Genomic DNA, 243,793 nt, shown 5'->3' with positions numbered 1-243,793 from the left:
CACGGGGAGGGAGAGTTGTTGAGCCCCAGAAGACAGAGCTCAGCTCGGTGGGGAACAAAGGTGCTGGCAACCGCCATCTCCCTCTCCCATCCCCCAGCCGAAATTCCAAAGGGAACCAGTTCCCGTCATCAAACTTGCATGCACCACGCAAACACCCAAGGCTGTGCTTCTGTGGATCCATCCTGCCAACGGGTCTGCCTCCCTCCAGGTGCCTCAGGGCCCCTTCCGCAGGGGACCACCCATGGCAAAGAGAGCTGAGCCTGCCCTGTGCACCTTGCGGATCCACCCCAGCTAATACGCCAGATCCCATCAGAGCAGCACCACAAGCCTGGCAGTGTGCAAGTAGCCCAGACAGGGGCCACACCACTCCAAAGTGAGTCCTGCCCCTGGGAGAGGGAAAGATAAGGTACACACCAGTCTGACTGTGGCCCCAGAGGTGGGCTGGGGACAAACATCAGGTCTGGCTGCGGCCCTGCCCACCAACACAAGTTACTCCAGACAGCACAGGGGAAGAGCCCTGCAGTTCCACGCCCCTCCAGGGAGTATCCAAAATGACGAAATGGAAGAATTCTCCTCAAAAGAAACTCCAGGAAGTAGCGACAGCTAACGAATTGATCAAAAACGATTTAAGCAATATAATGGAACAAGAATTTAGAGCAATAGTCATAAAATTAATCACTGGGCTTGAAAAAGCATAGAGGACAGCAGAGAATCTATTGCTACAGAGATCAAGGGACTAAGAAATAGTCATCAGGAGCTAAAAAATGCTATAAATGAGGTGCAAAATGAAATGGAGGCAGCCATAGCATGGATTGAAGAGGCAGAGGAGAGAATAGGTGAATTAGAAGATAAAATTAGGGAAAAAGAGGAAGCTGAGAAAAAGAGAGATAAAAAAAATCCAGGAGTATGAGGGAGGAATTAGAGAATTAAGTGATGCAATCAAACGGAACAATATCTGTATCATAGGAATTCCAGAAGAGGAAGAGAGAGACAAAGGGCTGAGGTTGTACTTGAACAAATCATAGCTGAGAACTTCCCCAATCTGGGGAAGGAAACAGGCATTGAATTCCAAGAGGCACAGAGAACTCCCTTCAGATGTAACTTGAATCGATCTTCTGCACTACATATCATAGTGAAACTGGCAAAATACAAAGATAAAGAGGAAATTCTGAAAGCAGCTAGGGATAAATGTGCTCTAACATATAAAGGGAGACCTATAAGACTCATGACCGATCTCTCTACTGAAACTTGGCAGGCCAGAAAGAAATGACAGGAAATCTTCAATGTGATGAAGAGAAAAAAATATGCAGCCGAGAATCCTTTATCCAGCAAATCTGTCATTCAGAATAGAAGGAGAGATAAAGGTTTTCCCAAACAAACAAAAACTGAAGGAATTTATTGCCATTAAATCAGCCCCAGAAGAGATCCTAACGGGGATTCTGTGAGTGAAATGTTGCAAGGACCACAAAGTACCAGAGACATCACTACAAGCATGAAACCTACAGACATCACAATGACTCTAAACCCATATTTTTCAATAATAACACTGAATGTAAATGAACTAAATGCTCCAACCAAAAGACACAGGGCATCAGAATGGATAAAAAAAAAAACAAGTCCCATCTATTTTCTGTCTACAAGAGACTCATTTTAGACCTGAGGACACCTTCAGATTGAAAGTGAGGGGATGGAGAACTATCTATCATGCTACTGGAAGTCATTATGTAGAAAGATAAACCATTACTATGCTGATGGCTTTTATACTTCAAGACTAATGATAGTGGATGATAAAATCTAAGTTTTTCAATGCTAATTTAGTTAAAATGAGAAATATATAATCTCTGGGGCACCTGGGTGGCTCAATCAGTTAAGCAAGCCACTCTTGCCACTCTTGAGCAGCCACTCAAGCAGGCACTTGTGAACCACAACAAAGAGTGGCTCACAGTTCATAGGTTCAAGCCCCATGTTGAGCTCTGCACTGATAGTGTGGAGCCTGCTTGGGATTCTCTGTTTCACCCTTTCTCTCTGTTCCTCCAGCACTCTCTCTCTTTCAAAATAAATAACTTAAAAAAAAAGAAAAATATATAATCTGTAGGGTGACTTAACATACATCTGAATAATTATATATTCATATATCAACATTTTTTTTTTAATTTTTTTTGATGTTTATTTATTTTTGAGAGAGACAGAGACAGAATGTGAGTGGGTTGGGGCAGAGGGAGAGGGAGGCACAGAATCTGAAGCAGGCTGCAGGCTCCGAGCTGTCAGCACAGAACCCGACGTGGGGCTCGAACTCACGAGCTGTGAGATCATGACCTGAGCTGAAGTCAGACGTTCAACTGACTGAGCCACCCAGGCGCCCCAATATATCAACATGTTTTGTTAATTAAATATATATATCTGAACAATATATATAACCTGTAGGGGCTATATGCAAACTACAAAACATTCCCAACAGAAAACAAAAGAAATTGAGTTATAGAGTTACTGTCTAACCCTTTCATTGTAGACCTCTCTCTCCTTCCTTAGAAGAACTCAAGAACTGTACCTGATAAGTATGTGACATAGACAAGGATCCAGTGATAATTTTTATAATAAATCCTAAATGTCTTATTTTTAGACTCAAAAATAGAATATATACCTTCTCAACTAAAAAAAAAAAGAATATATATAAATAGAAGTTCCAATAAATGTCTCTGCATTACAGTGGTTCATCTTGCACACCCCCTGAGGTTGAACATTACTGCCTCAAGACTACAAACAAAAGTTTCTCTAAGACTTCCATAACTTGCTTTTTCAAATAATAGAATTAGAGCCTAAAATTTTCTCTTTAGTTCATTGAGAAGTGATCCGTGGGAAAAGTTCTTCTAACCCACATTCTATAAAGGATTTAGCAACACCACTGCCTACCCTTGCACTGAGATGACCAGAGATAAATATGAACATCACTGTTGAATTAAGAACAAGCATCAAAGCAATAAATGTGCCCTCTGGAAGAAAGGATGTAAACATTAAGCATACTAATATCCCTGCTGGGAAACCAAATCTAGTGAGAATGAATCTGTAAGCTCAGTATGGTCCTCTTAATACTCCTTGAGTTTAATGAGGCCTGTCCTAGAGAAGGAACAGATGGCCATGGAACAGGAGGACCCTAGGCTCACCTCATCCCATAAATACAACTAGAAAACTATCAAATCATCCTAAATACCTCAGAAATCAACCTGAAGCCTGGCTGAACAAATTCCACAACTAAAGGTAAAGAAGAGGCCACAACAAAGAAGGTGGGAAGTGCAGAGGTGGGATTTGGGAGAAAAATAGATTGTGGTCACTGCAGTAGGGAGGGAGCACAGTCACAGAGAAGGAAGTCAGTCGAACATACAGGGGATCACATGGGGACAACAACTCCTCATAGCAATTGGCTTGGAATGTGAGAGGGAACAAATTTCATGAGTTCTGGCAATGGTGGGGCTTAAAGCCTGGAGTACTAAAGGTCAGAGGGCATGGTGTGGGGAGAGCCCAGAGGCATTGGGGCTGCCCTTAAAGAGAAGGCAGGGCAAACTGTCCACAGACATACAGCATGGAAAGAGTGGATCTGAAGAGCACCTGTGGCACATAGTGGGGAGGTCACTTGCTCATCTCAGAGTGCATCCTAGAGAGGCAACATTCAGAAAAACGCTTCCAGGAACAAAGGAACTGGCCAGTGTCATTTCCCTCCCTAGTGTCTCAGCATAGGCACACGGTCACCTGGAGGAACCAGCACCACGCAGACACTCACTACCTAACATGCTTACACCAAGACCTGCCCACCACACTCTGGTGGAACTTCCTTTCCCAGTCATGCTTGCCTCAGTCCCAGCACTACAGGCCCCCTCCCCAAGAAGACCAACACAACCTTTCCCCCCACATCCCCTGATCCCAGAGTTTTGTGGAGCCTTGGTTCTGGCAGCAGTGACGATAGGTCTTATTTCACAAAAGACCAGAGCATACCTAGTTAAAATGTGCCACATTTCAGGCCAGGGACCAAACATTACCCACAACAGGCAAGGAGAGACTCTGCAGATGACTGGTCTGAAGGATAAAACTGCCAGGAGAAAACAACAGAGCACATGCAGCACACATCAGAGACACTCCCAGAAGTGCAAGGTCCTGGGGAAAAGGGGACACTGTACTGCAGAGCACTATAGAACCCCTTCCACATAGGGCATTACCCTCAAAAACAGATGATATAGCTGACTGTCCTAACACAGAGAAACAGTCACAGAGACTTAGACAAAATGAAGAGACAGAGAAATTTGTCCCAAATGAAAGAACAGGACTAGGGCATGGCTGGAGATCTTAGTGAAATAGATATAAGTAACATGACTGATGGAGTATTTAAAGCAATGATTATAAGGATATTGAGAAAGGAATGGAAGACATGAGTGAGATCCTCAATACAAATAAAAAAAGAACAAATCAGGGATGAACAGTGCAATAAATGAGATTAGAAACACTCTTGTGCAATGAACATCAGACTAGGAGAAGCAGAGGATGAATTAATGACTTAGAAGACAGAGTAACGGAAGGTAATCAAGCTGACAAAAAGAGAGAAAAAAATTATGCAAAACGAGAAAAGACTTAGGGAACTCGGTGACTCCATCAAAAGTAATAATATTCATATTATAGGAGTCCCAGAAGAGAGAGAGAGAGAAGGGGGCAGAAAATTTATTTAAATAAGTAATGGCTGAAAATTTCCCTAACCTGGGGAAGGAAACAGATATCCAGATGCAGAAGGCACAGAGAACTCCCAACAAAATCAACAAAAGCAGATCCACACTAAGACATATTGTAATTAAAATGGCAAAATATAGTGACGAAAAGATTTTAAAATCTCTTTAAAAGAGAAGATAGAAACATACAAAGGAAACCCCATAAGGCTATTGGGGGGTTTTCAGCAGAAACTTTCCAAGCCAGAAGTCAGTGAAATGATACATTCAAAGTACTGATTAGGAAAAATCTCCAGCCAAGAATACTCTATCTAGCAGGCTAACATTCAGAATAGAAGAAGAGATAAAGAGTTTCCCAAACAAAAACTAAAGGAGTTCATGACCACTAAACCAGCCCTGCAAGATATATTAAAGGGAACTCTTTAAAAAAAAAATTTTTTTTAATGTTTATTTTTGAGAGACAGAGAGACAGAGTGTGAGTGGAGGAGGGGTAGAGAGAGAGGGAGACACAGAATCTGAAGCAGGCTCCAGGCTCTGAGCTATCAGCACAGAGCCTGATGCGGGGCTTGAACCGGCAGACCGTGAGATCATGACCTGAAATGAAGTAGGATGCTTAACCAACTGAGCCCCCTAGGCGCCCCTAAAGGGAACTCTCTGAATGGAAAGGAGAGTCCAAAAGTGAGAGAATGAAGGTAGGAGAAGCACAAAAGCAGTACAAATGAATATTTCTGTAAAAAAATCAGTAAAGGAACACACAAAATAAAAGGATGTAAAATAGGACTCCATATACCTAAAATGTGGGGAGGAGAGGAGTAAAGAACAGGTTAAAACTTAAATGACCATCAATTTATATAGACTGCTATATGTAGAAGATGTTAATATATAAAACTTATGGTAACCACAAATCAAGAATCACTAATATGCAAAGAATAAAAAGAAAGAAATCCAAATACATCACTAAAGAAAACCAGAAAACCATGAAAGACAAGAAAAGATCAGAGAAAATCTTCAGAGACAACAAAACAAGTAACAAAATTGCAATAAGTACATACCTATCAATAATTACTTTGAAAGTAAATGGACTAAATGCTACAACCCAAAGACCTAGGGTGATCGAATGGATAAAAAAACAAGACCCATCTATATGCTGTCCACAAGAGATTCGTTTTAGAACTAAAGACACCTGCAGGTTGAAAGTGAGAGGATGGAGAAATATTTATCATACAAATGGAAGTCAAAAGAAAGCCAGAGCAACAGCACCTACAGCACACAAAGTAGACTTTAAAACAGTCTGCAACAAGAAGCAAAGAAGGAAACTATATCATAATAAAGGGGACAATCAAACAAGAAGAAATGTCAATTGTAAATACTTATGCACCCAACATGAGAGCACCCAAACATATAAAGCAGTTAATAACAAACATAAAGGAACTAGTTGATAGTAAAACAATAGTAGGGTACTTTAATATCCTAATAACATCAATGGACAGATCATCTAATCAAAAAATCAACAAGGAAACAATGGCTTTGAATGACACACTGAAACAAATGGATTTAACAGATATATTCAGAACATTCCATCTTAAAGCAGCAGAATACACATTCTTTTCAAGTGTAAATGGAACATCTTCCAGAACAGATGTTAGGCCACAAAACAAACCTCAACAATAGAAGATCAAAGAGACACCATGCACTTTTGCTGACCACAATGCTATGAAACTAGAAGTCAACCACAAGAAAAAATATGGAAAGATGAAAAATACATGGAGGTTAAATAACAGGCTACTAAACAATAGGTCAACCAAGAAATCAAAGAGGAAATTAAAAAGTACATGAAAATAAATGGAAATTAAAACACAATGCTTCAAAACCTTTGTGATGCAGCAAAAGCAGTTCTAAGAAGGAAGATTTTAATGATACAGGCTACCCCAAGAAGCAAGAAAAATCTCAAACCTAACCTTACACCTAAAGGAGCTAGAAAAACAACAACAACAAACAAAATCTAAAACCAGCAGAAAGAATAAAGATTAGAGCAGAAATAAATGTTAGAAACTAAAACCCAACAACAACCAACAATAGAACAGATCAATGAAACCAGGAGCTCGTTCTTTGAAAAAAAAAAAAAATCAATAAAATTGATAAACCTCTAGCCAGACTTATCAAGCAAAAAAAAAGGACTTAAAAACATAAAACCACAAATGAGAAATAAGCACCAACACCACAAAAATACAAACACTTAGAATACTATAAAAAACTATATGCCAACAAATTGGACAACCTAGAAAAAATGGATAAATTCCTAGAAATATATAAACTATCAAAACTGAAACAAATAAAAAACTTGAACAGACAACCAACAAAGAAGCAGAATCGTACTCAAATGAATTCTACCAAATTTTATTTTTTTTTTAAATTTTTTTTAACGTTTATTTATTTTTGAGACAGAGAGAGAGACAGCGCATGAATGGGGGAGGGGCAGAGAGAGAGGGAGACACAGAATCGGAAGCAGGCTCCAGGCTCTGAGCCATTGGCCCAGAGCCCGACGCGGGGCTCGAACTCACGGACCGTGAGATCGTGACCTGAGCCGAAGTCGGACGCTTAACCGACTGAGCCACCCAGGCGCCCCAAATTCTACCAAATTTTAAAGGAGAGTTAATATCTATTTTTTTCCAAACTATTCTAAAAAATAGAAGGGAAAGGAAAATTTCCAAATTCATTCTATGAGGCCAGCATTACCCTGAATATAATTCAGTTATAAAAAAGAATGAAATTCTGCCATTTACAATGACGTGGATGTACCTAAAGGGTATAATACTAAGTGAAATAAGTCAGAAAAAGACAAATACCATAGGATCTCATTCATATGTGGAATTTAAGAAACAAAATGAGCAAAGTGGAAAAAGGAGAGAGAGAGACAAACCAAGAATCCGACTCTTAATTATTGACAGCAAGCTGATGGTTACAAGAGGGGAGGAGGTTGGGGGGAATGGGTGAAATAGGTGATGAGGATTAAGAATACACTTATCTTGGGCACGTGGGTGGCTCAGTCAGTTAAGTATCTAACTGTTGACTTCAGCTCAGGTCATCATCTCACGGTCATGACATCGAGCCCTGCAACAGTCTCTGTGATGAGCATGGAACCTACTTGAGATTGTCTGTCTACCTCTCTCTCTTCCCCTCTCCCCCTCCCCTCAAAGTAAATAAGCATTTTTTAAAAAGAATACACTAATCATGATGAACACCTAGTAATGTATAGAACTGTTGAATCAGTATATTGTACACCTAAAACTAATATAACACTGTATGTTAACAGGAATTAAAATAAAAACTTAAAAAAATAGAGTCCAGTTCTTTTCTGAAAATACAGCTAGAATCTTTTAGGCAGCAGAGTTTAAGTTTGCAGAGCACAAAACACTGAAAAGAGGTCATGTGAATCTTGTGAACTAGTCTCACTATAAAAACTGTAAAATCAAAAGTCACAAGTAAATTGTTAAAAATATTATAAAGACAGCAATGTTTCCATCATTTACTGTACACATACAATGTGCTGAGGACTGTTTTAGGACTAGGGATATACCAGTGGGGGTGAAGGGGAATCCCTGCTCTGTGTGCTCCATGGACCTTATATTCTTGTGGGAGTATGTGTGCATATTTGTAAAAATGTTATACACATGCATATATATGATAAAAATAAGGAAAAAGCATGAATGTATATTGTCATATGGGAGTGATAAGTTCCATGGAGCAAAATAAAGGAGGGTAGAAAGGAGTACAAGGCAGGGAGTGCGGCTGTGGAGTAGGCCATGGGGATGTGAACCATTCCAGGCTGGAGTAACAGAAAATGCAAAGTGCTAAGGCAGAAGAGAACCAGGAATATCTGAAGAAGAGCACTGTTGATGTACTGGAGTGAGCACAGGAAGAGAATAATAGGATATGCAATAAATTAATGCAAGTTTTAAAAGCTTAAAAAGATATTTAAAGAATAAAGCAGGGGCACCTGGGTGACTCAGTTGGTCAAGTGCCTGACTCTTGGTTTTTACACAGGTAATGATCTCACAGTTTTGTGAGTTCAAGCCCTGGGTTGGGCTCCCTGCTCACAGCATGGAGCCCACTTGAGATTCTCTCTCTTTCCCTCTCTGCCCCTCCCTCTGTCTCTCTCTCTCTCTTTCTCTCTCATCCCCCCCCCCAAAATAAATAAATAAACTTAAAAAAATTATAAAAGACTAAAGCAAAGTTACATAAAGAAATATTTTAGTCATAGGACAAAAATTTAATACAACAAACATTCAGTCTCTACTATGTGAAAGACAGTGTTTTAAGAGCTTTGAAAGTAACAAAGATTCCTGCTCACATTTTAGCAGAATTTGAGTTATTAGATAAAATGGAATACAAGAAGATACAAAATAGAACAAAACCAGAAAGAACTATTATAATACAGTAAAATAATTTCCAACTATACAACTAGAAATTTATAGACATAAAACCAAGTAAAGGATTCAAAACCACAAAATTAACAACATGAAGGATCAAGTGGTAGAAAAACATGTTAAGTAGAGACATGATAGAAAAATTTTTAAAGACCGAAATTCAACTTCTGGAGATAAAAACTACAATGGCTGAGATGTAAAATAAACGGATTAGGATTAGCAGAGTAGACATTGCAGAAGATTAGTGAACATGCACACATAGAAATAGAAACTTTCCAAAATAAAAGAGGAAAAGGAGTCCAAACAAATTAACGGAATTCTCCCCGAGTCTGTAAAGCAATGTCAAATAGGATAAAAACATGTATAATTGAGCATTCCCAAAGGACTGAGGTTTAAGTGGTAGAAAAAAATAGTAGATGAAATAAAAGCCAAAGTATTCTCCAAATTTGATGAAAACTATGAACCCAGAGATCCAAGAAACTCAACAAATCCAAGGCACAAAAAATATGAAGAAAAATACACCAAGGCAAATCATAAGCTGCTCAAACAGGTAATAAGGAGAAAATTTCCAAAGGAACCAAGAAGAAGGGTGTTATTTATTTACATTTTTTAAAGTTTATTTATTTGAGTGAAAGAGAGCATGTGCTCGCACATGAGCGAGGGAGGCACAGAGAGAGAGGGAGACACAGAATCCAAAGTGGGCTCTGTGCTGATGGCAGAGAGCCCAACGTGGGGCTTGAACTCACAAACTATGAGATCACTACCTGAGCCGAAATCAGACGCTTAACCAACTGAGCCACCCAGGCACCCCAAGAAGGCTGTTATCTATAAATAAAGTAAAATAAGGATGACAACAGACCTGTCACTGGAAACAGTGCAAGACAAAGGACAATACAGCAAGGTCTATTGAAAACAGTAACAATAATCAGTTAATCTACAATTTTATGCTCAGTAAAAGTGTCTTTCAAAAATATAGGTTATATCTAACAAAGCTGTGGTAATCAAAAAAGCATGGTACTGGCATAAAAACAGACACATAGGGGTGCCTGAGTGGCTTAGTCAGTTAAGTGCCCGACTCTTGATTTCGGCTCAGGTCATAATCTCACAGTTCGTGAGATCAAGCCCTGCAATGGACTCTGCACTGACAGGATGGAGCTTGCTTGGGATTCTCTCTCTCTCCCTATCTTTCTGCCCCTCTCCTGCATCCTCTGTCTCTCAAAATGAATAAAAAATGTCTCTCAAAATGAAAAAAAAATCACATAGATCAATACAACCAAATAGAGAACCCAGAAATGAACCCATGCTTATGTGGTCAAGTAGTCTATGACAAAGGAGGCAAGAATACACACTGGGGAAAAGCTAGTCTTTTCAATAAATGGTGCTGGGAAAACTGGACAGCTGCATGTAAAAGGAAACTAGAACACTTTTTCACACCACTCATAAAAGTAGACTCAGAATGGATTACACACCTAAATGTGAGACCTGAAACCATAAAACCCCTCAAAGAAAAGAGTTACCACTTCTTTGACATCAGGCTTAGCAACTTTTTTCTAGACAGATCTCCTGAGGCAAGGGAAACAAAAGCAAAAACTATTGGAACTACGCCAAAATAAAAAACTTTCACACATTGAAGGAAACCATCAACAAATGAAAAGGCAGCCTACTGAATGGAAGAAGATATTTGCAGGTGATATATCTGATAAGGGGTTAACATCTAAAATATATATAGTACTTACAAAACTCAACACCAAAAAACCAAATAATCTGATTAAAAATAGGCAGAGGACCTGAATAGACATTTTTCCAAAGACGACATATAGCTGGCCAAAAGAGATATGAAAATATGCTCAAAATCACTAATCATCAGGGAAATGCAAATCAAAACTGCAATGAGGTATCACCTTACACATGTCAGAATAGTTAGAATCGGAAACAAAAGACATAACCATTGGCAAAGATGTGAAGAAAAAGTAACCCTTAAGCACTGGTCATGGTAAAGTAAATGGGTGCACCATATGGAAAACAGTATGGAGGTTCCTCAAAATATTAAAAATAGAAATACCATATGATCCAGGAATTCCACTACTGGGTATTTACCCCCAAAAACAAAAACACTAATTCAAAAAGATACATGCACACATGTGTTTATTGCAGCATTATTTACAATAGCCAAGATATGGAAGCGAGCTAACGGTCTACGCGTAGACAAATGGATAAAGACGTGTGTGTGTGTGTGTGTGTATGCGTGTATATGTGTGTGTGTCTGTGTGTCTGTGTGTATATGTGTATATATGTGTATATATGTGTGTGTGTATACACACACACACATAGCAACAATATGGATGGGCCTAGACAATATTAGGCTAAGTGAAATAAGTCACAGAAAGACAAATACCATATGATTTCACTTATGTGTGGAAAATAAAAAAACAAATGGATAAACAAACAAAAAGCAGGAACAGATCCATAAATACAGAGAACAAACTGATGGTTGCCAGAGAAGAGAAGGGTGGGGAAGATGGACAAAATCAATGAAGGGGAGTGGGATATACAGGCATCCTCTTATGGAGTGAATAAGTCATAGAATTAAAGGTATGACATAGGGAATATAGTCAATGGTACTGTAATAGCATTGTATGTTAATAGACTACACTTGTGGTAAGCATAGCATAATGTGCAGCCTTGTCCAATCACTGTTTTACACCTGAAATTAATATAACATTGTGTGTCAACTATAATTTAAAAGGATGTATGTTATATCTAGATATCAAATCATGTTGTATACCTGAAACTAATATAACGCTATATATCAATTATACCTCAATAAGAAAAAAATATATACATGACATTTTCAGACATACAAAAGCTATATGCATTCATCACCAAAATACCTCTACTAGAAGAAATATCAATGGCAGACAGACAAAAGAAAATTACATTAATGGGGCACCTGGGTGGCTCAGTCAGTTAAAGTGTCTGACATCAGCTCAGGTCATGATCTCATGGTTCGTGAGTTCAAGCCCTGTGAGTTCAAGCCCTGAGCTAATAGCTCAGAGCCTGGGGGCTGCTTTGGATTCTGTCTCCCTCTCCTTCTGCCCCTTCCCCACTCGCACTCTGTCTCTTTCAAAAATAATAAACATTTAGGGGCACCTGGGTGGCTCAGTTGGTTGAGTGTCCGACTTTGGCTCAGGTCATGATCTCACGGTCTGTGGGTTCGAGCCCCTCATCGGGCTCTGTGCTGACAGCTCAGAGCCTGGAGCCTGTTTCAGATTCTGTGTCTCCCTCTTTCTCTGACCCTCCCCTGTTCATGCTCTGTCTCTCTCTGTCTCAAAAATAAATAAATGTTAAAAAAAATTAAATAAAAATAATAAACATTTAAAAAAAAAGAAAATTACATTAAAAAACACATGTGTAACTGAAGTCACCAAAGGGGAGAGGTAGAGAAAATATTCGAAGAAATAACGGAAGAACACTGGAAATCATAACTACATCAGTAAATATACATGATTACTTTCTTGTTCGTTATTTAACTCTCTCTAAAAGATAATTGAGACCTTCAGTTTCTGGTCAGCATTTAAGAAGCCTGAAAGTTGCCACTACATCCTACAAAGTAAAAACATGAAAAGCTAAAACAATCAACAACTCTTCTTAGATCCATAAAAAAAAGTGAAGTCACAGAGCAAACTACTGCCCCCCAAACTGGAGAAACAACAGGCTGACACAGAGAATCACAACTTACCAGAGCAGAAACTGAGCTGAAAACCTCCACAAGAATGGATGCCAGGGTAGGTAAACTTCAATTGTAATTGATGAATTACTGGAGGCTTAGTGTGGGCAAGTCCAAAAAGATATAAACTACAGAGGGGTCTACTCACACTTCTGAGAGTTTTACATCGAAGAGTTCATGAGGTTTTCACAGCGAATATTGGAGAAAAATCCCTTTGTTCTTCCAACGGGGTTTGGGGAAAGGGAACCATTTTGAAAGACCCCAGAGCATTCTGTTTTCTGAAAAAGTCCTGCCCTAGGTGAAACTAGTTAACCAGAGCCTAACCTGTTGGGGTTTATCAGAGCCTAATTGACCTGGGGGAAAAGAAACATTCAACTCCACTTGGCTCTAGCCTTTCAGAGGAAGGCAGGGAAATACGCAACTCCAGCCCACTGTAACCATGCTGTCCCACCTACAGGAGGTGGGGACTGAGAACAAGTGAAGTTCACAGTCCAGAGGCAAAAAGCTACCTAGAGCCAAGACCTAATTATAGGACTATCAAACACTCCCCCTCCCACCCCATGCCTTACCACCACATTACTAAAGGCCTATTTACGGCAATTTAACCCAGCACATCGTATCCATCTTTCAACAAAAAATTAGAAAACATACTAAACGAAAAACACAGAGTTGAAAAGAAACAGAGCAAGCATTAAAATCAGCCTCAGGTATGGCAGGGATGTTGGAATTATCAGACCGGGAATTTAAAATAACTATGATTGGGGTGCCTGGGTGACTCAGTCCTTAAGCTTTATCAGTCTTCAACTCAGGTCATGATCTCACAGTTCGTGAGCTTGAGTCCTGCTTCGGGTGAACACGAGTCCCACTTCTGGTAAAAACACCCGGATGAGCCCCGCTTTTCTCTCTCTCTCTCTCTCTCTCTCTCTCTCTCTCTCCCTCTCCCTCTCCCTCTCCCTCTCCCTCTCCCTCTCTCACCCCACCCCTTGCTCACTTGTGCCCTCTCTCTTTCTCAAATAAATAAATAAATTAAATAACTATGATTAATATCCTAAGGGCTCTAATGGATAGAGAACATGCAAGAACATACAGGAAACATAGGCAGAGAGATAGAAATTCTAAGCACCAAAAAGAAATACTAGAGATTAAAAACTCTAACAGAAATGAGGAATGCCTTTGATGGTCTCATTAGTAGATCATATGCAGCTGAGGAAAAAAAAATCTCTGAGCTTAAGGATATGTCAATAGACATTCCAAAAATGAAAAGAGAAAAAAGTCAAAGCACCCCCAGGATATCTAAGAACCGTGGGACAACTACAATATATGTAACATACATGTAATGGGAATACCAAAAAGAGGGGAAAGACAAAAAGAAAAAGAAGCAATATGAGAAGAAATAATGACTGAAAATTTGCCCAAATTAAAGTCAGACACCAAATCAAAGATCCAGAAAGCTCAGAGAATAGCAACCAGGATAAATGTCAAAACACTACACATAGGCATATCATTTTCAATCTATCGAAAGTCAATCATAAAGAAAAATTCTTCATAGGCGTCAGAGGAGAAAAAACACCTATAGAGGATAACTATATTCAACTCCTCCTCAGAAACCATGCAAGCAAGGAAAGAGTGGAATGTGAAATATTTATGGTATTGAGAAAAAGCCCGCACCTACCTCAAATTCTGTACCTTGAGAAATTATCCTTCAAAAGTGAAGTAGAAATAAAGACGTTCTCAGATAAACAAAAATTGAGAGAATTTGTTGCACACCAACCTGCCTTGTCAGAAATGTTAGAAGTTCTTTAGTAAGAAGGAAAATGATATAGCTCAGAAAGTCAGATCTATAAAAAGTAAGGAAGAGCATTGAAGAAGGGCTACGTGAAGGTAAAATAAAAACTGTTTTGTTTTTTAAAGTTTATTTATTTATTGTGTGAGAGAGAGAACATGCGTGTGTGTGGCAGGTGGGGGAGGGGTAAAGAGAGAGAGGGAGAGAGAGGATGGATGGATCTCACGACCATGAGATCATGACCCAAGCTGAAATCAAGGAGTCAGCCGCTTTACTGACTTAGCCACCCAGGTGCCGCTAAAACTTTTATTTTTCTTATTCTTAATCTAACAGATAACAGTTTGTTAAAAATAATAATAGAAACAATGTATTTGTGTATGCTTGTGTCTTAAAAGCTTATATAAACAAAATCAATGACTAGCAATTCTTCAAGAGATGAGAGGGAAGAAATAGGATTACTTTGTCACAGTTAAGGTACTTGCACTACCCTAGAAATGATATAGTGCTATTTGAAAATGGACCTGGATAGCTGTAAATGCATATTGCAAACGCTAGGGCAACAACAAAAAAAAAAGTTAAAAAAAATAAAGGGAGCATAATTGATTTGCTAAGAAAGGAGAAGAAATGGAATCACATAAAATGCTCAATTAAAGCCACAAATGGCAGAAAAAATATGAAGACAATAAAAGGTACAAAGGCAACAAACAGAAAAGATTAATAAATATAGTAGATTCCAATCCAATTATATCAATAATCACTTTGAGGATCAGAGGTCTAAATATATGAATTAAAGGCAGAGATTGTCAGGGCAGATTAAACAAAACAAGATGCAACTATATGTTATCTACAAGAAATCTATTTTAAATGTAAAGACCTATAGATTAAAAGTAAAGGGATGGCGATGGGCATTGAGGAGGGCACTTGTTGGGATGAGCACTGGGTGTTGTATGGAAACCAATTTGACAATAAATTTTATATTTAAAAATAAATAAATAAATAAATAAATAAATAAAAATTGTTTTAGTAAAAAAAAAAAAAAAAGTAAAGGGATGGAGAAAGATATACCATGCAAGCATTAATCACAAGAAAGCAGGAGTAGCGATATTAATTTCAGACAGAGCAGACTTCAAAGCAAGGGAAGTTATCAGGGATATAGAGAGGCATTACATAACAATGAAGGGGTCAACACTCCAAGAAGACATATGTGTATGGGCCTCAGAATATACGAGGCAAAAACTGAGAGAACTGCAAAGAGAAATGGGTGTATCCTATTGCAGACTTCAACATCCCTCTATAGAAATGGACAGCTCCAGCCCACAGAAAATCAGTAAAACCATGATGAACATCTACAGACTACTGTATCCAACAGCAACAGATTACTTCTGCTGTTACTTCTCAAACTTACATGAAGCATTCACCAAGACACAACCCATTCTGAGCCATAAAACAAACTTTAACACATTTAAAAGAATAGATATCTAGCAGCACTCTCAACAATAGCCAAACTATGGAAAGAGCCTAAATGTCCATCAACTGATGAGTGGATAAAGAAATTGTGGTTTATATACACAATGGAGTACTACATGGCAATGAGAAAGAATGAAATATGGCCCTTTGTAGCAACGTGGATGGAACTGGAGAGTGTGATGCTAAGTGAAATAAGCCATACAGAGAAAGACAGATACCATATGTTTTCACTCTTATGTGGATCCTGAGAAACTTAACAGAAACCCATGGGGGAGGGGAAGGAAAAAAAAAAAAAAAGAGGTTAAAATGGGAGAGAGCCAAAGTATAAGAGACTCTTAAAAACTGAAAACAAACTGAGGGTTGATGGGGGGGTGGGAGGGAGGGGAGGGTGGGTGATGGGTATTGAGGAGGGCACCTTTTGGGATGAGCACTGGGTGTTGTATGGAAACCAATTTGACAATAAACTTCATATATTGAAAAAAAATAAAGAAAAAAATAAAATTTGTGAGATGCAGCAAAAACACTGCTTACAGCAAAATTTATAGCATTGAATGAATATACTAAAAAAGAAGAAAGATCTAATATCAGTCATCTAAGATTTTCACCTTAGGTAAACAGAAAGAAGAAGAGCAAATTGAATCCAAAGTAGGCAAAAGAAAAGAAATAATAACAATTAGAGCAGAAATCAATGAAATTAAAAACAGGATATCAAAAGAGAAAACCAACAAAACCAAAAGCTGCTTATTTAAAAAGATTAATAAAGTCATTAAGCCTCTAGCCAGACTAAGGGAAAAAAGAGAGAAGACACAAATTTCTAATATAAAAAAAAAAAAAATGAAAGAGAGGCTATCACTAATGATCCCCTGTTAATTAAAAGGATAATAATGAAATATTACAAATAACTTTATGCCCATAAATTTGATAACCCAGAAGAAATGGACCATTTGCTTGAAAGATACAATCTGCCAAAATTTACAGATGAAGAAATAGATAATCTGAATAGGTCCATATCTATCAAACAAATTGAATCAACAATTAATAACCTTCCCAAACAGAAAGAACCAGGCATACTTGAGTTTACCAGTGAATTCTACCAAACATTTAAGAAAGAAGCTATACAAACTCTCTAAAATCTCTTGCAGAACACAGAAGCAGAGGGAATATTTCCTAATTCAGTCTTTCAGGCCAGCATTACCCTAGTATCAAAATCTGACAGAGACACTACAAGAAAAACAGATACCAATATCTCTCATGAACATAGCTGCAAAAATCCTCAACAAAATATTTGCAAATTGAATCCAACAATGTATAAAAAGAATTAGGCACCATACCCAAGTAGGATTTATCCAAGGTATGCAAGGCTGTTTTCAACATTTGAAAATCAGTTACTGTAATGCATCATATCAACAGGCTAATGAAGGAAAATCATGGGATTATATAAAGAGAAGCAGGAAAAGCAACTGACAAAATCTAACTCATTCATGATAAAAATTCTCAGCAAACTAGAAAGAGAGGGAAACTACCTCAACTCAATAAAGAACATCTACCAAAAATCTCTACAGTTAACATCATATTTATTAGCGAGAAACTTGATTTTCCACTAAGATCCGGAATAAAGCAAGAGTGTCCCCTTTTTTTCAACATCATCCTAGAAGGCACTGTTAATGCAATAAAAAAAGAAAAAGAAAAATCACAGAGATTGAGAAGGAAAAAATAAAACTATTTATTTGCAGATGACATGATCATCTATGTAAAAAATCTGAAAGAATCTACATATAAAACTTTTAGAACAAATAAGTGATTACAGAAAGATTGCAGGATACAAATATGTGGAAGTCAAGTGCTTTCTTATATATGAGCAATGAACAAGTGGAATTTGAAATTAAAAACATACTACCATTTACATTAGTACCCCCCAAAAGGAATACTTAAGTATAAATCTAACAAAATACATGCCAAATCTATATGAGGAAGACTATAAAATTGATGAAAGGTATCAAAGAACTAAATAAATGGAGAGATAGATATTTCATGTTCATAGATAAGAAGACTCAAAATTGTCAAAACATTAGTTCTTGATCTATAGTTTCACCCCATCCCAATCAAAATCCCGGCAAGCTATTTTGTGGATGTTGACAAAAAGATTCTAAAGTTTATATGGAGAATAAAAGACCCTGAATAGCCAATTCAATATTGAAGGAGAACAAATCTGGAGGACTGACACTATCCGACCTCAACACTCACTATAAAGCTACAGTAATCAAGACAGTGTGCTATTAGTGGAAAACAGACTAATAGATCAATGCAACAGAATAGAGAGCCCACAAATAGACTCACATATAGTCAACTGATCTTTGACAAGAGAGCAAAGGCAATACAGATCTTTGACAAATATAGCAAAAACAGTCTTTTCAACAAATGTTACTGGAACAACTGGACATCCACATGCACACATACACACACACAGGTCTTAACACCCTTCACAAAAATTAGAGTAGATCACACACCTAAGTGTAAAACGCAAAACTATAAAAGTCCTAAACACAGGACAAAACCTAGATGACTCCGGGAATGGTGATAACTTTTTAAATACAATGTCAAAAGCACAACACATGAAAGAAACAATTGATAAGCTGGATATAATTAAAATTAAAAATCTACTCTGTGAGAGACAATGTCTAGAGAAAAAGTAGATAAAGCCACGAACTGGGAGGAAGTATTTGCAAGACACATCTGCTAAAGGACTCTTAAAACTCAATTAAGTCGGGGCACCTGGGTGGTTCAGTCAGTTAAGCATCTCTTGACTTTGATTCAGGTTATAATCCAAAACCATGATCAGATTTGTGGGATGGAGCCATATGTTGGGCTCTGCGCTGAGGGTTAGAGCCTGTTTGGGATTCTGTCTCTTCCTCTCTCTCTCTCAAAATAAATAAATAAACAAACTTAAAAAGGAGAAAAAAACCTCAACAATAAGAAAAACAAACAGCCTGATTTAAAGATTGACAAAGACCTGAACCTACACCTCATCAAAGAAGATATACAGATGAAAAGTAAGCACATGAAAACATGTTCACCTTCGTATGTTATCAGGGAATTACAAATTAACACAACAATGAGATACCACTACATGCCTACTACAATGGCCAAAATCCAAAATACAGACAACACCAAATGTAGGAGAGGAAGTGGAACAGAAACCCTCATTCATTGCTGACAGGAACGCAAAATTGTACGAGCCCTTTGGAAGACATTTTGGGGGTAGTTACAAAACTAAACATACCCTTACCATAGGATTCATTCAATAAACAATCATGCTCCTTGGTATTTACCCAAAAGAGCTGAAAACTTATACCTACACAAAAACCTGTACATGGATGTACATATTGGTTTTATCCATAACTGGCAAAACTTGGAAGCAACCAAGATATCCTTTAGTAGGTAAATGGACAAATAAAGTGTGGTATATCCAGATAATGGATTATTATTCACCACCAAAAAGAAATGAACTGTTAAGCCATGAAAAGACATGGAGGAAACTTAAGCGTATGTTACTAAGTGAAAGAAGACAATCTGAAAAGGCTAACTACTGTATGATTTCAACTACAGTTGACGCTTGAACAACACAGGGGTTGGGGTTGACTCCCCCATAGACATTAAAAATCCGCATATAACTTTTGACTCACCAAAAAGTTAACCACTAATGGCCTGTTGACAAGAAGCCTTACTGATAACATAAACAACACATATTTTGAATATGCTTTATATATCGTGTTATTATAATAAAGCTAGAGAAAATGTTATTAAGCAAATCATAAGGAAGAGAAAATACACTTACAGTACTATTTTAAAAACCCACATATAAGTGGACCCAAGCAGTTCAAACCTGTGTTATTTGAGGGTCAACTGCATATGACATCCTAGAAAAGGGAAAACTATGGAGGTAATAAAAAGATTAGTTGTTGCTAGAGATTAGGTAGGAGAGAGGGATGAATAGAGCAAAGAAAATTTTCAGGGCAGTGAAACTATTCTGCATGATACAGCAATGGTGGATACATGTTATTATAATACATCTGTTAAAACCCATAGAATGTACAACAACAAGGGTGAACCAGACTGTAAACAATGAAATTTTGGGTGATGATGATGTGTCAGTGTGTGCTCATTAATTGTAACAAATGCACCGCTCTGGTAACAGTATGTATGTTGATGGTGTGGGAGGCTGTGGGGGGGTGTGGGGAATATAGTTTAGGGGTGGTGGGGGAAGGGTTATATGGGAACTTCCTGTAATTTCTGCTCAATTTTCCTGTGAATCCATAACTGCTCTTAAAAATTGTTTATTAATTTTTAAGACTGTTTGAAATAATAAATGTAAAAAGATCAATAGTTCTATATACTAGAAAGGAACAATCAAAATTTGAAATTTAAAATATCATTTACATAGCATCAAAAACTATGATTTCCCGCTTCCCAAGAGTTTAAGCATAAACCTGAGTTAGAGACAGATGTAACAAAAGATTATTGTTTTTTTGTTTTGTTTTGCAAACCACAAATCTTTATTGCAGAAATCTGGGCAAAGTTCCCCATTGGTGGCCCCCATTGAGGGTGGACTGGGGCCCTCTGTCCAGAGCTGGGCAGGAAAGAGGTAGAAGGAATATGTCTGGGCCCAGGGCCTCAGAACTGTGAGATGATGTTGGGTGCCAGGCTGCAGATGAAGCCTCTATCATCCAGCTCCACATTCAGAGACTTCACTATACCATCCTCTACCACCATGGAGAACCTCTTGAGCAGTGGATTTCCAAAGAGAGATACCAATGAATCAATCATCTAGTAACAAATCTGTCTCCTTCCTAAAGGTCCTAAGGGAGTCAGCCAAGAGCCTAACCTTGTCTCCTGAGTTGTGAGCTTGTCCCCACTCTTCAGCTACAAAGACATCATTAACACTCAGATATGCTACCACCTGGACCCCCTTGGCCTTCAGAGCTTCAGCCTGCTGCATAAACCCTGGCAGGTGGATCTTGGAACATCTGGGGGCAGTGGGGAGGGGGTGAAAAGGCCCTAGGGACTCCAAATAGCACTCTCTTCTTGCCCTTGAACAACTGTGTTAGGTTCACCTTGTTCCCAGGTTCCCCTTCAAAAACCATCATGGAAAGGATGGCGACCCACTCTGACTGGGACCATGGCTGAGGTGGCGCTTCTGAAACTGTAGGCTTTGCCAAGTGTCCACTCCCCACTGGTTGCTGGCATCCTCTTGCTCTTGCTGTCACTGATGCTACAGATTCAATGGCAGCCGCCCAGGCACCCAAATGAAAACTGAACCTGCTCTGTTGTCCAGAAGGCACAGCCCAGCCAGTGGCATGCCCATCCCAGAAGCTACAACTGCTATATCAATTACATGAATAGAAATTATATGGCAAATAAATGGAGGTTACTTTGTTCAAAGGTCATATGACTCAATATCATCAACATGTAAATTCTTCCCATATTGACCCATATTCTGTGCAACCCCAATAAAGATCCCAGTTTTTTTCTTTTAAAGATTTTATTTTTTAAAGTAATCTCTGCACCCAATATGGGGATCCAATTCACAACCCCAAGATCAAGAGCCCTGTGTTCCATCAACTGAGCCAGTCAGGCGGCCCAATAATCCCAGCTTTTTAATAGAAAATGACAAACTGGTTTTAAAATTCATACAGAAACACAAGAGCCCCCACCCCCCGCCCAGAGAAACACAAGAGCCCAAAAAACTTGAAAAAGAACAAAAATCGAGGCCAAACTCTGATTTCAAGGCTCATTATAAAGCATAAATGATGCAGATAAAATAGCGTTATTGTAAAGTAGGCACATAGATCTGGCAACAGAAAAGTCTTAGACCCGCACAAACAAAATCAACTGATTTTTGACATAAGTGCAAAGGCTTTTCAGTAGAATAAGTATAGCTCTTTCAACAAATGGTGCTAGATATCTATATGCAAAATGTTACCTAGTATCCATACCTCGCATCATATACAAAAATTAACTCAAAAGGGCCATAGACCTAAGCTATAAAACCTTCATCCTAAAACTTCTAGAAGACAACACGGCAGAAAATCGTTGCAACCTTGTATTTGCCAGTTCTTAGACCAAAAGCACGACCCATACAGGCCATGTGAGTCCTCGCAGAGCCCCCCTCTTCTCACTCCACCTGGGGCGGGAGGCTCGGCCTAGCCCCGCCCTGGAACTCATCGGGCCCCGCCTCGGCCCTCCTGGCCCCTCCCAGCCCGCCCAGCTCCACCGTCTCGCGTCCCGCGGCACCAGGCGGGGTGCGCGCCCTCCCGCTTCTCCACCCGGAAGAGCCTCCTGAACGGCGAAGTCGAGGTGGCGCGCGGCTCGGCGTCCGTCTGGTGCGCGGGCCCGCCAAGCAGCCGGCGCGGCGCCTACTTCACCCAGGCGCCAGGAGGGCCCGTCGGAGCCTGCGCGCCCCCGCGGCCGGCGACGCCTCGAGCGGCCGGCGCACGCGCCCCGCCCCGCCCCCAGCGGCCTCTTCGCGCCCCCCGCCGCCAGGCCCGAGCTCTCCGCGACCCTCAGCCTTGGGAGCAGCGCGTCCCCGGTGACTTCTAACACTGCATGTCCGCCAGTAAGTGACAATTGCTGCCTCGTTTCACCGTTACTATTTTTTTTTTCTCCCGCAGTTCATCCCAAGTCTCTCCCACATCTGGTTAGTTCCCAAACTATTCAACTCCGGGACTTGTCGGGCGACCGAGGTGCCCGGTTGCCGAGCCAGGCAGTGTCAGAGACCTGCCGAGGTGTTGTAGGGCAAGGGCTGCGTCCAGAGACGGAAGTATGGAAAGCAGTCCTCTGAGTACGACCCGGCTCCGTGTTCGCCCAGCGCACACGGGGAGCGGGGCAGGCGGGCGGGGAGGAGGCGCCCACAAGACGCGGGCCGCGGGCGAGAGGGGCGGGTCTTAGGACGCGGCGCAGCGGGGACCGACGAGGGGGCGTGGCTCCGGGTGAGTGCGGCGGCTTCTCGGCGGGCGGGGATTCCCGGTGGTCTGGCTGCAAGCCGCCGCTGATTCGCCCTGCTGGCACTTGCCTGCGCTTCACTTGGTCCAGAGGATGAAGTAGCACGTGGTTGTATTTTGCCCCGAGCTACTCAATAGGTGAAAGGAAAGGGAACTTGAAAATTGTAGAACAGTAAGAGTGGGCATGTTTATAGGGTTAGCAAACTGCTTAGAAACAGTTGAATAGTTTTGCGCAGGTTTTGAAAGGGAATGCTGTTTTCAGAAAACATGCTATTTCAAAAAAAGACTAGGAGAAATTTAATCTGACTTTAATTTGAACCATGCATTCTGCAGCTACCCCCTCTCTGCCCTATGTGGAGCTGTCTTTTACATTGCTAAACTGTGACTCCAAATTTAATATGTATTTACAGAATCTTAAAGATTGTCTTGTAGCAACTCTTGGGAGTACAGTTTCTCTGTTTTTTTTGTTTTGTTTTGTTAAAATTTTTTAATGTTTATTTATTTTTTGAGACAGAGACAGAGCATGAACAGGGGAGGGGCAGAGAGAGAGGGAGACACAGAATCTGAAACAGGCTCGGGGCTCCGAGCTGTCAGCACAGAGCCCGATGCGGGGCTCGAACCCACAGACCGCGAGATCATGACCTGGGCGAAGTCGGACGCTCAACCAACTGAGCCACCCAGGTGCCCCTCTCTGTTTGTTTTAAGCAAAGGCCACGTCCTGGAAATACTGTATGATGAGTTACTTTTCAAGTGCTTTTTTCTGCTTTATATTTGGCTGAATTTAATATTACCTAATAAAAACAAGTTATTTATTGATGTATTGGCCATAATTTGCTCTCACTCATTCTCCTGGGTATACACATGCCTATCTGTCAGTCTCAGGCATTTGTAGTTGTTAGAATTCTTGGCCTGTAACATAAACCACCCCCCCCCCCCCATCTTAACTCCTTTCACACCTTCTAGAATAGTAGGTTCCCAGAAGAAGCAAAATAATGCTAATAAATAGCATTGTAACACATAGTTAGGATGCTAAAATGTGAACTTCATAAGTTGTCTTTTATCATCTTTCTGTTTGTTGAACCGAGTACAATAAATGTTGCTTAAATAAGTCAAAGTACATTTGTCCTCCAGTACTGTTTCCAAACCAAATAAGATTTTCTTAGATGATCAATTTCAACAGTTTATTTTAACTGCCCATTGCCACGTCTGGGATTGTCACCCCCTTGAAATTTAATCCTTCTCTTCTTTGTGCTCCTATTCATATTGTATTTTTACCACCATCAGAGCACTGTTTCATTTGATCTGTCCCTTGGTTCCCTGAGGGCATTGAGGATCTTTTATTGTGCTTTTTATTTCCCAGCATGGTACTGTGAACATGATAGATATCTGCCTGTATACATGAACTTGGAATGGGGGTAGGCCCTTTTAATCTGTAGATACAAATTTTCAAAAAAATACATTGCCAGGGGAATGTGATAGGTGAGGTAATGTAATATAGTGTATTTATTTTCAGTCCTAGTTATTCATCATTTAAAGACCAATTTTCCTTTCCTCAGTTTAATTATGTAGTTTCTTTATATTCTTGATAGCTGTTTTTGCTGAGGCCAGTACGTTTCCTAGGCTAGAAAGAGAAAATAGGAAACAAATTAACCTCAAAATGTAAATTTCTTTTTTTTTTTTTAATTTTTTAACGTTTATTTATTTTTGAGACAGAGAGAGAGACAGAGCATGAACAGGGGAGGGGCAGAGAGAGAGGGAGACACAGAATCTGAAACAGGCCCCAGGCTCTGAGCTGTCAGCACAGAGCCCGACACAGGGCTCGAACTCACGGGCTGTGAGATCATGACCTGAGCCGAAGTCGGACGCTTAACTGACCGAGCCACCCAGGTGCCCCCAAAATGTAAATTTCTAAAGCGAATCTGTTAACTATTCAAGTCAGAAGTAGCAATCCACGGGGGCACCTGGGTGGCTCAGTTGGTTAAGTGTCTGACTTTAGCTCAGGTCCGGATCTCGCACTTTGTGAGCTGGAGCCTCGAATTGGGCTCTGTGCTGACTGCTCAGAGCCTGGAGCCTGCTTTGGATAGTGTCTTCCCCACCCCTCCCTCATTCTTTCTCTCTCAAAAATAAATATTAGAAAATTTCTAAAAACCCTGGTTATCCATGTACGTTCCATTTATGTAGCCGAATACACATGAATATGGTGTGTGTGTGTGATAAGAGAGGATACATTATTTATATGAATAAAACCTAGAACCAGGACACATGCAAAAAACTCTACCAGAAGTAACTTTAGCCAGAAGACTGCTATTTAAGATATACTTGAGAGCAAATGTATATACAAATTGTCGTTAAAGGAAAGGGAAGGCCTTTTACCATAGAGTTAATAAGAGATAGTTTGGGGAAAAGATACAGGAAAGGCATTGGACCATTTTGGATTTCAGTAATCAGTACCAACATAATTCTTTGGTTAGGTTTAGCTTCACTTTCTCAAAAAATGCATTTACTAAGTGACTATAACAAGTAATTCCAATCTAATTAAGATTTTAATTTTTTTTAAAATTTTTGTTTTTAACCTTTATTTATTTTTGAGACAGAGAGAGACAGAGCATGAATGGGGGAGGGTCAGAGAGGGAGACACAGAATCTGAAACAGGCTCCAGGCTCTGAGCTGTCAGCACAGAGCCTGACGCGGGGCTCGAACTCACGGACTGCGAGATCATGACCTTAGCCGAAGTCGGATGCTCAACCAACTGAGCTACCCAGGGGCCCCTTAAGATTTTAATTTGAATGATATTTTGAGTTTATAGTGTGACCCAAAGTCAGGATGATTTACAACCAATCGTTTTTGTTTAACTTGTGTTTAAGTCTGAATACCAAAGGTATAATATGGTCCTTTCTTTTTCTTTAGTCACCTAGATTCAAGATGAATAGTGATCAAGTTACACTGGTTGGGCAAGTGTTTGAATCCTATGTTTCGGAATACCATAAGAATGATATTCTTCTAATCCTGAAGGAAAGAGATGAAGATGCTCATTATCCAGTTGTGGTTAATGCCATGACCCTTTTTGAGACCAACATGGAAATTGGGGAGTATTTCAACACATTCCCCAATGAAGTACTAACAATTTTTGATAGTGCTCTGCGAAGATCAGCCTTGACAATTCTCCAGTCCCTTTCTCAGCCTGAGGGTGCCTCTATGAAGCAGAATCTTCATGCCAGGATATCAGGTGAATCACTTAAGGATTTTACTGCCATGTTATTCTCTAGGAACATTTTGAGAAATCCCAACACATACATAATTCAGAGCACTAAGAATTGAATGATATAAGAACATCAGTTGATCTTTATACTTAAAAATATATCTATTGTGTAGTTGATGGTCAGTTTCAGAGCAGAATATTGATTTTATACTGGATATTAGAAGGCTGGGGTACTAGCCATTCCAATCAAGGGGAAAGAGAATGTGTGGAGACAACAGTATGGTAGTGTGCACATATATACATGTGGATATGTGTGTATAAAATTATAATTCAGAGCAGCCTTATGAGCTTATGTGACTAACAAAAGAATTGATAATACAAAGAATTAGAAAAGTAGCAGATTCTATCTAGTGATCTTCAAAACTATTTTAGGAAATTTATTATTTTTATATATCAAGTTTAGCACTATACTGGCCACCCATTAGGCACTCAACTTTTGTTGAATGAATGACAGATTAAGTATCTTAATTTTTAAGAATCAGCCCCTGGTGGCAAAGCTGTATCTTTGAATCACTGTAGTCTGTGATTAAGTTGGAGAACACACGTACCATTTGTTTAAAAATAAGTAGTTTTTTAGTACATTTCAGAAAGGTGGGGATTTATAATCAACAAAAATACTTGCTGTGATTCGAAAGAGATGAGTCAGTATGGTAGAAATTTTTGGAGAAAATAAGATTCCCCCAAGGAGCATGCATTTGATTTAATTGAAAAAAATAGTATTTTATCTAGAATAAAATTATGAATATTATACATCTTTATGTATCAGCACACTAGATAATCTCTTGGTAGGTTCAAGAACAAATGTTTCCTTATAATAATGTTGTGAAAAGATTGTTAGAAGAGGCTTTAATGTTACTGAAATATATTTAGGAATGGTTTTAGGCTGTCCTTACATTCAGATGTTTTTCCATGCTCAGTTTAAATACCAAAATTTTGTCTGCCTAGGTGGGTGACCCTATTGGTTTCTGATAAATTAGCCTGTTGTTGTTTGTTTGTTTTTTTTCTAGTTCTCTGAAAAAGTAAATTGCAAATTATGTTACTACCATGGTAGCATTCCTTCTACAAACGTATCATGTGTAGGCATTTGCTAGTCTCTTGGGAAACCATAATACTATAGTATAGCCCCTCATCTAAAGGAGTTCAAGGCTGTAGAGGAGATAGCTGTATAGTCAAATATTTACCAAATGGTGTCTGTATGCTCAAAGATACATGCCTAAGTACATATTAAACATAATTGTAAAGGAGTTTTAATGGCAGCTATTATGTTATGTGATGCATGCCTCATTTAAGGTGTGTGCAAGATATATTTCTTCATAGAACAGGGAGTGAATTCTCAGAGAATTCTCAGAAATTCACTGGAGATTTCAAGAGGAGAAGGTAAGGCAGGGATAGAGGTGTCCCAAGCAGAATGAACCAGGGATGGAAATAGAGTGGTTTTAAGTATATTGCAGCTTCATCTTGGACTCCAGGCAAGGCATTTGATTATGAAAACATAGGTTGCCTCTGTGGTTCAGACTCCTTAGGAACCTAAGACATTTTCCAGTTTGTTTTTCCAGGATATGCATTGCTCTTTATCTTCTGGGATTTTTATTAGCCTACAGTTTACTTGCTATTTCCAGTGGTTTTGATGAAAGGTCTTGTAATACAAAGATAGCATCAAAGTAAATGAGAAGGAAAAATAGCATTCATGTGTTATTTAAAGTAGTGGTTCCCAAACATTAATGGCAATGGGAATCAACTGTAGGGCTTGTTAAAGCACTGATTGCTAGGCCCCACCCACAGAGTTTCTAATTGAGGAGGTCTGGCCTGGGGCTCAAGAATTTACGTTTCTAACAGATCCCAGGTGATGCTGATGCTATTGTTTGGGGAACTGCAGGCTGAAAACCAGGGACCTGAAGTAATTGATATGGACTTCTCTCTTGCACAGAGAGGAACCTATCGCTGTCTATTTCCAAAATTTCTTTTTGTTCTTTCTCACTGAATTCGTCAGAGAATGGTAAAGGTTTTTGTGTTACTTAGTAACACATACAGATACATATGTTATACCTAACATGTATAGTTACTTGGTAACATATATAGTAAGACAGGAAGATGAAAATAAATTGTCATTTCTGTCCAAACACCATCTCTTAGCACCTTTTTAGCACTAAGATTTTGATTGTGTATGGTCAGTTTGGCTTAACATCATATTGCCCTTATAAGTTTATTTAAAAATCATAATAATCTGTAATGAAAAGAATCTGAAGATGAAATATACTCACCTTTATTATCTTTTTCTTAAAATAATAGTTACTTTACTATACAAAATAAGCATTTAATCTGCCATATTTTGAACAAACTTGCTCAGAATTTCTAAAAAAAAAAAGCAAACAGGCACCATATACATGATTCAGTAAATGTAAACTGCTCTTTTGTTTCCAATGTAAGAACATTAAAGATTACATATTGCCCGGTATTGTAAAAGTATAGAAGGTAATTGAAAGCTAATTTTCTTAGAAAATTTTGTTGTAATCTTTACATAGTTTTTTCTTCAGAGATGTTGTAATTGTGTTAGACATAGCTGTAGGAAATTCACTCATCCTGGCTACACTTGTAGAGGAATACAGAAAAGGTTGGGTTGGCATATGCGGGATGCTTAGAAGTGAACCCTGCTTCCCTCTAATATTCCCTGTGTAATATCTCTCCAGTACATCTCCTTATGCTGACTGAAATAAAACCAGTTTGTGTAGACTTATCATGAGGCCTGGGTTATCATTTACAAGGAATGGAAGGTGTCTCTGGATTCTTCCTTTTTACTCTTCCTGACGGAAGATTTCTCTAGACATGAAAGGCATTGTTTATACAATGATGCATTCATTTGACCATTTTGCTTACATATTCCATTTGTGTGAGTGTGCATGTGTTAGCCTGGACTTAGGGAAATTTTCTTGTGGAAGGGAAAACGTGAATGCAGTCTTCATGGCTGAGTGAACTGGGGAGAGTTTGCCAGACCAAGTAAAGTGCCTAAGGAAAGGTACGGAGGTAAGAAGCCCCTGTAAGCACCACAAAATTCAAGCATTTTGTTCTGGACTGGGAGATTTGAGGCCATATATGGTAAAGGTGAGGCAAGAGAGAGAGAGGGAAAGCCCGTTCCCCCTTCTCTTCTATTCACTAATTTTCTCCTTGTTGAAAAGTGCTTATTAAAGCACTGGATTGGGCACAGGGGTGTGAAAAGGATCTCAAGAGGTGACTGTCCCCTCCACATATAGAATGGTTAAGAAACAACGCAGAGCAATAGGAGATTAAGACCCTAAATGAGTGGTACAGTCAGTAAGTGATTATGAATGTCACTGTCATGTTGTTACAGCATTTGGAAGAGATCTTCTTGAATGTGATGTAGGACCAGGGGCCTGAGTAGGACATGCTAGAGGTTAGGGCATTACTGTTAAATTAGAGGAGGGGAGGGAAATTTAGTGACTGTTGCCACAGTGTAAGTTCCTTCTGTTCTTAGAGGGAATCGTATGCAAGTCAGTAGAATTATGGGATGGAGGATTTAAGTCAGTTCTTCAGGGTTAAATGTTGAGAAAGATATGGACCCTCTCCAGCAGGTGCAGGTATGTGTATATACATAACATTTTGCCTGAATTTCAAGAATTTTAGAGCTTTCCTGAAGTCCAGCCATGTCTCCTAATCCGGAACCTTGATTTACATGAGGTCAGTTAGGATATTGTCAGTGTAAGTTCCCTTGGGTTAAAGGAACCCAAGGTAGGGAGGTGGGTAAACCATGTGCTATGAAGTCAGTCACCCGGTCAGGCCAAACCCCCCGGGGAGCATGGAATCTGTGGAGTGTGGTAGGGGGTGAGAGGGATGATGGTGAATCCTTTTTGGCAGTTATATCTGAATTTTCTCTCTCGGGTTTTGCTCATTTTGTAGAAGGAGAAAGACTCGTCTTTCAACTCTGTGTCCCCCTTCATTCTCCATGCACTCTTCCTTTTCACAAGTAAATGTTCTGACAGAATACATTCCTTCTTCCGTTCATCCTTTTACTTTCTTTACTTTTACTTCCACCACACAGGAGCCACCCTCACCAGCCTTGCTAGTGACAGTCTCATGGTCAAACTGAGGGTCACTTTTCAGTATTTCTCTTCCTTTATTTCCCGCTGGGTTTGATACAGTTGACTCCTCCCACCTTACGAAATTCCAGCCTTGGCCTCACTTGGCAGCACCCTCTTGCCCTTTCCTTTCTTTCTGGCTGTGGCTTCTCTCCTTCCTCTTTGGAGCCCCTTCCTTTACCTGAACTGTATGTGCTAGGTTCAGATGTGGCCGTATTCTCCTGGATCCTGCACTCTCATAGGGTGGCCCCTGTTTCTGGACCTGAGCTTCAGCTGCCGCATACGTAGAAACAAATACCACCTCTACATTTTTTCTCAATTTTAGCCAAAATCTGTCTCTCAAGCTCTGTATCCAGATACCACCATGCTTATCAGAGGTTTCACACTAGATATTTTCTTGCTAACTCAGTGTATCAAAAAGTGTACTTGGGATTTTTCTCTACTCTGTGTCCCACTCCAAGTGAAAATGGTATTTCCTTATTTATTCTTTCAGTAGATATTTACTGTTTGTAGATATTTGTTTGTAGATCTACTGTTGTAGATATTTACTGTGTGCCTTGCAGAATTCCCTGTTAAGGGAACCAGAGAACTGGGAGTCACTCTACATTTCACCTTCTTCCTGATCCCTTATCTCTACATATCTCAAAGTCAACGTAGTATCCTTAATATCTCTCCTATCTACCCCCTACTTCCTAGTCTTGCCGTTCATCTTTCTTTCAAGTATATTTTGAACATTTACTATTTAGAAAGCATGGTGAATAAAATCTACCTCTGTCCTGTTCCTGTGCGATTTATATTCAAGTGTGGAAGCATAATAATTATTTAAATTGCAATAAGTGGAATGAAAGAGAGGAACAGTGTGTTAAAGCTCATAAAAAAGAAAATTCAACCTGAGGTGGGTTAAGGAAAGATTTTATTTAGAAAAGGATATTTAAGCTGATCTTTTAAGGAGGAAAAATGAAAATATCACGTATAAGAACTAACATTTGAATAGTGTTTGCTCGGGGCACCTGAGTAACTCAGTGGATTAAGCATCCAACTTTGGCTCAGGTCATGATCTCACAGTTTGTGGGTTTGAGCCCCCTGTAGGGCTCTGTGCCGACAGCTCAGAGCCTAGAGCCTGCTTCGGATTCTGTGTCTCCCTCTCTCTATGCCCCTCCCCTGCTCACACTCTGTCTCTCAAAAATAAATAATAAATAGTGTTTGCTATATGCAAGGTACTGTCCAAAGAAATGTCACATATATGAATTACGTTAGTCTTATGACCCTTTGAGGTAGGTTTTGTTGTTACTGCCATTTTACAGAAGGGAAATCTGAAAGGTTATATAATTTGGGCCAAGATCACACAGCTAGTAGGTAATAGAGCTGTGACTTAAACCACGTAGTCTGATTCCAGAATCTGTTTTCTCAACTTCTATGTTGCTTCTTAGTGTGGACTCTTTTGAGGATCAGAGTTGGGAGGAGAGTGTTGAGGCAAAGGGGACACTATATGTGAATGTTTGAGTGCTTAGAGGGCTTGGTATGAGAGGAAAGCCTTGTAGTCCAGTCCAGACTTGGTTCCTTATTCTTAGATCTGTGGGCAGCCATGGAAAGGTTATAAGAAGAGGAGATTTGGACTTAGGCATTCTTTATTTCTTTCCTGGATTACTGTAGAAGCAATGGAGGGTATGGTGTTTTATTCTTCTATTCTAAGGTGCTATTTACAGTAAGATACTGTCAAATTAAAGATTGCTTTCTAGGAGAAAACTATAGTAAAATTACATTTACTTTTGTTTTCAGACCAAAATTTGTTCATAAGCCAGAAATAGCAAATATCTATCTAAATAACAATGTAAGACTTCATCAGCTACATGTGACGTTAGCATATGAAATATCCAAGGAGTCTGATAAATTATACTGGGCAGTCTATAGTTTTCCTCGGTATTCTGCAGTTATGAAAGAAATCAGAGTGATACAACACTTCCCATAACTAGTTCTTGTGATCTTAGTTTTCCTTCTGTATCTCTTCTAGAGTTTTAATATGTTGATATTAAATATATTGATACTTTTAATATATTGATAATATAACTTATACTGAGCAATCAGTTTGCATCTGAAGCAGAACTAGAATGAGTAGAAATAGGATGCAAAATGATATCTTTTAGGGGCCATGGAAGAGAGAATGGATACTAAAAAAATCTAAGGCGTTATTAAAATGAGTTTTCTTAATCCATTTTTTCTATTCTTTTTACCTTGCTCATAATTGTTGGTAGATTTTTTTTACACTTCATGAAGGAAATTGGACTAATAATCCTATTTCCCACTTGAATAGTACTATTTTCCTGTCCTCTGTATACTTAGAGAACACTAGTGACTTTTTGCAAACACAAAAATAACATTATTTCAAAAAATATATTTAACCATATGACCCAGCAATTCCACTCCTAGGTATATGCCCAAGAAAATTGAAAACAGATAAACAGAAACTTGCACATTAATGTTTGTAGCAGTATTATAATAGCCCGAAAGTGTAAACAACCCGAATGTTTATCATTTGATGAATGGATAAACAAAATGTGGTATAGCCATACAATGGAATATTTAGCCATAAAAGGTAATGAAGTACAGATACATGTTACAACATAAATGAGTCTTGGAAATACTATGCTTAAGTAAAAGAAGTGACACGCAAAAGGCCACTTATTTATGATTCCATTTATATGGAATATCCAGAGTAGATTTACCATAGAGACAGCAGCTTAGTGGTTGACAGAGGCTAGGGGTAAGGGAATGGGGAGTGATTGCTAATGGGTACAGGCTTTCTTTTTGAAGTGATAAAAATATTCTAGAATTAGATAGTGATGGTTGTACAACTTTGTGAATATGCTAATAACCACTGAATTATATACTTTAAAAGAGTAAATGTGAGTTTTATTCTTATCTTTATCTTTATCTCAGTTTTGAAAAAAGTATTCATGTGGGGAGCAAAACAAAAGTAACTGAGAATCTGTAAAGCAGTGTTAAGGGTTGCCATAATATACATTCATTCCAGTTAAGGCCAAATAAGGGAAATCTCCACGTAGTCATTTCTTTCTTAACATTAGGGTATAAACTAAAAAAGGACATGGTACTTCCAAAATATAAGCAATGTAGACATGAGAACAAGACCTGTTTTAAATGAGAAGCTTTGGTTGTTGGTATGGCTTTTACCTGGTTGTAACTAGAAATATCCGTATGTTCTTGGTAGCTCGACATTTAGCTATACACAGCTGAATTAACAGATGCCTGAAATCAACAATGAGAAATAGCATGCATATTTTTTTTAATGGATAAAATACCTACTTTGATCCAGCTCCAACTTCTCTTGTCTATTCCTGCCCATAGAATAGCACACTTGTCAGCTCTGGGGTCAGCCTTGGACAGAAAAAGGAGTTATAGTGGCAAATGTTGGCAGTACCTTTCTTGTTTATACAGTATACAGTATACATAGAGTCTCAGCCAGCAGCAGAGAAAATTTAAGTCTATAGAGTTGTAACCTGTAACACCAGATTAATGTAACCTGGTGCTTTAAGCATACATACAGTTCATATAACTCATTGCCTTTTTTGTTGTTGTTGTTAATTTCATACTTCCCAAACTACCTCATTATTATCATCAATTGGCTTTCAGAGTAGATCTGTCAACAGGGAGAAAGTGTGCTGACCATAGAAACCTAAAGCATAATCATAGCTATTACGGTTATTTCTCATGACTTGACAAATCCTATAGATCCATCTTCAGTGTGCACATTTTCCAGATTTCAGAGTTGCTGAATTCTGAAGACCATTGGGCATGAACCAGTGGACCATTGGGCATGATCCACTGAAACAAATGCTACCTTGGTAAACCTGTTAGAAGGCAGTCTGTTAGAAGGCAGCCTTTGACCATCACAGCTAGCATCTCTCTACTCCAGTGATGTATGGCAGCCAAACATAGAATGGGCCTTTCTGCCTAAGAATTTTCCTTGGCATTTTGAATCTTTTAAGCTGCCTGTTGATTAATGGTGAAAAACACAAGTTTTTTAAAGGATAAACCGATGCTGTAGGTAAACCTTGAGGTAATTCAAGGCTTGGAAACAGATTTGTGTATTAATAAATTCTGAACCTAACTAAAAAAGGCAGTACCCTTCTAACACTGTAGGACTCTGGTCATTATGCTGCCTTCCCCTTATCACTCAACTTTGTGGTTTACTCGGTCATCTATTGATTTTATGTGTCACAGGTGGTAGTATATTCTTTACTGAATGAGGTTATAATTACATAATGTATTTAGATTCTACTGAGGTAGCCCTCTTACGAGAATCGATCCTTTTTTTAAAATCCTGGTTATTATGTCATCTGGATATGTACTTTTAAAAAGAGTCCACTGATCATTGTTATTTAAAATGATCTTTTTCTGTTTTCTTAATTGAATTGATCTGATTTTTTTCTGAAGTAAAACTCAAAATTTTTTTTCTGAAGTTATACCTTCTACTCCAGGAAATATGAGAGGAATATATTCCATAGAGTCAAATCCCAAGACATAAGTTGATGTGGTTTTTTTGTTGTTTTTCTCCATCAGGGTTGCCCGTTTGTCCTGAGCTGGTGAGGGAGCACATCCCTAAAACCAAGGATGTGGGACACTTTTTATCTGTCACTGGGACAGTGATTCGAACAAGTGTGGTGAAGATCCTGGAGTTTGAGCGGGATTACATGTGTAACAAATGCAAGCATGTATTTGTGGTCAAGGCTGACTTTGAGCTGTACTATACCTTCTGCCGGCCGTCCTCCTGTCCCAGCTCGGAAAGCTGTGATTCTTCAAAATTCACTTGCCTCTCAGGCTTATCTTCATCTCCAACCAGGTGTAGAGATTATCAGGAAATCAAAATTCAAGAACAGGTAAATGATCAAAGAAATGAGAGAAATCACAACTTTGAAGAAGGTTTTTTTTTTTTTTTTTTTTCAGCAGTGGTCAAATTACCAAGAGTGGGGAACACATGAAGGATTACAAATGAGATTTGTGTCATCACACAGTATGGTTGCACATGTACCAGGATATAGTCTTTAGAGACCATGCAGTAATCATCTCTGTATAGAGAGCATTGGCATATGGCACCCAAACATGAGAATGGCCCTTTCTGCCTAGGAATTTTCTTTGGCATTTTGTAGCTTTTAAGCTGCCTGTTGATTAATGGTGAAAACATAAGTTTTTTAAAGGGTAAAACGATGTTGTAGGTAAACCTCGAGGTAATTCAAGGCTTGGAAACAGATTTGTGTGTTAATAAATTCTGAACCTAACTAAAAAAGGCAGTAGCCTTCTAACACTGTAGGACTCTGGTCATTATGCTGCCTTCCCTTTATCACTCAGCTTTGTGGTTTACTCGGTCATCTGTTGATTTTATGTGTCGCAGGTGGTAGTATATTTAACATAATTAATAATTATATTAAAATTAAGGGAATATTTAAGAAGTTCAAACTAGTTGTATTTAAGGGATAGGAGAAAAATTAAATGGTTTTAAGTGGTTGTTAAACATTGGAGTATTCAGGATTTGAGGTTTAGGCCCAATTTTATTTGCTGTGTCAAATGAGGTATATATACATAGACACTCTTTAATATGGGACAGTGTGCCAGGTTTTCCTTGCCGCTGAAACACAAAGGTATATTCAGTGTCAAGGATTCAAACTCCTGTCTTTCTATATACCATTCTTAACATGTGACCTCTATTAGGGTTCTCTATAATCTAAGATGGTAGTTACAACTCTTTCACCACTGTATACTAGTCAGACAGCAGGAAAAGGGAGGGACGGGCAACAGCACGAGCCAAGTCTCCATTCAAGTAGTCCTCTTTGAAGTCTAAGGCATGCCCACTCATTTCATTGGCCAGAGCTTAGCCATATGACCATATTCCATGTGCAGGGGAGCCTAGGAAATAGTCTTTTTACTGGGTACATATCCATGTGAAATAAAACCAGGGTTCTGTCACTAAGGAATGATCAGAGGAACAGAGTGATTTGCCCAGGTCTTAGGACTAAAGGTCAGGAAAGAACTGCATGTCTTTTGTAGGTAAATAACTTTGGTATTATGTTTAATAGGTGGAGCATGTGTTTATTTTGAGCATTCACAAGGTAGATTATATTTGGAGATATTTTCCATATTGGTGTTTTTATTTTACTCTAGTGAGTTTATAAACAGATAGTAGGTACAATTTTCAAGAAAACTTTATAAATCCCCATCACAATTAAATTATATGATAATACCAGGGAAATAGAAACAGTAATTCAAGAACTGCTAGGCTTCTGAATACTTAGCATGTATTTAAGCATACTTAGTATGTGTCTCCTTTTCCTTGCTAGGTTCAAAGGCTATCTGTTGGAAGTATTCCACGATCTATGAAGGTTATCCTGGAAGATGACCTAGTAGACAGTTGTAAATCTGGTAAGAATTTTTGCTGGCTTTTATAAGAGGTCCTAAAATACTGACTAGGAAAAAGCCATTTTTTATTTTCACCTGAACACTGTGAAGTTCAGTGTGGAGGCTTAATTGCTCACCTAGAGAACAGAAACTGGCATGGAGGTGGGAGGTGATACACAGCAGGAAAGAAGCTATAGCTTAGTCCAGTCCAGCCACTGTTTTATAAATGAAGAATCTGACTTGCCCAAGGTCACATGGAGAGTTAAGTGGCAGAACTAGAACATGAACCCAGATCCACTGACTTTTCGTCCAGGAGTCTCTTCAGCACATCCTTGCTTAACAGTAGCAAATTGTAGTGGCTTTAGTGGATCAGACAGTATGACTCTGTCAGATACTACTGTACTCTTACTGGTATCTAGAAGAAAGGAGGTGATTGTTCCTCTCTCCTCTGTGCTGGTGACACCACAGTAGGAGTCACATTGATTTTGTCCTCTGAGGGTTCTCGGTGTTTCCGTTGGCCACTTGCCCAAATTGAGAAGGAATTTGAAACCATGCTGAAAGAACTGTGGGTGTTTAGCATGAGGAAGCCTTAGGAAGGACATGACAGCTCACTTTTCGTTAATTGGAAAGCTGTCATACATCTGTCATACAGATGTCATACAATCTACAGAGGAGATTAATATTGAGTTTGAGTAGTCTGAAGCTCCAGGAAGGTAGATTTTATCAGACGATGGTTTCTTTTCTCAGCGACAGTCAAGCAGAGGGTGTACAACATCTGTTAGTGACTTAGGCCTCATGATGGCCATTGATCTGGATGATCTGAAGTGTTCCAGGCAAATCAAAGACAACCTCAGAGCTATTCTGGAAATTGGAGGACTTCACAGGGGTTGTTGTGATGTCATTCTTGGTTATATTTTGATCTTGAGGCTAACCAGACAGCTCCTAAGCTCTTTTTTGCCCCATCTGAAATCATCTTGCCCCTCTTATTCTGCTCAATGGGGAGCCTGGGAAGAATCAAACTTAAAAGTATTAGTGGGAGGGCAAGGATTAATATTGGCCCACATGTGTAGAATGGAAGTGTTCTACATTAAAATTTAAAATGACTGTATTTACAAAAAAAAAATGGTAGGGAAGAGTTTTATTGGAAAAATTAAGATGTTAGGAGGTTTTGTAAGTCAGTATTGCTCGAGAGAGTAAATATTATTTTCTGTAGTAACCACATTTAAGTATCATGAGATGTTCTTAATAAAATTTGATATGTTTTTTTAAACAAATGTATTATTCTACATATGTAATGCAAAAAGAAAGAAGGAGAATAAAGGGGATTGTTTTCAGCTGTTAGTAGGGGCTAGGGCTGTAAAATTTACATGGCCCTGTCAGCTAAAGGTAGAGATCTCAGAAGCAGACTGCATTCAAATGTATAATCTAACAGTTTTAATCAAAACCTTTTTCTCTAACCGAAGTAACTGACGTTTTCCGTATTTTGGCACCAGTATCCTTATCTATCCTATTCCCTCACTGTCTCTTCTTCCCAGAACTGACAGGCACTAAAAACTCTAGTATACAGTTTAAAAGTCTTTTGGACTTACAGACTTTCAATCTCAAAAAAAGGTTGTCCTAGTCAGCTTCTCTGAGGCTTCTCCTTCCAGCCCTGGAAAAGGCAGGTGGCAACCTGTCTCCCTAAAAGTCAGCAGCTCTGCTCCCTACACACATTCCTAGGCCTTGACCAGACTTTTGCCTGTGAGAACGGCACAAGATTATTCTTTCTCTTTCCTCTTCTTATTCCAAATAACTTAAAAACTGTTGCTTTTACTGTTTGCCTAGAGATTTCCACTTGCTATTTGACATTTAAGTTACATTGAAAGTGGGCCAAAAAATGGAAATGGTTGGTAAACCTTAGCCTGGTGTCAAAAATTGTTTCTTGATTCACCTCAACATTCCCTGTTTTAAGTATTTCCTGTTCTCACTCATACCTTAATCTTACTCACCCTTAATCTCAATAGAAAACATATAACACAAGTGTATCCCCTGGACAGAAACAAGTATATCTGACCTCTTATTCCACATCCTTGTTCTCCCCTACCAGACAGATCAAAAGTGCTTCGTTTCTGCAAATTCCACCATTTCTCTTTTTCTTTAACCCTAGATATCTCCAGATGCTTCATGTATAAAATATTTACTGAACTGCCGTTTCATTAAAATTATAAGGCAAACACTATGGAAATAGAAGAGTTCAGTATCTAGAGTCAAGAATAATTCTTTATTGGGGCACCTGGGTGGCCCAGTCGGTTAAGTGTCTGACTCTTGATTTCGGCTCAGGTCATGATCTCACAGTTTGTGAGTTTAAGTCCCGTGTCAGGCTCCATACCTACAATGCAGAGGAGACTGTTTGGGATATTCTCTCTCCCTCTCTCTCCACGCCCCATCCCAAAATAAATAAATAAATACTTTAAAAACCCTCTTTAAAAAAAAAAATAAGATGTTTTCATGCAGTTCATCTAAACTGAATTCTTTCTGCCCTGAAAAAACCTGAAGCTATTTTTCTTTCACATGTCACTAACAATAATGGATGGAAGCAGTCTGTCAGCAGCTCTTTTTTCATTTATCCATAGCTACAAATCTCTGTGGGAATGAAAAGATATATGGCATAATCCTTGCCCTTGAGGAATTTACAGTCTGGTTGGGAACCTCAGATTGACACATGCAGAGTAATAAAGTTGGAGTTTGTGTCCTGAGAACTGCCAGTGCAGTGGGAGGTCAGACATGGGTCTGGTTGGGGGTGGCTGCAGTGGGAAATAAGCTGCAGAAGACAGAGCGGTACAAAGAGCTGGGATTATAGAAAGTAAGAGCTTGAGCCTCCTGACAATAACACTGTTTGTAATTTTTATTGTGGGAAAACTTAAGTATAATAACAAGGTTTCGTATAATAATAGCTAATATTTGCCAGTTGAGCACTTCCTGTATTCTAGATATTGTATGAAGTAATTTATAAACGTTATCTAAATTTTCACTGTTGTTCTGAGATATAAATGTAACTATTCCCATTTTTCTAGGTCAAAATATAGGCTCAGCAAAGTTAGGTAATTTGCCCAAGGACGTAGCCAGTGAGTGGTGGAGCTGGGATTTGAATCCAAATTGGGTAAAATCAGTGCTCTTGGCCGTTCTTCAGTATTCCACATTTTCCACATTGTCACTGCTTAGTGAAATCAGGTTACTTACGGGTGCGGTATCTAAAAGTTAAGTTCCTTGTTTGACTAATTTAGAAACAACCTAAGCATAATCTATTAAAATGACCACAGTAAAGGACTGTTCCAAGTGCTCGTACAAAGTTGCCCCAGTCATTTTCATCTAAAAATTGAGGGCAGACAGTATAGTAAATGATCGTTTTTTGACTGGGTTTGAAAAACATCCAAGCTGTGGTTTAGGAAGGCTCTTGAAAACGTGTTTTCACCATTTATTATGAAGTTGCCTTTGGCTAGAAATATGCTCTCTATTCTGTAATTGCTGCTACCAGTTCCATGCATTTAGCATTTACAGAACATTTTTCTTCAGAAAATCAAAAGCTCTGCAGATTACACATTGAAATTTAGAGAGTAAAAGGCATTTTGCATGAGCAAATACCGTATATTTGACACAGGCTTAGATATGAAGACTTGCCAGTTAGTTCAGAGACACTATTTGTTGAGCAAGTTATAAATACCACCAGATTGGTTTGGGGTATGTCCAACATCTTATATTCAACAAGATTTTGAGGACTAGGATTATCTTCTATTCTTCTGGTCCCCTTTTCTGCAGTACCAGAATACTGAATTCCAACCATTCATTCATGTATACCTGTTAATTGATGCATTGAATTGTATGTAATAATCCAGATGTCAGTGTTTGGAGAATGTGCCTATAAACTACCCAAGGCCTGTTAGGAATATCTGTAAAAGTTTAATATTCTTCTCACCAGGAATGGGAGAGTTTCCTCAGGTGGGAAGGAACCAACCAAGAAAGAATAAGCAGGGTTGTATCTTGTGTTTTCATAGTTTAGGGAAAAGGGCTTTGAAGTGTAACAGTAATTTCCTCATTTCTTAGTTCGTTCTTTTTTTAAGTCAGTAAGTAAAATACTAATTAATATGGTAAGTAAAAATTAGTATCTAGGAAATTAAAGCTAGTGTCAGTTATCACAAGATTGTCTCCTTTCCTGACACCAGATTGATGATAGTTTCACATTTTAGCTGCAGTTCCCACCTGTTCTTTAAATGAGAACTATATGGTTAGGGATTCTGAGAAGATGAACATTTTGCCCAATATAATGATGAATAAATCATCCAGTAAACTGTTTTCCTAGTGAAGGGTAATAATTTGGTGTGATTATTGTGTAGCAGATTCACAAAAAGAAAAATGCTCACTTTAGCTTTTAGCTGTGCAGATACAAGTGCCTGTAAAAAAAAAAAAAAAAAAAAAGAAAAGAAAGAAAAAAGTACGAAATCTGTGGTGTTCTTTTGGCTTCAAATTGTTTTCTGGACGAGTGTTTACCACTCTAAACTTGGTAGGAAAGTGGTTTATTTCTTTCTCTTTTTAAAAAATTTTTATTTATATTGAAAGAGAGTGGGGGAAAAGAGAACATCCTAAGCAGGCTCTACGCTCAGCAGGGGCTCAATACAGTGCTAGAACTCGGGACTGTGAGATCGTGACCTAAGCCAAAATCAAAAGTTGGTCGGACACTTAACCAACTGAGAGTGGTTAACCCAAGAGTGGTTTATTTCTTATTTCTGGTTTTCATGCAAGTCTGTGCCCAGCAAGCAGTGTGGTACTACTGGACTTTGCTGCTATGTGGTGCTCTTTCCTAGGCGATGACCTCACTATTTATGGAGTCGTAATGCAACGGTGGAAGCCCTTCCAGCAAGATGTACGCTGTGAAGTGGAGATAGTCCTGAAAGCCAATTATGTCCAAGTAAATAATGAGCAGTCTACAGGGATCATCATGGATGAGGAGGTCCAAAAGGAATTTGAAGATTTTTGGGAATCCTATAAGAGTGATCCCTTTGCAGGTTTGTGATTAAGGGTATAAAGCTGATAATTATTAATGGCATTTCATTCAGTAGTTAAATATAAAGTCTGTGGTCAGGAGGCAGCCTTACATGCTGCATAACTCAATGGGTGAATTCAAAGGGTAGTAGCATTCGTCAGTACTTCTAGCTATAATTTCCCTTTGAGCTCTTTTCTCGTGTAGTCTTTTCTATTTAGAGATCTTCCTGGAAAATCAAGGCTGAGTTAATTACAAAAAATTTTCCGTTTCTATTCTTTCAGACATCTCTTATACTGCCAGTTTTCTCCCTTTTTCACCAAATACACAGTTCCTCCTTAAGTAGGCAAAACTCACTTTATTATGAACCCTCATCCTAATAAAGCCTTATTTCTTTTCTGATGTACCTTAGATAATTAAGACAACTTCATGCTATTTTAGCTGAAGATTTTTAAATATGCATTAAGTAGAAAGAGCTGATGAGAGATAGAAAGATGCAAAAATAAGCTTTGTCATCACTGTAAACACTTATGACTGTGACGTTAAAATATAATTACATAGACTAAAACATCACACAAGCCTTTGGGTTCATAGAGTATTTTTTATTTAAAAATTCCAAAAGTATAAAACACCAATTAAACCTTCAAATGTCTGTTTGCATTCTTCCTTGGAGGCATCTTCTGAGAAAAATAAACTGAAGCCAGTGATAGACTATTTCTAATAAACTTCACCTCAAATCTCATACATATTGATTACTTTATTCTTAAGTCACATACTGGACAGATACCATTTCACAAAATAGAATTCTTATTTGCCTAACTTTAGGCAGTTTGCTTTTGTTTTGTGGGATGATTTTTTTTTTTGCTTCTGCATATAGCATGTAATGTAGTGGCTCCTGATCATTCTTTTACTGGATCTGTACAGAAAGAACTTAAATTCTCCACATTGTGGCTTTAGGAAGCAAGCCCTATAAGGAGTATTTTTAAATGAATTTTTAAAATTTGAAATGGTTTCTTAGGATCAGGTCCTTAAAAAATCCGTAACTCTTTCTTGGACCACAGTCATTTCTTATTAATCGCAGTGCCACAGCTCAGCTCTTCCTGTAACAGTGAAGGAAGGGCATCATACAGCACTCTATAACCAGACCATGAGAAGTGATTTGTGCTGGTGATTAAAGAGTCTATTTCAACCAGAAAGTTATGGATATACAATTTATTTACTAGATAAGAGGAAGAAGTAAATATAATGACCTTGTGAGAAACGAAGACAGAAAATGAGGCAACATTTTTTTTTTTTAGTCTGAATGGATTCTGCTTAGTTTCCTAAGTACCAGTACACTGTATTTTACCATTTCAAAGTGTATGTGTGCTAGTTGAGGGCATGAAGAGAGGGAAGTGTATCCAGAGGGTGTCTTCATTTTGCTAGTCTAAAGCCAAAGATTCCCTCGGAGGTGGATCTGCTTCATTAAGACCTCATACTGTGGGTATGGTCTAGGAGGAGCTGAAGGCTTTATTCTAGTCTATAGTAACTTCAGGGATCCTCAGAGCCTGGTGCTTAGATGCTGGGTAGAAACCAAGATATAGGGATTGGGGTCTCTGGGGCCCAAGCTGAGGTGACTCCGTTATCTTAGATCTAAGAGGTTCTCTTCATCAGGGTAATGGAGAGCCATACCACAAGAGTGGGGTAATTGGCTGTAGACACACTATTAACATGGTCTAGAACCAGAAATTTGGGAGGGAGATAGGTTTGCAGGTAGTATTCACTCTAATCAATTTTCTTCCATGATTCAGCCATGGGAGCATCTATTGCCATGATTCAAGGAACTTCAGGCAACAAATTTAAGGGAATCGTTCTTTCCCTTTATTTTTCTCTGGTACTTCAGACCTGCCTTTATAGTATACCTTTTGTGTTAACTACATTGTGAGGAAATCTTGAGATCAGAAATAAGCACAAATAATACAGGTAATATAATAGTTTAACAGTTAAGTGTGTCAGGCGTTGTTTGCTCTGTGTGCTATACACTTGCTGATTCCTTTGATCCTCAACACTTCTATGAGATACCATTATCATCTCCATTTTACAGGTAAGGAATAGAAGCAGAGAGGTTAAGAAACTTGCCCAGGTCAGATGGGTAGTAAGTAATAGCACTGGGATGTGAATCCAGGCATTTGACCCCAGAGCCTGTGCTCCTCACCACTGGGATAGGTTTTGCATCAGCACATCAATCACCGAATCCACATTTATTCAGAAGTGGCACTTTAGGTTTTGGTGTAGGAGTCTCCCAGGTCAGTTTGCCTGCTCCGAAACCTACCTGTTGGGGCTATTCCTTCTTCCTTTGTATGTGTAATCTCTAGATTCTGGTCAGAATTTACCTATATGCTGTAAGGTCTTGTTTGCTTAGATCTCAAACCTTCCTTCATCTTTTTTCTCTGGGTTTTCTACCTCAGGAAAGGGAGGAATTCCCTCTAGCAGTTAATGAGCCCCCTTCCAGAATTTACTAATTCTGTTTTCTGATCCCCATTTTACTAAAAGGTTTTCTTTCTTCACCATTCCTGCCATCCCAGGTCATATCACCCTACCTTAATTGCCACTGGATCAATTTTGATATGTTACAAAAAGCGGCCTTTGTGTATAGGGCCATAAATTGTGGAGGAAGCCCCTTTCCTCTCCCTTCATGCTTTGGCAGAAAAGCTTCGGGAACTGGAATAATCAGCTAAAGGAGTACTTACACAATTATTTTCCTCGTCAGAAGACCTACCTCTGAAACATGAGTACAAACATGGAAATCCTGAAACATACATATTAGCTCCAGCCTGTATACATACAGCGTACCATCACAGTAGTGAATTCCACACAAGACAAGCTGAGGACAAGCTTGTTAGGATGTCATAGGTTCTGAGAGCCCCTGCTGGTTGATTATGCCAGTCATCAAATAACATACCTACTTTACTTACAGGTGGGATAGGCAGATTCTCAGATTTGGTGTTTTGACATTTCTCAAAACAGAAACTCAAATGTGATACTCTTTTATTTAAAGCACATGATCAGGAGAATCCAAGACTTCCGGCTTGAGTTGCTAGAATTATAGTTTATAATGATCTTTTAAATACTCTGATATCCTTATTCTAGGTAAAACAGACTTTACCAAACTTTTCAGAGTAAATGCTGAATTGACTTCTAGGGTGGATTGATTTTACTTCTCTTACATCTCTGCAGAAGCTCCATGAGCCCCAGGTACTTCTTGTATTTAAAGATTACTGGCTCCTACAATCTGACTTCTTGTTTGAGTTCAAGTACCTTCATTTTATTTAGGCAGTGGAGTAGTTTTACTCAAATTACTACACAGAAAGTGTAGTCGTATTTTAAAGGGATAATGTTGGCTTAATAAGGGAGTAAAGGAGATTCCTTTCTGTCCCTTGCAAAGTATGACAAATTTATGGAAACTTAAGCTATGAAAATAAAAAGGAATGAAAAGCAGACTTTTCATATCATGGCATTAGTAAAAGAAGGCATTTTACAACCAAGTCAAAGTTATTCACTCCTTTTAGGCATTTGGAAATGGTCCTCATGGATCATTTTAGATGGCAGAGTATGTTCATAGGAAGTTGGAAGGGAAATTTCAGATGGGGCTTCTTGAAAACTGTTGGTAATACTGATCTTACTGCCTTTCCTAGGAAGGAATGAAATATTGGCCAGCTTGTGCCCTCAAGTTTTTGGGATGTATCTAGTGAAGCTTGCTGTGGCCATGGTGCTGGCTGGTGGGATTCAAAGGACTGATGCTACAGGAACACGGGTCAGAGGTTAGTACCTACTTAAAACGGAGAAATATTAATACATACAAGGTGAGAAGCTAGAATTTTTCTTTGAATAAAAATTGCTTGTTGAGCTTTATTTTCTAACCATAATCTTTCAACCCTAATGACAGTCAGTTGTCTATCTAATACTTCGTCGCCAGTATCTGTATATCAAAAGGTAATTTCTAGAATTCCAAAGACTAAAAGAAATCTTTTAAGTTTTTTTGATGAATATATATTTTTGCTCTAACCTATAAGGGTGCCACAAAATAAAATCTTTACATTTTGATTACTGTGTTTTCATTGGATCCCCAGTCTTTCTTCAAGAGGAAAAGATTAGAAATAATGCTTTTTAATATCTCCAAGTCAGTGTCTCTCCATCTGTGACTGTCAGTGTGTTTCTCTCAGACTGCTGCTTACAATCATCTGCCTGCTGGTTCCCCTTCTGCCGGTAGGTAGCAAATGTGCAGTCTGCCCTGAGGTGCTGCTGGAGGTCACACGTTCAAGCAAAGATTACTCTAAGTATATAATTATGTTCAAATGGCAAAAAGCTCTTTTGCAGCTAACACATTTAACTGACCTGAATCTGGCATAGAGTAGGTGTATTATGGCCCTCACATAGGCCACATGAGAGTCATAATAACCAAAGACTAAAAGGACATTGTTCATATATAAGGCCATTAATAAGAATTCTAAAACCACATGGTACAATATAGGATAGTATAATAACGTGTGTATGTATTCTATGTTTTGATCACCTACTATTTGCAAGGCACTCTGCTAAATGTGGAGCTTAAATAGGGAGTTTCCTATTAATATATTTAGGAAACACTTGAATATTTCTGAATAAATCTTTTTGATCACTGAGACAGTACATACCACAGGGTAGTCACATATTCATTTATGTTACATTTGAAAATAAGTACTTTGAGATATTAAGTTATTAAAATTTTCATTAAAGGAAAACATCTTCACTTAACTGTTGTAATCATAAGTGATACTTATAAAGCACTTATAAAGTCTTGAACACTTAAAAATACTTAAATAAAAATGGAATAAAATACCTGTATGGCTTGTATGGAAAGATTTAATCGAGTAGTTTGTTATTTAAAAATAGATTAAATAAAATCAGCAGCTTTAGAAGCCAAAAATGTCTTAAATGTCAAACATACGCCTAAACATCTGGAAATAGCACAAAGTCTATTAATTTAGATATTAAATGTCACATTCAGAAATCACTTAAAGATTGTTATTTTATGATAGTTAACCTAATTTTTAAGGATATCTAGTTAAATCCTTCCTTAAATGACCTTAAGTATACAGCAAAAACATAAAATACAAATCACGATGGCATTCCAAGTGGGCCATTTTCCTTTTGATTAATTATACTTATTCATGGGTCCTTTCATAGAAATTTAAAACTTTATTAACTTTTTTCTAGGTGAATCTCATCTTTTATTGGTTGGGGATCCTGGCACAGGGAAATCTCAATTCCTCAAGTATGCAGCAAAGATTACACCGAGATCTGTGCTCACAACAGGGATTGGATCTACTAGTGCAGGTATTTTACTTGACAATTTCAATTAGTTTAACCTTATTACAGATGCTAACACAGTGGGTTTTTTCTTATGAAAAAGTACCTTAAGTAGGATAAATTTCAAGCTAATTCTTGAGTTACTGCCCAAAATGGAAATATGTAGCAGTACTTTTGTAGCTCTGAGAAGATATTTTAAAAGCTCCACCTTCACTTAAAGTTATTTTCCTAAAATTCATCCCATGTATCTTTTTGCATCTGAGTTTTGAAAGATCCTATTTGGGGGGAAAAAAAACACAACGTTGAGATAAATGGGAGAAATCTCACTTTACAAAAGTAGATCAGTGGCATAGAGCTTGAGGCATTTTTGTGCTCTTAGATCTCATGGGCAACAGTAGCTCCTACTGAAAATTCTTAGGTAGGAAATTTGTCTTAATATGTGGAAAGCATACTTTCATCATTACATCATGGAGCTTCACTCATGTTATAATGATTCTTCAACAAGTACATACAAAAGTTTTTTCAGATAGAATGTCAAGATTTGATTATAAAGTAACTTTAGGAAAAATTTTTTAAAATGTTTTGATGCCATTTTGTATTTTATACTGTTTTGATTTAGGAAATAGCTTTCCTGTCCTTCTGTTATAGGCTCTTGGTTTCACACATTTTACAATATTATTTGCTACCTGTTAAGGGAAGCCTAATGTCCATGGTCTGTGCTGAAATTTCTTAGGAGAAATTATACTATAAAACTTATCATAAAGCAGCAAAAGCTGTTTTAATGGTCCTACATAATGAGAGCCCCATTCTAAGGGGCTCTCAGATTTTGAAATATAACTGATTAGTACATTAAGCATTGATGAGAAGGGATCTGTAAATTGAGAGGCATAAACAAGGTGCAGCATACTGGAAAGGGTAGTAAGCAAGAATATATAAAGAACACTTTATGTGCATTTAAAACTTCCTATGACCCGGTGTTCTAGAATCCTGTATAAAATGATATCAATAACAAACAAATAAAAGTGTTTGCCAAGTAATTATGTGGAATGTTTCCTAAGTTAATTGTATAGAGTACCAAGAAATGAGTCCAAGCTATCTGCTAGGCTACTAGTAATTTCAGAATATTTGGACAGTTTTCAAGTGAATGGCTGCTGATTCACACTACACTAGCACTTTTCCCTCTTTTATTATTATTATTTTTAATATTTGTTTATTTTTGAGAGGGAGAGAGAGAGCACACAAGTGAAAGGGGGAGGGGCAGAGAGACAGGGAGACACAGAATCCGAAGCAGGCTCCAGGCTCTGAGCTGTCAGCACAGAGCCCGAAGCGGGGCTCGAACTCAGGAACCCACGAGATCACGAACTGAGCCTAAGTCAGCCGCTTGACCGACTGAGCCACCCAGGCACCCCTCCCTCTTTTTTTAAATGTAAAGATCATAATCCAAATATGACAGAAGAGACAGGTATAGGGAATATGAATTTTAGAACTATAGGAAAGTTACTGCTACTTCTCATCTACTCAAAGGGCCCGATTAGCCTTTCTTCAAACTGTGTATTGCAACCACTTAGAGTCATAAATGCCAAGTTCAGTGAGTCAAAACCAGCACTTTAAAAAATGAAATACAATAAAAGGTACCAGAATATATTGCACACATAAAGATGCACTATAAGGGTGCACTGTCATGAAAATTACTATAAAAACTTGCATTACAGGGTCATACTTTGTTTTTTAACTATGGATTACAGTGAAAAGTTTTGAAAACCGCTGCCATAGACTTTCTTGGTAAAACCAGAAACCCAAATCTTAAACCAGAGGATAAGACCACATGGAAGTTTATAGAAGGTTATAAATGAACAAATGCATGCATGCTCCTCAGATTTCCTGAATGTTTTCTCAGTTCAAATGATATCCTCACTCCCTCCAATCTATTTGCCTCTCTCTTCTGTGGTATAGGTAATTTGTTCCTGTGTATATTCTCATGACAGAGCAATTTACTGTGATCAAAAAGGAGAGAAACTGTTCCAAACATTTTAGGTATAATTCAGATAGTGTCTATAAATGAGGCTAAACAGGGGAAAAATAAAACCCACATGCTATAGCTTCTTAGCTCCTAATGTTTGCATTCTAAGTATTACAGAATCATAAAAATTTTAAGTAAGAGATCATAGTTTTTAAGTCTTAACCTTCTGTGAAAATTAGCTGTTTACAAATTGATGTAAAAACCTAACCCTTGGTGTCAATACAAAATCAATCATTATAATTAGAATAAAAACTCAGCAGCAAATTGCTTCATTTGGTTATTTGGCTTATATATGCTTTATTTCTAACAAGCACATATCTTTTTCCTGTTATATTAATCACTGAGCTCTTTGTTGGAAATTTTTACTTTTATTTTCATTTTAATTATTTTAACATATTCTTAAATTTAATTGCAATTAGACAAAAATGAAATTTTCTTCATATAGTTTTAACAGTTGGATGTATTTTAAGTCTATGAACTAGTTAATGGACAGTATTTTAATCACCTGGTATATTAAATTTCAAAATTTAACATTTAGCAAAATTTTGCTTCACAAATTCACTTTTTTAGAATGACAGGAAATATATACAACTTAGAATCCATATTCAGACAAATGCCCTTTTCCCTTCCTCAAAATAAAAGCTTTAAAAAGTGCAGTATAAAAGTTTTAGATATGAAGGCACTGCATAACTCTGCATCATATGGCTAATGTCTTGCTTAGCAGCAAGAGTAATGAGAATATTCTACACTTAATTTAATGGAGCATAAGAAACTTTGAGGAAGGACCTAGCTTTCATCAAAGAAAAAGAACCCTTTGGCCCACTTAATGGATTCCTTTCCAAGATTGCTTTTAAAAAAACTTAACTGGAAAGGCTATCTAGAATATGTCAACCACAAATATGCCTTATCTTATTCTGCATGAGTGTCCAGGGATATGGAGAAGAGTACCACATGTGTGAAAATATATATATTTCCAAAATAGTGACTTATCTCTTACGATAAAGCTAAATACACCTTCCCAAATACACTGTTTTTATATAAATGCTGCCAACAACAGATGATCAAATCAGTTTTGAAAATTTCATAGCATTTCTATAAATCTAATGAAAACATCTAAGTCATTATAATATCCTGTTCTTAAACTTAGGGAGTTTGTATCTGCTCTTGACATGTTGAATTCAATGGGTAATAATGATACATCATTCAAGGAATATTCTGATGTCCTAAACTGTTAGAAAACAAAAACCAGAGCCAGAGGACCTTATAAACAATTAACCACATTTGTGTCATCTTAGAAACCAAACTGAATGCTATCTAACATTCCATGTAATAGCAGCCATAAGAGGCTTCAAGGTGGCCTGGAAAATCAGGTCCTGAAGTTCTTGGTAGCATATACTTGACTTCAAATCCCTTCTTTAAGGATAGGACAAAAAAAAAATGGAAATTTGCCCCTTACATTAAACCAAACTATCACAGGAAGAAACATTTTACTTGAAGTTTGTTCTCTTGAAGGCCAGTAAAATAGTGGTCCAAAGATTATTGTCCAAAAGGCTAAGAAAGCTTTACAGCCTGGTCTAATGATTTATATTTTTTCTTTATAAGTGCTTTAATTACATATAGAGGAGAAGAAAATAATATATATGTTTTAATCAGATTAGTTTCAGAACAAATAAAATAACACATTAGAGAAAAAAATTACTTAAAAATAGTTGTATTTATATTCCACAATTTGCTCAAATACTGGTTTTCTTATAAACTTTCTACAGGATGTTTTTTAAACAAATTCTTCACATTGTGTCTTGACTATGTACTTACGGAATTTCAGGGAAATAGTTCTGTATGTTTTTATAGCTTAATTTGTACTAAAGGGATGGCAGATGGTCACATGCAGTCCATGTGGGATTCTAACATGACATTTAGTGAGTTTTCTGACGTGGACCATCCCTTTGATGCTGAAGGTAATGCATCTGTTGAAAGAAGTGATTGTAGATTTGGATTACTGCTCTCTGCATCTTCCAGTTTTTCTGTGTTGTCTTCCCAATTAATGTGGAATCTTGTAACTCTGGGATTAGATGCCAAAATGTTCCTTTGAAGCTGAAGGAAGAAGGAAATATATAAATAGTAAACACTAAGAAAGTTAGATACTACATACAAATAGAAACTTAATAGAATGATTCTTTACCTTAGTACTCCTAAAGGGCCAAATTCATATACAAAGGCTAATTAAGTAAAGCACCTTAACCCAACACACAAGGACCAGGCCTACAGCAGACATTATTATTTTAGCTTAATGGAAACAGGATATGGAGAATCTGAGAGAATTCATCCAGATCTCTTATTAACCAATAAAATATCTAACCCCTTTATACTTGTTTCCTAAAAGGGAGAGAATCTCTTCTTTTTCTTGCAGATGAATTCTTCATAGAATGCTTTATCTCACAAACTAGTATGCTTTGTAGATTGATGTGGTATCTTCAGTAATATTTTCAAAGAAAATGAAAAATTTCTTCAAATATAATATCTCATTATTAGTGGTTTCCTACCTTTTAATTATTATGGTTCACTCTCAGAATCAGTATTCTAGTTTCTTCTCTTTTTGCTATACAAGGTGCCATATAAGTAACTAATACACGGAGTCAATGTAAGGTCTCATACCAGGATTAAGCATTCTGGCCTTATTACCAGAAAAAACATTCCACTTTACTCCCATGTAATTTTTCTTGCATGATCCAGCAGATGGGGTGTTGTGTTCAATCTCACATAAATGATCAGTTACTAAAACTGTTACAGTTCCCAAGAAAAATCATGAAATACTAAGTATTTCAGAGAATCTGTATTTCTGAATCACAGGTTTCAGATTCTCACTCAGAAGCCATTTTCCATAACCAGAAATATTTAAGACCTTTAGGTTAACCTCTAAGAATAGCAGATAAAGGAAAACCTACATATGCACGCGCGCGCGCCAATTTTTGGAAGAGTTACAGTCCAAGAATATCATTGAATAATCATGAATTTCTATGTTGTAAAGGCTGAAATGAAAAGAATTATGATGTGTGGGAAATGCCATGCAGCAGCTGTAAACAACTGTTTCTTACAGGAGGATTTTTTCAATTTTCTAAATCATCAGAGACTCTCAAGGTGCCTGACCAACATTAATTACTCATGATTCACTTGGAGGTAGGGTCTGAGGTCAAGTATGGGTAATGGAACAATTAGTTTGCCCAGTTAGCACAAAGACCTCAAATTTATTTTGTCTCAAAGGTATTTTCATAATATAGTATGAATTGGCACTTGCTTAATAGTAAAAGTAATGAAAGAGGAATAGTCAGAACATTACCTTAGAAAAGTCTGGTTTTACTGGCGGATTTTCCCTTAATTCTGTCTCAGTATATTCATTATTTACATAATAGCCAACTCTAATAAATTCTTGACCCCGATAGGTGCATGTAATTAGCACAACTGTTACACCTACTGCATCTGCATCTGGAATGAGTCCTGGATTAGGTGCATCAGCCTAGAATAATTTAAAAAGAAAAGAAACACACGTCACAAAGAGGCAAGCAAGACTGGAGTTTTAGTTACCTTGAGCATCATGAATTAAGGGTACAGCAACAAAAACTTAGGGACATCATACTGGGAAGGCAAATGTTCATTTTTAAGATTGACTTAAAGCCAGAAAATATAGTTCAAATATTTCTCCATGGTATACGTAATTACTCTGGGTACCTGAAAGCTTCACTACTTCTATAGGAAGATAAATCTAGCTACACTGTGTGGTAGTTCCTGAGGGATTGTGCAATATTCATTTATAAAACCTTTTATAAAATATAGCAAATAATTAAATCAGTAGTCTCATTGACTCTACCCTTTTCCAGTCATAATTTTCTTTTTGTTTTTGAGAGTGAGCACAAGTGGGGGAGGGGCAGAGGAAGCGAGCATCTTAAGCAGGCTTCATGCCCAGTACAGAGACCGGTGCAGGGCTCAATCCCATGACCGTGACATCGTGGCCTGAGCTGAAATCAAGAGTCAGATGCTTAACCAACTGAGCCACCCAGGCACCCCTCCAGTCATAATCTTCAAACCTAAATTAGTAAATATTCAATGATCTCCACATAGCCTGTTGGCAGCAAATGTTTATTATACCAGTTTCTCTATTATACCCAGGACACACAGCCACTCTCCCACCTGTCACAGATATTCTAATAGTAAATTAATATCAAATTGAAAATGGAATAGAAATAGCTATTCAGCAGATTCTCAAAAATATTAAACTACTGTGAATGACTTTGATAGGCACTAAAATATAGTGTACTATTTAAACCACGCACACTGGAAATACAATGAAGGTAAAAATTGGTTTGAGCAGACATACTCAATGACCTTGTTTTAAATCCAGCTGCTGAATCTTGAGTGCAGAAGGTGAAGCAAGTGAGCTAGAGGAGGTGGACAGCATGAGAAAAGGCTAGGGCCCTGTGGCGCTACGTACGGCTGGAAGGAGTCATAGACTGATGGGCACTGACACAGACCTGAGGCAGCCATTCTGAATGGTAAATGGATAGATTGTCCCAGCAGATTAGCTTACTCTTGCCAGGACACTAACGAACATCCCTGAGCCTGGTGAACACTTCAGCCGTGGCCTTGGCTTGGGAAAACCCCTGTCCAGCATTCTCAATCAGGCTGTTTGAATTATCAAAGACCAATGATTATTGTATAGTTATTACATGTAGATGACACAAAAAAGCATAAAATATCTATCTAGTCTAAAACATCTATCTAGGCCGAAAAGTTAAGTCACCTTCTGCTTCCCTACCTCCCACATCCAGCCAGTCTAACACTTCTCATCTCTCAAGTCTCAGTTCGTGTCTTCATGTCTTCTCTGGAATCCTGTTGCAACTTTCTAACTGTTCTCCCCTAGCTCGCTTGCTATTTTGCACTGTTGCCAGCATTAGCTAGGCAAAGATCCATTCCTATCCCTTCACTAATTTTAAAAATTCCTGATGATTACTCCCATTTCTGAGAAAAAAAATCCCTTCTTTAACTTCATTTATAAGGCCCTTCACAATTTGTCTCCAACCAACAGCTCATTCACATTCCCTTTATTTCCACACCTCTTACTCTTGTTCTAGAATCAGAGTTCTTTTAAATGTACTGGTAATCTTTCATGCCTCTGTGCTTTGCGTATACTGTTACCTTGGCCTGTAAGTCTCTTCCCTAACATCCTAAAAAATTCATCTAAGTTTGCATAAAATGTATCCTTTAGTGAAGCCCTTCCTAATTCAGAAGATAGAATTAATAGTACTGTTTTTGTACTTTATTACTTGACACAAACTCTCTTTAATGTATGTCCAATAATTTAAATGTGTTTATCTTTCAGTTGTTGCTGGGATTCTAAGCTTTGTTCTGGGCAGAAATCCTGTCCAGTTCATCTTTATAATTCCATGTCTGGCACAGCTCTGGGTGCACAGTATATGATTAGTATTTTGAAATTCCTGCATAACTCAATGCCTGACCTAAAGTAATTTATGATCATTTTAGAGAGATATCAGCAGGGGTATGAAGGCCTGTCCTGAGAATATGCTGTTTGTCTTACAGATCCTGTGTACCCCTACTGAGAGGGGTTAGGTTACTTCCAGGGTACCCAAAGAGCTTCTAATGTTCTGGAAGTTTGTGGAGAATGGGGAAACAGAGGTAGTTTAGTACTGCTATGGAAACTTTCCTCCCATAGTGCTTCCCATTCCCTCAGTAGATTGGTTCTAGCCATGTTTGTGTTTTAAAATTTGATTGCCAAAGAATTCAACTTGAGCAAATCCAAATTCAAGTAGAAAAACTCACAGTCCTCTCAGATCACTTAAGATGAAATAACAGAGGGGTGCCTCGGTGGCTCAGTTGAGCATTGGACTTCAGCTCAGGTCATGATCTCAGGGTTCCTGAGTTCAAGCCCTGCACCAGGCTCTCTGCTGTCAGCATGGAGCCCGCTTCGGATCCTTTGTTCCCCTCTCTCTCTGCACTTCTCCTGCTCATGCTCTCTCTCTCTCTCTCTCTCTCTCAAAAATAAACAAACAGTAAGAAAAAAAAGATGAAGTGATAGGTAGAGATTTTTAACGTCAACCAGCAGTAGTACATAGATGTCTGGACATCTTCCTGCCAGCCTTTGACACTCATAAGAAAGGCATGTTTATTCATGGCAGACCAGGGGAATACTATGTAGTTTGTTTAAAACACAAAACAAAAACTGTAGGTTAGTTCCCTTTTTGCTGATAATGGTGAATTTTTTTTAAATACACAGGGTGACAGTCTGATTTACATTGCATGGTGCTCTTTCTCTGTCCTTTTTGGCAATATGAACACTGATACCAAGGTAAAACTACTGGAAAATCACTGGAGGGAAATATCTTTGAATATATTTTTCACTCCAGCCAAAAGCTTAACAGTGTTCTTAACAACATAAACACACAGAAAAGATCATTTAAGGGTTTGTTTCAAAGCCAAAAGATTTATTTGCAGGTTTTATAGTAGCATAAAAAGGTCTACCAGTACAAATCAATCCAGGTTTCTTAACCACATCATGAATTATCATCAGTGAATTATGGGTTTTCCAAGCTTACGGGTCAAAGCAAATACTTCTTTGTGTAATAATTTCAAGAACTTAAGACACAAGTGTGTTACAAGCAATGGGGCAGGATGTGAAGCAGTCTGTCAACTGCAGTGCCTCCCCCTACCCATGTCTTTCACCAAGGTTATGCACTCACATGACTCAGGTCAACAGCACTTTTAATGAATAGATATGAACTAATATATTTGAGCTTTTCTTAACTATTTGTTTAGATACAGTAAATTATTTGTTGCTTTTTAATAAAAAGCACTAAGGAGACTACAATTCTGATTCTGTATTTAGGAGAAGGGAAGGATAGGTAGCAACTCTATAGATACCATGTTTATGATACATGATTCATGGCCCAGATTCATGGCCCATATCAGATGGGATTATCTGACCAACACTATTCATTTAAATTGAAAATGAAAAAAAAAAAAAAAGGGGGGGGACATCAGGGGTAGAAAGAGTTAATGTCCTTCTGGATGAGGTCTTTTCAGTGGGTTCTACATTAACTGATGGGACTCTGCTGTGTATAAATACCTGTAAGAAAATTAATAGTTTTCTTTTTGAAACCTATGAGTAGTTACTCTTTGGGCTATTGTAAATATCTCCCTGTAATAAGCATGGATAATTGGGAAATGACTGAATAGTTTTAAACAACCATTTAACATAGATTAAAAGAAGTAACACTTTGAATACAGAAGACAGTGTCTGAAGCCTTGGTACAGACCCAAATACTGTCAGTGGTATCTGAGAACATAATTTGTATTGGAATTTCCCCTCACAAATAATAAACACAGTAGTAGATTTGTAACAGTAATTCTCCATAAAATGTGTAGATTAGATGCTTTAGTAAAACACTGGACTTTAATTCCAATGATCCAAGATTATGCAGATCTCTCTAGTAGCATACCTAACTAACCTAGCTCAATCATGGAGTGTGCTGAAATAAAGTTGTTTCTGTGGTCAGTACTCCTAGTGGCTGAAACCAGAAACCAAGATGCCTATTACTAACTATACCAGTTAGTAGTATGCATTCAACCCCTGTACTGGCTGCTGGACAGCCACAGGTCTGATACTGTCGGACTGTCCACAGGAAGAGCCCCGAGTTAACCACAACGTGTGCCATGACACAGTATAAGCTTTACTGCATGCTGTGCACACTCTGGAGTAAACATCACATTAACCTCTCAGCACACAAAGTCAAGAGGTAGCATTCCTTTATGCTACAGAGGCTGCCTAAAACACAACAGAAGCAGATAAAAAGTGAGCGCAGCAGAAGCAGAGTGATTTAACCCAAAAGGAAACGAGTGAGGACCATGAGATATATAGTTTAGAAACGTATTTGGCATACATATTTACCAAGAACAATCTTACCTGAAATACAAACATATGCCTTCCTGCAGGAACAGGGCCCACTAAAACAGAGTCTAAAACTTGATCGTATTCTTCACTTTCTGCAGAGCCCACATAGATAATTTTCCATTCCAAGTCTAGGGTTAAAAACCAAAACATTATTTCATATTCAGTAATTACATTATGAGATGATATCAAAGACCCTATTTTAATGTCCACTTAAGCCAATTATTGGTTGCTGAAATTGACTTCTCACAGCAGAAAGTCCAAAAAGGCACTGAACTGCTCCTTATAAAATTCTTACATTTCTTAACAGAGTTTCTCAAAATGTTCTTTTGTGAAACACTAGTTCCTGGGCAGGGCTCCTCATAAACAAACCAACATGGCCAAAAACTTGGGAAATGCTACAACCTTGTCTTAAGGATTCATAAATAAAGCACACTGGCAGAGTGTTCGGGAACTTCCTTCGGTCAAGAACACCAGTAACGTTAATTCAGCATTTCCCAAGTTTATTTGGCTATGGAATCCCTCCCCACTTTTTTTTCGTATGTTATCTCTTAACAACCTACTTAAACACTTTGGAAGGGCTGCCCCATACTATATTGCACAGATCCAAATCACCAAAGAACTCCAAAATGGAAAAGTTATTAACAAACTTCCCTTGTGGCTTAGAAGGGGCTTCAGCTCATCAACTGTCAAAGGGACCAGTCAGGGTTTTTCCTCATGGTCCCTCTTCATGTCATATTCTTTAAATTGGGAAGAGGAAACCAAGGATCCTTGTGCCACTTTATACAACAGACTATATACAGTGGGAACAAGCATCAGGAGGAATAAGACACGCTGAAGTGCAACCCAAGACATTTTCTGTAATTCAACTGTTACATGTAATTCAGCTTTTATTGAGCACCTTCTACAGTGTGCTCTGCAGCAAGAACCCAGAGGTGGGTAAAATGACTGCTTTTTCAAAGGAGCTTCCTGCTTAGTAGGGGGAAGAAGACAGCTCTGCAAATACAGATTACCCGAGCCCTCCTGGTCCTGAGGGTGTTTAGCACAGTGCGGCCCACCCTTGGATTCACTTCCGCTGCGACTACAGCACTCCCAGAGGGGTGTTTCTAGGTCACTGAGAATCTAGTTCTACTAAGTCAGCACTTTCTGAGGACCTATTATGTAAGTCATGGCTCTCTTCTAGACCACTTACATTTCTGTCTTCTAGCACATTTCCAGATGCAGGGTCCTGCATCTGACATCTCACGAGATCATCTATTTGTTGATAAAGATTAAAAGAGGAAAGAAGCAATATGAGTATCTAGCTAGAAGGAACAGCAAGTATCTGCTGAAGAAGCAACGAGGCTGGGCTGGTGCAGACTGAATAAAGGGGAAAATAACTGACCCTTAGCTTGGGTGTGAGGGGCATGGCCAGATTATGTAAAGTTTTTGGTTTTGTTTTTTATTTTTGACAGAGTGTGAGCAGGGGAGGGGCAGAGAGAAAGAGAGGGTGATGAAGAATCTGAAGCAGGCTCCAGGCTTTGAACTGTCAGCAGAGCCCAACGCAGGGCTCAAACCTATGAGCCGTGAGATCACGATGTGAGCCGAAGTCTGACTCTTAACCAACTGAGCCACCCAGGTGCCCCAGATTATGCAGAGTTTTAAAGGTCATCGTAAAGATTTTTGGCTTTTACACTGAGTGGCACAGGAAGCTATTGGGAGGGTTCTGACTACAGGAATAACATGATCCACTTTTCATTTTAGAAGGATCATTTTGGCTCCTGTGTTCAGTATGGATTGTGAGATTGTGAGGGTCAAGAAACAGGGTATTTTAACAACTGAGGCAAGAAATTATGGTAGCTTGGACCACATGTAGCCATAGGGATGAGAGCAAGGACACTCTGGATAAATCTTGAAGATAAAGGCAGCAAGAATCCTTTTTTGCAGGGGGTAGGGGATGAAATCAAACAGGAATTTCTTTTGGACATGTTAAATTTGAGATATCTACTAGATAGATACCTAATAAAATTACAAAATTAGTGCCTAGTGACATAGGAAACCCAAAAGCCAAGTGGAGAAACTTTTAAGAAAGGGGTATAAAAGCTATTAAACTTAGTCAAGTGCGAGTAAGACTGGGAACTCTCACACGAAGGTTTTCATATTTTGTTCATTTTGTATGTATTTATTTGTACTAATACATATAGTGCTCTTGGCCTCCTAATTGGTAGAAAGTTGGCATTTGTAGTCTGGCATGGAAACATAGTCAGAATTTATAAACTTATTTTGTAAAATACCTACTATGTGCTGAGCATTGGTCTTACCAATTTCACACCTGTTATTTAAATCTCAACAGCTTTATCATATGGATTTAATTATACTATTATGCAAACAAGAAAGTTGAGGCCCTGAGAGGCTAAGTAATGTACCCAAATTCACACAGCTAGCAAACTCAGGAATCAGAACCTACACTATGTCTCTGCAACTCCAAAGCCTGGGCTCTTTCCAAAACCAAAACTAGGAAGATGCATTCTTCCATTTCTGCTCTCAAATGAATAGTGGAATAAAGGAAATTAATTGTGGGGGGGAGGGGGGAGATGGGTGAGACCAGAGGCTATAGGAAGATGATCTACCCTTAAGGAGCACAGGCTGTAACTCAGGGAACACCTGTACCTTGATTTCTATCTGATGGAATCCTTGCTATAGCTACTGAGTTTAAAATGCTCAGTACTTATTTATAAATTAGCATCAATTGTTTTATTCTTACTATTTTTTTTAACTCTGCTTTCATTTTCCTGTCCCTTGTATTTGAAGGAGGAAGGGATAGAGTCAGATGCACAGGTTATCTGCTGAAGTAGTTTAATCATTTAAAAAGTTAACTGTTTCATCTAATCATGGAAATCCCGGCCTGCAAGTATCTGCATTTATGGTTGGGAGTGAGGGAAGTAACCAAGTGAATTTTAAACTAATTACACTGCTTGGGACGATCTGTGATCTAGTGGAAAGTATGTAATCTTTGGGAATTAGAACAAGCCTGAAGTTTAAAAGCATGAAACACCATGTTCAACTCTGGTACATTGTAAGTATTCGACTAATAGTAGCTAGAATTATTGGTACTGACCAACTTAAAAAAAAAAAAAGAAAGAAAGAAAGAAAGCTCCATTCAGTAGAGAAAGAATCAGTAGTCCACAGAGGGCATAACAAAGATTAGCAGGAAGGTCAATCAAAACGTGTACAGACTTGGGACCACCAGATCAAACACATCCTGGGTCTCCTAATCAAATTAAAGTATGAAAAATGGTGGCCAACGTCTGGTGTGGGACTTGAGACAAAATTATGAAGTGAAAATTCCCCTTCAGAATATTCTGTAGTTTCATTTTAAGAATAGATTTTTTAGAGATCCGCAATATAAAAGTATGGAACCTGTAAGAAGCTTTTGCTAAGTAAACTCAGTTTCCTTAATCCACATAGCCTCTAGGTGGAGTACACAAGCATGGCACCTTTTTGAAAGATTCCTTTGCAGCTTTCAGTATGACTCAGCTTCAACTCTTTTTAAAAATGCTAAATAACCAGTCTTAGTGCTCTGGGATAAAGTGTACAAGTGGAAGTAAGCGTATTGTTGACACTAGTATCCTAAAAACTCTGATGTCCTTCAGCTGAGTTCTGATTAGGTCCCAGGTAAAAATGGAACGTAATTCTGCTTCCATGAATGGTGAGTTTCAACCATCCAATGCCAAAGCCCTGTAACATCATGAATCATCTATCACCCTTGTCCAAAACTGGCTCTTAAAATGGAAGGCATCACTTGAGAAATACCTGTACTTTGAATAACTTAAGCTTAAAATGCTATAAGTTGGAATGATCAATGGTTTCTCTTGCATTCGCCAATTTTTATATACAATTGGCAAAAAAAGGAAAGATTACCAACTGGTTGGATAAGAAAAATTGGCCTGGTAGTTAAATGGTGACAGTAGCACTCTGGGAAAGTAATCAAATGGTTTCAGAGTAGTAAGAAAAATCCCCTTTAATTTTATTATCAGTGATCTATTAGAAGTTAATTTTAATAAATGAATGGTCTTTCAAAATGGGACCTACATATTATATATGTGCATATATGCTTTATATATTCATTAATACTTACTGAAGAGCACAGATTAAAGTGTTATAATTACAGGAGATGGTGGAAAGCACTGAGTACAGAGGACTGTTAATTTATATACGCCTGTACAACTTTTAAAAAGTTTATTACAATGAGCATGTATTGCTTTTATAATTTGAAAACCTAACACCCTACATAAAATACATTTTGTGGATATTAAAAACTAATTTTTAAAGTGAAATTGCTTTATATGCCATTATTTGCATAATTTTAAATGCATTTCGCTAAATATACTTGTAAGTTCAAATAAGTATGTCCTGTTTAATTGTAAAATGACCATTGATGAAGCTAATTTTTTTTTTCAAATTTTGAAAAGTCAAGCACTGGATTATTTTAATAAAATTTACGAGCAAATATTAAAAAAAAAGCCTTGACAAGTTTTAGCTTCCTAAATATTTGTTACTGCATATAATAAAAATATTTTTGGAGACCTTAATACAGACTTAGAAAAAAGTAGTAAAAATTTTTGCATTGCCATTAGAACTTTACCTTTTATTTCCTGGCCCACTTTTGTATTTTATGCTCAGGGTGTTTGGATGAGTTATTTTAATTAGATTTCAACACGTTCTTGAAGAAAGTCTTTCAGACTACTGAGAAGCCAGTGATTTTAAGTCCTGGGAATTTAAGTGTTTTACTTATTTTTGCTCTTGGGTTAAATGTAACTTTATAGCTTAGCAATATTTTTCTTCTGAGCGAGAGGAGAGAAGGTTTCAGTCATTACGGAACAGGAGTCCACGCCGGTCGGGGCGAGCCTGCGCGCCAGCATCCCCGGGTGCCCCGAGCATCCCGGGCGCGGGCCGGGGAGTGCCGCCGGGGAGCACCCGCGGTCCCCGGGGAGCGCCGGCGCCCGGCCCGCTGCGCCGAGGGGCCGAGCCTGCGCCCGCCTCCCCCGCTGGTTGGTCCAGGGAGCCAGAAATCAGCGCGAGGACAGCCTCGCTCTCCTCCCCGGGGCGGCCGGGCACGGCCACCCAGGAGAGTAGGGCAACTCCAGCGTAAGCTCTAAAAATGGATTTGCCTCTCGCTCGGGGGCAGGAAGGTGGGCAGGCGGGGCGCCGTGTTCGTCACCCGCGGCGCGGAGAGGAGGCGTAGTGACGCCGGGGTCGGTGGCCCAATTCTCTACTCTTGGTAAGATGGCTCCGCTGCTAACTCGCCGGCGCGACCACACACATGCCTCTCCCTTCCCAGCCTTCGTGCCGGGGCCGCGGAGGCCGTTCCCGGCGCGGGGCCAGCCCGGGGCGACCCCCGGCCGGCGCCGCGGGCGCGAGTGCGGGTCTAGCGAACCTCCCGCCCGCCAGACAAAGCTGACAACATGGCTACCTCCGCTCGAACAAGTTCCTCGCAAGTTGAGCCACGGCAGGCGCCCCGGCTGCGGCCGAACGCCGCGCGCGCCTCGGCGGCCGTCGTCCATCAACTTCAAGTTTCCCTCCGCAGAGCCGAGCCTGCCGCCCGTCCGGCGCCGAGCACCGGCCGCCCGCGCGAGGCCGGGCCCGGGAAACTTTCAACGTCTGCAGCCCGCAACTGACAGCCCGGCGGCGGGCGAGCGCCCGACTCACCTTCAGACAGGTCCTCGATGCACTCGAAGGTGATCTCGAACTGGAACGGGTTGTAGAAAGGAGAAGGGTTATCCAGCACCACTACATTGTTCACCTGAACCTTTGCCATATTTTGAAAAAAACACAAACAATGGGAACGGGGCTTGTTGCGGCACAATAAAGTCCAGCGCGCGGCCGCTCGGGAGAGCGCAGACCCCCGCCCCGGCGCCTGCCCGACGTCGTGCAGCGGCGACTTGAGAAACTTTTTTTTCCTCTTTTTATTTACACGGGAGCACTCCACAGTGTTTTGCAGCTTTCCTATTTCACTAAACTACAGCCCATTCTGCTCTGATAACTAGCAGCGTTGCCCGCGATTGGCTGCACCCAAGCTCTGACCCTCCTCCTCCAGCGAGGGCCTCGGCGGTGAGCAAGATGGGCTCCCGCTCCCGGAATGGACTCGGAAACTTTAACTGCGGCTCCACCTGCTGGTGTGGATTAGGACAAAGGCGGAGAACAAAGTGAGTGGAATACGGGCTGGGAGGCCCGCGCGGAGGCCGCCGGCGGCGGCGGGGGGGAGGGGCGGCGCTGGCCCCGCCCCCGGCCCGGCGGCTCCCGCGTCTCACGTCGGGCGTGGCCGCGGCGGGGCGGGGCGGGGGTCGGAGGAGGCGTGGCCGCGGCGGGGAGGCGTGCTCGCGGCCGGCGAGGCGGCGGGAGGGCGCGATTCTGGGCGACGCCCGCCCCTCGGGTTTGCTTCGTGTGGTTTTTGGGTATTTTTTTTTCTCTTTTAACTCTCTTTTAACATCAGTCCAACTGCTGTGCAGTCTCTCTACTGAATTTAATAGATGTGATTTGGTTGTCTACACTCGGTTAGATTCAGCTTCCTACGTACTGGGTACATTTGGGGTAGAAAGGGTTGGTTGCAGTGGAAATAAATTGTATTTTATAGACCCAGTGCCAGCTCGAACGGAGCAAAGCCATTTTGGAAATCTAGTTCTTGGTCAATATCTGCGTTTGGGCACTACAGCGCCGTTAGTTAAATAGACACAAAATGAAGGGCAAAGAGAGAGGCTTTTCCACGCATACTTTGCATGAAAAATCTAAATAGGTAATATTTGGGCTGCACCTGAGTCGTCTTCCCGTTCTAATCTGGAAAACCCCAGAATAAGAAAAAGATTACCAACGATGTGATCAGTTACACCCCAGTTTTCTGCCGTTTCGTGAGCATAACAGGAACATAAAAAGAGAAAATGGAAGTGTCAGGAAACCAAAGGGCAAAAAATATGATAGGAAAGGGAAAGGAAGAGTAAAGAAGACAGCGGCATACCAGGGCATGTGATTTTCAAAAAATTTATGACCCAAACCGCTAGTAAATAAAAATTTGTGGCACCACAAACAAGTTTTGAGGAGTCGGCTTGATTCGTCGTCATTCGTGTGGATTCATTTCTGCTGTTTAACTACCACTGTGGGGAAAGGGAGAGCTTTTAACACGTTTGTGGGGTTGTTGAACAATTTCTGTTTACCTAGTAAGAGTGCCATAATGATTTATTACCTGCTGTTCATAAACCATCAGTTTTTTCCCTAAGTGTTTCGAGTGAAACCACTGATCTTGACTAATTAAATTCAGAAAAGTATTACTTCTTAAGTATCATCTGTGCTGAAAGAGTTGTTTCTTAGTATAGTGCCCAGGATTTTGAGTTCTCATTCTTTGGGCATTTTTCATACTAAATAGATTGCTGTTGATGAGGCTTCTTTATCTGATAGATAGTCTTTTGAAAGTTAATATGGAAAAGGTAATACCAGGCCTCCCCATATTTAGAAAAACTGGAGCAGGGGTTTCTCATTTTATTGTTAATGGATTAAACAGTAAAATAGGACCTACCAGAAAAGGCTTCCTCAAGCCCAGTTGTTTGTGTATGTTACACTAGGAGCCTTAGTGTGGTGATAGATGCAAATTACTGTGACTGATAAACTATATTCTCTGTTCACTCTATTAGTGCTGGTCTTAACACTAGCCAAGATAAAGTGTCAATTGCTATATGCTGTTAAGATACACTAGATAGGTAAGATAAATGGCCATAGAAGATTAAAACATGAGTCCTTTGAGAATGGTATATGCAGTTTTCTGATTATTGCAGGCTCTCTTAAGAGGAGATTCTAATTCACTTGCTTTATAAAAATGACATTATAAGCTTGGTAAAATAAAGTGTATTTTGCAGTCTGACCATAGGTGTGTCATAATAAGGTATACCTTATACCATAAAACTTGCTTTTGGTGGATATGCAGCATCAAGAACTGAAGAGATCTACCTGGATACCACTAGTTTGGCTTATTTTCTTTAAAACTGTTTGTTTAACATGTCATGTACAACAGTATTTAAGGGGAAAGTGACCTTCTTTAATAGGCCACTGGAAACCGCAAATAGTGGCTCGAGGCCTCTCATGTTGTGTGTCCTGCCTTAACTCTTTTACTATTGCCTTTCATAAACATTAAAGAGCCTTTGAGCATCTTTTCCAATAGTTTCCTTCTTCACCTTTTACAGTACTTTACAGGAAAGGCCAAAGGGGTTCCCAGATGTGCCCTAGTATATTTCTAAATAAGCTGGTATTTCACAGAGGGAAAAAAAAAATTCTAAAAGCATCACTCTAGTTTCAGAGACAATCTATAAGATTGCTGGACAACTTTTTGGTGACTCTCAAGCAGCTGATCATATTGTAACAGATGGGTCACCATGAGTATCTTCATTTATTAAGTACCAAAGGGGGCCCACTTGATGCTTGGAGGGCTGCAAAGAATATAATCCCCAAAATTGCTTCCCTCCGTGTAAATTCCCTCTGTATGGAGGAAGGATGGCTGAAGGAGATTGTTTGGACTCTAAGATCAATAAAGACTAAACTAGTGCCAAGGACAGAGATAAATGAACCTAGTTAGATATTGTTATAGGCTGAATTGTGCCCCCCCCCGCCCATTCATATGTTGAAGCACTAACTCTCCAGTACCTAGGATATGACTTTATTTAGTGATAGGGCCTTTAAAGAGGTGGTTAAGTTAAATGAATTCCTGAAAGTGGGCCCTAATCCAATCTAAATGGTATCCCAGAGGAGGGAATTTGGACATGAAAAGAGACAAAGGGCACACATACACAGAGAAAAGACCATGTGAGAATACAGCAAGAAGGCAACCACTTGCAATCCAAGAAGAAAGGCTTTCAAAGAAACCAACCCTGCGGACACCTTAATCTTGTACTTCTAGCCTCCAGAACCGTGAGAAAATTATTTACATTGCTTAAGCTACCCAGACTGGTATTTTGTTATGGCAGCCCTTGCAAACTAATACAGCTATAATTTTTTTGTCCACATAATTAGGCTTATTTGACAATCTGAGTTTCTTTAATCCAATTATTGGTCTGTTATCACACCTTTCTGTGGTGTAAAATGAAGTGGTCATTTAGCCATGCCAGTAGGCTGTGGTGGGGTGTGGAGTGGTTCCTGTAGCTACTCAGAGAAGTACCTATTGGTGTCGGGCATATAGCTTAAAATCTGAAGGGGCAAGATGCAGCTTGCCTCCTCTACAGACGGCTTCTAAAAATCTTAAGCTTGAAGTTAAATTGAAGACACACACAAAACAAGATGAAAGAGTGAATTAAAATGAACTAGTATTAGATTGAATTAACTGAAAATATATTGAATTAAAATGTATTATAACTAAGATATAAATCAAGTCTTAGCTCCTGCCTGCTGCGGAAGTTATAGGAATGGAAGTGCTAACCTCTTGCCTTTGTTCAAATCCTGGATTTCCACCTGGGGTAATTACATTAGTCCTGTGTTTAACACTCTCTAAAGAGATATTGTCCCCATCTTTTAAAAAAAGTTCTAATTTAAGGCTTGTCGTAGTATGCTCTTTAGTTAGTTTAAAGGGCTCCTTATTATTTATTAGTTATAGAATGTCAAAATTTAATAATAGTTTTAGATAAGATTTTGTGTATAATTGTAGAATGTTGAGATTTGCTAGAGTTGATATTTCTAAAAGGAATAAATTCTACTGTAATGATTTTAATAATTTATCATATAGAGAGCATTTATTATGTGAAATTATTGTGCTCAGCTCTGTAGAGTATTCAAAGATGAAACATACAGGGGCATAATCCTCATAGACTTTATTGGCAGGAAAGATAACTGTGTAATCAAGTCTGTATGGTACAGAATAGAAAGTGTTATGTACCTTTAACCAGTTATTGTTAAAGTTCTGTGGGAGGCAAAATATGGTATCAAAATAAAGGCTGTGTGTGTGTGTGCCCATGTGTATAGTATGTGTACGTATATTTGGTATGATATATATATGGTATGTATGTATATCTATATATGGTATGATGCTTTACCATTTGCTTTTTTTTTATTAATGTTTATTTATTTATTTTGAGTGCGAGAAGGAGCATGCAAGCAGGGGAGGGGCAGAGAGAAGGAGAGAGAGAATCCCAAGCAGACTCTGTGCTGTCAGCATGGAGCCCCATATGGCGCTTGATCCCAGGAACCATGAGATCATGACCTGAACCAACTCAAGAGTTGGGTGCTTAACTGACTGAGCCACCCACCAGCCCCGATGCTTTCCCATTTGTAAAGAACTTTTAAATGATCTGCTTTGGAACCTCAAAACATCCTGGTATAGTAGGAGGGTAAGGTATTATCATTTCCACATAACAAATAAGGACACTGGTGCTCAGAAACTCATTCCTTCCAGCCCCTGAGTGGCTCAGTCAGTTAAGCGTCTGACTCTTGACTTCAGCTCAGGTCATGATCTCACAGTTCGTGGTATCAAGCCCTGTGTTGGGATCCTAGCTAACTGCATAGAGCCTGCTTGGGATTCTCTCTCTCCATCTCTTTCTGCCCCTCCCCTGCTCGCATGTGAACATACTCTCTCTCTCTCTCTCGTTCTCTCTCTCTCTTCCTCTCTCAAAATAAATAAGTAAACTTAAAAAAAATAAACTCGTTCCTTTATTTGCTGACCTTGCTTCTCTATTCTCTCTCCTCTGTGTCCGATATTTAAAGTGGCCTTTATGTGTAGAAAAAGCAATTGTATCCGGCTGGCAGACACCATGGTAATGTCTTGATTAATGAACTCTTGAGGAACAAAGTTCCATGAATGAGATTAGCCCAGGTATATACTAGTTGTGAGAAGAAGCCCAGCCAATGCAAAACTATGGGCCTCTCCCCCTTGAGGCACCACAGGTGTCAAGCCTCCTGTTGCAGAAGGGATATCTGGGGGGAGGATAGAGCTATCCCTCCTGGAATGCATCCTTATGCTTTTTGTAAGATTTCCATATTTGTTACATAATGTATGTCCCCACCCCCCATTCTGTGTTCCACCTCATTAATAGCAGTTTTGCTGTTTTGTGTTCATTTCTACCCATCATTAGGTTACAAGTTTGTTGAAGATATAAACTATATCTGATCCCTTATCCATAAATGGACCCTACTGTGAAACACCCTTTGGATAGCTATCAATGATATCAGTTAGCTTTCTGAAGCACCATAATTATATTTGTTGTTGACATTTGTTGATGTTGATATATTGTTTCTGACCAGAAGAATATGAATGAAAATGCTTAATAATTATTGTCCATTTCTTGAATCTAGTTGTTTTTTTTTTTTTTTTTTACCATGTGTTCTCATTTCTCCTATAAACAGAGATCCTTCTAAACTCGTTTTCCTCTTGAACTCAGTCTCCACTCATCCATCTTCCTTCTTGTTTTACATTCAGTCCTTTTCTCTTTAACCCTCCACCTGTCTTGTTCATTAGAGGCTCCTTTCTTTTCCTGATACCAGGAGAAATGTGTGATAAGTAGAGAGAGGACTGAAATCTTTAAAACCTCTCTAGGCTAGAGCACTGCTTGCACAAAGCCACTGCTAAGCATAGCAGCGTTTCTAGCTGGTTACTATAGAGACAATCGGCATTAGATGGAGACTCACTTGACGGAAGCTAGGCAAGGATGCTTCATGAGATTGGAGGCCTTATATGCAGGATCATGTGGAAAAGGCCAAATACTCGGAAGGATAGGAAGGGGAAAGGTTTCACAAATGAGCTACTAGGTAATTGGTAGATTTTAGGTTGCTAGAATCTGTGACTGCCAAAGCCTTGAATCCAGCATACAAAGAATCCACTTCTCAGAACCTCAGTATGATTACACAGTGATTTTTTTTTTTTTAAATAACAGCTATGCTGCTATGAACATTTGTTTACAAATTTTTGTACAAGACCTGTGTTTCCATTTCTCTGGTTTACGCTTAATTATTGCTGGGTCATATAGTAACTCCTCTTGAGGAACTACCAGACTGTTTTCCAAAGTGGCTGCATCCTTTTACATTCCCACCGGCAATGTGTGAGCATTCCAATTTCTTCACACTGCCACCAACCCACTTGTTATGCCTTTTTGGTTATAGCCACGGGTGATACGCAAAGTGGATCTCATTGTGGTTTTGACTTATATTTCCCTGATGGCTAAAGATGTTGAGCATTGTTCATTTTCTTATTGGCCATTTGTATACCTTCTGTGAAGAAATGTCTATTCAGATCCTTTGGTCATTTAAAAAAATTGGGTTGTTTGTCTTTTTCTTACTGAGTTGTAAGAGTTCTTTATATATTTTAAACACAAATCACTGATCAGACACTTTCAGAGTCTTGTATTTATCAGGCTTGGAAATTTTTTCGCCCATTCTGTGAGACAGTTTTTTGTTTTCATGGGTTTTTTTGTTTTGTTTTGTTTTGTTTTGTTTTGGTGGTGGCCTTTGCTGCCCCAGAAGCTTTTAATTTTCAAAAAGTCTGAAACCCAAAAATACTGCCTGATTCAGGGGTCATCACAATTTACACCTGCATTTTCTTCTAAGAGTTTTATACATTTATTTTATTTTTGTTTTCTTCCAGGATTTTAATGGTTTCATTTTTAAAACTTTTTTATTATAAATTATGCAATTTGTTTGAACTAAAAAAAACACAACCAGTTTTCTCATTTCTCTCTCCCCACCAATAGATTGGCAACCACCAATCTATTCTCCGTATCTATGAGCTTGGTTCTCTATATCTATTAGCTTTGTTAGATTCTACTTGTAAAAGACATCATGCAGTATTTCTCTGTCTGACTTATTTCACTTAACATAATGCCCTCAAGGTTTATTCATGTTGTTGCAAATGGCAAGATTTCATTTTTTTTTTAATGGCTGAATAAAATTCTATTGTGTATATGTACTACAATTTCTTTATTTATCCGTCAATGGACACTTAGGTTGTTTCCATGTCTTGGCTATTGTAAATAATGCTGCAGTGAATATGGGAGTGCATGTATCTTTTCTAGTTAATGTTTTTGTTCTCCTCAGATAAATATCCAGAATAGAATTGCTGGATGGTTTTCCTCTGAGAGTTTTATACTTCAGCACCTTATATTTAAGTCTTTGACCCAGTTTGCATTATTTTTTGTATATGAAGTGAAGTAGGGGTCCAAATTTCTATTTTTGCATGTGGATGTCCAATTTCCCAGCAGTTTCATTTGAAAAGACTATTCTTTCTCCAATGAATTGTCTTCGAACCCTTATCAAGAATGAATTGGCCATAGGGGCACCCGGGTGGCTCAGTCGGTTGAGCATCCAGCTTCGGCTCAGGTTATGATCTTATAGTTCGTGGGTTCGAGCTCCTCGTTGGGCTCTGTGCTGACAGCTCAGAGCCTGGAGCCTGCTTCGGATTCTGTGTCTCCTTCTCTTTCTTTCTCTCTCTCTGCCCCACCCCAACTTGGTGCACAAGGGCATGCATGGGCTGTCTTTCTCTTTCAAAGATAAATAAAAATATTAAAAAAAAAAGAATGACTTGATCATAAATCTATGGGTTTATTTCTAAACAATCAGTTTTGTTCCGTTGGTCTGTATCGTTATGCCATTACCATATTGTCTTGATTACTGTAGCTTTGTAGTAAGTTTTGAAATCAGGATATGTGAGTCTTTCTTGTTCTTTTTTTAAGGTTATGTTGGCTATTTGAGATTCATTGAATTTCCATAAGAATTTTAGGATCATCTTGTCAATTTCTGCAAAGAAGACAGTTGAGATTTTGATAGGGACTGCATTGAATCTGTAGATCCCTTTGGGGAATATTGCCATCTCGACAATATTAAGTCTTTCTGTCAGTGAACATGGGAATTTTTTTGTTTGTTTAAGTCATCTTTAATTGATTTCAACAATGTTTTGTAGTTTTCAGAGTATAAGTTTCACACTTCTTTTATTAAATTTATTCTTAAGTACTTTATTTTATTATTTTTTTTAATGTTGATTTATTTTTGAGAGAGAGAGACAGAGCATAAGCAGGGAAGGGGCAGAGGAAGATGGAGACAAAGAACTCGAAGCGGGCTCCAGGCTCCGGACTGTCAGCATAGAGCCCAACATGGGGCTCAAACTCACAAACTATAAGATCATGACCTGAGCTCAAGTCGGACACTTAACTGACTGAGCTACCCTGGTGCGCCTAAGTATTTTATTCTTTTTGATGTTATTGTAAATGGAATTACTTTCTTAATTACATTTTATATTCTTCAATGCAAGTGTATAGACATATAGTTGATTTTTTTAAATTGATTAAAAATTTTTAAAAATTGATTTTGTATCCTTCAACTTTGCTGAACTCATTTATTAGTTATGATAAATTTTTAATGGATTCCGTAGGATCTTCTGTATGCAAGATTATGTTATCTGCAAATAGAGTTAGTTTTACTTCTTTGTTTCCCCTCTAGATGCCTATTATATCATTTTTGGCCTAATTGCCCTTTCCAGAACCTCCAGTACAGTGTTCATAGTCAGAGTGAACATCCCTACCTTGTTTCTGATCTTAGCAGGAAAACATTCAGTCTTATACCATTAGGAATGATGTTTAGCTGTGGGTTTTCTGTGGATGCCTTTTATCAGGTTGAGAAAGTCCCCTCTGTTCCTAGTTTGTTGAGTGTTTTTTCATGAAGGAGTATTAAATTGAGTATTAAATTAAATTAATTAATTAAATTAAAGGAGTATTAAATTGTCAAATGCTTTTCCTGCCTCTGTTGAGATGATTATATGCTTTTTGTCATTTCTTCTATTAATATGGGAATATTACATTAATTGGTTTCCAAATGTTATATCAATCTTATATTTCTGAGACAAATACCACTTAATTGTGGTGTAGAATTCTTTTCCTATATTACTGAATTTGGTTCACTAGTATTTTGGGTATTTGTTTTGCTAGTATTTTGTTGAGGATTTTTGTATCTGTAGTCATAAGAGATACTGGTGTTTAGTATTCTCGTGATGTCTTTGCTTTCTGGTATGTGGGTAATATGGGTCTCATAGAATGAGTTAGGAAGGATTCCTTCCTCTTCTACTTTTAAAGAAGAGTTGTAAAGAATTAGTATTTGATTCTTCAGATGTTTGATAGAATTCATCAGTGTAGCTATCTGTATGTGTAGGGGGAGGGGGATGAGTAGTATGTTATTATTACTAACTCAAACTCTTCACTTATTATAGGTCTACAAAGATTTTCTTTTTTTCCTGAGTCAGTTTTGGTAGTTAGTGTCTTTCTAGGAATTCATCAGTTTCAGCTAGGTTATCTAAGTAGTTAACACATAGTTGTTCATTGTATTCCCTTATTATCTTTTCTTTTCTCCAAAGTCATTAATAATGTCCCATCCTGGATTCCTGATTTTAGTAATTTGATTTTTCTCTCTTATTGGATTAGTTACCAAAAAAGGATTGTCAACTTTTGGTTTTACTTTCTCTATTGTTTTTCTATCGTCTATTTCAGTTTTATGCTCTAATATTTATTTGACTTTGGGTTTAGTTTGCTTTTCTTTTTTTCTTTCCCCCCACCCCCTCAGTGTCTTAAGTGGAAGCATAGACTATTGATTTGAGATTTTTCTTCTTTTTAAATGTACGCATTTATAGCTATAAATTACCCTATAATAACTGCTTTAACTGCATCCCATAAGTTATGGTATGTTGTGTTTTAATTTTCTTACCTCTCAAAGTATTTTCTAATTCCTTATTTATTTATTTATTTATTTATTATTTTTTAAGTAATCTCTACACCCAATGTGGGGTCTAATTCCTTTTTTATACAGCCACTTATTCATTGCACATATGCCTTTCTACACTGCCTCTGACAAGTAGACATTCCACCTTTGCTTATATAGTTACTTTGATGAAAAGTTAGTACTTTGCAGAGTAGCCAATTCCATTTTATTTATTTTTTTTAATGTTTATTTATTTTGAGAGAGAGACAGGGCACAAGCAGGAGATGGACAGAGAAAGAGGGAGACACAGAATCTAAAGCAGGCTCCAGGCTCTGCACTGTCACCACAGGGCCTCATGCCAGGCTGGAACTCAGGAACCTGCAAGATCATGACCTGAGGTAAAGTCGGATGCTTAACCTATTGAGCCACCCAGGTGCCTCAGCCAGTTCCATTTTAAACACCTCAAGTGTTCCTCTAGTTCCCTGTAAAACTCTGCATGTTGGTCTCTGTTATTTCTTTTGAAGCTGCCCCCAATTAGGCTAATTCCTTTTCCATAGGTTAGTTCTCTAAATATATAAAAATTATTTTTTCTTCACCAAATCTTTCTTTCAGGCTAAACACACTCTATGCCATAAACTATTCTTTAAATTGCATTATTTCCTTGTCCTTTATTATATTTTTACCCTTCCCTTTTCATTAGTATTTCTTTTAAAATGTGATGTCTCAAAGTAAACACTAATACTCTAGATCAAGAGTCAGCAAACTTTTTTCTGTAAAAGGCCACATATAAATATTTTAGATTTTGAAGGCCAGTGTTTGTCACAACTACTTACCTCTGCTGTTGTAGTGTGAAAGTAGCCATCGACAATAAGTAAATGATGGGCATGAATGTGTTCCAAAAAAAGTATTTTTACAAAAACAAATGGTTGGGCCAGATTTTGCCCACAGATCATAGTCTACTGACTCCTGCTCTAGATGTTATCTAACTAGCACAGAAGCCAGTGTGATTGAATCTTCACTTGTGAATACTGTTGTCACATTAACATTTTTTAAGTTGTATTAAAGTGTTTGTCTGATATTAGCATAGGCACTGCAACCCTCTTTTGGTTACTGTCTAAAGTATGTCTCTTATAGACAACACATAGTTGGATCATGTTTTTGTATTCATTCTACAAACTGCTTTTTATTAAAGTGTTTACCCTATTTACATTTAATGTAATTACTGATGGGGTAGGTTGTATAAATGCTGTTTTCCACTCTGTTTTCTACATGGCTTATGTCTTCTTTGTTGCAATATTCCTCCATTACTGCCTTCCTTTGTGTTTAATGTAATTTCTTGTGTATCATTTTAATATCTTAGTGTTTGTTTTACTCTATTTTTTTTTTTTAGATATTTTCTTAGTGATTGTTTTGGGGGTTATTATAACATCTTAACGTGAAACCAATCCAGTTCAGATTATTTTAATAGTATATAAAAATTTTGTTTCAATATAATTCTCTTTCCCCTACATTCTTTTTTAATTTTCTAAAAATGTTTGTTTATTTTTGAGAGGAGAGAGACAGAGTGCAAGTAGGGAAGGGGCAGGGAGAGAGGGAGACACAGAATCCAAAGCAGGCTCCAGGCTCTGAGCTGGCAGCACAGAGCCCAGTGTGGAGCTCAAACTCACGAACTGCAAGATCATGACCTGAGCTGGTCAACTGAGCCACCCAGGCGCCCCATCTTTCCTCTACCTTCTTTCATGCTATTGTAATACAAATTTCATCTTTATACATTACCAGCTGATCAACACAATTTTATAATTTTTTCTTTCTTCAATTTTCTCTTAGATCAGAAGAGAAAGAGTTACAAACAAACCTACATTGATACATCTTTAATATTTCCTTATGAACTTTACTGGTGCTTTTTATTTCTTTATGTGGATTCGAGTTACTGTCTTAGTGTTCTTTCATTTCAGCCTGAAAGATTCCCCTAATATTTCTTGTAGGTCAGTTCTGTTACCACTAATTTGTTTTTGCCTAATATTTTTACTTTACATGAATGAAATTGTAGAGTATGTATTCTTTTGCTCAATATTATGTTTTAATATTTCACCTATACTGTGTTTAGCTGTACTTTATTTTTTATTGTTGTGTTATTCCACAGTATGAATATACCACATTTTTAAAATGTATTCTACTGTTAATGGACTTTTGAATCTATTGTGTGATTTTTTTTTCTTTTTCAGTCTGTTGATGTGACAGATAACATCATTTGATTTTCACTTTTTGAACCAGCCTTGGATACCTGGGATAAATCCCACTAAGTCATGATATATAATTCTTTTGGGTATTCTTTTTGTATAATTCTTATTGTTGGATTCAGTTTGCTAATATTTTATTTGAGGATTTTTTCTTCTGTGTTCATGAAATATATAGGCTATAGTTTTCTTGTAATGTCTTTGTCTGGTTTTCATATTAAGGTAATGCTGGTACCATAGAATAAGTTAGGAGGTATTCCCCTACTTCTGTCTTCTGCAAGAAACTATAGAGAATGTTTATAATTTTTTCTTTATATCTCTAAGAATTCACCAGTGAAGGCATCTGGGCCTGGTACTTTCTATTTAGAAGGTTATTATTGATTCAATTACTTTAACAGATATGGGCCTATTCAGATTGTCTGTTTCTTCTTTTGTGAGTTGGCAGATTGTGCCTGTCAAGGAGTTGTCCATTTCATCTAGGTTATCAAATTGATGGGCATAAACTTGTTCATAATAATCTTCATTATCTGTTTAATTTCTGTAGGATCAGTAGTGATGTTCCCTCTTTCATTTCTGATATTAGTAATCTGTGTCTTTTCTCTTTTTTAATTAATTTATCAATTTTATTGATCTTGTCAAAGAAAACAGCTTTTGGTTTCAGTGATATTCTCTATTGATTTCCTGTTTTCAATTTCATTGATTTCTGCTGTAATTTTTATTATTTCCTTTCTTCTGCTTGCTTTGGATTTAATTTGATCTTCTTTTTCTAGTTTCCTAAGGTGGAAGCTTAGATTATTAATTTTATATCTTCTCTTCTAATATATGCACTTAGTGCTGTAAGTTTCTAAGCACTGATTTCACTGCATCCCACACATTTTGATAAGTTGTATTTTCATTTTGATTTAGTTCAAAACATTTTTAAATTTCTCTTGAGCTTTCTTCTTTGATCCATGTGTTATTTAGAAGTGTGTTGTTTAATCTTCACATAATTTGGAATTTTCTAGTTCTCTGTTACTGCTTTCTAGTTTAATATCATTTTAGTCTGAGGGAAGATTTATGATTTGTCTAATAAATTTGTTAATCTTACCGTCCAGCATGTGGTCTATCTTGGTGAATAGTCCATGAGATCTGGAGAAAAAATTACATTCTGCTGCTGTTGGATGAAGTTGTCTATAGATGTCTGTTATATTCAGTTGATTGATGGTACTATCAAGTTCAGTTATGGCCTGCTGATTTTCTGGCTGCTGGATATGCCCATTTCTGATAGAGCGGTGGTGAAGTCTAACTATAATACAAATTCATCTATTTCTCCTTTGAATTCCACTGGTTTTTGCCTCACCTATTCTGAGGTCCATAATCATTGAGGATTATTATGTCATTTTGGAGTGTTGACCCCATTTTACCAGTATGTAATGCTCCCCTTTCTCCATGACAATTTTTCTTGTCCTGAAGTCTGCTATGTCTGAAATTAATATAGCTACTTCCATTTTGGGGGGATTAGTGTTAGCATGGTATATCTTTCTCTCTTTTTAAAAAATTCAATCTGTATGTATTTATATTTAAAGTGGGTTTCTTATACATAATATAAGTTGGTTTTGTGTGTGTGTGTGTGTGTGTGTGTGTGTGTGTGTGTGTGTGTTTTAATCAACTCTGGTAATTTTGGTCTTTGACTTGGTGTATTTAGACCATGGATGTTCAAAGTGATTATTAATATAGCTGGATTAATACTTGCCATATTTGTTAGCATTTTCTATTTGGTGTCCTTGTTATTTGTTCTTGTTTTTATCTTCCACTCTTTTTTTTTTTTGCCTTTTATGGTTTTAATTGAGCATTTTATGATTCCATTTTTTCAGCTTTCTTAGTATATCAGTCGCGCTTCTTTTTAACTTGTAATTGTTTGTTACAGAGTTTGCAATATACATTTATAATTAATCCAAGTCCACTTTCAAATAACACTATACAGTGCAAGTATAGCACTGTATTATAAATAGCAAAATATTTCTAATTCCTCCCTCTCATCCCTTTTATCATTTCTCTCATTCATTTCACTTGCACATAAACACATATAAACATACATACTTGAATACATTATTGCTATTATATTTAACAAACTACTATCAGTTAGATGAACTAAGAATAAGAAAAGTAGAAGTTTTTCTTTTATCTAGTCCTTCTTTGTTGTTCTTCCTTTATGTAGATCTGACTTTTTTTTTTTAAGTTTATTTATTTATTTAAGTAACCTTTACACCCAATGTGGGGCATGAACTTACCACCCCAAGACCAAGAGTTGCACACTTTTCCAACTGAGCCAGTCAGGGCCCTTTATATAGCTCTGAGTTTCTGGCCTATGTTATTTCCTTCTCTCTAAAGAACTTCCTTTGACAGGTCTGCTGGCAACAAATTACCTCAAAAAAATTTTTTATGGAGAAAGTCTTTATTATTTCTTCACTTTTGAAGATAATTTCACAGGGTACAGAATTCTAGGCTGATAGGTTTTGTTCTTTCAATATTTTGAATATTTCATTCTACTCTTGTTACTTGCATGATTTCTGAGGGGAAGTTGTATATGATTTTCATCTTTGTTTCTCTACAGGTAAGTTGTATTTTTCATCTGGTTTCTTTCAAGATATTTCTTTATGTTTTATTTTCTGAAGTTTAAATATGACATGCCTACATGTAAGTTTTTTGGAGGGTTTTATTTTGTTTTGTTTTCTAGCATTTTTCCTGCCCAGTGTTACCTTGGGTTTTCTGGATCCATGGTTTGGTGTCTGACATTAATTAATCAATTAATGACTAATTTTTAGTCAAATATCTTCAAATATCACTCTTGTTCCTTTCTGTCTTTCTTCTCATTCTGGTTTCCCATTACATGTATGTTACGCCTGTTGTAGTTGTCAGGAAGTTTTTGGATATTCTGCTCTGTTATTTTCCACTTTCTCTCCTGTTTGCTTTTCAGCTTTGGAAGTTTCCACTGTACCTTTACACTCAGTAGTAAAGTGAAGTATCTTTACACTCAGAGATTCTTTACTCAGCTCTGTCCAGTCTGCTAATGAGCCCATCAAAGGAATTCTTCCTTTCTTTTTCAGTGTTTTTGATCTCTAGAATTTTTTTTTTTTAGACTTTCCAACTCATTGCTCACAGTATCAGAGAAAAATTGCTGATGTTTAATGGGAGAACCTGGGAGGGCTCGTGGAGGTAAAACTCACAAAAGTGTGAGGGTCCCCCTATGAATGGAGATTTTAATTCTCAGAGTCATCCACACTGAGCCTCCAGCAATACATCAATTACAGTTCAAGTTTTCTTATACCATTACTGGTTCCCATAGAGGTATCTGCCCTGGTAAGGTGTGATTCTCTGTATTTCTGTCTTTCTAATTTTGGGGCATTGGTTTGCCCTGTGACCTCACTTCTCTAATGCATCTTAGAAGAATTATTGATTTTTCAGTTTGGTCAAGTTTTTACTTATTATTAAAGAGGTGGCAACTTGTGGCAACTTCTGAGCCCTTGAAATGCTGGGCTGGAGAACAGAAGAACTCACACAGATTTTCTCCTGCATCTTCTGCTATGAGTTTTCATCTATAAATTTTACATTTTCATTTAGATCCTTGAGTTGATTTTTGTATGAGATTTGAAGTATGGATCAAGATTGATTTTTTTTTTCTTTTTGCATAATGCTATCCAATTATTACAGCACCATTTGTGGAACTGATTATCTTTCCCTCGTTGAACTGCTTTTGCATTTTTATCAAAACTCACTTGACCAGATATATTTGGGCACATTTTTGGACTCTGTTCCATTGTTCTTGCTGTCTATCCTTTTTCTAGTGTCATTGAGTTGATTACTATAGCTTTGTAGTAAATCTGGAAAATGGATCATATGAGACCTTCTATTTTGTTTCTTGGTTTGCTCTTATGTTTCCTTTGCTTCTCCATATACATTGTGGAATCACCCTGTCAATTTCTATTTTTAAAAAATCCCATTAGAATTTTGTTTGGAATTGCATTGAATCTATAGACCAGTTTAGGGAGAATTCAGAACACTTTGGGGAAGCGTCTTTAAAATACTGAGTATTGGTCTCTCATCCCTGAAATGCAGCTAGATCAACACTGAACCATCTTGCACACTTAGAAAACTGATTTGAGGATTAATACAACAATCTGTACAACTTGAACCACAGAACTCAGCAAGTACGTGGAACAGAGAGGTCAACTGGAGGAGAGAAGCTGCGGAGGGTAGGGAGCTGTTTTTGCTAGTGGAGAGAGGACAGAGACAGGGGAGAGTACAGGAAAAGCACCCCCCGCCCCCCGAGAGCGGCTGGAAAGAAAGAAAGAGTGGACTGAACAAAAAATGGAGAAAGGAAAAAGGGACTGCAAGGGACTGAACAAAAAAAGGGAGAAAGGAGAGGGTTTAAATTCCATTAAGACTCTATAAACAGCGGGAGTGCAGAGTCTGAAACTCCACAGCTCGATACCTGGCGGTGCTCTGGTGGGAAAGGCAAATCCCCAAGAGCAGACAGCAAGGTCCAAGGGGTCCTCAGGCCACACGGAGAGAGGCAGTTTCCCTGCTGGGAAGGCATTTGGTAGAGGCTGTGCAGCCTCCCCACAGGCAAAGTTCCAGTGGACCCCGGAGAACAGCCACATTCACTGGTGTTGGAACAAGGATGTTAAGGGTTCACTGAAGCCTGGAGCCCAGATGGGTGTTGTGATTTACTGTAATCCCTGAAATGCTGCTGCTGCTACATGATCATGTGAATTTTTTCTGGGGTGGACTGGCACCTGGCCACAGTCCCTGGGCATCTGCAGTAGCATGGCCCCAAGAATGTTCCAGGGGGTGGGCCAGCACCCAGCCATTTCTCAGCGAGACCCTCCCCTAGAGGGTCTGAGTGGGTCAAAGTTGCAGGGCCCTCAGAAGTGAGGGGTTGGGGGGCGCCTGGGTGGCGCAGTCGGTTAAGCGTCCGACTTCAGCCAGGTCACGATCTCACGGTCCGTGAGTTCGAGCCCCGCGTCGGGCTCTGGGCTGATGGCTCAGAGCCTGGAGCCTGTTTCCGATTCTGTGTCTCCCTCTCTCTCTGTCCCTCCCCCATTCATGCTCTGTCTCTCTCTGTCCCAAAAATAAAATAAACGTTGAAAAAAAAAATTAAAAAAAAATAAAATAAATAAAATAAAAAAAATAAAAAAGAAGTGAGGGGTTGGGAAACATAGTCCCATCTGAGATAAAACTTGGGAAGGAGGTACCTCCTGACAAGATGGCTTGGTCATGGACTTTGTAGAAGTGGGGAGTGGACAGGAGCCAGAAACAAAGAAGGGGTGCTTCATTGCCAGTCAGTGAGAGCACAGAGTTCTGATACTAGAGGCAAGGTAGCTGAGTGATGCCATTTTCACCCTCCCATGCATGCACATACACACCTACACCACCACAACAATCCACCCCAATGAAGTAAGTAGCGCCATCCAGTGGAGAACAGAACTGCTACACCAAGTCCCACACACTGGGCCACCACACTCTAGTGGAACACCACAAATCTCTCCTCCTGCTTAGTTTATGGAGTATAAAATGCTTCATGGTTTGACTTCTAAGGGAAACTGTAATTTCAGTCATATATCATTCTGTTTGCTGGTCTGTCTATTCAGTTTTTTTTCTTTTTCTTATTCTTGAATACAGAAAGAGAATAAACTTATTTTTACTTTCTGTTTTTATAAAATTTTTCTTATATTTTTCTACTATATCTTTACTTTTTTGTAAATTTTTCAAATTCAATTTTACTTTCATCATTTAATTTTATTCTATTTTATTGTATTCATTTTTAAAAATTTTCAAATGTTTTCCTTTTTTTCTTTCCTTTCCTTTCCTTTCCTTTCCTTTCCTTTTCTTTTCCCTTTTTCTCTATTCTATCAAGCTGCTTTCAACAACCAGACCAAAACACACCTGGGAACTAGCATTTTTTGTGTTATTTTTAATTTTTTAATTTTAATGTTTTTTGTTTTTTACTTTACTCACTCTTTTTCTTCCTTCAAAATGATGAAACAAAGGAATTTACCTCAAAAGAAAGAACAGTAAGAAATGACAGCCAGGGACTTAATCACAGATACAAGCAAGATGTCTGAACCAGACTTTAGGGTCACAATAATAATACTAGCTGGGGTTGAAAAAAAAGCACAGAATCCCTTTCTGCAGAGATAAGAGAAGTAAAATCTAGTCAGGATGAAATTAAAAATACTATAACTGAGCTGCAATCTCGAATGGATGCCATGGCAGCAAGAATGAATGGGGCAGAGCAGCAAATCAGCGATATAAAGGGCAAATTCTGTAGAATAATGAAGCAGAAAAAAAGAGAGAAACTAAGGCAAAAGAACACAATATAAGAATTAGAGAACTCAGTGACTTATAACACCCAAATCATAGGGGTCCCAGAAGATGAAGAGAGAGAAAAAGGAGTAGGAGGTTTATGTGAGCAAATCATAGTGGAAAACTTTCCTAACCTGGGGAAAGACACAGACATCAAAATCTAGGAAGCTCAGAGAACTCCCACTAGATTCAACAAAAACCAACCATCACCAAGTCATATCATAGTCAAATTCACGAAATATTCAGTCAAGAAAAGAATCATGAAAGCAGCAAGGGAAAAAAAGTCCTAATCTACAAGGGAAGACAGATTAGGTTCACAGCAGACATATCCACAGAAACTTGGCAGGCCAGAAAGGAGTGACAGGATATATTCAGTGTGCTGAATTGGAAAAATATGCAGCCAAGAATTCTTTATCCAGCAAGGCTGTCATTCAAAATAGAAGGAGATATAAAAATTTTCCAAGATAAACAAAAACTAAAGGAGTTCGTGATCAGTAAACCAGCCCTGCAAGAAATTTTAAGCATGACTCTGTGGTGGGAGAAAAGATGAAAAAAAAAAAAAAAAAAAAAAACTTAAAAAGACCAAAAGCAACAACGACTAGAAAGGACCAGAGAACATCACCACAATTCCAACTCTACAGGGAACATAATGGCAATAAATTGATATCTTTTCAGTACTCTAAATGTCAATGGACAAAACAATCCAAAGACATAGGGTAACAGAATGGATAAGAAAGCAAGATCCATCTATATGCTGTTTACAAGAGACCCATTTTAGACCTAAGGTCATCTTCAGATTGAAAGTAAGGAGATGGAGAACCATCTATCATGCTAATGGTCGCCAAAAAGAATGCCAGAGTAGCCATACTTATATCAGATAATCTGATTTTAAAATAAAGACTGTAACAACAGACGAAGAAGGGATTATATCATAATTAAGGGTTCTATCCACCAAGAATATCTAACAATTGTAAACGTTTATGTTCCAAACGTGGAAACACTCAAATATGTAAATCAATTAATCACAAACATAAAGAAACTCACTGATAATAATAGTAGTGGGCTTCAACACCCCGCTTACAACAATGGACAGATCATCTAAACAGAAAATCAACAAGGAAACAATGGCTTTGAATGACACACTGGACCAGATGGACTTAACAGATATATTCAGAACGTTTCATCCTAAAGCAGCAGAATACACATTTCTCTCGAGTGCACATGGAACATTCTCTAGAATAGATCCCATACTGAGACACAAATCAGCCCTCGACAAGTACAAAAAGATCGAGATCATACTATGCATATTTACAGACCACAATGCTATTAAACTTGAAATCAAACACAAGAAAAAAATTGGAAAGATAACAAATATTGGAAAGAACATGCTACTAAAGAATGCATGGGCTAACCAAGAAGTTAAGAGGAAATTAAAAAAGTACATGGAAGCCAATGAAAATGATAACATAGCCTAAAATCTCTGGGATATAGCAAAGGCAGTCATAAGGCAGAAGTATATAGCAATCCAGGCCTTCCTAAAGAAGGAAGAAAGGTCTCAGATACACAACTTAACCTTACACTTTAAAAAACTGGAAAAAGAACAAGTAAAACCCAAAACCAGCAGAAGATGGGAAATAATAAAGATTAAAGCAGAAATCAATGCTGTCGAAACAAAACAACAACAAAAACAAAACAACAATAACAAAAAACAATAGAACAGGTAAATGAAACCAGGAGCTGGTTCTTTGAAAGAATTAACAAAATTGATAAACCCCTAGCCAGACTGATCAAAAAGAAAAAGGAAAGGACCAAAATAAATAAAATCAAGAATGAAAGAGGAGAGATCACAACCAATATGGAAGAAATACAAATGATAAGAGAATATTATGAGCATTTATATGCCAATAAAATGGGCAATCTGGAAGAAATGGACAAATTCCTAGAAACATATAAGCTACCAAAACTGAAACAAGAAATAGAAAATTTGAACAGACCCATAACCAGTAAATAAATCAAATTAGTAATCAGAAATCTCCCCCCCAAAAAGAGTCCAGGGCTGGATGGCTTTCCAGCAGAATTCTACCAAACCTTTAAAGAAGAGTTAAGACCTATTCTTTTGAAGCTGTTCCAAAAAATAGAAATGGAAGGAAAGCTTCCAAACTCATTCTGTGAAGCCAGTGTTACCTTGACTCCATAACCAGGCAAAGACCCCACTAAAAAGGAGAACTACACACCAGTTTTTCTGATGAACATGGATGCAAAAATCCTCAACAAGATACTAGCCAACAATACATTAAAAGAATTATTCACCAGAACCAAGTGGGATTTATGCCTGGGATGCAGAGCTATCACAAATCAATCAACGTGATACATCACATTAATAAAAGAAAGGACCAGAACTATATGGTCCTCTCAATAGATGCAGAGAAAGCATTTGACAAAATACAACATCCTTTCTTGATAAAAGCTCTCAAGAATCTAGGAATAGAAGGATCATACCTCAAGATCATAAAAGGCATATACAAAGGACCCATTGCTAATATCATCTTCAATGGGGACAGTTTTCCCCTGAAGGTCAGGAACATGACAGGGATGTCCACTCTCACCACTGTTACTCAGCATAGTATTAGAAGTCCTAGCCTCAGCAATCAGACAACACGAAGAAATAAAAGGCATCCATATTGGCAAGGAGGAAGTAAACTTTCACTCTTTGCAGACAACATGATACTCCATGTAGAAAATCCAAAAGATTCCACCAAAAAACTGCTAGAACTGATCCATGAATTCAGCAGTCTCAGGATATAAAATCAATGCACAGAAACCGACTGCATTCCTATACACCAATAATGAAGCAACAGAAAGAGAAATCAAGGAATCGATCCCATTTACAATTGCACCAAAAAACATAAAATACCTAGGAATAAACCTAACCAAAGAGGTGAAAAATCTATACGGTGAAAACTGTAGAAAGCTTATGAAAGAAATTGAAAACATACACACAAAAAAGGAAAAATATTCCATGCCCATGGATTGGAAGAACAAATATTGTTAAAATGTCAATATTACCCAAAGCAATCTACATATTCAATGCAGTCACTATTAAAATAACACCTCATTCTTCAAAGAGCTAGAACAAACAATCCTGAAAGTTGTATGGAACCAGAAAAGACCCCAAATAGCTAAAGCAGTCCCAAAAAAGAATGCCAAAGCTGGAGGCATCACAATCCTGGACTTCAAGATGTATTACAAAGCTGTAATAAAGACAACATGGTACTGGCACAAAAACAGACCCTCAGAGCAATGGAACAGAATAGAGAACCCAGAAATGAACCAACAAATGTATGGCCAATTAGTCTTTGACAAAGCAGGAAAGAATATCCAATGGAATAAAGACAGTCTCTTCAGCAAATGGTGCTGGGAAAACTGGACAGCAACATGCAGAAAAATGAACCTGGACCAGTTTCTTACACCATACACAAAAATAAACTCAAAATGGATGAAAGACCTAAACATAAGACAGGAAGCCATCAAAATCCTAGAGGAGAAAGCAGGCAAAACCTCTTTGACCTTGGCCGCAGCAACTTCTTACTTAACACGTCTCCGGAGGCAAGGGAAACAAAAGCAAAAATGAACTACTGGGACCTCATCAAAATAAAAAGCTTCTGCACAGAGAAGGAAACAATCAGCAGAACTAAAAAGGCAACCGACAGAATGGGAGAAGATATTTGCAAATGACATATCAGATAAAGGGTTAATATTCAAAATCTATAAAGAACTGATCAAACTCAACACACTCAAAATACAAATAATCCAGTGAAGAAATGGGCAAAAGACATGAATAGACACTTTTCCAAAAACATCCAGATGGCTGACTGACACATGAAAAAATGCTCAACATCACTCATCATCAAGGAAATACAAATTAAAACCACAATGAGATACCATTTCACACCAGTCAGAATGGCTAAAGTAAACAACTCAGGCAACAACAGATGTTGACGAGGATGCAGAGAAAGAGGATCTCTTTTGCACTGCTGGTGGAATGCAAACTGGTGTAGCCATTCTGAAAAACAGTATGGAGGTTCCTCAAAAAATTAAAAATAGAACTACCCTATGACCCAGCAATTGCACTACTAGGTATTTATCCAAGGGATACAGGTGTACTGTTTCAAAGGGGCACATGCACCCCAATGTTTATAGCAGCACTATCGACAATAGTCAAAGTATGGAAAGAGCCCAAATGTCCATCGACAGATGAATGGATAAAGAAGATATGGGGTATATATATATGTATATGTATATGTATATGTATACGTATATGTATATATACACAATGGAGTATTACTTGGCAATCAAAAAGAATGAAATCTTGCCATTTGCAACTATGTGGATGGAACTAGAGGGTATTATGCTAAGTGAAATTGGGCAGAGAAAGACAAATATCACATGACTTTACTCATATGTGAAATTTAAGATACAAAACAGATGAACATAAGGGAAGGGAAGCAAAAATAATATAAAAACAGTAAAGGGGACAAAACATAAGAGACTCTTTTTAAAAAAAATTTGTTTTTAACATTTCTTTATTTTTGAGACAGAGAGAGAGAAAGAGCATGAACAGGGGAGGGTCAGAGAAAGAGGGAGACATAGAATCTGAAACAGGCTCCAGGCTCTGAGCTGTCAGCACAGAGCCCGACTCGGGGCTCAAACCCACGGACCACAAGATCATGACCTGAGCCGAAGTCGGACGCTTAACCAACTGAGCCACCCAGGCGCCCCTAGAGTGAGAGACTCTTAAATACAGAGAACAAACTGAGGGTTCCTGGAGTGATTGTGGGTGGGGTAGATGGGCTAAATGGGTAAGGGGCTTTAGGGAGGACACTTGTTGGGATGAGCACTGGGTATTATACATAGGTGATGTATCACTGGAATCTACTCCTAAAATCATTATAGCACTATATGCTAACTAGGATGTAAATTAAAACAAAACAAAACACAGTCCACTGGAAAAAAAAATAAAAATACTGAGTTTTTCATTTCATGAACATGGAATATCTCTTCATTTGATTAGGTTGTATTTGACTTCCTTTATCAATGTTTTGTAGTTTCTGCTTACAGATCTTGCACATTTTTATGTTTTATTTATTTATTTTTAGTAATCTCTACACCCAAAGTGGGGCTTGAACTTGTACATTTTTGAAGGTTTATACCCAGGTATTTCATATTTTCAGGTACTATTATAAATTGTATTATTTTTTAATTTCAACTTTAAATGTTTTCTAATATATATAGAAATGTGACTGATATTTGTATATTGACTTGTATTCTGCAACCTTGCTACCCTCACTTATTAGTTTTAGTAGATTTTTTGGTAAAGTATTTGGAATTTTAAACATAATTATGTTGTCTGAAATGTAAATAATTTTATTTTTTCCTTTTTGTTCTGATGGTTTTGACTTCTTTTCCTTTATTTTATTGGCTAGAACCCCATGATGATTTTGAATACGAGCGATGAGAACATATCTCCTTGCCTTGTTCTAATTTGGGGGATGAGGGTGATGGTGGGAGTAAACATTCAGTCTTTTATTGTTAAATATGTTAGTTGTATAATTTTTGTAAATAAGACTGAAGAAGTTTTCTCTATTCCTAGTTTTCTGAGAGTTTTTTTTTTATCATAAATAGTTGTTGAGTTTTATCAAGTGTTTTTTTCTGTATGTAGTGAAGTGGTCATTTGCTTTTTGTTCCATTTATTTATATGGTAAATTATATTGGTTAATTTTCATTAAAAAATTAGCCTTGCATTCCCAGGATGAACCTTACTTGGTTATCATCTGTCATTATTTTATGTATTGTTTGATTTGCTTGTACTGTTGGAAGATTTTTGCGTCTATGTGAGAGATACTGGTCTGTAGTTTTCTTTTAATATGTCTTTAGTTTTGGTATCTTGATAATGCTGATTGCAGTAAATGAGTTGGGAAGTGTTCCTTGTTTTTCTGTATTTTTAAAATTTTGTGTAGAATTTGTATTAGCTCTTTCATAAATGTTTGGTAGAATTCACCATGAGGTCATCTCAGTCTATAGATTTTTGTGTTGCAAGATTTTGATCTAAATGGTCAATTTTAAAATCGATATAGGGGTATGCAAGCTATCTGTTCCTTTTTAGATAAACTTTGGCAGTTTATATATTTCAAAGAATTTGACCATTTCATCTAAGTCATCAAACCTAGGGTATAGAGTTGTTCATTGTATTTCCTTATTATCAGTTCAGTGTCTGTAGGGTTTATAGTAATCTCCCCCTATCATTCCTGATATTTGTAACTTGTCCCTCGTCTTTTTATTTCTTGGTCATTCTAGCCAGAGGCTTACCGATTTTTATCAACAGTAGTTGTTATAAATACTCGTTATGTGTCCTATACCTTTTAAAGAGCTTTATTATATTCTATTTGAATATCTAAGACTCCATAAGATACATTCCATTGTTACTCCCTTTTATAAACAAATAAACAGAAGCTTGGACATCTTAGGAAACTTGCCTATAGTATGACAGCCAGAATGACGGATCCAGGATTCAGATCCAAGTTGGTGTACTACAAAGCCTTTGTTTTGACCACTGTGCTTTACTGACTGGTACAAAGGACAAATCAAAACCAGAGAAGATATATAACGGAGTCTTTGCCCTCACAGCGTGACTGGGAGCAAACTCTTCATTTTTATCATTGGACCGTAGTATCTACTGTTTTCTGTCTTTGGACCCCTCTCTGTAAACAGCATATAATACAGAACATCTTGTGATAAGATGTCATAAGGTCTCCAGAGCTCTGTTTGCTCCTTCTAAAAGTTTAGATCACTCAGTGAGGGTACCCACCAAGGAGAGACAGAAAATTTGGGGACTTCTGGTTGCTACAAAATATTTAATAACATATCTTACAGTTTCAGAACATAGGATCTTCTGAGGCCTTCCAGTGTCTGGATATCTGAAATAGTTGTCCTGATGCCATCCATTTTTTTTAAATTGAAGTAAACTTGACATACCATATTGTATTTGTCTCAAATGTACAACATAGTGACTTGACATTTATATACATCATGAAATGTTCACCATAAGTCTAGTTACCATCTGTCACCATACAAAGTTATCACACTATTATTGACTATATTCCTTATGCTGTACTTTACATGCTGTGACTTACAAATAATTTCACACTTCTTAATTCCCTTCATTTGCTTTGCCCATCCTCCCACCTGCCTCCCCTTGGGAACTACCAGCTCTCTGTCTGATGCCATCCTTTCTATACAGAATAGAAATAAAAGTGTTGACTCTATGCCCTTCCCTTTAAAATATAGGTACTTCGCCCTCATAGATATAAGATATGCTTTTGAAAATAAAAGCTGACATAGCTTGCTTGTTTCCTTAGGTCTGACGGTAACTGCTGTGAAAGACTCAGGAGAATGGAATTTGGAGGCTGGAGCATTAGTACTTGCAGATGCGGGCCTTTGCTGTATCGATGAGTTTAACAGTCTCAAAGAGCATGATAGAACCAGTATCCATGAGGCAATGGAGCAACAAACCATAAGTGTTGCTAAGGCTGGGTAAGAGTTTCTTTTCTTTAAAATCTATAGGAATAATGACATTAGTTAATATGTGATTATGAAAAAATATGAACCTTATTGAACTACAAGGTATGTTTGGTCTTATCAGGTATTATCAGTTAACATTCATCAAGACACACATTAGCATCCCCTTGGAAGTGTATGAGGAAGTAAAAATGAGGTTTTGGGACAAAGAAATGAAAAACTAAAGTATATGCATATTCAATAATGTGTATCTACTGTGGGCATATTACTATGTTAGGAAATTTAAAAGATTCAAAAAGAAAAATAGCATAATTTCTCTTTTCAATGGCATTCTCCTTATCTGTCCTAATAGAAGGTGATCACAGCATGTGGAAAACTGAATAATAAAATATATTAACATAAAATGATGTGCCTGTTTGTGACTCCAAAAGGTTTAGGGGTTGAGGTATGTGAGTCACTGGTGGCATATGACCACTGAGGAGGAAAAGTAGGCAGGTCAGATAGAAATCCATTCATTCAGGCCCTGAGGTGATTATGAGAAACTTCTCTGGCTACAAAGGCTGACCACCAAGTAGGCTGCTGGGTCATCCAAAAAAGGACAGAGCTAGAACTATCTCAGCCCTAATGCTACTGTTATAGATGTGAGGCCAGCTGATCAGGCAGATAGGACTGCCAGCAGAGTCTTCAAACAGCAGTGGGTATAAAGACAGATGCTGGTGTGTATAGATTCTCTGAGATCTAATTTTATGCACTTGCAAAAAAAAAAGAAAGGGAGGAGATGAGAGGATATAGCCCATAGGAAAAAGACACAAGAAAAAGCTAGGTGGAACCATTACCAGATCTATTCATTTCACTTGATGTACATTCACTCTGTATATATTCATTAAGAGCCTGCTATGTGCCAGGCACTGAACTAGACACTGAGAAGTACAAAGATGAATACAGCACTATTCTTCAGGTGTTTGCTATTTTGTTGGGGAAGATAAACAAAAGAGCACGAAAGTGATAAGTTCATAATAAAAGTGATATGAGATCATACTTAAAATAATTATTGCTTCTAAACTCTTTATCAGGGGGAAATTAGAGATATAGTTTCCTAAATATCTTCAAGGCTACTTTCTCTTCTCATTATGTCTCCATTTAGTTAGCACCTTTGCTGGTTGGCAGGATTTGTAGTTTATTTTGATATGCCTTTTCCAGAGAAAATCTGGGACATTTTGAAGTATTCCTTAAAAATTTACCCTTACATCAGGGAAAATTTGAACAAATGCTTTAAATCTATTTTTAGAAAGGGAGAAGATTAGCAGAGCTATATGATAGGCTACAGAGTAAACTTTTTAAAGTGAAAATATTTGCTTAATCACTCCTAGTACCTTACTCTCTGCTAGATGTGAATTAGTATGAATCTTTTTGCTATCCATAAATGTGTCATAAGTTCCAAAAGAAATGTTCTATAGCTAAACAGTTCAGTTATGGCAACCATAGGTTGGACGATCTTGTCATTACTATACTTTATGCACTGAAACAGGGCTTTTTACACTGTGATGAGGGACCAGTTTTATCTTTTTCAATTCATCACAAAGCAATACTTTTTTAAAGTTTATTGAGAGAGAGAAAGAGCGCACACGTGTGCATGAGCAGGGAAGGGGCAGAGAGAGAGAGAGAAAGAGAGAGAGAATCCCAAGCAGTCTCTGAGCTGTCAGTGCAGAGCTTGAACTCACAAACCATGAGATCATGACCTGAGCTGAAACCAAGAGTCAGAATCTTAACTGACTGAGCCACCCGGGTGTCCCACAAAGCAATATTTTTATAAAATACAATAACTTAAAAAAATTTTTTTAATGTTTATTCATTTTTGAGAGACAGAGTGTGAGTGGGGGAGGGGCAGAGAGAGGGAGACAAAGAATCGGAAGCAGGCTCCAGGCTCTGAGCTGTCATCACAGAGCCCAACGTGGGGCTCAAACTCACCAACCATGAGATCATAACCTGAGCTGAAGTCAGATGCTCAACCGACTGAGCCACCCAGGTGCCCCTATAAAAATTATCTTAGGGGCGCCTGGGTGGCACAGTCGGTTAAGCGTCCGACTTCAGCCAGGTCACGATCTCGCGGTCCGTGAGTTCGAGCCCCGCGTCAGGCTCTGGGCTGATGGCTCGGAGCCTGGAGCCTGCTTCCGATTCTGTGTCTCCCTCTCTCTCTGCCCCTCCCCCGTTCATGCTCTGTCTCTCTCTGTCCCAAAAATAAATTAAAAAAAAAAAATTATCTTAAAAAATGAAATAAAAAAGCAAAGACATACAGAACATAAGGCTAAGTTCTTCTCCCCCTTCCAGAATGTGGAAAGGTGTAAGAGCATGTCACTCCCATCCTAACAAGAAAAATCCAGATAGCCCACAAAAATGATAACTTTCCTTGAACATATCAGAGAGCTGAATTTACAAGGAAATCAAGGGAATTAATTCTAAAGTGTGACAGGCCCATCTGAGGAGAGATGATGTTCACTTTTGACAGAGCGTGAGAGGAAGAGGTGGCTGCCATAGAAGAAAATAAGGAAAAATGACTAAAGTTTTTAAAATTCCTTGATCTCCAAGCATGAGCTAGCATGTCAGTGTAGAATAACTCACATCCAAACACAAAGGGAGTTCTCTCCTGCAAGCCCTTCTCCACAAGTCTCCAACCCAGGGCCTCTTAGGGGAGGGATAGAGCAGGAAAACAGATCAAAACAAAACAAAACAAAACAAAAAACACGGTACTTCAGGAAGAGGTTAGAGCACCTTCCTTCCCTCCCACAGGAGCCAGGCAAAATGGTGCTGCTTCTGGGGAAAGGGTAGAAGCAAAAGCCTTTTTCTTCTGATGGAAGGGCAGGAAACACTCATCAGGTCCAGGATCCTGAACCAAGGCAAAGCATCCATTTCCTTGGGAAATGGGACAGAACAATTCCTCCTGCCCAAGGACCAGCACAGATACATGTCAGGGTTCTGCTGCCACCAGGCTGGAGGGACAGAGAGGCTTACAGCTTTCCAGCCCATCCCATCAAAAAGCGGGTTCACAGGGGCGCCTGGGTGGCTCAGTCAGTTAAGCGTCCGACTTCAGCTCAGGTCACGATCTCACGGTCCGTGAGTTCGAGCCCCACGTCGGGCTCTGGGCTGATGGCTCAGAGCCTGGAGCCTGCTTCCGATTCTGTGTCTCCCTCTCTCTCTGCCCCTCCCCCGTTCATGCTCTGTCTCTTTCTGTCTCAAAAATAAATAAACGTTAAAAAAAAAATTAAAAAAAAAAAAAGCGGGTTCACAAACCCTGCTTCAGACCAGGAGACCCAAGAACCAACCTGGCTCCCAAATAAGCCTAACACCTGGTAATTAGCAGTCTGCCACTGGGGAAGGTGCAGGAGTATGGAAAGAGACACCCCCTGTGGTGTGGGTGTACAGTGACTGCTGAAAGCTGAAGGTAGAGTAAACACACTGAGAATGATCTTCCAGCATTGCACTACAACCCCCATCTAGATGCACAAAATTGTGGCGACTCAACAGTGACCAAATTTGAAATCTCTGGTGCATTGAAGGTAAAGATAACAACAAGGCCACTACCCAGATCAACTGTCATGGCCTTACAGACACTGAAGGCCATCTCTACACATGAAATGGTATAATATTATTTGAAGATGTAAACTCTAGAACAGCCCCTAGAAAATAAAAGAGTGCATAACTAATAAACCAGGTGTAGAGATAAAATGGAATTATAAGAAATAATACAAAAGGAGGCAGGAAGAGAAGAAAAAGGAAACAGAATAGTAGATGGGACAAACAGAATGCAGTTAGCAAGATGGTAGATCCAAATTCAACCATATCAATAATTACATTAATAGCTATGTAAACAATTAAAAGGCAGTGATTGTCACATTTGATAGAAAAGTAAGACTCAACTAAATGCTCTCTTCAAGAAACTGACTGACTGATTGATTTATATTGTAAGGTTAGCTAACTTACAGTATAGTCTTGGCTTCAGGAGTAGATTCCTGTGATTCATTACTAATACAACACCCAGTGCTGTCTTTTTTCCATGGATATTCTTTCCTACTTTGTCTAAGATTAGTTGGCCATATATTTGTGGGTCCATTTCTTGGTTCTGTATTCTGTTCCATTGGTCTGTGTGTCTTTTTTTGTGCCAGTACCATACAGTCTTGTTGATTACAGCTTTATAAAGCCAAGGACTGTGATGCCTCCAGCTTTGGTTTTCTTTTTCAACATTACTTTGGCTATTTGGGGCCTTTTGTGGTTCCATACAAGTTTTAGGATTGTTTGCTCTAGCTCTGTGAAGAATGCTAGTGCTATTTTGAATGAGATTGTATTGAATGCATAGATTGCTTTGGGCAGTACCAACATTTTAACAATATTTGTTCTTCCAATCCATGCGCATGGAATGTTTTTCCATTTCTTTGTGTCTTCTTCAGTTTCTTTCATAAACTTTCATAGTTTTCAGCGTATAGATCTTTTACCTCTTTGGTTAGATTTATTCCTAGGTATTTTATGGTTCTTGGTGCAATTGTAAATGGGATTGATTCCATGATACCTCTTTTGTTGCTTCATTATTGGTGTATAGAAATGCAGCCAGTTTCTGTACATTGATTTCATATCCTGTGACTTTGCTGAATTCATGTATCAGCTCTAGCAGCTTTTTGGTGGAGTCTTTCAGGGTTCCCGTGTAGAGTATCATGTCACCTGCGAAGAGTGAAAATTTGACTTCCCTGCCTGCTTGGAATGCCTCTTATTGCATTTTGTTGTCTGATTGCTGATGCTAGGACTTCCAACACTATGTTAAACAACAGTGGTGAGAGTAGACATCCCTGTCATGTTCCTGATCTCAGGGGGGAAGCTCTTGGTTTTCCCCATTGAGGATGATGTTAGCTGTGGGCCTTTCATATATGGCATTTATGACATCAAGATATGTTCCTTCTATCCCAATTTTCTTGAGGTTTTTATTAAGAAAGGATGCTATGTTTTGTCAACTGCTTTTTCTGCATCTATTGTCAGGATCGTATGGTTCGTATTCTTTCTTCTACTAATGTGATGTGTCACGTTTATTGATTTATAAACATTGAACCAGCCCTGTAGCCCAAGAATGAATCCCACTTGATCTTGGTGAATAATTCTTTTAATATACTGTTGGATTTGATTTGCTAGTATCTTATTGAGAATTTTTGCATCCATGTTCATCAGGGCTATTGGCCTATAATTCTCCTTTTTAGTGTGGGGTCTTTTTCTGGTTTGGAAATCAAGGTAACGCTGGCTTCATAGAATGAGTCTGGAAGCTTTTCTTCCATTTTTATTTTTTGGAACAGCTTGAGAAGAATAGGTATTAACTCTGCTTTAAATGTCTGGTAGAAAGTCCCTGGGAAGCCATCTGGCCCAGGACTCTTATTTGTTGGCAGATTTTTGATAACTGATTCAATTTCTTTTCTGGTTATGGGTGTGTTCAAGTTTTCTATTTCTTCCCATTTGAGTATTGGTAGTGTGTGAGAGTCAGGAATTTGTCCATTTCTTCCAGATTGTCCAGTTTGTTGGCATATAATTTTTCATAGTATTCTCTGATAATTGTATTTCTCTAGTGTTGGTTGTGATCTCTTTTATTCATGATTATATTTATTTGGGTCCTTTATCTTTTCTTTTTTAGAAGTCTGGCTAGTGGTTTATCAATTTTGTTTATTCTTGCAGAAAACCAGCTCTTAGATTCATTGATGTGCTCTACTGTTTGTTTTGTTTTTGTTTTTGTTTTGGATTCTACATTGTTTGTTTCTGTTCTAATCTTTATTATTTGTCTTCTTCTGCTGGCTTTGGGCTTTCTTTGCTGCTGCCTTTCTTGTTTCTTTAGGTGTGAGGTTAGGTTATGTATTTGGGACCTTTCTTGCTTCTTGAGATAGGCCTGAATTGCAACGTATTTTCCTCTTAGGACCACCTTTGCTGCATCCTAAAGGGTTTAGACTGTTGTGTTTTCATTTTCATTTGCTTCCATATATTTTTTAATTTCTTCTTTAATTTCATGGTTGACCCATTCATTCTTTAGTAGGATGTTCTTTAACTTCCATGAATTTGGGGGCTTTCCAAATTTTCTTGTGGTTGATTTCAAGTTTCATAGCGGTGTGATCTGAAAATATGTATGGTATGATCTCAATCCTTTTATATTTGTTGAGGGCTGTTTTGTGACCCAGTATGTAATCTATTTTGGAGAATGTTCCATTTGTACTTGAGAAGAATGTGTATTCTGCTGCTTTTGGATGAAAAGTTCTGAATATATCTGTTAAGTCCATCTGGTCCAATGTGTCATTCAGAGCCGTTGTTTCCTTATTGATTTTCTGCCTAGATTATCTGTCCATTGCTCTAAGTGGAGTATTAAAGTCACCTGCAATCACAGTATTGTTATCTATACATTTATTTATGTTTGTGATTAATTGATTTATATATTTGGCTTCTTCCACATTGGGGGCATAAACATTTACAATTGTTAGCTCTTCTTGATGGATAAACCCTTTAATTATAATATAATGCCCTTTTTTATTTCCTGTTAACAGTCTTTGTTTTAAAATCAAGTTTGTCTGATATAGGTATGGCTACTCCAGCTTTCTTTTGCCATCCAGTAGCATGATAGATGGTTCTCTGTCCACTCACTTTCAATCTACAGGTGTCCTCAGGTCTAAAATTAGTCTCTTATAGGCAGCATAGAGATGGATCTTGGTTTTTTTAATCCATTCTGATACCCTATGTCTTTTGATTGGGGCATTTAGTCCATTTTCATTCAGAGTGACTATTGAAAGACATGGATTTAGTTTCATTGTGTTATCTGTAGGTTTTGTGCTTGTGGTGATGTCTGTGGCCCTTTGTAGTCTTAGCAGCATTCCACTCACAGATTCCCCCTTAGGATCTCCTGCGGGCTGGTTTAGTGGTCGTGAACTCCTTCAGTTTTTATTTGTCTGAGAAGCCTTTATCTCTCCTATTCTGAATGACAACCTTGCTGGATAAAGGATGCTTGGCCGCATATATTTCCTATTCAGCATATTGACTATTTTCTGCCACTCCCTTCTGGCCTGCTAAGTTTCAGTGGACAGTTCTGCTACTACCCTTATGTGTCTACCCTTGTAGGTTAAGGACCGTTTGTCCCTTGCTGCTTTCAGAATTCTCTCTTTCTCTTTGTAACTTGCCAGTTTCACTATGATATGTCATGGTGTTGACCTGCTTTTGTGGATTTGGAAGGGAGTTCTCTGTGCCTCTTGGACTTGGATGCCTGTTTCCTTCCCCAGATTAGGGAAGTTCTCAGCTATAATTTGTTCAAATAAACCTTCTCCCCCTTTCTCTCTCTTCTTCTTCTTCTGGAATTCCTATGATACGAATATCATTTGATTTCATTGAATCACTTAGGTCTCTAATTCTCCCCTCATGGTCTAGTAATTTCCTTTCTCTTCCTTTTTCAGGAAGGAAAAGGAAGTTTATCTTTTTCTATAAGTTTATCTTCTGTTTCACCTGTTCTCTCCACTGCTTCTCCCATCCTCCTTGTCAGTGCCTCTGGTTTATTTTGCATCTCTTTTATAACATTTCTTAATTCATTGTGACTATTTTTTAGGTCTTTGATCTCTGCAGCAGTAGATTCTCTGCTGTCTTTTGTGCTTTTTTCAAGCCTGGCTATTAGTCTTATGACTGTTATTCTAAATTCTTATTCAGACATATTGTTTATATCTGTTTTGAGCAATTCGTTAACATTTCTTCTTGGAATTTATTTTGAGGAGAATTCTACCGTTTTGTCATTTTGGCTAGGTTTCTGTCTTGTTTTAATAGCTTGTTGTGTGTCCTGCACCTGTGAGAACTACTATATTAAAAAGGGGTCATAGACTCTCCAGGGCCTGGCACTTCAGCAAGTGTTTTTAAAAAAATTTTTTTTAACGTTTATTTATTTTTGAGACACAGAGAGAGAGACAGAGCATGAACGGGGGAGGAGCAGAGAGAGAGGGAGACACAGAATCGGAAGCAGGCTCCAGGCTCTGAGCCATCAGCCCAGAGCCTGACGCAGGGCTCCAACTCATGGACCGTGAGATCGCGAGATCGTGACCTGAGCCGAAGTCGGATGCTCAACCAACTGAGCCACCCAGGCGCCCCCAGCAAGTGTTTTTAGAGTGTGTTTCTTGCACTCTTTTGTTGCGTATTTTACTGCTTTATCCCACTGGTCAGTCTTCTACAAAGCTTCTCCTTACTTGTAGTGGTGGATTGTTTAGACCTTCCACCAGGTGTGCTTTGATTTGTTCATTGAAGTAACCCTGGAAGAAAGGAAAGGGCAGGGGACATGATCCCACACAAAGAGAAGAATGAAAGGGGCAACAAAAAAGACCAAGCAGAGAATCAAAGAAACTATAAGGCTTAATCCAGAGAGAGAGGGAATGGAAAATAAGAAGAAGGAAATATAGAAAAGGGGTAAAAGAATAAAGTAAAAATGCCCAATTAAACAGACAAAGCAGAGAAAGAAAGAAAAAAAATATTTATGTATTTAATAAGAATTGACTAAAAATCAAATCAGAAACTATGGGCCTGATCCCAAAGGGAAAAAAAGAAGAGGGTAGAAAGAAAAAGAGAAAAGAGAAGAGAAGGAAAAGAGGGCAAAAGAGAGAGAGAGAACAGACTAACATACAAAACCACAGGACAGTTGTCTGTTGGTGCCTGGGACTGGTGGCTGTGCTGGTTGGGAGGAGAGGCTGTCTGTTCCCTCAGTGTCAGTCCCGCTCCAGTAGATAAGCAAGTGCCAGGCACAGAGGGGTGGGGTTTGGGGTAGGCTGGTACTGCCCCCACTGGGGGCCACTGTGCTGTTCCCTAAAGCCCCACAGTGTTGGTGATGGGGAGAAAAATGGTGACACCGCAGTCTCCCTTCCTAGACCAGGTGTCTCAAACCACACTGTTCCTCACAGAGTGGCGTGGGCAGTCAGCTTGCCCTGCTCCACAGTTTCCTGTGCCTCCTAGGCACTTGGCTGGGATTCAAGACCCGATGTCTTAAAGGATCCCTCACCGTGGGGACCAAGTTCTGGGATGGTGCCACTCCACCCTGCTAATATGGCTGGTGCCTTCAGGGTCTTTTGTCCTTGCAGGGCAGGGTGGGGGGGTGCAGTATACTCTCTTTCCACAGTACTCAACGGAGGGGACTGTTCTCTTCCGGTGTGCCTCTGATATGCTGTTTTATCTCCCCCAATTTGCATACACACACCTCTGTCCCGCCAGGCTGTCTCTCTCCACCTATGGAGATTTTTCTGTCATTCTGCAGATAGATTTCTTAGGTGTTCCAAGTGTTCTGACCTCAATACAACTGTGTTTGAGGGAAATCCTGGTCCCCCTGCATGTCTGCCATCTTAACTCCAGAAACTGACTTTAAATTCAAACATATAAGTAAGTGAAAAGGATAGGAACAAAATATTCCATGGAAACACCAAACCTTGACCAAGACGTTATAGGAAAATAAAATTACAGAACGATATCCCCCACGAACATAAGACATGAAAATTCTTTTTTTTTTTAAGTAGGCTCTGTGCCCAATGTAGGACTTGAACTCATAACCCTAAGACCAAGAGTCGCATGTTCTACCAACTGAGCCAGCCAGACATGAAAATTCTTAGCAATACTTTAGTAAATTAAATCCAGCAGTATATTAAAAAGATTATACATTATAACCAATTGGAGATCATCCAGGAGTGCAAAGTTATTATAACATTTGAAAATCAATTAATGTAATTCACAGTATTAAGGAATAAATGAGAAAACATCTCAATAGATGCATAAAACATATTGGATAAAATAATGATAAAAATTGTCAGCAAACAGGAAGAGAAGTCCATCTGCCTATTTATACGTTATCTATGAAAAACCTACAAGAAACATTTCATGCTTAATGATGAAAGACTGAATGTCTTCCATTTAAGCATGGGAGCAAGTCAAGGATGTCCAGTCTACTTCTAATCAGTATTGTAGTGGAAGTCTTAGTCAATTTAGTAATACAAGAAAAAGAAATGAAAGACATTCAGTTTAGAAAGGAAGAAGTTATAACTCTCTATATAAATGTGTGTTTACATAGAGGATCTTAAAGAATCAATGAAAATGGTGTTAGAACTAATAAGTTTTAAAAGGTTATAGGATGCAAGGTTGGCGTATAAAAACTAATTGTATTTCTGTATGCTACCAATGAGCAATTAAAAACTAGAATAAAACATACTACTTATAATAGTATCCACAAATATGAAATGTTTAAGGATAAATCTAGCAAAATATATTCCATATTTTTACAGTGAAAATTGCAGACATTGGTGAAAGAAATTAAAGAAGACCTAAGGAAGTAGAGACATAGACTAAATTTCACTCATCAGAAGACAATGTTAAAATACCTGTTTTCCTCAAAGCAATCTATAGAATCCATGCAATTTCAATTAAAATCCCAGGAGGCTTTTTGCAGAATTGACAGGTGATTTTAAATTTTTTATGGAAAGGCGCAAGAAGTATAATAGCCAAAACAGTTTTGAAAAAGAACAAATTTGGAGGACTTTTTTCACTTCAAGATTTACTGTAAAGGCATAGGAATCAAGATAAGGTAACACTGTGTAAAGGTAGACATATATCAGTGGAAGAGAATACAGGTCTAGACATAGACCCACAGATATAAAGTCAGTTGATTTTTAAGAACAATGCCAAGATAATTCAATGGAAAAAGGATAGTCATTTCAAAAAAATGGTGCTAGAACATTTGGATATTCATTTCCAAAAAATGACTTGTACATAAATGCTTATAGCAACTTTATTCATAGTCACCCAAGATTGAAAATAACCCAGAAATCTACCAACTGGTGAATGGGTAAACATTTTGATAAATTCAGACAGAATACTACTAGCAATATAAAGGAACAGATTATTGATATATGCAACAACATGACTGAATCTTAAAAGCACTATGTGAAGTGGAAGATGCCAGACACAAATGACTACATAGTTTATTATCCATTTATGTGAAATAATAGAAAAGGCAAAATTGGAAGAAGAGAAATCAAATCTGTGGTTGCCAGGGACTGGGCATTAGGAGAAGGGATAACTTTAGAGGGGCATCCAAAAAAGTTGAATTTTACTGTATGTAAATTATACCACAGTAATCCTTAATTTTAAAAATATATAAATCTATATGTACTTATACTATACTATGTACTATATATTTTTTCTAAATATCTTATTTTTAGATTCAACATACATGAAATTACCCTGTCAAATTGCTGTCGAAACTTCTAAAACTTAGTCTTTCTGTACTTATCTCTTCCCTGATTGGTAACAATATATGAACAGGTACAAATTCAAGGCCCAAGCTTTGACTGCTGATGGTGGACTTGAATAGTAAAGCTACCACATAAGGATAGGTGGGAAGGGGATGGAAAGGAACAACTCTGCCAGGAAAGAGAATACATTTATCAGTAAAACCCTTTTTAATTTGTAGTGACATATAAAGGAAATAATTTTAATGAATAATTTACAGGTTGGATTTCTTTTATTTGTTGGGAAAGGACACAATTTACAGCTAGAAGACATGCTACTCATATTTACTGTCAGTTTTTAGTTGTTTCTCCTTTAAATCACTTGTCAAATATGTAATATATGCTGAAAGGAGTTTTGCATGAGAAGCACCTCTGAATGCTCTGATATAATGAACTTTTCTTGGGTGCCTAGGTGGCTCAGTTGTTAAGCATCTGACTTCGGCTCAGTTTTTAAGCATCTGATGAGATCATCAGTTCATGATCTCACAGTCTGTGAGTTCAAGTCCTACATCTGGTGAGCTTGAACCTTGCTTCGGGTAAACCATTAGCCGCAAGTGAGCCCTACTTCTCTCTTCTGTCTCTCTTTCTCTCTCTCTCTCTCTCTCTCCCTCTCTCTCTCTCTACCCCTCACTCACTTGCTCCTCTTTCTCAAAAACAAAACAAAACAAAACAAGAAAACTTCTCAAGGGCTTACTTTTTTGACCATTATACCATAGTAGGCATTAATATAAGTTATTATTATGCTAAGTATTTGTATGATTATCTTTTTGAAATAAAATTCTTCAAATGTTTCTCTTTTGTCTTGGCTACTATCCAGATTTTAATACCTCTTTGAACTGTGGTATGGATCATGACTGATATTTTTGTCTTTCAGCTTCTTTACATTTACGTAAGGATTTTTACTTATGGAAGCACTTTGGCATGTATATTTAAAGATTACTATAATTTATCACATTCCAGGAATTAAAAGGCTCTTTGTTCTCTTCTAGTTATTATCACTACACTAGTTCTTATCCATGGACTGTCAGGTTTGGATGTTGGTGGCATTATGATGTATTTCACACCCTACATAACTATTTCTAGATTCATAAAGACATTTATACTATTTAATATTTATCATGCATTTTAAGACATAGTTTGTAAATACTGTATAACAGTATTATTATGTAATGATATTCAGTGGTTTGCTTTTTTAATTTCTCCATCTTCTTGAAAGGGTTTCTTGAACAATGTAATTGTGAAGATATTTTTTAATTACCTTGTACTAACAGAACTTAGGTTCTTGTGGTCTCTGAATTTACTAAACGGCAATTCCCAGGGATAACAGGGCCACCACATGCTGATGAGCACTTAGGAGTCACTGCTTTTGCTTCTGAACATAATGTTGCTAATGCATGCTGGCCCAAAAATATATTTCAATTAGACTTAACATTTTTTACACTATTTAAAAATTTAAAATTTTATTTATTTGTTTAAGATTTTATTTTTAAGTAATCTCTAAACCCAATGTGGGTCTTAAACTCACAACTCTGAGATCAAGTGTTGCATACTCTACTGACTGAGCCAGTCAGGTGTCCCTAAAACTGTATTTAAACACAGATTAGACATATAACTTGGATTTGAATCTCTTCCACCTGGAGTTGTTAGGTTCTATATTTTTCATGCAGAGGATATGACCTGTAATAATAATCCTTAGTAAGGACAGATGTTACTATCTAAGAGACCAAACACCTTTCCTCTAGAATTATTTCCTGTCTGGTGAATTCTTGGTAAAACTACTTAAAACTGCCACTGTCACTACTCAGTAACAACAAATATGCAACAATTACAAAATTAGTATATGTCCCTGCATTTAAAATAAAGTAAAACTTAATTGTTAATATTCTTTTTGAAAAGTCAGTTGGTTATGGTGGAAAGAGCATATAAGCTTTGGGATTAAAGAGACCCATAGTCAAGTCTAGTCTCTGTTACTTCTTTTTGATCTTGTGTGACATTATTCCCATCTCTGGGCCTCAGTTTAGTCATCTCTGAAAGGCGAATAACAATACCCTTCTTTCAGGGATAGTCTCAAGTTAGGGCTGATATATGTCAATATCCTGACTTAGTGCCTGCCACATAGTAAAATATACATAACATGAAACTTTCCATCTTAACCATTTTTAAGCATACAGTTCAATATTAAGTAGATTCAAATTACTGTACAACTATTTATGTACTTTTTAAAAAAACTGTGTTTTCTAGCCACTCCTGTTAGGCCAGGGCTAGAAGATACTTGTGACTTTCCAAAATTATTTTATTTCCTATGTATATGAAAGTGTTCACAAATCTCCTTGTATTCCTGAACTCAGTTGAGTCTGCAAAAATAGTTTCAGAATTACAATACCAACACTGTTGCCAGTAACAACCACCAAAAAAAAAAAAAAAAAAAAAAAAAGAAAGAAAGAAAAAAAAACAACCAAAAAACTTAGTGATATTCAAGCCTTCTCTGCAGTTTGTTTGGTTTGTATTTTGTGGTTGTGTGTGTGTGTGCTTAGAATATATTTCACTAAGGCCATATATGGTCAGAGTGCATATTCAGAGGTTATTTGAATTAATTCCTTTCTTTGTGTGGTCATAGTTGCTGTGGGTTTGGCATTTATATTTCTCTGTCTTAAAGCTTTCTGGTCTGAATGTTGCCTTGCCTGGTATCCAGATCATAACTCCTGATTTCATATTATTTGTATTTGCCTAATACATCTTTCTTCATTCCTTCATGTTTAATCTTAAGATTTCAGGGTTTTTTTTTTTTACATTTTTAAAGTTTTTTTTTTTTTTTTATTTGTTTTGAGAGAGAGAGAGAGAGAAAACGCAAGTGCATGGGAGCAGGGAGGGTCAGAGAAAAAGGGAGACAGAAAATCCTAAGCAGGCTCTGTGGAGAGCCTGATGTGGGCCTTGATCTAATGACCCATGAGATCATGATCTGAACCGAAATCAAGGGTTGGATACTCAACTGACTAAACCACCCAGCAACCCCCTAGTATTTTTATTTTTCAAATGCTTTTGGGGCGCCTGGGTGGCTCAGTCGTATGAGCATCTGACTTCAGCTCAGGTCATGATCTCACGGTTTGTGGGTTTGGGCCCTCTGTCGGGCTCTATGCTGACAGCTCAGAGCCTGGAGCCTGCTTGGGATTCTATGTCTCCCTCTCTCTCTATGTCCTTCTCCCACTTGCACTCGATCTCTTTCTGCCTCTCAAAAATAAATAAACATTAAAAATAAATAAATAAAATAATAAAATAAAATAAAATAAAATAAAATGCTTTCATTATATCATAGGAACAGGACCTGTGGGCAAAAAAAGGTGCCTCAGTTTGTTCTTTTAGATAGAGCATACAGTTGGTTTTATTTTATTTTGCTTTATGAATGACCTGAAAAATCTCTTTCTTTTAATGTGTGAATTAAGCACATTTATATTTATTGGTATTACCTATATGAATGGTGTCAACTGTTTCATTTTTTAAAATTTTACTATGTTTCCTTTTCTATATGTTTGGCATTTAGGAAGGTTTGTATTTTTGTTATATAGTAGGCATTGGCAACTTTTCTATAAAGACCCAGATATAAATATTTAAGACTTTAAGGGCCATACTATCTCTTACAACTACTCACTTCTGTTGATTTGGATAATTTGGCTACATTACTGTCTATGATGTAGACAGAACAAAAGTCATAGACAATATGTAACTGGATGTATGTGGCTGTGTCCCATTGAAACTTTATTTACAAAAGCAGGTGAATTGGACTTGACCTGTCGCCTAAAGTTTGCCAACACCTGTTGTAGGACTTACCTTTAAAAAATACCTTTTTGGGGCGCCTGGGTGGCTCAGTCAGTTAAGCATCCAACTTCAGCTCAGGTCATGACCTCACAGTTTGTGGGTTTGAGCCCCACGTCGGGCGCTGTGCTGACAGCTCAGAGCCCGGAGCCTGCTTCAGATTCTGTGTCCCCCTTTCTCTCTGCCCCTCCCCTGCTCACTCACTCACTCTCTCTCTCTCTCTCAAAAATAAATAAACATTAAAAAATTAAAAAAAATAAAAAATAAATAAAAAATACCTTTTATAATGCCTATAGCTCCTTTATTTTCAGTTGGGAGGTGTAAGTAATACCTTTGACTCTACTCTATTACCCATGTGGTAACCAATGAGCTTATTCTACTCCCCCCCCCCACTCCCTTCTCTTTACTATTAAAAAAAAATGGTTGTATTATTTATACTTTGTACAGAATACTTTGTACAGTACAGATAACACATTATTTTCTACTTTTATCCCTCCCAATGCTTTCATCTTTGATCTAATATTAAATGTATTTATTGCTTAACCATTAGTCCTTTTGCCAGAGCATCGCCAACATTTCTTGCTTGAATGAAACTCATCCCCTTAACAGATTTCTTGGAAAGGGCTCCTGAGTGCTGTACTGAATCTATGCAGGTTTCAAACTATTTTTCATAGCTTTAATACTTGAAAACAGTTTGGCTGGATATAAAGACCTAGCTTTACACTTTCTTTCCTACAGTTTTGCTTTGTGTGTTGCTGTTAACAAATTTGATGCCATTTTGGTATCTTTTACTTTATAGGCAATTTGATTTTCTCGCCTAAAGGCCCAGAAGGATTTTTTTTCTTTTGTTTTAATTGCAATAGTTTTACTAGGCTGTGTCTCATTTGATTCCTAGTCCATTTGTCTAGATGTTAGTGAGTCCTTTGAAATATAGAATTCTTTTCTTTCTGAAAATTTTTCCTGAATGATAGTTTTATATATCTGTCCTTTGTTTTTATTTTTCAGAAATTCTAGCTACATGTAGTTTAGGTCTTCTTTGCCTAGATTCTGTAGCAACCAGTTTTTGTCTTAAACTTTTTTAGCTGTTTTGTATTTTGTTTTTATTCTCATGGTGTTTTTATTCCTCTTCTTAGCACCCTTATTTATATTTCTAGCCCCGTGTCTTGTCTGTTTGGCATCTCAGGTTTGAATGTTCATTTCAAAAATTATTTTGTTTTCCTCTCTCTCCTCCTTTTCTTCCCTGAGTTATCTCTGGATATACATCTTTTTTGTACATTTATGTTTTGAGTTTTTGAATTTCTGATTTGGAGAGTTTTTTATATATGCAAATATTTGTTTAAGGATATTTAATTCAAGTGAGCATATTATATACAGATTTATTTTGCTTTGTGGGTTTTATGGCAAGAGATTGGATAAAGGATTTTATTGTAGTTTTGTATGGATGTTGCATATGTTTCCACTACTCTTAAAATGTCTTATCTTTTGCTCAACATCACTCATAATCAGGGAAGTACAAATCAAAATCACAATGAGATGCCACCTCAGACCTCTCAGAATGGCTAAAATTAACAACTCAGGAAACAACAGATGTTGACAAGGATGCAGAGAGAGGGGAACATTTTTGCACTGCTGGTGGGAATGCAAGCTGGTGTAGCTACTCTGGAAACGAGAATGGAGGTTCCTCAAAAAATTAAAAATAGAACTACCCTGAAACCCAGCAATTGCACTGTTAGGTATTTATTCAGAGGATATAGGAGTGCTGATTCGAAGGGGCACATGCACCCCAATGTTTATAGCAGCACTATCAACAATAGCCAAATTATGGAAAGATCCCAAATGTCCATCAACTGATGAATTGATAAAGAAGATGTGATTTATAAACATACAATAGAATACTACTTGACAGTCAAAAAAAAAAAAAAATGAAATCTTGCCATTTGCAACAACGTGGATGGAAACAGAATGTATTATGCTAAGTGATGCAAGTCAGTCAAACAAAGACAAATGTATGATTTCACACATATGTGGAATTTAAGAAACACAAGAGATGAACATAGGGGAAGGGAAGGAAAAATAAGACAAAAAAAAAAAAAAAAAAAAAAACAGAGGGAGGCAAACCCTAAGGTACTCTTAAATACAGAGAACAAACTGAGGGTTGCTGGTGGGGTGTTGGGTGGGGAATGATGGGCAGTAAGGAGGGCACTTTTAGGGATGAGTGCTGGGTGTCATATGTAAGAGATGAACTACTGGGTTCTACTCCTGAAACCAAGACTACACTGTATGTTAACTAACTTGAATTTAAATTAAAAAGAAGAAGAAGAAGAAAATAAAATATCTTATCCTTCACTAAATCAATAATAGTTACTCTGTTGTGATGGTGAGAAGCTTGGATGGTGTGCTAGTTTTTAGTTCAGAGTAATGTTAGCTGAGTGCATATTACTTAACAGATAGTGTTTTTTCTAAAGGTAAGGGGAGGGTGGTTGCTGTGTCTTCTGATTTTGTGTTTCTTATTTGTTTAGTAGGATCTTTAATATCCACTGCTTGTCTCCCCCTTACTCTGATCACCAAGACTCCAAGGGACTCCCGCCCCTTGCTGGTCACCTTCATCTAGTCCAGGACCCTTCCCAAGAAGGTCTCAAGAACTTTCAAGTCCCTCTTTCTGTTCCCCAGTAGTGAGTGTTTTGATCCACAAGGTCTCAAACCTTTTCTCAATGTTTCCCCACTCCATGTGGGACTCTCCCCTTCTAAGGGTGATTTTGTCTATGTTCTACCATCGTGAGGAACCCATTGGTCTCTTCTCCTTTTCACTTAGTCTCCACTGATCTTTCCATTCCATTGTGGGCTCTAGATCAGTTTTGCTGGTTCCTAATGTCTATTTGTTGATTTCCATGTAAATTGAAGTTTGTACTATTCTCTCTCACTTTTATTTTTTAGTTTTGTTTTATGGGTTTATTTGCTCTCCTTGTTTATCTGTAACATCTCTGAAGGATATGTGGAGAGATGTGGATATAAGCAGCTGCCATTATCCTCTGGAAACCTAGAAATCAACATTTTATTTTATTTTATTTTATTTTATTTTATTTTATTTTATGTTTATTTTGAGAGAGAGAGAGAGAGAGAGAGAGAGAAAGCATGAGCAGAGGAGGGACAGAGAGAAAAGGAGAGAGAGAATTCCAAGCAGGCTCCACACTGTCAGCTCAGAGCCCAATGCAGGGCCAAACCCAGGAACCATGAGATCATGACCTGAGCTGAAACCAAGAGTTGGACGCTTAATTGACTGAGCCACCCAGGCATGCCATCAACGTTTTACTTTTAAGTTATTCTTTCTTGTTGTTTAACTTACCATACCAACTTCTCTGTATTTTTAAAACATTACCCATGTTTTCTTTGAACCATTTCTAGAAAGAGTAATTGGAGAAATAGTTACCTACAATTATTTTTAAAGGATCAAATATATAGAAATGGAATTAAACTTTTCTGTATCCTTTAGAATCAATGGCTAGAAAGTTCAGGGAAGCATATTTAGAATCAGTACAAGGAAGACTTCTTAGAGGTTTCAACTGTCAGGCAGACTGCCTGCATGGTTATAGGGGCCTTCAAAGTAGACGAGGAAACATTTGTGTAAGGAATTCAAGCATCTAATGAGTAAACGGATAATGTTCAAGGTACCACCTATGAGGTACTGTAAACCTAAGCCAACAAATGAATTCATCTGCTGGCTGGTTTGTTGCAGAATGTGTACATGTATAAAATATGGCTTCACGTTATATCATGGAATATTGAACATGATCTGTGCTAGACGTGGAACAAGTTCAGGAAACTGCATCAAGAGCTCCACCTTTTTTTTTTTTTAGTGACCACAAGAATGCATTGGGTATTGAAAGAATTATAATAAGAAAAGAGTTCCACAGCTAATCTGGCTGGGTTGAGGTTCCAGCTCCAATACCTACTAGCTAATTACTGGCATTTTACAGGACTTTTCTGTGCCTTGGCTTTCTCACTGGTAAGATGGTGAGAATCACTCCATTTCATAGGGCTACTATGAAAATGAATGAGTTAATCCATATAAAGTGCTTATGATATAACCTGACATATAATAAATGCTAGTTAAGTGTTAACTGTTATAGGCCTACAATTCTTTTTAGAAACCCCTGAGGCCAAATACATGTTGGAATGCAGATTTTTTGGTTTTCATTTTAGGAAAGTAATACAGTGCATATGTCCTATATTATGAAAGCTACCAGCAGTGCCTGCGACAGCACCTGTAATCAAACATTTTAATCGTATTGCAGTGAAGCTATAAAACTTCACACTAAATGGAATAAAGACACATCAATTCAGGTCAGATTTTCCTGCCAAATTAACTATTAAGAATTTAATTAACAATTAACTCGCTTTTTCAGAACTTTTTGGATTTTGAAGTTGTGATAAATGAATATGGACTGTTGTCACCATCATCACCTGGCTCCTGCATGTGTCCAGGGACTTTGATCAGTGAGCCAGAACATGATTGTGCTCCAGGATGAAACCTCGATTGCTGCAGGGTGGATGATAACTGTAAAGGCCTTTTAAAGCTATAATGAGAAAAGCTCACGTTACCTGAAGGGCACCTTAAGCTAGGCCTGCTAGGGTGCCCGGGATGGCAAAAGCTGCATCTTTTGATGACTGGAGCATAATTTGGAAAATGGGTGTTTGTTCAAAGTAGATCTAAAATAGCAGCTGTATTGTTTCATTTCCGCCTCAGCATCAGAAGTGTATTCACCTTCAAACTTGCTCTCCCATCATTGTGACTCAGATACTTTCTCTGACTGATTTGTGTGTGTGTGTCTGTGGGTCTTTCAGACTTGTTCAGCTCTCCTTAGTGGTTGCACTTAATTTAATTCTCCCATGTAAATGCTCATACTGATGCTTAATGCTGTATGATTCATTTTACTTCTTTAGTTGTTGTCTAAACTCTTTGTTTTGAAGGGGGAAAAAATCATCTTCGTGTGTGTGTGTGTGTGTGTGTGTGTGTGTGTGTGTGTGTATGTGTAACTTGTTAACAATAAAAATAGAAGTCCAGTTCAGTGAATCCTGCAGTCAGTCAGTAGAACAACAGAAGGCAGGCCTTGCATCACCTAGGGTTTCAGGAGGTTTCTTAATGAGGTAGGGGGAAAAAGAGGAAGGAGAAACCACCACTACCAACAACCACAAAATCGGAAAGGTCCACCCTGGATGACGTGCTGCATGTGGTTCCAACACTCAAAACATCGGTTCCAGTGGCACCATTGAGATTAGGCAGCAGTAATTCCTTACCACGTGTTTATGCTTTCGTGTTGTTTGTTTTTCACTTTTCTAAATCCACACACTCCTCTTCTGGGGAAGCCAATGAGGCATTTATTTAATGCTCCTGTCACTATTTTCTGCTTCCAGCCTGGCTTTGGTGAGGGACACCAGCCTGCTGCCTAGAACCCAGCCCTCAGCTGTGGAAGGATGGTTGCTGGCAGGCTGATAACGTGAGACACATGTCCTGCTTGTTGACCATGAGGACCTGGACCACCTCACCTTGGTTCATTCTCCTTTAGTAATCTTTGATGATTGAGGTCCCACTGCAGCATTTAAGGAGTCTCACTGTGTTTCTGAGACTTGATTGGTGTCCTGTGTCCGGGCTTGCTGGATGTCTGTGTTGGCGGCTTGCAGAATGATCTGCTCAGAAGTCTCCCTGTTCATGAGTGAAGAGTTGCTGGGGTCGTTGTCTGTGTTCTCCTCCAGGGCCAAGTAATTCATCTTCATGCTCCTTTTGAACATGAAGTTCAGGGTGAAGGACCCCTTCCTGAGTAGTTTGCTAAAGGTGACAGTTTGCTCAAAGAGGAGCACGTGCTTCTACTTGGTCTGGGATTGCATGCCTGCCTCCGGCTCAACCATGTAGAATGTGTCTTGCTGCAACAGTATCTTCAAAAGGCAGTCCTAGAGGGGTGCCTGAGTGGCCGACTCTTGATTTTGGCTCAGGTCATGATGCCTGGGTCGTGGGTTCAAGCGCCACATGTGGCTCTGCACTGAGCATGGAGACTGCTTGGGATTCTCTCTCTCTGCCTCTGCCCCTCTCCCCTGCTTGTGCACTCTCTCTTTCTAAAATAATAACTTATTTAATTTTAAAAAGGCAGCCTGCATAATAGAAAATATTTGCCAACCATATGTTGGATAAGGGGTTAATATCCAAAATATATACAGAACTCATACAACAAAATCTGATTTAACAAATGGGTAGAGAACTAAATGGACATTTTCCCGAAGACATACAGATGGCCAACAGACACATGAAAAGATGCTCAACATCACTAATCATCAGGGAAATACAAATCAAAACCACAGTGAGATACCATCTCACATCTTTTAAAATGACCACCATCATGAAGACGAGATAACAAGTGCTGATAAAGATGTGGAAAAAAGGAAACCATTGTGCACTGTTGACAGGAATGTATTATTGGTTCAGCCACTATGGAAAATAGCGTGGAGATTGCTCAAACAATTAAAAAAGAACTGCCATGTGATTCAGCAATCCCATTTCTGGGTATACACCAGAGGAAATGAAAACAGGATATCGAGATATCCTGTACTCCCATGTTTACTGCAGCATTAGTCACAACAGCCAAGATATGGCAACAACCTAAGTGCCTGTCAACAAATGAATTAATAAAGAAGATGTGGTATGTGTATATACAATGGAGTACATTCAGCCTGAGAAAGAAGAAAATCAGCCATTTATAACAAGGACGGACCTTGTGAGGACATTATGCTAAGTAAAATAAGTCAGACAGAAAGGCAAATGCTGTATGATATCACTTATATATAGCACCTAAAAGAGCCAAACTCAGGAGCACCTGGGTGGCTCAGTCGATTAAGTGTCTGACTTTAGCTCAGGTCATGATCTCGCTGTTCCTAAGTTCGAGCCCCGCGTTGGGCTCTGTGCTGACAGCTCAGAGCCTGGAGCCTGTTCCGGATTCTGTCTCTCTCTCTCTCTCTCTCTCTCTCTCTCTCTGCCCCTCCCTTGCTCATGTTCTGTCCCTCCCTCTAAAAAAATAAATAAACACTAAAGAAAAAAATTTTTTAAAGAGTCAAACTCTTATAAAAACAGAGAGTAAAATAGTGGTTGCCAGGGCCTGGAGGTTGAGGGAGAAGGAAAAGATATTTTTTAAGGATACAAACATGCAGCTAGTAGACTAGACCTGGAGATCTGATGATTGCATAGTGAATGTAGACAACAATATTATAATCAAACATGCTAAAAGACTAATCATTCCCACTATAAAAAAGAAATGGTAATTCCATAACATGATACAAGTGTTAGTTTTCACTTCGATGGCAACCATATTACCATATATATAAATGTATCCAATCAACATGTTATATACCTTAGGTTTATACAATGTTACATGTTAAATATAATTCAGTTAAAAAAGGGTTAGTTTGGGGCGCCTAGGTGGCTTGGTCGGTTAAGCGTCCGACTTTGGCTCACGTCATGATCTCGCGGTCCATGAGTTTGAGCCCCAAGTCGGGCTCTGTGCTGACTGCTCAGAGCCTGGAGCCTGTTTCAGATTTTGTGTCTCCCTCTCTGTCTGCCCCTCCCCTGTTCATGCTCTGTCTCTCTCTGTCTCAAAAATAAATAAAGGTTAAAAAAAAAAAATTAATTTGTAAAAAAAAAAAAAAAAAAAAGGTTAGTTTACTCTTACATGTAAATCACACAGCGTAGTGTCCTGCACATGATGAGGTACTTAACTATAACAAGTAACGCAAGTATCTCTCTCTAGCTAAATCTATTTTGTTCCTGAATTTGGATAGCAAGGAATGTATCAGAAAATTCATCTTGATATATTCAAGTTCCTAGGAACATATATCTTGATATATTCAAATTTCCTTACAGAAAACAGGAGTTTAGGTAATAAGGGCTATCTGTATTTATCTAGTACTTATTAGGTGCCAGGTTCTATTCTAAATCTTGCACATGTAATAACCCATTTATTTCTCAGAATAGTTGATAGCAGACCGCACTTATTATAACCCCATTTTTACAAATGCAGAAACTGAGGAACAGAAAAAAAGAAGTTGCTTCTTTTGGTGACTGGAACATAATTTGGAGAATGGAAGTTTGCTTCAAGTAGATATAAAATAGCAGCCACTCCTGCTCTCCCATTACTACGACTCAGGTGCTTTCCTGTGACTGTTTGTGTGAATATGTATTTGTGGGCCTTCAGATTCGTGCAGCTCTCTGTAGAAGTAGTTCAGTTCTCCCTCTTGTGTCTATTTCAGATACCCTTAAAGGAGGGCCAATTAGATTGTCCCAAGTAGATTTATGCAACAGCACCTCAGACGTCTCTGGCTGGTTTATGAGTGACTGCCCTTAGTCAGTTTCCAATCTCTAGTCCAGTCTGCTGTTCCCACGTGGCAGTTTACAAAGAGGAGATTGTGGAGTTACCTGCTTGGTGGATGTTCCAGTGGTTGGCCTGCCCGGCACTATAACGAGGATGAAAGAATCACGTAAGCAATACAACAGTCGTCCGTGCTTGTGGATTTGTCAGTGCTGAGGAGCAATAGTTTAGACAGACAGAATAGCCTGATGAATCAATCTAAATAGCAGGTGGCTCTTGATGAGAAAAGTCTTGAGCTCAGTGGGTTTCAAAGAGATGAACAAAAAGGATGGCAGGGGTTTATCAAGACAGCACTGAGTCACTCCTGGTCAGGCTCTGCAGTAGTTTTTACGGTTTCTCCCCAGACCACATCTACCACCAATTCTGTGATATTTTTCTCCCTCCATCTGGAGGAGTTGTCCTTTTACATTTAAAAAATTTTTATTTTGACATAGTATCACTTGTAGAACAGTGCAAGAATAGTACACGTTGGTTTTGCTCTTGGGATGGCTGTTCAGTGTGCCTTCAGGGCACAGTTTTTACAGATCATCTGCTTGGTAGTGGGAACAACAAAAACATCTTTAAGTTCCACCATAGCTCATGTTCATTTTTCATGGCACTTTCTCTGTGTGTCACTCTACTGTTCAAGAAAGAGTTGGGTCTGTCTCCAACAGTAGCTCATCAAATTTTTTGGGTAACAGTTTTCAGAATCCTAAGTTCATTCTGTCCCTAATTAGGAGGCTGTTAATCTTCCTAATGCAAAGTATACAGTTATTTGCCAAATTCAGAACTCTTGAGAAAATGTCTCCAGAGACATAAAGCGCATCGGTTGTTAATCAGTAAGCAGATCAGAAGGGTTAAGTATGAAAAGGAAATACTTAATCATGTATTCTACCAAAGTAAAATAAAAATACTCTGAATTTTACCCTTAAAACGCCTTACCTACTCCTCACTCCTCATTTCAAAGCCATCTAAATTTGGCCAGCAATACAAAGGCCGTCATCATCCAGACGTTCTGGGCTCTTTCTCTAAGAACACTTCAAGTTTTTCTTTAAGGTGTTTGACACTTTACAGTGTCATTTTTAGGAATTCTTAAATGTGTGTTCTTTTGTTTTCTCTCTCATTTCAAGTGACTAAAGTCTGATTGCTTTGTGAAGGATTTTTTAATTTGAATTATAGCTTAAGGATATAGTATGAATCATTGAATCACAATATCTGGCTGGCCTCCAAGGCTGCAGGGAATTTCTCAGAGTTTGTGTGTGTGTTTTTAAATGTGTCACTTTGGGGGCACCTGGCTGGCTCTGTCGGTTAAGCATCCGACTTTGGCTCAGGTCATGATGTCACAGTTCATGAGTTCAAGCCCTGTGTCAGGCTCTGTGCTTACAGCTCAGAGCCCGGAGTCTGCTTTGGATTCTGTGTATCCCTCTCTCTCTGCCCTTCCCTCTGCTTGTGCTCTGTCTCTCTCTCAAAAATAAAATAAACGTTAAAAAAAAATAAGAAACATGTCACTTTGTATACACTGCACAGAGTTAGAGTTCAAAGGCAGGGTATCAGTTGACTCTTAAGTAATAAAGGATACTTTTGCTATTTGCTGAGAAATAGCATTGTAGGAGAAAATTTGATGTTGCAATTATATATTTGGTGCTACTAAATTATACTCAGAAGTCTAGGTAGGAAGCACAATCTAAATTTCAAAAACAAGCACGATGGGGGCACCTGGGTGGTTAGTCACTTGAGCATCTGACTCTTAATTTTGGCTCAAGTCATGATCTTGTGGTTTATAAGTCTGAGTCCCACATTGGGCTCTCTCTGCCCCTCTCCCACTTATGCTCTCGCTCTCTCAAAATAAATAAAAAATATTTTTAAAAATCTTTAAAGAAATAAAAAATAATTAAAAAGTAAAAACAAGCATGATGGCAATTTATCATTTTGCTCAATAAACCTGTCTTGAGCACTAAACAACGTCTTGCTGTCTGCTACTCACACCACAAAGATGAAAAGGCAAGGCATTTGTTCTCAAGATGCTCAGAACTTTTTTTTTTTATGTTTATTTATTTTTGAGAGACAGAGACAGAGCACAAGCAGGGGGAGGGGCAGAGAGAGAGGGAAACACAGAATCGGAAGCAGGCTCCAGGCTCTGAGCTGTTAGCACAGAGCCCGACACTGGGCTAGAACTCACAAACCACGAGATCATGACCTGAGCTGAATGAAGTTGGATGCTTAACCGACTAAGCCACCCAGGCGTCCCAAGATACTCAGACTTTGCAGTGAGACAGACAAGTAGTCATTTATTGTCCATGTGATTCTAACAGCCATAGAAGAGCCACAGCACCAGTCACTCGACGATGTTCAGTTTTCTAGCCCACACCAGGCCTACCAGTCAGAATCTCAGAGGTGGGACCTGGGAATCTCTGTTATTACAACCAACCGTGGCCCTCATTGATGAGCCAGACTTAGGAACCACTGCTCCCAGGTAAGATTCTCTGCACACCAGACAACCTGTCTGTCCCTTCCTCCAGATCTTGTGAAGCTGCATCTCTGGTGACATCCTCCTCAGATTAGCCTCAGGTTAAGGCGAGGAGACAGGGAACAAATCCTTCTCCCCAACCCCACTGAGATGGCTCTGACTCCTGGGGGTGCTGAGGAGGCTCTGGAACAGGATGAGACATATCCCTTACAGCCATCCAAGTATGCCACCAGGGTGTGAAAATGTAAGTTCATGCCATGCACTCTGAGAGTTTCTGTTCTTTCTAGATGTTCCGTATGGGCTGCCCTGGCCTGTGTCTTGTCTCTTGTTACCCTTCATTGAGTCAGTCTGCAGCAAAAGGTGATTTGTCAACTTTATCAGTCTTATTTTTTAACAGTTTTGTAATACGTATTCATGGATTGTGAGAATATCATTAAAATATTTTTATTTTGTATAGTTTTGTGAGGCTTTTTACCCCACTTTTTGGGTGCTAAATAGTTGTTGTTGTTTTTAATTGGGGCCCTATTCTGAAAGTGTTAGATAATCTAGAAGCAGATATGTGAGTATGACATCACAGGCTATTTTTTGGCCTGATTCTTTGCATGAGGAAACCACTCAAACATTGGAGTAGTCTTTGCTATAGCCAAAGGATCTAGAGCTCATTAGAGAGATTTGCCGGATATCACTCAGGGGAGGCTAACTGCTATAGCAAACAGTGGCTTAACACAATCTAAGGTTGTGTCTTGCTCATCAATGTGTGGAAGAGGAGTTGTTCTAGCCCATGAAATCATTCAAGGACCCCGGCCCCTTCCATCACAGAGCTCTTTAGCCTTCGGGACTGGTCCTCAAGTGTCCTCACTGGCATAATGTTCCCAAGTTTCATCCACGCTGTGGCATGTACCACCAATAGCTTTCTATTCATGGCCAAATAGTGTTCCATTATATGAATATACCACAGTTTGTTTATCCATTTATCAATTGATAGAAATTTGGGCTTTCCACTTTTTGGTTATTATGAACAATGCTATTAAGAAGATTCACATTGGGGCGCCTGGGTGGCGCAGTCGGTTAAGCGTCCGACTTCAGCCAGGTCATGATCTCGCGGTCTGTGAGTTCGAGCCCTGCGTCAGGCTCTGGGCTGATGGCTCGGAGCCTGGAGACTGTTTCCGATTCTGTGTCTCCCTCTCTCTCTGCCCCTCCCCCGTTCATGCTCTGTCTCTCTCTGTCCCAAAAATAAAATAATAAAAAACGTTGAAAAAAAAAAAGAAAAAGAAGATTCACATACAAGTTTTTGTGTGGATATATGTTTTCATTGCTCTTGGGTATGTAATAGGAGAGATCACTTGGTCATATGTTAACAGTATTTAACTTTTTAAGGAACCGTCAAACCTTTGCAATGCCACTGTACCATTGTACAGTCCCTCAAGCAGTGTAGGTGGGTTCTAATGTCTCTATATCCTTGCCAATACTTGTAGTTGTCTGTGATGATAACAGTTCTAGTGTGTCTTTAGTATCTTGCCTGTGGTCTTGATTCGCATTTCCTTAATGACTGATGATATTGAGCATGTGCTTATTGGTCATCTGTGTATCATCATTGGAGCAACATCTATTCAAATCCTTTGCCCATTTTTTAACTGGATTATGTGCCTTTTTATTGTTGAGTTTTAAGAGTTATTTATATTTTTTGGATAAAGTCCTTTCTCAGCTATATGATATGCAAATAATTTCATTCTGTGAGGTTTTTTTTCACTTCTTTGATGGCATTCTTTGAAGGACAAAGTTGTTAATTTTGATGAAGTCCATTTTATCTGTCTTTTTTTGCTTGTGCTTTTGGTGTCATGACCGCCACAGGTTGTTTTACAACTTGAAAGCAACGAAGGCTTTCTTTAGAGCGAGGTTATGTTTCTTTGGCAGCATGGATCTCCTGGAATCATAGGCCTCTCATCCCTTTGCTTCCAGTCAAATGCCTGTGCTGGTATCCAGAGTTCTTTTCTTCATGGATATCTCAAGTCTGGTTTGCTGGGTTTTTGTTTTCTTTCCTTCTTTGCCTTTGTCTTAGTGTGGGCTGCTATAACAAAATACCATTTACTGGTGGCTTACACAGCAGACATTTATTTCTCACAGTTCTGGAAACTGGAAGGTTCAAGATCAAGTGCTGACAGATTCAGTTCCTAGTGAGGACCCTCTTCTTAGCTTGTAAACAGCTGCCTTCTTGCTGTGTGCTCACAAGGTCTTTCCTTGGTGTGTGTGTGCGTGTTCAGGTATGTATCTGTGGGAGAGAGAGAGAGCATGAGAGAGAGCACGAAGAGAGCTCCTCTTCTTCACACGAGGACATTAATTCCCTTATGGGAGCACTACCTTCATGAGCTCATCTTACCTAATTACCTCCTTAAGGCCCCAACTCATAATATTATCACATTGCTGGTTAGGGCTTCAACATACGGATTTGGGGGAATCGCAAACATTCAGTCCATTGTAGTCTCCTTTTTTTTTTTATTGGGGTAAATAAAAATCATAACATAAAATTTACCATCCTAATTATTTCTAATTGTACAGTTCAGTGATGTTAAGTATATCCATATCACCTTGTTATACAACTAATCTTCAGAACCCTTTTCATCTTGCAGAACTAGAACTCTGTACCCGCTAAACAACTCCCCATTTTCCCTTCTCCCCCATCCCCGGAAAGCACCATTTTACTTTCTGTGGCTATAAGTTTGACTACTCTAGAAATCCCATATAAGTAGATTCATATTGCATTTATCTTTTGTGACTGACTTATTTCACTTAGTATAGTGTCCTCAAGGTTCGTCCCTGTTGTAGTGAGTAGCAGATTTCCTTTCTTTTCCAGATTGAGTAATATTTCATTGTGCATGTATATATAGCTATACGTACATCACTTTTGTTTATTTGTGCATCCATGTTCCCTGGGGTTGCTTCCACCTCTGGGCCTTTGAGAACAGTATTACTGTGAGCATGAGTGTGGCTTCCATTCCTCTTTTATTCACCCTAATGTTGGCTGCTTTCAGGGCATCTAAACTGAAGGTTTCACTCTTAACCTGGGTCATTTTGTACACCTAGGAAAATTTACTGGGGCTCTGTTGTTCAAAGCCCTTTCTTGCTCTTACTCTCTGAGGTCTAGAAGCAGTTGCATTTTCCAGCCTTTCAAAACTTCACATTTCTGAGCTGTGTATTCTCTTCATTACTCCTTGAAAATTCATCAGTTCTCTCCTGTGCTCATCTCTTTCCTGCAATATTTTGCCAAAGGAAGTTTTTCTTGCTTATGTCACAGTCTCATGTGGGTTGAGGGTGGGGTGCTCTGCTCCACACACTCATCCAGGGCCCAGGCTTCGTCCCTCAGGTGGCTCTCTGACTCTGGGCCTTATCCTGGTCTATGCTGGCAGAGGGAGAGGATGAGGAGGGTTGCATAGGGACGTAGGTGCCCAACCTGGAAATGGCATACGTTCCTCCACCCCCATTCCATTGACAAAACTTATTTACCACAGTTCTACTCACCCATAAAAGAGAATGGGAAACGTGGTCTGGTCTGTGCCTGGGGCGAAGGGGAAACAAGGTTTGGTGAGCACATAGCAGCCAGTGCCACAGGTGAGAACTGAATTTATGGATATCAGCACATAGGTGGTGATTAAAGCCATGAGTGGAGATGGGGATCACCCCGTAAAGGATGTAATGGGATTACTGGGAGAGCATTGCAAAATCAAGGGCACTATCTAGAGGGCCTGTAATAATACAAATAATTTGTGTAACCTAACTTTAGAATAGAAAAGTTACCACTGTGTTTTTAGGAAAGTGAAAACATGGATTAAAAATGGAAAAGTAGCTTTTTCAAAAACTGGAATGTTTTCACTCCTTGGGGTTAATGTAGAAAAAACTCCACATATTAGCATGATTATTTTATGACTGTTGAAGCCTGTAAGTATAAAATGGCTCTGAATTTTAGAAATACTGAACTAAGTGAAGATTTTTTTGTCATGTATTTTGTGAATGTTTATTGAGCATTTAATATGTGACAGGCATGTGAGCATGGTAACAATAAGTCATAGCCCTTCAAGGAGATCAAATCAAGTAGGAAAAAGATAAGGTAAGTCAATGAATGTCTAAACCATTCAGGCAGATTCTTTAAGACCACACAGGATGGGGCGCCTGGGTGGCCCAATCTGTTAAGCGTCTGACTCTTGGTTTCGGCTCAGGTCATGATCTTGTGGTTCATGAGCTCAAGCCTCACGTTGGGCTCCATGCTGATAGCATGGAGCCTGCTTTGGATTCTCTGTCTCTCTCTCCTCCCTGTGTGCACACGTGCTGTCTCTCAAAAATAAATGAATAAACATAAACACACACACACACACACACACACACACACACACACACACACACACAGAAACATTTAAAGACCACACAGGAACTGTTTAAGATGTCACACTACAGTGGCAGTCTTCAGGTAAAAGAGCACTGGTTTTGGAGCTAAGCAGGTTTGGGTTTGAATGGGAGCTCAGCTCTGCTGCTCTCTGTCACCTTTAACTTCTATTTTCCTTATTTCTAAGTTGGTGATATGTTATCTTACCTGTTAAGTTTTTGTGAATATTAGGAACAGTGTATATACATAAAACCTAGCACAATGCTTGGTATTACAAATACGGTATTATTGTTATTGAAGAAGGTGGAGGTCATACTAGATTGGAAAAATGATTATTACCCTACACTAATCCATGAGTTCATTCATTCGGTAGATATTTAGTGAGCCATCACTATGCACAAAGTACTTAGGATTAGCCCCTCTTTCTCTCTCTCTGTGTGTGTGTGTGTGTGTGTGTGTGTGTGTGTGTGTGTGTGTTTTACCAAAACCTCATTTGGTTTTTAATGCAGCAATGTTTGTGTCACAGATCTGCAACCACCAGGTGTGTATATAGCCTTCCCCTGTTTCAAATGACTAGAAACGACTCTTCTGTTTCTCATTGCTCACATTTTCACTAACTGTCCATTAGACAGCCTTTTTTCTTCACATGTAAATTGTCCTTAGCCCCCTTCCTTAAACTTATTTGTTCCCCCTCCCCCCCCCCCCCCCAGTTACCTCAGGAATAATTCACCTCCTTCTTTCTGTCTTTGCTTGTTCATTTCCCTTCTCACATCATGGGTAGTTTTAAGATTATGTACCTTACAGATACGCAGGAGTCTCCACAGAAGTGTCTCCTTGCTGATGCTAATGCTGACAGGGACGCCATCATCCATGGCTCACGTATTGTCTGGCAGGCACTGTGTAGAACCTCCCCCTCCTCCATCAGTTCTGTTGGAAACTAACTGAAGGCAGGGACCACTGTATACCTTCCTGAATTGTCATTATAGTCCTCTGCACACAGGAAATGTATTATAAATATTTGTAGATCAGAGAGAGGATGAACAGTCTGTTTTATCTCATATTGAAAATATTTTTTAAAAAATCACTTCGATGCAATTGTACTTTGTTTCATTGCCAGTATTTCAGTAATATTCCTTTTCTATGATAAATGCAAACAGCCTCACTTCAGTATGGATTAAATGTGCTTTGTGAGATTAGTTAGGAACAATTTACTACCTTTTTTTTTTTTTTTCTTTTGGCAAACTGGATTCCATGGCCTAAACAACTGCCTTCACAAAGCCATTTTGGCACATAAGTTATAAGATGTAGACTATTCAGAATTTTCCCCGTTCAATAATTTTTTTTAAATATTTATTTTGAGAAAGAGCAAGTGAGCAGTGGAGGGGCAGAGAGGGAATCCCAAGCAGGCTGTGCACTGTCAGCACAGAGCCCAACGGAGGGTTTGAACTCACGAACTGCTACCTCATGACCTGAACCGAAATCAAGAATGGGATGCTTAACCAACTGAGCCACCCAAGTGCTCCCCTTTCAGTAAAATTTCAAAAGGGATTTCATTTTAAAGGGGGATTTAGTGCCTTGTTTGTGTTTCTCCTTAATGAGTGTCTTCTTGTGCCATTTACTACAAATAAAGACTCTTAAACTTTTTCAGTCTCATGAGCTGGTCACTGGAGCCAACTGGAAATAGATTAGAGATTAACAAATGTAGCACATGTTTGCTGATGTCACAGGGCTGTGACTACTCGGAGGCAGATATGCCACTATAACTAAAAATAGTCATTGAATGGAGAGCATACAAATTTACAGAGAAAAAAAGAATCTATATTTGTTATTAATGAATATGCCATGCTATTTTGAGGACTTGCCCATCAATGATAAATTTAACAACAATATCTAAGTTATGTCATATCCACACACCCATGGCGCCACTGCTCTGTTCAGGACTTGTGTGCCTCTTCCTGGACCATGGCTCTGATCTTCTCCATGTGTCCTGTCCATCTAACCTGCCCACTGTGCCCAGACCTCCTCAGTCTTCCCTTTACTGTTGCTCCTCAACATATATCTGCTCCTTTTCATATATTTGTTGGCTATCTATATGTCTTCTTCAGAAAAATAAGTATTCAGATCCTCTGCCCATTTTTAAATTGGATTGTTTGGTATTTTGGGTGTTCATTTGTATAAGTTCTTTATATATTTTGGATATTAACCCCTGATCAGATTTATCATTTATAAATATCTTTTCTCATTCAGTAGGTTGTCTTTTTGTTTTGTTGATGATTTCCTTCACTGTGCGAAAGCTTTTTATTTTGATGTAGTCCCAATAGTTTATTTTTGTTTTCATCTCCCTGCTCTTAGGAGACTTATCTAGAAAATTATTGCTATGGCTGATGTCAGAGAAGTTACTGCCTGTGTTCTCTTCTAGGATTCTTGTGATTTCAGGTCTCTTGTTTAGGTCTTTAATGCATTTTACTTTTGTGCATAATACTAGAAAAGTAGTCCGGTTTCATTCTTTTACATGTAGCTGTCCGGTTTTCCCAGCACCGTTTATTGAAAAAGTGTTTTTTTTTTCCCATTGTATATTCTTGCCTGCTTTGTCATAGACTAATTGACTATATAATCGTGGGTTTATTTCTGGAGTCTCTATTCTGTTCCACTGATCTATGTGTCTATTTTTGTGCCGGTACTATGTTGTTTTGATTACTACAGCTTTGTGTAGTATATCTTGAAATCTAGAATTGTGATACCTCCAGCTTGGTCTTCTTCCTCAAGATTGCTTTGACTATTTGGGGTCTTCTGTGATTACATATAAATTTTAGTATTATTCATTCTAGTTCTGTGAAAAATACTGTTGGTATTTTGAAAGAGATTGCATTGAATTTGTAGATTGCTTTGGGTAGTATGGACATTTTAACAATATTTGTTCTTCCATTCCATGAGCATGGAATATCTTTTCATTTGTTTGTGTCATCTTCAGTTTTTTTTATAGTTTTCAGAATATAGGTCTTTTACCTCTTTGGTTAAGTTTATTCTCAGGTATTTTATTCTTTTTACTGCAACTGTAAATACTGTTGTTTTTAAAATTTCTCTTTCTGCAACTTCATTGCGAGTGTATGGAAAAGCCATAAGTTTCTTGGTACTAATTTTGTAGACTGCCACCTTACTGAATTTGTTTATTACTTCTAGTAGTTTTTTGGTGAATTATTTAGGATTTTCTGGACCTGAATAGACATTTTTTTAATATGAAATTTATTGTCAAATTAGTTTCCATACAACACCCAGCGCTCATCCCAACAGGTGCCCTCCTCAATGCCCATCACCCACCCTCCCCTCCCTCCCACCCCCCATCAACCCTCAGTTTACTGAATAGACATTTTTCCAAAGAAGATACACGGATGGCCAACAGACACATAAAAAGATGCTCAGCATCGCTAATCATCAGGGAAATGCAAATCAAAACCACAATGAGATATTACCTGTTAGAATGGCTAAAATCAAAAAGACAAAAAACAACAACTGTTGGTGAGTATATGGAGAAAAAGGAACAGCTGTGCACTGTTGGTGGGAATGTAAATTGGTACAGCCACTATGGAAAACAGTATGGAGGTTCCTCAAAAAATTAACAATAGAAATACCATAAGGTCTGGTAATTCCAGTGTTAGAAAACAAAAACACTAATTCAAAAAAATATATGTACCCCCGTGTTCATTGCAGCATTATTTACAATAGCCAAGACATGGAAGCAACCTAAGTGTCCACCAGTATACATATGGATAAGAAAAATGTGTGTGTGTGCACGTGTGCACGCACACAGATACACACGTGCGCACACACACACTGGAATATTACACAGTCATAAAGAAAGGATGAGATCATGCCATTTGAGACAACATGGATGGACCTCGAGGGTATTATGCTGAGTAAAATAAGTCAGACTGAGAAAGACAAACACCGTATGATTCTACTCATAAATTAAATCTAAAAAAATAAATTAAAAAAAAGCAGAATCAGAACTATAAATATAGAGAACAAACTGATGATTGCCAGAGGGGAGGGGAATGGGAGTTTGGGGAAAATATGTGAAAGGGAGAGGGAATAAGTTCAGTTTGGAATGAGTAAATCACAGTTCAGTTATGGAATGAGTAAGCTATGCAAATAAAAAGCAGAGCAGAAGGAATACAGTCATTGATATTGTAATTGTGATGTAATGGAACAGATGGTAGCTACACTTGTGATGAACATAGCATAATGTATAAACTCGTCAAATCACTAAGTTATGCACCTGAAATTAATGTAACATTGTGTGTCACCTATGCTCAGAACAAACAGTAATGCTGATCAATCCTTATTTTTCCTAATTTCCTTTCCCTCCCTCTCTTCCCCTTCCTCCTTTCTCCTCTTTCCCTCCATCCCTCTCTCTGTGTCTCCGACTCTTGTTTCTTTCACTTTTAGAAAAATCAAAAGAAGTGAGCACACAGGAAGTTTTTGGTTAACCACTCAGCATTCTCCAAAGCCACCCTTACCCCTTACTTTCACTCCCTCACAAATATATATATATATATATATATACATAATCTCCACTTTAAAAGTCCAGATGTTGTGAAGGGCCCAGTTCAAAAGCTACCTTGCATTGTTTCTCTAATCATCTCTTCCAACCATAGAAATGGATACACATCATCTTTACTTCCCCTGGGAACTTTATCCTTCCAGAACATATCATAGTCTGCCCTGTCTTACCATTATAGCTGGTAGATTACAAGCTCCTTAAGAATAGTATCTATGTTTAATTTAATTTTGTACACCTCTTAGCACCCAGCAGAGGGATCTGCTCATAGTAGGGGCATAAGAAATATTTATTTAACAATAACTTCCTTCAGCATACGCTGCTTTAATATACTTCCTTTGAACTTGGCATTTGTGATACCTCCTTGTATCATTCCATATTCTCTTCCACACAGTTTCTCTAGATTTTCAAGGAACAAGATTTTCTTTTTATTAACAAGTTTAATTTTGCTATTTATTTGAATCTCAGCAGTCAGTGAATTGTACCCTCTCTTTTAATAGCCTCGTGTGCAAGCTGAACACAAGGGCCACCATTCTGGCAGCAACTAACCCCAAAGGCCAGTATGACCCCCACGAGTCCGTGTCCGTGAACATTGCCCTTGGCAGCCCACTCTTAAGTCGATTTGATCTGATCCTGGTTTTGCTTGATACCAAGAATGAAGACTGGGATCGTATAATTTCATCCTTTATCTTAGAAAACAAAGGTATGTGGAGATAAATCATTTACATTGGTGGAGAAAAAGTAGACATAACCAAATGAAATTCTCTTTGAAGAAAATTAAGTAAATACTCAAGGTACCTACCTAACCGGCAACAGAGAGATGCTTAGACCGAAGGCAGCAAGAGGAGCCATTGAGTGTGCCCAGATTAATGAGCAGAAAGAAGGGGGTCTGCTGATGATCTTATAGTTGGTAAATATGTTCTTTGTGATTAAAAGAGGGCCACCTTATGGTAAATAGTTACCACTCACCTCTTGCACGCAAAGAAAACTGGACTGAATTATGAAACAGAAATCTCTAAATGTGTGTTTCTCTTTAAATTAAATTAGATTTATTCAAATACTGTGTATTACTATAGGACAGACCAGAATTATTCTGGATAATTTTAGCGCCTGTAGGAAGTTTACCTTCAATTAAGCTTAGATCCTAAGGCTGCTTGTTCTTGAACTATATGCCATGCAGAATCAGGTCTAGGTTTCAGTGGCCACAAACCTGAAGGTTATCTTTTTTTTTTTTAATTTTTTTTTTTTAACGTTTATTTATTTTTGAGACAGAGAGAGACAGAGCATGAATGGGGTAGGGTCAGAGAGAGGGAGACACAGAATCTGAAACAGGCTCCGGGCTCTGAGCTGTCAGCACAAGGGCCCGATGCGGGGCTCGAACTCACGGACCGCGAGATCGTGACCTGAGCCGAAGTCGGCGCTCAACCGACTGAGCCACCCAGGCGCCCCGAAGGTTATCTTTTTTAAAGATGAACACAAGAACATTATCAAAACCCTTTAAGTGAGATGTTTGCCTGTTCTTAGAAATTGCTGACCTAGCACCTAATATTTACAGGTTACCCAAGCAAATCAGAAAAGCTCTGGAGCATGGAAAAGATGAAAACCTATTTCTGCCTGATTCGAAATCTACAGCCCACACTGTCTGACGTGGGTAATCAGGTTCTTCTCCGGTACTACCAGATGCAGAGGCAGAGTGATTCCCGAAACGCTGCCCGGACCACCATCCGCCTGCTGGAAAGCTTGATCCGATTGGCAGAAGGTTTATTTCTTTCAACAAATAATACTTCTATTGGGTGCCCAATACGTGCAAGGCATGGAGCTTGGCACCATGATTCAAAGATGAATAAGAAGATTTTCTAAGGTGTTCATAGTTGCTTGAAAAGTAAAGTCTCTGAGCTATGAAACCTGCATTCTTCTGAGGACAGATTATAAGTATTGAGTAGAGTGTAGCATCATTAAGAGGACTCTTGGTGACATGATTCATTTAGAAAGTCTTATTTACTAACGTTTGTTTCTCAGTGGTGGTCTGTTAGCATTTTCGGTGGAATACTTCCTTGTTTAGAGTTGTTTCCGGTGAAGCATATCTGGTTTTTTCTCATTAATTGCCATTCACAGGCTACCACTAACATAACAGATGACCCCAACCCTAAGGCATGAGACTTACATGCATACATACAACTAACATGTATCTCAAGACTTTTTTTCTAGGGGCACCTGGGTGGCTCAGTCGGTTAAACATCCAACTTCAGCTCAGGTCATGATCTCACGGTTCGTGAGTTCGACCCAGTGTTGGGCTCTGTGCTGACAGCTCAGAGCCTGGAGCCTGCTTCAGATTCTGTGTCTCCCTCTGCCTCTCCCTCATTCGCACTCTGTCTCTCTCAAAATAAATAAATAAACAAACATCAAGACTTTTTTTCTAATACTAGCTTTTATATTTAGCCCTTGTTAAAATAATTCTAAAAAAATTTCTGTGTGAACTGGCTGTATCATATGATGACAGAATATATACTTAATAAAAAGTTTTATAAAACAAATACACTTCACTGTGTCAAGGATTTATAGCTAATATTCAGACAAGTATCCCAAACGCAGGCTTGTGAGTTTGGTAGTTTTGAAAAGCTCACAGATAAAGAGAAGTGCCAGAGATGAGAAATGACTTTAATATTGTGTATTTCTATAATAGACTAGAAAATGAAGATTAATGGGGCACCTGGGTGGCTCAGTCAGTTAAGTGTCTGAGTCTTGGTTTCAGCTCAGGTCATGACCTCATGGTTTGTGGGATTGAGCCCCGCATTGGGCTCTATGCTGACAACGCCTGGGATTCTCTCTCCCTCTCTGTCTGCAAAATAAGTAAATAAACATTTTTTTAAATGGAGATTAAAAGTTGTTGAATATTAGCTATATGCTTATATAACCCCTTTCTTTGTTGGAGCCCAGAGTACTTTCATGTAAATACCCAGAATTGACATGGGCTGTGAAAGATTAGGCCCATCATTAGAGAAACAACTTTAAAACTAATTGAAATTAGACTTCTGTGGGGTGCCTGGGTGGCTCATTTGGTTAAGAGTCTGACTCTTGATTTTGGCTTAGGTCTTGATCTCAGGGTTGTGATTAAAGCCCCGCATAGGGCTCCAGGCTGGGTGTGGAGCCTACTGAAGGAAGGGAAGAAGGGAGGAAGGAAATAAATTAGACTTTTGTGCTTGTTTTAGTAAAATGAATTTGGTACTAGTAGCTCATTCATAAAATGTAATTTTTCAGGGGGTCAGGTAAAGTATTACATTTATCACCTCAGATGTGCATCAAAAAATTTCTGTCTTCATAATTTTCTTAGCTCATGCTCGCCTGATGTTTCGTGACACTGTGACTCTGGAAGATGCTATTACAGCAGTGTCAGTAATGGAATCCTCGATGCAGGTAAGGGTATTTTGCACCTAATATTTGAACTCTAACTATAAGCATGTAAAAAAAAAAAAAAAAGACAATTTATAGCATATCAGGAGTTGTAAAAGTGATCATAATCTAGATCTAATAATTTCAGGAAATATATCCAAAGGAAACCATTTAAAAGAAGGGGAAAACATGGTCGTGGAAGCATTCTTTGCGTCAGTAGCATTGCTTTTGCCAACTAGTGTGCAGCAGTGGGTGTCACTCTTTTTTCCTCAACACGTCTGAGGGGCGCTCATGGTCCCACTAGTGACAGTGTGCTTCCTGGAGCAGTTCTTGCCACCAGGAACTGGAGGGAGAGAACTGTTGAAATTTGCAAAAGGCCCAGTTGACTGACAGTCAGGATGGGAGTAGAGAGGGCCGATCTGGGATCAGTGGCCTCCAGCGTATGCTTCCTCTATGCAGGCTGACTGGTTGACTCTCTCTGGTATTTTCCATTTTCTCGATACCCCTTCAGGGAGGTGCACTGCTAGGAGGTGTGAATGCACTTCACACTTCCTTTCCTGAAAACCCTCTGCAGCAGTACCAGAGGCAGTGTGAACTCATTCTGGAAAAGCTGGAGCTGCACAACCTCTTGAGTGAAGAGCTAAGAAGACTTGAAAGGTGAGAAGAGAAATCCAAGAAAAGGCTTATAATGGAAAATCCTTGTTTGACACTTAGTGAAATGAAGGAAGTGGAAATTAAGTGGAAAATCTGTCTGTACTATCTGTAGGGGATTGTTTCAGTTGTCTGTTGCTGTATAATCAACTACCCCAAAGCTTGGTGGCTTAAAGAAACAAAAAGAAAACCACCACTACCACCATTTTATTGCTCACTTTTCTGAGAGTCGTAAATTCGTTTATCTCTACTCCACATAGTGTCGGCTGGGATCACTCATATACTTGAATTTAGCTGGGAGCTCAGGTGGAACTGGAACATCCAGAATGGTTTCCCTCACATTTGTTGTGCCTTAGTGGAGGTGGCTTAAATGGCCAGGGGCTCTCTTTACCACAGGGGAGTCGGAATTCTGACATGGTAGCTTAATGCTCCAACAGAGCAAAAATGGAAGCCAGCAGGCCTCTTATGAGCTGGGCCAGAACTGATACAGCATCATTTCTGCCACATTTTATAGGTCAGAGCAAGACACAGGGTCAGCCCCCATGCAAGGTAGGGGAAAATAGACACCACCTCTTGATGGGAGGAGTGACATAGACATACAGGAATGGGGGAATTGATGGCTGCCATCTTTGGAGACCACCTTCCGTAGCTACATTTCCTTGGCTTGCTGGTTTGGTGAGCCTCATGGAGAACACTGGCAGGTTCTTTACTATATATGGTAAACTGTGTATTAATTTACTGAATTTATACCACCGGTTCCCAATTACATGAGAAGCACCAAGGTTGGCTACTCACAGTTCACACCCAAGACATGCAGTTTCCATGGAATCAAGAAGCCTTGGTAAATGGGATTTATTCTGTTCACTACCACTACTTCATCCTCTTCTCTTTCTTTGGGTCGATATAGGTAGAGCGGTGCCATTTAGAAAGGTGGCTGGGAATGCTGTTAAGAAAGAGGAAGTTGAACTCCAGGAGGTCAGTCTACCCCAGGCTAGACCCAGCCACAAAATATTATCATAATTTGACTTTATCATTTTTCCTTGCCAGGAAAGGACCATGTGCAAGGGAGTTTACATGAAGAATCATAGTGTTTATTAATATTTTAATTTTATTCTTAATGGTTTTAAAGCTCTCTTCCAAGCATAACAAATGTTTGATCTTTATGTAACCCTGGTGAAAGAAAATCAGGTAGAACACTGAGGCCCAGATTGCTTTCGAGCCAGCCGAATAGGATGTTTTGAAAGTTTGAGAAGTGGAGATAACTAGTAGTGACCTTTACCTGTGAAAGGCCCTCCTGGTCCATTAGCAACAGCTCTGACCCTCCCTTCAGCATCATCATTTTCCTTCCGTACATGCGCAGATTCATGACCTTTAAAATTTCACATATTTAACAGACAAAAAGTCTCCAGTGAGAATGATGTATTTTGTTAAAGAGGGAAACCTGTTTCTCCTCCAACAGGGTAACAACTCAAGAATGACAAAAGCAATGTTTCAAAACTCAGCTTTGTAATGATTTGTTAAAATGTGGGAAGGAACATGTCATGTGCATTACCTAGAGAATTTTTGCCCAGACTTCAATGTTTGCATGCTCCCTGCATACATGAGCTTCTAAAAAGCTAGACTTTGAGGGTGTACCTGTGACACATGAGTGAGTGATGGCAGAGGTATCCATTTGGGTATCTTCATGATCAGCGTGAGTGGCTCAATAATTGCCCTGAGTCTGGCAGCTGGCGTTGACCTCAAAGCTGGGAGCTGGTGAAAGGAGTTCCCGTGGAAGCAGAGCGGCTGCTGAAGGAGAATTTAGAGACTGAGATGGATTGTTGACCGAACAAGTATAACCTTGAGAATTATTTCCCTGGCTTTTCTCCTTTCACTCACTGCCTTCATGTAGTAGCATTCTCTCTCAAATTCATAAAACCCCAGCACAGCCTTCCTGGGGGAAGTTTGGGGACTGGCTTTGTGTTGCTAATACCTAGTGCCCTTGTATAAAATCAACCCCCTTTTCTCTTGGTCTGGTTTTTTAATGATCCAGAGCCTAGTGTTAAGATGAAAGATACTCCTTTGGTTCTTTTATGGTCTGATGTAGCTGATCCTTTTTAGACCTGCCCTGGGCCCAGCTTGGCTTTTGGAAAGGCTGCTCATTTTGACTGAGCAGAAACTGGACATTTGGACTACCAAAAGCTGTCATATGCTGGATTCAGGAAGGAAAGGAATGTGAAGCTCAGAATCAGTGTTATGTGATAGAAAAACAGTGGTTGAACTTACCAAATTCAAAATGACCCTCCTGGAGGGAAAGAAGAAGAAGGGTAGGTAATGATCTAAAAAAATAGGATTCTGCCTTAAAATATCCTTTTCTTCTGATACATCTTTGTAATGCAGGGGCATGTCCCGGTGTTGATCCTCAAAGTAACAAAACCAGGTTGCCCTGCAAATGACAGTGCATGACCTCCAAGGCACGTCTAAGGCTAATTTTGTTAAGCGAGAAAAGCCCACGTAGCATATAGGTTTATCCCCTCAGGAAAGACTTGTCTATTCCTTAAAGTGGTCATATATGACTCATCAAACTATTGTACTTTTATCACACTTTTCTTCTGGAAAATGCCTACCAGTGACAGCCGGCCTCAAATGGTGGTCATTCTATTCATATGAAAAGAGATTGTCTTTTAGGAAGGTATAGTAAAACTGGAAACATTTTATGTAGGGGAGAATTTAATTCCCAAAGTCAGAATCAGACTAAAATGGTAGGGCCAAATTATTCTAGCCTTAAATTCACTGTCTTTTAGAACATTTTTTATGGAGCTTTAACAATTATGAATATCTCTGACCCCAATTTGATGTATATTTGATAGCAGTAATTTTGCAAGCTATTTTGGGTTTTTTTTTGTTTGGCTGTGACTGTGGTGAATATGGATTTTGCTGTATTGATGTGTCCAAATCTATAGTGAGTGAATATAACCCAGTATTTTTATCATAATTTTTTGTGGGTTTTTTTCCTGATCATAAGAGGTAATACATGTTCTTAATAGAGTATTTTGAAAAGTAACAGTAATAAATTAAAAAGATAAAAATCACATATAATCTTATTTCCCAGAGAGGCCTACCATTAACATTTTAATGTATTTAAATCTATTTAAATCTAAAATTCATTTAAATATAATGTATTTTCTTCTATACCTTTTTCTGTGATTACACATGATTTTTAGAATAACTTACTCGTCTGCTCTTTGGCTTAGTTCTTTTCATATTTAACACATGGAAGTGGGATCATGTTGCCCCTTATACTGCGAAGCTATTCCTTTTGAGAAACTGTCATCTCTGTTGGAAGTTGATCCTCTGGCATTATTTCCATTTCTGGCATGCCCAAGATTGAAAATGACTATCACTGATCAGACCCTTCATTCTGGAAGGTCAGTAGGTTTCACCTCTGTGTCAGCTGGATAGAGAGTAGCTGCCCAGAACATGTGTTGAAATGGCTACACTTTGCAGGAAAGATGTCACACTTGCTTGGGGGAGGTGTGCCATGAATGTGATGCCACAGGGCCAGCGGGATCACAGTCTCTACTCCCAAGGAAGGGGACTTTTAGGTGCACTAAAATTCAGTACTCAGGTGAAGAGATGTGAGGAGATCATAATCTCTGGGCTTCCACTCTGTTTCTGACCTGCAGACTGCCTACGAAAGAACCACCCGATCAGCACCCGTCCACTGTGCAGATAGTTAGAAGCCTGTGTTGTAGTGGAACATGTAACAGGAGAGATAAGAACAAGCATTTTACACTGATCTTCAAGCAATCTTAAATGAATTAAATGGACTTTCAGAGAGATCTAAAGATGTAGACAAACCTGTTACTTCATTTCCTTTATTTCATTTCAGTTTTAAAATGATGATCAAAGCACTTAAATTCTATACTGCTGAGAAAGGATAATTTCCTTCTGCTGCTCTAAGAGACTGTATTTGGTATTAACTTGGAATTATGTTGGACTGAAGTCTTTAGATGGCATCTCAGAGACTAAAGAAATGGAAAGGTTAAAAATTCTCTTCTCTTCAATACATGTTTTCCTTATTTATCTCTGCCACAGGTTACAGAATCAGAGTGCGTACCAATCCCAGCCCCAGGCAGTGGAGGCAGAGACTAACCCAGGATCCTTGAAAAATGATCCAGGAGAAGAATGCAAGTCCAGAATCTGGTCAGCACGGCAGGAAGTGAACTGTAGCATGCTGACGTCCTCTGCTGGAGGCAGTCCTGAGGGAAGCCCACTTCCCGGTCCCCTCTCCCCCCTGGGGCCTAATACATCAACAAATAGAAAACATTTACCTGAGCACAAATACAGCAAAGATGAGAGTTTGGACTGGTTTGACTGCATAGCAGCTCATCAGATTGAGCCCAAAAACACTGTTCCTGTGTCTCCCAAAACAACTGGGGGGAAAACGGCTTTGAAAATCTTCCGGAACAAATCTCAGGGTAAGGAAAGGAATGAGCCAGGCCAAAGGAGCAAATTGGAAACTGGACAGCTTCTAGCACCAGGAGAGGCAGAAGCTCCATCAAGGCCAGATAATGTGGAAGGTAAAGAGGCAAAAAAGGCAGCAATGGTTTCTGAAATGGCAGTGCCTGCTGGTGAGCCGGACTCGGTACTGATGCATCATGTCTCCAGGAAACTGCACACGCTGCACAAGGCGAGGGCCCAGGAGCTGTACAGGAATCCCTCCAGGGCGCCTTCACGGCCCACAGGTTCTCCTCATCCTCACTCTGGTCCTGTACACAGCCTACAGGGAGCGTGGGAAACTCCCAAAAGAACGAGACAGAAATCCCTTGCTCAGAGGGAAGAGCCTGAACTTGAACATGCCGAGAGTCCAGGTCCCCCGTTGGCCAAACTAGCAAAATTTACTTTCAAACCAAAGTCGAAACTGATCCATTCCCCTGAAGACCACAGTCATGTGTCTCTGGGCACAACTGAAGTAGCCGTCCCAGGTCCTGAAACTCCCCACGTTGCAAGCAGAGACTCAACCTCGCCTGTGAAGGGTCCCCAAAAGTTGGCCTCTCCCTCAGGAGGCAGGAACTCAAACCAGCCACAGAATGAGGCAAAGCAGGTGTCCCGGAAGCCACCAGAGGAAGACAGGTCAAGAGAGGAGAGCAAACATATCCCTGAAAGGAGAACCATCCAGCCTGAAGTAGAACTTGAGAACAAGACTGAGCATTCTCATCTTACTTGTCAAAGAGACAGAAAGGAAGAGGTCTCAAGCAGTAACAAAAGCAGCAAGGTTCACTCCTGCACATTAGCCAAATTGGCAAACTTCTCCTTTACTTGCCCCTCTGAATCCAAACCGGAATCCCTTCCTCCTCCTGAAAGTGTGAACCAGGGAGAGAGAGGCCCAAGCCCTCCTCCTGGGACTGCAGCTCCAGTGCCTGGCAAGAAGAGGAGAACTTTCCAGCTAGACGGGTCCACTGAGAGATTGGCTCTTTCCAAAAAATCTCTCTTTACTTTATCAGAACTAGATGACGAAGCATTGGATTTTGATTGGGATGAAGAAATGAGAAAAAAACCATAATCATGAAAAGCTTTCAGGTCAAATTTCAGCCTCCCCAGCTCAACACGGCACCTTTGGGATATTGACGTGGTGTTTATATGTGAACAAAAACTCTTGGCCATAATGAGTTCCATTTAGAATACCAGCACCCCCGACAGGTTTTATAATTTCAGCTTTACCTTCATGACTTGAAAAGTCATATAATCAGTGTCTGGCAGTCGGGCAGTGTCATACCAGCACTTGAATTAATTGAAATTGTGCTTAATTTTGCAAATGTAATACTTGTATTCCCAAAGATGTTTCTGTTTCTTTTGGGTTGGTTTTTTGTTGGTTTTGTTCTGTTGTTTTTTTTTGTTTTTTTTTGTTTTGTTTTGTTTTGTTTTAATGGAGGTTGGGTTTTCGGGAGATCATTTCTTTCATTTACTTAGGAACAAATGCCAGGAAGGTAGCCCTCATAAAGTTAACAGGTTAGGTGAACAATATTCTTTTTTTTTTTTCCTTCACCCAAGATGTGCTGAGTGTGATGAATATTGTAATTTGCCAAAATGATGTGACTTTTCTAATATTTTTGTGTTTATTCTCATGTGTCAAATTAGATGTGCTAATGCTTTTCCTTCTTTAGGAGGCATCCTTACAGTTCCATGGTATTCTTAAAGATCTGGCAACTGGTCAAACAGTAGCTTTCTGAAGTATTCACCTTTTGAGTTTTCCCTGTTGTCTTGAGCTAACATTTTGTGCTTCAGATTCTTTGTATCATTGGCGGGGGGGGGGGGGGGGGGGGGGGGGGGGGGGGAGGCCGGGGTGGGGGTGGCTACCTTCAACACAACTTAAATCCTGTGGTTAGGAGAGCGTGTAGTAATCTCAATCATGTATCGTGGCATCTACCCAAGTGGTTAATATGGAAATATGATTCCTACTAAGTTATGATTCATTTGTCTTTAGAACCAAGCAAATGATGGCTGTGTTTGGTAGGAATAGACATCTCAAGCTTTGTCTTTCTTAAGTCCTTTTAAAATCACTTTTTCCTTTGGATTCTAGCAGGAGCTGTTAGGATTTCTTAATTACAGACTTTCTCTTCTGAATTATGAATTTTTAAAACAATAATTAATAGAGGCTTCCATTGTCTGAGGGGCTTTTAGATGTAAAGAGTACCCAAAACTACCTGTACTTTGTTTAATGATTGTTTCATTAAGTTCATACCAAAATATTAAGGAACCTCAAATTTTCTTGAGCATTTAAACATTAATTTCAAAATTGACTAATTACATTTTCTGAAAAATGTTAAACTGTGAGTACAAATTGATGAGTCTTTTGAAATAACACCTTAAACAGCTGGCGAGAGACATAAATAAGCAGTGATTGTAAAATGTACTATTGCACATTCACCTCAACTTATTCCGAAACATTAAGATTATAGTTTAGGTAATTTCTTCTTCCTTCTGTACTTAATAACTTCCCAGTGTAGTATGATTCTTAATGTGATCTGTCCCTAATGTCTCAGTATTAGTACTTTCCTGAGTTTCAATAGTCTGACTAGAAATGAGGGAAAGAGAGAGGATCTGGGTTATCGACAGGTTGAATCTTGGTCTAGACACAGTCTAGTCTGATTGTGTAGACTGGGACAATTGAAACTGAGTCACCATGCCGAGCTGTTGTTTTGGGTTTGGTTTTTGTTTTTGTGGTAAACTTTTAAGTCCTCCTCCTATAAATGTTTGTCTTTGAAACTTGGTATCTCTTGCAGTAACGATGTATTAAAGCTTTGCATGGCTGGCAGTACGTAACCTGTTGGCTTTGTCACTAGGGTATTTTGATATGTTCTGTTTTCATTATTTAAAATGGCTGTGTTCCTTATTGGGAATCTTGATTCTAGAGCTTGCACTTCTTGGTAATGAGGGATTTATGTACTTATCTCTTCAGGACATTGAATAATTCATGTTTTAAAATACAGTGTTAAATTGTCTCTCTTCCTTAATTATTGTATATGACCACCTGTGCCACCTGCTACCTGGTTATTCTTTGTACCCACCATGCATCCTATTATTTATGCTAATAAATCCACCCTATTTTTTATTTTAGCACCTTCTTCTGTCAGGATCATTTGGCTAAATTACAGGTTCCATGTATTTCTTTGATGCTTACCCAGTTAGAAATAACTTTGTAAATATTGTAAATAGACAAACTTATTAGAAGGAATAAAATATGTTCAATATGAACATTCCCCTACTTACTAAAAAATTAAACTTGTATCACAGCCTGCTTTCGGGTTACGACTACCTTGCTGTGCTTGTGTTTGATGGTCAAAATCTGACAACTTGGTCAATAGGAAGTCCCATTATGTTGATGCCGATGTCCTTTTAGGACTCTGACATTCTAAAAGTATCCGTAGTATCTGAAAATAACAGCACGTTCCAGACACATTTTGATTTTTTTCCTGCCTCTAGTCTTAGAATCAGCTACCCCCTAAGGCAGTGTATTCCCTTTATAGGCCGATGGTATTACAGGCCAAACTCATGGTCTTAAGGGTATGCAGGGTCAAAAGTACTACCACTGCTGTTTGCTCCCTATAATAGTTTAGAGCTGAAAATGTCTAATGTCGTGAGGTCACATTCTATCCTGCTGTGTCCTGTTTTTCTTACACTATGTGATTTCACAAGACTTTCTCTTATATGGTATTTAGCATGTACCAAAGAAGCACATGGGCATCTTGGGGGAGTATGTACAGTCTCAAAAATCATATTTCTGGTCAATAAGGGAAAGTATAAAAATAACCCTTAATTCTGCATCAACATGTCAGAATACTTTTATTTCAGGCCAGTGAACTCCTTTAAAACATTTTAGTAATGTAGAATTACACCTAATTTGTGAGACCAAACCAGAATTTTAACTCTCTTATAATTATGTAAAAGAGAGGAGTTTTCTGAACCTGTAAAAGATAATGTCTTCAGTGTATATGTGGTAGTCTAAAATTTCTAGTAGGGATTTTATTATAATTTTTAGTGTTTCTCAGAAATGCAGACAGAATAAGCTTATTATTCTGATATCTTTAACTGTTCGGCTTAAGCTTTAAACTTTTTCAGAAGCTATACCAAAACTTTAATAATAGAGATCTCCTCTTGGTTGCCAAATTTGAATTCCCACAAACACTGTACCTGATTTCTATGTTTTCCTCAAGTGCTAAAGCTGCCTCGCTGGTAGACTTATTGCAAGAACAATTGTAGGGAAAATCGCGGGTCAACCAGGATACCTTGAGGATACGTCAAGGATACCTTGAGGTCACTTTTAGCCAGTCCACAACATTTGGGAATTCAGAACCAACCCACACTGAAAGTCTGGGTCACTAGGGCCTACCTGCCAGCCAGGTTAACCTTCCAGACGGCCTCCTTCCAAATCTAACGAACTCACAGGGTGGCAGACGAGGCCAGTGCAAATTCCTCAGTGTTCAGAATAATATCTCCCATTGTTAACATTCAAGAAGATAAAAGAAGGCTCCTGGCTCACGTTAGTACTCCCATAGGGGTTTTGCCATCTATGTCCCATGCAACAAGTGCCATAGCCCCCCCAGGTATATGGGGAGCCATTACCCACATACCCCCTTCACTGTTTCTCAGAAGACATGCACAGGAAGCTATAGAAATTGCTCCCTGTGATACACTTTTCTGTTGTTCTTATATCAGTTCCCTTTTTAAAGGCTTAAAAATGCATCTAAATTTAATATTTGTATTAAATTTTTATTAAATATTAACATTACTGTTAATGTATTAAATATTGTATTTCATATTTGAAACTTGACATTTCTGTCAAGTTAGGCTTAACTAAATTGTTGATGTGTCTATGTAAATACTCTGATTCAAAATAAAGTCTCAGAAGGGAAATAGGATTTATACACTGGGCCTGATCTCCCCCAGGAAGTAGGGGGAGATAAGTTATTTATCTCCGGGCACAAATGGTTTTTAGGCCACTCTTCTGTATGTTTGGTTAGAACCTTAAGCGTTGGCCAAGTTGAACCACCAGAAAGCAAACGTTTGAATCAGGTGCATTTTTATGTGGGGGCAAACATGGTTTAATTTAGGACTTTCATAATAAACCAAGCCAGTATGGTAATACTACTTAACACATCTGATCTGACTTCTTCAGTACCTACTGGTACATAAAGAAGACCAGGAAGCCTAGCAAATTGAGAATCAGGCGAATTGGTTTCTAGAACCGAGTGATCAGTAGCCAGCAGTATGACCTTGCTGTCTACAAGGCTCTTGTCCATAAAAGAGGATTAAGCATTTCTGATTCAGGTACTACTGAGTTACAAAACAGGAAAACTTCAGAGGCTAGCTGAAATAAAAGGTTCACTGCAAGGGTATGGCGGGGAATCTCATTAAGGGCAGGAAACAAAGTTTAACCAGCCTACATGACCCTGGAACTGAAAAGTTCTCTCAGCCTCTCTGGGGTTCTCAAGGTCCCTTATCGCCACTTCTCGTGGTGAGCGTGCTCCCAAGTACTGTCCCTCTCTGCAGCCCTGTTCTCTGTGCTAACTTGGGGTTTCTCTGGTGCCTTGCAGCTTTTGATCTACCTTGAGGCCTGGCTCCCTGCTGTTCCTTTCTCTGATCTTTCCGGAGGACTCACCTATCTTCATCTTACAGATTCAGGCTCAGTGTTCACTTGGTTCAAGAGGATGTGGGGGGTGAGGGAGTGAGTGGCCACATGGTACAAACAGCATCCGGAGCCGTGGGTGGAGTCCATCCCCAACAATGGGGTGAGAGGCCGTGATTGGCCAGTCTATCAAACTTCTGTCTTCACAGGGTTTTTGGGTTGTAAGTTTTATAATTCTGTAACCTTTTTTGTTTCTGTTACAGTTACTGAGTTGAGACAGCATGCCTCTAAAGGTAGTTGGATCATCTTTCCTAAGGGAGCCTTGTAAATTCCTGCCCGACAGCAACTAGGTGTTTTTCAAGGATTGCGAGCCACTTTGGGCTTGTTGGAAGTGCAGTTCAGGCTACCGGCCACCGAGGGCGCTGTTTGTTTTGTCACTGGTTATTAAGTTTCCATTTTTCTGCGCATAAATTTCTCATCATAACTCCGTTATAGGGTTTAGAAATACTTGGATGAAAATCAAAATATATAGGAGCATTAAAAGACATCTGAAATATACTTTAGAAATAATGTCTGCAGTTAAGATATATTTTAACATTTTCCAAATTTTCAACTTTATAATTGCCAACAAAGCAGGGACTAGATCCACTGTGAAGAGAGGAAGACACATGTGTCTCAGGCCTACTTGGGTCCTTTTAGAATTACATAGTCCAGGATAATTTTAAATTGAGGATTCATACATATACTGATCTCTAATCTTATTTTACCATTGTTGGGAAATTAAACTACTTTGTAAGAAGGGGAGCCCAAAGCTGCCTTGAAGGATCCAGCATATTGGAGACCTTTGATTTTCTGCCTTTGAGAGGCCTCCATGTGATGGGGAATGACAAGTTGCCTGGAGTACGGTAAACCCCTGGAGACCACCCCCCCCCCCTCACCATTTATATACTCTGCCCCTAAGAACTGGTAAAGATGAACAAAATAGTGTAACACAACCTATCCTTGAATGGGAAGTTACCTGCCAGACACGGTCCAGTCATTTTGCTTCCCAATATCATTATGTGTTCATGAAGGTTACAAAAACCAAGAAATTTTAATTTCATTATTAGATATATGGATGTTATAATTGTTTTCTCAAAAAATGCTAAAATAAACTGAGTTTCAAAGAAACCTTGAGCCAAAGTTAAATTTTAAATTCATAGCAACTGAAACTTTTCTAAATTGGTTTTAAGTGCTTATTTATTTCAATGAGATTTTAATTACAACATGACAATCATCATAATATTAGTACTTACTCTTCAAAACACAACACATGGCATTTGATTTTCACATCAATACTATTCATAATGAAGGTGATACTTTTACAAATGGGGGAAACCTCAGACATTTAAGTAATTTTTTTTAAAGAAGAGATGTTTGGGTTTTTTTTTTTTTAAGAGTGTTCTTTTTCTTTTCTTTTTTTTTTTTTTTTAAGTTTATTTAAGTAATCTCTACAGCCAACATGGGGCTCAAACTCACAACCCCAAGATCAACAGTCTCATGCTCTTCAAACTGAGCCAGCCAGGCACCCACCCCTAAGTGATTTTTTTTTAATGTCTTTAACATTCCTTATTTGAAAGATTAGTTTCTGGAACATATTTCTCAACTCCCCTTACTTTTTATTGCCCCATTAAAAATAATATCTATTGATCGAGGGTAAAAATTATCTATTTATATTTCTTACTATGTGCTTATTTTTTAGGCACTTTTCAATATTTAGATGAAGGTATTAACTCATTCTATCCTCCCAGCAATCTATAACATAGGTAGTATTGTTATCCTGGTTTTACAAACTAGGTAGCTATAGCCTAGAGACACTAAATAACCTGACCAAAGTTACATCATTAGTGTCAACCTAAATAAAAAGGTAAACTGAGGCAAGCTTGAATTTCCAGAAATCTAGTTTATGTGGGAAAAGCTGAGGAATTGCAGTTTGGAAAATGCATGCTATTGCAAGCTCCAGGGAGTCCGTTGAGGGTTTGGGGTATTTATGGGCAAGGAGTAAAAGCCAGAGTTCAAAAAGCAAGGTCATGGGCTTGAGGATGGGGAGAGATTCTTGGCATATGTTCGCTGGTCAGGAGGGAAGGCTCTGTCTTCTGTAAATTAGGCATTTCCAGGAAGTCAGGCTCTCAGTACTTAAGTTCTGTCCTTCTGAGGCGCTTGAATGAGATTCTCCATTTCATACCCTCCCTTCTGCTGTAGACCGAGATCCCCTACAAGAGTTAGCAATGTGATGCCTGTATTAATTCCTAAAATGAGAGAGGAAAGTATTACCCAGAAGAAACCCCTCACTTTGTCATGCTCTTAGTCCACCTCACACCCCCTGCACACCTTTGCTAGCACCTGCCCCCCTGTGCCCTGCCTTCTGTCCTGTGACAGAGGGGACTATCCACACTCCTATGCAAAGAAAGCCCTTCCACCTGGACTGGATCGCGCCCCTCCTGCCTCTTCGGAACACGGCCCCAGCATCCTCCCCTCACCCCTTAGCAGTCCCCCTCCCCACTGTATCATTTCCACCACGGATTCAAAACAATAAAAACACCTTGCTTGACTCTACTTTCCTCACTATGTCTGTTTCCCCTCTTAGCAAAACTTTTTTGGAGAGTTGTCTATACCCATCTCCAGTTCTCGTCCCTTCTGCTGGCCCACTCCAGTGGAAGTTTTTGGCCTTAATGCTGCTTCTGAGAAGCCTTATCAAGGTGACCTTCATTGCTCATTCTAAGCCCTGATCTTACTTGATTTGATAGACCTGCTTACTGTCTCCTCCCTGAAATCCTTCCTCACTTGTCCTCCAGGACAACACATGCCTGTGGTTTTCCTTACTAACTTCTTCTTGGCTTCCTCAGTCTTTTTGCAACTTACCTAGTTTCTCTTCCTCTTGTAGACCTTTAATGTTTGCGTGGCCCAGGCTCTTTTCTATCCCCGTGATTTTCACGAAATCTTAGGGTTCACAGAACCTACCTGTTAGCTGATGATTCCTGATCTCTAGGCACTGGTATCAAACTCCTATTCAATGTATCTCCTTGGTTATCTAAAAGACATCTGAACCTCAACATATTCCAAATCATACTCCTGATTTTGTCCCCCTAAATTTGCTCCTTTCCCAGATTTATCCATCTTGGCAAATTAAATGGATACTCTATCCTTCCAGTGCTTGGGGCAAACATTTGAGTCATCCTTGACAATTTATTGTCTCTTGTATCTCATACCCCATCTGGCAGAAAATCCTATGGACTCTCTATTTTAAAAATATCCAAGGACGCCTAGGTGGCCCAGTTGGTTGAGCATCCAACTCTTGATTTCAGCTCAGATCATGATCCCAGAGTCATGGTATTGAGCCCCATAGTGGACTCCACACTGAGCATGGAGCCTGCTTAAGATTCTCACTCTCTATCTGTCTGTCTGTCTGTCTCTCTCTCTCTACCTCTCTCTCGCTCTGCCCCTGCTCCCTGTTCACACTCTCTCTCTCTCTCTCTCTCTCACCCTTCCTACAGGTTGTTCTCAGCATAGTAATCTGAGCGATCCTATTAATAAGTAAAGTCAGGTCATGATACCTCTTAACCCAGACCCTCAAGTGGCTCCCCATCCTATTCCTGGTAAAAGCCAAAGTCCTTATAATAATGACATCTAAAGCCCTACAACCTCCGGCCACAAGCTACCACCAGCCTTGCTGTTTGTGTAATTCTCCAGACATGAACAGGCCTCAGGGCCTTTTCACTTGCTGTTCTATCTGTGAAGTGCCCTTTCCCTGAAGGTGATCACCCTCACCTTCTTCAAGATTTTGCTCAAATGTCACTTCAGTGAAGCCTACCATAGCCTATTCAAAATTGCAAAACATTTCTCCCTTCCCAATTTTTCATAGCATTTTCATCATCTAACATAACATAACATTTATTCACTTACTGTATTGTCTGTCACAGGTGCTAACCAAGGGCGAGGGAAATCTAGAATGGATGGTAGAGAAAAGAGACCATGAGTTTCAGGTACTGACTCCAGATCAGCTGTGGGAGGGGTGGGGGGGGTGGGGGGCCGTGGATCGTACCACTTTGTCATGCTCTTAGTTATAGTTGGCACTGCTAGTTGATGGGGCTTGGGGTACTCTGCTGACATCTTCCAGGGTGGGTAGGGGCCAGACTGATGAGTTAAATGGAGATTTGATGGGAATTACCACTGCGCTTCCTTTAGGTCGTAAAGGTGGCACTAATTTCTGCCATTTGCCTTGGGATGTTTGTAATTTGCAGTCTTGTCCTCAGGAGGGGCATAGAGGAAGCTTCAGAGGCTCCCACTTGTCCTTCCCCAATATGATAGCTTTTATTCACAGGCCAAGGAACTAATATATGCATGTGGACATTTTGTCAACTTCCAAGAATTGTCTATTTCAATTATACATCAGGGACCAGGGACATAACCACTGGATTGGTCCCTGGACTGAAGAGACCCACTGTGAAGTGGACCTGGGCTAGGAGTCCATTTATTACCTGGTTCCATACACATCTACTCTGCCAGAAGACCATGATTTGTATCATACTGGTTACCACTGTCAACTCAGACCTTATGTTCAACAGTTCTTAAAATCTTGGGCTATTTCCTTTCCCCAGGGTATGGTTACCCAAGTAAATATCTTTTGGTCCCTTTGGGGAAGGACTGGGGTAGTCATTGTCATGCAGACATGCCAAGGTGTTACAGGATACTTCTTCCTGAGGACCTGGCCTTCCCGTTAGTTAGTGGGCTCTGAGTCTGAAAATTAGTTCAGATCCAAAGCTTGTCAAAGAATTTTGATTTCTTGTTGGCACAGCTGCCCTTAGCCTCCTCGTGATCCTTTCTCTTGACTGTATAGATCAGTGCATCAGAATCACCTGGGGCCTTAATGAACTATAGATCGCTGGCCCCCATCCCAGTGTTTCTAATCAAGTGGGTCTGGACTGTAGCCTGAGAATTGGTATTTCTTACAAATATCCAGGTAATGTTGATGCCACTGGACAGGGGATCACACTTTGAGAATTACTGGCACAGATTGATCTTGTGTCTAGAGACTCCAGTCATTTCCCCAGCTCTCTGTGCATCTGTCTCTCTGCCTGTGGCTCTGACTTGCTGTTCAGTGAGATATTTGCTCCCGCCTTGCTTCTGATGGTTAAGCATTGTCATTTGGCCTTTGTAGGGGCAGGGATTCAGCTGTGAGCCGTCAACACTCTCAGCAGCTGAGTACAATGGGTGCCGAGGTCTTGAAGGGGAAATGTGGGTGGCACTCTTCAGACCCTACCATGCTTCTTCCAGCATCTTAGATGCTTCTTCCAGCATCTGTCTTAGCATCTGTCTTCCAGAGCTAGTGAGGGGAGTGAGATTTGCTTCAGGCACAAAATTCAATGGGACCCCCCCCCAAATATAAGCAAGATAAATATTTTGATGCAATATTTTAAAAATGAAAATGCAAAAAAAATCCATGATATGAGCAAAATATCAAAACTTTAAAGTCAGGAATCAATGTCACTGATTTCTCCTTTTCCTTGGGCTCCAGTATGGCTTAGCTTATGGCACTGTCTTCCCTCACTAGAATGTAGGCTCTATGAGGTAAGCAGGGATTTTGTCTGTTTTACTCACTGATGTGTCCCCGGTACTTTAGAAGAGTTCTAGGCACACTTCTAAACACACAACATAGCAGATGTTGAATAAATACTTATTGAATGAGACATTTAAGACATTTGAGAGACGAATGACCATTTAATCTACATTTCCATATTTCTGTCTCTTTTTTTCCTTCAGTGTTTGTTCACTAGTGTTGAATGTATGCAAGAGGCCGCCTGCACCTTAGAGCCAGGAGACTTGGAGGGAATTAGGTACAATTTAGGGGAAGCACCTGACAAAAATAGGATGTATTTAATTACAAAAGTCAATTTTGGCATGTTTAAAAATATTTTCTTAATTGATTCCATCATCAGATCTAAGATATATATGTAGTGCACGTCTCTGTACTAACCACACTATTAGTTGTTAGCTTACGTAATTATTAGAAAGTTTTCAGGAATGTTCTGTTGATCCTAGAAAATCGCCCTGCCTGTCCTCCCACCCCCAAGTACAGATGGATTTAGAATTCCAGGGCCAAAAGTTGAATAGAAAACCTTGATGCAGAGGGAAAATGTCATGGGCAGCAGGCTGTCCACCTCTCCTGTGTTCTGTCCCTGTGAGACCTATCAGGATCCTGGGGCAGCTCTGAGGTTGGTGTCAGTACGTAGAGAGAACCTTCTGGGTATGGGCTAGCTGATGTTTTGCCCGGGATGCTGGAAGAGCATGTGGCCTGAGCAGCCGGGCACTGACTCTGGTAAGTCCCTTCCTCACTGCAGGGCCCGCTGTCACCACACCCTACCTTTTTTGCACCCACAACAAATTCTAACTTCTTTTTAGCCGGTGAAGGGAACTTGGGAGTCTTTGGGTCAGATAAGAATCTCAGTACGTTAAAGTCAACTCATATTCGCCCCAGAAAAATTTAGATTGTTTATGTCCTACCCAGGCTAGATGACAGAAGTCCCAAGCCTCCGATCTCCATTGTCATTTCAAAATAAAATAAAAACAAGCCTGCCTAATACAAATTTAGACATGGTGAAGGGAATGAACAGTACTCTTATCATGATGAGCACTGAGTAGTGTATAGAATTGTTGAATCACTATATTATGCACCTGAAACTAATATAACACTGTGTGTTAACTCTACTGGAGTAAAGAAAAATTTTAGACCTAAGGAATTTCAGAAGCAGGTGAACTGAGTCTGGTTGTCTTGCCCCTCTCAGGAGCAGGAGCCATAGATGCAGACTGTAGGGATGTTGATGGAATTCCATCAAGCACAGGGAGATCTGAGAAGAGCATATGATTGTGAAGATATGGGAGGATGAGGGGCACCTGGGTGGCTCAGTTGATTAACTGAGGCCGACTTTGGCTCAGGTCATGATCTTGTGTTTCATGGGTTCAAGCCCCGCTTCAGGCTCTTTGTTGACAGCTGGGAGCCTGGAGCCTGCTTCAGATTCTGTGTCTGCCTCTCTCTCTGCCCCTCCCCCGCTCACTCTCTGTCTCTCTCTCTTTCTCAAAAATAAATAAACATTAAAAAAATTTTAAAAAAATCTGGAAGGATGAGGGAACTGCCTGGTATTGAGCACCTACTGGGTGTTAGGCATCATATTAGACCCTTTATACATGTGATAGATAGATAGATAGATAGATAGATAGATAGATAGATAGATAGTAGATCATTTATTTAGTTCTCACAGGAGTTCTGTGAGAAATGTTTCATTAACCCTGTTTATAGATGAAAACACAGAGGGACTAAGTTAATTTTTCCAGAGCACACAGCTAACCAATGGTATCTGGTGGAGGAGGAACTGTTCAGTTCCAAAGCCAGTGCTCCATCAACGACATCAGGACAGCTCCCACAAGAAATGTGACTGCATCAGGGCAAGGCCAAAGTCATCTTCCATTCGATCATTGTGCACTTCCAGAAAGAAAAGCGTGGCACAGCGCTTTCCTGATGGTCACTGAGCTGTGGCAAGGATGCTGGGCTGGGGGCGGGTCTCCTCCCCGCTAAAAGCAGACCTCGGCCGCTGCTCCGTGGTTCAAACAGGGGAACCCTCAATGCCTTGCCTCGGTTCAGCACCTCTGAAACTCAGGAACGTTGCAGGGTGGCCATCCCGTGCCACACCAAGCCAGGCCATTCGCAGCGTGTTGGGCTCCAGGTACCGTCCACATATGGATGGCAAGGTGTGGCCCTGCCAAAGTTTCCTTTTTATTTTCATCAAATGTGTGCAAATATTTTTTTTCCATGAAGAAATTTTCCTCATTAAATGTTTTCAGTTGCTGGGCCCTGGACAACTGTCCTGAGGGGGGTTGTTTGTTCGTTTCCTGCACTTGCTTGCCATGGACAATGATCGCTCTCACAAGTGAATAGGCTGGTGGCAGGGAATCTAGGTCAGCTTGTTCTTTCTGCCGCTCACACCACTAGGGGGCACGAAGCACCTCTGATAGAGGAACTAAAAAGGCTGGAACGTGTAAATTGTCCGGCAAAAGCTGGAGGCTTGCCTGCATTCACCTCTCACGATGAAAACATTTCTTCCCAAACCAGTCTCATTGGGGCACTTGGCAGCAGCCACACAGGCCACCTGAGCAGAATGGCGAGGGTGACTCAGGGGGCTTGCCATTTGGTCATTACAGAAATCCTGCTCCATCTTCTGAAGATGCTGAAAATGCCGACCTAAAGAACCAGGGTGTAACTGCGCTTTGAAACCCTGTGAGCCACGAAATCAGAGTCCATTTCATAAAAGTCTATAATCTGAAAGAATATGCTCATACAATAATGTCATTTTGTGGGGGAAGGTGGGGAGCAAGCAGTTAGAGTCCAATCCTACAAGATCCTCAGAAAGATTTTGCTCATCAGAAGCTTTAAAAAATTTTCATAAAATCGCATAAAAGCAATAGCCTGAATATTTTATTGAGATATAATTGACATATAATGTTGTATAAGTATGAAATGTATAGCATGTTGATTTGATAATTTACATATTGCACTAAGATTACCACTGTAACTCTAGCTAACAACCTCCATCATGTCACATAATTGTCATTTCTTTTTTACAGTGAGAACAATTAAAATCTAGTATCTTAGAAACTTTCAAGTGTATAATACAGTGTTATTAGCTATAATCATCATGCTGTGCATTAGATCTCCAGAATTCATTCATCTTCTAACTGCAAGTTTTTGCCTTTTGACCGACATCTCTCCAATTCACCCAGCCCCCCAGTCCCTGCAAACCACCATTCAACTTTCTATTTCTACCAGTTCAGATTTTTTAGATTCCAAATATAAGTAATATCATCACAATATTTGTCTTTCTCTATCTGGCTTAATCTCACTTAGCATGATGCCCTTAAGGTCCATCCATGCTGTCACAAATAGCAGGATGTCCTCTTTTCTCATGGCCAAATAGCATTCCATTATATATATAACATCTGACATCTTTATCCATTTGTCTGTTGATGGACACTTTGGTTGTTTCTGTATCTCAGAGACTGTGAATACTGCCGCAAGGAAGAATGCAGGTATTTCCCCAAGATCTTGTTCTCATTTCCTCTGGTGTATACCCTGGTGGAATTGCTGCATCATACAGAGTTCTATTTGTAATTTCTTAAGGACCCCCCATCCTGTTTTCCATAGTGGCTGCACCAGTTTGCATTCCTGCCAATAGCGCACAAGGGTTCCTTTTTCTCCACATCCTCACCAACATTTCTTGTCTTTTTGATAACAGCCATCTGACAGGTGTGAGATGATATCTCATCATGGTTTTGATTTGCATTTCCCTGATGATTAGTGATGTTGAGCCCCTTCTCACATACCTGTTGGCCATTTGTGTGTCTCCTTTGGAAAAATATCTATTCTGTTCCTCTGCCCATTTTTTAATCAGATTATTTTTCTTTTATTACATTCTGAAATGATCCCCACAATAAGTCTACTTACCATCTGTCACCAGACAAAGTTATTACAATATTGTTGACTATATTCCCTGTGCTATGCATTACATCCCTATGACTTATTCATTTTATAACTGGAAGTTTATACCTCTTAATTCCTTTCACTTATTGTGCCAACTGCCCCACCCCCTCCCAGGAGCTCACTCACTGCCCTCCCTGTCTCCCAAGGAAAGGATACTTGGCCTCCTCTTTCTCTAAGCTGTGCTGTCTTAGGGGGAAGGGTAAGGTGGGCAAAGTTCCTCTTACCCACTCAAATGCATCCAAACTCTTTTTGTTTTGTTTTGTTTTGTTTTTGCTCCGACAGAGTGCTGAACTTCTCCTCTAGACACTTGGGACTTCTGCATAGTCTCTCTTGTCTGTGGGTTGTCTGCCCAAGTCACCGTTTTCCAGGTGCTCCCAGATTACAGCCTGTTGAAAAGAGTTAGAGCCAGTTTCCAAGCTGCTGGCAGTTCCACAGTCCATACTGGGGTCTGTCTGCCTATTGCCCAATGCACAGGTGGGTGAGGCTCTCCCAGGTCCTTTGGTGTATGGTGCTGGGCCCCACAACTCCCGCAGAAGCAGAGTTATGAATAGTTGCCAAACTCTAGATGTTAAAGGAGACAAAAATCTTATGCGGTCATGTTGCTGATGTCACTCATCCCAGTAGCCTGCATACTGACTGATCCATATTTAGCATCCATATAGGTGTGATGATGAAAAGAACATCAGAACATTTGCGACTGCCAGAGTACTTAATCTGAACATCAACAAAATTGCAGAGTATCTCCTTTGTAGGACTGCTCAGCACCAACAACTATTTAATGACCTACTGTGTGCCAGACATTGTGCTAGGCCCTTTGGATCTGATAAAAGATAACACAGATATGGCTGGTCCCTGCCTCTTGCACATTACATTGTGATGAAGATCATCTCACCAGTAGGGACTTATCTAATGTGACTGCATTGTGGCACTTAATACATGTTACTTATTTTCTCCCATTCTTTCCCTCCTGTCTCTTCTTCCTCAAATATAGAGATTGTAGGGCCAGGGCAAGATCCCCCTTGGCAATGTGGGTTTCTAGAAACAAAGAGGAGATTCATTCATACTTTACATTGTATCTGCCTTTACTTAGCACTTAGCTATTTGCCAGGCTGTGCTAAGCTTGAGGGATCTATAATGGATGTTGTCATATTTTTCTGACCGCCATTATCTGATTCACCTTCTTTATTTGAGGAATTCCCCACCTTCTCTGAACAGGCTGAAAACATCAGCTACTCACCTTCCCAGCTTCTCTTGCATTCAGAGTATTGGTACTTTCAGGCTTAGCCAATCAGATACATGTACCTCAGTGTGATTTGGGAGTCAAAGAGGCCTCAAAGGAAGTAGGAAGGAAGTAGAGAGGGTGGACAATCCAAAGGGGAGGACTATAGCAGATGCTGTAACAACCTCTAGTTTCTAGCAACAGTTGGCATGCCAGTGGGAAAGCAGTTGGTGGTATGGCTTTGAATGTGGCTATGGCTGCATTTCACACCTATTTTCAAACTCAACTCTCTGATCTTACTGGTTCAGTGAGCTACCCAATCCCTTTCAGCAAAATCCTTGTGTACTTAAATCAACACAGATAGGTTTTGTTCCATGTAGCTAAGAACCCCAATTGACCCAAGAGGAAAAACAAATAAGATCCTGACCTCTGTCTCTTAGGAGCTCCGTATACAAATGATTTCAATACAGTCCATGGGATGGAAGAAAGATAAGATACATTGAAGGCATCTACTATACTGGACAGTGAGAATCAGTAGTGAACACACAGCATTGCTGACCACAAGGAATTCAGTCTATTGGGAGAGACAGATTCATCAACAGATAATGGTATAGCAATGTTGTAAAGATAAAGCTAGAGATGTGCACAGGGTATGGTGGGAGCACCAAGGAGGCATACAGACCAGGTAAGGGCTGGTGGGAATGCCAAATAAAGAAGGCTTTGGTGAAGAGGATGCCATATATATATATATATAATATGCACACACACACACACATATATATATATATACACATACACATATATAATATGCACACGTGCACGCTCTCAAAAAAATATATATAATATACAAAATATAAATATATTTATAAAATATATTAAGATATAAAATATAAATATATAAAATAATATATATTATTTTTTTTTTTGAGAGAGAGAGAGAGAGCATGCATGTGTGTGTATGTACAAGCTAGGGAAAGGGGCAGAGGGAGAGAGAGATAGAATCTTCATCAGTCTCCACACTTCAGCGCAGAGCCCAACATGGGGCTCAACCCCACAACCCTGGGATTATGACCTGAGCCAAAATCAAGAGTCAGACGCTCAACTGACTGAGCTACGCAGACACTCCCAAGGATGCCATATTTGAGCCAAGTCTTCAAAGAAGAGTAAGAGGAAGTCAGACAAAGGTGGAGGAGACTGGGAGGAAAGAAGACATTCCCTTGTGCAAGAGGAGAGATTCAACACAGGATATATGCAATTACACAGTTTGATGTTGCTAGGACCACTGTATTCCTAGTGAAGAATAAGAAAGTTGTCATGGGTACAGGACTGATGTGAAGTAAGAGTTGGGAATAGCTGCCTAGAAGAACAGGAGACAGTGTGGACCAGAGGTAAGAAAAAAGACTCAGGGGTGCAGAGGGCTCAGAAGAGGCTGGACACCATGATATTTTAGTGGAGCCAGCCCACATGCTCATCAGATTTTCTCCAGAAATATTTAGCTACTGGTATATAGCAGTAAGGAAGGACATTGGTCCAGAATGAGGATTTTGTTGTGAAAATGAATGCAGACATCTGAATTTAGAACCCCTGATCTTGGACCAGGTTTGCTCAGGTATATCTAGGTACGCATTTGCAACCTGTCTTTGGTTCAATGAGGGAGAAGATAGAGAACAAGGGCAAATAGGGGGGCAGGATTTAGTCTTGACTGAAATCTGTGACATATGGCCCAAATCCGTTTCATGCCCTAATATAAGGGTTTTGAATATGTTTTGAATATAAAAGAAAGTTATGATTATAAAATAAAAAGATCATCATCTCAATTCACTGACCAGAGGGGTCAAGATGTTCATCACATTTTTATACTATGTTGACACAGCATGCATTCTGTGGAAATGAGGAAAATGTATAAGCACTTTTCAAACATTTTAAGGGAAAAGCTTGAAATAATTATACAATTTACAGAGGGCTTTCAAGGTATAAAGCACTTATTTAACCTTTATACAAGTCCTCTGAGGTAGGCCTGATTATTTACTCATTTTATAGATGGAACGACTGACAGGCAGATAACTTACTTGACTTGCGCAAGGTCCCATGGGTGGCAGGCAGGAAAGCTAAGATCTGGGCCCAGACGGTCTGCTCCAGAGGTGGTGCCCTTCTCCACACACTCCACTACCTCTCCTTGGAAATGCCCCCTCTTCTTCACTTGTTATGAGCTGAATTCGTATGTAGAATCCCTAACCTCCCTACCTCAGAATCTGATTGTATTTGGGAAAAGGGCCTTTAAGGTGTGATTATGCTAAAATGAGTCCATTTGGATGGGCCCTAATCCAATCAGATCAGTATCCTTAGCAAAAGAGGAAATTTTAGGGTGCCTGGGAGGCTCAGTTGGTTAAGCATCAACTTTGGCTCAGGTCATGATCTCACAGTTTGTGGGTTCAAGCCCCGTGTGGGGCTCTGTGCTGACAGCTGGGAGCCTGGAGCCCGCTTTGGATTCTGTGTCTCCCTCTCTCTCTCTCTCTCTGCCCCTTCCCTGCTCACGCTCTGTCTCTCTCTCTCTCTCTCTCAAAAGTAAATAAACACTAAAAAAGAATTTTTTTGAAAAGAGGAAATTTTGACACAGACATGTACAGAGAGAAGCTGGTATGAAGACGCAGGGAGAGATGACCATCTGTAAGCCAAGGAGACAGGCCTCAGAAGACACCAATCCTGCCAACACCTTGATCTTGAACTTCTAGCCTTCAGAACCCCAAGAAAATAAATTTCTGTTGTGTAAGCCATGCAATCTGTGGTATTTCATTACAGCAGCCCTAGCAGATGATACCCTCATTGACCATCAGCTGAGAAGGAGCAGGAGAAGGGAGAGGAGAAACGAAATAAATCTTTTAAGTGAACTACCCTCCTTATTTAAAATACGAAATATGTGCATTTCATTAGGTAAGTGAAGCTTAATTGGATCATGTTTTAAACAAATCAATCTGGAATTCACTTCTATAATGGGAGTAAAATAAAGCAGGAACTGTCTTCATTGATATTGAAGTAGTATCATAGACAGGAAAGGGCAGCTTAATTAAGGCCAAAGTGTGTTTGTTAATTAGCTGTCATCCTCTCCAGTGAGCCTACCAAGGGATGCCATAAACAATTAGGGAGCATGGATTTATTGACGGAAAGATGAGGTAAGTTGAGCACTAAGTGCACTGTGTTTCCTTAGAGGGCACAGTCCTTTCATTAATAATGAGTCCTGTCTTTCCTTATGTCTTCTGAGTTTCCCACTACACTGGAATTACTGGTGTGAAACATGAGGCCTTCCAGTAGTTATAGACAATTGAGAGATTCTTAGAAAGTGCAATAGTGTTGTATTCCAGGGGAAAAGTAATTTGCAGCGTGTTTTTTTTTTTTCCTCTAATGAATTTTAACTCCCATGGACCAACTACCTGCAAGGTGGCTCCGGAGGCTTCACTGTGTTCAGGATTCTGGAAGTACTCATAGTAGAGGCCCTTTAGATGTCTATTTCCTAAGAAATAAATTAGCAAGTGTCCCAGACACAAGTCTGAATTGTTTAAAGACTGAAAGCCTTGTTTATAGATTTGAAAAAAACTCAAACTTTGACCAGTCTGTCACATTTTCATTTCCTGTTCCATGCTTTACAGTCATGTGTTTTCTGTTTGAAAAAGTTTTTAAAAGTTTATAAATATCTAATTTTTACAGAAATTATTGTTTCATTTCTTTCTACACCTGAGGGGTCTAGTTCTCCCTTGACCAACTTATTTCTTACTAGCCTTGAAGGGCATCAACAGTCTGTGTAGCCAGCCTAACATAGGATTAACATGATGTATTTCCCTAGAAAACTCCATCACAGGTAGGGGAAATGGTCAAGAACAATTTTTCTTTTCTCCTCAAATGTCACTGAGTTTTGAAAATAAGATCAACTGAAGTGCCTGCATGAAAAAACTACCAGATTCAGAGTTTGGGGAAGGAGAAATTTTATAGTTTTTGGAGACAATATAATACAGTGGCTGGCATTCAATCCAATCTTGTATAAATGAATGAGAAGAAAAGGAGAGGAACGTGCAGGGAGAAAGTGGCAAAAACAGAGGAGAGAAGTAGAGACAGATTGTTTAAAGGAGAAGCAATACTTTAAAAAAAAAAAAAAAAAAAAAAAAAAAGGGGCGCCTGGGTGGCTCGGTCGGTTAAGCCTCCGACTTCAGCTCAGGTCACGATCTCACGGTCCGTGAGTTCGAGCCCCGCGTCGGGCTTTGGGCTGATGGCTCAGAGCCTGGAGCCTGCTTCCGATTCTGTGTCTCCCTCTCTCTCTGTCCCTCCCCCGTTCATGCTCTGTCTCTCTCTGTCTCAAAAACAAATAAACGTTAAAAAAAATTTAAAAAAAATAAAAAATAAAAAAAAAATAAAGGAGAAGCAATACAGAGAGAAAAGAGAGGAAGATGTTCCCAGGCCCATAGACATGTGGACAGAGATACATATATTAAAAGGAAATATGATGGGGGTGGGAGAGAGGGGAAAGTAGATGGGCATCGAGGAGGGCACCTGTTGGGATGAGCACTGGGTGTTGTATGGAAACCAATTTGACAATAAATTTCATATTAAAAAAAAATAAAAGGAAATACACAGAGTCATACTGGGGTCATATACCCCAACTTTCATGACACCCTACACCTCATCTATAGCATACTATTGCTTTAAAAACTGTGTCACATTTTTCACACAAAAACAAACCAAAAATGCAAGTTAAAAACATACATAAGAGATAAACCTTGTTCTACAAGCTAAAGTAAAATAATGTTGAAGGCCAAATCTGAAGAGACTGGATTTCTCGTTTCTACATCTATGTGTGTACGTACACACACACACACACACACACACACACACTTGATGTTTTTGAATGATCAGAGATTCTAGTGTTCTTCTAGTCAAACCACAGGATGGCTCTGGAAAGCCAGTTGGAATGAGATGTGCAGTAATAATGATTCACATCAACCCCCAGATATGCCAGCAGCTGGCTGGGCTGACATGGCCACAAACTGTCGTCGCTTTGACTATAGGTAGAAGTGGCCAAAGTCTGTTTTAAACAGATTTAAATCTGTACTCGTTCTTGATTTTCTCTTCTTTCCTGTTAGAAACCTGCTCTGGCCAGGCCTGCTCCCCTCCTTTGGTCTCATCACATCTCTACTGCACGTCCACATTGTTCTAGAGGCCGTGCTTCATGGCCTGAATAGAATGGAAACAGTCGAGTAAAAAGAAACATCCAAACAGGGAGAAGAAGGATTTTCCAATATCTTGCCCTTGACTGGTCCCTCTTGATTAACCTCAGAGATTTAGATCAATCTTGTAATTCCCATTACCATACTTCTCATTCTCTACCTGTTGGAAGCATCTCCCTACTCTTCTTATAGGAATTATAGTATAGTGGTCTCTATATAGTACATTGGTCTTTTTGTATTTCTGTCTCTCTAGATGGCTTATGGTATAATTTTCTCTAGCTCTGATGATAGCTTAAACTAACAGTAAACTATTGAACCCTGATATATTTTAGAATGTGTTTACCTTGGAATTATTCTGAAAGCAGCCACAAGTAAAAAATCTGCTGGGAAAATACAGTAGTATTGCAACTGGTGGTTGAGAGTGAACTTGGAAACACACTTTTGTTTTCAAGTCCTCCATCCCCCAAGACATCCCCAGAGCTGAGGAATTTGGTGAATTCTGGGAAAATAAAGAAGCTTGGGGATGCATGTGTTGGTGGCTCACTTAGTAGATGTCCTGCCACCTACCCACAGACCAGGGGGAATTTCACAGCTAGTATCTATGTGGCAGAGGATGCCAGGCAACTAAGCATGGAAGTCAGTTGTGGATTTTTCTATCCTTTCATTCAGCTTTCTTTCAAAGGCTCATCTCTTTACAAGAATCATCGAAATGCCTTTCCTTTAAAGTTAACACCACAAGGAATGGAAGTCTCATTTCCTGGAAATACAGGCTGGATGGCAGCCATCCCTCAAATGAGCCCCCATGGAGAAGACTTGGAGACGTGAGCTCCCAACTCAGGTTTCCGGTGGATGCGTCTTAAATCCCACGGACTGGAAGCTGAGGTCATGGATTACTTTCTCATTGCCATCAAGGGTCAGCTCAGCTTATACTTCCTGTCATTATTGTCTTAGATCATGCATGACTTAATCCTTCTTAGCCCATTTCTTTACACACAGATTTCTAAGCAGCTCTGAAAAAATACTCTTAGTATCTGCACATTCAAGAAGAGATGTTAATGGGATAAGGGCTGAGGAGCTGCTGTGGGTTGGCAATAGTAGGAGTCAAATAAAATAGGACAGCAGATTAGGAAATAGAGTAATGGTGAGCATTTGAGAAGAAATTAAGCAGATTGGTCACCATCACTGCTAAAATGTTTCTTGCTCTGCTCCGAAACTTCATTTGCACAACTGAGATAGCATGGGTTGTGGTAGGAGGAACAGGAGTTTGCTATCACATAAATACAGGTAGGAACCCTGCCTCTATCTCTAGGCTCCGTGAGATCGGACAAGTTTCTTAACCCTTCTCGGTCTCTTGTCAGGGATAATTCCAAACTTTCAAAACTGTGGCAAGAAACAAAGATCATGAGGGCACCTGGATGGCTCAGTCAGTTAAGCATCCAACTTCAGCTCAGGTCATGGTCTCACAGCTGGTGAGTTCAACCCCCGTGTGGGGCTCTGTGCTGACAGCTCAGAGCCTGGAGCCTGCTTCCGATTCTGTATCTCCCTCTTCCTCTGCCCCTCCCCTGCTTGCACACACACACTCTCTCTCTCTCTCAAAAATAAATAAACAAACAAACATTAAAAAAAAAAGAAACAAAGATCAGGTATTGAAGAGCAGTTGGTACAGAGAGGCACTTAGTACATGGTGAAAGGATTAATAATAATAACTGTGTGCCCAGTAATGCGCTGGCCTGATGCTCACTTTGATGGGGGTAAGGAAAAAGTAGAGATAATGAGGAAACTAGCAGGAATCCAGAGAGCGCAACATTAAACTCACGTTAGCCATTTAATTTGCCTTTGTTGTCCTCATCATGTCTTCACCAGCCTTTCCCTTAACTTCAAGTTAAATGATGACCCAAGAGATGACAAGCAAAATAATGTTAGGAATTGTGAAGTGTCTGAAAATTTTACTCTGTTCTCAAGCTAACAAATCAGCCAATCACAGCTTCACTGAAGCTGGCAGAAGTAGTGAGACTCCTGGGTAGAGACAAAGGACTTTATCACAGCACAGCGGGCAGCATGAACTCCACGTCCTCATAGGTTCCCCCTGAACCCCAAGTCCCATGGGAGTGATGCAGAGATGGGACCAGGTGGATGCTGTGCACCCAGTGGGTTTATGCCACAGCTGAGGAACCATGCATTTAGGAAACCCCCAATCTTATAGTGTGTTGCTTGTGAGACAGGGAAACTGAAGGACTCCATAAACATTTGCCTTTTGCTCCTTTTCCTGATCCTATTCTAGGACCTGCACCCCCACCCCACTTTACACATGCCTCAGAATGCAAATAGTGTATGTCCTCTGTAAAGGATAAGGAGTTAATGATTTTATTTAGAATAAATAACATGTATGGAAGGACCAGGTGAGAATGACCAAAGCTATTATATGTGTATTCCAGACCACCAGCACTAGACATCTCAGAGCCAAGACCCCTTGGCTCCCCTGGCTCCAAGGAATAATCCTTGGGCCCTCGTCTTTGTTCTAACCGGTTCTTGGATGCCTAAGAGAACACATACACCAGACCATAATCCTCAATAAAATCCCCAGATCATAAACAAAGACAAGACTCATGCTGCTTCCCTTTCCAAGTCTCCCAGACACTCCATCTGTATCTGCTCTCTCTCTATCTTCAGTAAACTCTGCTCCCACTTCCTGCTGGCTCATGTTTGATTTCTATCCTGCACGAGGCCAAGGACCCTCTTGGCTGATTCTGCTGGATCCCCTCTGGGTCTTCAGATCCAGCCTGCCAGTATCATCAGCAAACCTACCCAACCTTTCTCCCAGAGAGACATTATCTTTATTATCCTCGTCAGGAAACATACCTGTCCTCTGCCCCAGGGACTGACCCTATCTCCATCTTTCAAAACTCTTTTGTATATAAGTATCTTAAAAAGACAGTCTGGAACAGGAGCTGTCACAAGACATATAGAAACACCACAGGGAAGTGTTGCCCACCTCCAACCAGTAAGACACAGCCAAAGGCAGAACTCAAAAGAAGACACTGATTAGGTGAGGTGTCTTAAAACATTTATTTATTTACTTCATCAATAGAATTGATAACCTCACATGGAATCTTAAATAACGTGGCTCCTGGAGTTGCCTGGGACTATAGAGAAAGACTCCATTATGTGCTGTTTTGGAAGCCACTACCTGTATATCAGAGCACCTCAGCTGTGCTGAAAGGAACATGGCACTTCCTGCTCCCAGTGCCACTGAAGAACCTACAGTGATGCTTTTGCTCGTGCAATTTCCAATCAGTGTCAAATGGAATTTTAGCCCAGTGAAAGAAAATGCACTACGGTTATTTTGTTTTTTGTTTTGTTTTGTTTACCTAAGGAAAAAGAAAGAAATAAGCAGCTTTGTTCCTTTCTAACTTTCTTTGGGCTTTATGAGATTAAAAATGGCTTTTGGGAAAAGATTTCTTTTAGAGGCCACTTGTATGGAATTAAAGATTATGGAATCCTGAGATTTATCCACATCAATCTTCTTGTTAATGTGCCTTTGTGAGGTCAGATATGGTTCTCCTAATGACTTGAGAAACCTAGAGCACACACTACCAAAGAGCTTCTAGCATCTCAGATGCCACCATGGAGTACACCCTTGGTGTCCTAAAGGCAGAACCATCTCAAGGACCTTACCTTCTTGTTTGGAAGGACAGTTCTGCTCCTGTGTCAGACCACACAGGAATCTGTATCCCAAGTTTTGGTTCAATCAGCAGCCAAATGAAGTAATTGGTAAGGAATTCAGGGACTGTCTTATTTGTGAGTTTGGTGACAGAGCAGCCAGGTGTTGGTGGGAGGAAGGGGGAGGGTGATTCAGGCAATGTCTCCTGTCTCGACTTCTAACAGAAGGACACATGCCCCATAGTTACCAAAGCCCAAAATCTGGTTATAAGTCTTCCTTCTCCCTTGCATTCCACATCTAATCAGTCACAAAGTGCTGCTGATGCTTTTATTTATTTATTTATTTATTTATTTATTCATATAAAAATACATATTTATATACAATCCACCTGAACTTTTTCATTTTTATTGTTGCATTCTGTGAGGTAGAAATCTAATTGGATTTCTCTCAAGCTCCCAGAAGAGTTGGCAGTATACCCTTATGACTCCCACTCCCTTCCACAGCACACTCAACACCCATGCACACACACACACACACACACACACACACACACACACACATGGGGGAAACAACACTTCCTTTCATTCCATGCACGTTCTTTCCATTTGCCCAGAACTCAATTTTTCTCAGTCATCTCCAGGTGTTATCCAAGAGGACCCCCTCAAGTGTAGGTTTTCAGCACGGAGGTAGGGGCTTGGCTGGTGCAATGAAATGGGATGTTGGTGGCCCTGTCTCCGCCTGGTGCCAGCCCAGCAGTGCAAACCCAGAGAGCGTCCAGCCCCAGCTTCAGGTGTCCTAACCTCTCTCTACGGCCTGAGACAAGGCCATTCTCCTCTCAGTGGGCCGGAGCTGTGTGAGCTGAACTAAGAGGCAAAATCCACACCCAAACTACAGATGCAAAACATGCATATGAAATCCATTAATATTTAACTCTTGAGAAACATACTCCCAAAGATTACCTCCACCACAGTTCTTTGTAGCTGAGCAAATCACTATAATGCAAACTTGGAATCACACCTTCTCACTAGAATCCTGAGGTCCTATTATTGTATTAAAATACAAATACTATGTACTTTTAATCTTTAACATTTTATGTAAATTGCATTTTATCGGTTGTCAGATGTGACTTGTGTATATGGCAAATAAATTTCAGTCTCCTGTTTTTTAAAAAAAATCCCTTTACTTTAGATGAACTTGAAAGGGAGTCCTCCTCCCCCAGCATGCCCATTCCCAAGGAAGGAGAATTGGCCTCTGTGATTTCACAGGGAGTCTGCCAGCAAGAGCTGCCTGAGAGAATAGACAATGGAGTTCTCTGTATCACTGCAGAAAGGAGAACAGAAATACTGACATTTCAATGATTATATTTGGGTCTACAGTTGCCCTGGGGCATCCCAAAGATCACTTAATAGATGAGTTTCTCTATTTTCAGAGCTTAAATTAGCTTTCAAATATCTAAAAGGTTAGAGAATATATCACTTAGAGAGGGAAACCTAGCTTCCTTCTCTGTTCCCATCAAGCACTGGTGTGTGTGTGTGTGTGTGTGTGTGTGTGTGTCATTTTGCATTTTTTTGCATAGATTCTGCAATGCTGGGAGCTGCAAATAGCTACAGGCATTATGTCCTCTACATAAGTTAACTACACATTAGGGTAGTTATTTCAAATATTCTGTTCTTTTTTTTTAGGATGTGTCATGGTTTTTTATTGAGCAAATATATTTACTTCAGTGTTTTAATATCAGTACTCAGCACAATGCCTCACACAGAATACTGAATACATGATTACGTTACGGCCTTATACATTCTGGAATTCTACTAATAAATATGGGTACACAGAAAACCCACTCGGTAATATTCCTTAATTATCCTTTGATAAAACAGAAATTCCAGTAATGCCTATACTTCTTCACACACAGGCTTGCAAGGATCTCGCTCGTGACAGAAATGAACCATATGGTTGCTGCCCTAAGGTCCCACGTTACCCAAATGTCACTGCTTTGCACATTCACAGCAGATTGTTTCCTTACCAACCACAAGAAGCTGTATCTTAAATAACTGAAGCAAAATTATAATTGTCAAATGTCAAGAACAAAGTGCATTTTTGCAAGTCAGTAGTCTTGTTTGTCATCGACTCAATATCCTGAATATTCAAAATTCAGTACCCTGGCTTTAGGTTTCTGGTTCATTTGCACAAACTAATAATGCTTCACAAAGCTCAAAAGCCACTTTCGGCTGTCTTCACACTGTGAGTTCATCAGACTGCAGAATTACAAAAGTGAGTTTTGTCAACCCTCTTAAAGATGTCGTGTGGACCCCTGAAGTCCTAGCCAGGGGACTGGGACAAACCCAGCTGTGGTTTGTCCACTGCTGCCACACCCCAGCTCAGGTGTGTTAACCTGCCAGCTATTTCCGGCTGTGACTGAAGAGCTGACGAGGCCCTCAAGCCCGCATATTGTGCTGCAGGTTAATTTAATTAGACTAATGCCCAGCCCCAGTTTGAGCCAGCTTGACTCCGACTTGTGTTTAGAATTGGGGCATAGGACCATAACAGTATGAATTGCATGATGGTTTTCCAGCTGAAATAAAAAGGAAGAACTTTTATTTTTAATTTCTGTGTATATATCTGGGAGAAAAATTAAGATGATGAGGACCTGTACCTCAGGTACCAGTTCCTTGGGCAAACCGAGGGACTGGGGGACCAGGAGAGAAAATGTTCAGAGCACATAAAGACCATGCCGTGGGCACGAGTGGGGGAGGGACAGAGAGAGAGAGAGAGAGAGAGAGAGAGAGAGAGAGAGAGAGACAGAATCTGAAGCAGGCTTGAGGCAGCCCCAAGGTGACGCGGGGCTGGAACCATGACCTGAGCTGAAGTCAGCTGCTTAACTGACTGAGCCACCCAGGTGCCCCTGGTGCTCCATCCATTTCAATATGGATACTTCAATTTGGTCATTTTGATCAGAATAAAACCACACTATTAACTTTTCTTTGTGTTTCCCAAAATGAAAACCACTTTCTTATTGTCATCAGATGACAAAAATCAATAAATACTCACTTAAAAATTATCAGGCAATGCCAAAAAGTATAACATAATAACCATCCTACATAAAATACTTGCTGGATATTTTTTGCCAGAATTTATCTGCTGGGTAGGTATAAAAAAATACTGGTTAGGTTTTCTGGGAAGCAGATCCTGAGATGGAGTTTATCGTGCAAGACATTTCTTAAGAATTGTCCCTGGGGTCAGCATCTTGTAGAAAGAAGGGGATGAGAGAGAAATGAGGTAGTGAGAGAAATGGAGCTGTATTTCGGGTCTGATGACAGCCTCAGATGACCCCACAGGGAGAGCCACAGTGAAAGTAGCCCATCAGAGTTGTTCTCTGTTAAACTAACATGGCTGCCTTGTGTTCCTGCCTCTATCAGGATGTGCCCACCAGCCTGCTCAGGAGGGTAGGACATTGGAGAGGCGACTGCAGTGAGGTAGTTCTTGAAGCTGCTGACGGTTGGGGCAACAAGTCCTTTTTGAAGGAGGTGGGAATCTGGGCAGTGCCTCTGTGCTGTCAGCACAGAGCTCGATGCTGGGCTCGAACCCACAAACCGCGAGATCTTGACCTGAGCCGAAGTCAGACACTTAACCAACTGAACCACCCAGGTGCCCGCTTCCTATACTTTTATAAATTCTCACACTTTCAAGTTTTCTGGGTAATGTTAAAAAAAAATACATGCTCTGTCCAACCCACTTCTTAATGTCATATAATTCCCCAACCACACTGAATTACCTCATACTGAGAAACATTGTGAAGAAAATACAGTTTTTACATTTCAAAAAAATGGTCATTTTGATGTAGTTGCATCAAGGTGGCTGCTTTAATGGTCTTCCCTCTATCAGAAATGCCATCAGAACATCTGTTAGAGTCCGTGGAAACCCTGCCTCTAGACTACAATAGGAGGCAGTGTGTTTTCCACCCCTCGCATGCTAACCTCAGGTGACCTTCCTGGGAACAAGCTATGGACATTGTAAAGTGGGAAAAATAAAGTTCCAAACAACAGCACCCATCTTAAGCATTTTTCCTGCTCACCCCTACCTTACAGGCTTCCTAGTTCTGATCTGGATTTACACAGGTTATCCACTCTACTTTTTCCTCCAGTTGTTTTTTGAAAAACAACTTTATTGAGATATAACTTACATATCATAAAATTCACCCATGTTAAATGCACATCGCAATGATTTTTAGTAAATTTACCAAGTCGTACAAGCTGTGTGCAATCCAGCTTAGAACATCTTCATCACCCTGGTAAGGTCCTTTATGGCCATTTATAGTTAATCCCCATTCTCATCCCCAGCCACAGGCAACCACCAATCTATTTTCTATCTCCATAAAGTTGCCTTTTCTGGACATATCACATAAATGGAATCATATATCCCTCTAGTTTTGACATTGCTTCTTATCACCAATGAGAAATTCCAGATTCAACCTCAACTCTCAGAAACTGACCAGCCAGACCCAGGTTTGCATAGCTAGTAAATGACAGAGCTCTGACTCAAATCCAAGTCTTGTGATTCCAAATTCTTCCCAGTGATCTGAATGCATTTTCAATGTTGAATGGAAAATTTGGTGATGGCTGTTTAGAAAGCCTCAAGGATCACTGGCCTTCTGGGTCAGGACACTGAGTTCTTGACTCTTCTCAGCCACCAGGGGGGGCCCCAAAGATCTATCTTTGAGCTGGCTTTTGCTTGTCTGTCGCAGCTGGACATCTTAAGAAAGAGAATGTCAATTGTGACCTGAGTGGGATTTTTCTAGGTGGGATTTTTCTTACAAAACGTTTCCTCTCTGGGTGATTGCAAATAGCAATGAAGAATAAAAGCTAGAATGTTTTGGTGCACACTGGAAATTTCTTTTCAGGCTTCTCAGACCAGGATTGCTTTTTTTAATATAATAAGAATGGGAAAATACAGACTTGATTCAGGAAACTGATGCAGAGTTCTTAAGTTATGATGACATAGCATAACAGATATTAATTAATCATAATATTAAGGGGATGTTGCTGATCTTTTGCATTTTTACATAACGAAATCGATCCTTTGAGGGAAGGGAAATGGAAACATGTCTTTAAGTTGTTGCCCAAATCCAGTTTCTGTGTAGCTAGAATTAACCAGATAATAACTCAGTATGACAACCGAATTAATCTTTTGAGAAATAATTTTATTGTGATATTTCCCCAGCTATCTGGACTGAACATGGCTGAATGTGGTTGACAATTTTGACTTTTTTTCCAGGCTCTGAGCTGTTAGCACAGGGCTCGAATCCACAAACCATGAGATCATGACCTGAGCTGAAGTCAGATGCTTAACTGACTGAGCCACTCAGGTGCCCTGATAATTTTGACTTTACAAGTTACTCAGCACTGTAGTCTCCAGAATCCAGAGGGCATATGTGCCTCTTGGCCTCCCCCAACTGAATACCTTCTACACCCCCTTGTATTCTGGATGAATGGAGGGATGGATGGATATGGCTGCTCAACAGCTAGGATGATAGCTCCTGGGAGCATCTTCAGGAAAACTTAATGATGAATTGCACTCAGCACCATACCTGCCAGGTGTGAAAGTCACTGGAACCATATGCCTGGTGGTGCTGTGTCCCTGTTCTCTTCATGGACTTCAGGATGGCCAGAATCCCGGCTGCAGCTGTGGAACCAGCATTAGGCCAGAGTCACAAGACATGGGTTTCATGACCAGCTCTTCCATACCTTGCTGTGTTTCACTTTTCCTTTCTGTATCTCATTTGTAAAATCCATAAAATTAGCCACCTTCTACCTTACAGAGTTGTTTCAAGGAATAAATGATTAGAAAAGAATGCTAGACAAATGCAATGTATGACTAGTATAGCACTGGGCCCGTGCGAGAAACAGAGAAAAGAACTCCAGGCAAAGACTCAAAAACAGAAACAGAAGAAACTCAGAGAGGGACAGGGAGAGGGAGAGAGCGAAGGAGAGAGAGAACATCACAGCTCCACAGGCACAGTCCTTCTTGCAAACACACTGTGGTACATCAAGACCTCTTTCCCCATCTTTATGCTAAGCCACCCTTCTCTGAAAAGTAGAAAATAATTCATCCCAGTTTCACAAGATGATTTTACTATTAATATCATTCAAATGTCAGAACTTCAAGAACATTTTAATGCTTTTCCAGGAGGATTAATGTGCTTTTAAAATATAAATGCCCCAACCAAATCTCAGGATTGGATGGCTCCAGTTAAAATCTCACATTCACTGAAACGCGAGGTCTGAACTAACTCACTGGAAGTGGAAGCCATGCCTCTTACACCTAGCCTGCACTTGACAACAAAGCCATCGGTGAGAACCTGCCTTTAAGTGAAGACATTGAAAGGATGGTGCTTAGAATATTCAAAAATAGCAAACCTTCAAATTTCAGCACATCTAATTATATGCAATTAATATGCTAATTAGGAAACACAGCATTCTGGCCACCTCAGAAGGGTCCCTGCTGCCTGTGGGAGGCACTTGCATTTTCACTACAGGTTTCCATCTCCACATGGCAGGCCAGTAGAACTTGGGCCACTTCATACTCTGACTAGGAAGTATTGTGTCTCTAAGAACTGATGAAACTATAATGTTGAAATAGCACTTTTAAAAAAAAATTTTTTTTAACGTTTTAGTTTTATTTTTGAGACAGAGAGAGAGCATGAACGGGGTAGGGGCAGAGAGAGATGGAGAAACAGAATCGGAAGCAGGCTCCAGGCTCTGAGCCATCAGCCCAGAGCCCGATGCGGGGCTTGAACTCACGGACCGCGAGATCGTGACCTGAGCTGAAGTCGGACGCTTAACCGACTGAGCCACCCAGGCGCCCCTGAAATAGCACTTTTTAAAAGAGTGGTAAAATACACATAAAAGTTACCATTTTCACCATTTTGTAAAATGTTTATTCATTTTTGAGAGAGAGAGAGAGTGCAAGCAGAGAAGGGGCAGAGAGAGCAGGTGGACAGAGGATCCTAAATGGGCTCCGCACCATCAGCACAGAGCCCAACTTGGGACTCGAACTCAGGTACTGTGAGGTCATGACCTGAGCTGAAGTCCGACGCTTCACTGCCTGAGCTACCCAGATGCCCCACCATTTTAATCACTTTTAAGTGCACAATGCATTGGCATTAAGTAAACTCACAAGGATGTGTAAACATTATGACTATCCATTTCCAGAACTTTTTAAAATCATCCCAAACAGAATGAAGCATTAAACAAGAACTGCCCACCCCACCCAGCCCCTGGTAACCATGAAATAGCACCTTTTAAAAAAGTTTTTATTTTAGTTCCGGTTAGTTAACCTACAGCGTTATATTAGTTTCAGGTGTACAAAACAGTGACGTCACAGTTGCCTACATCACCCGGTGCTCATCGGGACAAGCGCGCTCTTTAATCCCCATCACCTCGTTAACCCATCCCCCCACCCACCTCCCTTCTGGTAACCATGAAATATCACTTTTTAAGCACATTTAGTGTGTCGGAGGTGAAAAAATCATTTCGCAGAAAGGAAAAGTGAAGGAGTCGAAAAATGGCGAAACCCCACAAGAGTTACCGTAGTGAAAACCGTAACTTTGCCCATCTTTTCCTAACCCAGAATGAACATCAGAATCGGCCAGGGACACGAAACGTCGTTGCATACAGGAAGTAAAGATGATTCCCGATCGAAGACGTGTCTGCTGACCACCGAGGAAGCTCCCACAAAGGAAGGAAGGGGCAGAATCCCCCGAGAACCCAGAGGGGTCCAGGCCAGGCTGGTAGGCGTGGCCTGGCTGGGGTCAGCAGCAGGGGCCAACCGGCTCCTCCAGAAACTTCGGTCTCAACATTTATTCCAAAACTACACATTTCATTACTACTCAAAGGGACATTGTTCTACAGTTGGAAATACCGACACAATTACCTCTTAAATAAAATTCAGTTTCTCATCCAACCACAATTCTTACGTTTAAAAAAGCGTGTGTAGAAAAATGTTAATGGAGATGTTAACGATAATAAGGATCTATCTTTAATCTGGACTCATGAAGTCTCTTCCTTTATACTTTATTTACGATCTTAGGCACTCACTGTAACTGGCCCCTTTCCAGAACGCTGCTTCTACGCAAAGCACATGGATTTCATTGTGAAGAAAATAGGGACACTTAAAGCCTTTCTAGGCTCCCTTCCCCCAAGGCATTTTGCTAATGTGTACCAGAACATTCTTGAAAGGAGAAAAAAAGAAAAAAAGAGCGAGAAAGAAATGCTTTGTGAAGAAAAGGATCTGCCTGCAGGCATTTCTAGCACTACTGCCTCCTGTTAATTTGCAACCTAGTTAAGAGAACCGGAAACAGTTTGTTGTGTGCGGTGCTTTCTGGAACAGCTAACCTTCATCTGAACACTTAGGACGCTCTAGCCACTGTGCTACATTCTTCCTGTGGATAATGTCGTTTGCTGGGCACAACTACCCAATAAGGTAGGAATCATTTTTATCAATATTGACGAAATTGAGGCTTAACGACTTGAAGCAACTAGCCCAGGGTCACACAGCAAGTAAGTGGTCTAGACAGAATTTTTTAAATAATTTTCTTAAATGTTTATTTTTGAGAGAGAGAGAGAGAGAGAGAGAGAGAGAGAGCGCGAATTGGGGAGGAGCAGAGAGAGAGGGACACACAGAATTCAAAGCCTGGTCTAGCCAGAATCTGAACCCTAAGTAGTTTGACTCCAGGGGCCTCGCCGAGTTAAACTACACTGATTTAATTTATGCAAAATTTCAATAGTATGTGTACATTTTTACTTATATCTTACAGATGAGAAAACTGGAGTTTAGAGTAGTTCATTGATTGGCCCAAGATTGCAACTATTACGTGATTGAGCAGAGAATCAGGCTTGGTGTGCTAGACCCCCAAGCCCTTGATCTTCCCCTTAAATGTCTGAGCTGCTTCCATTCCCTGGGGCCACTTTATTTATTTATTTCTAAGTTTTTAGTTAAATTCCAGCTAGTTAACACACAGTGTAATATTAGTGTCAGGTCTACAATATAGTGATTCACCACTTCCTTACAACAGCCATTGCTCATCCCAATAAATGCCCTCCTTAATCCCCATGACCTATTTAACCCATCCCTCCACCCACCTTCCTTCTGGGAACCAGAACTTGACCTATTTTATTTTATTTTACTTTTTCTTCCAAATTTTTATTTAAATTCTAGTTAGTTAACATATAATGTAATATTGGTTTCAGGAGTAAAATTTAGTGATTCATCGCTTACATACAACACCCAGTGCTCATCATAACAAGTCCCCTCCTTAATGCCCATCACCCATTTAGGCCATCCCCCCACCCGCCTCCCTCCATCAGCCCTCAGTTTGTTCTCTATCATTAAGAGTCTCTTACGGTTTGCTTTTCTCTCTCTCCCTTTTTTCACCTCCCCCTATGTTCATCTGTTTTGTTTCCTAAATTACACATATGAGTAAATTCATATGGGATTTGTCTTTTTCTGACTTATTTTGCTTAGCATAATACACTCGAGCCCCATCCACGTTGTTGCAAATAGCAAGATTTCATGTTTTTCGATGGCTGAGTAATATTCCATTTACATATATACCACATCTTCTTTATCCATTCATCAGGCAATGGACATTTGAGTTCTTTCCATAGCTTGGCTATTGTTGATCCTGGGGCCACTTTGTTTATTTACTTATAATTTTTTTTAATGTTTATTTATTTTTGAGAGAGAGAGAGACAGAACATGACAGGGGAGGGGCAGAGAGAGAGGGAGACACAGAATCTGAAGCAGGCTGTAGGCTCTGAGCTGTAAGCAGAGAGCTGGACTTGGGGTTCAAATTCATGAACCACAAGATCATGACCTGTACCGGAGTCAGAAGCTTAACAGACTGAGCCACCCAGGCGTCCTGATTCTAGGGCCACTTTAAAAACTGAAGGGAAATTGAATTGATGTATGGCAAGAGCAGTGTAATGGCAGCTTACAACCTGCCACTAACCTCCCACCAACCTGTTGCTCCTGGGAGGGCTCCAGGGTCTGAGAGATCTTTGCACACTTTCTTGGTCTCTCCCTGCAGTCTCTTGAATGGCACTTGACAGGAAGTAGATAATCAAAGTTCAATTACTGATGAGGATGAAAATAATACAAATTGTAGGCCTTGCTTACATGCTATCTGGCTCTGATAGGAACTACCAACCAACAAATGGTGGAGATCCAGATGAAAGAAGAGAGAGCATGTGATAATACAGTAATAAGTGCTTTATGGAATGCTCAAGTGCTCTTACCCTTAAACATTCGGTTTTCTCTCGAGGCAAAAGCAACTCCAGTGATCTAAACTCTATAATTTAGGACAGGAGCTTTTCTCTACCCTTTGTGAAGTTCTTGCAAACTTGAAGTTATGACTCAACAAGCTTCTCTCCAAACCAAAATGTGATGTCAAATTTGGACTGAGAAAAAATTCTATAAACATATATAAATTTAATTTTTATCCTAGAATGTTAATTTTATCCATGTGACTCCTGAGAGAAAAGAATGGTTATCATCATCTGAAAACGAACATACTCTCAGTCAGGGAGCTGGTCAACTAATAATTATGGAAAACCTATGTTCAGTAAACATAGTAAAAATGGTTAACCCTAGGGTAAGACCGTTTAAACTGAGCAACTACTCTGGTACATGTGAACAATCAATGCTTTTTGTTTTTTTTTTTTTAATTTTGAGAGAGAGAGAGAGCACAAGCAGGGGAGGGGCAGAGAGAGAGAGAGAGAGAGAGAGAGAGAGAGAGAGAGAGAGAATATCCCAAGCAGTGTCCATGCTGCCAGCGCAGAACCTGATGCAGGGCTTGATCTTATGAACTGTGAGACCATGACCTGAGCCAAAACCAAGACACGGATGATTTACCAACTGAGCCATCCAGGTGCCCCTTTTCTTTAATATTTATACTGAGATGTAATTGACATAGCATTATACTAGTTTCAGGTGTACAACATAATGATTTGACATATGTATGTGCTGCAAAATGATCACCACACTAAGTCTAGTTAACATCCATCACTATATATAGTTATGAATTTCTTTTTCTTGTGATAGGAACTTTTAAGATTTACTCTCTGAGCAACTTTCAGACACAACATACAGTAGCTTTTGTTTCAGACTGAGATTTGAAGTCCAGGAAGAGGACGTTCAGAAAGCAAGTTGGCTACCCAAAGTAGATGGGAAAAGATAGATCCAGAACAGGGACCTGTGGAGCCAGAAGCTCAGCTTCTCTTTCTTTCTTTCTGTTTCCCAAGGGCAAGAAAAGACAGATAGGGTACTGAAAGCTTAGAACTGGTAAGGCCACTAGAACTTTCCTTTGAAGGAGCAGTAAGCAAACAAGAGCTGAAAGTATGTCCTTATCAGAAACTGCTGTAAGGAAAAGCTCTCTTTTCCTCACACATTCACCTAAGCCAGCCGTTTTCAATTGCTTCCTCCCTGGTCTATTCAGAGAGCAAGTCCCCTGGGCTAAGAGGGAAATGAAGACCAGAAGTAGGTCAGAAGACTGCCTCAGCCTCCTTGCTCCATGTAGAGATGCTTTTGTTTCCGGTTCACCTTCTTCGTTTCCTGGAGTTTGTGTTCCTGAAACTGCTCACTCAGACGTTGGCCATGATGTTGCCTCCTTCTCAGTCTTTCCCTCTGACATATTTCTGCTCTATCTGTGCTGCTACTGTTCTATTGGACAGCGCAGGTGGAACCGCAGAGCACCTGCCAGCAAGCTCTTTCCCAAACGGGAAGAGGTTCCAAAGGTTGGCCTTTGGAGAGAATGCCTAAGGTCAGTGGTCAGATTCAGGGTGGGGAAGTCAGATTGCGGGAGCAGAGAAAGTGGGAATGAGGAGTGGAAAGTTGGGAATAACACGTTTCTCGTTTCTCGGACTCACTGGAGACCACACTTGCCCCGGGAGGAGGCAGTGCCCCAAGCGAAGTAACTGGAAATGAGAGGGAGCTTTGTGCCTGTGCTGGCAGTTAAGCACAGCGGGGGCGGGGATGGGGCCCCAGTGGAGTTATAGAGACCGCAGCCCAGAGGCCTGGAGGGGCTTTGCAGCTGGAGGCTGAGTCTCTGAGTCACCACCAGGGGCCTTAGGGTGATGGAAGCCCTGCTGAGCAAGACACGAAGGAGCAGTTGGCATGCCTCATCCCGCCCACCAGAACTTGCCTTTTTCTTTAGTGTCTGTACATTATATTCACTACTGCCTCATCCTACTCCTCTGATCTTTGGCCTTCTTCGTTTATCTCTTTATCCTAACCTCACCTTCTGCTTTTCTCTATAGATCCTCTCTCCCTACAGAATCCTTGCCCTCCTTATTCGCTATGTTCTGGTGCCTCTGCACACCTTCTCTCCAGCCCTGTTTTGTGCCTACATTCTGATTCTCTGACTTGAGCCACCTCCCAGACCATCCTCTCAGGTCAGCTCTCCCAGCAGAAACTTACAACAGGGGCACTACAGTTGGACTGAAATACGGTACCACTCTTTTTTCCAACCTCTTGATTCAAGGGATGGATGGGTTTGTTTTCGGCTCATGTTCTGGAGGCTTATGGTCCTTTTAACTCAGACCGCAAATCACTGTATTAGAATCAGCATTTATCGTAAGGGATTCTTTTTTTTTTTAATTTTTTTTAAAGTTTATTTTTGAGAGAGAGAGATTGAGAGAGAGAGAGAGAGACAGAGACAGAGACAGAGACAGAGTATGAGCAGGGGAGGGGGAGAGAGAGAGAGGGAGACACAGAATCTGAAAGAGGCTCCAGGTTATGAGCTGTCGTCAGCACAGAGCCTGATGCGGGGCTTGAACCCTGAATGATGAGATCATGATTTGAGCCAAAGCCGGATGCTCAACTGATGGAGCCACCCAGGTGCCCCTCTCTTAAGGGATAATGGCTAGGGAATTGCTGGATGCTTGTATCACTTACCCTGATGAGGCAGAGCAGAGCCACTCAGTTCAGGGACCTCTGTGGCTAGTCAAGGTCACTTACCCAGCAATCCCTACCCACTGTGTTGTTGTGAGCACTTACCTTATTTCTTCAATCATCATCTACTTCTTGAACTTACAGTTGAGGCATTCACAGCTTGGTCTCATTTATCCAAAATGCCCTGGCCCCTTCTTGTTTGCTTAACACAGGACTTTGGAATTTCTTTGTCCCTTTATGGCATCAACTCTTTTCTACGTAATTCTTTTAGCACAGAGGTCTAAAAGGATTTTGCAGAATTTTACTTTGAAGTCTATGCAGGAAATATTACTTTTAAGGACACTGGAAAAAATCTTCCAGAGTGAAATATTAATTATATCTGATATTTTTCTGGCCTTTGATGTAGAACGAAGACTGTCTTGTTTGCCTGGGACAAACAGCGCTTTCTCTCATCTCCTTTTTTTCCCAATAAACTTGAATTCCCTCGTAGCTTCTTATTTGTCTTAAGGTCAGAACACTGGAAATGTTTGTGATTTTGAAATGCAGGGTCTTTCTGAGACAAGGATGAAATTGTTACAATTTTGCAACTTGTCCTAGAAAAATAGAGGATTACAAGAATAAGTAATTGCAGGAATGATACTTATATGAACATTGAATCCAGGTTGCATGAATTGCACTTCGCAAACGATTGTGACCAACATTGCAAAGAAACTTATGACTCACTGAATTATTTTGATAGCAACAGAAATTACCTTGGGAGTCTCTGACACGTTAAGATTATTCTGTGTGTTATTTCTCACTAATTATAGGCCTCAAATTTTGCAATTCAAATGCTGTAAGCTTTGATGTGTCATGACCAGGGTAAGGCAAGGAGGACTTGATGCATCTTATAAAGTAATGAAATGCTATAGCATTTGTGCCTTTAGAGAAGTTTTAGAATATTCTGGTTATTATTTACAGTAATTAGTATTCATGGAGTGCTTTAGATGTTATATTGCAGGTGGAATTTAGTCCTCTATACCACTTCCTTACCTTCCTCCACAAAAATAAATGGTATAATGAATTTGATATCTAACATTCTCATGCATGGTTTACATGTGTATTATAAGTTAATTCATCTTTAAACAATATATACTATTGTGTCCCAGGTTTTGACATTTTATCTAAATGTAACATACTGTATAAATCCTCTTGCAACTTGTATTCTTTTTACTCCGTGTTCTGTTAAGATTTAGTCTATTGATTCACGTAATTCCAGTTTATTTATTTAAATTTCTCTAGAGTATTCTTTTGTATGACTAGACCTCAAGTTATTTATCCATATTTCCTGTTGGTGAATATTTAGGTCATTTTGATGTTTCTCACCATTACAAACAGTGTTGCAATGAACATTTCTGGACATGTTTTCTTGGGCATATTTGAGAGGATTATTTAGGATGTACACTTGGGAGAAGAATTTCTGGATTTTTAGCTTTTCTTTCACTTTATTAGACAACTGTTTTATCAGGAAAACTTTTTAAAAATGTTTATTTATTTATTTTGAGAGAGAGAGAGAGAGTGAGCACACGTGGGGGAGGGGCAGAGAGAGAGAGGAAGAGAGAATCCGAAGCAGGCTCTCTGTTAGGGCAGAGCCTGATGTGGGCTTGAACTCATGGACCATGAGATCATGACCTTAGCTGAAATCAGGTGATGCTCAGAAATAAAAGAGATGCTTGAAATAAGAGTTGGATGCTTAACCAACTGAGCCACCCAAGTGCCCCAGGAAAACTTTTGATTACAGGTTATAAGAAAGCTCGCTAACAGTTGTTTAAGGAAAAAGATTTAATTGCCCTATTTTGTCAGCAAAAGACCCAGCCACTTTTAATGCTCTCACTCTTGCTACCTTAGTGTGATGGCTTTATTCCTCTTGCTTGTCACCTCATGATCACAGAATGGCTTCTAGAACTCTAGTCATCACAGCCTCATTTCAGTGTTCCAAAAAAGAGAATAGAGTATGTGGAAAATGTGTTTGTTTGCTTTTTTTTGCTTTTGTTTCCCAAAGAGGAAAAAACCTTCTTAAGTTTTAGGGTTAGGCTGCTTTTGACTTAGGAGGAGGACATGGGTGAGGAGGACAGTGACACCTCTACCCCCGCCCCACCCTTGGATACTCTCATGTCCTGGGAACCAGGAGTTCCTCATCAGATCTCCCTTTACATTCCATTGGCTAGAATGGGTTTGCAACCCCTTGGTGTTAAGGAAATGGCAAAGCAAGTGTCTGGCAAAAGAATATGGGTTGGTTATGATCGGCTTAAACCATACACTATTTATAGGCTGAGCCTCAGGATGTTACTGCCCTAAATTTTTTAGGGTTTGGTAGACAAGGAAGAAGAGTGAAATGTCTAATGTTTAGGCAATTAACATCCATCCACTTCCAAACTCTGAAGGGATTGTTCCGGTTGACATTCCCAAGAACAGTATCTGAGCATTTTTGTTGGGCCATATCCTTGGCAACACTTGGTAGTTTCTTTTATTTCAGCTTTTTTGAGGTATAATTGACCAATAAGATTGTAAGATAACTTGCCCTCATCTGGTTAAATTAACACATCCATTACTTCACACATTTATTATTGATTGATTGATGAGATTTAAGTTCTACTCTCTTAGCAAACTTCAATTACATAATACAGTGTTATCAACTATATTCAGCATGGGTTTTTGAAGTTTTTTTCTTTAATGTTTATGTATTTTTAGAGAGAGAGCATGAGCAGGGGAGGGTCAGAAAGAGAGGGAGGGAGAGAGAGTCCCAGGTAGGCTCCAAGCTGTCAGTGCTGAGTCCTACGTGGGATTCGATGCCGTGACCATGAGATCATGACCTGAGCCGAAATCAAGAGTTGGACGCTCAACTGACCTAGCCACCCAGGTGCCCATTCAGATGTTTTACATTACATTTACATTACATCCTCAGACCTATTCATCTTATAGCTGAAAGTCTGTACCTTTTAATCTCTCCCTGTTTCTTTCACCTCCCAGTCCTGGCAACTGCTTTCTACACTCTGTTTCTATGAGTTTTGACTTAAAAAAAAAAAAAATTCCTACAAATAAGTGATACCATGTAGTATCTGTCTTACTCTGTCTGGCTCATTTCACTTAGCATAATGCCCTCCAGCTTCATTCATGTTGTCACGAATGGCGAGATTTCCTTCTTTCTTATGGATAAATAATATTCCATTGTGTGTATGTATATATATGTCTATATCCATACATCCCTTGATGAGCACTTAGGTTGTTTTCTACCTCTTAGCTATTATATATAATGCTGCAGTGAACATAGGAGCAGAGATGATCTCTTCAAGATTTTGTTTTCATTTCCTTTCCAGAAGAGGGATTACCGGACCATGTGGTGTTTCTAGTTGTGATTTTTTGAGGAAACTTCATACTGTTTTCCATAGTGGCTGCACCACTTTACATTTCCGCCAGCAGTGCACACGGTTCTGTTTTTACCACATCCTCATCATCACTTGTTATTGCTTGTCTTTTATTATAATAACCATTTAACCAGTGTGAGGTGATATCTTATTGTGGTTTTGATTTGCATTTCCCTGATGATTCTTGATGTTGAGCACCTTTTCGTGTACCTGTTGGCCATTTGTATGCCTTCTTTTAAAAAATTATCGTTCAGGTCCTCAGCCCATTATTTTCACCAGATTGTGTTTTTGCTATTAAGTTGTGTGATTTCTTTATATATTTTGGATATTAACCCCTTATCAGTCAACACTTGATATTCTCAGCCTTTTATTGTTTTTTTTTTTCAAAATGATGGGTATGAAATGACAATTTTTTTTAAACTTGGGATTTTGAGCATTTTGTCATACTGAGTTTTTAGTCCACTTGGAATTTATCTGTGGCATGTGGTCAGGATTCATTTTATCTGTCCTCCTCCTGTAGGGTAATTTGTTTTTTAATATTGGGATTATCTCCGTGAATATCTGGCTAGAATTTATCTCCGAAAGTATTTGGGCCTGGTGTTTCTTTTTGAGATACATGTTATAACCCACACAAACTCCTACTCATATGTATGTAGATATCAGATATTTCTGTACATTATATGATCTGTATATAGATGATACACATGGAGTCTGTATAATTTGTTGTTATATTTTTCTAAGAATTCGTACGTTCCTTCTAATCTTGAAAACTTAGCATGACGTTTTTCATCACATTTTCAATTTTTTCATCTGCTGCCTTCGTGCCTATGCCCCTTCTTCATTATAAACACTCTTCATATATTTTTTCTTTCTACTTGAGCAACATTGCCATAGATTTGTTTATATTATTGGTCTTTCCAAAGAAACAGCTTTAGTTTTATCGACTATTTTTGTCATATCTTTGTTTTCTTTTTGTTAGTTTCTTCTTGTATCTTTGTTAGCTCTTTCCTCCTGTTTTCTTAGTGTGTATTTTGTTGCCCTTCCCCAAACTTCTCTACCTGGAAGTTTCACACTTCAATTTTCTGTGTTTTCTTCTAATATGGGCTATCGATTTCCTGAAGAAAAGACTTTCGTTTCCTAGCGTGTGTAATTATTTTTTTTACAGATGTATTTTCTTACTCTGTGTATGTGTTATTTTTCCTATCATGGAAACAATAAGCCCTATATGTTCGGGAACAAAATAAATTAATAGGTAACAGATCCCAAGTGAGGCAGTGGCATTGCTCGGAGGCAGTATTTGCTTTCAGGTCACTGATGTTAGGAGCAGTCAGGCTCTCCTGTGTGTCCCTTGGTGTCCCTACCAGGCAATATGCCACATCGAAGGGAAAAAGGTATCTGGCCAGGGTGTGTTAGTTTTTACATGCCAGGGATACTTCATGTATCTCTTTCGTTGGTGTAATCCATCAGCACCATTTCCTCCTCTTTTCTTTCAGTTACTAGTTCCTTTACACTCCAAGCCTCAGTTATTAAAAAGGAATGAATTATCCCCAATGCACTCCAACTCTGAGGGGAGTCAGAACCTTCTGTGACTCTCTTATCACAAGCACTATAATTCATGCTGTCTTCTTGGGGGTTTTGGCTTCAAGGAGTTCTTCAGTACAAGACAACACGCACATGTTAAATAAGCACCAGGTGGACAACAGGTTGGGGTATAAAGATAATAAAGTGTTGATAAGTGCTGAATTATGTCCCCTCAATACTTATATGTTGAAGTTCTAACCCCCAGTACATCAGTCAGTGTCTGGATTTGGAGACAGGATCTTTAAAGAGGTGACTGCAGTTAAATGAGATCACTGAGGAGGGCCCTAAGCCAATCTGACTGATGTCCTTATAAGAAGAGTGGATTAGGACACAGACAACACAGGGGAAAGACCATGTAAAGGCACAGAGAGAAGATGGCTATCTACAAGACAAGGATAGAGTCCCTCAGAAGAAACCAACCCTTCTGACACCTTAATCTTAGACTTCAAGCTTCCAGAGCTGTGAGGAAACAAATTCTTGTTATTTACGTTTCTCAGTCTGTGGTACTTGTCACAGCAACCCTGACAAACTCATACAGGCAGATTCTGTGCGGCGAAGGCTTTTATATTCAGTAAGGGAAAATGCATGCTCAGGAATAATTTCAACGCAAAGGCAGAGTATGAGTAACCACTGTTTCAGAAGGATAAAAATGGTGCAAGGAAGGAGAGGTCACTTGTAGCTGTGGGAATCTGGGACAGTTCTCTGCAGGCAGTGGTCTTTGAGCTGAGCCTTATAGATGACACGGGAAAGATGGACATTCCAGATGGAGGAAACGACATGAGGGAGCCCAGAGAAAAGCCCAGAGTCTTTTAGAAGAAAATAGTATCCTGTAACAAGTTCTGTCTCAGTTTAGTTGCAGCTCCCAAAAGTTAGAATCAAAGGAATTGATGACACATACCTGTTTGTTCAAAGTTAAGTTTCCAGACCACCTTCATAGGACTTTCAGAGGAGGTTGGCAAAAAACCAGTTCTGCATCTCTTGGCACCTTACACAATTGGAGGATGTACAAAAGATTAGAATTTACATACAAGAGATTATTGTTGGCAAGAGATTAGAAATCTGACGGTTAATTTCTTTGGAGAAAGTTGTGGGAGTACTATGGCAGCCCTTCTCCCCTCTGGAAGTATTTCCTTTCCTCTTGAGCCAATTAAAAGGGAACTTTAAGGACACTACTCAGAGATGTGCCCACTGGATTCTGTAAGGATGAGAGGCTGCTACTGGACCCGTGACTGGAAAATCCTAAAGTCAAAGTCTATGACTGGAAAATTGTGTAGGGAATGGAAGTTGTTGGGACAAAGGGTACTTGAGTGATTATTCCCTGGGTTAGAAGTGGCCACAATGGAGAGAGAGTTAGTCTGCCCAATAGTCTTCTTAAAGCAGGCTGTGACCTTAACAGAAGGAGTGGATTCCCAAGTCCCAGGGGTTGAGGGAAGACATTGGATGGAGAAAAAAATCATCCCTGTCTCAGGAGTAATGGAGGGATATATTCCAGGTGGAGCCTCCATAGATCCATAAACACACACCAAGAGAAATACCAGCTTTAAACCTCTTCCAGCTGGAGGAAACCAGTGCCAGGTTCCTTGCCACCAGTGAAGGCAGTAACTGTCCTGCTCCTACCCTTGTCTCTCCCTGGGTCCCCTTCTGTGAGGATCCAGGATTAGCCCCATGAACAGAGGACAGAGAGGCATGGTCAGAAGCTCAGATACAGTAAAAAAAAGAAGCCATCATGCTCTCTTTTCCCATAGCATCAGTTTGGAGCAGCCTTAATTGGGGAAGAGAGGCTTTGAGTGAGATTTGGAGTTCTATGTGTGACTCAACAGTTTACTGGAATGAGGCTATTATTAGGACTCCTGTTGACCACAGAACTTTTCATTATTCACAGGTGAGCTGCCTGAAACCTCACTGAGGATAGTGACGAGTGCCCCAGAGCAGGTGGGATGGGCTATGAGGGGAAGGAACCAGGTTGTCTTCTGATTGTGTCCTATGAATCCTGCTCATTCAGTGTAACAGCTACAGTGGTTTAGTTTGACATAAGAAGCAAAAAGGGGAATAGGGGAAAATACTGCTCTAAAGGTAACGAAAACTTTATGTAGGATTTTATGTAGGACTATAATGCTGTCCTGATCGTTTAGAATTTATTCTGGAGACAACAGGAGAAATTAAAGATGGAGCAGAAATAGGGGCTCCTGGGTGGCTCAGTCGATTGAGCATCCAACTTTTTATTTTGGCTCAGGTCATGATCCCAGGGTCGTGGAATCAAGCCCCACGTTGGGGCTCCACACCGAGTACAGAACCTGCTTAAGATTCTCCCTGTCTCTCTCTCTCTCTCCCTCTGTCCGTCTCCCCATTAATGCTCTCTTTCTCTAAAATAAGAAAAAATTAATAATAATAATAAAAAAGATGGGACATAACGAGAGTAAAGTGATCAGAGCTTCAGGCAGGCTAATGTGAAGACAAGCCATGATGTACTTAGCAGAGGAATGCAGAGTACCCCACCCCTCACCATTTTCCTGCCAGATGCCCTAACTCCATGTTTCCAGGACTCACTTATGACCTGTACACAGGACCCAAAAGGGGAAGCTGAAGCCAAATTATAACCCAGAGAATCTCTTTGGCTGATCTAGTATTATCAAAATTGTCTCCATACATAACTAGCCTTTAATTTTACTTAAAGTACAAAACAGAACTCTAGGTTTGTCAAAAGTGAACACTGTATTGTTAAAAAAAATTATATATATATATATATATATATATATATATACACATATATACACACATACACATATATGTGTGTATGTATATGCATATACATATATTTATCTTATATGTATATTGTATGAATGTATTTATATTTATATATGTGTATATATATTTTATATATATATGAAAAAAATCATAAGGAAAAGCAAAAATGATTTGTTTAAAAGTCAATATAGTTGTTACCTCTGGAAGGAAGGAAGGGGACCGTAATCGGGGAGGGACAATGTTAAAGACATAATGAGATTAATTGGTAGGACATTAAATATATTAAATATTGTTAAATTAAAAGTATTAAATATAAGAGGGCATAGAATCAAGGCCCAAGTAAAAGAGTTAATCTTTGAGATAAGCAAGGAAACTTTATCTTTTATAAGTAATGATGGAAAGGATGTCTTTACAAATTGAGAACATAGGGGAGAAGATTGAAGAAATTCAATCAGTCATTTCGGTAAAGTGGAGTAAAGGTCATCTGCTGAGAGTCCGAGGAGCAGTGGGTGGTTGGGTGTCAGGCCCCCAGGGTCTGCAACACAGTTGTTGCTCAATAAATGTGTGTTGAATGAATGCTGATTAAGAGTATTTTTTAAAAAATTAGAATAAACACTGCTGGTCATTTGCTAGGAAACAAACCATGAAAGAATATAAGAATAAAAGAACACTTGGACAGCTCTGTAGGTTCAGTTGAGGTTAGTAGCATAAATCTATTGTAGTAAAGCCAACTGGCAGCCCAAGAGTTCTAGAGAAGAAAGAAAATGGTGGGCTTGGAAAAGAAGGAGTAACAAAAGGGAGGCATTCTAGGGGGTTAGTAAAGGCATAATAGAAAAGGCCAGTCATGGGATCAGGCTGGCTAAAGAGGGAAATGAAGCAAAGAGGGAAATGAAACCAGCCTTAGAGGTTGAGGGACTAAAGTTCCCCTCTTCTGAAGTTTCTCTCTTTACTGGCTCTTTCCCAACACCATGCAAACTTGCTGTATTTCTCTCATCTTTAAACAAAACAAAGCCTACACTTGACCTCAGTTCCGCTGCCAGCTACTGCCCCATTTCTCTGCTCTACTTTGCAGCAGATGCCCTTGAAAGAGTCTCCTATATTTACTGTCTTAAATTTCCCTTTTCCCATTCTCTTCTAAACCCATTCCAGTCAGGCTTCTTTCCACTGAAATACTCGAGTCAATGTCACCAGTGACCTCCATTTAGCTAAATACTCTAATCAATTCACAATTCTGATTTTACTAGAGCAATCAGCAGCATTAGACATAGTTGGTCACTTCCTCCTGCTTGACACAATCTCTTCACTTGGCTTCTAGGGCACCATACCTTTGGTTTTTTCTCCCACCTCTCTGGCTGCTCCTTCCTCCCTCTCCTATGGCGGCCCTCCTCTTTTCCCTGACCTGTTAACCTTGGAATATCCTAAAGTTGAATCCTCATTCCTTTTCTCTTCATTATCTGTACTCCTTGGCATTGCTATCCTGTCCCAAGACTTTAACCGCCACCTATGCCTCCCAAATGTCTATCTCCTGTCTAGAACTCTTTGTTGAAATTCAGACTTGTACATCCATCTTTCACTCAACATAATAGATATCTCAAACTAATTTTTGTCCAGAACAGAACTTCTGATTATCCCTCCCTGCCCTACTCCTGCATCTGTTCCACCCATAGTCTTCTACTTTTCAGTTAATGTCAGCTCCATCCTTCCGTCTGTTCAATCCAAAAGTCTTGGTGTCACTTTTACTCTTTTTGGATACTGTAAATCCAATCCATTGGCACTTCCTGTAGGTGCTTTCAAAATATATCTAGAAGCCAACCGTTTCTCACTACACCCATTACTAGTACTCTGAGCCATCATATTTCACTTACACAATAGAATGGAATACCCAGAATATCTTGTCTTGCTTGTATCTGTTTACTTCCCATCATCTCTTCCCACCTCAGTCTATTCTCAACATAACAGTCAAAATGGTTGAAAATGTATTAGATCGTGGGGCATCTGGGTAGCTGAGTTGGTTGTGTTTGACTCTTGATTTCAGCTCAGCTTATGATCTCACAGTCATGGGATTGAGCCCCATATTGGCCTCGCGTCAGGCTCTGCACTGACAGCACAGAGCCTAGTTAGAATTCTCTCCCTCCCTCTCTCTCTGCCCCTGCCCCACTAGCGCTCTCTCTTTCTCTCTCTCTCTCTCAAAAATAAATAAATAAACTTAAGATAAAAAGTATATTAGATCTTGACATTCTTCTGTTTTAAAACCTCCAATAGCTTTCCAACATATTCCGAGTAAAAAGCACAGTCCCTCCAATGACCTATGACATCCTCCACAATCTGTCTCAAATTACTCCACTGAGCTCATCTTTACCACTCCCTTTACTTTCAGTTTTACTGTACTTCTTGTTTTTTTTAAAAGTTTACTTATTTTGAGAGAGAGAGAGTGTGTGTGAGAAGGAAAGGGCAGAGAGAGAGAGGGAGAGAGAGAGAACCTCAAGCAGGTTCCATGCTGTCAGCACCAAGCCCAGTGTGGGGCTTGATCTCATGAACTGTGAGATCATGACCTGAGCCAAAAGTAGGATGCTTAACTGACTGAGCCACCTAGACGCCCTGCATTTCTTATTATTCCTACAACACACTTGTCTTGCTCCTTACTTCAGGCCTTTGCCATGGCTGTTCCATGGCCTCAAATGTTCTAGATCCCACAAGGCTGACTCCCTTACCTCATCCATGTCTTTGTTCAAATGTCAATATTTGATTTAAAATCACACAAGTGGTATGCTGGTAAATGTTTATCAGATGCTCTTCTGGGAAAAAAGAAGCTGAACTATGTCTCATTTGCACATTTTCATGGTGCAAATGTTCAGGAATTTCAAGTTACCAACGTGATGTCACTGAATTGATATAGCTGAATGTGGCTCTGGCAAAGAGAAGCCACATCAACTCTCAAGAGCTGGTGCAAGATGATTGCTGCACCCCACCGAATGCAACCCTCTCTCCCTGCCATTCCTTGATCCCTCTTAGTGTGCCCTATTTTTTCCAGAGCATGTATCACCTTCTCACATAACATGTTACTCATTATTATGTCTATTGTTTACTATCTACCTTGGGATACCATACCCCCGAAGGTATTCTTGTCTGCCTCGTTCACTGATGTCTTGTCAGAACAATGCCTAACACAGAGTAGGGTATTAATACACTGTTGAATGAATGGACTTCCTAATGAGGGGTTATAGTACAGATACAGCATTGATTGACTAGGAGAATGTATAGGACAGAGAGCAGTGGTCAGACTTGATGATAGGAGTATTCAGGACAGGTGTGGTCATGCTAAGGAAGGGCTAAAATGGAATGAAATGGAATCGATGCCTTTGGATGTGAGAATACTGTGAAGTTAGGGAGTTCTGAAAAGCTGTCACCTACATGTAGTTTTATTTTTATTTTTGAGAGAGAAAGAGGGTGCAAGTGAGCGAAGGTTGGGGGGAGAGAGAGAGAAAGAGAGAAAAACAGGGCTCACACAAAGCAGGGCTTAAATTCACCCAATATGGGTCTCAAACTCATGAACCATGAGATCATGACCTCAGCCAAAGTCAGATGTTTAACAACTGAGCCACTCAGGTGCCCTACCATCATGTAGTTTTAGAACCAATCTCTTTTCTTGGCAGTAAATCTTGGAAACATGGTTAGAAACCTCAGGGCTTTTTGAGATTGAATATCAGCCTGCTTGTTTTGAAGCTCTAAATTTAACTTAAAGAACATTATTTCAGAATATATCATTATTATCAGTTTGAACAAAAAGAATAATGTGCATTGAAAATGAACAAAGGGAATTTATAGATGTGCACTTACTAAAGAGAGGGAATTCTTCATAGTTTTGGGAAATTCTTTGCTGTCACTTTTCTTTGAATAATCTGCCCTTGAGACTTACTTTTAACAGTGAACATGTTAATGTGACACATTCTTCACATCCTGATCCAGGGCCTTGAACATCTGGATTTTTCTCCTTTCTTACAATTTAGCAATTACATTTACACTGGAGCTTCTAATAAAACTTTTTTCCTAATGTACCACAGAAATCCATTTCTTCTCCATACATTCAGTGACATAGGACAATGCCAGCAAGTGTGTGGTTTCTGTGAGTTCTAAGCCTAACCAGCAATTAATTGCCATGCCTTTCTGAAACTCAATGTTTTACTGTTATTACACTTGGAGATAATCAGCCTCTGCCTACATTGCCCTTGATTTGAAAGCTACTTAGCCAATTAACAGCAGTCTCGAAGTCTTTATAGGAATGTTTCCTAGGGGAAGTTGTTCTCATTTATTCAATTTCTCCAAAGGATAGCTTTCATGAATGACATAAAGGTTGAGTGCCATTTATTATTCTCCTCTGATGTATTGTTGGCTTTACTGTTTGGATACAGGGCAGTCAGGATAGAAAATATTGACGTTCTGTCTACTTAATTTTATCTACTTAAAATTTTTTAAAATTTCATACCCAATGTAAATTTCCACAATCAGAAAAGAAGACCAGAACACAGATGATAAATGTAAGTGCTGATTCTTGGCACTCAGTGAGTGCAAACCTCCCCGAGCATCTCCAGAAGGACAGTGCATTGGAGATCTCCCGAAGAATCATTTTCTGCAGCTGTTTATTTTGGCCTTGTGAGAGCTTTGGCATGCAGAGTGTGGGTTGCGGTGGGGTGGCTGCTGTCAGCAATGTGACTGCTGTGAATTCCCTCCCTGACTTGGAATTCTCCTCGCCCAGACCAAGAGAGGCAAGAGGCAGGTCTGAGTGGGTTACCCTCTGCCCTTTGCCCTGATGGCTGCCAGATGTTTCCATGTTGCTCACTGCCCGGCTCACTTGTCCCTAACCCACTAGCTACCTGATGGTTCCTCACGAGATTTTCATCTCCAAGGCGGGACTCTGCTGGCCTGAGCCATGCTGATGAGACCCAGGCCACAACTTCAGTTCTGTCCGCTGGCCGGTTGCCAGCCCAGTACACGTCCTTGTCACATTGTGGACAAAACCACAGATACTACTGGGTCAGTCCAAACTAATTCCCCCACACTCTTCTAGAAAACAAACAAAACCTTAAGGTCCTTGCTTCAATGATAATTTCAGTCAACAAATATTAATTTGAACACCTCATTCTGGCATCTGCCCTTCTGAGGCTTATGTGGGGAGTCAGGAAACCATAGTAAAAAAACCAAAAAAACAAAAAACACACCCAACAAAAGAGAAGTTGTACAGAGTGCTGAATGCTACAAAGAAAACATGGTGGGAACATATATCTGAGAGAACAAGGCCCCTCAGGGAGCATAAAGAAGGTAGCCAGGGGTTCAATTAGAATACAGTGACCTCACATTTAAATGTTATGTGCTCCTGGAAGCCAAGAATTATAGCACTTCTTGATACAGTGAAATCCTACTGCACAAACGTCAGGCTTTTGTTCATGAAAACAGTCACGTGAGAAGATGGAAATGGTAAGAGGTAGAATGTAAGTTTTAAATCAGGCCTAGCCAGAGGAACTACATTCTAAAGGAAAACATAAATATGGAAAAGCACAGCTTCAGGCGAGGGATTTTAATGACTTCAAGCCCCACCTTTTCCCCCCAGCGAGGTGAATGTAAGCGTGGAACCGACAGAGGCAGGCCTGTGCCATCTCTGTGTGGGCACAGACTGTGCATGATGCCTGCTGGCTCCCAGGTGCTGTGTTGCTCACAGCCCCAGGCTGTTCTCCAGGAGCAGTGCTCATGCTCTGTGTCACTTGACTGTTACATTCAGACACTAGAGCCAGGTGTCTCTAGGACAGGTGTCTCTGGGTCCTCCCCCAGGACAACCAGTCCAGAGGCTGACCGGTCGTCTGTGAACTGGCCCAAGGCGATAAGCTCTGTACCAAGGATGATGATAAAGTGAGTTTGTTAATCAGATTCCCTCTCATGCTCTCTCTTGCTGGAATTAAAACTGGGAAATATGGTAGCAGGAGAAAAAGCAAGAAAGCCGAGGCCAAGAGAGAGGCTGAGGCACATTAATGCTGAGCGCTGGAGGGAAAACCATCCTTCCTCAGCCGCTGTTGAGGGGTAGCAGGAACTAGCAATATCTCCTCTCCCCAGCCCCTCTTCTCCCTCTAGCCTTTCAGTGGCTCTGGCTGACTCTAGCTGCCAGTATCTGTGTCTTTGAGTCTAAAGGCCTTATTTGCAGAATCTATAGGCTAGAAGTACCAGGAAATCAGCACCTCTCAAGAATAGCCTTCAATCAATGGCTCCCGGGAGTCAATTTATAAATACTACCCCAGGTCCTTTGCCCCTGGGGTAGGATACATCTGGGTTTCTGTTTTGCACCATTTCTTCCAGTTTCCCTGCCAGATGAAGCTTCAGTCACCTGCTGTCATAGTGGCTTAACCAGACATCCTTTATTGCCTGCGTACTACTCTATTCTCTTCCCTATTCCTCTGCAAGTATTTCCTGTACCTCCCAAATAAAGTATTCGCATATGAATTCTTATCTCAGATTCTGCTTCCCTCAGGAGGCAAGAAGGTGACTTTTAGATACTGAATCTTGAACACCAGTTGCCAAACCCCTCCTGGGTGGCTGTGCCTGGCGTCTTGGAGCTTTTTCCTTTTACCAGGTGTGTCCTTACTCAGCAAGTGGCCATTACTAGTGACCAAAAGAACCTCAATTCTCAAGGCAGGAAACAGGTGTTTAGGGAAGGAAGAAATTTAGTGGGTTCTATCTTACAGATAGACCCATATCCTCCTTTAGGAATATTTTTGGTAAAGATTTGTTTCATGCTAGGATGTTTTGTCAAAGCAAAGGCTGATTTCTAGTCAAAATATTTAATTGGGTCTTCAAAACTTCCTATCTCTGTGAAAATGTACCGTGATTGACTGCCATGTGAACACTGACACCGTTAAAGATAGGAGGTGACTATCCTAGTACAATCTGTGCGTGACATTGTTTTGGAAAATGTTAGTAACCTATGATATTGGGGGAAATTTTTTGGAGTAATACATGGTTGGTTGCGGAATTCTTATCTCTGATAGATTCCACTTAAAGAAGGCTGGAAGGGGCGCCTGGGTGGCTCAGTTGGTTGAGCGTCCGACTTTGGCTCAGGTCACGATCTCACAGTTTGTGAGTTTGAGCCCCGCGTCGGGCGCTGTGTTGGCAGCTCAGAGCCTGGAGCCTGCTTCCGATTCTGTGTGTCTCTGTCTCTGCCCCTCCCCTGCTCATGCTCTGTCTCTCTCTCTCCAAAATAAATAAACATTAAAAAAAATTTAAAAAAAAAGAAGCTGGAAGACTAGGTGCTTATATTATATTCATTCTGAAGAGAAAATGTTTCTCCACAAGTTGAATCTAGACCAATTTGTGTGTGTGTGTGTGTGTGTGTGTGTGTGTAGTGATTACACTATGATACATTCATATCATAAAATATTATGTTCAGGATGTCAAAAAGTGCAAAAGACCTTAAAATGTGTAAAAATAACTGCTGAGTGTTCTAACACACCCTTCCACATTATGTCCACCTTCCATTATCTCTGAGACATTTTGTACTCTAAGTTGTAGAAAATAATAATAATGCAAATGATTGTTGTCTGTAAAAATGCAAATGAGCAGTGGCACGTGCACTTGATTATTGCCCTGCAGATCTTGACCAGTTTTGCAGGCAAGTTAAGTTCATTTCAGCATCTCAGTACTACTTGTTTTTATTTTATAATAACATGAGAGTCGTTATTTTACCCTTTAAAAAAAAATTGTCCTTAGACAATGAGATGTAGGTGAAGGAAAAAAAAAAAACAAAACAAGTTGTGCATTGGCATGAATTAATTAATGAAGGTTCCAAAGAGTAGGGGTCTTGTCTGGAAATTATTGGGAGGTGGGTTCAGAGCCAGAGGACCATCTTTAGGGTGAAGACTCCTCACGTGGAGCTAAGCATACAGGCCTTGGAAGTAAGCAGACATAGGTCCAAATTCGGATTCCACAATTTACTAGCTGAGTGGTTTTGTGTAAAACTCTTAATGCCCCTAAACATCAGTTTCCCCCTTAGTAAAACAGCAATATCTTAGGCCACTTGAAGGATTAAATGAATCGGTGCATGTTACCCTTCACGGTACCTACATGTATGAGTATGTAGTAACCCTAACTATAACAAAATATATCCCCATGTGAATTTTCAGAATGGTAAAAAAATAAAAGTTAAGAGTAGGTGTGGGAAGGCCAGGGCCAACCAGGGCCAGTCATGGCCAGAGAGATACAGGGCAAGCTGTGAGCATCAGGTAGGGTGGCAGGTGGTGGGCTGGACAGAGGGAAGTCAGCAATTACCAGGAGAGCAGTTGAGAGGCTTTGGAGGAGAAGGAAGCAACCAGTGTCCTTTCTTACTCTAAAGAGCCCAGCTCTGGAGTTCTCACACAGATTGCAGGGGCTGTAGGAGCCAGATTCAGAAGTTGGGCAGAGAAGACCTGTAGAGCAGAGAACTGAGAGAGTCTGCACTTGGGTTTTGGCAGCAAGTCTGAGGTCTTGCTGGAGAGGCCAGAAGAGCCAAAGGTATGAACTGGGAAGCAGGGCTTGAAGGTAGACTGGAGAGTTCACGGCGTCAGAGTCACCCCTGTCTACTCACACCAAGGTAGGTGGCAAGCCCTCCCACCCTTCACTGTAAACTGTGAACGTTGGACTTTGATTCCCTGAGGCCCCTCCAACCCAAAGATCAGTAAGAGTGGCACGTGTGCACACATACATGAATGTGCGTGCACACACACACACACACACACACATGCACACACCTGTGCACTCACAGAGCTTCTGAAGGTATCAGCAAGAGGCAGCCATGATGTAAATTATACCTGACGGGAGCGGCAGCAGCAGCAGCCACTGACTTTTAAACCCAGAATCCGGGTTTAAGTAGCTTGATTTCTTCTCCTCAGTGTTTTGAGGAAGTACAGATTTCTCACAAAAGAGGAAGGTGTGAACGTGTAAATGGGAGGCATATTGTTGGACAAAATGGCACAGAAGTCCCCAGAACACCATCACTGTTTCACTGCTGGGAGCCTTTTTCACTAGATGTATCTACCTGATTGCTTCTCCTTCATCTTTTTTTTTTTTTTTTTTGATAGTAGGGTTGGAAAATTCATATAGCATACAGCAGTGCATGTACCTCCCAAAATATAGTTTTCTGTTTAGCTGGGCAAATCCTCCTGCCAGGCTCTCACTTTTTGGAGGAAGGTGAAGTGGGAACTCCCATCTGGCCAGTTAAATATATATTCTAATTGCTTTTAATGATCTAACTTGCTCTTTTACATATCAATACTGCATCTTTTAGATTTCTTTCCCAGTCCCTGCTCTTCCCAAGGCAGTAACTATGATCAGATATGGATGTGACTTTGTGGGTTGGAAGAGGGCTTTGGGCCCATAGACATAGATCTCTTGGGCCTTTTAGACTTCACAAAGTCCTCCAGGTATCCCTTCAGTCACAGGGCTCTGTTGGTATCTGCAGCTGAAGCCTGAGGCTGGTGATCTGTGGCCTGTTCCCTTGGCTTCGCAGGGCCTGGTGGTCTTCACTTGCAGACTGGACCTCACTTCTGCTCTTGCTGCTACTGTGAATCCCTTTGTGTCTTAGCTGAGTTCTGCATTTGGCCTCTGGTTTATGTTGTCCATGCCATGGCCTCTGTGCCCCACCATTTCTTCTTTGATCATCATGGCAGTTACCTTTCAGCCACAGAGGAAGAGAGGGGCCTCCGGAGACTAATCAGAGCACCCTCCCTGAGTGTGGGTGCCTGCTGTTTGCTTGGGGTCATCCTGCTTGTCTCTTTCTGGAGTTCTAATGGGGGAGTAGGGCATAAGATCCCCCTGCTTTCCATTTCTCCTCAACTAGCAGGACCCGCTTCTTTGGAATTTTGTTTGAAGAGAAGTCAGAACATACTTGACAAAGTGTTTGGTTTCTGGACTTCCATCTTTTTCGCCTTCCTTCTCTCCACTGGACTGGACGGAGTGGATCTTCCACTTCCCTTTAGTGTCTGTTTGGAATTTCTCTTGTTACTTCCTTCTTTCCTAGAACAGCAAGTCTTGCCACCTACTTATCTTCTCCCAGCCAAACGTTAACGGGAGCTACCAGCTAGGACTCCTGAGGCCAAAGTACGTTAATTAACATCACAAAGATGTGTCCCTGCATTCATTCATCTAATCATCAGGACACCCTTTACACCTCTGCATGTGAGGCACCAGGCTGACATAAGAGACACAAACAGGAGAAAGACTCTCCCTCCTCTCAGCAAGCCCTGTAGCCTGGTAGAAGAGACAGACATAAAAATGAGTAACCATAGTCCAATACAGGTGGTTCTAGGGTCAGGATAAGAAGATGCAATAGGGCACCCAGGAAGGGGTGGGTGACCCTGTGTGGATCTGAGTGGTTCTGGGAAGGCCCAGCAAAGATGACAGTTTAGAGGAACTAACCACTGAGCAAAGAAGTGTAATCCCCCCACAGGGTCAGTAGACCAGGCTGGAAAGAAAGTGCTGGACTGGAGAACAGCAAGGGTGGGAGGTGTGGTAGAAGGAAATGGTGGGGGAAGGGGGTCTGGCACCAGTTTATGAGTTTGAGGCTGAAGAATTTGGACTTAATCACATGGGTAGTGGTTTTCTGTGGGAGTGACATGTCTGTGCATGGTGTAGGACACAGATCTGTGGGGGGCCTGCAAGCACGTTTGGGAAAGGGGCGTCATGTTGCGTCTGCTCCTGAGCCTGTTCCACACTGCGGTTGCTTCTCTCGCTACTCTGCTTCTTCCTACCGCTACTAATGACTGCTGCCGGTCACTGCCTGGAGCGCCAGGATTACTGTGCTACTTGGCACAATGATGCTACTTCTACACTGTCATCAGCTGAGAGGTGAATGTGGATGCCATACTCTTTTTATTTCCCTCAACACCGTCATGCAGGCCATAAAGACATATCAGACTATCGAAGGGTTAGGGTGATGTAGAAGGTTGACGTTAGAGCAAGAAATCTACTTGGAGTTGAATACGGGTTTAAATCCCATGATCTGCAATTCTTACTGCCAGAAACCTCTGAAAGCTGATTAAAAATGTTAGGACTCACCCACAAAGGCTCCACTCTGTGATATCACTATTTAGTTATGCTTTCTGGAGCCGTTTCTGGCCACGAGGCTGAATACACTCTAAGAGAATGTCAGAGTTAACATCAGTGTGCCAGGAGCTCACATCCACAGGGAAATTAGAGCCCAATGTGGCTATAGGATTCTGGATGAAGCAGTAACATGCTAATGACAAAACAGTTTCCTAGAAACAAAGAAAGACCAAGACAGGGTGCTGCCAGGAGAAATAAAAGAGCAAGAGCCTTTTTCTAAGGTGCCTGAGAAATAAGGGCCTTTTTGCTGTAGAATTTAATCTCAGAGCAGAATTTGTAAAAAAAAAAAAAAATTTTTTTTTAACATTTATTTATTATTGAGAGACACAGGGCATGAGCAGGGGAGGGGCCGAAAGATGGAGAGACACAGAATCTGAAGCAGGCTCCAGGCTCTGAGCTGTCAGCATAGAGCCCGATGTGGGGCTCGAACTCACAAACCACGAGATCGTGACCTGAGCTGAAGTCAGAGCCCAACCAACTGAACCACCCAGGTGCCCCTGAGAGCAGAATTTATTTTTACCACCAGATAGCCTTCTGTTGGCAGAACTAAAGGCATTTATTTCAAGCAGCTGTCTCTTACCATTGTAGGTGAATCTTTCTCAGCAGCAAAAGTCCACACTGGGGATTAGGCAAAGATAAGGTTAAAGAACTCATTTAGGGCATAAAGGTGTAGGCCTTAAATGACAGACTTAGTAAATATAAACTGTAATAATGAGTTTTTAAATTTTTTTAAACGAAGCATACAAATACAGTCAATTCTCATTGTTTGTGGCAGTGATGTTCTAGAAGTCTCTGGTAATGCTGAATTGGCGAATACTGAGCTTGTCCTTCTAGGGGAATATTCAGGGTTGTGAGTCCGGTCACAACACATTCATCAGCCGCTCAATACGTAACTTTGTTTAGTGTGTGTTTCTGTAAAAGACACCTTATTTAATGTATATTGTTGGTTGATAACATTGAACTCACAGCCAGCAGCACTGTAATTCATGCCTGAATGAAGCTTATCTAACACACATATTTCCTCCACAAGGCACATCACTTGTTGTGTTTAAGAACACTACAAAGCTCTTCAGTACTACACATAGGGACCATTTTAAACAGTGAAGTCACCAACAAAAAGCACAAAAATGTGGAAACTGTGGCACTAAATACACTGCAAAAGGGTACTCACGTATACCATGAGCCTTGACTTCAGCTGGGAACATGCATGTCAAGTGACTCCAATTTTTCACCATTCTGTGCATGTTCATGACTGTCTCTGAGAGCATTGGGAACACTGGTTTGGGGGGTATGAGTAAATTTTAGCCATTGGGCAAATTCGCAAATACTGACTCTGAGAACACTAGGGATAACTACATGAGCTTTGTGTTTGTTTGTTTTTTTTTAAGTTTTTATTTATTTAAGTAATCCCTATACCCAACGTGGGGCTTGAACTCACGACTCCGAGATCAAGAGTCACATGCCAGCCAAGCGCTCCAGACTTTGTGTTTTCAAAAGAGAAATTCTGGTGGCAGTGTCATGAAAAACCTAAAGGAAGTGTTGCTTTAGGCAGACTATTCCATGTGTGATATGTTGTTTGGGACATAGGTGAAAGAAAGAAAAGAAACCCCCTGGAAGGCTCCCATGTAGTTTGTAGGCTCCCAATAATTTGCTCCCTGCAAATTATTTCAAAGCTAATCAATACCTAACAGGAAAAGTTATTAAAGTAAAATATATCAATAGCAATAAAGACTTATTCAACATAAACCTATAAGTCTAATTCTGGGAATCTACCCAAAGGAGACATGGGAAAAGTTTAAAAGTTTAAAACATGGGAAAAGTATATACTGAAAATGTTTGCCACAGCGTTATCTATAATTGGGGGGGAAATGGGAACAAACGTAAATATTTAACAAAAGCGTTATGGTTAAGTAAATCATTATGGATATATACCAGACAACATATTATGTAGTCATTTAAAATGCTCATTAAGGGTACTGTATACTCTGGCTCACACCTGTTAGGGTGGCTACAATGAAAAAAAAAATTGAGAAAATAACAAGTGTTGGCAAAGGTGTGGAGAAATTGGAACCCTTGCACACTATTGGTGGAAATGTACAATGGTGCAGTTATTATGGAAAACAGTATAGAAGTTCCTTAAAAAAAATAAAAATGGAATTACCATATGATCTAGCAATTCCACTTCTGGTTATATACCCAAAAGAATTAAAAGCAGGGTCTTGAAGAGATATTTGTACACCCACATTCACAGCAGCATTATTCACCGTGGCCAAAGGGTGGAAGCAACCTAAGTGTCCATCCACAATGAATGGGAAAACAAAATATGTATATAAATAAAAAGGAAGGAAATTCAGACACGTGAAACAATACAGATGAACCTGGAGGACGTTATGTTAAGTGAAAGAAGCCAGCTACAAAAAGACACTGCATGATTCCACTTACATGAGGTACTTAGAGTAGTTAAATTTATAAAAACAGGGAGCAGAATGGTGGTTCTCAGGGACTGGAGGGCGGGAGGAATAGGGCACTGTTGCTTCATGGTGTAGAGTTCCAGTTTTGCAAGATGAAGAGTTCTGGAGACTGGTTGCACAACAGTGTGGATGTGATTACACCACTGAAATGTCCACTTAAAAATGGTTCAGATGGTAAACTTTGCATTATGTGTATTTACCACAGTTATGAAAAGGAAAACTATATAGTCATAAGAAAAACATCAGGGAGCTAACAGTAAGTCTAAAAAGCAGAATCAAACATTATTAATATAACTTGATAACAGCAGAAATCTATGCAAATGAAAAAATGATGAAAAAATTCAAATGCTTACTGTGATTATATGAGTATGGTAGGATACCAGATGTTTTCTATTTTTAAAGATAAAATATATTTATTAAAAGTGAACTTGAGGGGCACGTGGGTGACTCAGTCGGTTAGGCGTCCGACTTTGGCTTAGGTCATGATCTCATGGTTCATGAGTTTGAGCCCTGCGTTGGGCTCTGTGCTGACAGCTCGGAGCCTGGAGCCTGCTTCCAATTCTGTGCCTCCCTCTTTCTGCCCCTCCCCGACTTGCACTCTGTCTCTCTCTCAAAAATAAATAAACTTAAAAAAATTTTTTTAAGTGAACTTGATAGTAAAAATACGATTTGATTAAAAAATTAAGGAACATTTTTGTTCAGTGTTCTTTCTATGTATGTTAATTTTAGATTTCTGTTGAAATGGATGGCAAGAATTATTCTGTGGTTTTACTTTTTAAAAACTCCTAGTACTTGAAATATAATCAATGAAAAGTATGCTTAAAATACTCACATAGCTTAAAAAAGAAAAAAATTCTCTAGTCACAATAAATGGATATCTAATCATTTCAGCTCAGGTTGCTCAAAAGTCACTTGAAAAGCACTCTAGGGTTTTTTTTTTTTTTTCTTTTAAGAAGAAAATGAACAAATGAAGGAATGAGCAAGTGACTAAAGGAAACTTGCCAATCCTGCTTTCTTCAAAAGAAGTGAATTGCCACATGGAAAGTAAAGATGACAGACCACAGTCACTACAGCTGCAGCAAGATAAAAAATGAATATTAATGATTGATTTCAAATTAGCCAGCTCTTTTTCTTTTGCCCACAGCTGATGCTATAAGGAATATTGAGTCTCAAGAGATTACTGAGCTTAGGTGGCTATAATTCATCTAATCGCCATTCAAAAGAAAAAAAAAAAGTCCCTGTTCTGTTCAGTTTCATGAGATTTAATGTTTTTAGCATTCTAATTGTGTTTGTGCACTCCAGTGATGAAACAGATTTTTCCCCAGACTGCTTTCCATCTGGTTGTTTTGTAACCATAAACAAATTACATTAGAACTAATTTTTTTAAAACCCAAACTCCCATTTTCTATTCTGTTTCATGTAGGTGAGTACTTGAATGAAATCTATTATTTTCTGGCTTTCCTAGTGCACATTTATTATTTAGTTATGTGGGTGTGTTTGAATCTATCTGTATATCTGCAGCTAGAAGTACACATACACACATCTGTGTAAACAGATGTGTGTATAATATACACACATGTATACATATATTGGAATATATATGTGTGTGTGTGTGTATATATATATAACTGATATATGCAGATATATACATATACACATGTGCAAATCTCTAGCTTTTCTCTTTTATATGCCCTTTAGAGATTTTCTGTTGTATTCTTTTAGACTATCATAGTTTTAGGACTTGGCTTGCAACCTCAGGTGTGTGGCAAGAGTCTGGCCTCATCGCCCCAGGAAGATGGAGTTTGTTTTGACTATGTCAGGAAGGAAAGAGTTTCGTAAACGTGTCCTGGAAAACTCAGTGAGTGTGTGACGCACTGACACTGCATGGAGCACATGCTGGTATGTTGATCCCAGGGAAGCCAGGAAGGGCGACGCCTTCCACATGGTCTCTGCCCTACAGGCTGAGCGCGCCTCAGAAAGGAGCCCAGCAGCCAGAGGCCTCCCTGTTGGACCTGCTGTCAATAAAGTGCAGTCTGTGAAGATAAACCCACCTCACATTGGTTCTTTAAAATCAGTTCTGTCTTCATTAGAAAGACACAGAGGAGCTGGGGTGGAAGGTTGGTGTGCAGCCCTCTCTCTTCCTTCTAAATCTGCTCACACTAGCCTGCAGACTCTTCTTTGGGGAAGGATGTCCTAGAGACTGGGGGCTGTCTTGTGTCCGTGAGCAGCCCAGCTCCACAATGCCAGTTGGGAACCCCAGGAAGAAGTCCCTCCTTCTGCTGTCAGTGATGGCTGGGTGCTGCCTGGTCCCCTCCAGCTGCTGCTCCCAGAATTCTGAGCACTTCTGCTGCCTGGGCAGTTTTGCACTTTAGCATTCTTAGGTAAAGACCCAATTAGGTGGATAGTTGTGGCAAGCAGGGCTCTGAGTGGGCTGGGAAGGCCATTCGGGGTCCTGTTTGTACAAATGTGTTAGCCACTAAGATATTATGGAGTCAGTGGGAAGAGCAGGGTGGAAGCAAAGAGAGGGTTGAAGGAGGAGAAAAGAAAAAGCTTCCCTCTGTCCCTCTTTAAACTCAGTGAAACATGTAAGCTACCCTTAAGTTTCTTTTGAATCGGGATGCTATTTTTGTAGTCACTAGAAAAAATACCAAACCTTCATGATGTCCTTGGCTTACAGGGCTTTTTGAGAGTTTCCCCTTCTGTCTGTTTCAGAATCTGGCTCCATCAAGCATCCTCTTCACATCTTCAACTTCTTTGAATTTCCAGGCTTCCTTTCTCTAGTGGCTAGCCCGTAAATGCACGCAAGAGTCTCTTAGCCAAAGGAAAACATTCATTTGAACTTGTGCTACCCTCTGTGAGGTGCCCCATTGCCCCTTCCTTTTTATGCATCTTCTTAAAAGTATGGTTTACACACACTATCCTTCACTTGCCATTTGGTCAGGGCATAACAGTCTGTCTTCTGAGCTTTTCACTTTTGGAACTGCTCACCAAAGCAGTTCACCAATTATTCACCAAAGCTATCTAATTTTCAATCCATGGGACTTTATTCATTCTTCATCTAGCTGGACCTTTTTTGCTGCACTGACACCAGAGTGTAAATCATATCTGGGCAGAGATTTTGTTGCTTTGTTCACTGTTGTATCCAGAGCATTCTGCAACAGTGCCTGGCATGGAGTAGGAGCTCAATGGTACTAGTGGAATGAATGAACGGAGACTCGTTCAAGTGTCCACTCCTGGGCTTCAGTGACTTGGCACCCTCCTGGTTCTCCTCTCGGGCCATTCTTTTCAGCCCTCCTTCATGGACATCCTTTCTGTCAACATCCTTCTGTTCCGGAGCGCCTGGGTGGCTCAGTCGGTTGAGTGTCCGACTTCGGCTCAGGTCATGATCTCGCGGTTCGTGAGTTCGAGCCCCGCATGGGACTCTGTGGTGACAGCTCAGAGCCTGAAACTTGCTTCAGATTCTGTGTCTCCCTCTCTCTCTGCCCCTCTCCCTACTTGCTCTCTCTTTCTCTCTCTCTCTCTCAAAATAAATAAACATTAAAAAAATAAAAAAATAAATCCCTCTGTTCTGCTGTTCCTGAGTTTCTTACTTGTCTGCATCTCCTCTCATTCTATACCCTTTCTCTGAGTGATCTCATCAACCTTCTGTTTTAGCTCCCCCAGCATACTGAGGACTCACAAATTAGATCTTCAGCCATGACCCCTCCTTTGAATTTCAGGCTCAAATGTCCGAATGTCTCTCAGTCATCTTTCTTTTTCATCCTAAAAGTGCCTTGAAACCAATGTTTCTAACACTGAGACTTCAGTCTCTTTCCCCAGATCTGCTTCTCTTGATCTCTCATTTGATAGAACCTTGTCACCAGAGCTAGAGTACATGAGTAAGTGAGGTCTTAAATATGAGCCCCTGCTTGGAATTTGACAAGTGTTGTTCATGTCAGGCCAACTGGAAAGGTGGGTCTGCTTCAGAGACCTGTTTACACAAAGGATTACAAGTCCCCTTGGGAAAGGACTCTTATCAAAGGAGAGATGTATGGGTAGATTAGACTGGTTTGGGATTGCTGAGTCTGGGAAACCTAATGGTCAACTTTGATTCTCTTTCTCCCTTATATGGTCCTATAGGACAGATGAGGAAACTACCTCATCATAAGTACATAAAACATTATATAGAGGGACCATAGTAGGTACGTACAGTCTTCAACTTATGCCAACTTGCCTCTTGAAAATTTTTAAAAAATGTGTCTCCTTGTCCTGACTGTTTATTTGCCAATGTGCGCTCAGGCCCATTCCCAGCCTGCCTTCTATTCAGCAGGAAAGCACATTTCCCTTTCAGCTGAGAGGTTTGGCAATGGGAGGAGCCATTGGAAGCTGGAAGGTAGGCAGAAGGGAGAAGCCAGTGTAGTTCTCCCTCTTGCTCTGCCTCTGCTAGCATTTGCCCCACGACAGCTCTGGGCTGCCTGTGCCGGCTTGCAGCAGCCAGACCAGTTATAGCTCCGTCTCCTAGCAGATGGCCCAGCTTCTGGCTCTGGCTACTCTACCTCTTCCCTTTGTCTTCCAGCCTCGGGGTGACAGTGACTTGTGCTTTTGCTAGCTTCCGTACGGTATTATTGTCCTTTCTTAGGCTTTTCATCATTTTCATCACTAGATAATCAATTCACTGTAACTGTTTCCTTCTCTTTGAAAGACCTAGGGTCATTTCTGCTTCTCTGACTGGATCCTAACTAACAGTGCCCCTTACACTTCCCTTCCTCCTCCTCACTCCTTGTGCAGACCCTGGTCATCCCGCACCTATACCTCTGTGTCATTGTCTCCTCTCTCATTTTCCTGCCTGCGGTCCCCTCTCCTTTAAGTTACCTTCCTCAAATCTGCCCCAATGATATGTCTGGAATATAAATATGATCTCACCACTGCCATGCTTACAATTCCTTTTGTGATTCCATGTACATTCAGGAAAAATTCCAGATCTGAGCTCCCCGTAGGGTATCTGCTAGCTACACATGGCTATGGAGCACTTGGAACGTGGCCCATCAAAACTGGGATGTGTGTAAATGTAAAACACCCAGCAGGTTTTGAACATTTAGTACAAAAACAAAACAAACCAGTTTATCATCAATTACTTTTAATACTGAATACATATTGAAATGATAAAATTTTGGATATGTTGAGTTTAATAAAATGTATTATTGAAATTAATTTTATCTGCTTCTTTTTGCTGTTTTTTTTTTGACACGATTATTACAAAATGTAAAAATACATACGTGGCTTGCATTTCATTTCTTTTGGAAGAGCACTGCTCTAGACTACTAGAAACAGCAGATATGACCCCCCAAGAGCCATACACTGGCTTATCTCTCTAGCCTCACTGCTTATGACACCCTGCTTTTCACTTCAGGTTCTAGGAAATACTAGCAGTCCTGAGCCCCCCGGGCCTGCACCCCGCTCCCATATCACTTAGTGTCACACTCTAACCACCAGGGCTTGTGCTTCCCCCCATCCACAGCCTCACCCCACTGGGAAGAGGAAAGGAATGTTGGGAAGGGTCCAAGACAAACAGCTGAGGTGCTGGGAGGCTTGAAAATGTGAGACATTAGAAATTCTTGCTTCCTCCTGAATGACCTTTCTGGGTCCTCCCCTTTTCCTTTGATTCCTCCTTGGGGTGAGCTTTTGGTGCTCTTGATCCCTCACTCAACCTGGGACTGGTGGAGCATGAGAAGCCAGACCCTTCCTTCTCTTCTCTCCACTTAAAGCAGGGCTATAAACTCAAGTGTATGGTCCTGTGTATCTCATCCACTACAAACACTACATAGTGGCCCCACAGCTAATAAAACGATCTTGCCCAGGGCCTGTCCTATGACTATGGCTCTCGGTTGGTAGCCTACAGTGGCAGATGGTTGAAAGATGGGATTTGAGATGTTGATCCTGAGGATGCAGAAACATGGCTAATGCACACTGTGCTGTATCTGGGCTCTGGGCCTTTGTTCATGTGTCCTCTGCCCCTCTCTTACTCTTCTTTCTCCCTGCTGACTCCACTTGTTCTAAAAGATACATTTCAGATGTGCTTCTGGGAATAACTTCCTTATCCCTACGTATAACTCCAGTGTTCGATTTATGGCATCTTATTTTCCCAATCAATTAAGTCTCTCCCCCTCTTTGGACTGTGAGTTTCAATAGTGGCAACCCTATTTTGTTCATCTTTGATCCCAGTGCCTCACTATAGAAGATGATGTATTAATATTACATGAATAAATGAGTAAATGTATGGATGGAAGGATGAGTGAGTGATTGATGCTTCTCTGAGGTTCTTCACAGTATCTGACACAATGCCATACACATATTTTTGGATCAATAAATAATATCATTTGAATGACTGAAAGTTGAATTCCAAGATATGCTCATTAAACTAAGCTACAGAACCAAAATAAAAACCAGATTTCTGGTCTAGCTGCCAGTACTTTTGTATGTCAGGAATGTCCCCAGATTTGGATCTAGTTTAAGGCCAGTTTAGAGGTAGACCCCAGACAAATATGGAAGAGACAGATTGGTAGAGTGCAAAGCTGCCAGGGTTCCAGCAAAACAAACGGCTTATCAGCAGACAACTGTCTCTTACACATCAGTTTACACACTTCTTAATTAAGGATTACATTCATTATTGTCACTTTAATCTTGAAACACTAGTGTACCTGAAGGTATATTGACTTGAAAGAAGGAAGCCTGAGTTATTGTTAACGTCTGACAACTATTGGCCAGGTTTTCTTGAGCAAGTCATTTACTCCCTGAATCTATTTGTTTATCTGAAGTCTGGGAGAAATAATACTCACTCTGTCTGTTTAACCAGGTTTGGTGAGAAGCAAGTTGGGTTTGATATATCGAGAGCTTTGGAAACTATACATTGTTATACAAATGTTGGGAATTAAAATTATATCTCCCATTATTTCTTAATTCCTCATGGGGTTTAGAAAGGAATAGTGGAATAAGATTATAGTTTGATAGAAACATTTGCAAATTCAAGTATGTCTTATCTCAGGCTACTTACCCAAATCATTCTTTAACACATATTAACCTTAAATGCTATTTTTATTGGATGAAGTTTCAAAATACTTTAGTTATAAAAAAAATCTGTCTGTACATAGAACCCAATCTTTCTGTTATGCTGGCAGTCTCAATTAAATGCCCCGACCATGTGTTTTAATTCTGGTCTTGTTTTTTCTCTAAATAAGATAGTCTATAGGGAAGCTGAAGAAGGAATAGGAAATACTTTTGCTAACATACAAACTCATGCATATGTGTATGCAAACTGGTCCTTATTGAATTGAGAACTACATTTGTTTGTTTGTTTATGTTTGTTCAATATTCTCTTTTTCCATTGTTCTTATATTTATTTCATCAAATTTTAAGAATATTGTTGAAATTATAACTTGGAGGAGATGATTAATGACCCCTAAAGATAACATGTCCTAATCTCTGGAACCTATAAATGTTACCTTACATGGAAAAGGGATCTTTGTGGATATGATTAAATTAAGGGTTTTGAGATGAGCAAATTATCCTGGATTGACCAAGAGGACCCTAAAATGCAATCACAAGTGTCCTTATAAAGGAGAGACAGAGGGACATTTGACACGCAGAAGAGGAGAAGACAATGTGACCAGGGAAGCAGAGATTAGAGTGACATGGCCATTAACCTAGGGATGCTGGCCACCATGAGAAACTGGAAGCAGCAAAGAACAGATTGCCGCCAGAACCTCCAGAGCGAGCGCAAATGCTGACACCTTGATTTTGAGCCACTGAAACTGATTCTGGATTTCTGGCCTCTAGAATTTTTAGAGAATAAATTGCTGTTTTTGAAGTTATCAAGTTTGTAACGAGTTGTTACAGTGGCATTAGGAAACACAAACTCTTCATGGGATTCAGGAAGAAGGGCACTTAGAACTAGTTATGAGTACTAGTTATAGATCCATGATTCCCAGCCTCTTCTTCAAGATTTAATAAAAATGTGTTTGAGCTGTGTAAGGTGCCTGGTCTGGTGCTAGGTGCAATAAGGAATATATCTAAGAAGTAAGAGATACTCTTCCCTGGAGGAGATTGTCATTTAGTTGAAGGATCAAAACAAATAGATTAAAACTCTTAGCTCATAATTCAAGACAGTGGCTAAATTAAGGGATAAATTGTTCAGCACCCAGTACTAGGTGATGTGAACAAAATAAACAGAGGTAAGAGCCAGGATGAACAAGGGAGGCAGAGAAACCACCCACGGGATAGAAAGCTTATGGGGCGCCTGGGTGGCTCAGTCGGTTGAGTGTCCGACTTTGGCTCAGGTCATGATCTTGCACTCTGTGGGTTCTAGCCCCGCATCAGGCTCTGTGCAGAGATCTCAGAGCCTAGAGCCTGCTTCTGATTCTGTGTCTCCTTCTCTCTCTGCCCCTCCCCTGCTCAGGCTCTGTCTCTCTCACTCTCAAAAATGAATAAATGTTAAAAATTTTTTTTTTTTAGAAAGAAAGCTTATGAGGGGAGAAAGTAAGAAGTTCCATGGTTGGGAAGGGTTTTTTGCAAAGGAAAAATTGAGGAGTAGAATATCAACTTGATATTAGAGGAAGAAGGGAGCCTTTGGCTATTTGGGACTAAAGAGTCAAATGATGAAAACTATATCCAGGGAAGGCTCGTTTTTCTGATGGGACAAATTGCACACTCTAGTTGGTCAGTCTGCCATCCCTTAATAGGTGGAAGATGACATTATATTTTAGAATACGTTTTTTTTCTGAAAATTTTCCTTGAGAAATGTTTGGGACAGCTGTGGTTCTGCTTGGAATGATTGGAAATACTCTTGAGATGCCAGAAACAGGAGACTCAAATCCTTCTCTCCATACTCCCAATTAGATATAATTGATATATCCCCAGATCTTATCAGCTAAAAAACAAGAACCTTCATCCTTTAATATCCAAAGTGCAATGAATTCTCATTTTGTGGACAAGAAGAAACCCATTTATCTACTGATTGCCTTTTTAGTGTTTTCTGGACATCTTAGGGGAAGAAGGTGTGTAATCTGCTGAATCCTGTCTACAAATCCTCCAGTCTAACTTGGGTCTGGCTTCCTCAGGCTGCTCTACTTCTGCATGCCTGTTGCTCTGAGCAGAGGTTCTTGTTGCTGTCTTTAGTCCTCACAGCTCAGCAAAGACCAGGCTGTGGTGGGGATAAACAGACATCCAGCACAGAGCAGCAGACACTGCTGCTAGAAGGGTGCTCCTATGGATCATGAGCCCAAATCAGTCTCAGCAAGAGGCATTAAAGGAAACTTCTATTAGGCTTCAACATGGAGGGGGCTGCTTCCTCCAAAGAGCATACCCAGACAGCTTCCTATATCAGAGTATAGTCTCAGGAAAAGAAGATCCTTCCCTCCTCTATCTTAGGCCAACTCACTCCCACATCAGGATGGCTGACAGTGGGACTATCCATCTCAGGTTGCAACTTCTTTAGTTTAATGAGGATTTCATAAGTAATGTGTGGATTTTTGCTCCATATGATGGTTAATTTTATGCATCAGTTTGACTGGGCTAAGGGATGCTCAGATGGCTGATAAAATATTATTTCTAGATGTGTCTGTGAGGGTGGCTCCAGAAGAGATCAGCATTTAAATTAGTAAACTTAGTAAAGAAGATAGTCTTCACCTCTGTGAATGGGTATCATCCAATCCATTCAGGGCTTGAATAGAACAAAAAAGCCAGAAAGGACAAATTTGCTGTCTCTATTCTTGAGTTTAGACATCCATCTTCTCCTGCCCTTAGACATCTATACTTCTGATTCTTGGGTTTTTGGACTCAGACTAAGAGTTATACCATCAGCCCCCTGGTTTTTAAGCCTTTGGACTCAAACTAAATTGTATCAATGATTTTCTTGGTTCTCCAACTTATGGACAATAAACTGATTATGGGAATTCTTGTCTTCTATAATCCTATGAGCCAATCCCTATAATAAATTTCCATACACACACACACACACACATCTTAGTGGTTCTGTTTCTCTGGAAAATCATGACTAATACAGTACTTATTTGTAATAAATAAATGGTCAGTTCTGGGGCGCCTGGGTGGCGCAGTCGGTTAAGCGTCCGACTTCAGCCAGGTCACGATCTCGCGGCCCGTGAGTTCGAGCCCCGCGTCAGGCTCTGGGCTGATGGCTCGGAGCCTGGAGCCTGTTTCCGATTCTGTGTCTCCCTCTCTCTCTGCCCCTCCCCCGTTCATGCTCTGTCTCTCTCTGTCCCAAAAATAAATAAAAAACGTTGAAAAAAAAAAAATTTAAAAAAAAATAAATGGTCAGTTCTACTAATTATTTTCAGTGAAAGGAAGTGTGTTACAGAGACAAATAATTGATGGCAGCTTTAATTAGTGTTCCTCCAGCTTTCAAGGATAAAGTAAAACCCTGTCTCTACCATACTCCATTACGTATTTATTGAACTCTAAATGTGATTCAACAGCCTCCACCAATCAGACGCCACAAAATGAACTCCACCCTCTATCTCTCCTCTATTTGATCTTCCACTACATCTTCCTGTCTTTATTCTAAGCATTACTTTACCCATTCATCCATTTGGGGAGATGTTCAGTGTCAGCAGAAGATAGTGATCTCTTAGTGACATTCCTCAATTATCTTCTTTTTCAAAAGCACTTAGGGAAACAAAATGAGAACAGGGATATGGAATCAATGTTTAAGATATGCCTTGTAATTGGAGAAAGGATGGGAGGTTGAAATACTGATGAAGGTCAGGAAGGGGGAGAAATTCCAAGTCCGGGACTGTGAGAAAAAGTGAAGGTAGAGCCGTGGGAGACAAAGAGCCTGTATCAATGGTATTGAAGTGAACCAGAGGGGAGAAGGGAGAGGATGACAGACCGTGTTGAGGGCAAGCAAACAGGAGGATTGACCTCATTTCTCTTTCATTCTTTATGTGCCCTGTAAATTCTCAAGATTAAGTAATCTGAAGAAAGTAGTCCCAACAGAATAATCATACTTTTCAAGATCCAATTATAAATTAGATTTGGGCTCAGTTGTTTTTATAGGAAAACGTGGCAAATGTTACCATAATCCTTTGTCCAAGGCTGTACAAATGATGCGATGTAGGAAGCCCTTATTTGTTTCCAGGGAGAAAATGATCCGTGGCAGGTCAAACCATCTAGGGTCACCCAAAGCTAAACTCCAGGGATGGCTTTGTTTTTTTATTTGGTAACAGGATATTTTGAGAACAGATGGACATTGAATCTGGAACAGAGGTAGCCTTGAAGCCACTACAGAGATGGCACAATATCCAGCACTATACTGGGCATTATAAAGAAAAATAAAGAGGGAAATATGTTTTAAGCCAGATAAGCAACAGGTGGAAACCATGTTTATGGAAGACTACTTCTTAATCACAATCTGGTTATGATTTATAGCTAACAGTCAAATTTTACATGAAAATTAATATGACTAGAACCAGCATTGTTTACATATAAGTTTGTTTGAACAGACTCCTAGAGTACATAGGAAATATGATCAAAATGTACATATTTTATAAGTTCAAAAATCATGACATTCTTGAGTCTGTTTCTAACTGGACTTTTGTTTTTTTATTGTTTTTAATTTTTTATGTTTATTTATTTCTGAGACAGAGAGAGACAGAGCATGAGTGGGGGAGGGGCAGAGAGAGAGGGAGACACAGAATCAGAAGCAGGCTCCAGGTTCTGAGCTGTCAGCACAGAGCCTGACGCGGGGCTCGAACTCACAAACCGTGAGATCATGACCTGAGCTGAAGTCAGTCGCTCAACCAACTGAGCCACCCAGGCGCCCCTGGACTTTTTTTAAAATCAAGAATACTGAGACCAAAGTTGTTGCTTCACAATCTAAGTACGTTTGATATGGACTTCATGTCTTTATCTTTTTCTCCACTAACACCATTGTCGTCATCGTCATAATCACCATCACCACCACCACCACCTACCATCAGCAAACATTCATAAAGTGTCTACATGTTTGCGGCACTGGACTGGAAAAAGGGAAATCAAAGGGCTATATGGCATAGTTCTTTCTTTCAGAGGGATTAGGATCCAATCAGAGAGTGCAAACACAAATTAGCAGTCAAATACAGGAGCAAAATGTATTCAGGTCAGGAGCAGCTAGGTTATTTTGCAGAAACAAATTTTGCAGAAACAAATAACCCCCACATTTTGGAGGATTATAACAACAAAGGTGATTTCTCAGTCCTTCTATATGGCCATCACAGATTGGCATGGGGGTTTTGCTCATTGTAGTCACTCAGGAACCCAGGCTAATGAGGACACCTTTCTGATACTGATTTTATAATCATTGAAGCAGGAAGAAGGGAAGGTGATGAATCACCCAATGGTTCTTAGAGCTTCCTCCTAAATGTTACATTGTCACTTCTGCTCATGTGTCATTGTCTAAAGCAAGTCATGTTCACACCTGACTTCAAGGGGTGGGAAAGTTTGATTCTATCCTATGCTAGGAGAACTATACATATCTGGTGGGCAATACAAATGCTTTCCACAAAGTGTACATATTAAGAGCCAAATAAGTTATGTGGAATGAATAAATCTTTTGTAAATCTTTTCACAGGATGGAAATTTAGATGATTTATGAAAAAATAAAAATAAAACAATATCACCTCACATCCATCAAGATGGCTACTACAAGAAAATAGCAAGTGTTGAAGAGGATGTGGAGAAATTGGAACTCTGCGCACTGGTGGTGGGAATGTAAAATAGTGCAACCGCTATGGAAAATGGTATGTTTTCTCAAAAAATTAAAAATAAAATTGCCATTTGACTTAGTAATTCCATTTTGGGTTATAGCCCAAAATATGGAACAGGGATCCAAAGGTTATTTATATACCATGTTCATGGCAGCTTTATTCACAGTAGCCAAGTGGTGGAAGCAGTCCAGGCATCCATCTATGGATGGATGAATAAATAAATGTGGTATATATATATATATATATATATATATATATATACACACACACACACACACACACACACACACACACAGTGGACCATTTTTCAGCTTTAAAAAGGAAGCAAATTCTGACACATGCTAAAACCTGGATGAAACTTAAGGACGTTATGTTAAGTGAAATAAGCCAGTCACAAAAAGACAAATACTGTTCAATTCCACTTAAATGAAATACCTAGAGTAGCTAAATTCCTAGAGATAGAAAGTAGAAGGGCAGTTTCCAGGGCCTGAAGGAGGGAGGAGAGAGGAGTTTATTGTTTAATAGATACAAAGTTTTGGTTTTGCAAGATGAAGAGTTCTGGAAACGGATGATGGCCATGGTTGCACCATGTGAATGTGCCTAATGCCACTGAGCTATGCACTTAAAAATGGTTAAGATGGCAAATTTTACATTAAGTGTATTTTACTGCAATTACAGATAATTTTAAAATGCAAACAAAAAACAACAAAAAAATTTAAAAACTTCTAGACTTTGTAAAATCAGCAGCCATTTATTTTTTTCCTCAGTTTGAGGCATCTCATTTTATATTTTATATTAGAGAGTAATTCTCTAATGTGATGCTTACACATTCCCCACTGTCCAAACCCTGGTGGCTCTGCCTGCTGCTACATTCCAAGAGTTCCTATCCTAATTAACATTTCAGTCTAATAAGATTTTCTGGCTCCTAAAGTGTGATCTATCAATTGTTGGCATATCTTGGGATATGGCCAGGCATAACCCAGTTAACTGTAGTGGAACAGGCAGTCTAGGAGGGGGTGGGGGACAAGCACAAGAACAGGTGCCAAGAAGAAATACAGTCAGCAGAACAGGTAGCAGGGCAGGCCTACTCCACAGGGCAGGAATGAATAGTGGGGTGATCCATTACAACAAAGTTGCAGGGTGTCCCAATGTGGAATTTAGGCAGGTGGTGGCATTCTTGGGTTCAACAAGAACTTAGATAGGTAGAGGATATTGGAAAAGTTTGTTAGCAGTTCCTTGTTTAGATTGTTCCCAGAAGGGAGACTGACCAGAGTATGGCAGAGCTTCAAGCCTCAAGTGAAGACAATTTAGCAGGTTGGAAAGGCAAAATTCTCAGCACTCAGAATCCCTGTTATTAGATCTTGCCACAGAGATGGTCCAGAAAGGGTGACTGAGCCTAACTTTTAGAATTTGGGGCTGAAGTTTATACTCCTTTTGCATCAAGTCAGGATTGACTCCAGGCTGAGCAGGGCAATGGTTAGGGCCATGAGGACTGGGGGCTAGCCAACTGGTCAATGATGAATCATGAGAAAATGGAATCATTCATTTAGAGACATTGAGTTTTGGCAGCTGTTAGTATTCTCAGCAGCTTCTCAAATATGAGGAGTCTCCAGTAAAGAATCTAGCATCCTGAAGACCACAAAGCATGTCAGAATTTAAAAACTTATGACACAAAGAACATTTTGAAGTAGAAGCACTCTAAGCTGTGGGCTGGAAGGAAAAGTCTTCGCAAAACATCTATACCTAGTATTCCTCTGGTGTAAGTGACAAATGCTGTATCATCCTAACTGGCCTCATAGAGAGGAAGATCCTGAATAGAGAAACTGTTGGCCCTAGTGAGCAGACACTTATGTACGTATACATTCAATTATATGTATGTATATAATCCATTTCAAGTCCGATGGGAGTGTGCACAAAACCTGGGACTTTACAGCAAAGAGAAAGCAGCTGTACCAGTAAAAAAATCTACAGACTGTCCTTCTAGTGCTTTGGTTGAGTACTTGCAGTGGAATATTCTGCTGTTCTGGGCAGTGCTGGCATTTTATCAAGGAGGAAACTAAGGCTGGGGAGCTTATTTTCTCAAGACCTCTTGTCCAGGTGATGGCAGTCCTGGGGTAGAATCCAATCGTGAAGGGGATAAGGAGAACTGGAGGATCCACATAAGGCTCAGCACAAGAGAGATTTGTAACTATGTGGTGATGGATGCCAACCAGACTTAATTGTGGTGATCACTTCACAATATATACAAACATTGGATCATTATGTTGTACACCTGAAACTAATATAATGTTATATGTTAATTATATCTCAGTTACAAAAAGGAGACAACCACATTTACCAGTATATGTTCATAGTCTTTCTAAAGGGAGATTATAATGTAAAAAACTAATATAGGTGGGCACCTGGGTGGCTCAGTTGGTTAAGCGTCAGACACTTGATTATGGCTCAGGTCGTGATTTTAACGGTTTGTGAGATTGAGCCCTTCATCGGGCTCTGCGCTGACAGTGAAGAGCCTGCTTGGGATTGTCTCTCTCTCCCTCTCTCTCTCTGCCCCTCCCCCACTCTATGTCCCTTTCAAAATAAATGAATAAACATTTAAGGCAAAAAAAAAAAACAAAACAAAACCTTATCAAGGCATTTACTTCTAAATTTTTTTTAAAAAGAGGGCGTGGGGAAGAACGTCCAGGTCTAGTCCAACAGGAGCTCATACAGCACTCATCACCGCCTGGGAAAATCTCTGCTCCAGAATTGTAGCTGAGTGGTCTCCTAGCTTAGGCTCGGAGACTAAGATTCAGTGACTGCCTTTATTCTCTAAACAAACAAACAAACAAACAAACAGGTAAAATGACAATTTGAAGGGTAACTGAATTTCATGATCTTTGCTGAGATGTATGAGGAAGAACCCACTTTCCTCAGCATCCCAGTTACCCACCCTACCCTCCAGGGCTCAGCCAGCTACCTGGTCTCAGTGGCTCAGAAGGTTGGCCCCTGGCACCACTGTTGGAGGCCAGACTTCGGCTCATGATTCCTTTCCCAGGCTGAGGACAATGCCAAGTGTCAGGGCCAGCCTTGGAAGAAGAAAAAGCAGGTATTTTTTATTTAATTTTTTTTAACACTATTTATTATTTTTGAGAGACAGCATGAGTGGGGGAGGGGCAGAGAGAGAGAGGGAGATACAGAATCTGAAGCAGGCTCCAGACTCGAGTTGTCAGCACAGAGCCCTACAGGGGACTCGAATTCACGAACTGTGAGATCATGACCTGAGCCGAAGTTGGCTGCTTAACCAACTGAGCCACGCAGGAGCCCCAGAAAGCAGGTATTTTAAATAAACTCTGGATTCAGAAATGCTCTAATTCATAGTGTGGTATAATCAACAGAGAATACATCTGTATTAGTTTCCAACTGCTGCTGTAACAAGTCATTCCAAACTTAGTGGCTGAAAACAACACACATTATCTTATAGTCCTAGAGGTCAGAAGTCTGAAATGGGTCTCACTGGGCTAAAATCAAGGTGCTGGCAGGATTGTTTTTCTTTCTGGAGCATGGAAGGAGGAATATGTTTTCTTGCTTTTTCCAGTTTCTAGAGACTGCCTGCATTCATTGGCTTGTGGCTCTCTCGCATCTTCTAAGCTAACAATGGCTAATGGAGTCTTTCTTGCATGTTGTCTACTTTGACCATATTAGCATATTAATCAAAATTGTTTTAGATTCTCAATCTGATAATTCCAATATCCTTGCCATTTCTGGCTTTGATGCTTGAGCTGTCTCTTCAAACTGTGTTTTTGGTCTTTGGTATGCCTTGTCATTTTGTAGCTGTTCATCATGTACTGGGTGAAAGGAACTACTGTAAATAGACCTTCAGTAATGTGGTGGTCAGGATGGGGAAGCATTCCACACTCCCGTGATCAGTTCTCAGTCCTCTGGTGAGCCTGTGTGTGCCTCTGGACTGTGAGCTCACAAATGTGTCTCAGTTTTTGTCTTCCCCTGCCCCATAGGTGGGAAGGGATGGCTAAAGTGGGCTGGAATTGGGCATTTCCTTTCCCAGGTCAGTTAGGCTCTGAGAATACCCCAGCTGGTTAGGCTCTAGTTAACTAGTTTCCCCTGAGGGCAGGCCTTGTTAAGAACAGAGTGCTCTGGTGTATTTCAAAATGGTTCCTTTCCCTCTCCCCTGGCCAGAAGCATGAGAGGATGTTTCTCCCATATTTATTGAGGGAGCCTGGTAGAGCTCCTGGAGGTAAGTCTCACGCTGCTTTGGGCAGGTTGTTTTACCCTGGCACGGGTTCCCACCGTGTCTCCTGTCTTGCATCCCTGCTCAGGGAAGCTCTGATGCAGGCACACAGGCCTGTCTCTCTAACCTTGTGGGCAGTGGCTTGCCCTGTGTCTTCCATTCTCTTTTGGATCTATGAAGAGATGTTGATTTCCCAGTCTCTTCAGCTTTTTGTTGTGTTGTTAGGATGGAGTGGCAACTTCTGAGTTCCTTGCATGCAAAACTAGAGACCGGAAGTCTCTATGAGCCTTGCTTACATTGAATCTCTCTGACTCTGACTCTGCCCTCCTGCCTCCCTCTTTTACTTATAAGGATATTTGTGATTGCATTGGTCCTAACCAACTGGTCCAGGACATTCTCCCCATTACAAGACCTGTTGATTAGCAACCTTGATTCCCTCTGCAAGCTTAATTTACCCTTGCCGCATAACATAACCAACACATTCACAGGTTTCAGGGACTAGGATATGGACATTTTGGGAAGGGGCATTAATCTGCTTACCACAAGATCCTTTGTCAAAACTTTTTTGGGGAGAGGAGGGAGGGGGACAGGAAACGCTGGGGCATTGTGAAGAGAGAAGCCAGGGAAAGCATCAGGACAATTATCACCATTTCCTGAACCCCAAGATGCCTCCACAATATTCTCTAAAGACTTGTTGTTCCTTCTGTCCTTGTCTCTCAGTTCACCCCAGGGGAATTGAAATTTCATGTTTGAGGAGGAGTGGGTTTCTCATTATACACAGACACAGTATGTGTTGAAGGAAAATGAAGGCAAGGGTCTTTTCCCCCCAGGGCCAGTGGATAGTGCTTCTAAATCAATAGTTTTCAAAGTACAAGTTTCAGTCCTCCGTTAATGATAGTAATGAGTCCTGAGATCAGTTTAGAGGTTGAAGAACAGCAATAGAGAAGAAGAGAGAAGGAAAAAGAGAGAGGGAGGAAGAGAGAAGGCAAGAGGGATGGAGGAGGGATGGGAGGAAGAAAAGATGGATGGAAGGAAAGAAAGAAGGAAGAGAAAAATGAAGATTATCAGGGTGCCCAACGTGTTCTAGGATAAAGATTGTTTCAGTCATATCTGTGCGCATGTGCTGGCTTATGGTGTAAGATACATGTTCACGGTGAAACCATCTAAAAATCTAGGGGCTCACGAGGCAGCCGCAGATGTTTGCACGGAGAGGCTTTCCCTGCAGAGGAGTCGCCCCTAATCACTACTGAGAAAAGCGAATCTGCTTGTCTGTGCAGCAACTGTGCAAAAGGACTTTAGGGGATTAAGGAAGCCAAAAGGATGGGAATGTGGAGAAAGGAGATCAGAACAGAAGACGGAGAGGGGCACCTGGATGGCTCAGTAGGTTAAGCATCCAACTTTGGCTCAGGTCATGATCTCACAGTTCGTGAGTTCAAGACCCACGTCCTGCTCTGTGTTGACGTTGCAAAGCCTGCTTGGGATTCTCTCTCTCCTCCTCTCTCTCTGCCCCACACCCACTCGCATGCACGCTCCAGCTCTCACCCTCTCTCAAAATAAATAAATTAAAAAATTAAAAAAAAAAACAGAAGAGGAAGAGATGGGAATTCAAAGGAAAAAGAGAAAGTGAAATGAAATTAAGAACGTTAGTCCAGTTAGATAAGAACAGAAAAAGGGTAGACTCAAAAGAAATCAGCCAGGAAGTTAAGCCCGCACTCACATGCCTTCCTGGGTGAAAGAACAAAAACCAGAAACCTCAAAAACTGGAACCCAAACCACCCTGTGATCAGTATCCCCTCTTCCTAAGGCTGTAGCACCAAACCTCAGTTTTCATGCCTGTGCAGTTGCTTGTGGTGAGAGCATGTGCACCACCGCTGGCCAGCTGGCCTTGGTGGCATTTAGCTGTTGTCACCTCCAGCTGTGTCACCTGCACCTGTGCAGTGAAATCGGAGCAGGAGGAAGTGAAAATGACAGGGGACCTGGTCTGGGTGATGGGCAGTAGGCCATGCAGCACCCATAGGGGGTTTCTGTTTAATGCTTGCTGGACATTCAACGTCGACCCAGATGATCAGTTCACCACCAGCTCAGGTGCAACTGCTATTAAGCACTGTTAGATGCAGACCAAGTCCCATTAATTCTGTTACATGTAGGAGGAAACTGGGTCTTAGAGGGGTGCTAGAAATTATGCAGGAGCGGTAGGTGGCAGGCTGTGACTCTAGCCATCCTCTGACCTCCTTATAGGAGGTCACCTACAAGGACCTCTTTCCACCACAAGGACTTCTACCCTTCAAGAGCGAACTTTTCAGGATGCCTGGGTGGCTCAGTTGGTTGAACATCGGACTCTTCGTTTCAGCTCAGGTCACGATCTCACGCTTTGTGAAATCAACCTGAGTGTGGAACCTGCTTGGGGTTCTGTCTCCCTCTCTCTATGCTCCCCCAACTCTCTCTTTCAAAATAAATAAATAAACTTTAAAAAAAACCCACAAACTTTTCAAGGACCCATGCCTATCATACATGGAAATTGGGTCAGCCATTTATGCCTCAGACCTCCATGTCTCCATCCCCCACCAGGTCCCTCCTCTGAGGTTGGGACAAGTGGATCTTTGGGAATACAGTGTGTAGGTTACATTTGGGGAGACTGGGGAGCCCAAGAACATGTCTTTCTCCCCTAATCAGGGTTCTGGGAAAGGCATGATGAATAGATGAAGGCAGCCCTCTCTTCCCAAGATTAAAGTAGAACTTAAGGTCTCCTTCCTCCCCCTAAACACAGAATGCTTACAAAGAAAGGAAAACATGATTGTCACTTCACTCCTATACAAAAATTTACAAACACCTCTTTAAGTACTATATTCACATCCAATTTTTGTTTCCTTGGTGTAACTATAATGACAGTTTACTAGTCGCTATTGTTCTTTCTAGCATTTTTCCCACTTCTTTTTTCTCCTTATGTCCTCAAGCAGCCACACCTGCCTGGGAACTGAAAGATTCTAACTGAGGGTAGCAATGGGTCTGACATGAAACCTCTGGAAAAGACAGCCACTCCAATGGATGTCTGGGAACTGGATGGGGACTCTGGAATCCTGCTCACCTGCCCATTGAAATGTCCTTAAGAAGGGAATGTCTAGAGAAGTGGAGATTGGGGGACATGCAGACCTCCAGAGAGGGCATGCCATGAGGTCTCCATGAATTCACTCATCTGTTGTCTCCTTCCCATGTGACAGGCTACACACTGGGTAAGAGAGAGTGTCACTGTGTTCCATCATTAGGAAGAAACATTAGATCACACAAAATTAAGCAGAAGGCTTTCCTTCAGGACTTAGTTGAATAAACAAACAAGCAGTGTGAATCTCCCAAAGAGGAATTTGGCATGAAGTCATGGGTGGGATCCAGTTTTGGGAGTCCTAGAGCTCTCTTTGGTGTCCCTTTCAAGAAAAGTAGCACTAAGTGAGGGCAAAATATTATTAATCTTGTTATACAGAAGAGGAAGTTGGTTTCAGAGCAGTCCAGGGAAGTGTGGTCCACACCACACAAAATCATGAGTATAAGTCAGGTGTACAGCTTTGGATGTTACCCATACAAATAAAGCTAATGCCTTCTTAGCTCATGGTTAATCCATCTCTATACTCCATCTTTTCTGAAAAATTTTTACCGGTTTTTCTTTTGGGGGGGGGGAAGGGAGGTGAGGAGGGGAGAGTACCTAAGGGACCATGTTTCAAAAAACACTCTTCAGGAACTCTGACCTGGTCTAAACGCAAAGTCGTGGGGTCTTTGGTAGCTAGTCTGGCTCTGCCCTGAAGGGTCTGGGCACATGCTCTCATCCACTTGAGTCTCTTTTTAGCACTGCTTTTCTAATTCACTGAACAAAGTAGTGGCCCTTGGACTGGCACTTGTCTGACACGAAATGATAAAGAAAAGTCACTCATGGGGCGCCCGGGTGGATCAGTCAGTTAAGTGTCCAACTTTGGCTCAGGTCACGATCTCAGTTTGTGAGTTTGAGCCCCATGTTTGGGCTCTGTGCTGACAGCTCAGAGCCTGAAGCCTGCTTCGGATTCTGTGTCCCCCCCTCTCTCTCTCTCTCTGATTCTCCCCTGCTCTCTCTCTCTCTCTCTTTCTCAAAAATAAACATTAAAAAAATAATTTAAAAAAAAAGTCACTCACACCTCGATGATGGCTTCAGGGATTTGTTGGGGTTTGTTTGTTTTAAAGTTTATTGATTTACTTTGAAAGAGACAGACACAGCATGAGCAAGGGAGAGGCAGAGAGAGAGGGAGACCAAAAATTCTAAGCAGGCTCCGCACTGCCAGCTGCGGAGCCCGATGTGGGGCTCAAACTCGCGAAATGTGAGATCATGACCTGAGCCGAAACTAAGAGTTAGACGCTTAAGTGACTGAGCTGCCCAGGCGCCCGGGCTTTATTGTTCTTATTGCTGTTTGACTGATCCTAGACACTGTGCAGAAGGTTGAAACCTCCCAGAAGGTGAACAGGCAGTGACACTTTCCAAAGAGAATGAGTCAATGCCCTAGGAGGTTGCTTGGAGAAACCACACAGAGAAACCAGTTGGAGGACAGTTCCTTTCAGTCTGCTGGTTTTTAAAATGCTGCTCATTTCTGACTCATGTCACACAAGTCAGTGTGTGACAATTGTCAAGGATGAACTTGGGCTGCACCTTTAAGCAAACACTGCTAATGTGTTTCTGATTACATTAGCAATGCTACTCTTTCCTGCATGTTAACTCACCACGATCGATTATCAAGAGTATATGCTCATACCAAAAGCTCATGTTTACATGTGTCTATATCTTTCTAGCTGTAATTTGGTTTCCTACCGATACAAGTATCAATAAAATCTGAATTAAATGTAGGATGGCTGGCATAAAACTAGAACACAAAAGATTTAGATTAGCTCTGAAGATTTACTAAGAGGGACAGTTACTAAACACTGAAATAGGTTAAGGGAAGTTACAGAATCTGTTTCCCTGGAGGTTCTTAAAATAAGACAATGTCTATTCTATAGAAGAATGTTGCAGGATCCTGACAGAAGGAAGATAGCCTAATTTAGCTGTCAGGGTCTTCTAACAAAAATCACAGATACCTGCTCGAGGTATCCCTTGAAGAGGCTTTCCTACCCAGATGGTATTTTGATTCCTTAATGCCTTGCTGATGTTGTTTCTGTTAGGAGAATTAGAAATTCCATTCCAGATCAGACTAGCTAGGTATGAGCTTATTACCAATTCCACAGCTCCTTCTTACCACTGTGGTGATTATACTCTATATGGTAAGGCAATTGTTGTTGTTGTTGTTGTTGTTGTTGTTGTTGTTGTTGTTGTTGTTACTACTATAATAATTATTGTTATTGCCTACCATTTTTGAGTACTCACTATATGTCAGGCACTATGCTAGCTCTTTACACACATTACTTCATTTTCCTCACCTAACAACATCTTAAGATGAGTATTATTATATCCATTTCAGAGATATTTAAACTGAGTCTTGGAGAGGCTAAGTAGCCTGCTGATCATAGATCAGGATTCAGACCCAGGTCTACTTGACTCTAAAGCCTGTGCTTTTATGTACCACAAGGTATGGCTAATGTTTTTAAAAGCACATCAGACCCATATAACGTTGACTCTTGCATACAATCTCATTGGGAAGCTATACTTTTCTGTTGGTGCTCAAAAGATGCGAGGCTCTTTTTTGGAATTGACTTCATTTCCACAGATACTTCAGAGGGTCACCAAAAATGACATATTTTCCATCAATCCCTGAAACTTTAGGTTGAGAAAGATCTTCATGACTACTGAATATTTATTAAAAAAATTTTTTTAAGTTTATTTATTTTGAGCGAGACAGAAAGCACAAGCAGGCAAGGGGCAGAGAGAAAGGGGGGACAGAGGACCCAAAGAAGAAGGCTCTGTGCTGACAGCAGAGAGTCTGACTCAGGGCTTGCACTCAGGAGCCACGAGATCATGACCTGAGTCTAAGTTAGATGTTTACCCCACTGAGCCATTCAGGAGCCCCATTGACTATCATGTAGGTGTTCTCATTAGGAAAATAAAAGTTCTGTTAAAAAGTATTGAAAATGTAATAGATTATTTTGAAAATTCTCAAAATTCTTTGAAAACCCATTAAAGACATGTCTTAAGGGGGGAAAATACTTGAGGACTTTTTAAAACCAAATTTGGTGAGTTGGGAGAATAATCCACTTATAAAAAAACAGGAGTGAATGATAAAATAATGATGTCAGGTTTTTTTTATGTGACATTGTGACATATACAATTATATACACCCTGTATTTCCATCACAGCCAACTGTGGCCCTGACACTGATGTTTGTCATGGAGTCTACTCTGTGACATAGAAACGTCTCACCTATTCAGTGACCTGTATCCAGGAAAGGGCCAAAATGATGACCTATAGGAAATGCATTAATTTAGCACCTGGTAAACTTTAGCACAAAACATATGGTGGAGGTGATGATGTTGCGTGAAATATTTCCTCCCTCAGCAAGATTGCCAAAAATGTGCTCCTTTGCTATTTTCTCTATCAAAGATGTAGGAGGAAAGATTCTTTTATTTGTGCCTGTAATATATATATTTTCCTTAAATAAGATATAGGTCAGTGATAATCATGAACTTCATAAATATTTTTATGGGTTTTAAAGTATTTATTTATTTTGAGAGAGAGAGAGAGAGAGAGAGAGAGAGAGAGAGAGAGAAAGAGAGAACAAGTGGGGGAGGAGCAGAGAGAGAGGGGGAAAGAGAATCCCAAGCAGGCTCTGCCCTGTCAGCACAGAGCCCAATGCCGGACTCAAACTCATGAACTGTGAGATCATGACCTGAGCCAAAATCAAGAGTCAGATGTTTAACCAACTGAGCTACCCAGGTGCCCCCATAAATATTTCTTATGCGTATTATAAGTGGGAAAAAATTAGCCTCGTTATGAAAAAAAAAAGCATGGCATTCTTTTGATAAGAATTTTGAATTTATTATATTTAAAGTTTTGATTCTGCTTCTAATAGAGTTTGGGTCATATGTTGGCCACAGGTAAATACAGACGGAATCAGGCTTATTTTCTGTCCCTGTTCTCCTTATACACCTTTATCAGATCTCAAGTTCTCTGTTACTGTGAATTTCTCCATTCTCCTACCAGCCTCCTATGTTCCTAATCTTGTCAAACCTTTCCCTTCTATGATCTTGTCCAGAAAATCACCAATTTCCTGATTCCTTGCTCTACAGGGCTTCTCAAAGCCATAAGCCATATACTGTGCCCATTCTCCCCAAAACAAGCCAGACTGAATCGAAACTTCGTATCTAGACAATGGGAATAGCTTTTTCCTCCCCACCTTGAGTTCCTCCTTCATGGAAGCCACCCTTGCCAACAGCAAGCACACTTTTGATCACTTGCCTGACAAAATTAAGTCAGGGTCATTCAGCAAGTATTCTATCAATCTTTTACTCACCTCATCGTCTTGTATGCCTTTACTGTGGCTACAAACCCGTTACTGTCCCTTCCCTCAAAGGCCCTCCGCCTCTGAGATATCTGCGGAAGATTTGGCCTGGCACTTCCCACCAAGTGATGCCACTTGTGTTCCAACACTGTTCAAGATTGTCCTCTGTCCTGATGTTTTCCCAGGGTATGTATGGTTTCCATGTTTTTATTCCCACAACTTGCTTTAACATCCTTTTATCCCTTAGGCACTGAATTGTACAAGACAACTAAAGGTAGAAGTTAAAATTTTACATGCAGTTGTGCTTGTATTTCTACCCTCTCCATAATTTCCTCCAGCTTCTTTCATGCAAGAGTCAATTTCCGTTTTTGATGCCACTCAAGCCTTGGGCACCAACCCCCCCCCCCCCCCGCCGCCACCCAAAGACCTATTAGTCCCATCTCAGTCCAAGATCATCTTTAAAAAATTCCACATTCTCCTTCAAAATGTTGAAGTCAAAAAGTCCTTCCTTGGGCTATGTGACCAAACTTCTCTTGCTAGACTTAATCCACTGAATACCTTGATTTCCTTTGTAAAGAGTTTTCTCTGTAAAGAAATCATTGGTCCTAAAAGCTGAGTTTTAAAACCATTCTCTCTTTTTTCCAAATCTTATTTAAATGTTGGGTGACAAAGGAGGATTTGAGATTTTTAAAGAGCATTTTCCTCTGCACAAGCTATTAATCAATCTGAGATTAAGAGGCCTATTAAGCTATTTAGCTAGGATATGTTTATTTTTTAGGTACTGAATTCATTAAGTACATTCATATATATCAATTTATTTTACCCTCGAAGTAATTCTTTGAGATGGCTTTTATTATTCTCAAGTTATAGACAATGAAACCAAAGTTCAGCGCAGTTGAGCTGTAGGTTCGTCACCCCAAGCTACAAGTAAAGTAGGACTGATGCTTTGCTTTATTGCCATCTAGGCCCAGCACTCTTTCCTGCTTCCTCGCTGTTCTGTGTCACGGGCCTCGGGTTAGCACTGAGCCTCTTGGTGAGAAAGAGACAAAGGATAATGTAGCATGGTTGACAGTGGTGGTGAGGCAAGCAGACCTATGCGGAATGTGTCATTTTGATTAGACATTACAGTCCCATATACATTTGGAACTATTTCTGGGCATTAATTCAGTTCCATTGTTTCGTCTGTGTGCTTACAGTTAGTATCACACTCTTAGTTATTGAAGCTCTATATTTCAGTATCTGATAGGATTAGTCCCTCTCTCATTGCATTCTAGTCTCAGCCCCAGATTTTCTTCTTTAGAACCAGCTAATCTAGGGGCGCCTGGGTGCCTCAGTAGGTTAAATGTCTGACCCTTGATTTCAGCTTAGGTCACGATCTCACGGTTTATGAGTCCGAGACCCGCATCGGGCTCTGTGCTAACAGAGCAGAGCCTGCTTGAGATTCTCTCTCTCTCTCTCTCTCTGCCCCTCCTGCGCACACACACTCTCTCTCTCTCTGTCTTGCTCTTGCGTTTCTTTTTCTCCCTACCTCAAAGTAAATAAACTTAAAAAAAAAAGAACCTGCTTATCTAGTTCAAAACATCATTATGAAGATTTTGAGTCTTCTGTCAAAACTGTAGATTAGATCAGAGAGTGTTTACATCTTGATGTTTTTTGTCTCCCTAACATAGAACACCGTAAGTTTTTCCCATTTGGGCTAGTGTTCTGTTGTGTTTGTTTAGTGTTTCCTAGCACTGGTGTCTTTTGTGTTTTTACCAGATCATAAAGGTAAATCTTTTTTTTTTTTTTAATCACTTTCAAAATAATCTCTCTCAGGTCATTCTCTGTATTTGAATGCTGCTGTCTTTTCCTCTCTCCTACCTTCCCTCCTTCCTTCCCTCTGCCCCCCATCCCTCTCTCTCTTTCTTTTTCTCTCTTTCATACAGCACACATGAACACACACGGGAGCTTCTTCATTCACAGAGTCATCGAGGGCACTTAAAAGACATTTAACAGAATGGTCCAGGACCTTCTGTGATGCAATAAGGTGTTGTTTTCCCCTAGAAGAACATGACAATAGGCTGTCATAGTCTTCAGGATGGAGGGATGTTTACCTATTTTGTCCACTGCAGTTTTCCATATGCCTAGAACAGTACTCAACATATAGTAACACTCAGTAGCTATTTGTTGAGTGGATGAATGAAAAATTCACTACGGGCCTCCCTAAATTCCTTGGAACAACAAGGTCCTTGGTTTATGTTAGCTGGCAGGTCAAACTAACTCTGGGTATTTTGTTGTGCAAAGTCTGTTTAGAAGAAAAGCAGTGTGTAGACTATAATTTTCTTCCTGTGTGTGTTACACTGACCTATTTCTATTAATAATAAATGCCCAAAGCTCTATTGAAAATAAATAGCCATATTCCTTTTTGCTTATTATTAGCCAAAGTCTTGAAATTCACACTTGCACAAGGATGGCTCTACAATGGATCCTAACAGATGGGTACTTCTTGAGCTATCATAAGGCCGATGGAGAAAATCCAGTCAATGTGTGGGTTAAGTCTGTGAAGAACAATCATCATTCTGATGAACCATGTTACAAAGCCGGGCACTGGGTTCTTCATCTTATACTGTTTCCTGGCAGTGTGGGAGGCAAAGTGCATGCAGGAAACACTGTCACCGTTGTGGTTTCAAACAGTTCAGGTTGCCTTTTATGAATATGCATGAGGGGCTGGGTCTTGCTCTTGCCTCTTGAGTTTTCTTGAGTTTAACTTAACCCTCACAAACCCTCTTCCTGCCTATCTGTTGAAGACGTTCCTTGAGGGGATTTGAAAAAGTGAGTTATTTCTCCAATTGTGGAGCATTTTACTTTTTCTTTTTCTCTTAAAGATGACAAACGGCACCCTGATTTATTTTTATTCACCGTGAGTCATTTACTAGTCTTATTTTATAAATAATATTTTCTACATCTTACTCAGAGGCAGATGGGAAAGTTCAAGGAAACACCCTCTGGAAAGAGGAAAAGTATTTCAGTCTGGATTTGTACGTTGGTGCCATTGCTAGAGTCCCCTATGCACAGTGCTGCCATGAGGAAATAAACAGATGGCAAATAGTTCTTGCAAAGCAGCATTTAGAGGGGGTTTTCTTTGTTTAAGAAGTGACTGCTATTCTGCTCGTAGGGTGAACTCTGTGTATTCCAGAGAATGCAAAAAACAAGTTGGAAATGCTTTTCTAATATTCGTAAAACAGGTCACTGGGTCTAAAGGGCTCTTGGCCAGTTGGGAGCACACATACACACACTTGATAATCATTATTGCATGTTGTCTTTGCGAGAGGAAGTGGGGGAGGGGAGGGGAGCTCCTCTGAGCCAAGAGGCAGCTCCAGGAACCCACGTGGTGAACAGCATGTGCTGGGAAATGCCAGCATGTGTCGCTCCTCAACTTGGCATACAGACTCAACTCCTGTTTGACAAAATTCACAAGGCAGACAGGGAGTAGTAGGGTTGTTTTCTCTGGACAAACAGTAATGGGTGAGGAAATGGGCAAATGTAGGTTGCTATGCAGTTGTTTTGCTGTTGATGTGGGAGCAATGCCAGGCAGCACTTAGATACTGGGAACATTTTCATTAATCTGCAGAGTCCCAGCCTTTCCATAAGAGAACCCCCACTAATGTCTTTTCCTTTAATCACAATAGTTAGGGAGAAAATGTACCTTTTTCCTAGATGTGCTGCTTTTGTTTCTCCACAGGCTAATAGTCCTTTCCTGAAATCCATTATCTACCTAATCCCAGTTGTCATAGATTACCAGTTTCTAACGAACTGTCTGTTTCGTTTGTTTGTTTTTAATAATTAGGCATTCTTTTTTTTTTTTTTAACATAAACATTTGTGTTTTAAAAATTGCTCAGCACTATTTTGGCATTTAAAGTTCATGATGTAAGAGCTGATGATTTTGCCTCGTTGTTAAGTGGTGAAATAACAGGGTCAAAGTGAGGTTAACAGGATTAGAATCCCAACTGGACTGGAGTCTTTCCTTTTTTTGAAAAATGGTGGGGGAGAAGAATAGAAGGGTGGAAGGAAGGAAGGGAGGGAAGGAGGGGAGGGGGAGGGAGGAAGGAAAAGTCTATTCAAGAGAAAGTCTTAGCTAAACCTTTTTATGTGCTCTTCCTATGTCTTACTTTATTGGTTCCACAACTACCTTTCTTTTTAATTTTTTTTTTAACGTTTATTTACTTTTGAGAGAGAGAGAGAGAGAGAGAGAGAGAGAGAAACAGAGCATGAGTGGGGGAGGGACAGAGAGAGGGAGACAGAATCCAAAGGAGACTCCAGACTGTGAGCTATCAGCACAGAGCATGACACCGGGCCAAACTCAGGAACCGTGATATCATGACCTGAGCCAAAGTCGGACGCTTAACCAACTGAGCCACCCAGGTGCCCCCACAAATACCTTTTAAGAGTACACTAGGCATTATGAATAAAATAGAAATTTTGGTTACCATTTAAGGATAGACTCTGGATTTTAGTCCCCAAAACTAAATCTGTTTTTCATTTTGCACCTCATATTCTGTCTCCAATGCCATTGAAAAAATAAAATACATTACCTGTGACTTTTATTAACACAGTTTTGTTTTATAGCAAGTTTATGGATTGTGTTTTCCCCATGTCCAGTTATCTCTACTCTGTTCGGCTGTCCTGGACCACACAACTTAATCCAAGGTCTTAGAACCATGCTGTATCATAAAAGGTCATGCAAAGTGTGCTTTTCAGTGAGTTTTTTGCAGCCTTCCATCCCAGGTCTGGATTGCTTCCTTAGCACCTCGTCCATGAACTCCAATTGCTTGTGAACTTCTCTGTCTTCCCCATAGGCTGTGAGTACGTTCAAGGAAGGGCCTGTGCCTTGTTCATTTCTGAAGTGATGGCAACGTAATCAGCACTTAACAGATATTTGTAGAAAGAAATGAGTGCTGCGCAAAACATCTTTGTTTATATATTCTGACCTTATGGACTTTTTTGTTTTTATGGAATTGGATTCCAAAAGTGAGTTTGTTGGTTGAAGTCTCTCTATATTTTTAATTTTACTTTAGTATTATTTTTTTAATGTTTATTTATTTATTTTGAGAGAGAGCATGAGTGGGGGAGGAGCAGAGAGAGAGGAAGAGAGAGAATCTTAAGCAAGCTTCACTCTCAGCGCTCAGCACTCAATGCGGAGCCCGACACAGGGCTCAATCCCACGACCAGGAAATCATGACCTGTGCTGAAATCAAGGATGCTTAATTGACTGAGTCACCCAGGAGCCCCATTTTAATATATGTTGCTAGATTGCTTTCCAAAAAAGTTAAAGCATTTTCTCCCATATTTCCACCAGTAGTAGGTTTTATTGGTCTTCTAAATATTTGCTAGTTTAATAGTATAATTTTTATATTCCTGGCTATTCATCAGTTTGAGTGTTTGCTGGTGATTTAGATTTGCTGTTCTGTGAATTAACTTTTTATATATTTTGCCTATTTTGCCACATAAAAGTTTGCATTTAAATCAATATATATATAAACAAGTATAAAGTCCTCTTTACCTAAAAATTCCAATTGCAGATATGTATCATACAGAAATATTTAATGTATAAACAAAAATATACATGTAAGTATCCTATTACATCCCATCTGCATAATATATGCATAAACATCCCATCTACAAACATAAGAGCATTGTAGTAACAAAAGCTGAAGTTTTAAGAAAAGAAGGTAGTTTGATATATGGTGTTTTCTTATTATGGAACAAGAAGAAGCATTTTAAAAAATGAGGTAAATCATGTACTACATAAAGGATTTCAGCCTATTGTTAAATGAAAAAAGCAAGTTGTAGAAGAGGAATTGCATAGTACTACCCTACATTGTATATTTAGAAATGCACAAGTGGAAGAAACTGTTTGTCCTTAATCTTAGAAACAATGAGAAACTATTTTTTGACTCACGCTGCAACAAGCAGATAGCTACTATTGTAAAAGCTAGGTCACATTCCAAAAGATGCACTGAGGTTTGTTTTTTTGTTTTTGTTTTTTTTTTAATGTTTATTTATTTTTGAGAGAAAGAGACAGAGCACAGTGGGGGAGGGGCAGAGAGAGAGGGAGACACAGAATCCGAAGCAGGCTCCAGACTCTGAGCTGTCAGCACAGAGCCCCACGTGATGCTCAAACCCACAAGCCATGAGATCATGACCTGAGCCTTGGTCGGTCGCTCAACTGACTGAGCCACCCAGGCGCCCCTCACTGAGTTTTTATAATGTGGGAAATATATGACCAATTCGAGGTGGCAGAGAAAGAAACATAGGTAGAAAACTCAGTGAGTCAGTTCCTTGAGGGATCAATCAGTTGTGCAGTGACTAGCAAGAGGCACGATTAATTATTAATCTTATGTTTCTTTCTGTGACGACTTTCTGTATTATTTGACACATGTTTCACAAACTCTGATATTGATAGCTAAAGATAGTTTACAGTTCAGATGGGTAAATTCTGTGTTTGTAGTGAAAACATTTAATAGAGTTCCTATCTTTTCAGATCCTCTCTGTTGTGTTTCCTAACTTAGATTTAGTTTGTGATAAAAGTGTATCACAGAATTCCGTGTTACTTGAGATCATCATCTCAATATAATGAGTTGGCAAGTAAATTCTGTGTTTTGTTCCCTGGATCGTTAATGTTCTCTATCATTTAGCTTTCTTATCAGTTTATTGAAAGTACCTTAAGTTTAGCTCCGTGTGATTTGCTTCATAGGCCGTAAAGTTTTATTCCTATTTAAAGGAAGACACGCCTTTCTAATGTTTACATTTTGCCCTCTCGAAAAGATGACTTAACTATGTAGTTTCCACAATGTAAGTGTGTATGCGTATGCCTGCAAACATCTTTTTGTATGTAAACCCTTAGAAATGAGCACTGTATGGACATACAGCAAGCTCTTAACAGGCTTCTGTGCAGGGACAGGGAGAGAGAAAGGGGAAAAGGGATGCTTTGAGAGTTCACTTTTATTCTGAGTACTTCTATAATGTTTGATTTTTTTTTTTTAAGTGAAAATTGTTTCGTTGTTTGGTATTTGTGTAATGTTCAGAATGAAAAGAGAAAATAACTAGTAATTAGCAAAAATCAATGTTTTCTGTGTCTCTCAGAACAATATTCAAGGAGATGACAACTTTTTGGAGTCTAAGGATGCCCTTTAATTGTTGAGTAATTTTCTGGACAGTTATATGATAGTAGTTATACATTTAGTATCTGTTTACAAAAGAAATAATTATCTTGGGGTGTGCCTGGGTGGCTCAGTCGGTTAAGCATCCGTCTCTTGATTTCAGCTCAGATCATGAGCTCATGGCACTGGGCTCTTCACTGGGTGTGGAGCCTGCTTTAGATTCTCTCTCTCTCACTCCCTCTGCCCCTCCCCGCAACAACAACAACAACAAAAAAAAAACAAAAAAAAAAAAAAAAGAAAGAAAAGAAAAGAAAAGAAGAGAAGACACTACAAATCCATTTGTAGTTTTTAATCTGAAATATTATCTTGTCCATAGGGTTTCTCTCTGGTATCTCAACTCCCTTTCCTCTCATCAGTCTGGCAGATCCCAGCCTCGAGTGAGTTCACCTGCATGTCTCCCTGTGTGTACCACACCCCACATTATCGAGGTGTCCTGGAGAAATAACACGACTAGGCCATGGGTACTCTCCAACTCCGTGTCATTAGGCCGCAGTCCCTCACAGCTGTCCAGCAACCCTCCTGTGTTTCCCTAGTCACCTTCTCTTCCACTTGCCATAGTAAATACTTCATCCACTCACCTTCTTCTCAGACATCAGCCTCCAAATAACTCACTTCTCTGATCTAGTTTCAGTTTCAGTCTTCTAGGTTAGATCCTCAGCTCTCAGCGGGTAAGAGCTTGCCTGCTTTGCTCACAGTTACCTCTCAGGACCCAGCCTACTGCTAGAGTGGGCACTCAATAAATATTTAAGGAATGAGTAAATGAGTGAATGAATGATGCTTTATAACAAATAGATGAGGAGGGATATGATGAAGGTTTCTGGGCCCCTTTGAGGGACTAGTGCTTAATGACGTGGAGCTGGCCTTGCACGCGTGGCTGCGTGGTATTATCCTCCAGGGGACCGCAGTAGCGTGGGTGCACACAGGGAAACATAAAGATGAAGTCATTCAGGCTTGGGGATTTGCCAGGCTAATGAGGAGCAAGGGAGCTGAGACACGAGAGGGAGTGGTTAAAGTGAGGGACCATGGGATCTCTGCTGGGTAGGGAAGGAGTGAAGAGAGGAGGAGATAATAGGGGCAGATAGGACAAGGCTGATGTGAAGGCCTGGAATAGTCCTGATGGCCTGTGTGAAGACCAGCTAACTGAGAGCTGGAAGTGGAGGGTATTGTGGTTGGAGAGAGAAATTCTTGCCTAAGGGTTTCTGAGGTGAAGCAGTCCAGGGTGGTGGGTTGAGGGTGTGGCTGAGGTTGTATGGGGCTGAATGAACAGAGGGGTCAAAAAAAAGAGAGAGAGAGAGGCCTCCAGGACGCTGGATATATCACCATGTAGATGTTCCAGGTGAGGAGTAAGTCTGTTTATGGGGGAAAGTGCCACCGTTTACAATGACAGCAGGGGCTGTGAGACTCAAAACCACCTCGATGAGGAATTAAATACATAGAGATGTGAAGAAAAGAAATTATTATGATGTAGGTGGTGTTGACTGATACTTCAAGTTGGAGAAAAGACTTAAAAGAGAGGAGTAAATATTGAAGAGCAGTGAAAATTGCGTGAATTATCGGTTGTTTAAAGCAAACAGCACATAAAACAAAAATTCCAGGAAGTTCAAATACATGTCTCATCATTTGTTATTACTTGAAGATAAAAACTTAAATCATATAAAAGTTTTCTGAACCTCTCAGAAAACATAGCATCATCTCAAGGGGCTCACTTCTAGAAGGAAAACTGTAGTAACTTGCCAGTTCTAGTTCTGGTCAGGCATTCCTAGAATACCTTGGAGTGGATTTTAGTCTCACAGGGATCCCGCTTCCAGGGTATCAACAGGTCCTGACAAATAAAGCTCTTGAAAATGTTCTCTACTGCAATGCTCGGTCTGCAGACCTAGTTAATGACAGAAACACATCTACTTCATTTCTGGTACTTTGATTGCTGATAAATTGGACTTAAATACAAACAAAACTACTGTTCCTTCTCCTCTTAGAAAATGAAACTAAAAACAACTGCCTTGTCAAAGCATCTGTGTTCTATTATTACTAAATTTAAGGCAGTTTATCAAGTATACATGACATGCAGGATCTGAGTCCTTCCCTCACAGAGAGCAGTGCCTGAGGAGCAGGGACACAGCAAGAGAAAGGCTGTGGTGCTAACAACAAAGCAGCCTCCAGCATCCCCCAAATAGCTCGGTGTTGACTGTGGGCAAAGAGCTGAGAGCAACAGTGTGGGACCGAGTTGTCAGGGAAGGCCTCCAGGCATTACATAAATGCCCAAGGAGAGAGAAAGAATTCACACCAAGGAGGGAAATTATTTATGGCATTGCAAGGGTGAAAAGATTTTTTTTTTCAAGGTCCTGGTATCTCTGATACTGTATCCTAGTGTTTAGACATATGGAGTCACCATTGCCATTAAACTATTAAAATGTGGCAGAAGACTTGGAATCTCTTCAGAGCATGTTGTAGAAAGGCTGACACAACTCCAATTATGCCTTTGGTACAAGTATCATGTCAGATTGATGTCTGCAAAAGGAGGGGGATTTGGAAAACTGCATAATGGGTTCTTGTATTGTTTTTATCCTTTATTTGGTGCAGTCCACACTCACCATGCCATTAGTAGCTTCCACAAAACTCAACAAGGTCAAGGTCTGTACGAAGGACTTGCTAGCTCCTTTGATCCCTCATGGAAACCTCTTAAAACCTGGATTTGATTCAGAGGTCTAAGCAAAAGCCCGCCATGAAGCCGTGCCATGCCTTGTAACTAAACTTTAAGCATTTTCTCCTTCATTGTTCCTTTAGCAGAAATTATATCCCTGCTGCCCATCTATAAATTGTCCAAGCTGGAAAGGATGTTTTGTGTTTTTTCGTGTTATCTCACAGCCTGGGGAAAATTAACAGATAAAACAAGAAGTCAAAATGTAATAAGAGGGGCACTGTGCACTGGTGTGCATCTCTTTGGTATGAAGAAAAGACAGAGCACCCTTCATTTTCTTTTAGAGACTATTTGACCCATGGGCTTAACAAAAGCAGCAGAAGAAATGAGCCAAGAGTGGAAAAGAGTGTGTGTTGGTGATGTTGTTACTTAGCAACAGGAAGCTTCTGGCTGATGTTCTGAACTGAACAAAGGAAAGCAGCTATGACAGCATGGAATAAATGAATGGGGAGAAAATGAAAGGAAAGAAAGCAGATGCAGTGGTGGAAGAAGGCTAAGAGGGAAATGAGAAGTAAAGGAAAAGCATGGAAATGGATGTAGTAGTTACTTAAAAACCAGAATACTGTGAATAAAATCATTTGGGAAAAAAAATAAATGAAATAAAGATGGAAATAGCCATTAGAATAAGAAACCATCTGCAGGGGAAGCTGGTAGGCAACTAATTGGTGGAAGAAAATCCTCCCATGTATTGAACTCACAGTTCCTGGAATCTGAGTTTGAGGTCATGTAGGCTTGAGGCAAGGTGCCCAGAACAAAGTCCACACCACTGAGTCTGATTAGGCTACTCAGAAGATGAGCCAGGAGGTATGATAGCTCCAGGGATATTTTTTGGTAGCATGTTAGAATAGGTATGAACCCATAGAATAACCCTACAATAACTTTTAGGTTTTTAGACCACTACATCAGTTCTGACCCAAAAGGGCAACCCCAGGAGAATTGGAGAAACTTTAGATCTGGCAAGAAAACTCCTAGTTCCATCTCTGATTCTTTCAAAATCTTATTACAATGTCATAGCACAGAGCAGGCCAAAAAAGTATTTACTATGGATACATAAGCCTTGATGTAGTCCCAGGGCCTTTGACATGGCAGTTACATGACATCTTGTAGGCCTGGGTGTTTGTTTATATTACATGACCAGTAAACTTGTCTTCTACATTTGTTTCTTAAAAGGGCAACCATGCTTCCTAGCCCATCCTCCACATTTTTTGACCATTTACACTTGTAAGTCAAAATATCGTGAGCATTTCCTCCCAGTATATGTACATTTTTATTCATAAGCAATATACATATACTATTCAATGATACGTGGGTCATTAGAATATGACAAGATAAAATTATATACATGTGTTTTTTTTTTAAATTTTTTTTTCAACGTTTTTTATTTATTTTTGGGACAGAGAGAGACAGAGCATGAACGGGGGAGGGGCAGAGAGAGAGGGAGACACAGAATCGGAAACAGGCTCCAGGCTCTGAGCTGTCAGCACAGAGCCCAACGCGGGGCTCGAACTCACGGACCGTGAGATCATGACCTGGCTGAAGTCGGACGCTCAACCGACTGCGCCACCCAGGCGCCCCTATATACATGTGTTTTTAATTTTATTTAATTGCTTAAGGGTTTTATTTTGCTTGTTAATGGAAACTTCACCTCCTTATCCTTACCTTCATTTCCCCACTCTTCCTCTAGCCTACCTACCTACCAACCACAGGACATAACTTAGGAGGTAGCATGGAACAGGGACATTAGGTATTTGCAGTAAATAGAAGTGGAATGACATTTTTCCATTCCCTGCTCAGAGCTATCACCTCGTATTTTATAGGGATACATGGAATTACTTATGTTATCAACTCCCATTATTTATATTACCACCTTATCAACTCTATATGTTATTCATTAGCTACATATAAAATAGGACTAAGTTTTTAAGTTAATCCTCTTTCAAAAACACTTCTTTTATCTATAGCTTTTAATTTCTAGTTAAGCATGGCTAAACGACAATACACTTTTTGGTCTGCTTCTTTCTCAAATCTCACTAAACTGACAGTGAAAGGATAGGCCATGAAGAAGCAATGAAAATTATAAAAAGCTTGGTGTATCTATTACTGCATAAAAACTACCTCAAAACTTAGTGGCTTAATATAACACCATTTATTAGAAAACCATTCTTGGGTCAGCAATTTGTTCAAGGTGTGGTCCGGATGACTCATCTCTGCCCCCCGTGGCGTCAAGTAGGCTTACTTGCAATTGCAATCAGTGGGCATTTAGCTGGGGTTAATAATTAGGGTGCCTTAGTTCTCCACATGGCTTCTCCAGCAGGCGAGCTCAGGCTTCCTCACGTATTGTTGAGATTCCAAAGAAGGCAAGAGCTGAAGCTGCAAAGGCTTCCTGGGGACTTGTTAGAAGTCATAGACATCACTTCTTCACTTCTGCAGCATTCTGTTGGTTAATGCAAGTAGCAAGGTGTAATAGACTCGGTTGTGTTCCTCTGAAACTCTTATGTTGAAGCCCTAACCCGCAATGTGACTGTATTTGGAGATGTACAGACTTTAAGAAAGTAGTTAAGAATAAATAAGGTGATAAGGGTGGGACCTTCATCCAATAGGACTAAGTGCCCTTCTAAGAAGAGGAAGCAATACCAGGGATATGCATGCACAGAGAAAAGGCCTCAGTGAGGAGGTGGCCTTCTACAAGCCATGGAGAGTGGTCTCACCTGATACCAATCCTGCCAATACTTTGACCTTGGACTTCCAGCCTCCAGAACTATGAGAAAATACTTTCCTATTGGATAAGCCATCCAGTCTATGGCATTTTGTTATGACAGCCTCAGAAGACTAATACACAAGCCCAGCCCAGATTTAAGGAGTAGAACATAGACTCCACCTCTTGATGAAAGGAGCTGTAAACAATTTTGTGACCATTTTTAATCTACCACATTTGGAAAATGTCAGCTTGTTTTAGAAAGTGTAAGTATATCAAGAGGAATACTTAGAGAAATGCACATACTATTCCTCCCTACCACCGCTTATTTTCTTTAAACAACTTTGTAACTGAAATTGCATCAACATTTTTTATCTAGGCAAATAAGAGGTAGTAACTTGGTAGGCATATATATAATTAGGTATAACTAGAAAATGATATCAAAGGCATAGAATTTCCACTAGAAAGCGGAAGCCACATTATGCCAAAGCAAAGCTATATGTGGAGAATAAATATAGAGGAAAAAAATGCCTTTTCTAAGATTGAGCATTAAGCTTTAAATACTGTATTAAATTTATTCTTCTCTGACTACTGAGTGAAAATTTTTCATTTTCTATAGTTGTTGTACCATATCAATAGATGTTACATCATATGGACCTTTCTCCGTCCTTTTCTCTAATAAAAACCTCAATTTTATTCAGGTATTCAACCTATCCCTTTTATACAGAGGCACACTAATTAGATTGAGCCATCATGTTAATTCCTTTCCTCTATCCTAATGACCAGTTCAGAAATCCAATATTGAATGCTATTTTGTACATGCCATTTCCATGGTGACCATTATTGATGCAGAGAATGCAAATCACTCTGAATGGGAGGACTTATAATCCATGACTCTGAGATGGATGGTCTCTCTTCTTTTTTTTTTAAATTTTTTTTTTCAACGTTTTTTATTTATTTTTGGGACAGACAGAGAGAGACAGAGCATGAACGGGGGAGGGGCAGAGAGAGAGGGAGACACAGAATCGGAAACAGGCTCCAGGCTCCGAGCCATCAGCCCAGAGCCTGACGCGGGGCTCGAACTCACGGACCGCGAGATCGTGACCTGGCTGAAGTCGGACGCTTAACCGACTGCGCCACCCAGGCGCCCCGGTCTCTCTTCTACTGAACATAAACACTGTGATCTAGTGGCCACCTTAATAACTATGAGGACTGCTCACCTAAGGACAAAGGTAATACACTGAGGCTCCTGAATGTCACCTTCTGTCTAGAATTCTTGTGTTATGTAATAAGTGTTCTGACTCTTTAGGCCAGTTTCATACAGGATTTTTTTTTTTTTTTGCCTGTAGCCAAAAGAATCCTTCCTATCTGATGATGCTGTTCCTGTTTAACCTGAGGAGTCCTAAATGATCTCACATGGAATGGTTTTACAAGGCAAGTCAGTTCTTTCCATACTCTACTCCATTGCCCCTCAAAATCGCCAGATCTGTAAGTAGATTGAGATCTCTGTATGCCTCACAAGATCCATTTTAAAGCAAATCTAAGAAGAGAAAACACACCCATCAGAGGAATTGAAAGACTGCTAATTTATGTTGGTAAAATATGGAGAATATGTGTGGAAATGGATTCTGAGAGTACCAGACTAAGGAAGGAAGAACACAATTATAGATCAGATAGAATTTATCACTAGGGATGCAGTTATTGGAGATTCTGGATTTAATGTTCTAGCTCAAACAGTTGGAAGTTGTCTAAATTATTTGCTAAATTATCTCATGAGCTGTGCTCAACAGTAGCCCATTCTAAATGAACCTGTGATACTAGAAATTTCTTATTAAAGGGGAAGAAATCCAGAAGTTTTATGGAGATATAGATATTGGGTAGATTATCTCCTGTGAATTGTTCACCTATTCCCTGTTTCCTTCTTCTAGGGGGAGGAAGAAATGACCAGAAAACATTTCCCATACCAGGGGCTTGAGAATTGTATAGGTGTATGCAAGATCCCACTTCTTAAAAAGCACTTTGGTGGCTCTTCATATGCTGGGGTAAGAAGAAAATACTCTGCGTTTGAAAAGCACTCCTGATTTCAAATTGGAATGCTAAGATGGAAGAGGGCAAGTAGTGGCACTTACTGTCAAAGTCAAGGTGGGCATGCTGACCATAATAACAATAGAGCTGGCATGGTGTTCAAAATGATACAACTCTCAAAAGTTTCTGCAAGTTTTTTATATGTAAGAGACTCACAGTGATCAAAAGAGATGATAAGTTAGGGTTCTAATTCATTTGTATAATGGAAAATACTCCAGGGTTAGTGGTTACAGTTCTAGTGATGTGTTCTTGAACTCAGTAGTTCTGGTGGTGGCCTTTGGACACCTGCCTCTCCAATCTTTACAGTGATTTTGTAAGCACCTAATCTCCTGTCTTAAAACTCTTAAAGTACCTAGAGTGGTACAGTGCACATAACACTCACTGATGCATTCCACTAGAGCTCTAAACTCTTGCCATGATTCTTTCTTCAGTTTCTGGGTGTATTATTGGGATAGATACTCTCAGAAAATGGCAGAATTCCAACATTGACTTCTGATCTATTGATTAGAAGCTACCAAAGATATTATGGTAGGAATAGTTTAGTGAAAGCTCAGGAGCTCAACCTCCCAGACCTCAATTAAAAAAAAAAAATTACTAAGGGGCACCCAGGTGGCTCAGTCGGTTGAGCATCTGACTTTGGCTCTGGTCATGATCTCGTGGTTTGTGGGTTCGAGCCCCGTGTCGTGCTCTGTGATGGCAACTTGGAGCCTAGAGCCTGCTTCAAATTCTGTGTCTCCCTCTCCCTGCCCCTCCCCCCTCACGCTCTGTCTCTCTCTCTCCCTCTCAAAAATAAATCAAACATTAAAAAACAATTAAAAATACTGTAATTTTTTAACTGCCTCTTTAAGAAAATGCTGAGATGAGGCTACTGTATTTCCTATCATATCCCCACTTTGGGCCAGTGCAAAACATGGGAGAATTTTGGGGTGCCTGGCTGGCTAGTTGATAGAGTGTGCAACACTTGATCTTGAGGTTAGAAGTTGGAGCCCCATGTTGGGTGTAGAGATTACTTCAAAAAAGGAGATGGGAGAGTTTTGAGAATCCAGGGGATTACTATAGGCTGAGTCAAGTAGTAACTACAAGTACATATGATCTTCCATGTGTAGTTGCTTTATTGCAGCAAATCAACATATGCTGTGGCATACTGACTGCAGCTTTTATCTGGACAAATCTTCTTCTCCGTTCCAACACAGAGAATACCAGAAGTAGTTTGATTTCGCCTAAAGTGGCAGAAATAGATTTTCAAATCAAGATTATCTTAATTCTCTATTCTATGTGCCATAAATGAGTCTACAAGAATTAGGTTGTCTAACCATCCCCAGGGCTAAATTTGTGATAATATGCTGATGAGTTCCAGAGAGCAGAAAGTGCTGGTATCTTAGACTAAAAGTAGGCATGCCAGACGGTGGGAAATAAATCATATGTTAATACAGTGAAGTTTCTTGGGATCTGTTTTGTGTGGCATGTGAGTTTATCCTCTCCAATGTCAAGGACAATTTGTTTTCTACATCTAGAAAAAAGTGCTGTGATTAATGGTGCTGTTTAGATTTTAGAAGCAGCATATATCACATTTTGTGTGTCCTTCAGCTCTTTCCTGAGACACCTGAAAGGCTGTCAGCTTTGAGTAGAGTCCAAAGGAAAATTCTCCATGTGGTCCAGGCTGCAGCTTTTCCATATGGGCTTGTAGGATCCAGTGAGGTTAGTGGTCATTAAAAATCAATTGAAGTCTGTGGTGTGGAAAGATTTAATGCAAGATTCACAGCAGAAAGATCACAGTTTTAGGACAACGCTATACCTCCTTCAGTGAATAACCATTCTTCTTTGGAGGAATAGTACTTCGCTTGCTATTGGGCCAGCCATATACCTGGGCCATAAAAACCAGGTACTTATGAAATATAAGCTACCTATCATGAACTGAGTGTTATCTGATCTACTCAGCTATAAAGTCAAACATATCCAAGTGGAAATAGTATGTGGGTGAGTGCATCTTAGCAGATCCTGAAAGCTCCAGTCTCACACACTGATATCTTCCTGTTATGCCTACTCATGCCACACTGCCACCTCTCCACCAACCAACCCACAGAATCATGAACAGTTAACTCTCTATTATGAGTTAACTGAAGAAAAAGAAAAAGAGAGCATAGTTTACAGATGGCTTTGCATAATAAGCTGGAACCATTTCAAATGGATTGCTGAGTCCTACTCAGTCCCACTGAAGTGAAGGTGGAAAATTTTACCAGTAGGTACAACTTTGAGAGGTATGACATCTTTGTTTTTTTCCCTGGAAAGAGAGATAAGTTAATAGGCAGTAACAGATGATTTAGTCAGATTGACATGGACATGAAAAGAGTAAGAAGGCCAGAGGACTAGTGACAAAAAGGCTTGGGAAGAAGCATGTAGGTGGGTCTCATAAAATGGGCCCATGTGTAAAGATAGTTAGGTTCCATATACATGTCCATAATATTGACTGACAGCCCAATATCCATTCTTGTGAATAAAACTTCAATTTTATACAGGTACCCAGGCTCCTGCATGTGACTTTATACTCCAAGGAAGGCTGGTCACATTTACACCCACCAGGTGAATCAATTAATCTAGCCAATCACAGTTATCTAATCTCCTTACGAGTGGTTGGCTTATGAGAGGCCACGTGACCCAATTTTGGCCAATAAGACATTGCAGGAAGTCTGCTGGGGGGTTCGTTCTGTGCTAGTTTCTTCATCTATTAAAAAGAAAATAAGGGGTACCTTGGTAGCTCAGTTGGTTGAACATCCGACTCTTTATTTTGAGTCAAGTTGTGATCCTGGGGTTGTGGGATGGAGCCCCACTTCCAGCTCTGTGCCAACAGCATGGAGCCTGCTTGGTACTCTCTCTCTCTCTCTCTCTCTCTCTCTCTCTCTCTCTCTCTCTCTGTCTCTGCCCCTTTCCCCTGTTCACACTCTCAATATACAGGTAGATAGATAGATAGATAGATAGATAGATAGATAGAAAGAAAATAAGATAGTCCCTTCATCTGCCTCACTTGGAAATGGGAGTTAGCCTTACAAATAAGGAAAGAGAGGGGTGCCTGGGTGGCTCAGTCGGTTAAGCATCCAACTTTGGCTCAGGTCATGATCTCCCAGTTCGCAGGTTCAAGCCCCACATCAGACTCTGTGCTGACAGCTCAGAGCCTGGAGCCTGCTTCAGATTCTCTCTCTCCCTCTCTCTCTCTCTCTCTCTCTCTGCCTCCACTGCTCACACTCTGTCTCTCTCTCTCAAAAATAAATAAAAACTTTTTAAAGAATTTTAAAAATAAGGAAAGAGAGGGTTGCGCTTGTGCTTGTATTGGTTGTAGCAACATCTGGTTTACAAGATAGCATTGCTAACTGCATCAGTGGTAGTACAGAAAGTATGGTGTTGACAGTGGCAACTGTGCAAGCTGTAATAGCTGACACTAAGTGGCAGCAGCACCCATGTCCTCACAGGACTAGTTTCGTGTTAGATTCTGGTTGTATCCCCGGCTGCATGGCTTCTGAACTGGATTGCTCTCCTGGATAGTTTTTTTTGTTTTGTTTTGTTTTTAACGTTTATTCATTTTTTGAGGGGAAGGAGGGGAGGAGAGAGAGGGAGACACAGAATCTGAAGCAGGCTCCAGGCTCTGAGCTGTCAGCACAGAGCCTGACGTGGGTGGGGCTCAAACTCACAAACCTCGAGATCAGGACCTGAGCTGAAGTCAGACACTTCAACTGACTGAGCCACCCAGGAAGCCCTCTCCTGGACAATTTTTGAGCTAACCAATAAGCCTTTCAATAAATCCTTTTTCTGCCCAAACCAGTCATAGTCCATTTCTATTGTTTGCCGTGAGGTTCCCTGGCAGATATAGATCTTCTGGATCAAATGATCTTTGAGATATTGGTCCAAAAGAAAAGCATTTTTACAGCACTATCATTGTTTTCAGAGTTGAGTGTTTCCTTGCAAGTTTTACTTTTTGATGTTATTAAAAGTGAGGAAAGGGGCGCCTGGGTGGCTCAGTCGGTTAAGCGTCCGACTTCGGCTCAGGTCATGATCTCGCGGTTCGTGAGTTCAAGCCCCGCGTCAGGCTCTGTGCTGATGGCTCAGAGCCTGGAGCCTGTTTCAGATTCTGTGTCTCCCTCTCTCTCTGACCCTCCCCCATTCATGCTCTGTCTCTCTCTGTCTCAAAAATAAATAAACGTTAAAAAAAAAAAAAGTTAGGAAAGACAAATGTTCATCCACCTACAGTAGTATTGTCTGGATCAATCTCCAGCTTGTACAAATAACTAAGGAGTAAAACATGGAAATTTTAAAAATTTATTTAAAATTAATAATGGGCTAAATGAAAAATATGAAATTGGAAATGGAAAATAAAGGCAATACCTTACATAGAAGTTTTGGTGCTAGCTTTTACTTATTACTGCTCCTGAAACAAATAGGCAGAACTTTAACTCTCACAGAGACTTTTAAAATGTATCATCAGACTATCCTTTTTCATGAACTGTATCTTGTAGTTTCACCAATTTTTCAAACTATCCTGAATTCTCTGCTTTCCTTCCATCTCATCTCAACAATTTGGGCCACATGATTCGTACCTTCACAATCTTTGTATGTCTATACCTTCAGGCCAATGCTAATCAGAGGTAAGAAGAATTTAAATAGCCCCAGCCTCACATTTTGGCTTACTATATGCCAGGCATGCTTCTTGGCATTAAAGATGCTTCAGCATCCCAAAGATACAAATTTCAAGTTTTAGTAGGACTTCCTTTCTAATGATTTCTCTCCTTGCCTGCCAGCAAAAATCCCTCATGCCCTCTTCTGTCAATACATCTATACTTTGTTTCATTTCCTCTGTACTGGCCTAGCTCACTGCCATCTGTGCCCCAAGTATGGAAGTGTAGTGGGAAGTCTCAGTAAATCTATTAGATGAAAAGAAGTTGGGCATTGTTGCTTTTTCCATTTGAGAGATTAATATTTTTATTTACTTCAGATGTATTATCTTATACTTTTGTAAGACCCAGATGTTTCAAATTAGTCAATGAGGGTGAGTCTTTTCTTGTTGGGGTGGGACGGGCGGGGAGGTTTTTTTTTTGTTTTTTTTTTTTTTTTTTTTATGTTTATTTATTTTTGAGACAGAGAGAGACAGAGCATGAACGGGGGAGGGTCAGAGAGAGGGAGACACAGAATCTGAAACAGGCTCCAGGCTCCGAGCGGTCAGCACAGAGCCCGACGTGGGGCTCGAACTCACGGACTGCGAGATCATGACCTGAGCCGAAGTCGGCGCTCAACCGACAGAGCCACCCAGGCGCCCCGGGGAGGTTGTTTTTTATAGTTGCAATGCTTAGCTCTGAACTCTGTCCTTGGGGACTCTTTTAATGGCTATATCACCTGCTGGCTTTGGGAGCAAAGGCTGATTGCTTTCAATGCTCTGTCCCATATATGGGTACATGCCTCTTCCTTGGACACCATTTAGTTCAACTGAGATACTTAATACCCAAATTGAACTTCACAAAAGGCTAGAATATAATGAAATGGCAATTACTAAGAGTAGGACCATAAGAGTAAATAATATAACATACATCGTATAACTTACTCATCTTCAGCTTTTAACGCATTATAGGGCTTTTTCCTTTCTGTTTTGTGTTCTGTTTCTGCAAGCCCATATCCCCAAATAGCTGGCCTTGTCACTCTTAAGACCCAGAAAGGGATGGGAACTTCCATTTACCTTACGCCCATCATCTCAGCTCTGGATTTCTACTTGAGGGCCTCCGTCCCCGGATATTTGATCCTGGTAATAACCACAGGCTTTATGAAGGAAGAAAAGACATCTCCAGTGGCATAGCCTAACCCTACCAGTCCTATCCTGAGCACACATATCAGGCATTAGTTAGGCCTCTTTCAACTGCAGGTGACAAAAATTTATCTTAAACTTGCTTAATAAAAATACATAATTCTTTGGCAAAGATAATTGAAAAGACAGATCTTGCTTTTTCAGGCAGGGCCGAACAAGGAAGTTCAAATGACTGTCATCTGTCTTTCGTCATTTGACAGAGCTTTTCACGTGCTTTCTCTTTTTCTCTATCTCAGTCTTACTCTTGCTTAGAACTCTCCCCCACCGTCTATTCTTCTTTGTTTTCCTTTCCTTTAAGTCCATCTCCAAGGAAAATTGCCCACACTTTAGTAAAAATGGCATTAGCAACTTTAGATCTACCTTAAACTACAGCAGTCCCAATGAAAAGAGAATGATGCAATCCCTGCCTTTTGGTGTGGGTCCATCAAAATCTTAAGAGATGGCTCTGATTGGCCCAGTGTGGCTCTCTGAACCAATCCTGTAACTGGCAGATGGAGGCTCTGATTGCCCAGCCTAGATAATGTAACTATTCCTGTGGAAGGAGTGCCCTGTGGTTGGCAGTTTTATTAGGGGCAGAGTGGTATTTTCCTAAAGGAAAAACCTCAAGGCATTCAAAAAGTGACAGATCCAGATACACTATGGTAGTCCCAATATTCGTTCTAGAGATGTAGGTATATAACAGCAAGAGATTATTAGAGTCATAGTAAGATAAATTTGCTATGGTCTGCAGGTCAGACACAGAAAAAATTGTGAATTATTAATTATAAAACTGGTTCAGTCATAAGCAATCTGAAACATTACATCACCAGAGTTGTGGAGAATGGTCTCCAAAGTATTAGACAAGCCTAAATCCCATATAAGATCAAATGCCATATAAGGCATATCCAGAATTTAACATGAAATATTTTTGAACTTTAAATTTAATGAATTTACTTTAATTAATAATTTAAAAATATATATAAGTTATAGACCCAATTTGGCTTTCCCTGAAAGCACAGGCTGAGACAAAGACTTGGCTGCAGATCATATGTTAAGGAAGTAATTCTAGGAAACAGGGAGAGTGAGACAAGAGAAGAAAAAGTCAATATAAGGGTGTGTTATTGAAGTCTCTGCTGAAGGCACAAGGACTCAGTTTGGCTGAAACTTTTGGGAAGTATGAATTTTTTTCAGAACTTTCTATCTGAGGGAAGTGAGGATGAAATATGGTTCCCACGTTGGCTAATGGCTGACATTTACCCTGGGGAGTATTAGCATAGCTCACTTCAGGGCTGTGTTTATACGTAAGACCAGTGGCTCCAAGGCATGGAAGAGGCACAAGACCGAAAGTGGAATAATTCTATACCTGCTTGAGTTAGGATCTTGTCAACAGAAGGTGAACCTTAACACTTAATAGCTAAAAACAGAGATGGGCCAAGGGAATGGGAATGGGGCTCCAAAGTATCTGCTATATAAAATAAACATATGTGAAGACCAAATATGGTACATACATGGTTTGCCAGTATTTGATTTTCAGTCCATTGGTTTAGAAATTCACAAACTAGGGGCACCTGGGTGGCTCAGTTGGTTGAGCATCTGACTTCAGCTCAGGTCATAATCTCATGCTTCCTGAGTTCGAGCCCTGTGTCAGGCTCCCTGCAGTCAGCTCAGAACCTGCTTAGAATCTTCTGTCTCCCTCCCTCTCTCTCTCTCTCTCTCAAAAATAAATAAATAAACAAATAAATAAATAAACATTAAAAAAAAAAAAAGAAATTCACAAACTAGGGGTGCCTGACTGGCTCAGTCACAGGAGTGTGTGACTCTTGATCTCAGGGTTGTGAGTTCAAGCCCCACATTGGCTGTAGAGATTAAATAAATAAAACTTTAAAAAAAAGGAATTCACAAACTAAATTCATATCATGATCTAACCAACGTCTCAGAAACTGTAGAGATCAAATAATAAGAGGGCCAAGTTTTGCTTCTTATTTATGTGTTAATTCAACCTATTTAATGGATGTTTGCCACATGCAACATGCTGGAGATATATCCAAGAACAAGATAAACAAAGTACCTGCCTCACGGAGCTTGCATTCTGGTTAGGAGATAGTCAACAAACGAGTAAGGTAATTTTAGATTATTGGGTTACAGGTGCTGGTGAAAAATGAAACAGCAGAAGCTAATAGTGAGAGAGAGAAATATGGCTGCTATAGCAGATAGGGTGGTCATAGAAGGATTTTCTACATGAATGACATTTGAGGAGAAACCTGAATGAGAAGGGGCAAGCCAAATGAAGGTCTGGGAGGAACATTCTAGGCAAGATGAACAGTTTATGTAAGAGCTTGGAAGGCAGCAGGAGCTCTTATGTTTGAGGAGCAACAGGAGCAACACTGGTGAAGTCAAGAGTGAGGGAAGTAGGAAGAGATGAGGTGAAACATGTCAGCAGAGGTCAGGTCAGGCAGCGCCCTGCTAGCTATGGCAAGGGGGTAAGGCTTCATTCTTCGTGAGATGGAAGTCACCAGAAAATCTTGATCAGAGAAGGAATGAGATCTGATTTTCAATTTTACAAAATCCACTCTGGTTGCTGTGTGCAGAGTGTTCATGGGCAATTGTATTCCCTGTATTCATGGAACACAACAAACCTGGATATCTGTGTTTTCCATGAACAAGTGACTCTCAGTCACATTTTGTTTAAAACACATAATAGGTTTCCACACAAAGTCTTACACACAACTGTTCTTATTAGCATTACTCATAATAGCTGAAAAGTGGAAACAACTCAAGTGTCCATTAACTGAGGAGTTGAAAAACAAAATGTGTTATTTTCAAGCATATATCCATACAATGGAAAGCCATTTAACAATAAAAAGAAATATTAATGCCTGCTACAACATGAACGTCAAAATCCTCAGACTAAGAATTCAGACCCAGAAAACCACATATTACAAGATTCTATTTATATGAAATGTCCAGAAAAAGCAGATCTATATATAGAGAAAGCAGATTACTGATTGCCTGAGGCTGGGAATGGGAACAGAGATTAACTGCAAAGGAGCAGGAGGGACCGGAATGGAGTGATGGGAATGTGGCCGTGATGGTTGCACAACATGTGAAATCTACTGGAAATCACTGAATTGCATACTTAAAACAGGTGGATTTCAAGGCATGTAAATTATACCTCAATGAAGTTGCTTCTTAAAATATATAGTTATTTCTAAATTGAGAATATATTATCCTCAGATCATATAGACCCCAGGTCTCCACAGACATTGGACTGGCTGACAGACTTCCCCCACCCCCTCGATGCCCCGCCCCACCTCGGAACTCCCCTTGCTTTAGACAGCAAGTGGCCCTGGTCCCCAGTGGTCTGCTTTGCGAGTCAATTGAGTTAATGTTTCTTCCTCTCCAACTTTCCTCCCTCTTAGGAGATGGTCCCCATTTTCCAAACATTCCCTATTTCTCTGATTTTCAGAACTTGCAGGTTGGTCTCTTCCTCTGTAAGAAATCTCTTTATCATCTTCTGCCCACTTATTTCTTTCTCTTAGTTTTTGGCAACTGTTTTAAGAAACTTTATTTTCAGGGGCACCTGGGTGGCTCAATTGGTTAAGCGTCTGACTCTTGGTTTCTTTTGGCTCAGGTCCTGATCACACAGTCGTGGGTCATGAAGTAGAGCCCCGCCTCAGGGATTGTGCTGGGCATGGAGCTTGTTTGGGATCCTCCCTCTCTCTCTGCACCTCCCTCTCTCTCCCTGTTTTCTTTACTGTCACCATCACTCTTTCTCTGTATTTGTTCCATGACCTGAGCCAAAGTTAGATGCTTAACTGACTGAGCCACCCAGGCACCCCTCCTGTTATATTCTTAAAGGCAAAAGGACAATCATAGATGTAGCTAAGTAAAACTAAATTTCCCTGTCAGTGGAACAGAAGACAGATTCTTCATTTTTGGATCTTCCTATCACATGAAATATACAATTCTGGGAATAATATTAGTAGTCTCAATTGTCAGAGTTCACTTCTTGGTTATGAATATCTAAAAGAGTGAAATTCTGGGGCGCCTGGGTGGTGCAGTCGGTTGGGCGTCCAACTTCAGCTCAGGTCATGATCTCGCGGTCTGTGAGTTCGAGCCCCGCGTCGGGCTCTGGGCTGACAGCTCAGAGCCTGGAGCCTGTTTCGGATTCTGTGTCTCCCTCTCTCTCTGACCCTCCCCTGCTCATGCTCTGTCTCTCTCTGTCTCAAAAATAAATAAATGTTAAAAAATAAAAATAAAAATAAAAAAAATAAATAAATAAATAAAAGAGTGAGATTCTAAATTCCTTTAAAATTCAGCTTACAGGAAACAATCAGGACTGCAGATCATAATGCCCTGTTATGTGAGATTATGAAATAAGGTTACTATTATGTCTTGCCCTAAGAGAGGTGGATATAGACAGACATGTCAAGGCAGAGTGCATTCAGGGGCGTAAAGAAGCTGTTCAGCCCTATTGGGAGAAGTGTAGGAAGAAACAATGCTGAGCTTTCATTTCCTGTGGGTTGCTCATAATTTATGAGATTTCTTTGCATCTTCAAATATCTTTAAGCCTTCCATATACTTGTTAAGCCACAATAATGAAATCTAAGATCATAAACAACAAAATCTCCATTTAAGTGTGGGGTGGAATTTTCTAATGCAACCTAGGGGGAGAGTATCTCAGCAAAACAAGTTTGGTTTTATATTTTCATTTATGACTGCTAATTTTAAAATAGGCTGCTATAGAAAAGGGTGTGAGTTTGTTTTAGCCTGGTCTCCATTTCCTGTGTAAATCCTTTGGATGGGTGTTGAGTATAGATATGAAATTACTGGAAAAAAAAAACAATCAAAGAGAAAATATTATTACAAAAATTAAACATGAATTTTCCACGAAGTTATTTTGAAAGGAAAATCAGTTTGGCAAGGCAAAAAAGGACTTTGGCAAAATAGGTGGCCCTCACCCTCTAGGCTCCCTGAGTAAAAAAAAAAAAAAAAAAAGGCCCAGTTCTTTGGAAGGATCATCCCCAAAGGTAAGTAGGCTATGATCCAACAAATACCTTTTTACCCCACAGGTTGAAGTCTGTAAGAACCATATGATTAAGTTTAGGGCTTTTACTCAGTTGGCCATGCTTTTGAATCTTGCCCTTTAATTTACTATATGCTTTACAAAATTTGGTAGCTGTAGTAGACAGTTACACCCGGGTGCTAATCACCTCTTTCAGTAAGAAAAAGCATTGGAATTTACGAATGGGCATTGACCTGTCACTATCTGTTGATGAGAACATTGTGATCTTTGTCAAACCATGCTACAAATGCACCCAGATGTGGCACTGATTTTCCAACATTACTGCTGGAGTTGGGAAGGGAGACAGATGAGTGGGTGCAGTGTACCTTGGGGAATATTACTCTTCATGCCCACTTGGGCCAAGTGACTCCTGGCAAAGCAGCCAATAAAAAATTTAAAAATTAAGTTTTCATATAGAAATGTATATGGTTCATATCTTTCCATATAGGCGTTTAAAGGTGGGGGGTGGGGAATGAATTCCCACCAGCTTGGCATGAAAAAGATTGGCTTCTTCTCCAAACATTGCTTTGGAAGTCTTCCCAAAATGAAGTTGTCCAAATTGCTGTAATCCTAAACAGTAAAAACATTGCACTAAATTTATTTTTTATATTCAATTAAATTTAAGTTTTTAATGTTTTATTTTTATTTTTGAGAGAGAGCATGAGTGGGGGAGGTGCAGACAAAGAGGGAGACAGAAGACCTGAAGCGGGCTCCATGTGCTGGCCATGGCAACCTGATACAGGGTTCAAACCCACAAACTGAGAGATCATGATCAAGCAGACGTTGGATGCTCAACCAACTGAGCCACCCAGGCACCCCATTAATGTACTATATTTAAATGTAACTATCAGATTTTTCTAACCATAGTATAAGAACCCACAAAATCATCTTGTCTAGGATCTTCAGAAAAATACACACCTTTGTAATTTAGGATGGATCACTCCTTGGAGGCCTCCAGGAGCTCCACAATTTCTCTTAGTAGCAACTATAAGATTCCAACTGCCTTAATCTTCATGCCTGATAAAATCTTGTACCTTTTCAAATTTGGGCCATAGCTCCCTATTGGGCATTGTTCGGGTTCCTTGTCCTTACTGTGGTTATCATTACCACTCTTGAAATTCAAGAAAGACACCCAAGTTCTAGAAACATTTCCAATTTGGATCTGTGAATTCCAAAAGTAATATTTTAGTATTGAGTATCTGATATTCAAGAGCAAAAATTTAGAGAAGGCTTAAAATGTGTGTGTGTGTGTGTGTGTGTGTGTGTGTGTGTGTGTGTGTATTTCAAGAGTAGGAGGACTTAACTTTTGGACACATTATTTTTTTTTTTTTTTTTTTTTAAATCTTATGGATTTTCTTTTTTTTTTTTTTAATTTTTTTTTTCAACGTTTTTTATTTATTTTTGGGACAGAGAGAGACAGAGCATGAACGGGGGAGGGGCAGAGAGAGAGGGAGACACAGAATCGGAAACAGGCTCCAGGCTCCGAGCCATCAGCCCAGAGCCTGACGCGGGGCTCGAACTCACGGACCGCGAGATCGTGACCTGGCTGAAGTCGGACGCTTAACCGACTGCGCCACCCAGGCGCCCCAGGACACATTATTATTTGAAGCTTCACTCATCTCTACCTGAAACACAAACCAAAGAAATGTGAACAACTTAGTGGTAGAGGGGACACTTCTGTGCCTTGTGCTTAACACTTCTTTTTGGAATTAAACTGTGGACTCTTGGAGGTAAAGCCCATATTTCACATACAGAGAGTCTGTGTTTCTGAATCCCAGCACCTAGTATAACCCTAGTACATAAAGTACTAAAAACGTGATTGACAAATAAA

General features: G+C 39.9%; 3 protein-coding genes, 1 long non-coding RNA gene and 1 pseudogene across 8 annotated transcripts in view; 2 read left to right on the top strand and 3 right to left on the bottom strand.

Moving 5' to 3' along the window:
• Positions 1–20,781: 20,781 nt before the first annotated feature.
• Positions 20,782–21,472, bottom strand: LOC122220749 (annotated as a pseudogene).
• Positions 21,473–22,646: 1,174 nt separating this feature from the next.
• MCM9 (minichromosome maintenance 9 homologous recombination repair factor) lies at positions 22,647–133,813 on the top strand. 2 transcript variants are annotated; one of them, XM_042939707.1, is made up of 13 exons: positions 22,648–22,723; positions 26,016–26,334; positions 35,037–35,353; positions 36,809–36,890; positions 41,705–41,905; positions 45,555–45,680; positions 47,116–47,235; positions 88,861–89,035; positions 124,421–124,623; positions 125,476–125,679; positions 127,252–127,334; positions 127,822–127,967; positions 132,039–133,813. In XM_042939707.1, the coding sequence occupies exons 2-13, from the start codon at positions 26,031–26,033 to the stop codon at positions 133,504–133,506; spliced, it is 3,429 nt and encodes a 1,142-aa protein (XP_042795641.1). In that variant the 5' UTR covers positions 22,648–22,723; positions 26,016–26,030; the 3' UTR covers positions 133,507–133,813. The 2 variants fall into 2 exon arrangements, with proteins under 2 accessions (XP_042795640.1, XP_042795641.1); XM_042939706.1 differs by lacking the exon at positions 26,016–26,334 and having other exon boundaries at positions 22,647–22,723.
• ASF1A (anti-silencing function 1A histone chaperone) lies at positions 50,864–63,402 on the bottom strand. Of its 4 annotated transcripts, XM_042939712.1 has the most exons (5): positions 61,810–62,624; positions 58,378–58,439; positions 57,201–57,316; positions 52,566–52,742; positions 50,864–51,322 (listed from the first exon to the last, which is right to left on the bottom strand). In XM_042939712.1, exons 2-5 carry the CDS (start codon positions 58,424–58,426, stop codon positions 51,110–51,112), a joined length of 555 nt encoding a protein of 184 aa, XP_042795646.1. In that variant the 5' UTR covers positions 58,427–58,439; positions 61,810–62,624; the 3' UTR covers positions 50,864–51,109. The 4 variants fall into 4 exon arrangements, with proteins under 4 accessions (XP_042795646.1, XP_042795642.1, XP_042795643.1 ...); XM_042939708.1 differs by lacking the exons at positions 58,378–58,439; positions 61,810–62,624 and adding an exon at positions 62,874–63,402; XM_042939709.1 differs by lacking the exons at positions 58,378–58,439; positions 61,810–62,624 and adding an exon at positions 62,638–62,855.
• A 37,107-nt stretch (positions 133,814–170,920) lies between the features above and the next one.
• On the bottom strand, positions 170,921–177,269 carry LOC122220334. The gene is made up of 3 exons (XR_006202803.1): positions 177,184–177,269; positions 176,559–176,645; positions 170,921–171,268 (listed from the first exon to the last, which is right to left on the bottom strand). It is a non-coding gene; the product is annotated as an uncharacterized LOC122220334 (long non-coding RNA).
• Positions 177,270–230,923: 53,654 nt separating this feature from the next.
• Positions 230,924–243,793, top strand: part of CEP85L (centrosomal protein 85 like) — a 215,605-nt gene continuing 202,735 nt past the window's right edge. The window contains exon 1 of the mRNA XM_042939703.1: positions 230,924–231,133. Coding sequence (XP_042795637.1) covers positions 231,085–231,133 — 49 coding nt within the window. The 5' untranslated portion in view covers positions 230,924–231,084. The remainder of the gene's footprint in view (positions 231,134–243,793) is intronic.

The sequence above is a fragment of the Panthera leo genome, chromosome B2, assembly GCF_018350215.1.
Source record: "Panthera leo isolate Ple1 chromosome B2, P.leo_Ple1_pat1.1, whole genome shotgun sequence".
NCBI classification, from domain to species: Eukaryota; Metazoa; Chordata; class Mammalia; order Carnivora; family Felidae; genus Panthera; species Panthera leo.
The sequence above is the reverse complement of the archived record's forward strand: the minus strand, read 5'-3'. Positions and strand labels throughout refer to the sequence as shown.

Coding starts and splice junctions, on each gene's coding strand:
- MCM9 (XM_042939707.1), top strand. CDS start 26,031: ATGAATAGTGATCAAGTTACACTGGTTGGGCAAGTGTTTGAATCCTAT. Junction 26,335..35,036: donor TCTTCATGCCAGGATATCAG/GTGAATCACTTA, acceptor TTTCTCCATCAG/GGTTGCCCGTTTGTCCTGAG. Junction 124,624..125,475: donor CTTTATCTTAGAAAACAAAG/GTATGTGGAGAT, acceptor TAATATTTACAG/GTTACCCAAGCAAATCAGAA.
- ASF1A (XM_042939708.1), bottom strand. CDS start 62,982: ATGGCAAAGGTTCAGGTGAACAATGTAGTGGTGCTGGATAACCCTTCT. Junction 52,743..57,200: donor GGCATATGTTTGTATTTCAG/GTAAGATTGTTC, acceptor AAATTATTCTAG/GCTGATGCACCTAATCCAGG. Junction 51,323..52,565: donor TAAAACCAGACTTTTCTAAG/GTAATGTTCTGA, acceptor TTCTTCCTTCAG/CTTCAAAGGAACATTTTGGC.